The sequence below is a fragment of the Mesoplodon bidens genome (genome assembly GCF_964165515.1).
Source record: "Mesoplodon bidens genome assembly, chromosome: 2".
NCBI classification, from domain to species: Eukaryota; Metazoa; Chordata; class Mammalia; order Artiodactyla; family Ziphiidae; genus Mesoplodon; species Mesoplodon bidens.
In genome coordinates, this window is record NC_138177.1 from 43,859,659 (window position 1) to 44,148,016 (window position 288,358).

Sequence of the window (288,358 nt, forward strand, 5' to 3'; positions counted from 1 at the left end):
GAAATTTTTGTTCTAGTTCTGCGAAAAATGCCATTGGTAGTTTGATAGGGATTGCACTGAATCTGTAGATTGCTTTGTGTAGTACAGTCATTTTCACAATATTGATTCTTCCAATCCAAGAACATAGTATATCTCTCCATCTGTTTGTATCATCTTTAATTTCTTTCATCAGTGTCTTATAGTTTTCTGCATACAGGTTTTTTGCCTCTTTAGGTAGGTTTATTCCTAGGTATTTTATTCTTTTGGTTGCAATGGTAAGTGAGAGTGCTTCCTTAATTTCACTTTCAGATTTTTCATCATTAACATCTAGGAATGCAAGTGATTTCTGTGCATTAATTTTGTGTCTTGCTTCTTTACCAAATTCATTGATTAGCTCTAGTACTTTTCTGGGAGTATCTTTAGGATTCTCTATGTATAGTATTGTGTCATTGCAAACAGTGACAGTTTTACTTCTTTTCCACTTTGGATTCCTTTTATTTCTTCTTCTTCTCTGATTGCTGTGGCTAAAACTTCCAAAATTATGTTGAAAAATAGTGGTGAGAGTGGGCATCCTTGTCATGTTCCTGATTTTAGAGGAAATGATTTCAGTTTTTCACCATTGAGAATGATGTTGGCTATGGGTTTGTCATATATGGCCTTTACTATGTTGAGGTAAGTTCCCTCTATGTCTACTTTCTGGAGAGTTTTTATCATACATGGGTGTTGAATTTTGTCAGAAGTGTTTTCTGCACCTATTGAGATTATCATATGGTTTTTCTCCTTCAATTTTTTAATATGGTGTATCACATTGATTGATTTGCAAATATTGAAGAAACTTTCATCCCTGGGATAAACCCTACTTGATCATGGTGTATGATCCTTTTAATGTGGTGTTGGATTCTCTTTGCTAGTATTTTGTTGAGGATTTTTTGCATCTATGCTCATCAGTGATATTAGTCTGTAGTTTTCTTTTTTTGTGACATCTTTTCCTGGTTTTGGTATCAGGGTGATGGTGGCCTCGTAGAATGAGTTTGGCAGAGTTCCTCCATCTGCTATATTTTGAAAGAGTTTGAGAAGGATAAGTGTTAGCTCTTCTCTAAATGTTTGATAGAATTCACCTGTGTAGCCATCTGGTCCTGGACTTTTGTTTGTTGGAAGATTTTTAATCACAGTTTCAATTTCAGTGCTTGTGATTGGTCTGTTTATATTTTCTATTTCTTCCTTGTTCAGTCTCAGAAGGTTGTGCTTTTCTAAGAATTTGTTCATTTCTTCCAGGTTGTCCATTTTACTGGCATTATAGTTGCTGGTGATAATCTCTCATGATTCTTTGTATTTCTGAAGTGTCAGTTGTTACTTCTCCTTTTTCATTTCTAATTCTATTGATTTGAGTCTTCTCTCTTTTTTTCTTGATGAATCTAGCTAATGGTTTATCAATTTTGTTTATCTTCTCAAAGAACCAGCTTTTCATTTTATTGATCTTTGCTATTGTTTCCTTCATTTCTTTTTCATTTATTTCTGATCTGATCTTTATTATTTCTTTCCTTCTGCTAACTTTGGGGTTTTTTGTTCTTCTTTCTCTAATTGCTTTAGATGTAAAGTTAGATTGTTTATTTGAGATGTTTGTTGTTTCTTGAGGTAGGATTGTATTGCTATAAACTTCCCTCTTAGAACTGCTTTTGCTGCATCCCATAGGTTTTGGGTCATCGTGTTTTCATTGTCATTTGTTTCTAGGTACTTTTTGATTTCCTCTTTGATTTCTTCAGTGATCTCTTGGTTATCTACTAGTTTATCATTTAGCCTCCATGTGTTTCTATTTTTTACAGATCTTTTTCCAGTAATTGATATCTACTCTCATAGCGTTGTGGTCAAAAAGATACTTGATATGATTTCAATTTTCTTAAATTTACCAAGGCTTGGTTTTGTGACCCAAGATATGATCTGTCCTGGAGAATGTTCCATGAGCACTTGAGAAGAAATTGTATTCTGTTGTTTTTGGATGGAATGTCCTATAAATATCAATTAAATCCACCTTGTTTAATGTGTCATTTAAAGCTTGTGTTTCCTTATTTATTTTCATTTTGAATGATCTGTCAATTGGTGAAAATGGAGTGTTAAAGTCCCCTAGTATAATTGTGTTACTGTCGATTTCTCCTTTTATGGCTGTTAACATTTGCCTTATGTATTGAGGTGCCCCTATGTTGGGTGCATAAATATTTACAATTGTTATATCTTCTTCTTGGATTGATCCCTTGATCATTATGTAGTGCCCTTCTTTGTCTCTTGTAATAGTCTTTATTTTAAAGTCTATTTTGTCAGATATGAGAATTGCTACTCCAGCTTTCTTTTGATTTCCACTTGCATGGAATATCTTTTTCCATCTCCTCACTTTCAGTCTGTATGTGTTCCTAGGTGTGAAGTGGGTCTCTTGTAGACAGCATATATACGTGTCTTGTTTTTCCTTTCCCATATTAGAGAAGTTTTCAACTATAATCTCTTCAAATATTTTCTCAGACTCTTTCTTTTTCTCTTCTTCTTCTGGGACCCTTAAAATTTGAATGTTGGTGCATTTAATATTGTCCCCAATGTTTCTGAGACTGTCCTCAATTCTTTTCATTCTTTTTCTTTATTCTGCTCTGCTGTAGTTATTTCCACTATTTTATCTTCCAGGTCACTGTATCTGTACTTCTGTCTCAGTTTTTCTGCTATTGATTCCTTCTAGAGAATTTTTAATTTCATTTATTGTGTTGTTCATCATTGTTTGTTTGCTCTTTGTTTCTTTTAGGTCCTTGTTAAACATTTCTTGTATTTTCTCCATTCTATTTCCAAGAGTTTGGATGATCTTTACTATAATTACTCTAAATTCTTTTTCAGGTAGACTGCCTATTTCCTCTTCATTTCTTTGGTCTGATGTGTTTTTACTTTGCTCCTTCATCTACTGTATATTTCTGTCTTCTCATTTTGCTTAACTTACTGTGTTTGGGGTCTCCTTTTTGCAGGCTGCAGGTTTGTAGTTCCCGTTGGTTTTGGTGTCTGCCCTCAGTGAGTAAGGTTGGTTCAGTGGGTTGTGTAGGCTTCCTGGTTGGCGGGACTGGTGCCTGTGTTCTGGTGGGTGGGGCTGGATCTTGTCTTTCTGGTAAGCAGGGCTGCATTGGGTGGTGTGTTTTGGGGTGTCTGTGAACTTTGTATGATTTTAGGTAGCCTCTCTGTTAATGGTTGGGGTTGTGTTCTTGTCTTGCTAGTTGTTTGGCATGGGGCATCCAGCACTGGAGCTTGCTGGCCATTGGGTGGAGCTGGGTATTAGCATTGAGCCGGAGATCAGTGGAAGAGCTCTCACCAATTGATATTACATGGGTCTCTGTTGGTCCAGTGTCCTGAGTTCAACTCTCCCACCTCAGAGGCTCAGGCTTAACACGAGGCAGAGCACCAAGACCCTGTCAGCCACATGGCCATGTATGTGGGGGAGTTTCTTGACTTTTTGGTAGTCTGAGGCCTTCTGCTAGCGTTCAGTAGGTGTTCTGTAGGAGTTGTTCCACATGTAGCTGTATTTTTGATGTATTTGTGGGGAGGAAGGTGATCTCCACGTCTTACTCCTCCACCATCTTGAAGGTCCCCCTGTGACTGTTTCTTGTCTTTGGTAAGCATTGTTCCACAAAATCACCTGCTTTTCTTTCTTTTTAAAATTTAAAAGAAATTTACATTTTTTAATTTTAAATTTTTAAATTTAAACGAAAATTGAACCCACAGTTATGAGGCTGTTTTCTATTATGTTTTCCTCCACTGTAATCATTTGATAAAACTCTTCTTCTGTTTACCTTACTTTCATTAATTTCACTGCAGACACCCTCACAAATGGCTAAGGAACTCTACTGTCATCAATCACCCAGTTGAGGTATGTTGCAGAGTGTTAAAATTTCATTCTAGAACCTTAATATGAGAAACAGAAGCATACTAGTTTGTGTTAATTATGGTCCTGAATTCATTGTGCCTTATCTTAAAAAAAAATTCAACCAGAATTTGTGGAGCATAATTCAGAATTTGGTAACACAAAGAAGAAATGTTATAGGAAAACATGTTATTATCATATATAAAATGCAGAGCAGTGTTTCTTAAATTAATTGAGATCAGTTATCAAAACTAATAGAATAAAAAATAATAAGACAAAAGAGCTTAGAAACCTAAGCAGAGGGAATTCATTCATTTCAAAAGATCTATTGCATACCAGTTATTAACGTATGTGGCATCATGTTTTATATAGTTTATACAGCAGAATAAAAAATAGACAGTCCTTGCCCTCCCCAAGAGTGTAGTCTAGAGCATGAAACTGTAGGAAATGTAGGCACTGCATAAATGACTTGAAGTGTTAAGATGGAGAATTGCAGGGGAAATAGAAGGAAAAGGAGATAAGCCTGGTTTGTTTGGGTAGAGAAAGTTGGGTGTTGGCCTGGTAAAATCTTGTTGGAAAAAGGAATCTTTAAATTGAAAATTGAAGTTAAGTAGATGTCAGCAAGGCAGAGATGTTGAGAAAGAAATGGGATTTGTGGGAAGGTAATTAGACAGTCAAGAGTATGAGATATTCTTGGAATTGAAAAAAGTCCATTTAGCTCTGGAGAAAAGAGAAACAGATGATACTTATTGAGTCAAGATATTCTGAGACCATGTCAAAGAGAATGGGTAGCATTCCAGAAGAAGTGGGGAGACATTGAAGGGAACTGACAAAAGATTTCTGTACTGCAGTGATCATGATCATGTTAGCTGCTATTAGAGAAAGATTTGGAGAAATGAGTGAAAGTTGGGAACATATATGTGTATATCTATATGTGCCTCTTAGACAATATGTCTACCAGGCAATAAGGTAGATTGTATTAACTGAAGAAAGAGCAAGAGGAAGTTTGGGATAATGATTTATCACATTTATGCAGCCTGGTGAAGTGTTCTTTCTTGATGACAACACTCATTATGAGATTGCAAACATTTGTACTGCTGGAAGGGTTCCCTAGCCTTTCTGGATAGGGTTCAAAATTATGGTTCCCAGACCTTTGGATATCAGGGATCAAAAATTACTTCCCTCTCCCCCTGCAAACAAAACAAAACAAAACAATAACCCAAATAAAAATTTGGATTGCCATTCTAACACCAAACTTTAAAGAATACAATCTCACAGGAAATGGTAAGCCTCTCATTCCTCTGAAAGGATGGTTAATAACATTTTTGTGCATAAGATTTTCCTCATTTTTCTAGTTCTATAGTTCACAAAGCTATAACATTTTGTCTTGTTCAGAGTAGCCCAAAGACTGAATTTTGTAAACCTCAGCTCCACCTACCACAGAGACAGGATAAAAACTGGTATTGCCTTTACCTGTGAATCAAACATACCCAAAGTCACTTAAGAGTTTGAAAAATGCCTTAATTCCACACCTGTGTCTTTTAGGATAGACTAGAAGGGGCTTAACCTCTCTTACCGAGAAAGTGGCAGAGTTGCTTATTCATTGGAGGAGAGCAGATGTTTCTCAGAGTTTTCCTTTGTTTAATAACTACTAGATTTGTAAATATACCCCTGGAAGACACAACACAGTTCTGATGAGTCATTGTGCTTTCATATAAGGGTGCTGAAAAGTAACCTCAGAATAGGAACAGAAACTTAAAACCTCTTATTTTAAGACTTCCCTGACTTGTGGTATTTTTCTAAGGAACATACACATACAATAAAATAGCTGCATATATATTAATATATATTGAAAATATTTAGAAAATAAAGATCCAGTGAGTGAGCATCTCTGAAAATGTTTGTTTCATACACACTGTATTTTTGCTTTCACTTTATTCTTAATTAAAGTAGTTCTTCTGGTGGAAGAAAACTTTGGGAACAGGAAAATGTAATTTTTGTTTCTATATAAAGCAGGCTTAAGAAGGTCTGAGAGTTTAGTCTTAACCTGGAGAGGAATGACACTAGCATACTTCCCACTAGCACATCAAGAGGAGTATTTCCAGAAACTTGAACTTCTTGCTTCCTTCATCATTCCTTAGATATTTTAGAGCAGAATAAATGCTATTATTACTAGGTAAAATCCTGCCTATGTACAATGTGATATTTGTCAAACTTGTTTTAAGTTACATATGTTAAAAAAAAAAACAATAAAAATGCCATGGGTTTCGAAATCAGGAAGACTTGAGTCTGGATCTCTGCTCTAGCACTTAGTAACTTACCTTGAGCAATTTAGTGAACGTGTACCTTAGTTTCTCATTTATATGAGAATATTATTAATTATTAATTAATGTGGATAATACCCTGTTTTAGTGCAGTTGAAAGTGAACGAAACAGCATCAATATGTTTTCTGGACCCTCAATAAATGATTACCATTCTCTTCTCATGTTCATTCTTCTGGTTCTAGTATCCAACCCTCCCTTTCCACCTAGGTCCCTTTGGATGTACTGGATGTTGGATATCCATCTGCCTGATCTAGAGTGTTCTCCACAGGAAAACATACAAATGTTAACTTTCCCATTGCTTCTCAGATAAAAGTTTGCCTCTTCCATTAATTGTGGATTTGAACTGAGTTTTAGTTACAAAAATGTTTAACAACATTTTGTTTATAATAGTGGAAAATGTTGGAAACAGCATAATATCTTAAAATAAGTTATCCTTTAATAAATTCTAGTGTACTCATATATTGTAATATTACATACCATTAAAAATATCTTATTGGCATGGAAAAATTTTTCCAACATGCTGTGGATAGGGAAAAATAGAAATAAAGCAATGTATACAGTGTAATGATATGAAAAATCATATGTACATGCATAGAATAAAAAACCAGAATGATATACAACAAATATTAACAATTGTTCTCTCTGGATGGTGGGATGTGTGATTTTTTATTCTCTTTCTTCTAAATAACTAGGCCAGTGGCTATGACTTCTATAAGACAGGATGTAAGAAATGTGACATTTCTTTTATTTTCCTAGTCAAAGTTAAACTGCTCCTAGTCCCCATCTGGCTAGGACATTTAATTTCAAGCATTACTGAAACTTCTTTCCTCTTAAAATTATCCAAGTTTGTGCAAGTGTCCTGTGGATCTTGTAAAGTTCCAATCATTTAAATAGAATCTTCACGTTTTGTTGTGTTCCCATTACCCATGATAAGCCCATGCCCAAACCACATCATGCCTTTAAATCTAAGAAATTTTCTCTTTCCTCTGGGCCCAGCTTGAGTCCTACAAACTCCTGCAGATATAGTCCAATGTTACCCTAGGCACTGTGCATTTTGTAATCCCAAATCTTTTCATTCCTCCTCAAATTGTTTTTCTTATTTTCACATGGCAAAATTGTTTCCCACTATGAATAAACTGGCTTTCTTATTCAGGTATTAATTTATGATGTAAGTGGAAATTGGAAGATGAAATCTAAATATACACTATTAAATGCATACTTATTATGTATCACTATGTATTACTTATATACTACTATGTAATAATATGTATTATTATTGTATAAGGCACTAGAATCCTTAATTTTAAATGGAGTCTCTGAACCATCAATCTTATACAAATTATCTTCTACCATGCGGCCAGGTAGCCATTCCCCAGAAGTCTTGCTACCGGCTCTTGATCTGAGGGATTGGGTTACCAGCACTCTGTAAATAAACAAATCACCTGGATCCTTTCTACTTTGTCTTCACATTTGCTCCCTTTCATAATTCCCTATAAGAACTTGCACTTTGCAAACATATTGGGAAAAAACATGGAGGAAAGTGGGGAGTACAGGGGAGTAATCTTCTCCATGCTTTATAGTGGCTGCTTTAGTGGTTATACTTCTTAAAAGATTATTTGTTAAGGGAACACAATATCATGATTTGGAGTAGAGAATAAAAAATACCCACAGCCCTGAGAACTAAACACAAAAGGATGGCACATGCATTTTCAAAATGTTCAACGGTGAAAGTTTTACCTTTCTAATATGAATTTTTTTTCAAAAAAACAGCTATCAGGGACCAAAACAAAACATGTGTTTATAAAAACTCAAAACTTTCCCATTTCTTATTTACTTGGGAGCTTTTTCTTTGACTTCTAAGGCTCAATTAATTTATCTGTAAGTAGGCAATGGGAAAGAGCTATAGAAAGAGATATGTAATTTGAAGTCAAAGGTTAGGTTTAAACTTTGATGTTCACTTTTGGGTAAATTACCTACTCTGCAAGGCTGGGGCAATGCTACCAGGATGCCCAGTTAATCCCAGAGGTTACATGCAACTCCATCGGATGACTCCAGTACACTGGGAAGAGTTTCTTCTCTAAGGAATCATGTCCGCCTCTCCGAGGACTTAAGAGCAGAGGACACATTTTATAATCCCAAATCTCCTTCCCCAAATTGTTTTTCACAACTTTCAGTTGGCAAAACTGATCCCAGCTAAGAATAAACTGACTGACTTGTTCAGACATAACTATATGAGGTAAGCAGCAATTTGAAGCTTAAATCTTAATAAAACATTAAATACATACCATGTATAAGACATTGTCTCTAACTCTAGATTGAGTCTCTGAATCATCAGTCTGTTACAGATTATCTTCCCATACCATGTGGTTTGGTTTACTCCTGGAGTTGAGTTTTGTCAAATTGTCTCAACCTTCCAAATCATCTTTCTCATCTTGATAAGTCTTCTCCCCTACAGGGAGTTCACCATTCCTTCTTGACACAGTAATCACTCAGGTTTTCCCCCTCCTCACATTACTGTCTCCATTCTTCAGTCTATGCTGCTATCTTACTAAATACCAGGTTAATAAGGCCATTCCCTTGCTAAGAGCCAAGAAACCAACACCCATCTCTGACTCTCAACTACCATATTCAAAACAGAATAGCGCAACTAACCACTACCATCTTTGATAGCTGGGAAATTTCTTTCTTTCATTCTTTCTTTCTGTCTTTTTTTTTTCAGATTTGCCATTACATTTATTTATTCTCTTTTTTTTAATTTTATTTTTTTAATTGAAGTGTAGTTGATTTATAATGTGGTGTTAGCTTCTTTTTTTAAAAATTTTTGGCTGCGTTGGGTCTTCATTGCTGCGCACGGGCTTTCTCTAGTTGCGGTGAGTGGAGGCTACTCTTCATTGCAGTGCACGGGCTTCTCACTGCAGTGGCTTCTCTTGTTGCAGAGCATGGGCTCTAGGTGCGCGGGCTTCAATAGTTGTGGCATGTGGGCTCAGTAGTTGTGACTCGCGGGCTGTAGAGCACAGGCTCAGTAGTTGTGGCGCACAGATTTAGTTGCTCCGCAATATGTGAGGTCTTCCTGGACCAGGGCTTGAACCCACGTTCCCTGCATTGGCAGGCGGATTCTTAACCACTGCGCCACCAGGGAAGTCCCATTGTGTTAGTTTCAAGTGTACAGCAAAGTGATTCAATTATATATATATACACACACACACACACACACACACACACACACACACACACAGGACCTACCTATACAGCAGGTCCTTGTTGGTTACTATTTTATATATAGTAGTGTGTATGTGTTAATCCCAAACTCCTAAATTATCCCCCTTCCCCTTTCCCCTTTGGTGATGGCTGGGAAGTTTCTTCTTCATCACAGGAAAATGTCTAAATTCCTCCATCTGTTTTTCAAGAATTTAAAAAGCGGATCTCCAGTGTACATTTCTGAACTGCTCTCCCCACAAACTCTTCTCCTTTTAGAACTGCCTTTGCACTTCCTCCCAACCATTAATTCCTGCCTTTGCCTTTGCTGCTTAAATTGCTCACAGCTACCCATCAAAATCCCATCCTAGTTTCATGGCCCAGTTTTGATTTCAGATTTAATTTAGTACTTCGTTGTCCCTTCCTCACTCTAGCACTTCCTGTTCAAGACACTTGTAATGGCTTTTAGTCATATATGTCTTTCATGTTTCATGTGTCAATACAGGTTTCTGTGCTTGTACTTGCTGGTTCTTCTGTCTGAACATTCCTCCCACACTGTTTTCGTGGCTGGTTGGCTTATTCTCATCTTTCAATCAAAATGTATCCTCAGAGTGGTCTTTCCTGGACTTTTTTTTTTTTTAAGTCATTATCTTGTTCATCTTGTTCCTTGACTCCCCTGTGCACTAAGATGTGTGCTACATGAAAATACGGACCTTGCCTATCCATTTCTCTCTCTCTCCAGTGCCTAACCATATGCTAGGCACAGGATAAATAGGCAAGATGTCCGGGGAATGGCTATATGGAGTCCTTGGTAAAGTTGGGTTATGTCTTTAGAAGTTCTCAGGACCAATCTTGGCATAGAAGCAGCGTAAAAGCTTCTTACCTTCAAGGGATGAAGTGACTTGGCCAATGGGCCTATCAGTAGTAACCTGTGCTTACTGAGTTTAATTTTTGCCTCCCCAAGTGTATTACAGAATTTGTAAAGGATCTCCTAGCACAGACATTTAAATATCATTGTGAATGAGTGATCAGATGAATGAATCATATTTATTGGGTGAATGGATGCTGTTTACTAAACACATATTAACTCCAAAGAGAATGCTGTGTAAAGATTGGTGGAACATTTCAATATAATGACCATACATAACTTAAGCCATGCATTTATTACAAGTAGCAGAATGGCTGTTAAGGGAATTCGAAATATCTAGAGAGCCAAGTGAAAGGGAGATAGTTTTTCTAGAACTACGATTTATAGCAAAATAATCATACCTTCTTCTTTCTCCCTATTTTAGTGATAAATCAAAATATTATCTGATATTGCAGTGCTTTCTTTAAATGTAGCAAGTTATAAGCAGTAATGGACTTACACCTGTTTAGGATATTAGTATAATATTTTATTTTTATTTCAGTTCTTGGACCACTGCTATTTTCAGGAAAGTAAAAATACCTCAGTAGTGTATTAATTAGGAAATATTTAAATTTGTTGAGTCAACAATGTTTTCTTTAATAGTCCTATCTATCTGTAGAAAACAGTTGGATCATTTTGCTAATTGGAATGGATTAGATTAGCAGAAATTTTTATTTTTTATAGCAGCTTTTGGATTTTTGTTGTGGTTATAAATTATCAAATTTTACTCTATCCTAAAAAATAAATTTGGGATGAACTGGGATTTAAGCCTAGATTATAAATGTAATGAAATTAAATTTAGTTATGTGACTATTTTTGTTATTTGGGTGAAGATTAAGAGTTGTCTTTATTGTGTTTCCAATCAGAGAAAAATTTTATATATATATGGATTTTATATATATATATGGAATGAAGGAAAACAGATTTTTCCAAAGAGAACATATTGGTCTTGATAACGTATTTGAAAAGTCAAATAGCAAAAGTGCTTTTGAGGTACTTGCTCACTGGTTTTATAAACATAAGTATAGGAATGCTATTATCTTCATCCTCTAATGGAATCCCTCTACTGACATCATCGGAACTCAGTTGGTTGAGGAACTCTGGACATTTGCTTAGCAGTAATTCTTCCTAATCAGGATTGCCTTCAAAGCAAAAGACATGTGCTCAACCTCTCAGATGGTTGCCAGTACATTTAAATTCCAAGAGCACAGGAATTTTTGAAACCCTATAAAGTGTCTGCAAGTCACTGCAAGCCCAGTGATTGGGCTTGTGCCCATTCTGACAGAACTGGTGAAATTAGACATGCGCTTGCTTTACCAAATTTAGAGGGATCTTGGAGAGCAGAAAACAGCTTGTACATTATTATTATTATTATTGAAAATAATTACATTTATTATAGTCCCTAAAGTCAAGGGTCTTATTTTTTTTAATAGATCTTTAGTGAAGTATAACTGCTTCACAATACCGCACTAGCCTCTGTTGCACAACAAAGTGAATCAGCCACATGCACACATACATCCTCGTATCCCCTCCCTCTTGAGCCTCCCTCCCACCTTCCCTATCCCACACCTGTAGGTCATCACAAAGCACTGAACTGATCTCCCTGTGCTATGCTGCTGTTTCCCACTAGCTAACTATACATTATTGCCACACGTAGGTAAAATGAATTAGGACAACTTGGTTTTGTCAAAAGTTCCTGAACATGGTGTATCTGTAGTCAAATTTTCTACTGTGTATTGAGTCATGTTAATCACTGACAATATGACTCCATTTGTATAATATAAATTTGTAAGTCAGGGATTTGGCTGATTTGGGATAGGCTGAAAAGATGGTCAAACTAAACAAAAAAAAATACACTGAAAAAATTGTTGGACAGACTTGGATTGAAATCCTGGCTTCACTACTGATTTTGTGTGCTTAGGATTCTATATAAAGACAGTAATGCATAATTTCATGAATATAGTGGTTAATGATACTGCAAATGTAGTGATAATACAAAGTATATGGCCCAATATAGGCTCTATATAAGGAGCAACAATGATATTACTTTTGCTTTATTTGGTGTAGTCCTCTTAATATGCTAAAAAAAAAAAAAGAGGAAGAAAAAGTTTAATAAAGTAGTAACAATCTGCCTAACATGTTCAATTAAAAGAAGAATAATTAACACGGGGTGGGGAAGAGGAGGGTGGGACAAACTGGGAGATTAAGATGGACATATATACACTACCACGCACAAAATAGATAGCTAGTGGGAACAAGCTATAAAGCACAGGAAGAGCTTCCCTGGTGGTGCAGTGGTTGAGGATCCACCTGCCAATGCAGGGACAAGAGTTTAAGCCCTGGCCCGGGAAGATCCTACATGCCACGGAGCAACTAAGCCCGTGCACCACAACTACTGAGCCTGAGCTCTAGAGCCCGCGTGCCACAACTACTGAAGCCCGCGCACCTAGAGCCCATGCTCCACAACAAGAGAAGCCACCTCAATGAGAAGCCCGTGCACCACATCGAAGAGTAACCCATGCTCTCTGCAACTAGAGAAAGCGTGTGTGCAGCAACGAAGACCCAACGCAACCAAAAATAAATAAATAAATAAATAAATAAATAAATTTATATAAAAGAAAGAAAAGCAAATGAAGCTCAGCTTGGTGCTCTGTGACGACCTAGATGGGTGGGATGCGGGTGGGAGGGAAGTCCAAGAGGGAGGGATTATAGGTATACATATAGCTGATTCACTGCATTGTACAGCAGAAAGTAACACAACATTGTAAAGCAATTATATTCCAAATAAATAAATAAATAATGTAAAAAAATGAACTATTAAAAAAAGAATAATTAAGAGAAAATTATTGCTTCCATTTTTCAGGTCAAAAATATTGATGCAAACATATGAGTATAGTAAATGTACATTGAAGGTACAGATGATGAGTCCTAGTAGATATTTAGCTATTAAAATAGAGTTCTTATTGTTCATAAATATACTATCTCTAGATCTGTGCTTTCAACACAACTAAGTTTTATTTATTTAAAAATTATTTTATTTTATTTATTTATTTGGTTGTGCCATGCAGTTTGTGGGATCTCAGTTCCCCGACCTGGGATTGAACCCTGGTCATATCAGTGAAAGTCTAGATTCCTAACTGCTAGGCCACCAGGGAACTCCCACGACATCTAATTTTTAAATTAATTGTAAATATATTTTAATTAGGATCCATTTCACCCTTATCTCTGATTAGCTTCATATTTACAGGAATTTTATTTGTGTCAGGGCATAAAAAAAATAAACTTCCTCCTCTTTAGTACGGATGGAAATGGCAGTAGGGTGGCAGTAGGGTGCTATTTGGGTGTCAGGTTTAAGACATCTTTGAACCTAATATCATGGATAACAAATTCAACAAATATCCTTTGAACTCCTAATATGTTATGGACTTTGTGTGCCAAGAGGGTTTACTAAAATTAAGAAGGCTTGTTTCCTACCGTCATGTAGCATAAAATATTTTTCCTTTAATAAGTGTTCTTATTGAAACTGAAAGATTAATTATGCTGGAAAGGGGAGTGGGTAGAGAAATTTTCCAGACAAGGTATAATTGAGCTAAGCCTTGCAGAGTAAGTAGGGTTATTTTAGTAGAATTTAAGGGAAAGGTGTGCAAGGAGATTAGTCTCTGTGGTAGTCTGAATGAAAGATGAGAGTTAATTAGCTGGATGCCAAAAAATTCACAGGTGAGAATTACTTTCATTTTCTTTGATTGGGGTGTCCTCCTAACTTGATTTTGTTAATACATAAAGGGAGGAATGACTCATATTAGTTGTATTCATAGACAGATAAAAAGTAAGAATACCAATTTATTGTTTTGCTATCACTATAGTTGCATTATGAACTAGAACATGCAAGTGTAGCAGTGGAAAAGAGGGACATATTATTATAAGTAAATTGGTTAATTGGTGACCACTGAGAACCTTCCCTGTTTCTATCTGCAATCTGGATTAGATTGCCCGTTCAGCATACCATGCTGGCTAATAATTTTCATTGGATGTATGGATTTAACTACCAAACAGTATCTCATTCCTCAAGTCCAAGTAAGTTTATGGAAGACAAATCACTTTCATATGGTTAGAATACAGGATAGGTGAAGTGGAAGCAGTGAAAAAGACAATAGAAAGCAACTGCATATAGAGGAAGAAAAATCAATCATGAAAACTTCAGGTTTTTCTTTTCTGCTTTTCAAGCCATGGGTTTTGACAAGTAGGTACTTTCTTGTAGTTAATTTGGCCAGTTTTTAGGCCATTCCTTTTGCTTAATTATCCAGGGCTTAAATTAGCTTAATATCCTCAGTCTATATTTTTGAAAATATTGATAATTAATGGTAAAGGGCCTGAAACTTATTGACTAGCAATAACGCACAAGGTGGGATTGGACTCAAAGAGGCTGCTACATACTCAGTTTCAGATGGGTCCTACCTGTATTCCTTCTCCTAACAGATCTTCTTGATGGATAGGCCTGGAAAAGAGGGGTCTTCCGACCAATTCATCCTACAGACTGAGGCAGGCTATGAAAGCAGGGGCTTTCTTACCTAAGGTGGAGATTCTTGAACTCGTAGGCTAATGTTGGAAATATTTTTGGAGGAACTAGGACAAAGTAAGGATAGTCAATCTGAATAGGTATCATTCATCTAGGGGTCTATGTAAACAATGAGATCATAGGTAGTGAGCCAAACTGAACTGAATGTGGGCAATGGGAGGTGGTCTGGATATCCATTCCAGAGAGGGAGAGACATACCTGCAGTAGATTTTATTCACTATAAGGATGGAGATAAGTCAGCCCAATTTAGTAAGGCTGAAAAGAGGCAAATATCTCCCCATAGGTTTTAACCCTAGCCATAACATATCCTGAAATTCTCTTTGAAAGTATTTAATCAAAACTTTTTCTTATCTTTAACAGATTACACACTATTGGATATCCCCTCCAAATAGTGAGCTACAACTTTTTATTATCAAACTGATTCGAGCACTGTGAAGCTGCTTTTCAAAGGAGTCTTTCTTCACCAGGGTCTTAGGATGACTGTGCCCTGCAAAACATATTCTTTCTTTACCTGGGGAAAAAGGTAAAAAAAAACAGTAGTTGCTCTGTGTTCCTCTACTTAGCACACTTAACCTTTCAGAAATTCAGGATCTTCTTTGGAAAGAAAACAATCTTGACTTCCTGAGACACCACAGGCCGTTTTTTAGGAAGGTGAGACTGATAGTATAACAGGTGGAATTTATAGGAGAAAATCAAGACAAAAAGGAGTTGAATTCTGAGCTACAGAAAGTAGATAATCCAGAAGATTTAATGATGGGGTCTGCAGAAATTATATTCTTTGAAAATGTTATAAGAGAGATAGGAGAGTGTGCTCAGTGTTAGATTAAAGACAAAATTAGAAGATCCTGTGTTTGAAAAACAAGATACACTAAATGAATGTGTCAGTCTTTAAAAACACTAATTTTTTGTTTTGTTTTGTTTTAAGATTTTATTTTCTTGCGGTAAGAACAATTAACATGAAGTCAACCCCCTTCAGTTTTTAAGTGTACCCCACATTATGGTTGACTATAGATATAATGTGGTACAGCAGATCTCTCCAACTTTCTCATCTTGCTTAACTGAAACTTTATGCTCACTGATTTGTAACTCCCCATGACCCCCTCCCCTCAGCCCTTGGTAACCACCACATTTTTAATTTTTTATCTTCAAATATATTTAGTTGCTCAGAGTTTGATATTCAGAAAAAGCTAAATGTAATGACTAATTATTATGGTGTTCATATTAGCTACAGATTAATACTAAAAAGTTAGAATTAAACAGTCACTTATTCTTTTTTTATAAATGAAATTGATTTTAGTAATATAAGTAATATAAGTTTTTTTGGCCATGCCCTGTGACATGTGGTATCTCAGTTCCCCAACCAGGGTTTGAACCCGTGCCCCCTGCAGTGGAAGTTGGAAGTTCACAGTCTTAACCACTAGACCACCAGGGAAGTCCCTGGTCATTTATTCTAACTTTGCAAAAAAAACCAAAAAACAAAATAACCCCTCAAGTTTCTGTTATAATTCATAGTTAATTGCATGATAACATCTCATGGATGATCGATAAAGAATAAAAAGAAAGAAGTCATCTTGTAAAGACACTAATTGATTCTTGCAGAATTTGGATAAATTTAAACAATATACCTTCTTTGTTACAGTGATATCAGGTATTTGAATTTACTTTGCATATTTCTAATTTAACCTGATTTGATTTTCCCCCCTAAATCTCAACATATGTGTTACATTCTCCAGTATGCTCTGGGTTATCCATCTTTTCAATTGAGTTCTTACTTGTTTGGAAAAAAAGGAGGAAGCAGTAACTACTTAAGGACAAGAAGTATTTTCAGACACACACATACATAGACTCCATGTAATTTAGGACTGTTTAACTTACATATTATTTAAGCATGTTTTCTGACTTCAAACTCCTAGTTCTGTTAAGTAAACATTTACATTTAACATATTAGCTGCTCTGAGTACAACGCTTTTCCTCCCTTCCTCCTTAATTCCACCTTAACATATCTGCAAAGAGGAAAGGAAACCAGATCACATTTTAGCCCCTCCTACCAAGGATAAGACTTGAACTTCTCTGTGGTCCCGGGCTGAGAAAGGATCCTGACAGAAAGCTAGAGGCGTAAAGGAGCCTGAGGAATCTCATTGTAAGTCTGGGAACTGTAAGCAATATATTTACTCTTCCCTCGCTCGCTCCACTTCTCTCTCCCGCCCTCCCTAGCTTTTAGTTTGTATCTTGCTTGGAAGGAAGAAAGGACGAAGGGAAGCCTAGGATTCACCGCTGCGAAAAGTCTGCACGTCCTCTGAGTTTTGAAATGAGATACAGATGAGGGACCTTAATTTCCTTCTAACAAATGCCAGTTTGCTTTCCGGGGTCTAAATGCACTGTGGAATCCGACGATAAGGATTTCCTTCATGTACAGCGCCGAAAGAAAGCGAACGTTCAGAAAGGCAGTAAGGGCTCTACTTAGCGCTCCACGTGATGCCACCCGGTGGTTGCCTATTCCCATTATTGAGCAGCCTGCTCTTTGACAGCCCTAAGGATCTTTAGCGAAGAAATTTATCAACTAATTTAAGGTTTAATTAAAAAATAATCATTTCGGTTACTTATGCAAAGCATTCCTGGGTATTTAATGTGTGGCAGTGTTATGCAAAAAAAACAAACAACATTGAAAAATTAATTGTATACTGACTGGTATTCTGATTCGTCCTTCTAAGTTATTTGACATGCCAGGAGAACAGAGCTCGAAACAAGATATTGGAAAAGATTTGCTCAAATAAAAAAGCTAAGTTTTGAGTGTGAATACTATTTTAGTAATTTTGTATTGGAAGCATTTGTAAAAAAAAAAAAAAGGCATTTGGATTTGAAATAATAGTGGTTTAACTTATTTAAGTTTCCTAAAACTTGCACTCATTTAAATCTTAAAATTAGTCATTTTTACCTCAAAAACTAGGACAAGAAATGCTCTTTATGTTTGTTGATGATGTAAGCACTTATTCATCTAAGGCAGATGGAGAATACTAGAGGCGGACCATTTGGATGGGTGTCAGTTCTAAGTTATGGTATTTGCATATATGACCCTTTGGGTTCAAGGAGAATTTCTGTTTTGTTTTGTGTCTGTTTGCTGCATAAATTTGGAATTGTAGCCTAAGAGATGTTTGCAGGGAATAGTAGTGAAAGAAACCTTGTTAAGAGTTTTAAAATTATGTTCTAGAGATCTCTAGACCTTGCCAGTCAAGTTTGATATTGGGATTAAACAACAGGTATTTGTTTCTTTCAGTGAGCAGAGGAAGAGTTAAATTTTAAATTAAGCAATAACTGTGAAATGCATAGAGAAGTGTTTAATCTGCATTTGCTCAAAGCAGCTTTACAAACTTCCTGTAGGGGAAGCACATTTTATGGGACAAGAAACTAAGAAACCTATTTAGTAATTTTCCTTGTCCCAATTAAACATAAATGAAAAATATCTCAAAAGTGACTTGCAATGTTAAAATGCTTTCTTTCTTTCTTTTTTTTTTTTACATTTTACTTTTATCAGTTTCTTGCTAATAGTACCTGATAAAGGTCATCCCACAGAGATACTTTGGCCTGTGTTTTCAACCCATCAGTAACATTCCTAGTGTCTCTGCTTAGAAAGCAAAGTCATAAAATGAAATCATTTGCATTAAAAAAAAATATGTTCCAGGAATAAAAAAGAGGAAGACAGAATTAGCTGTGTTTCCTTTTCCTCTCTTACGTCTTTTTATTTACCATCAGTTGTTTTCTTCCTCTTGCTTGCAGATTTTATAGCATTAGCTGTTCTCAGCTTCTTCTTTTTTGTTTGTTTTATCACAGACCCTTTTACAAATCTTATGAAAGCTGTAGACTCCTTCCTAGAATAATGACACTTATGGTCCTCAAACATGCACAAATTTTGAAATGCCTTTAAGAATTTCACAAATCCCCCAAAACGATTCATGTCGTGTGAAAACATAGTATTTCTTAGAATTTCAGAGCTTTCTGATGATTTCAAATAATTAGCAAATTATTTTACTTATGAGTAAAGAACTGGCTTACAGTGAATATTGCACTTATTCAGTTAGTGTTCTGGAACTCTAATTGGTGTAATAGAAAAACTACTGCCTGGAAACCAAATGACCTAGATTCTAGACTCCACCCCGATAGTAATTAGCTGCACAATATTAAGCTTGCCATTTTTCTGTAACATCTGATACTTTTTATTGCTGAATGCAATAAGTAAAACATAATAGGGAAGTAAGATACAAGTTATTTTTTATTGGATTGTGGGATGTCTATATTTGCTGCTTTTGTTCCAAAATTCCTAACGATATTTCCCAGCATAATTATGTTTTATAACATTCTTGTTTATTACAAAGATAGTTCATGCTTATTGTTTAAATCCTGTTACATATAGAAATTGCAAAGAAGAAAAGGAAAATTGAACATATAGTCCCTGCCAGGGGTAACTACTTTAAAAAATTTTTTTATTTATTTATTTGGTTGTGCTGGGTCTTCATTGTGGCAGGCGGGCTCCTTAGTTGCAGCTCGTGGGCTCCTTAGTTAGGGCAGGTGGGCTCCTTAGTTGTGGCACATGGGCTCCTTAGTCGAGGCAGGCTGTCTCCTTAGTTGTGACATGCGAACTCTTAGTTGCGAGGGGTAACTACTTTTAAAATTTTATTCATTCAATCAAAATATTTATTGGGTAACTAGCATGCATAAGCACAGAGACAAGGAATTCATGTATATACATCTATTTACGCTTCTAGACATTTTTCTACACATACACTCACATGTAGATTTTACAAAGTTGTGATCACACTTGTTAAAAGATAAACTGAGGCATATTAAAACTTTTGAGTTCACTTGAGCAAAAATTGATTGTCATGGGGCAGTGCCCAGCCAGAAGTGGTCAGGAGTACTTCACTGACATGATATGTGGGAGAGAATTTTATAGAGAAAAAGCAGAAGCAAAATAAGGAATTTATGGATTGGCTACAGCTTAAAGCTTAGTTGGCTGTTTGTGAATGACTGTCCTTAGGTTTCAATTTTGTACCTTCAAGGCATTTACCGGCTTAGATTTTGGTTTGCTGATGTAGGCTGCAGTGGCATTAGAGTCACCTTAGTCTAATGGCCTCCTTGTTTAATTAATTTAGCACACTGCTGATGCTGTTTCATAACATGCTTCCACTCAATCATGAGATTTTCTCTTAAAACATATTTTTATATTCATGTGTTATTTTATATTCATTCATATCTTAAATATTACTAAGTCCCTACTATGTGTCAGCCACTATGCAAGTGATGGCAATCTAGCCATGAGCAAGAGAGTATGGTTCTAAGATGTAATTTTTAGTCTATGGAAATGTTGTATTGGCTGATTATAAATTGCTGGATATTTAGGTGGATTAAAGTTTTCTACTATTATAAATAGTGTTTCATTTAGGACCTCAATATAAATGTTTGTATACATCTTTGTTTATTTCCTTTGGATAGATTCTTAAAATGCATCTTTCAAGTTCTAACAAAAGTTCCACTAATTACAGGTTATGAGATCATAAGCCAAATGCTTTACCAAAATTTTCTTTTCTCAGCTGTAAAAGAATAATAATAATAATAATAATAATTGAGTATTTGGAGGATTTAAAAAACATTTAGCAAAATATTGTAGAGTACTAGTTATTATTTTTGCCATTTTGCTCTTGAGAAAGATCGGATCCATTTATCAGTATTATAAGAGAGTAGAATTTCCCTAAGCCAACATTGTGTTATCACTCAAACAGAACAAACAACAACAAATCCAAAAACTGAGACAATTGTTATATGAAAATGGTATCTTGTTTAAATTTGCATTTTTTTTCAGGAATAAGGTTGAACAATTTTCATGGTGGACACTTGTATGCCTATGTTTACGCATTGCATCTTTCAACGTGATTTTAAAATGTTTTTTCAGTTTTAATTTCTAATATGGTAAATATCAGTGGATATAACTCACATAATCAAAGGCCCTTTGAGGTCCTCAGTAATTTTGAAGAGTGTTAGGGGCCTTAACATGAAAGGCTAAATTTTGAAATGGAAATAGAAATTCTGAAAAAATTGCTTTTTTCAAGTTTAGAGGATTGTTCTTATTGTTTCCTGATACCTTTGCTTTAACAATGGGTGAGATGCATAGAAAAATGAAAGCAAGTCATTTTTATTCTCACAGTCTGTCATCTTCTACAAAATTCAGGGAGCTTGAATAGGTTTCCGAGAAGAGGGCCAAAACCCTTGTAGAATCTCCCACAGCTTTAGGAACATCCAGGCTTGCTTAATGCAAGAAGATGGAGCTAGAGATAGGTCTAAAAGTTACAGGATGATTCTTTTGAAAGGTTTTGTAAGAAAAATGGTGTCCATGTTTGTCAAGAACCAACTTAGAGAAAATGAATATAAGCTTTAGGCCATTCATCTTGTACTCCTTGGCAACTAGGGCAGTGACAGTTGGGAGAACCAAAAGGTTGGTTCAGGGGTTCTTTCCAGAGAAGACATTAAATAGAGCAGATATTGTTCCTGCCTTTTTTTTTTTTTTTTTTTTTTTGCGGTACGCGGGCCTCTCACTGTTGTGGCCTTTCCCGTTGCGGAGCACAGGCTCCGGACGCGCAGGCTCAGCGGCCATGGCTCACGGGCCCAGCCGCTCCACAGCATGTGGGATCTTCCCGGACCGGGGCACGAACCCGTGTCCCCTGCATCGGCAGGCAGACTCTCAACCACTGCGCCACCAGGGAAGCCCTGTTCCTGCTTTTTGATACCACTATTTGCCTGAGAAAAAGAGATGTGCCCAAATTTTGCTACTCTTGCCATTCTGTGATTCTCAGTTTTTTGGATTCTCTGTGATTCTTAGTCTACCCTCAGAACAATTCTTTGAAAATACAGTTTATCTCTCCTCTATACAAATATAAAATAAGCTTAAATATTGATAATTCAGTGCTCGCCATAAGCAGATTTATGAACTGCACAACCAGTCTGATCACTTATTGAATGAATTCAAATAGCTTTAGAGAAACCCAGCAATCACCTATAAGTGATCCCGGTCAGAGTTTAGTAACCACTGAGTCAAAGATGAAGAGCTGAGAGATCAAGTTGCACTCATTTTCCTGGAAGGGAAAGGGAAAGGGAAGGGAATGCACTTGTAAATCAGCTGCTCCCTTTTCCTTAAACTTCCTCTTCATTTGCTTGACTTCTGGAGTCTATAGGGAAATTTAGGTATTTTAGGTAACAGTATGTTTTGAATTAGAAAACAAATATCTAGGGCTTCCCTGGTGGTGCAGTGGTTGAGAGTCCGCCTGCCGATGCAGGGGACACGGGTTCGTGCCCCGGTCTGGGAGGATCCCACATGCCGCGGAGCGGCTGGGCCCGTGAGCCATGGCCACTGAGCCTGCGCATCCGGAGCCTGTGCTCCACAACAGGAGAGGCCACAACAGTGAGAGGCCCACATACCACAAAAAGAAAACAAATATCTATAATATGTGTAATTTCAGTATTCCATAGTACGAAAAACTCATGTATTTATAACACTCAGGTTAGTTTTCATTTTATTATTTAATTTACAATCTGTTTTCTGATTACCTAGTTTGAGAAAAATATCAGAGGGACAGTACTACCTTTCGTTTGCATAGCATTTTGTGGTTTATAAAGAGATTGCTCAAGAACTTTATTCCCACAATAACCATGTAGGTTAGCAGAGCAGATATTCACATTTTGCAGATGTGAAAAGATATATCTCTGTTGGAAAGTTAAATAGCTTATTTAATATCCGAGTCTTATGATTTCCATTTTGATGCATTTTGTATGCTTCAATTAACTAATTGATTGGTTTATATTTCCAGTTTTGATGCACTTTATTTAAGACTGTCAACCTCCTCCTATTTGTTAACATCAGAAAAATTATAGGGGAAGAACCAGAAAGTACACATCCTAATGCACGTTTCCATATTAACTCAATTGTTCTGCTCTTATAACTGGATTACTGATTGACATAATAGAGGAAATTGCACAAATTTAAGAATGATTGAAGAAGTAGCATATGATTTAGAATTTCTTATTTTGTAACTATTTAGCATTTTATAAAGATATATGCCACTTTAAGACAATAAAGTATATGAAGTTTAATCCAAAAATACAAAAGAGATGTATTATGAGTTGTATAAGAAACACTAATTCTACCAATGGTTTTACTTTCATTTGGTAATAGAGCATTTTTTTTAGAATATTCTGAGTATAACCTACAGAGCCTATGGTTCTTTTTGGCTCATTAATCCTGGTGGTTGGCATAAAACATTTGTATCAAAATGGTTACTCTGACCTTGGATTTATCATTTGTAGAAAAAAATCATTATTATTTTACCTTTCCGAACAACCCAGTAGCTTATGGTATACCAGGTATTCCCTTTCAGTAGTAAAAATCAACTTTAGTTATAACGTTGGCTTATTATACATATGTATAACTTCATAACAAATAATACATAGTAGGTCATGTTTGACTGCTAGATGCAACTTCACCACTAGAAACATTAGGTCAGCAAATGGCTTCTGAATTTCAAAGTCAGTAAATTGACACACTTCCTATTTGCCTCATACTCTTACATCCACAGCTTTAATAAGATAAGCAAGTTGGGCGCAGTACCTCAGCAATAAACTGGGGTGTTAGACTCCCTATGTATTCTTGTGGGATTCCTGGATCTGTAATTGTAGAAGAGACAATGTCTGCCTGGGTTAGTCTAGGGGCAGGAAAATGGTGTCTTTAAGTTTTCTTCAGGCTCTCTCTTATTTTTCTTTTAAGTAATTAATTAATTTATTTATTTTGGCCGTGCTGTGCGGCATGCAGGATCTTAATTCCCTAACCAGGGATCGAACCAGTGCCCCCTGCAGTGGAAGTGTGGAGTCTTAACCACTGGACCACCAGGGAAGTCCCCAGGCTCCCATTTGTTATTACTTGAAACAAAAGGGTAATCCATTTTGTGGACTGTTTACATGTAGTTGATGCAATATTATGAAAGTAGTAAGAAAACTAATTTAGAGCAATTAAGTAAAAATTTATAGAAAAGTACTCTGGAGTAAAGTATCTAAAGATGCATGCAGTTATGAGGATATGCTGTGTAGATTCTGGCATCTATAATTAAGATATCTTAATATCCATCAGTCCCTTGTTATTATCTACCACAAAGCTCAAACAGGTATCAACTTCCTTCCCATTTAACTGTCATGAAGAAGAGGCAGATGAGTTTAAAACCGGTTGAGGTCATGAACTTAGATCTCAAAGAGGTAGCACTACGGCATTTCTGTAGGTCATGGAATAGTCTTCAAAATCACTACTTTCAGTGTACAATGGGAATTCATGTTCAAATATAACTTCAAAGTATCATTATATCATTGATTAGTAGAAGATGCTATTAACATATTTTAGGAAGATTTCTCACAGCAAATTTAAATTCTAATTTAAAGAGATTTCTTAGTTAATTAAAAATTTAGTTGCAAAATATTAAGATGGTTGCTTATAATCTGCTGCTTGGTACTTATTTTTTGAGGTAGTGACAATCAGGGATTTATATTTAAAAGTCCACAATGTTTATATATATTTTTTCTTATCCTTATCACTGACGATCCCTCTGTTGTCAATGAAAAGCAATAAAAGAATCAGTTTTGTGAAACTCATTCAGTGTTTGCAGAAAATTTTACTATCTGCTTAAATTATGTGTTAAATTGACAAGTTGGCTTGGTTGATTAATACCTTATGAGCTATTGTCACAATGAAAAGAACATTCTTGTATGAATTACAATTTTCTGTGAAGAAAAGAATTTCTAGATACTATTTCATGAATATATGTAGCATGCCTAGGAAAAGAGTAGGGAAAATGTACCTTTTAAAATACTTAGAAAAGGAAGAGGTATTAGAAGCAATTTAGATAGTCTGTACTCTCTTTTTCACTTAAGAATTTTACCTGTTGGGTCAAGGAAAAAAAAAGGCAGATGCTAATATAATCCAGGAATTTTTTATCACTGGGCTGTGCATTTAGTCCTTCACCAGTTCAGTATGTTTTAATTAATACGAACTACATGCTAGGCACTGTCCTACATTTAGGGCATACATGGGTGAATAAAGAGTTCATTCCCTCTTGGAGGAGAGAGATGATAATTAAGCAAATAATAAACAAATAATAAAAGAAGCAAATGGACTTTAATAGTACAGGCTAACCTGGGGAGGTGAAGGATGGAAAGGTTTCCCTGCGAGGTAAAATTTAAGCCGAGATGTGAGGGATGAGAAGCCAGGTGTGGGAGGTGCCTAGAGTGAGGGTAGTGTGGCTCAGATGGGGGCTCCAGGCAGAGAACAGCATTTGTAAATGAGCCTGGAAAGGAACAACCAAGATATCAGATGGAAAACCAGTAGTTAGGATGATGTCATGGGAACAAAGGAGGGAAAGTGCTTCCAGAGAAACAGAGGATAGGAAAGTGATGACCATATTTGAAAACTTGGAGGTCATTAGTGGTCTTTTTTAAAATTTTTAAATATTTATTTATTTGGCTGTGCCAGGTCTTAGTTGCGGCATGTGGAATCTAGTTCCCTGACCAGGGATCGAACCTGAGCCCCCTGCATTGGGAGCATGGAGTCTTAACCACTGGACCACCAGGGAAGTCCCTCATTAGTGGTCTTGATAAGAGCAGTTCCAGTGGAGTGGTGGGGACTCAGTGAGATGGCAGAAGGGATAGGAGTGGAGGACTCTGAGGACATGGATAGGTACAGTGGGAACAAATGGCCCTTTAGAGAAATCTGTCAGTAAACCCAGCATAAAAATGGAGACATGGAGGGAAAAGGAATATGGAGTTATGGGAGACTGTAACAAAGCTAGCCAATCAGATTTCCCAGTAGAAGGTAAAGGTTGATTATTCAGAAAAGAAAGGCATGGCCGTCAGAGGGAAGTACTTGAAGAAGATAGAGGGATTTTGCCTCTAAAGAGCCACGTGTGGGTCTAGGTCCCCAACAAAAGGAGGAACTCTGCCTCCTTCATGACAGGAAGAAGGAGAACCCAAGTGCCTGGGCAGAGGAGTTTGCAGATTTGCTGGTGGGAAAATGGGAACTTCCCCCTGGTGCTTTCTGTTTTCTCAGTGAAGGGAGATGAGGTCACAGCCAATAGTGAGGGTGAGGTGAGGCGAGAGACTTGAGGGGGAGAGGAAGGTCTTTCTAACATGGGACTTCAAGGGCACCAGAAAAACTTAGAAAGGCGTTGTGTAGTGGGGAGAGCCTCTTTGAGTTCTGAGAATGTAAACCTAAGATTAAAAACCAGTCTGCCAGGTTAGGTCGTTTTTCTCTAGCTATGTTTTTTTTTTTTTTTTTTCCACTAGGTTGCAGATTTATTACAAAAGATATTAAAGGATATGAGTCAACAGCCATCTGGGCGAGGTATGTGAGAAGGGGCTCTGAGCTTCCATGCCCTCTTCAAGTACATCGCTTTCCTCTCCACCATGCGTTCACTAACCCAGAAGCTCTGAACCCCATCCTTCTGGGTTTTTATGGAGGCTTCAGTACATCAGCACAGTTGATCAAAGTCACAATACCACATATGTTTTGATGATTTTTACTTGAATCGGTCATTTATTTGTATGACCATAAAAGTGGTATTAATAAGTTTATTTTCATTGTCCTCGAGATCTGTTGAACTCTGAATCTAGATTCAGTCACTAGGGCTGTGTGGTACTTTGTATCATCTGCCTCTGAGTCCTGAAGTCCTGTTTACTGTCTCCAGAAGATGAAGAAGAAGGTGAAGGTATGTTTGGAAGGTTATGTTGCCAGGAAGAGAACTGATCTGGAGTCCAGGCTGATGACATCAAATACACTGAATTTGTCTCTCTGTTCACCTTGTTCTGGCTCCAGGGAAATAAAACAGTCACTAGGGAGTGCCATTCTGTAAACCTTGAATGCGCCCATCTCAGAGATCTTGTCCCTGGTTTTGTCTTTGGGCTGGAGCTTCTTCGGGTTCTCTTTTTTTCCGGATATGGAGTCTAGATCTTCGGTTTTGAAACCAAATCTGGACTCTTGACTCTGGAACCCCAATATCTTCAGCAAGTTGCTGTCTGGAATCAGTCCCAGGATAAGGGTTTTCCATGAACTCATTCATGAGAGTTTGTAATTGGGAAGAAGTGTAGCTGGTACGACATCATCTGTCTCTCACACCTTGAATGTTCTCTTCAGGGTAAACTCGGTCTTGTCTTAAGTCTAAGTTCTTCTCAGGTCTTTTCGGGAACCTGTGCCTAGCTCTTTGATTCTGAAACCATATCTGGATCCTAGACTCTTCAGTGTTGACTTCCAAAGCAAGTCTTTGTTTGAAGGCATAACCTGGGTAAGGTTTTTTGTTGAATGCATTGATGAGGATTTTCAATTGCTCTTCTGTGAATTTGGTGCGCCTGCGTCTACACTTTGTTGCCACGGCCTTGTATGGAGAATTGTCTTCGGCCATCTTGGAAGGGAGCTCCGAAGCCTGGTTCCACCAAAAGAGAGATGTCTAGCTATGTTTAAATGCTAGGAGCAAACCCAGAGAAGCCAGAAGTCTGAGTTTTGCTAGAGTGGGGTTTTTTTTGTTTGTTTTTGTTTTTGAGTGTGAGTTTTTAAAGAAAGAAAATCTGGAAATCCTTAAAATGAACAACCAATACACTAAGCAAACAAAACAAAACACCTAAAACAAAAATGCGTAGAAATTCATGAACTTGTAGAATACAGATCTTTTTATCTAGGGTAATTATTAACTAGTAAGGAACAGTCACAAATTGGCTTGATTTCCAGCATTTAGTCGGCAGGGATTCAGTCTTTGTTCCTTTCAAACTCTTGGCTTCCTTGCCTAGCCAACTGCTAGGCCCAGTTCTACACTTCAGCAAATCTCAATGCCTTTACCTGTTCTAGGAGCCATCATGCTAGGCTCCGTTTCCTTCCTAGTTGCTAGAATTGTTTTCAGTTCTGAATGTTTAACCGTGGCCTTGCCTGCCTTTCTTGGATATCTAGCTAAGTTCCTGTGTAGAGTTTATATCTTACCCCTCAACTTTGCCTACTTTACTCCTGCACTAAGGCCACCTTGGTGCTCCCTGAAAGACAGTGCTTTGTAGACTTGGAACCATTACAACTCTGCAATGTAAAGAGGGCTGAAACATTCAGTAATAATAATTGACCATTGAAAAAGAGGGTCTTTCTTTTTTTTTTTTTTTTTGCGGTATGCGGGCCTCTCACTGTTGTGGCCTCTCCCATTGTGGAGCACAGGCTCCGGACGCGCAGGCTCAGCGGCCATGGCTCACAGGCCCAGCCGCTCCACGGCATGTGGGATCTTCCCAGACTGGGGCACGAACCCGAGTCCCCTGCATCGGCAGGTGGACTCTCAACCACTGCGCCACCAGGGAAGCCCGAGGGTCATTCTTTTACAACTCTGTTAGCAGGATGTTCTTTCTTCAACCTGACAAAAATCTTTCATTTTGCAACTAAAAGTCATTTCCTTCTTTTTTTTTCAATCTTTAGAGTTTTAGAGAACAGCTGGTTATCATAATCACCATAATCAAACTGATATTCTTTTTAAGAACTAAAACAATTTCATTGAAATACTGATTCTTGTATTTCCTTGAAGTTAAAAAAAATCTTCTTTTAATAAATTTTTAATTCATTAGCCATTTCTCATAATTCCTTCTATTGAAGTGCTTTAGTTTTACACTGTTGATGGCCAGGGGCTTCCGTGAATGGAAGCAGTGAGTCTGTGTGGGTCAGGCTGGGCAGGGAGGTGGGGAGGACAGATGCACTTGAGTTTGCTTCTGGCTCAGATGTTTCCCAGATGCACTGCTTGGCACTCAGGAGATGCCTCTTTGTCCTCATTCCCTCCCTACCTCAATAAGACATGTCTATCATGTGTTGGAAAGTCATCCTACACTTTATTCCTGGTTCTACCCATATGTCCTTAGGCTGTGGTATAGATATAGTTATCGAGCTTCTTCCTGTCCAAAATGAAGGGGAGCATGTAACATTGCTTTTGTTAATTTCATATTTTTACAAAACCCATTGAGGCATTATATCTCATCAGCAGAAGCTCAACTGAAACATTCTTACAGATTTTATTAATATCCTTGGCACTGTTCTCCATTGTTGATCAAAGGTTGAGGAAATGTATATTTCACAATTTGGAGCAAATGAGTATTTCTAGTTCATTTCAACCTGTGTTTATTATATGTAACACCTAAATATTCAGGTTGGGCTTACATGTTTATTATGGTGCTAGCAGAGTACAAAAATAACTTAGTTTTCTATTGCTTTACCCTTTATAGTACTGAAAGTCCTTCTGTCTTAAAAAATTTTACATTGAACTTTAGACTTGCATAGATGTACTCCACAGAAGTAGAGAGAGAAAACCCTTCAATGCATACACTGAGACCATTTAAGAGGTCTACTAGGCTGCATAGATTCCATGTATTTCAATATAATTGGTTTTCTTTGTAATCCAGAGTTTTTATTTTAAGAACTTTATAGTGTCAGACTATATCATGGGGTCTGTAGGCTTCACCAGACTGCCAAAGGGATCCAAGGCATAAAACATATTAAGAACTCCTGAGAATTTCCCCTCAAATGCATACTTTCTATGTACAGAGTTCTTAATCCTGCAAAAGATTGAATTTCCTGTTTATTTCAAAAGTGAATTGCCATTCACAGTGTCTAGAAGCACATTTCTAAAACTTCTTACAACCTGAAAAAAGAATGATGAACTTGAATTCCTATTGTACATTACACAATCCAGGACTTGTAGAATGCTCATGTCATGGTTAGTGGTTTAACTTCCCAGTAACCCATGAGATGGGTGGGTGTACAGTGCCTCTGATCTTCCACAACTCCTGCTATTTTTTTCTGTCATTTTTTTCCACTTCAAGATCATAGTCAACATCCATATTTTAATTACAAGATCAACCTCATGGGCTGCTTGAAATAGTTATCCTGTTAGTTGAGAAGTAAAACAACTTCAAAATGTTATAACTCATCCAGTAATAAAATGGCTCTCATGAAACATTTAAGCCAGCATGACGGTTTTCCTGGGGGTTTTCCCTGGACTGTTTTCTTTAGAAAAAGATACGGCCTTCCCTGCTGTGGCAATCTTGGGTACGTCATAAAAAGAGGCAGCAACTAAGGAGGGAGTGGAACCCTCAACAAAACACAGATACTCCCTAGGGGAGCATATTTGCAAACCATCTGGTCTGGAGAGAGAAAGTTGTAGAAGTAAATGCACTTTTCAAAGCCCATTCCTTTTCCTGGCATTTTGTGCCACATTGTTAGGTATATTTCAAAAGCGTTAACACTGATACCTCTCCAATATCAGTTTCTTTTAAGTAGAAGGTAAAACATTTTCCATTTTCTGAAAATGAACATAGTAAACACTTGTCAATGTGGTATTATTCCTTAGTGGTCTGTGTGGGAAGAGGAATTTTTAAAAACAATCCATGTTGCATTTGTAAGTCAACATCTTATAACTATGATTCACATCTAGAAAAATCTAAAAGATGCAAATGGCTCTTTTTCAGCATTATTTGACCAATCACAGTGAAAAATTCAGTTGTTCATTTCCTTCAGATTCATATCTTGAGCCTACGTCATACCACCAGACAATAACTTGGCCATTTAAAATACTGGTCAAACTAACTTGTATACACATGCTCTTTTAATTTTGGCTAAATTCTCTTTTTAGCCTGAGTATGCTGGTTGGGGATGGCGGTGGGGAGAGGAGAGGGTGTAAAGAAAGGGCACCTGATTGAGAGTGGCGAGAGGAGTTCAGCTGTTTCCCTAACTGGGTGAATTCTCTAGGTTTGTTTATATCTTTAGACCTCAGCTTACAAATTTGCACAAGGTCTGTCTAGGTGGTGATTATGACTGTTTCTTCCAATTCCAAAATTTTCTGACCTTAAAATACAGCCAGAGTGACTGCTTGTTTTTGGCCACTGAAGAGGTGAAATGATGGAAAATAACAGCAAACTGGAAGGTCAGAGAAAGAAAACCAGAAAACTGGCTCTGGAGTGAGGAGACATTCTTGCTTTGTCTGTAATGCAGCATGTGAAACTGGGCCAGCCAGTTTTCTGGCCCTTAAAATAGTCAGGTTTATCTGGATTTGTACTTCCCAATTGTGAAGTGGTAAAACAAATTACATTATGCGTTGTGTTTCATTTATGTACTCTGTGTGTGTGTGTGTGTTTGTGTGCACTTTCAAAATAACCAGATGAAGATGAGGGAGGCTGGTCCATCTAAATAACGCTGTGCTCTCTCTCCTTCTTTATCTCCTCACAATCCTAGTTTAGGTTCTTGTTGTATGATATCTGGACTCCTCTGGCTGGTTGCCCCTCCCTCCTCAAATGCCACTTTTCTCCATTAACAACTGTATGCATCTTTGTTTAACTGTTATATTTATATTATTGAACTGTGCTACAGACTGAATTGTGCCCCTCCCCATTCATATATTAAAGTCCTAACCCCCCAGTCCCTGAGAATGTGACTGTATTTGGAGATCAGGCCTTTAAAGAGGTGACTGAGTTAAAATGAGGCCCTTAGGATGGGCCCTCATCCAGTTGACTGGTGTGATTATAACAAGAGGAAATTTGGACACCCTAAGGACACTAGGGGAGCATGGGTACAGAGGAAAGACCATGTGAGGATTCAGGGAGAAGATAGCATCTTCAAGCCAGGAGGAAAGGCCTCAGAAGAAACCAAACCTGCCGGACACTTTGATCTTAGCCTTCTGGCCTCTAGAACTGTCAGAAAATGTTTCTGTTGTTTAAGCCATGTAGGTTGTGGTGTTTAATTATAGTAGCCCTGGCAAACTAATACAAAGTGTCACTTCCACCCTGTCCCCTCTCTCTTCCTGTCCTTTAGAGGCTTTTGCAGAATGGCTGAATGATGTAGAAAGAAAATCTAGTATGAGTCAGAGGGTCAGGATTCTAGGGCCAACTCAACATTTGTCACCCAGATGACCTGAGGAACGTTGCTTAGTCTTTCTGGGAGACAGTATTCCTTGTAAAGTGTGAGTAAGGGGGACCATCTGCCTCAGTTTGAGTTCTCAGTGATTTTTAGACAAATCACTCATGCTTTATCTCTAAAATGGCAATAATAATCCCTCTCTTATTACGAAGACAAAACAAGATGGCGTACATAAATCACTTAGCACAATAACACCGGCATCTGGGAAATGCATAATGTGAACTTTTGAAATTAAGCATTCAGATTAGTAATTGCTGAGATATCTTCCAGCTTGTCATTCCAGGTTCTATAATTACGCTCTACTTCCCCTTGATTATTTCTCAACCCAAAACCTCATCTATGGTCTAATCAGTTTTCCCCAGTAATCCATATAAATTCCAAGTTTGTTGATTCATCCTTTAGTAAATAGTAATTGGGTGATCACTCGGGGCCCAACAAGAATACAGGGAGAAGGAGACAGAACTTCCCTCTTGTTGTTCACAGCTAGAGGAGACATACCCTCTAAATAATGGTGATAGAGTACATAACTCTGCGGTAGGAGATACCAAGGAGAAATACAAGAGTCCTAACCATGTAGATAAAGAGATGGTTTCCTTCAGAGAGTGAGTTTATACAGAATCCTGAAGGACAGGAAGAGACTATCCTGCACAGAAGGTGTGTGGGGGAGGGAGTTCCCTGGTGGTCCAGTGGTTAGGACTCTGCGCTTTCACTGCCAAGACCTGGGTTCGATTCCTGGTCCAGGAACTAAAATCCCACAGGTCGCATGCAGCACGGCCAAAAAATAAAAGGTATGTGGGAGAGAAGTAAGGAGGGTTTTGGGTGGCTGGGTGGCACCGGTGAGAGCCTAAGATGGGATGGGGCATCTCCACTGTGCCTGCAGCTTGCTGTTCATGGCCTTTTCCTAGAGCACATGTTTCTACCCCCATTTCTAGACATCTAGGCCCTTTTGTGGTTTCAAATATCAGCTCAGATATTTGCCTTTTCTAGCAAGCCTTGTTTATTTTAAACCAGTTGAATCTTTCTCTGTTCTGAAACTCCAGTAGATATTCCATATATATTTGTCAGGTTAAATAATGAACTTTCAATAATACAAATTTGAGAGATGAAGGAGCAGTGTCAGTGGCCTAGGAATAAAAGCAGAGTGGAAAAATTCAATTCATAAGGAATACTGTGGATGGACATCAGTGAGGGACCAGGCATCTCACTGGGGGACCTGAGAGGCATGTACCATACTCTTGGGTTCCTGGCTTGAGAAATAGACCCAGTTCATTAATCTGTGCCTTTGTATCTGGTGGCATGCTTGTCTATTTCCTTGGGAACAGGGCAGTTCTCTTAACAGGTTTTCTGTATTAAACTTAGGGTACAGCCTAAGAGTTCTAATATAAAGCAGCTCATGTACTTAATTCTTATTGTTTCTTCATTCCTCTGTGCCTGTGGATGATATCAAACCCTTTGCTTAGCCTAGGTTTTAAAAAACCAACAGCAAAATAATTTAAGAATTTAAAACTTTATTAATGCCCTAGTAACTTTAGTAATGCCTTGGTATATATGAATGAAGATGATGGAAACAATAATGCACTTCATGCCTTCACGCTTTTAGAACATCCTTTTATATCCAGAATAATGGAGAAAGCTTTGAATTTTGAAGCAGATAAATCAGAGCCATATATATATATACATATATATATATATACACACACACACACATATATGTATGTATATATATATATATAATTTAATGGATCAGAAACAGCAGGACTTTTTAATCTCTATTAAAACTCATTGTTGAGTATGATAAAGTACACAGTCTTTATAAAATGTGCTCAACAAATTTGCCTACTTGAATTTCTTAGAAATCTCCATAGAACCAAATAAGTCTCAGGAATTTGGGGGAAAGCATCAGTTTCCTAAAAATTCCTAAAAATGTTAATTTTGTATATTTATGACTCACTAGGTACTATGCTTAATGATTGACATACTTTTTCTCATTTCATCCTCCCACTGCCTCTGTGAGGTGTGGGGACAATTTCCCCTATTTTATAGATAAAGAAACAATCATAATTGTTTTGGGGCTCCATGAACTGCACCCATATAAGACAGCAAACTTGGGCTTCCCTGGTGGCGCAGTGGTTGAGAGTCTGCCTGCCGATGCAGGGGACACGGGTTCGTGCCCCGGTCTGGGAAGATCCCACATGCCGCGGAGCGGCTGGGCCTGTGAGCCATGGCCGCTGAGCCTGCGCGTCCGGAGCCTGTGCTCTGCAACGGGAGAGGCCACAACAGTGAGAGGCCCGCGTACCGCAAAAAAAAAAAAAAAAAAAAAAAAAAAAAAAAGACAGCAAACTTAACTGGTCAATGTTGTGTGTGTTCTGATGCTCCATCCATGACCTGTTCCCCATCTATCTCCCTCTCTTCAGGCCTTCCTATTCCCTAAGACACAACAATATTGAAATTAGGCCAATTAATAACCCTATAATGGTCTTTAAGTGTTCAGATGAAAAGAAAACTCATGTGTCTCTCATTTTAAATCAAAAACTAGAAATAAGTTTAAACTTAGTGAAGAAGGCATGTTGAAAGTTGAGATCAGTCAAAAGCTAGGCCTCTTGTACCAAACAGTTAGCTAAGTTGTAAATGCAAAGGAAAAGTTCTTGAGGAAATTAAAATGCTACTCTAGTGAACACATGAATGATAAGAAAGTGAAACAGCCTTATTGCTGATATGGAGAAAGTTTTAGTGGAATGGATAGAAGATCCAACCAGCCACAAACTTCAACCAAACCCTAATCCTGAGCAAGGCTCTAACTCTCTTCAGTTCTATGAAGACTGAGAGAAGTGAGGAAGCTGCAGAAGAAAAGTTTGAGTCTAGCAGAGGTTGTTTCATGAGGTTTCAGGAAGGAAGCCATCTCTAAAACGTCAAAGTGCAAGATGAAGCAGCAAATGCTGATGTAGAAGCTGCAGCAAGTTATCCAGAGGATCTAGCTGAGATCATTAATGAAGGTGGTTACACCAAACAACTGATTTTCAATGGAGATGAAACAACATTCTAATGGAGGAAGGTGCCATCTAGGATTTTCATAGCTAGAGAGGAGAAGTCAATGCCTGGCTTCAAAGTTTCAAAGGATAGGCTGATTTTATTGTTAGGGGCTAATGCATCTGGCAACTTTAAGTTGAAGCCAGTGCTCACTTACCATTCTGAAAATCTCAGGGCCCTTAAGAATTATGCTGAATCTACTCTGCCTATACTCTATAAATGGAAACACAAAGCCTGGGTGACAGCATATCTGTTTAGAACATGATTTACTGAATATTTTAAGTCTACTGTTGAGACCTACTTCTCAAAAAAAGGATGCCTTTCAAAATATTACTACTGCTCACTGACAATGCACCTGGTCACCCAAGAGCTCTGACAGAGACGTACAACGAAATTAATGTTGTTTTTATGCCTGTTGACACAACATCAATTTATTTGACTTTCAAGTCTTATTCTTTAAGAAGTATACATTTTTGTAAGGCTATAGCTGCCATAGATAGTGATTCCTCTGATGGATCTGGGCAAAGGCAATGGAAAACTTTCTGGAATGGATTCACCATTCTAGATTCCATGAAGAACATTTGTGATTCATGGGAAGAGGTCACAATATCAACATTAAAGGAAGTTTATAAGAAGTTGATTCTAACCTTCATGGATGACTTTTAGGAGTTCAAGATTTCAGTGGAGGAAGTAACTGCAGATGTGGTGGAAATAACAGGAGAACTAGAATTAGAGGTGGAGCCTGAAGATGTGACTGAATTTCGGCAATCTCATGATAAAACTTGAAGGGATGAGGAGTTGCTTCTTATGGATGAGCAAAGAAAGTGATTTCTTGAGATCGAATCTACTCCTGGTGAAGATGCTGTGAAGATTGTTGAAATGCCAGTAAAAAGTTTAAAACATTACATAAACTTAGTTGATAAAGCAATAGCAGGGTTTGAGAGGATTGACTCAAATTTTGTTTTGTTTTAATATTTATTTATTTAATTTTTTGGAGGGGGCTGTGTCAGGTCTTAGTTGTAGCACTCAGGCTCAGTAGTTGCAGCATGCAGGCTCTGTAGTTGTGGTGCATGGGCTTTCTAGTTGTGGCCTGTGTGCTTCATAGTTGCAGTGCATGGGCTTGGTGGCCCCTCGGCATGTGGGATCTTAGTTCCCCAACCAGGGATCGAACCCATGTCCCCTGCACTGGAAGGCTGATTCTTAACCACTGGACCACCACGGAAGTCCCTTGACTCCAATTTTGAAAAAGGTTCTACTGTGGGTAAAATGTTCTCAAACAGCATTGCATGCCACAGAGAAATTCTTCTTGTAAGGAAGAGTCAATTGAGGCAGTAAACTTCATCGTTGTCTCATTTTAAGAAATTGCTACACACACAAAAAAGAAATTGCCATAGTCACCCCAACCTTCAGAAACCACCATCCTGATCAGTCAGCAGCCATCAACATCGAGGCCAGACTCTCCACCAGCAAAAGATTATTATTCACTAAAGGCTGAGATGATGGTTAGCCATAAAGTATTTTAAATTAAGGTTTGTACATTGTTCTTTTGGATACAATGCTACTGCACACTCAGTAGACTACATTACAATGTAAATATAACTTTTATATGCACTGGAAAACCAAAAACTTTTTGTGACTCGGTTTATTGAGATATTTGCTTTGTTGTGGTGGTCTGGAACCAAACCTGCAATATCTCTGTGGTATACTTGTGATAACCTCTTATTTTCCTGTTGTCCTGTAACTCTAGGCAGGGAAAGAGAATGACAAAACACTCTAGTCTGGGTTTTTTTTGTTTGTTTGTTTGTTTTTCACCTTTCCCAGAGAAGTCCATCTTGCCCTGACAACATGACTAACAGGGTTTTGGACAGACCACACAATATGAAGCATTCACTGAAAGTCAACAGTTGCATTGCACAGGCAAGTGTGTGTTGAAAAGTGTATCTGAATTTCCCTTTCAATAGTGTTCAGGAAGTTTCTAATTACAGGGCAGCCAAGGGAAAAAAAAGAAAGAAAGAAATAAAAGAAACTATGAGCTTCATATCTCTTGCTTCAGACTTAAAAGACTGTATACTCACCAAGACTGGTTATTCAGCTTAGTTATAAAAAACAAAAAAACCCAAAACTGCTGTTTTATGAGTATTCACTCATGATATCATTCATGATACATCATTCATGACAGTGGTTATGCAAATTAGTTGCAATAATGTTTCCAGGCTAAGCTACTTGTTTGGGGGAAGATATTTTCCTGGTATTTAATGTGGCTAGGTGGAGAGAAATGCCTTAATTTCACAGAAACCTAAAATATCTACTGTTACTATTAACAGTTAAGGGGAAAAAGGATGAATGGGTGCCTATTTGTAACTGGAACTGAAAATGTCGTCACTGTCTGGCAATAATGATTTTGCCAATGAATGAATTGGCATTGGTCATAATGAATAATGACCAATGATTTTATTCTGAAGAAAGTGAACTTTACCCAATAATTTTCCCATATAACTCCTTTGTTACTTCTTTTGAGCATAACTTTGGAATGAAAATTGTACATATAAATTACATCTATCCTCATGTATTGGACTTTTAAACTATTTTTTTATTTTGAAATAATTTAAGGTAAGAAATTGCAAAAATATGGAACTTCCCTGGTGGTCCAGTGGTTAAGACTTTGCCTTCCAATGCGGGGGGTGTGGGTTTGACCTCTGGTCAGTGAGTTGAGATTCCATATGCCTCACAGCCAAAAAACCAAAACACAAAACAGAAGCAATATTGTAACAAATTTAATAAAGACTTTTTAAAAATGGTCCACATCAAAAAAAAATTGCAAAAAAAACCCTTCCATATATTCTTTACCCAGATTTCCCAAATATAATATCTTGAATAGCCATAGTTCATTATCAAAACCAGGAAACTGACATTGGTAGAATGATATTAACTAAACTACAAACCTTATTTGGATTTTATTAGTCTTTTGTATGTATTAGATTTTATCGAGACTGGCAACCTCTGCCTTTTGACTGGAGGGTAAAATTCATTCACATTTAATATTATAGTTATCTGCAGTGGTTGTTCCAAGACTCCTGGTGGATGCCTGAAATCTCAGGTATGCTGTATCCTACATATATTATGTTTTTTCTTATTCATACCTATGATAAAGTTTAATTTATAAATTAGGCACAGTAAAAGTTTACCAACAATAACTAATAATAAAATAGAACAATTACAGCAATATATGTAATGAAAGTTATATGAATTTGGTCTCTCAAAGTATTTTATGGTACAAATTTAATACCTTTTCCATCTTAGCTAAGCAGCTATCTGCACTGTAGCAGTAACATTTGCAGTTTGATGTGTGACAGCAAAACTAGCATGGATTTCTTTTTTCTTCTTCACAGTTTCACAGATAAAAGATTCCTTCTTACTGTAGATCCTAGCACCCTCAGCATACAATTTTTTTCCTTTCCTTAAGTTGAGAACATTCACCTTTTCATTTATAGGAAGGACTTTACAGTTTCTCTTTGGCATATCCGAATTGCCAGCATCACTACACTTGTGCTTTGGGACCATTATTAAGTGAAATAAGGGTTACTTGAATTCAAACACTGAGATACTGCAACAGTCAATTTTATAACCAGGATGGCTACTAAGTGGCTAATGGGTAGAATACTTTGGACAAAGGGATGATTCATATTCAAGGTAGAATGGAGCAGGATATTATGAGATTTCATCATGTTGCTCAGAACAGTGCAAAATTTTAAACATGAATTATTTATTTCTGTAATTTTCCACTTAATATTTTTGGACTTCAGTTGACCACAGGTAACTGAAACTTTGGAAAGGGAAATATCAGATAAGAAGGGACTACTATATTATAGTTATGGTTGGATTTCCATCTACCATTTTGCTTTCTATTTTCTATATATCTCATTTTGTTTTTTGTTCCTCTGTTCCTTTTGTTAAGTTGGTATCTTCTAGCAGACCATTTTAGTTCCTTTGTTGATGTTTTAACTATACTGTTGAGTGATTTTCTTAGTGGTTACTCTAGGATTTATTTCTAGGTGCACCTTAATTTATTACAATCTACTTTATGCAAATAATAACTTAATTCCAGTAAAATATAGAAACTTTGCTCTAATATAGTTCCAATCCCTCCCCACTCCTTTGTGCTATTATTATCATATATATTAATTCTATATATGTTGTAAACCCAACAATACAGTATTGTAATTTATTGCTTTACATATTCCATTTCTTTTAAAGAAGATTAAGAAGAAGAGAAAAATTGTATTTATAAAATATTTTATATTGATGTATTTATTTACAATTTCTTTCTTCCTATGGATTCAATTAACATCTTGTGTTCTTTCCTTACACCATTATAGCCCCAATTTCTTTCCCTCTTTTGTACTATTATTTTCATATATATTACATCTTTAAGTCCAACAACACAATTTTATTATTATTATTTTATGTAATTGACTTCTAAATCAGTTAAGAGAGGAGAAAAATATATGTATTTATACCATCATTTAAAATTTTCTATATACTTACCTTTATCAGTGCTCTCTATTTCTTTGTGTGGATTTGAGTTACTATCTGGTGTCACTTCCTTTCAACCTGAACGTTTTCCACTATTTCTTGTAATGCATATCTCCTAACAAAAAAAATTATCTCAATCTGTATTGATGTGGGAATGTCTTTTTTTTTTCTTCTTTTCTTGAAGGATAATTTTATTGGATATAGTATCCTTGGTTGACAGTTTTATTCTTTCAGCACTTTGAATATGTCATCCAATTGCCTTCAATCTCCATTGATGAGAAGTCATCTATTAATCTTATTTTGGTTTCCTTGTACATGATGAACCTTTTCTCTTCTGTAACTTCCAAGATTTTATTTTATTTTTGTCTTGGATACTCAACAGATAGAACTCAACAGATAGAATATGTCTAGGTTTGGATCTCTTTGTATTTTTCCCACTTGGAATTGGTTGAGCTTTTCAACAAGTTTTTAATCAAATTTGGGAAACTTTCAGCCATTATTTCTTCAAGTATTTTTTCTTTCCTTTTTTGCTCTCCCCTCTGAGATTCCACTTGCATATACATTAGTATAGTTGATGTTGTCCCCAGTCTTTGAGGCTTTGTTCATTTTTCTTCATTATTTTAATTTTATTTTTCTGTTCTTCAGATTGAATAATCTCTATTGAGGCACCTTTCAATTCACTGATTCTTCTACAAGCTCACATCTGTTTATCCTCTCTAGTAAATTTTTCAGTTATTTTTAAAATTAATTATTATTATTATTTTTTGGCTGTGTTGGGTCTTTGTTGCTGCATGCAAGCTTTCTCTCGTTGAGGCAAGTGGCGGCTACTCTTCATTGCGGTGCGCGGGCTTCTCATTGTGGTGGCTTCTCTTGTTGCGGAGCACAGGTTCTAAGCGCATGGGCTTCGGTAGTTGTAGTACACGGGCTCAGTAGTTGTGGCTCATGGGCTCTAGAGCGCAGGCTTAGTAGTTGTGGTGCATGGGCTTAGTTGCTCCGTGGCATGTGGGATCTTCCCCAACCAAGGCTCAAACCTGTGTCTCCTGCATTGGCAGGCAGATTCTTAACCACTGTGCCACCAGGGAAGTCCTCAGTTATGTTTTAACTCCAGATTTTCCATTTGGTTATTTTTTCTAATGTCTATATTTCTTTATTGCTATTTTCTATTTGATATGTTATTGCATCATACTTTCCTTTAATTCATGCTTTCCTTTAATTCTGTGAACGTATAACAGATGCTGTGAAATATTTCTTAAGTTCATAATCTGGGGCCCTTCAGAGATAGTTATTATTGACTGCTATTTTTCCTGTGTGTGGCTCACAAGGTCACAATTTCCTATTTTTCTTTTTTGTTTTTAGTGGTTGTTGTTGCTGAAAACTGGGTATTTTAGATTATATATTATAGCAACTCATGGATTCTGATCCTTTCTCTGGGAAGGTTACTGTTGCTGTTTATTTGTTTGTTTTAGTGACTTTCCTCAGCTTGTTCTATGGAGTCTTCCCCTACAACGTTCAGACTCTGTGTCAGCTCAGTTATTTTCCATTCTTGTTTTTATTTTTAAGCTTAGTAAGGTAGGAAAAGAGATACCCCTGAATGGATTTAAAGAACAAAAGGATGTTGCTCTAGGATTAAGTGCCATGAGCGATGTTTTTAAATATCTATTTGCCTTGTAGTTTCTAACCTAATAGACCTGGGCAGTTAGCTGTTGTACACATGCTTCCTACTTTTGGCTTTAATATATAAAGAGCCTCTATCCAGGTCTTGATGCAGGGTATGGTAGTGACAGTAGTAGTGGTGAATAGTTGGGTGGTAAACACAGGGGTTATGAATGGAGTTGCTAGAAATGAGAAGTGGAAATAAAGTTGCTGACACCAAACTTTGGGCGCCAGTAACAAATTTCCTCTAAACACTTTGAGTACTAGTCTTACACCTTCTGAAATTTCACTTATTCTGCTTTTTTTTTTTAATTAGAGAGTGATATTTAACATCCTTTGACGTTAAGGATAATTAGGAATGAAAGAGAGAGACATCAAAAGAGAGTGTCAGTGCTAGTCTGTGAATTTCCTTCATAAATAAACCTGACATAATGTAATATCCATCCATTCATCCACCCATCTATCCAACAAATAGTTATCCTGAACCTACTATATTTTTAGGCATAGCGCTAGGCAGTAGGGATGGATAACTCTATGAACAAGATAAATGTGGTCACCGAATTTATGCACCTTTAATTATCTCAGGAAAGACAGACATTGTATAAGTGGAATGAAAGGCTTGAAAGAGAAGTACAAGGTATAAATGGAACCAGTAACAGTCAGACCAAACGTATTCTGAAGGTCATGGAAGGCTTCTCTGTCGAGGTGGCATTTAAACTGTGTCCTGGAGAATGGGTGAGCTATATCTAGTAACATCTGCCTACAAGGCTCTACATGATCTGTCCATGACTATTATTTCCAAACTCATCATAAGCCATTTTCACTCTTGCTCACCATTCACCAGCCACTTGTCTTCTCTCAGTTCCTCAAATTGCCCGCCTGGAACACTATATTCTAAATTCATTCCACCTCACCTTCTATAGTTAGCTCCTTTCCAGAGATCAGGTCTCTGGTTATTCTCTAGTTCCACTTTTTGCTTGTTTCCATCATTTTGTACAGCACTGTTTCTAATTGTTTAATATTTCATTTAGCTGCTTTCAAGTTAAACTGGTACTTCAGAATGAACAAACATTTCTTTTAAAACATCAGCATTAAAATTGAAATTTAACATGATATGTTTTTAAAATTCTTAACAAATAGCTAAAGTGAAAAATGTTCCTTTTTTATTGTGAATTTGTGTAATACTGATCCAGTTAAGAAAACAAACAGTAGCATGTGGTTTTTAAATTATAAATAGTACAAAAACAATTTTAATTTTCTGTAATTTCAATATATTTCTCATGAAATACTTGGCAAATGCAAAAAAAAAATTCCTGGAGTTTCCCAGTAATTACTCACAGAATAAATTTGAACAAAGAAATATGGAAATTAAGAAGTACTATCAGAATATGTTTATCCTTTCCTAAATTATGTGAGTATACCCATGCATATAAACAATTAACGAGCTCAATCTAACTGGGCCCCTTTGGTAGAGTTTTATTTCCTAAGGTTCACACCCATTATCATCTAAATCTTGGGAATACATCCAAGAGAAGGCTTAACAATAAGGATTGTTTATTTTGTAGGTTTTAAAGACGCTAGAGTGCCAGAGAAGACTTTTGAAGTGTGAAGAGATTTCCTGTAATTGAAATCAACATGTCATTTATAGATCCTTATCAGCACATTATAGTAAGTCATTTACTGTTTATATATTCTTCTGGAAGGGGGCAGACATACTTTTGTGCATGAGTATTACCGATGTTGCTAGTAAAGTATAAAACTCTATGAAAAGCCTTGGATTTTTTTTTTTTTTTTTTTTTTTTTGGCGGTACACGGGCCTCTCACCGCTGTGGCCCCTCCCGTCGCGGAGCACAGGCTCCGGACGCGCAGGCCCAGCGGCCATGGCTCACGGGCCCAGCCGCTCCGCGGCATGTGGGATCCTCCCGGACCGGGGCACGAACCCGCGTCCCCTGCATCGGCAGGCGGACTCTCAACCACTGCGCCACCAGGGAAGCCCAAGCCTTGGATTTTTAATGAAAATCATATGAACTTAGTGTGTTTCAAATAAGGTAGAATCTGTAATAAAAGTAACTCATCTCCTCTTTTTATCACTAGTAAGTTTACAGAAAAGAGGGACTTGGAGGGAAGAAATACTAAAATATATGTAACAGTATTAAACATTCATGGAACAGTAAAAAGTGTAGTTATCACTCAGCAATTATCAGCCTGCACACTTCACATGGATTGACAGAGAGAAGATAAAATAATTATTGACTTAAGGGCTATATTTTGGTATGCATTTTCAGAGTAATTAATTTTGTAAACTCTCCCTTAGTTAGATATATTTAAGCAAACTCTTTTATAGGTGGGCAATTTTTAATAAAAAGTTGAATAATTCAAATTTTGGTATGTAATTTTCCAAACTCTGTTGGAAGTGTACACTCTTTCTTCTGATCAAAAAAGCAGAGCAGAAAAATTTCTTTGTTGAATTTAACACTTGAGATCCAGTTAGATTTATATGGACTAAAAATAGTTTTTATGGATATTAAGGAATAATACAAAGCCTATTTTTATTCAGAATGAAACACTCTTCTCTTACCCTACAGCCCTTTCGAGCTGCCATCCTCTTTCTTTCCCTGCCTGGATAGCAAGGATTAATGTACTATAATTTTTTGTAGTTCTTTCTTCCATTCACAACTTGAATCATTGAAAACTGGACTCAGGTTTCCCACTTTACAGGAAGGTCTCATCAAGGGCCTCTTTGGTGCTGAATCAAATAGATTCTTCAGGTCCCCTCCCCCACCCCCATCTCTGTTGGTCATTCTCCTCTTCTTAAAACTCCTTAAAAGTTTTTTTTTTTTTGCAAGCTTCTCTTAATGTTTGACTCCTTTTGTAAACTGAGGCATAGCATATATAAAGTGCATAAATTTTAATTGTTCAGCTTGATGGATTTTTACATATGTATTCCACCCATGAAACCATCATACAGATAAAAATACACATTATAAGTACCCTGGAAGAGTTGTTCAAGTCCCTTCCAGTCAATAAACTCCACAAAACTAACCAATATTTGTCTTCTATTACCAAAGATCAGGTTTCCTGTTCTTGACCCTCAGTAGATGCCTGCATTCAACATTTTGTCTGCGAGATTCATTCATGTTATTGTGAGGAGTAGAATTCCACACTTCTACATTGCCATGTAGTATCTCATTATCTGAATACGGTATACCACAAACTATTTATCTAGTCTACTGATAGCCCTCATGTCCTCACCGAATGGCAATGGTACCTTTGCTAAATATCAGGCAACCATATATGTGTGGCTTGGTTTCTTTTCTGTTCTATTGGTCTATTAGTCTTTGTTTGCCCCAGTACCAATCTATCTTAATGTCTATAGCTTTGAAATGTGTCTTTATGTATGGTAGTGTAAATCCTCCAACTTTTTCTTCTTCAAGATTGTCTTGGCTTTTCTTAGGCCTCTGCATTTCCATATAGGTTTTGAAATCAATTTGTCAACATACACACACATACACATACACACGCACACACAAATGCTGAGATTTTTATTAATACTGAAATTATTCTGTAGGTGGATTAGGGGAGAGATGACATGATAGTAATATTGAATCTTCTAATCTGTTTACAATCATGAAACTAATGTTAAACTAATGTTTCACTAGAAACTAAAAAGCTAACGTTGTATTTACATGGAAATACAAGTGTTTTTTACACATCCAGTGAACTTACAGAATTTCTTTATTAATTCTAATAGTTTGAAGTTTTTTTAGATTTTCAACTTACACATTCCTGTTATCAGTGAATAATTCCAGTTTTCCTTCCACCGTTATGGTGTTCTGTAGATGAATTTAAACACTGAAGGTAGGTGCAGATTAGTTTTTTCTTACCCTACCACCTCAAGAGAGATGGATAATTTCTATAACTCAGAGAATTCAATCAAAGTGTTCATTCTTAAACCTTAACATGAAAGCTGGCGCTTGAAACTGAGAAGGAAGATAAGGTTAAGGTGTATAGCCCTGAGCTTGAGACAAAGACCAATAATAATTCTAAATCTTAACATTTATACTTTCAATCCAGTTTATCTCCAAATCTATTTTAATATTTTTTTCTGAGCACTTATCACCATTTATTGAATGCCCATTGTGTACTACTCCCTGTCAGTAGGCACTGGGAAATCAAAATAATCCTTGAATTGAGCTTATGTCTAGCAGAAGAATAATTTATAATAACTTTAAGGGCTCTGATAAGAGACAATGAAGATTACTCTGGGAATATACAACATGAATAACTAATAACAGGAATCCTTCTGGAATTCCTAAAGGAAGTGACATGGAAGCACAGACCTGAAGGTATAGTAGAAGTTAGGTGAAGAGAGAGAAAATGACTTTTCTGGATTGGAAAAAGCATATGTGAAGTAGTCTGGAGGTGAGAAATTACATGATATAAGGAAATGAAAGAATTTCGGTATGGCTGGAGCATGACACATTTCAAAGAAATTATTATTTCAAAAGACCTTCCCTTTTCTGCCTAATATGACCAGGCCTGCTATGCAGGCCTCTCATGTCTCATGTCAGATGGCCGTATTAACTGGCCATTTCATTTCTTTTTTTAACATGGCAGAGCATATTTAAAACCAAATTGCATCTGGATGTTTTAAGACTCATTTCTGTCACCTTTTCTTGCAAATTTTGTTAACTATAGACAAATATTTAGGCCATAATAATTACCTATGTGGCATCTTAATATGATGAAGCATGCTAAAACCACATATCTGTATCACATTTTTCTTGACCTTCTCCAGCATCAGAATTGGACAATCATTTAGCGTTCCGGTGTATAGCCCTTTTCAATGAGAGGGGTCCTAAGAGCTTTATACTTTCATTCATGCTTGTTTTTGCTGTGTGTGTGGAAAAAAAAACTGTGCATGTGTGTGTGTAAATTTTTTTAGTGACAAAATTTCCTGCCCTAGTTTTCACAGAAGGATACTTTTCAAAATATATAACCGAGAATACTTTTATTAAAAAGCAAAGATGGGGAAAACTAAGCCAACTTACTAGTAATGAAGGGTGCCAGACAAGTCGACTCAGTTTTGGCTGCCTCAAGGCGGTGAAGATTGGACTCATCCTCACCACACCTGTAATGCAGGAACATGTTGGGGAATCGTGTGGGCTGATGCAGCAAGTTCTCTTGTTTCCAATGGTGCCAGCTTTTAAGAATGTAGGAGAAAATGGAGTAATATATATATGGCACAATGCAGTTCCCATATGTCTAGAGTTGTTCTGAGGTACTTTCCATCCTGAAGGGCATTTGTGTCTCCAGAATCTACTGAAGTTCTTTTGGACCAGGAAGATATCAATATTGCAAAGATAAATCAAATATAAAATACTTATAAAAATTTCCATCTTTTTACTCTGAAAAGATGAGTCATTTCTCTGGAGTGAAAAAAAATCTAGAACTCTTCCCACCACCGATTAGCAATGGAGGGCCACTGCCCCACATCCACAGAAAACTGAGGTTGTGTCCACACTGAGGTCAACCACCTGGGTATGCGAGCATGACTGCCTGCTAAAATACAGGGACATTTGAAAAAGGTCATTGTAGGATGACTGGAAATGTTACCAAAAAAGTAGAAAGCTATTATTCTAGATTATTATGGTAACAGGGGGAAAAAAAAAACACTGGAGTAGGTAATCAAAGAACTAGTGTTTTAGTGGTAGTTCCAGACTTTAGTTACGTGCTCTTGAGCACTTAAACTGACTTTCAGCTTCTTCATATGAAGTATGAGTAGTACCTGCTGTGTCTGTTCCACGGGGCTTTTATAAATAATAAATCATTATGTACACAAGCATTCTTTAGAAACTTAATAAGGTAGGATATTTCTAGGGGGCATCAGAAGGTGAGATAGTGCTGCTGGGAAATCAGAAATATAAAGGTGACAAAACTATTACAAAATCACAGCACTGTGCACAAAAGAATAATGAGTTTTATGGCAAATAGCATTTTTTTAACATCTTTATTGGAGTATAATTGCTTTACAATGGTGTGTTAGTTTCTGCTTTATAACAAAGTGAATCAGTTATACATATACATATGTTCCCATATCTCTTCCCTCTTCCATATCCCTCCCTCCTACCCTCCCTATCCCACCACTCTAGGTGGTCACAAAGCACTGAGCTGATCTCCCTGTGCTATGCGGCTGCTTCCCACTGGCTATCTATTTTACATTTGGTAGTGTATATATGTCCATGCCACTCTCTCACTTTGTCCCAGCTTACCCTTACCCCTCCCCATATCCTCAAGTCCATTCTGTAGTAGGTCTGTGTCTTTATTCCCGTCTTACCACTAGGTTCTTCATGACCTTTTTTTTCCCTTAGATTCCATATATATGTGTTAGAATATGGTATTTGTTTTTCTCTTTCTGACTTACTTCACTCTGTATGACAGACTCTAGGTCCATCCACCTCACTACAAATAACTCAATTTCATTTCTTTTTATGGCTGAGTAATATTCCATTGTATATATGTGCCACATCTTCTTTATCCATTCATCTGTCGATGGACACTTATAGGTTGCTTCCATGTCTTGGCTATTGTAAATAGAGCTGCAATGAACAGCAAATAGCATATTTTTTGTGAGCACTAACAAATTCTAGACAAGTGAGGAAGAGGGCAGTTAGGAATAAGCTTCTAGCCTTTTCCTGATACCAGCCATTCCCTGCCACAAGCCTCTAACCTGAGGCAGAAGTACACACTTTTAAAGTAAGGTCCATATTTCTGCTTCTTCACCACAGAGCACAGATTAGAAATCCCTAGAAGGTCACCAAGTTTACTTCTCAGTTCTTGAATTTCGATTTGGTTCTTTTTAAAAACTTCTGAGCCATTTTTTATAGTTTCCAGTTTCATGTAGTCATACTTAAGTTTGACTTCCATTTCCTTAGACATGGTAAGTGTAGTGTGGCTGTTTCATGGAGGGGGCTGTTTCTGTGCCTGTTAATTAATTGTGCTGGTTTGTAGTCTTGGTGTCATACCTCCTTGTGTTCCTAATTATCTTTGATTTTTCTTAACATTATAATAATGAAAAATTATCTGTAGAAATAATTCTTCAGAATTTTATTTGTTTCTGTCAGGCTCCTCGGGAAGCTAGCATTCTGGGACAAATATAATCCTAGTTTCAAGTTAGTTGTTTTCTGGGTCCCCTGGATGACACTAAAATAGGGAGCCAGTATGTGGAGGGGCTGTTCATACTTATTCCTATGGTGCAATCTGTAGTTTTAGGCTTGAAACAAGGGAGCGGTTTACTAGGGTCCTTATCCTTAGAGGGCTCCTAATCCCTCAGCCTCTCAGCCTCCTCCTCTCTGGATCAACAAATGCTCCTGTGGCAAATCCTGTGTTTCTTTGCTCCCCTTGATCTCTGTCCTGGGAGTTAAGGCCTTCCCATCTTGTTGCTTCTTTGTTACTGTATTAGTCAGTGTTCTCTGATTGATTAGAAACAGAACCAGTAGGAAGTAGATAGATAGATAGATAGATAGATGTCTTAATTCATTTGGGCTGCTGTAACAATACCACAGACTGGGTAGCTTATGAACAGCAGAAATTTATTGGTCATACATATGGAGTCTGGGAAGTCCAAGACTGAGACACTGGAATGGTTGCTTTTGATGAGGGCTTTAGCCACGGTGTCCACAAGGTGGAAGGGGAAAGGAATCTCTCTGGATTCTTTTATAAAGGCACTTATCCGTTCGTGGGGGTTCCTTGCCCCTCCCAAATATCCCATCTCCTAATACCATTATCTTTGGGGGCTTAGGATTTAACATGTATTTTGGGGGGGCACAAACATTCAGACCATAACAGATAGATTGATCTAGATACGAGATTTATTGTGAAGAATTGTCTTATGAGGTTATGGAGACTGGGAAGTCCCACAGTCTGCTATCTGCAAACTGGAGACCCAGGACAGACAAGGGTGTAATTCAGTTCAAGTCAGGAGATAAAATGAGATGTCTCAGCTCAAGCAGTGAGACAGGAAAAAAGGGGCAAACTCCTCCTTTTATTCTTTTCAGGCCCTCAACAGATTGGAGGCCAACCCACACTGGAGATGGTACTTTCCTTTCCTGAGTCCACTGATTCAAGTGCTAATCTCATCTGGAAGCACCCTCATAGACACACACAGAAATAATGTTTAAACTGAGCACCTTTTGGGCCAGTCAAGCTGACAAATAAAATTAACCATCACAGTTACTTTTAGGAAAATGTTTACTTATTTTGTAAAACCTTATCCAGTTTTTATTTATTTTCTGTGGGAAGCGGTAACCCAGATTATTTAGTCTGCCATTATCACAAGTGGAATTCAACTAATTCTTTTACTCTAAATCAATAATGCCTCTAGATAATTCCAAGGAGATAGATAATCATCTCATCTTAAAAGATTTCCACAGATGGTAAAATTATCCCCCAAACTTGATGTTCAGTATTGCCTTATGTGAAATTCTAATATCAGAATCTGGATTTGTATCAGGAGACCCTTGAAAAATTCCATGTAGTTGGTAATATTATAATTGCCATTTTACAGATGAAGAAAGCAAGGCTGAAAGGGGTTCCCGGACCCAATTCCAACATGTGCGTGGAGACTTCTTTACACCAACAAGTAATTCTTGGACACTGGCAGAGTGGTGAAGAATTCAACTCAATTCTATCATTATAAAATTATATTATAAAAATATGCATTGATATATATTTGATCATCTGAATAACCAAATATATATTTTTCCTATAAATCACAGTATTGCAAGGGTAGAAAACTGAGATAGAAACTATAAAGCACTGTATTGTAAATACCCTTCTGACTCAGGTCTGTGTCTTTTAATCACTTTTCACTTAATGAAAAGAACAAGTAAGACCAAGAGGTTTTTAAGAAGTCCCTTAAAATAAGGATATATTCTCCAAAATAGTAAGTATATCCATATTTCCGAGTTTGTTAGATCTACTAGATTTAAAACTCACATCTGAAAATCATCAATGCAAAGACATCTTAGATTTTAATGAACATGTCATATCACCTAGGTTAGTAATTCTAAACCAAGTAAATATCTCTGCCACCCAAAGGACTTTAAGGATGTATGGGGAGAACTTTTCAAGTGCACATGCTACTTCATGTGTTCTAGTGAGCCCCTCCAGGAGGGCGAAGGTATACCTATACTTCACAGGCCTTAACTCAGCCATAATTACTCCTAGGAGGGTGTAGATTTTTTCAAGATTATTGTGACCTGAAAAATGGGTTCACCTCTTGGCAGGTGTCGAACCAAAAGACACAACCAAGCAAAAGATCAAGAGAAGAAAGGATTTATTACTTGCAGCAAGTAAGGAGAACACAGGGGATCTTTCCCAAAGAGCTGTCTCCCAAACAACAAAGTCAGGGGAGTTTTAAGCTAAGGGTACATGCATCTTCATGAAGGGGCTTAAGCAGAGGAGAATTCAGTATAGAGTTGCAGCAGAGGTCAACAGAGTCCAAGCTTTAGTTGATTGAAGTCATAAAGGTCAGAAAAGGTCAACATCATCTTCCCCTAGGTTCTAGTTGATCTAGTGGTTGAGTGCTTCAGGCTTATCTTTACCATTGAAACGGAACTGGGAGTACTTAATAACTGACATATTATCTTTGCTTTTGTTATTTCTCTTGCCTGATGACAATCCTTTGTCTCTTCATTCTTTTTTTCCCTTAAGGTCATTAATTACTGAGACCTGTTCAAGGACAAGCATTGTGGCCAGGCTTAGATCTCAAAATGGCTTATGCCAAAAATGGCTTCTCTTATGTCATGAAAGCCATTCCTAGTTCTCTTTCTCCAGGGACCCCTACCTTATCTGCTTACAGTATTGAGGGAAGAAAAAAGCTAATGTTAAAAAAAAATTTTTTTTGTGGTAGTATAGCTGCTTAATTACCATTGGACTAGAATCTATATCAATTAAAATTTAGGTGTTAAAAGTTTGGGTGATTATTTATTTTGGGTATCTTGAAGATATTAGAGTCACAATACATTCATGGTGAATATGTCATTAAATGAGTATTTTAGACCCAAGTTATCACCATCAATTTTTTTTTTTTTTTGGTACTGGTTTCACTGGTAGAGCAGCCCCAGTAATCCTGATTAAAATAGGACCTAAAATCTTCTAATTTCAGTGAAAATGAACTCTAAGTTTACTTGAATATTTAAAGATACATATATTATAATACAATGTTATTACTATATTTGACAGATATACTTATTGTGCAAATGGAAAATTTCTTATTCATGAGGGAGAAGAAACTCAAGTAATATTTCTGAGTATAATTTTCTTTAATGATATCTGCTGAAGTTAAATTCTGTTGCCAAATTAGGTGGGTGTTTTGGACATATAGCCAATTTTGGACATTTGTACATATAGCCAATCCATGACTGACAGTTCTTAAAGCAAGTTTAGATAGCACTGTTGATTTTAAGTAGAAAAACTGATTGCTCTTTTAAAAATGTGGGAGAATAGTAGCGTGATGTTCGTGCCTCTTAAAAGTATTAGAATGAAACCACACCAGGAAGTGACACTGAAAATAAGTATCTTATCTAAAAAAGTATCTTCACTCTTGGATGACATCAAAGCAGCCATTCTTTTTAAAATTGCTGATATCTGTTTGAAGTTGCCTGTTGATGATTATGGTGATCTCTGTATTCAGTAATGAGATTCTGTAGTCCTTATCATACTAACAGTCCTTAGTTTTAATTTGATTTAAATTAGGCAATGGCAGTTGAATAGAAAAAAATATTTGTATGCAGAATCTACCTTCTCTTCCATCCATCAGATTTGTTTTATGATTGTTCTTCATTTCTTCTTTGTAACAGTAGAACTCTCAACAGAATAGGACACTCATCAGATTGATTTTGCATAAATTGACTGGTTCTTTTTTCCGGTGCCCAATCATTTTAGTTACAGATGTCATTATAATTCTCCAGAATGAATTTAATACAGTAGCAGTTTTCATGATGACTTGAAATTGTAACTGTGAAAAAAAAAAGGGTCATGATTTTCACTATGAAAACGATTATGGATAAAGAAAGACACTCAGCGTAGGGTGATTGGAGACCTGAAGGCAAGGCTTAATCTTCGTGACTAAATCAGGGTATTAAGCTTATATTTGACAACTCAATTTAAATATGGCATCTCTTTTTGTCAACTACCAAGTAGCATTGTGCTGAGCTATTAGGTTCCCCCCTAGGGAACACTGGTTTTGTATTCAATAACATTATTTCCTCTGGCACCATCCCTGAGACATAACCAAAAGTCACTTATCCAGAATTGCCTTTGAAGCCATCTGGTCCTGGGCTTTTGTTTGTTAGAAGATTTTTAATAACAGTCTCAATTTCAGTGCTTGTGATTGGTCTGTTTATATTTTCTGTTTCCTCTTGGTTCAGTCTCGGAAGGATGTGCTTTTATAAGAATTTGTCCATTTCTTCCAGTTGCTTGTAGTAATCTCTCATGATCCTTTGTATTTCTGCAGTGTCAGTTGTTACTTCTCCTCTTTCATTTCTAATTCTATTCATTTGAGTCTTCTCCCTTTTTTTCTTGATGAGTCTAGTTAAAGGTTTATCTATTTTGTTTATCTTCTCCAAGAACCAGCTTTTGGTTTCATTGATTTTTGCCATTCTTTCCTTCATTTCTTTTTCATTTATTTCTGATCTGATTTTTATGATTTCTTTCCTTCTGTTAATTTTGGGGATTTTTGTTCTTCTTTCTCTAATTGCTTTAGATGTAAGGTTACTTTATTTGAGATGTTTGTTGTTTCTTAAGGTAGGATTGTATTGCTATAAACTTCCCTCTTAGAACTGCTTTTAGTGCATCCCATAGGTTTTGGGTCGTGTTTGGGTTTTCATTGTCATTTGTTTCTAGGTATTTTTTGATTTCCTCTTTGATTTCTTCAGTGATCTCTTGGTTATTCAGTAGTGTATTGTTTAGCCTCCATGTGTTTGTATTTTTTACAGATTTTTTCCTGTAATTGATATCTAGTCTTATAGTGTTGTGGTCGGAAAAGATACTTGATACAATTTCAATTTTCTTAAATTTGCCAAGGCTTGATTTGTGACTCAGGATATGATCTATCCTGGAGAATGTTCCATGAGCACTTAAGAAGAAAGTATAATCTGCTGTTTTTGGATGGAATGTCCTATAAATATCAATTAAGTCCATCTTGTTTAATGTATCATGTAAAGCTTGTGTTTCCTTATTTATTTTCATTTTAGATGATCTGTCCATTGGTGAAAGTGGGGTGTTAAAGTCCCCTACTATGATTGTGTTACTGTTGATTTACCCTTTTATGGTTGTTAGAATTTGCCTTATGTATTGAGGTGCTCCTATTTTGGGTGCATAAATATTTACAATTGTTATATCTTCTTCTTGGATCGATCCCTTGATCATTATGTAGTGTCCTTCTTTGTCTCTTGTAATAGTCTTTGTTTTAAAGTCTATTTTGTCAGATATGAGAATTGCTACTCCAGCTTTCTTTTAATTTCCATTAGCATGGAATATCTTTTTCCATCCCATCACTTTCAGTCTGTATGTGTCCCTAGGTCTGAAGTGGGTCTCTTGTAGACAGCATATATATGGGTCTTGTTTTTGTATATATTCAACCAGTCTATGTCTTTGGGTTGGAGCATTTAATCGATTTACATTTATGGTTATTATCGATATGTATGTTCCTATTACCATTTTCTTAATTGTTTTGTGTTTTTTATTGTCGGTCTTTTCCTTCTCTTGTGTTTCCTGCCTAGGGAAATTCCTTTAGCATTTGTTTTAAAGCTGGTTTGGTGGTGCTGAATTCTCTTAGCTTTTACTTGTCTGTAAATGTTTTAATTTCTCTTTCGAATCTGAAGGAGATCCTTGCTGGATAGAGTAATCTTGGTTGTAGGTTTTTCCCTTTCATCATTTTAAATATATTGTGCCACTCACTTCTGGCTTGCAGAGTTTCTGCTGAAAGATCAGCTGTTAACCTTTGGGGATTCCCTTGTATGTTATTTGTTGTTTTTCCTGCTTTTAATATTTTTTCTTTGTATTTAATTTTTGATAGTTGATTAATATGTGTCTTGACGTGTTTCACCTTGGATTTATCCTGCATGGGATTCTCTGCATTTCCTGGACTTGATTGACTATTTCCTTTCCCATATTAGGGAAGTTTTCAACTTTAATCTCTTCAAATATTTTCTCAGTCCCTTTCTTTTTCTCTTCTTCTTCTGGGACCCCTCTATAATTCGAATGTTGGTGCATTTAATGTTGTCCCTCAGGTCTCTGAGACTGTCCTCAATTCTTTTATTCTTTTTTCTTGATTCTGCTCTGCCATAGTTATTTCCACTTTTTTACCTTCCAGGTCCCTTATCTGTTCTTCTGCCTCAGTTATTCTGCTATTGATTCCTTCTAGAGAATTTTTAGTTTTATTTATTTTGTTGTTCATCATTGTTTGTTTGCTCTTCTAGGTCCTTGTTAAACATTTCTTGTGCTTTCTCCATTCTATTTCCAAGATTTTGGATCATCTTTACTATCATTACTCTGAATTCTTTTTCAGGTAGACTCCCTATTTCCTCTTCATTTGTCTGGTCTGATGGGTTTTTACCTTGCTCCTTCATCTGCTGTGTGTTTCTCTGTCTTCTCATTTTGCTTAACTTACTTTTTCTAGGACCTCATTTTCACAGGCTGCAGGTTCATAGTTCTCATGTTTTTGGTGTCTGCCCTCAGTGACTAAGGTTGGTTCAGTGGGTTGTGTAGGCTTCCTGGTGGGGGGGATTGGTGCCTGTGGTCTGGTGAGTGAGGCTGGATCTTGTCTTTCTGGTAGCAGAACCCCATCCGGTGGTGTGTTTTGCAGTCTGTGAACTTATTATGATTTTAGCAGCCTCTCTGCTAATGGGTGGGGTTGTGTTGCTGTTTTGCTAGTTGTTTGGCTTAGGGTGTCCAGCACTGTAGTGTGCTGGTCGTTGAGTGGAGCTGTGTCTTAGCGTTGAGAAGGAGATCTCTGAGACAGCTTTTGCCATTTGATATTACGTGGAGCTAGGTGGTCTCTGGTGGTCCAATGTCCTTAACTCAGCTCTCCCACCTCAGAGGCACAGGCCTCACACCCGGCCAGAACTCCAATACCCTGTCAGCCACACAGCTCAGAAGAAAAGGGAGAAAGAAAGAAAGAATGAAATAAAATAAAGTTATTAAAATAAAAGAATTATTAAAAAGTAGAAAAATTAAAAGATAATAAATAAGAAAAGAAAAAATAAATAAAAACGGGCAGACAGAACCCTAGGACAAATGGTAAAAGCAAAGCTATACAGAGAAAATCACAGAAAGAAGCATACACATACACACTCACAAAAAGAGAAAAAGGAAAAAATATCTCTATCTATCTATCTATATATATATAAAAAAGGAAGAGAGCAACCAAATCAATAACCAAATATACCAATGATAATAAACTCTAAATACTCAACTAAGATAAACATAAAACTAGGAACAAATTAGATGCAGAAAGCAAACCTCAAGTCTACAGTTGCTCCCAAAGTCCACTGCCTCAAATTTGGGATGATTCATTGTCTATTCAGGTATTCCAGTGATACAGGTATATCAAGCTGATTGTGAAGATTTAACCCACTGCTCCGGAGGCTGCTGGGAGGAATTTCCCTTTCTCTTCTTTGTTTGTACAGCTCCTTGGGCTCAGCTTTGGATTTGGCCCCACCTATGCGTGTAGGTCGCCTGAGGGCATCTATTTTTCTGCTCAGATGGGACTGGGTTAAAGGAGAAGCTGATTCAGGGGCTCTGGCTTACTCAGGCCAGGGGGAAGTAGCGGTACAGAATGCGGGGTGAGCCTGCAGTGGCAGCGGCCAGCATGACGTTGCAACTGCCTGAGGTGTGACATATGTTCTTCTGGGGAAGTGGTCGCTGGATCACGGTACCCTGGCAGTGGTGGGCTGCACAGGCTCCCAGGAGGGGAGGTGTGGATAGTGACCTGTGCTTGTACACAAGCTTCTTGGTGGCTGTAGTAGCAGCCTTAGCATTTCATGCCTGTCTCTGGTGTCCACACTGATAGCCGAAGCTCACACCCATCTCTGGAGCTTGTTTAGGCAGTGCTCTGATTCCCCTCTCCTTGTGCACCCCGAAACAATGGTCTCTTGCCTTTTAGGCAGTTCCAGACATTTTCCCGGACTCCCTCCCTGCTAGCTGTCACACACTAGCCCCGTTCAGGCTGTGTTTGTGCAGCCAACCCCAGTCCTCTCCCTGGGATCTGACCTCCGAAGCCCGAGCCTCAGTTCCCAGCCCCCGCCTGCCCTGGCGGGTGAGCAGACAAGCCTCTTGGGCTGGTGAGTGCTGGTCGGCACAGATCCTCTGTGCGGGAATGTCTCCACTTTGCCCTCTGCACCCCTATTGCTACGCTGTCCTCCATGGCTCTGAAGCTTCCCCCCGCCACCCCGTTGCCCCCCATCTCCACTAGTGAAGGGACTTGCTGGTATGTGGAAACTTTTCCTCCTTCACAGCTTCCTCCCACTGGTGCTGGTCCCATCCCTATTCTTTTGTCTCTGTTTTTTCTCTTGCTTTTTGGGAAGTCTGAGGCCTTCTGCCCGCATTCAGTAGGTGTTCTGTAGGAGTTGTTCCACATGTAGATGTATTTCTGATGTATCTGTGGGGAGGAAGGTGATCTCCATGTCTTACTCTTCCACCATCTTGAAGGTCTCCTCTAGAGAGACTTTAGATCAACTACAGATATAATGCAGTAGATTGTAAATATCTGTACAACTTTAATAAATGGAAGCAGCCTTTTTTGCTATTAGGTATTGATGTTGATATTATTATTCTCTATAAGTAAAGGAATATAGAAAGAGTAAAGACATTGGGGACAGGAAGACTGGATTCTAATTCAGTTCTAACTTTTACTGTCTGTGAGATACTGGGAAATTACTTAACCTCTCACTTTACTCATCTATAAATACATATAATAACATCTATTTTATAGGGTTGTTGTGAATATAGGGTTGTTGTGAAAATGAGAATTTGCATCTATTAGAATGTGTAACAGATGGTTCATACTCAATGAATCCTTCTAATAAAAATTTCATCTTGCTGTACATGTTATTAATAAACATTTGACATATGAATACATTTGTAACAGTTTAAAAAAATGTTAAATAATTGTTGAGCATTGCTAATCATTTTTATCTTACAAGGGAGTTTTTAGGCATTTGAAAACCCATGTGGTATTAAATTTCTAGGATATGGAAAAATAGCATAGATGATTTTGGGAGTATGTACTATTATATATGATAATTATTGAAAAGTTCTCTTTAGTGGAGAAAGCTAATCCCTAAATTGGATTTTCAAGAACATTTGCTTATTCTCTTTCAGGCTCAGATATCATTTGTCTTTTTTTTTTTTTTTTTTTAATGTGGATGTCTAGTTTTTCCAGCACCATTTGATGAAAAGGCTATCTTTTTTCCATTGTATTGCCTTAGCTCCTTTGTAAAAGATCAGTTGACTATATGTGTATTGGTCTATTTTGGGGCTCTCTATTCTGTTCCATTGATCTATTTGTTTATTCTTTCATCAATGCCATACTGTTTTGATTACTGTAGCATTATAGTAAGTCTCGATGTCACGTAGCATCAGTCCTACAAGTTTATTCTTCTCCTTCAACATTATGTTGGCTATTCTGGGGTCTTTTGTCTTTCCATATAAACTTTAGAATCAGTTTGTTGATATCTACAAAATAACTTGCTGAGATTTTGATTGGGATGGCCTTGAATCTATAGATCAATTTGGAGAGAACTGATATTTTGACAATATTCAGTCTTCTATACATGAACATGGAATATTTCTCTTTTTATTTAGTTCTTGATTGCTTTCATTCATCAGAGTTTTGTAGTTTTCCTTATATAGACCTTGTACATTTTTTTTTAGATTTATACCTAAGTTTTTCATTTTTTGTGTGTGTGGGGGATGCTAATGTAAATGGTATTGTGTTTTAATTTCAAATTCCACCTGTTCATTGTTGGTATATAGGAAAGAGATTGAATTTTGCATATTAAACTTATATCCTACAACCTTGCTATAATCACTTCTAATTCCAGGAGTTTTAAAAACCAATTCACTTGGGTTTTCTACATAGTTAATCATGTCATCCATGAACAGAGACAGTTTTATTTCTTCCTTCACTACGCATACATCTTATATTTCCCTTTCTTATCTTATTGCGTTAACTAGGACATCCAGTACAATGTTGAAAGAAGTGGTAAGAGGGGACATCCTTGTCTTGATCTTTTCAGGAAAACTTCTAGTTTCACACCATTAACTATGATATTGGCTGTAGGATTTTTATAGGTGTTCTTTATCCAGTTGAAAAAGTTTCCATCTATTTTTAGGTTGCTGAGAGTTTTCATCATGAATAGGTATTGAATTTTGTCAAATACTTTTCTGTATCTATTGATATGATCATGTGATTTTTCTTCTTTAGACTGTTAATGTGATGGATTACAATAATTACTTTTCAAATGCTGAACCAGTCTTCCATACCTGGGATAAATCCCATGTGGTTGTGGTTATAATTCCTTTTATACATTGTTAGGTTTTATTTGCTAATAGTTTGTTGAGAATTTTTATATCTTTGTTTATGAGAGAAATTGGTCTGCAGTTTTCTTTTCTTGCAGTGCCTCTGTATGGTTTTGTTATCAGGATAAAGCTGGCTTCATAGAATGAGTTAGGAACTATTCTCTCTACTTCTATCTTCTGGAAGAGATTGGAGAACATTGGTATAATTTCTTCCTTAAGTGTTTGGTAGAATTTACCAGTGAATCCATTTGGGCCTGGTGTTTTCTGTTTTGAAAGGTTAAATTGTGACTCAATTTCTTTATAAACATAGGCCTATTAAGATTGTCTATTTCTATTTGTGTGAATTTTGGCAGATTTTGTCTTTCAAGGAATTGGACCATTTCATCTAGGTTTTGAAATTGTGGGCTTAGAATTGTTCATAGTGTTCCTTTAATATTCTTTTAATGTCCATATGATCTGTAATGAACTTCCTTCATTCGATTATGATATTTATAATTTGTGTTCTCTGTGTTTTTTTCTTATTTAGCCTTGCTAAAGGCTTATCAATTTTATTGATCTTTTCAAATTTTGATTTCATTGATTTTCTCTATTGATTTTCCATTTTTAATTTTATTCACTCCTCCAGTTCTTACAATTTTTCTTCTGCTTACTTGGGATTTAATTTGCCCTTCTTTTTCTAGTTTCCTAAAGTAGACACTTAGATAATTGATTTTAGGTCTTTCATATATATGTATGTATATATATATATATATATGTATATATATATGTATATATACACACACACACACACACACATATATCTGTCAGTGCTGTAAATTTCCCTCTAGACACTACTTTCACTGCATCCCACTAAACTTTGATAAGTTGTAGTTGCATTTTCATTTAGTTCCAAATATTTAAAAATTTCTCTTGAGACTTCTTGTTTGACATTTATGTTATTTAGAAGTTGTTTAATCTCCAAGTACTTTGTGATTTTTTTTAGCTATTATTGTGTAACTGATTTCTAGTTTAATTCCATTGTGAGAGTAGACATTGCAGTTTTGTTTCATGTTAGCTTAAGAATAATATGTACTATGCTGCTGTTAGATGAAGTAGTCTATAAGTGTTAATTATATCTAGTTGACTGATGGTGCTGTTGAGTTCAACTCTGTCCTTACTGATTTTCTGCCTGCTGCATCTGTTCATTTCTGATAGAGGGGTGTTGAAGTTTCTAATTATGATAGTGGATTCTCTCTCTCTCTTTTTTTTTTTTTTTTTTTTTTGGCCACAGCGCAGCATTCGGGATCTTAGTTCCCCAGCCAGGAATGAACCTGTACCCCCTGCAGTGGAAGCATGGAGTTCTAATCACTGGACCACCAGGGAATTCTCTCTCTGTTTCTCTTTTGTTTTTGTTTTTTTTTGGTGGGAGGAGTGCATGTGATTTTTGGTTGTACTATAAGGCAATATGCCTTTTTTTAAGCACTCATTTTTTTTATGATTGATAATTTCATGTATGTAGAATAAAACTTTGGCTATTCAGAGCCCTTCTGAATACAGAAGGCATTTCTCTTTGACAATAAACTTGAATAAGAATTATCTTGAGAGATTTTATATGCTTCTCTGCCTTTTTAAACAAGGTATGCTCATTATTCATGACTTCACCTCTTCTTGATGCTGTGTTATAAATCTGGACATAAATTACTCTGTTGATAGAGTGATATCTTCAGAAACTGTTGAATGCTGTATAACTTTTGCTCCTATATCCCACTACTGCTGGTCCTTATGAGTCCATTTTTATAATTTTTTTCTGCTTCCTTACTTTTAGACTCACTTTTCAGTATTGTCAGTATCTTAGCTTCTTTTTAATTAGTTATGGACTTTTTAACCAGTTAAGCAATTCTATTAAAATTATGAAAGGTAGGAGTAACTTATAAATGTGGGCCTCTCCTAAGATTAAACAAAAATGCTTGAGCTTTAGATAAAGAGTTTGTAATCTTTTCAGTTGCTCAGAGAACTTTGTGAGTTTCTGCTTTCCCATTCTGTTTTGGTGAGTAGAATCATTTGAGAACTAATATCCAGTTACGTGAAGTGTTTAATAAAGTCTTCTACCCGTTAATACTTCTTATGTGCATGCAAGCTATTAGGCTAATAGAAACTTTTTAACATTGTCACATATGGTTTTAACAAATAAATTAAAATTAATGTAAGTAGCTTGATGGTTATTGCTTTGGATCCAAAGGATTTTGAAAACTGCTCTGGAAATGTTATACCAAAAAAAGACTTTCATTGAACAGTAACAATAAAAACAAACACATTTAGATAAAGCAAACATCTTGCTCTGACTTCACCTTTCTAAGGCAGGTCTTGCTTATCACCTAGTATAAAGCCTGATTGTGCGCCTAGAAAGCCTGCAGTCCTGATTTACATTTTTCCCAAGGGCTTGGTAAACCCTGTAAAGCAGGGACTGCAAAGAAGTCCTAACAGTCAAGCTGCAGTGACATTTTAAAGCATGATATAAACTTAATCATTCTGTGCCGGAGAGAGGAAAGGATCAAAAAAGGAAAAGCCTCATGATCAAAGAATGTTTCTGGTATGCATGTTACTTCCTTTCAACTGGAATATTTTCAATTAGTCTCAAGGAAACAATGAAAACAATTTACCTGGATCCTATATTACAGGCTTATTTTAAATTCATTATGATTTTTTTTTCCAGGTGGAGCACCATTATTCCCACAAGTTCACAGTAGTGGTGTTACGTGCCACAAAAGTGACAAAGGGGGCCTTAGGTGACATGCGTAAGTGCTCTTATTTGCTTTTCTGTTGAAAATACGTAATTATGATTCACTCTTTAGTTGCCTGAGTTCCTTGACAAACCAGGGGCTGTCCCTTTTTCAGATGTGATAATCTTTGTCTACATCTTTGAATGGTAACATTTTCAGTGGTTCTCTGATACTCTTTTATCAGTCAGAATAGTGTTTTACCTTGACTTTACATTAATTGGGAGTACTTGGGATCAGATAAAATGACTGTCCTAGGACAGAGTTTTGGATTTCAAAGACATTTCCATTCTATTTTGGAAAGATGGCTGAGTCAAGACTTTAAACTAGCTGCCTCTGTGAGGTACTGTGCCTTTGGATTTTTTTTTTAAATGCAGTTTAATTCTTATGGCTTTAAGTGTGTTTATTATGTGTGCAAATAGCTCTAGAAACTGGTGTGGGACAGCTTGAAATGATATGAACCAAAGCCTGAGGATAATGTTGAATTAATTTGGTGGCAGTATCCTTCTACATTTTAAAATGCAGTTTTCCTGGTTAATCTTACCATGCAAATGACTAAGGGTCGTGGAGCTGGGAATACAAAGAAGGATGGATAAGTATTGTGATAACGAATTGGGTAAAGTTGTAGATTATTGCTAAAATATGGGAATGGCAATTTACTCCTCAGAATGGGTTTGGGGGAAAGAACGGAGATTGCAGTTTACCAGTCTGGGGAACAGGGAAGTCTTTCTGGCTGAAATGGCATTTACACTGGTTCTTGAAGGAAGAAAATCTTAGTGCTGAGAGCAGGGAGAATCCCAGGCAGAGAAAACAGCATGTTCAAAGGCGAGCGAAGGGCAGATTGCTTGTGAGGTCCCAGACTGTTAGAGACACACAGCAAAGGTGAAGGAGGACAAGCACTCATACAACAAGGCTGAGATTTTATCAGAAATGCAGTGGGAAGAATTTGATGGCATTTGAGTCACAAGTCACAGGATTGGCTCTTTATTTTAAAAAATATTTGTTCTGGCCATAGTACGTTAAATACATTGGAGGTGACTATAGAATCTGCTTTTTATATTTAAGAGTAGGAGGGAGAGCAGAAACTAACACACCACTGTAAAGCAATTATACTCCAATAAAGACGTTTAAAAAAAAAAAAGAATAGGAGGGACTTGAGCTTGTTGAAATCGCAATGAAAATGGGCCAATAGAGAGAGGTTAAATATTAAGGAATGAAGAATTTGGGCTCTGGGCTCAAGCCTTCAGTGAATGAAGGGTGTCCAGGAAGTTGGTAAAAGTTGGAAGGAGGGGGCCAGGAGGTGGAATCTAATGGCACGTGTTTTGGATGAGCAGTGCTTCTCAGGAGAGGTGACGGGAACAAGGACAATTTCTTCACATCTAGTCTGGACCAGGGGTTTATTTTCTAAATTTTATCTCATACATCCATCTACCCCATTTAATCACTCCTTTGCCAAAGCTTTTCTTAAGTTATTCTTTTGCTTTTTATAATTCTTTGCATTTTCATCAATTAAACGAGAGTTCACTGGAAGAAAGGCTCCTGTGAAAGAGAAGCCAGGGACTTCCCTGGTGGCACAGTGGTTAAGAATCCGCCTGCCAATGCAGGGGACACGGGTTCAAGCCCTGGTCGGGGAAGATCCTATATGCCGCAGAGCAACTAAGCCTGTGCACCCCAACTACTGAGCCTGCGCTCTAGAGCCTGTGAGCCATAACTACTGAGCCCATGTGCCACAATTACTGAAACCCACGCACCTAGAGCCTATGCTCCGCAACAAGAGAAGCTGCCGCAATGAGAAGCCCACGGACCACAACGAAGAGTAGACCCCGCTCGCCACAACTAGAGAAAGACTGCGCACAGCAACAAAGACCCATGCAGCCAAAAATAAATAAATTTATTTTTTAAAAAAAGAAGAAAGAGAATCCAAATTAGAAGCCATACACTACCAAATGTAAAATAAATAGCTAGTGGGAAGCAGCCGCGTAGCACAGGGAGATCAGCTTGGTGCTTTGTGATCACCTAGAGGGGTGGAATAGGGAGGGTGGGAGAGAGATGCAAGAGGGAGGGGATATGGGGATATATGTATGCATATAGCTGATTCACTTTGTTATACGGCAGAAACTAACACACCACTGTAAAGCAATTATACTCCAATAAAGATGTTTAAAAAAAAGATTAAAAAAAAAGTGGTACCCCCATGACCTTGAGAAAAGCACATGCCTTACAACTCTAGAGGTTGTACTGTTAGAAAAGCCATTCATAATTCAACTAAATGCTATGTCAGTGATTCGCCAGCCATGCAAGTTACTGACCTTTGGCTATCAGTGCAGAGCTCTGTCTTAGAGAGAGAATGGTTTTTACCATGCTTGAGATGAGTCCTACAGCAAGTCAAATTCTACTCTGAGTCGCCTTCAACTGGTATGGATCTGATTTCTTAGCTACTTTCCCCATAGGCCCCAGGCACTTTACCCGTGCTTATTTATTGTAATTAGGACAGGGAAGAGAGTAACTCTGCAAGTGTCATTTTAAATCTATTTGAGTTGATATTGATAATATTACTTAAAAATGAACATGAGATATTAATTCATGTAATGAAATAGGGAACAGGTACGTTTTAGGTCCCCACAGTGTACACAACACAGGTTGGACCCTTGATTTCCAAAAAGCTTTCTTTTTATTTTTTAAATTTTTATTCTTTTGGTCACACCTCACAGCTTGTGGGATCTTAATTCCCGGACCAGGGATTGAACCCCGGCCCCAGCAGTGAGAGCACAGAGTCCTAACCACTGGACTGCCAGGGAATTCCCAAAAGCTTCCTTTTTAAAGTGAAGGACGCTTGGAAGGAATAGCCACTGGAGATTAATCACTGTTGGAGAAAGGATAGTGTTGTGACATTCTGTTAATATTTCTATTCAGCATTTGTAATTTGATTTTATTTTTCTTGAATTAAATTTTTTTTGGGGGGAAGGAGATCATTGCCAACCCTTGATATCACCTTGATGAGTTTACAGGAAATCAGGAGGAGATAAAAAGAACAAAAGAGAGTCTTAGAGAAATAAATTCAATGATAAGGTTGGTAAGAAAAAGTAGAGGGACAATATACAGTGCCAAACGGTTTATTTTTGAGAAGTTGTAGGCGATTATAGTGAGAAAAGGCATGGGTGTTAGCTGTCACTTTTCTGAGAGGAGTTTTGATGATATTACTTGTTGAGCTTGATCTATACAGATTACCAAGTAAGCAGAATTTGGGATGTTTTTATACAGAAGTTCTTTAAAGATAGACAAGGATAGAACAGTAAACAATGTCCTAAGATCTGAAAAGGATGACAGAAACCTACACTCTCTTCTGTGTTGATAGCGTCCACATTTATTTAAAAAGGCAAATTTCCATAAAGTTTTGCATGTTGGCAAAGAATGACAGATTACTATTTGGTTTTTCAGCTTTACCTGTGTATGTAGGGGCTTTCTCGAGGGTGCCACATGAATCAAATAGTTGACACCTATATCTGCTTTACTTTTGAAAAAAAATTTTTGGCTGCACTGCGCAGCTTGTGGGATCTTAGTTCCCCGACCAGGAATCGAACCCGCACCCCCTGCAGTGGAAGTGTGGCGTCTTAACCACTGGACCGCCAGGGAAGTCCTATATCTGCTTTTTTTAAAAAAATATAATACCAAGATTATTTTATTTTTATTATTCATCCTATTCTAACTAGCTTTTTTTAGAAATACCATACTGCATTGCTAGAACATCATAATACCGTCAGCAGCACCCCATAAACTATCTTTAGAGGAGCCAGAGCTGACATTTGAATCATAACATCTCACTCATTTCCTTGTTTTCACCTCAGAGCACTGGGCAAGCCAAGAACAAGACAGCCCCTTCCCAGACATCCTTGCTAATCTCAGTTTGTTCAAATGTATCATGTACGTTTGTTCCCATTGCCCCCGTGCCAGCCCTTCCCTGTATTCTTATGCTCACGTCATATGAAGAGGTAGTTTGAAGTTCAAATTTGCATCTGACTCACCATAGTCTTATTTTAAAAAGAAGTAGTTTTCATATACCCATATGAATATAGTGTACTCTTTCCCTCATGCACATAAATATACTCTTCCTCTCATATTCATAGATATATCCTAAATATTTTAATATGGCTTAATGCTCCCTCAACTTACTAATCTGTGATTTTATTTAGGACATTTCTAAGAACCCAGGCAGGGTAACTCTACATACCCTGCTTTTCATTATTCTAATATTGTGAATACTATTTCCCTCTCCCCTGCAAAGAGCTTTGGTTGAGTTGTGTACTATAAGTGTGTTGACTGCAAGAAGTTTGGATAAATGCTTATTGTTACTGAGAACCTGGCTGTTCTTCACAAAGGAAGTTTAAATTGTCATCTTTCACATATTGTCAAAGAATGTAAGTACAAAAACAGGGTGATTCAAACAGAATGGAATACTTTAAAAATATTCTAGACCACCTGACTTCTGGTGGGGATTCAGGAAGAACCTTGGGTTTGTTCCCCCTCGTGGTCTTGAGGAAAGAAGAAACACACTGTAGCTTCACTCCTACCTTCAGGGGTGATGTGGAGTCGAGGATGAATCAGCATCAGTACTGATGCAGGACTTGTGATCTGAGGGATGCATGTGGACCATGTGGAGCATCTGTAAGATTGTTCAAACTAAACATGAAAGTTCGTTCACAAATTTTATTTTTTACTACCTATTTCTTTTTTTTTTTTTTCGGTACGCGGGCCTCTCACTGTTGTGGCCTCTCCCATTGAGGAGCACAGGCTCTGGACACACAGGCTCAGTGGCCATGGCTCACGGGCCCAGCTGCTCCGCGGCATATGGGATCTTCCCGGACTGGGGCATGAACCCGTGTCCCCTGCATCGGCAGGCGGACTCTCAACCACTGCGCCACCAGGGAAGCCCCACTACCTATTTTTACTATCGATTTTTACTACCTATTCATATATAAACCAGGCATCAGATACTAATTATTTGCAAGTGTTCGATTCTTTTTGAATCATTCTGTGTTGTTTTTTATGTCTTTCAGTCCTATGGAGTAATTACTGTAAGAGTTCACACATCACTGTGTGGTGAAATGAATATTCTCCACATTACTCAGGTCCATAAAATCTCACCTATATGATTTTTCTAAATCACATTAATTTGTCTAAATTGCATTAATCGCACCTATTCACTAGAATAGGTGAGGGAGTGTGGGTGATCTCCCCCTCCCCAGGGTCCTACAGGTATTCTAGGCACTTAGAGTTGCCTGTAAATTAGGAGTGGGTCCTGCCATAAGCCTTGGTGGCTGCTCTCATTGGCATCCAACCTTTGGCTAAATGTTGTTTGCATGGATCCTGGCTTTCCACTTTTGGCAAGCACTGGGAAACCTCTCAGAGTTGTCTTCCCAGTGATCAAATGCCACACCAGTGAGACTCTACCCCTGAGCTCAAGGCTACGGTGCTTAGAGTCCAGACTCCGTGACCATCCTGTAGTCATCACACCACCCACAGTGCACCAGAAGCATGACTTTCCAACACTTGTAGAAACTTAAGAAAACCCAAACACATTTGAGTTTTAAGAAAGGTAGCCCTGTTTCCTCCAGTTCTTGTCTCTCCAAAGCAGCAGTCTCAAATCCCCTCACCTCGAGACCATCCAGAGGATTAAGCCTCTTCAAAGGACATGACTCTCAACACAAAGTGTTAATAATTCCCTGGGAAAGGAAGTTAGAATTCATCCTTCCTATTTGCACATGGTGGGGCAAGAGGCATAGTGTTGAGTCTGTATGTAGAGAAACATCATTTATGTAATCTTCTGAGAATCTTTGTTAGCAGCAAGGGCAATGTAGAAATTACTATGAAAATACATTATCCTCTCCTGTAGCCATTCCTGAATTCCACGGTCATCAGAATCTCCAGGGAGGAGGCAGAATATATTTATGAAAGAACATGGTCTTCAGAGCCAAAGGACTACTCACTGGTCTTGTGTCTTCAGGCAAGTTTCCTCTCTCTGTCTTCTTTTTCTCATCTTAGAGACATTGAGAGAATTCAATGAGTTGACATATGTGAAGCATTACATGCCTCATGCATAGTAATTGCTCAATGAATATTATCTATTATTGTTAACATGATTTCAGATATCAACATAAGAAGACATTTATTTCTTAAATATAATCTTTATATGAGCCAAAGTATTTCATATTTGGGTAGTTTGTGCACTTGAGATTATTTTCAGCTTTTCACCTTGGAAACAAGAAATTTCCATTCTGAATTTCTGTGTTGAGCAGATTATTGGATCCTTCATTTTTTCAGCTCGAGAGAAACAGTAGAATGGTACTTCCACTGTCTTTTTGATACTCTTGGGCACAATTCACTCCTTTGCTCCCCTGACAGCTATCCAGACCTCTGCTTAACACCTGTCTCATGTGGGACTTCCCTGGTGGTCCAGTAGTTAGGGATCCGCGCTTCCACTGCAGGGTGGTGGGGGCCCAGGTTCCATCCCTGGCCTGGGAACTAAGATTCCTCAAGCCATACGGTGCAGCCAAAAAAACAACCAAACAAACAAAAAAAGCAAAACAAAAAATGCCCCATGAAACACTTGTCACATGTACTTTGGGGCCTATTTCTTCTTCACTTTTTAGAGAATAAGTGCTTAGTCTTGAGCCTGGTATAGTAGGAAAATCGCGAGAATTTTGGATGAATGAATAAAATACATAAATATGTGTAACTATACCTTTCTTCTAGGATATTGCTTCCTTTTTTGCCTCAATGTAGAGAGAATTAAAAAAATAATTTTATACTCCATTTTTGTAGATTATAAATACCTCTGTGATTTCTATTCATAAGCTATCTAGAATTTTCATGGGTTTCAAATTTTATAACATCTTGGATTAATTTATAACATAATTAATCTTTTCTTAGATTAATTATGGAGTTGCAAATATTCTTTTTTATAAATGGCGCTGCTGCTCTCATCTTTTCTGAATCAAACATTTCCCTGACGTCAGTTGTGACTGAACATGAGTTTTGGTTTACTAAATATTTTTGTAATGTTTTTGAGTACCCACCCACGATTCTAAAAAATCTGAAATAACTTCCCAGGGGGCTTTTTATGGAAAATAATTTCAAGATGAGTAAAGTATTCCAGAATGCATGTCTCTCTCTGATCTCTTGTTTTGTATTTTCTATGTGGTAGGGAAATAGAATGTGTTAGGAAGGCACTCCTGTTCCTCGCTCATTTAGAATGTCATGCAGTTTATTAAGCTGTCAAATGGTTTTGTGAGTACGGTTAGTCTTTTTCCTTTCTATTTAAATTTCAGTAGATTTTTTTGTTTGTTTACATGTATGTATTTGTGTGTTTTAGGTCTGATAAATGTAGTGAATGATACTATTTTATGATATTTTGTTAACATCAATTGATCTTTGTGTGAATTTTCACCACATTTATTCAATAAGATAAATGGAGCTATATTCCAGTGGTATATTTGGCAGTAATGCAGGTTCCTGTCAAAGTGAAGAGTATGTTACCAGTACTAATAGGGACACAATACACATATTCTCTTTTTATTTTTTCAAGACCTATTAGTGATGGATCCTACTCATTTAGTCTGCCAGGGAATTCCCTCATTTAGTTCTTTATCACATATATCTTACACTTGAGCTTCTTCATCTTAAAATAGTTTTTATATTTCTCATATATATACTTTAACATGTTAATGTTCTACTGTTTCTTTAGTTTTCTAAAATTAAAGAAAACAAACTTAATTTAAAAACTTTTTTAAAGCTGAGTGATATGCCACACTCTTTGCCAGAAATCATATACCACTACTATATTGAACAGGTGCAATTAATACCTAATGGTATTAAATTAAAAAACAGGTTAAATGTTTCTTAAATTTCCAAATAAAAGTATGCTATTAAAGTTTTTATTTCAAAGAGAAAAACTCTGCTGGTCTAAAATTTATGGGAAAACTCTTATCATGTATGTTATTTTAGTATATTTTAATATTTTAACTGTTTTTTTTAAAAATAAAATTATATGACATAGAGATTGAAATGACTAGTTAAACTTAGCTGAGGTATAGCCTGAGGGGTTCTGTAAATTTTACTGATTCTTTGGAAGCACTTTTCCATTCTTACTCCTCATTTGATGTATCAGTATGTTTTTTATAAAATATTTTACATAAAATCCTAGACAAAATTATTTTAAGTTGATGTACAAGGGTAGTCTAAGCCCCCAGATGCAAAATGAAATAACAGTTTTGAAATTTTAACTTTGGAAAAGAAATGTTAAAGAAATAAAACCCAGTGCTTATCCCAGCAAGGCTCCATTATTAATGTCATCAATAAATGCTGAGCATCTGCTATGTACTTAGTACTCATTCAGTGCCTTGAAGAAGTACAAAAAAAAATGAATGCAATACTTATGGTAGATAACTTTACTGAGTGCCTGTTTCGTACCAGCAAGGAAGCATGGCTTAATGGTTAGGACAAGGACTCTGGAAGTGGCTTACTTGGATTCACATCTCCCTTCTCCTTTATTAACCATGTGAATTGGGGCAAGTTATTTAGCTTTCCTAGGTCTCAATTTCCTCAACATTAAATGTAGCATAATAATTATACCTTCCTCCTAGATTTTTTTTAATTGAAGTATAGTTGCTTTACAATATTGTGTCCGTTTCAGATGTACAGCAAACTGATTGTTATACATACATTTATATGTTTTTTTCAGATTCTTTTCCCTTATAGGTTATTATAAAATATTGAGTATAGTTCCCTGTGCTATACAGTAGGACCTTGTTGGTTATCTATTTTATATACAGTAGCATGTATATGTTAATCCCAAACTCCTTATTTATCCCTCCTCCCTCCTATATTTTTTAAATGAGGACTAAATTAAATTATGAAGTGCTTAGAAAAGTACTTTAGGGCTTCCCTGGTGGCGCAGTGGTTGAGAGTCTGCCTGCCGATGCAGGGGACACGGGTTCGTGCCCCAGTCCGGGAAGATCCCACATGCTGCGGAGCGGCTAGGTCCCTGAGCCATGGCCACTGAGCCTGCGCGTCCGGAGCCTGTGCTCCGCAACGGGAGAGGCCACAACAGTGAGAGGCCCGCGTACCGGAAAAAAAAAAAAAAGAAAGTACTTGATGCATAATGTACACTGTGTTTGTTAAATGAATAAACAAAAATGCTAAGCAGAGGTCTTAGGACTTTATATTTCATTTACTCATTTCAGTAACACTACGAGATATGTGATCTTTTTATTTTAATTTTACCAATGTAGGGATTTGTTTAAAGACATTAAATAAATAGTCCAAAATCACACAGCTCTTCTGTTTTGGGGCTAGAACTCAAGCCTGTCTCACTCTGGTGTCTACTCGTGCAGCAGCTTTGCCTTTGAGCTACTTATGGTCTAGCTGGGAAGATGAAATGGGTGTAAATAACTCTTTGGAAAGTCAATCCAAGAGAGTATTTACTCAGTAATTGTGTGTTTATATTATACAGTATTACTAATTTTGAAAAGTGTTGACAATAAGCTTCTGAGAAGACTTTATAGCTTGAATGGAGACCGAGATGGGTTTTATAACTTAAGTATAGTACTAATGTATGGAATGGATGTGGGACATTTCAATTTGGAAAAACAAATAAGAAAATATTTAAAAAATGGGATTGATATAACACTTCTAATTACATTATTTAGGGAATTTGGCTAATTTTTAATTGTTTGCCTTAGGAATAAATGTCAGGTAGCAGGGATAATGCCCTACCTTAGTGCAATGTTTCTAAACTGGGGATCAATTTTGTTCCCAGGCACATTGGGCAATAGCTGGAGACATTTTTATTTTTATATTTTATTTTATTTTATTTATTTTATTTTTTGGCCATACTGCAAGGCATGTGGGATCTTAGTTCCCAGACCAGGGATGGAACCTGCACCCCCTACATTGGAAGCATGGAGTCTTAACCAATGGACTGCCAGGAAAGTCCCTGGAGACATTTTTAGTTGTCACAGTTGGGGGATCCTACTGGCATCTAGTGGGTAGAGGTCACAGACAGTACCCCAGAGCAAAAGATTATCTAGCCCCAAATGTCAATAATGTCAAGGTTAAGAACTCCTGTTTTAATGAAAAAGAATTATTCTTACATGGAGTGGAATCCAAATATATAGCTAAATCCATATAGCTAAAATTAATAATATAAATAAATTAATATGTTTTATAATACTACATAAGAACTTCTGGAGAATTACTCTCTCTCCAACCTAAAGGGAGTCCAAGAAACATCCCTAGGTTATAGATCTTTAAACCATTCCAAGCAGAAATACTGATAACAGAAGTATTTTTGTTTCCTTCCAAAAAGGTATCATAGAGATTTAAGTAAAAGGGCAATGCAGGCAACAACAAAATTTTCTGTTCTGTTTTAGATCTGCATTTAACTTTCTTTGGGTCATTTTCCATGTATCTTTCTCTGTTCTCTCATGAATATCAGCATTCTTTATAATAAGTCACTTTTACTGTATGCTGGGTGGTAGCCCACTTCATTACTATAGTAAGTCAATTGTTAGTACAAAATGTACCAAGTCGATTGTGAATAGATGCTATAGACTTTCTTCCTGGCATCCATTTGGCTGACGGTACATTCTGATATCTTCATGTTCATTTACAAAAGGAAACATGTGACACTGAGAAAATACCAGGCTAGATCAGAGGCTGTGAGCAAAAGGAAAATGAAAAATAGGAGGCGTTCAAACCGGAGACTCTGCCTGATAAAGGGATCCCAAAACAGTGTTAACAAAACGGCTTCATAATTTCAAATGAGGAAAAGGCATTCTATGATTGAATGCTGCCTTGGTATAAGGGTTTTGCACTTCTCTCTCCAGTATATAGAGAATTACTGCCAAAGTTCTGTTTTACTAAACCACATTGAATTTTTCACCAACGTTTCCAGCTTCTGCATTTCCAGCAATTTGCAGGGACTGCCCTTCAGCACCTATAGCCATAACAATTCCAATTTTGAGCCCATTCTGGAGGGAGCAGAGGCTGCTACTCATAAATAAGTCCTTTGGCACTTTACCCTATTCCTTAGAGTTATTAAGGAAGGCACACTGGGATTTGAAGATCTGTTTGTTTGTTCATTTATTTACTTTCACATTTAGTACTTGGAAATAAAGGTTAAATACAAATGCACTTGGAAAAACATAACTGACATTGATCTATTAAATGATTGACATTGATATTTGTATATTAAAATACAAATAAATGGGGTGGGACAAAGCACTAGGAAGGTTGAGACATACAAGTAAAGAGTAAAAAGAAGTTAGGGGAGAGTGTTGTGCCTATAATAAAGGTCACCTCTTCTACAGTATTGCTCAGGGCTAGTCCATCATCCATTACTTCAATAATATTTATTATGTCCCTATAATGTTTCAGACTTTGTGCTAGACTCTTGGATCCAATAGTAATTTGGAAGGATGTGGTTTCTGCTATCATGAAGTTTACAGTTTAATAGAGGCAAAAATAGGTAAGAGCTGTTAGTGTTGGTATATTTGAAAGAACAAGGAATTTGGCTTCAGAAAGACTAGGTTAAACTCCTGTTTCTAAATGACCTTGCTCAACTTACTAAATGCTCAAGGGAGTCTCAATTCCCTTACCTATGAGTTGAGAATAATAATACCTAAATCAGCAAGCTGAAGTGGAATTATTTTTATGCAGATTTACGTAGATGAGGCTACTAGGAGACATGATTGGCAGTGGCCAATTTAACCCAATAGGAAAATAGAACAACTAGTTGACTTATGAACTAGATAAGGGAAGCATAGAGAGAACATCTCATTCCACCCGTCCTTTAAGTGTACAGTCTTTGGACCCTTATCTTGGATAGTCTTAGGACAAGGACAACAACTTGAATAACATTTAGTTATGAATTACTAGTGTTTAGTTATCAGCTAAAACGTCAAATGAAAACATCATGATACACATAAGTAAAAGAGAAGCAATGTTCTCTTGGACAGAACAGATACTTCTGCCACCAGTATGACTGTGCAGAATGTTTGAAATGTGTGGATTTCAGAGATCCTCCGTGGCCTGAATGTTGACTTGTGAGAACGATGTTCCAGTGCCTGGTGGAGGAGGGTCACTGATTGGAAGGAAACCCAGGGTCCGGTGGGTGAGGGGGACTTGTAGGCCTTTTATCACAAAGATTAGGCTTGGAAAGAGAGGCATGGACATATATACACTACCAAACGTAAGGTAGATAGATAGTGGGAAACAGCCGCAGAGCACAGGGAGATGAGCTTGGTGCTTTGTGTCCACCTGGAGGGGTGGGATGGGGAAGGTGGGAGGGAGGGAGATGCATGAGGGAAGGGATGTGGGAACAGATGTATATGTATGACTGATTCACTTTGTTATAAAGCAGAAACTAATAAAAAAATAAAAAAAAAATAAAAAAATAAAAAGGCAGCGTTTCCAAACCCCTTCCGGGATTCTAGAAGGGCCATCAACATATAAACAATTGCCTTTGTGTTTGTTCATTAAAGCTAAAGACTTTTTCTTCAAGAAATAATTTACTGTTTGGCAAATGCTTCTTTTAGTTTTTTTCATCTGTCGAGTTGGGAAATAATATGGCTAAACATCTTTTAAAATATTCCCTAATTCACTCCCCTCCATAACGCTAAATATATTATAGACATATTGTACCTAGACATAAATATATGTGTGTATGCATTAAAAATACAATGGAAACATCTTAAAATAAAGTGGCGTATTATGGAAAAAAAAAACAAAGTTTAGGCTTGCCTTTGTAGGCAGCAAGAGTCAAAAGTGTTTCACAAAGATGACTATAGCAGGATTATGTAGAGTGGCTTGCATGTGGGAGAATAAGCAACTACGAAATTATGTGAATAGTCCAGTTGAACTGGGTAAGTGATATTTTGAGAGGAATTGAGGCGCCAGCATGTTAGAGGTGAAATAGGTAAAAGCTGGAGACAGATAGGTTACAGGAACTATGAGGAAAAGAGAATGACTCTCATGTTTCTGGCTCAGGCAGCAAGAAATATGGTACCATGAAATAAAATAAGAAAGTCAGGAAAAAGAACATGTTTTTATTTTAGTTTTTTTGGTTTTGTTTTGCTTTGTTTTTCTTTTTTCTTGCATTTAGGGAAAAATTCAAAATGGATTACTTAGCAATAGATTATATATGGACATGTAATCAAGAATCTTATATTTGTCATGTTTGTACCGCTTCCTCCTTGAAGCCTTGAGGAAATGAAGGAATGCATGATGGCTACCATTTAAACCTGAATATGGTCAGCTTTAAAGGATCCGAGAATAATTATACTATAGGATTGATGTGTGCCATGTGACTTGAAGGGTGCACATCGAATATTCTTAAGACTATATAGGACTTCCCTGGTGTGCCAGTGGTTAGGACTCTGTGCTTCCACTGCAGGGGACACGAGTTTGATACCTGGTCGGGGAACTAAGATCCCACATGCTGCATGGTGTGGCCAAAAAAAAAAAAGACCGTATAAATAACTGATAATTCCTTTTCAAATTGGTTTTGACTACATGAGCACTAAATTTTAAAAAGTGTTCATTTCCTTCTGAAACATTCTAGTGGAGATTTGTAACAGCTATGAAAAGAAAGTCTACAATTTAGTGGCAAGTTTGGGGGGGAAAATTAAGATACAGTGAGGAAACATTTAGAGAGGTAGTTAAGGAATCAGAAAAAAATGATACCTTGGGCACAAAAGAAGGAGATAATTTCAAAAAGGGCATTGCATATATACCAAATCTGATGAAAATTGAGAAAAAGCTCATTGAATTTTATATTGAAGTTATGATAGGGGCATGGTGATGGCCAGGAGCTGGTGAGGGGAGGGGGTAGATATAGGGAGATGTCCATCAAAAGGTACACACTTCCAGTTATAAGAAGAGTAAGTTCTGGGGATGTAATGTACAGCATGGTGGCTATAGTTAATAGTACTGTATTATATTTCTGAAATTGCTAAGAGAGTAGGTCTTTTTTTTTTAATTTATTTTTTGGCTGCATTGGGTCATAGTTGCTGCGCACAGGCCTTCTCCAGCTTCGGCAAGCAGGGGCCACTCCTCGTCATGGTGCTCGGGCTTCTCATTGTGGTGGCCTCTCTTTGTTGTGGAGCATGGGCTCTAGGTTCCTGGGCTTCAGTAGTTGTGACACTCAGGCTCAGTAGTTGTGGCTCGTGGGCTTTAGAGCACAGGCTCAGCAGTTGTGGCGCATAGGCCCAGTTGCTCCACTGCATGTGAGATCTTCCCAGACCAGGGCTCGAACCCGTGTCCCCTGCATTGGCAGGTGGACTCTTAACCACTGCACCACCGGGGAAGTCCCAAGAGAATAGGTCTTAAATGTTCTCACCACAAAAAAGAAATGGCAATTATGTGAGGTGATGGAGGTGTTAACTAACTCTACTGTGGCAATCATTTGGCAGTAGGTAAGTGTATCAAATAATCATGTTGTATGCCTCACACTTATACAATGTGATATGGCAATTACATCTCAATAAAGCTACCAAAAAAAGTTACAATAGAGAGAATGGACTGATTATGGTAATAGAATAACACAGAGCATAGTAGGTTAGGAATTTATAAGTGATGGGATTTAGAAGCAGTAAATATAAACTGTATTTATTTTTCCAAAAGCTTTAATGGAGGAGAGGAAAGATCTTGAGGAATTGGCAGAATTAATTAAAGTTGTATTTATTTTTTAGGATAATCAATGTTTGTTTATATTTATTGGTTGAGAGGAAGTAGCCAGGCCCAAGCAAATATTTACAGATTAAATTTGGGGTTGGGGATAAATAATTGAGAAATCTCTCAGAGGAAGTGGAATAGTTTGAAACTGAGAGAAGAGCGTATGGAAACTTCTTCTTCTAAGATATCAGAAAAGAACTTAAGTATGAATAAATACAATTTTCAATTATAAATATATTTTTTAAATTGTGAGGTATAGGGAAGAGAAACTGGAAGAGAACATTTAAACCTGAGTTGTTTTCTTAGATGAGGAATAGTGAGTAGTGACTTGAGAAAAGCAGTAAAAGTTTGAACAGCCATGTGGAGGATGGAAATAAAAAAGAATAGGGATTAGTATATGTTTGGTCAAGTTAACAGTTAAATGGTCATTGGACTATGCTGAAGTAACTAATAGCGGAGCATTCCTTTCTCCTAAGATCAATTTAGAAAACACAGATTAAATTAAGTTTTAAAAATGTCTGAAGTATTGAAAATCTGCTAAGTTAACTGAGATTTGAGGGACCAGGATCTCACAGAGGAGAGAAGTCATTGAAGTAGGCCCAGTATTCTGCAAGCCACTTTCCTCTCAATCCACTGTGGAATCTAGGTGGATTTGGGGGTGATGGGGATGTAAGATGTGGCCAAGCAGTGAAGAGTCAGGGAATCTACTAGAGCTTTGGCAATCTCAAAGGACTTGGGGACATAAAAACTGGATTTCAGAACCAAGTCAGTTAGAATTTGAGGGACAAGAACCCTGAGAGAAGGGAAGCCTAGAGAAGCTTGCAAGTCAGTGCCTTCACCATGTGCAGGAGCCAAATTCGTAACCTGTGCAGGGCAACAGACTAAGAAGCAAATGTAAAATACAAGAAAAGCAAAGAAGAGTTATTGGCAGTCTCACAGTGCTAAGAGGGGAAAAAATTGGGTATCAGAACTGCCAAATAAAAGGGGCCTAGAAAACACCCCAGGCTCTCAGTTGAAAAGTTTTGGGTGGGAGTGAATAAGATGTAGACTAAATTTTACAAAGATTTAAGTCAATTCAATTTTTGATTAAACTGAGTAGATCCATCCCATTCACACTGCCTGCTGGAGAATAAGATGAGGTAGGTCTAGCTCCGGAACAATTTTTCATGAAAAGTTCTGGCATTCAGTCAAGAATTTCCAGGTAGACCAAAAAAGTAAGATCAAGAAAAATAAATAGATTCCCCAAGTATTGGATATGGACTTTAAAATAACTAAGATTAATATGTTCAAGAAAATAGATGGCAAGGTGGAGAATTTTACCAGGGAACCAGTTATATAGAAAAGAAGCAAATGGAAAATTTGGAATTAAAAACACAATAAGTGAAAATTGAAACTCAGTAGATGGGTTTGCCATAGTTTGGAGACAGTTGAAGAGAGGGAATTAGTAAACTGAATAGGTCAGTAGAAAGTATCCAGGCTCAAATACAGAGAACAAAAAATGAAATAAAATATAGAATTAAAGCATAAGGAATATCTGGGCAAAATTTAAATAAAACACTGGGGAAGAGAAGGAGATTGGGGCAGAAGTAATATTTGAAGAGATAATGGCTGAGAATTTTCTGTAACTGATAAAAATGCTGTGTTATTAACAAGGATAAATACAAAAAATACTAATATTGTGCATATTGCAGTAAAACTGCTGAAAACTAAAGACAAAGAAAATAAATCCTAAAAGCATCCAGAGGAAAAACAATATATTCAACAAAGCAAAAGACTGAAAGTAAATTCCTCACCAGAACAGATAGAAGCCATAAGATAACAGAATGACATTTTTGAAGTGCTGAAATAAAATAACTGTCAAAATTATTCTGAAGAAGTTGAAAAAATTAGAGGACTTATACTACCTGATGTCAAGATTTATTATAAAACTATGATAATTAAGAGAGTGTGGAATTGGTGCAAGCTTAAATGAATAAACCAGAAAGTCTGGAAGTCCAGAAACAGATGTGTATGACTACTTGATTAATAAAATGTTTATATTGTAGTATTAGGGTTAAAGACAGCATTTCCAATAAATTATGCCGAGTTTATTGGTTTTATATATATATATATATATATATGTACACATATATATATGTACTTATATATTTATATAAAGAATCTTCACACCTATCTCACACTTTACACAGAAATTAATTCTAATTGCATTTTAGATATAAAGGTAAACAGTAAAGCAAAGGAGATTTTTTGGAGAAGTCAGTGCAGACAATTTTATGACATTGGAATAGCTAAAGTTTTCTTAAGCAAAAGGAAAAAAGCATGAATCATAAGGAAACAGGTGGATACACTGGACTATATTAAAATTAGGCATTTCTTTTTATCAAAAATATCATTAAAGTGGTGAAAAGATAAACCTCAGATTGGGAAAATATATTTGTAATATATGTGTCTCTCAAAGGACTCATATCCAGAATATGTAAAGCACTCTATAAATCAATTAAAAAAAACAGGCAATCTAACAAAAAAAAATGGACAAAAGACTTGAGTATGCTTTTCACTCAAGAGACTATCCAATAAAAACACATAAAGAGGGCTTCCTTGGTGGCGCAGTGGTTGAGAGTCTGCCTGCCGATGCAGGGGACACGGGTTCGTGCCCTGGTCCAGGAAGATCCCACATGCTGTGGAGCGGCTGGGCCCATGAGCCATGGCTGTTGAGCCTGCACGTCCAGAGCCTGTGCTCTGCAATGGGAGAGGCCACAACAGTGAGAGGCCCGCGTACCGCGCAAAAAAAAAAAAAAAAAAACAAACACATAAAGAAATATACAACCTCATGTAGTCATCCAAGATGTGTGAATTAAATCCATACTGAGATACCATTACATATCCACCGGATGTTTAAATTACAAAACTGACTATTAAATACTAAGAATGATTGCTACCATGTAAATATTAACATCAGGGTGTACAATGGCATAATAATTCCATGTCCAAGTAATTCCATTCTTAGGAATTTCACAACAGAAACATAAAAATGTGTGCACCAAATGCCATGTACAAGAATGTTCATAGCAGCACCATTAGTAATAGCCCAAACTAGAAACAATCCATATATCTACTAACAGTGGAATGGATAAATATTTTATGGAATGCTCACACAGTGAAACAGTTTACATTAATAATTAATGTGTTATTCTGCACATGCCAACATGGATGAATCTTACAAACTTAATGGTGAGCAGAATAAGCCAGACCCAGGAGTATATACTATTCTTGATTCTATTTATATAAAGATAAAAAACAGGTAAAAATATTATTTGGTGGTAGAAGGTAGGGTAGTGGTCACCCTTCTGGAAGGAGGTGAGGAACGCTTCTGGAGTGCTGGCAATGTTCTATATCTTGATCTGGGTGGTGGTATCCTGAGCGAGTTCATTTTATGAAAATTCAACAAACTGTATGGTTACAATCATCTAATTTTTCTGCATGTATCTTATCCTTCAATAAAAATGTTACATTAAGAAAAGAACTAAACTGTTACTGAAATTCATACATTTATAGTGAGGCTAACCATCACTTTCCTAGGGTTTATACCAGCAACTCTGTTGGCATAGGGCAGGGATAGTGAAAAAGTTGGCAATCATAAAACATTTAAGTTTTTCAGCCTTTATGTTTAAAAGCTTTAAGTTCACCGTGTAATTATCATTATCACTAAATCATAAACATTTAAAGGAGTGACCACATTGGAAAATAGTATTCAGAGGCATTCTTTCAACAAATTATCATTTAATTTTTGGTCTTACTATGGCATTCTTACTTTGGTGATAATGAAGCGGAACACTTGAATATCAGTCCATCACCTTAAATAGATTGCTAACTCACGCACCCACATATACTTTATTCTTGGATATGTTTTCATGTGGTCACTTGAAAATGTGTTTAATGGCTTAAGAGAAACAGACGTGAATTACTGGATTGTGCTTAATATAGTCCATAAGCAGAATATCCACGACGAAGTCTGTTGACTTCTCAATGCCAAAATGTTTCTACTTTACTGTGGGTGTTATTATACCATTGTTCTGTATTTGATTGTCATAATATACTTTAAATCCCATTTTTCAAACTTGTGTGCATAAATATCGTCTGGTCAAGTTGTTAAAAATGCAGATTTCCAAGCCGTCGTGGAAGACTGAAAATGCAGGATGTCTGCATTTTTAATACTCCAGATGATACTGTGAAGATACTCTAGTGGACTATGTTTTGGAAAACACTGCTTTATGCTCATCATCAGTGGACCATAGCTATTCAGAATAGGATATTTTGACTGTGGATTTTGGAGGACTTTTCCTTTGGGTTTTCTTTTGCTGTATATCGCATGAATTGTAACAGGTTATGGGTCATCTCTATTTGAAACAAAGGATTTAAGTTGCTACTGAGCAAAGTGGATATAAGTAAGCAAATGGAGCATATTTAAAATCGAACTTGGAGTTCAGAAGCTGCCACCAGCTCCTGTGATGAATCATATAATATATTACTCAGACAAAGCCAAAATGACAGATGGACCTGTTATGACTTTAGGCGGGCGCTCCTTCAGCTACTGAAATTTATAAGAAGTTTTATAACCCAGGAACTCTGAAGCTATTTGTGGTGCCTCTCGTTTCATGTCTACACGCATCAGATCTTTATCCCACACCCCCAACATTTTTGTTAGTCACGAGTTAGATAAAAGGATAAGATGTAAGTCTTTACCCACACATTATATCTTTACCTTACCACCTGTTTTCGCTGGAGCTAATCAAGATGAAGCTGAATCAGTGACTCAACACCCAGTTACCCTATAGGCATTAATTCACAGAGGCATGAAATAAGTACAAAGGCGAGAAAAAAAAATTTCTTTTCCTGTGTTTCCCTTTTTTTTTTTTTTCCCTCAGTGCATTTCTAGGAACTTCTCTAAAGCATCGGGCTAAGTTTTGCTGTCAAAATGGACTGCTTTCCCCTTTCAAAGCTTCCACGCGCTACCATGCCAATGAAGATTATAGATTATGTTAAAAAAAAACTGAGCAGAGATATGTGATTATCTTAATCCAGTTTTAAAATAGCTTCTTAAAACTTCTTTTCATCCTGTGGTGTCTACCACTGCTACAGCTGTTTCTTAACTTGCAAAGATTAGCCATGATGCAGATTGCAGTATCACAGTTTACAGCTGTCAGTGGTTTTCCACTGTTTAGCACCCTTTGGTGTCTCTTATTAATGAAGCAAGAGGAGAAACTAGAAAAACCACCAGTCTTGAGAAAAATTTTAGAGTATTGACTTTTTTTTTAAGTAAAAATAAGAATCTAAAATGACAGCTTTGAACTGGATTCCAATTTTTAAAAGAAGTCTGTTGATGTTTTGGCATATAAACATAGGGTTGGCATCTTGCTGTATGGTAATTTCTTTATTATTTTGTCAGTTAGAATTTGGAAAAGCATATGACCCACTGAGAGTCCAAAATGGCTGAGAAGATGGTAATATCTCTGGTTGACTTATACCACTTCAATTTGCTGCATCCTGTCCCTATCTGGTTCCTCCCAAGGAACTTTACTTTCTACTTTCTCTTTCTTGTTTGACCCAAGAAAACCTGTCCTTCCTCTTGTTCAAAGATTCAAATGAAGATTAAGCCTCAAAAGGCCATTTATCCACCTACGATTTGACTTTATGTGTGTGTAATAACCTGGGTGACTGAGTTATTAGTCATTGGTGGAGTGTATCTGCTTGTCTTCCATTTACTCTTGCCTCTAAAATTAGGCTATTAGCATTTGACTCACTTCCATATTTCAAATCTGCACTTTCGTGTTTGGCTTCCTATCCAAGCCAAGCCAAACTGCTTTTTTTTTTTTTCTTTTTTTGACACAATTAACAAAGGCTATGTATTCATAAACTTGCAGCAAGTGAACCTATTTGCTGTGTTTTGGCAAGACTTCCAAGGTGTTAGAAGAGCGAGTGTAAGTGCTATAGATTAAAAAGAGGAACTCCTGAGAAAATCAGTGATCTGCAAGCGTTCTATTAAGGTGAGATTTTTGGAAATGATCTTTGGTCTTTAAATACATTTGGTAGTCTTTGGCTGCAAAGGTATAAACAAGCAAGTTAGAATATTTCAATAGAGGAAGGATTGTTCTGAGTTAGAGGCAAGGGCTTTTTGTGGTGGGCTATTTTTTGGAACAAGTAGGAGTCCATGGGATGCTTTTTTGTGCAAACTGTCATAATGGTCCTTAAAGGGGTGGTTCCCAGGGCAGGCAGTTCCTCAGAACAAATATAATTCCAGCTTCCACACTCAGCAGCTGTGTGATCCAAGTCAAGTAACATAGATGTGCTGACCAAACTGCTTCTTGATGGGCAGTTCCTGGCATATAGTAGGCACCCAAATATTTGTTGAATGAATGAATGATGTTTACCATCTGCATGCTTCTCCTTCCTGGCACACTTTTTGTTTTCTAGATTAGCTTTTGCTTGGTTTTGTGTTTTCTAATATTTGGGGGAAAACATATAAAAGAGCATTAATCCCGTAAGAAAGAACCAGCCTTCTGAGATGAGGAAGGGCTACATTTTTATTTTTCTACATTTATTGTGAAGTGCCATTGAATATTCTCTTTAAAAGCACATATCTACCTCCACTCAAAAAAAGAAAAATATTTTTCTTTATAGTCTTCTACTACCTGCTATTCTAAACATGTAGTTATATTTGTGGTTTGAGACTCCGAGTACTGGAGACGTGGCAGAAACATGGTTAAGGAAAAGGAACAGTCATCTCTTGGTTGAGGAGTGAGTTGGGTCTCCTGGTAGCATGTCCTTCTCTTCTTTGGCCCACTTCCTCTTGCCATCCTTCCTACCAAGTCTTTTGTTTTCTAATTTTTCTTCCATGGTCCCACTGAGAGAGAAAAGCATTGAGTTAGAAATTGCTATATGTAAATGTATCAAACCAATGCATTGTATAGCTTACACTTACACGATGTTATATAGCAATTAGATCTCAATATGAAGAAATAAATGAAATGGGAATAACTAGCTATTTCCTCCTAAAATAAGATATCAAAAGTGTGAACAGAACATGACCTACATCAGATCAACTAGAATAATTGTTGAAAAATGCAGATCCCTAGTCCCACTACAGATCTCCTGATTATGGGCCTTATGGGATGTGGGTCAAGGGTCTGTATTTTTAATCAGAACCCTAGACATTTATCTTTTTTCTTATCTTTTCTTATCTTTCCTTTTCTTTTCTTTTCTTTTCTTTCTTTCTCCCTTCCTTCCTTCCTTTCTTTCTTGTAGGTTTATTTAGAGAGATACACATTCCATAGACACAATGAGGTCAGAAGGGCCTTGGGGGAAAACACACTCCACAGACAGAGTGTGGGCCATCTCAGAAGGCGAGAGGCCCTGAAATGTGTGGTGGTTAATTTTCCCTAGGCATGTACCTTGCACTCTCACTTTTGACACTCCCCTGTCCTTGACCAATGATGCATAAGCTGCAAGTGGAAGAATGAACTAAAAGACAATCCCAAATGCTAATACCTCATTTGTAGATCTTCCCACTTAACAATAAAAAAGCCCACTTAAAAAATCTGATGACCACATAGAAGAGCTGTGAAGGACATTGATTACATTATTTGACCGTAACTACGGTGAAAGGACAAAGTATATTTTTAAAATTACTTTTTAAAAATATTCTTTGAAAGCCAATCATTTAAGAACTATTACTTTTGCTTTTCCTTTGTTTTCAATTTTTGTATCTTTTTTTATGAACCTCTGCACCTCTCTCTCTTCCTCTCTTTCTTTCCATCCTTACCCCTTCCCTCCTCTTTTCTTCCTGCTTATCTCCCTTCCTCTTCTTCTCCAAAGCTCTTTTCCATCTCCTCTTTCCATAACAAGCCATACCTTATGATCACATCTTTAGCACTTAGGAGCATGATGTCATTGAGAGGATAATTGTTGCAGTCCCATCTTGCTCTGATACTTACTAGCTGTGTGATATTGGACAGATTGCTTAACATCTCTCAGTTCTTGCTGTCTCAACACTAAAAGCACTTACCTTATAGTGTTCTTGTGAGATTAGAATGAGACTCATGTATGTGAAGTACTCAACAGAGATCCTATCAGGCATCACTTGATGGTTGGTTTTTGTGGTTATGAGTTGTAATGGCCACATGTGAAAGGATGTGTTAAAGAGAAAAGTTGAGTCTTTAAGTGAGGAGACCTTAAATATTGTGATAGTTGTTAGGTTCTGAAGATATAAAGATGAGTAAGACTTGGTTCTTAACCTCAAATTGTTGACAGTCTTGTAGGAAAAGACAGATAGATGTGTAGTTTCCTTTATAAAATATAGTATATGCAATGCTGTCAGATGAAGTATTCAAAGGAGCCATTAAAAGGGAGTGAAGCAAGTCAGAAAGAGAAAAACAAATACCGTATGCTAAAGCACCTATATGGAGTCTAAAAAACAAACAAAAAAAAAGGTACTGATGAACCTAGTTGCAGGGCAGGAATAAAGAGTAGACATAGAGAATGGACTTGAGGACATGGGGTGGGAGGGGGAAGCTGGGGCGAAGTGAGAGTAGCACTGACATATACACACGACCGAATGTAAAACAGCTGGCTGGTGGGAAGCAGCAGCATAGCACAGGGAGATCGGCTCGGTGCTTTGCGATGACCTAGTCGGGTGGGATAGGGAGGATGGGACGGAGGCTCAAGAGGGAGGGGATGTGGAGACATGTGTATGCATATGGCTGATTTGCTTTGTTGTGCAACAGAAACTGACATGGTATTGTGAATAAATTATACTCAAAAAAAGATATATTAACAAAAAAAGGGGGAGTAATCAATATTTCCACATTCAGGGTCAGTTGCCTTGTTGTTAAGTATGTGTATAGTGGGAGGAAATTTAAATAGCTCCATTATTTGCAGTTGTTCCTTTCTATTTAAAATGGCACCCAGACAGTATGGTACTGGCACAAAAACAGAAATATAGATCAATGGAACAGGATAGAAAGCCCAGAGATAAACCCATGCACATATGGTCACCTTATCTTTGATAAAGGAGGCAAGAATATACAGTGGAGAAAAGACAGCCTCTTCAATAAGTGGTGCTGGGAAAACTGGACAGGTACATGTAAAAGTATGAAATTAGAACACTCCCTAACACCATACACAAAAATAAACTCAAAATGGATTAAAGCCCTAAATGTAAGGCCAGACACTATCAAACTCTTAGAGGAAAACATAGGCAGAACACTCTATGACATAAATCACAGCAAAACCCTTTCTGACCCACCTCCTAGAGAAATGGAAATAAAAACAAAAATAAACAGATGGGACCAATGAAACTTAAAAGCTTTTGCACAACAAAGGAAACCATAAACAAGACCAAAAGACAACCCTCAGATTGGGAGAAAATATTTGCAAATGAAGCAACTGACAAGGGATTAATCTCCAAAATTTACAAGCAGCTCATGCAGCTCAATATGAAAAAAACAAAGAACCCAATCCAAAAACGGGCAGAAGACCTAAATAGACATTTCTCCAAAGAAGATATACAGATTGCTAGCAAACATATGAAAGAATGCTCAACATCATTAATCATTAGAGAAATGTAAATCAAATCTACAATGAGATATCATCTCACACCGGTCAGAATGGCCATCATCAAAAAATCTACAAACAGTAAATGCTGGAGAGGGTGTGGAGAAAAGGGAACCCTCTTGCACTGTTGGTGGGAATGTAAACTGATACAGCCACTATGGAGAACAGTATGGAGGTTCCTGAAAAAACTAAAAATAGAACTAACATACAACCCTGCAATCCCACTACTGGGCATATACCCTAAGGAAACCATAATTCAAAAAGAGACATGTACCAAAATGTTCATTGCAGCTCTATTTACAATAGCCAGGAGATGGAAGCAACCTAAGTGTCCATCAACAGATGAATGGATAAAGAAGATGTGGCACATATATACAGTGGAATATTACTCAGCCATATAAAGAAAAGAAGTTGAGTTATTTGTAGTGAGGTGGATGGACCTAGAGTCTGTCATACAGAGTGAAGTAAGTCAGAAAGAGAAAAAGAAATACTGTATGCTAACGCATATATATGGAATCTAAGGAAAAAAAGAAAAGGTCATGAAGAACCTAAGGGTAAGATGGGAATAAAGACACAGACCTACTAGAGAATGGACTTGAGGATATGGGGAGGGAGAAGGGTAAGCTGGGACAAAGTGAGGGAGTGGCATGGGCATATATACACTACCAAACGTAAAATAGATAGCGAGTGGGAAGCAGCCACATAGGACAGGGAGATCAGCTCCATGCTTTGTGACCACCTAGAGGGGTGGGATAAGGAGGGTGGGAGGGAGGGAGACACAAGAGGGAAGAGATATGGGAACATATGTATATGTATAACTGATTCACTTTGTTATAAAACAGAAACTAACACACCATTGTAAAGCAATTATACTCCAATAAAGATGTTTAAAATAAATAAATAAATAAAATGGCACCCATATCATGCCCTCAGGGGATCTTTATGTGTAACAGAAAAAGCTGTCACTTCCTTGAGATGCCCACTTCCATCTTATTGAATACCACCATAATAAATAGAGAACTATTTGTTGACTACTAATGTAAATGCCTCCCTTTAGAGTTCTTCAGCGCACAAACCTGTACAACCATACAAGTCAGCCTTATAACTACAAGCAATACTTATGCCACACCGACTTTCATTATTTTGTTTGGCAAATAACACAGTAGGTTAATTTTTTTCTAATATAAACAATCATGATGATCCTGAACTCATGATCTTGTTGCCATCGTAGTCCTGGGGTGACGGTTATGCTGTGGTTAGCTGAGTGAGATTGTTATCGTTGTCTAGCAGTTGGACTGAGTTGTTGATTGCAGTGAACATGCCCTCTAGGTAGACAGAGGAATTCTGAATAAAGTACCAATAAATGATTCCCTCTCACAGGACTGTTGGGAAGTGCAGGGACATAATATGTAAACAGTATATAACCTATGCCGTTCTATTATATATCATTTTGTCTCAGACATTTTGAATATGTTATTGCAGATTCATTGAAAATAATCTGATAACACATATTAATAAAAACAAATTAGGAATTGATCACATTTTTCCCCCTTCTCATTTGTGTTTACTGTCTGTAGTTGACACTCCAGACCCCTATGTGGAACTTTTCATCTCCTCAACCCCTGACAGCAGGAAGAGAACAAAACACTTCAATAATGACATAAACCCTGTGTGGAATGAGACCTTTGAATTTATTTTGGATCCTAATCAGGACAATGTTTTGGAGGTAAGTGAGTCATTTGGGGACAATGAGATGGCCATTATCATGTTGAGGTTGATGCTTGAGTTTGTCCCCTCACTGCCTTCATTCTTCTCAGTTTGATGTAGTTGGAGTCCAGCTGTGCAGTATATGGTAGATGAGCTTCTAGCTACTGCACATCAAGCTATGTGAGTGTCCAGTGGGAAATACAGGAGCTAGGTGGGGCTGGGAAGAATCTGTTATCCTCCTCACATGCTTTGGAGAAAATATTCGTTCTGTTAGAAAGAGGAGGATCCAAGTACAATAGAATAAAAATATTGTCAATTGATTAGGACTTTAAAATAAATTAACTTTATTAGCTTAAAGTTCAAATAATTAGCTTTAAAATAAGTTCACATAGATCTTTTCCAAAATAGTTGCATAGATTTTCTACATTAATTTCTTTCTCATATTCCAAAAATAGCGTTTCCCTGAAGAGGGGATAAAGTTTCATTTTTCAAAGTATGATAATGTCAATCAGGAAAGTGAAAAATTCATTATTATGTTAGAAGCAAATGTGGCATTCAGACACAAAAGATATAGTATTGTTACCAGTTGAATATTGAGGATTTCAAATGACTGTTAAATATCACTTGAGAACTTTCATTTTTTAAGTGTGATGGAGATTATAGATATAATTTCCAAAGATTCCAGAAAAATTTGATACCTCTGCTCTACCTTTTACTCTCTATAGATCACGTTGATGGATGCCAATTACGTCATGGATGAAACGCTCGGGACAACAATATTTCCCATATCTTCTATGAAAGTGGGAGAGAAGAAAGAGGTTCCTTTTATTTTCAACCAAGTAAGCAGCACAACGAATTATTATTCAACCTTATGTCAGATAAAATCTATTTAACCTGGAAAGTTGCAGCTTAATGTTTGGAAATCCTTCCTTTGCTTCCTTCCTAGTCTTTCTTCCTTTCCTTCCTTCCTTCCTTCCTTCTTTCTTTCTTTCTTTTTCTTTCTTTCTTTCTTTCTTTCTTTCTTTCTTTCTTTCTTTCTTTCTTTCTTTCTTTCTTTTCTTTCTTTTCATTCTTTTCTTAGGTTTGCTGCATTTCTGAAATTTCAATAATTTATTTAAGATTAATAAAACCCTAGAGAAATTATTTATACAGAGCAAACATTGCATTCTGAATTTTACAGGAAACTAGTGTAGTAGTTTATAGTGAGAAATGTAAGCAACTGGTAGACCAGGATTCAGAAAACTGGTTAATGTATTACTTTCTTCTTTTTGGGAACAGCTTGGTGTTTTTGTTCCTTGGAATGATTTTCAAATCTCTCCCCTCACCCACATCTCCTTATCCCTTAACTCCTACCTCCTTTCCTAACTGTTAGCATCCCATATGACCTCTTCCTGAACCACCATGATAATTATGTGTTGTTCATTGGGACTGAATCATCTAAACTGTTCAGACTCAACTCCTGGTCAGGAAACTGGAATACTGGTTATGCATGCCTAATTACAGACCTAATACATAGTTTATATTTATTCCATGAGTATATACCTATTTAGAAACTGACTTAAGCCCAAAGGACCCTGACCAGTTCATGTAATCAGAGTGACTCAGTTGCCTTGAGGACACTCCAGTCACATACTCCCTGCTGATACCTTTAGCTGCTCCAGGAAGCATGTCTTCTATATGTTTTCTATCCAGTGCTAAGAGATACACTGCCCACATTTCTGTTTACCTCTTTTAAAGTTATTTCATTCATTCTTCTTTCAAACGTTTATTGGAGTCTACCAACCATGGTGTTGTGTTCAAGGCACATAAAGAAGAATATGGTACAGGAAGCTCTTCCCTCAATTATCTTCATCTGGGGTGGAGGTGAGGTAGGGGTTGGAAAAGGAAATGAACATAGGGAGTTACATGTGATGAAAAGAAACCACTACACAGTAAGATAAGTATCAATGAGGTGTGTTCAGAGTGCAGGAGGAAGACAGAATAAAGAAAGATTACGTTGTGAGAGGAGGCCAGAGATGGCTCCATATCAGTAGATGATTTTGAGCAGGTCGAACAGTGAACATAGTGGTTAATACCTTGTCATTTGAAGCCAGGTTGTTTGGTGTTTAAATCCCAGCTCTGTTTCTTACCATTTGTTTCATCCTGGGGAAATCACTTAGTTCCTCTGAATCTCAATTTGCTCATCTGTAAAGTGGAGATTATATCTCATAGGAGAATCATTATGATTACATGAGTTAGTTATATTTATATATAATATATCCATATAATTATAGAGTATAATGTATATTACATTTAAATATATTTAGATGTAATTATTTAATTATAACATATAATTTTATATAACATATGATTATATATTACTTAGTTTATATATTAAGTATATAACATTACATATAAAATATATAACAATAATTGATTATAGTAATATATATACTACTCACATAGGTGTATCTTTACATACATATAATGCTTATTGCCTGGTACATATTAAGCAGTATATAAATGTTTGTGAAGAATAGAATTTCAGTAGGCAGAAAAGCAGTTATGAGCGTTCTAGTTTCTAGTAGAAACTGCAAAGGCATGGAGTTTTGAAACAATAAAACAAGTTGGGGCATGACAAGTTACGTGGCTTGGCAAGTACATATTGGTGAGCAGTGGGATAGAGAGAAGTGGCTCAATGTTATAACATCCGCAGACCTCACCTATGGCATGTTGCTAGGATTGGTTCTCAATAAACCCTTGTTGAGGGCTTCATAAGCACAGTTGGCCTTTCTGAAATATAATGTTTTTTTTCTGCCCTTCAGTCTATGACACAAAGACTGATTTTAAGAGAAGATACTGTAGGAAAACATGCCTTTCCTCTCCTCCTGTCATTTCCTATGCTTAGGTGTGTAACCCTGGGGCTCTAAAAAAGGCTTTCTACATTCCTGAATTTAAAGTAGCTTACATAATTATTTTCTTTAGTGTGCTTGAGAAAACAGTTGGCCAAACAGCTTTCTTTCATTACACTGTTTTCAAGAGTCCTTTGTAGTTTTCATCTGAATGACAATTCTTTGAGTTGGTGACCTGTGATGGTAGTGGGAGAAAAGTAAATGCATAATGGCTGGTTGGGGAGACCCCACATTTGTCCCTCAGACCATGTGGCGTGTCCTAAGCAAGCCATCCAGCCCCTCCTCATCCCTGAATCCCCATCTTTCAGAGGAGGACTGTCTTTTGTCTACAGTGTCCACGGAGGTTATAAGAGAAAACGAGTTGCGAGGGAATCATGTGGGAGAGGAGATTTATAAACAGTTCTTGGAGATGGTTAAGGCAACCTGATATAATAAAAAGACCACTTGAGTTTGGCAAAGAAAGGACTTATGCTTCAAGCCAAGACATTATTAGCAAAAACTCCTTCAAAGTTTTGTCATCCAAAAGTTCATACTGAGTCAACATAGAGGGATTTCTGTGGCCAGGAGCCAGCTGGAGAAAGAACAGGAGCCTCCAAGTGGAAATTGCCAGATTCCCAGGGTCCTGCTCTACCCACTCAGGGTAGAAACTGGGAACCGGGAGACCTGGGCTCTCATTTTGTCTGTTACTAACCTCCCTCTAGAGTGTCTGAGTTGTCATTCTTTCTCTCTGAGTCTTATTTGCTTCATCTCTAAAATGAAGGCTTCCATTAACTTTTTGGGGGGAGGCATACTGGGAGGCATGTGGAATCTTAGATCCCAGACCAGGGATGGAACCCGTGCTCCCTGCAGTGGAAGTGCACAGTCTTAACCACTGGACCACTAGGGTAGTCCCTCCCTTAACTTATCTCTAAATACTTTTTAATTTATAAAATTCTGTGCTCTAGAAAGAAGATCTTATTTTTCACTTGACTATTTTTACCCAGAAGTGTTCAATGCTTCCCATTTTACAGATATGGAGAAACATGATAATGTATTAAAAAATCTTTATTATGCAGTTTTATAGTACTGACCTATCCATAGATTATTTTTTAATATGAGAATTTGAGCCTCTATTGTGTACCTGAAACTTCGATTAATATTAAGAAAGCTATTAAAAGTTTCATTTTCAAGGAACTGATAGTCTGTTTGGAAAGGAGCAGACATTCACGTATAAACTGATAAGTAATATAATAAGCAGTCTCATGAGGCATCTATTCATTGATTTACTTACTTACTTATTAAACACTGAGTGTGTTCCAGGCAGTATTCTAGGTGATGGGCAAACAGCAGAGGACATGGTGGATGATGGTTCCCAGGGAGCTTGCATGCTGATGGGGAAAGTAAATAGGCAACAGGAAGCAAAAAGATAATCAACACAATATCGACTAGTGATAAATGCTGTGAAAAAAATAAAATATAGGGAAGTGATAGAGAACAATTGGTGGGCAAGTGAGTTTATATAGTCAAAAAAGGCCTTTCTAAGGTATTATATTTTGCTTCAAATTTTATTATCAAAATTTTCAAGCATATACAAAGTTGAAATATTTCTACATTGGATACCCATATAACTGCTACCTAGGTTCTACAATTAACATTTTATTCTACTTGCTTTTCACATATCTTTCTATCTGTCCGTCCATCAAACCATTTTGCTACATTATTTATTTGTTTGTTTGTTTGTTTGTTTTTGTGGCCATGCCATGTGGTTTGTGGGATCTTAGTGCCCCGACCAGGGATGGAACCCGGGCCCTCCGCAGTGAAACTGTGGAGTCCTAACCACTGGACCGCCAGGGAATTCCCCATCTTGATACATTGAAACACAAACTGCAGACAATAGTATGCTTCATCCCTAAAGACTTCAGCGTATCATCAACTAGAGTTCATTATTTACAAATTTATAATTGTAAGTGCTAAATAAATCGTGTAGACAATGTATACAATGAGAGTTATAAGAAGGAATTATTCATCCATTCATTCATTTCACAAATAACTATTGAGCACTTATTGTGTGTCAGACAGTCTTTAGGCACTACCTATTCAGAAATAAATAAAACAAACAGGAATCCCTACCCTAATGGAACTTATATTCTACTTAGTAAGATAAATAAGTAAAGGATGCCTGTGTTGGATAGTGATAGAGATAAGTGCTAAATAAACCAAGGATGGAGGAGAGGAGAGTATGCATATGTGTGTGAAGAGGGTTGCAAATGCAGTTCCAAAACTGTGGCTGAGAAAAGCATCTCTGATGATACCTGAGGGAAGAAGCCACTCTGAGTAGGAAGGTCCTGAAGCAGAAGTTTGCCTGGCTAGTTGAGTAACAGCAAGGAGGAGAGCACGGCTGGAACGCAGAGAGTAGTAGGGAGAGTAGTAGGAGATGAGGACGGGGCATGGGGTTACAGTGGACCATTGTGGGTTACAGTGGATACCAATGGTATGGGCTTGTTCCTAAAGGAAGGATGTGGTTGGCTCACTAAAGGGGTGGAAGGCCATTCTGGTGGAGAGAACAGCCTGAGCCTTTGCTCACAGTTCCAGGACTAGAAAAGACAAGCACGTTCAGGAAATTGTGTCTAGACAAGTGCCAGGGGACCAGAGCATTTGTACATGAAGGAAGAACAGGTACATGGGGATCAAACTTTAGCAGAGCCCAAATTCAGGTAGCTGGGTTTAGATATTATCTTATTGACAGCAGTGACTCATGGAAGGTTTCTGACCAGGTCATGGGGAATTTAGAGCAAACAGGATTTGGCTTTTTCCTCAGAAGTATTACTAAACCAAAAGTTGGTAGGTAAAGATAAAGAATGTTTGATATTGAAAATAAGAAGGCTGATGCAGCTTTAGCAGATGATCTCTGTCGAAAGTGGCAGGTATGAGGAATATGGGGTGACTTGAACAAAGTGTAGCATTAGCTTTAGTGTGTCAGTAAAAGTGGAATGGAATGATTGCTTAGTGGCGGTGAGGATCGGCTGAAGTTGGAAAGCAGGAATTTTTTCAGCTTTTCCTGAGACTATGATTTATCATTCAACTCAATTTCAGAATGCTCCCTCTCTCTTTTTTAAATTTTTATTTTTTTTAAGGAGAAAGCCAATTTGGGTCCACGGTTTTGTTTCCCAGCTAACATTTATAAAATCCGGGTTAGGCTGTGCTTGTTGGAATCCTAAGTTTAGAGAGTGTCAGAGTTGTCATTTGAGAGAAACTGGTGGGACGTGCAGCTTTTGACCCCAGGCTCCAAGTCAGACAGACACTGTCTGGGATGGAATCATGATTCGGCTACTTATTCACTGAGTGATGTCAGATGAGTTATTTTTTTTCTCTTCACCTTGCATGCCCCTTTGTGAAACAGAGCTGTATATATATCATACCTACCTCTAAAGGTTGTGGTTATGGTTAAATGCGTTAATACATGGAGAGTTTTAGAACAGTGCCTGGCCCAGTAAACAGTAAATAAATATTAGATATTCTCATTTAATTATACTGGCCAGATTGAACTATTTGTCAAGTGCTTCATGAAACTGACTTAACTGACTATATCGAAATGAACTTATTTATATACGGGTAGAGTCTATAAATTTAGTAATAATTTGTTTCAACACAGTTCAAAATCAAGAATGCTCTAGTCACCCATTACTGAATATATTAAGTGTGGCTTTGGGTTGCAATATCCCATTTTAAAGCAGAAAGAATTCCTTCCAAATTTAGTGTGTTTTGTGTAAACAAAGTAGCCCACTTCAAGAAAATCATGAACATGCTAAGATTTGGAAGTAAGACAGGGAAAAATTACACTTCTTTATTCTCTAGATGAATCTTTATCTTGGCCAATATTCTGAGAAAGGTAGCCTCTGATTTTCCACTGTGTAGTGTTTTAATTTGACATATTTATTTAGAAGTTAGTGTTATTGTTTAAAAATAGCCATGTCTCACGGTTTCTGTCGCACCTAATTTTGGCTGAATGCTTTCTTTGATTTTTGCTCATTCCTGATTGCAACTTGAAAATAAATGAGAGAGTTCTGTAGAAGAGATAGTGACAAAACTTTTAAAAAATGGGAGTTTTGATGGTGAGTCAGTATCAGGATGATTTCATTGGAAAACCATGTATTGATGTGTGAAGACAAAGACTACAATTTAGCAAAGTGAATGAGACCAAGCAGACTTTGGAGGGAAAACAAGAGAAATATATAATTTTGTGAGAAATTTGGGAGATCTTTGGCTAAGATGTGAATGCCATTACATTGATGCAGGGCAGAGTTCAGAAGTAGGTCAAACAATTCCAGGCTTTATGAGAGAATGCATTTTTATTTTGGAACACTAGCAATGGAAACTTAAGTGAGTCTCTTTTCATACTTCTACAGTTTATAACTTTTAAATTACAGGGCATTTTAGAGTGCTCTTGTATCCTTGGGGTCCTCTTCTGGACCTAAGCTCCATCAGGGACTAGAACACTTTCAGCCTATTTACTGTTGTTACCCAGCCTGACACACATCAGACACTTTCATTTCTGAATGCACTTATAGGAAATATAGAAAATCTGGGAAGTGCTCAGACGGGCATAATGAAAGTAAATGAAGTTTAAAAAAGAGAAAAACTTAAGATTGTGAGAGATTTCCATTTGGAGAAAAAAAGATAGTGTTTTGGCTTGGTACTAGTGCTCTAGGAAATCTGGTTTATTGTATGATAGCTGATGATTACACAGCTCTTTCTGAATTTCCAGTGTCCACATAAAGAAAAGGGACCTTAAATTAAGAACAAAGAGATTGTTGTCAAATAAAAGGAAGAAAACTCTGTGTGATAGAGTGAAACGTGGCTACAGGGAAAATAGTTTAATTTTTAATCTTTCAAATCTTTTAAGACTGTCTGGGTTATCTGGGGAGACACAATTATCCTGAATTCTTGGGTGATGGATTATATGATTCCTGGTAATAAATGCTAAATTAATTAAGAAATTAGATATATTAACTAGATTTACGGTGGTGATCATTTTGCATTATATACAAATATTGAATCATTATGTTACATACCTGAAACTAATATGTTATATGGCAATTATATCTCAGTCAAAAAATGTTAGTTTTTAGTGTTATCAAAAAGTCACGTGTGTTTAAAAAGATGATTTTAGCAGTGTATCATTCAATTTTAAACATGCAAAATTTATTTACATGCGACCTTGTTTGAATTGGTGGGATTGTAACTTCTACTCTGCACTTGAATTGCCTATTTGTTAGATCCACATATGATTACTTCTTCATAGGATGAAGTTACAGTTTATGGAAACATGATTTTTTGCAAAAGTTGCCCTTTTTTTGGATATAATTTTATTTGCTATCTTGCATAGGTCAGGTAAATACAGGCAAAGCAAAAAATACTATGTAATTCTCTTGAAAGATATAAATGATTATCGAATCAACATGGTAATAAGTTGCTCTTTGTTTCTACCAAGGGGGAAAAAAAGAGTAAATTGACTCAGGAGGGATCAGAATTCAAAATAAAGTTTTATTGAAAGTGAAGTTTGTAAATACTGGAGTATTTTAATAAGAGAAGGCATGGCATATTTGATGAGCTCTTTACTAATAGGATAGATTTTCAAATTAAAAATTATTTGACTGTGTGCATCTTTTGGAAATAATAATTTTAAATGACTTCCTTCATGCCAGGCACTATGCTTGTTGCATTAGCTTTATTATTTCAAAATGACCCGGGGAAGTTTGCAAGATAATTCGTGGGTTAGATACTTTTAAAATTATTTTTAAGTCTGAAATGGCTTTTTTTAAAAATAGTTTCTCTCCTATAGTTCCCCTCCCCTGCCCCAACTGAACATCTCCCATTGTAAGCATCTAAAATTGCTTTCCACTGTGGAATTCAAAAAAGAGATTGTTGTTTCCCCCCAAGAACATACAATGAGTACAGCCTGTTTCTCACATTAATAATTCCTAGAAGAGGTGGAGCTCTCTTCATTGTCCTTGTTCCTGGCTAAGTATTATGGGGTGGGGGAGACCCAGGGAAATTTGATTACCTTTCCTTCTAATTGCCTTGATAATGCAAGCCACCTGAAAGAGTGTGATGCAGAGATGCTTCATGGAGTGTGTGGGAAGGAGTTTACAATAATTGTTTAATGCCTCACAGGAAGCACATATTTTTGTGGCACTTTTATCTGAATGACATGTTCCAGGTGCAAGATGCAGAGAGATTGTGAATGTCCATCTTCATAGCATGTCTGAACATAGTGCATCAAGAGGGAAAATTTTAAATTTCCTCCAGGTTGTGAGTGGTCCACTTGGGCAACACATGGAAGTAAGGATCAGAATCCATGTGACAAGAAACATGGCAGCACCTTCTATAACACTCTGAATGGTGGAAATATCCTGTGTTTTCTCTTCTCTCATCCTGCTTTCATTTAAAGAGTCTTAGCAGTCTGTCTAGGATCATGGATGTCTCAGCCAAGAAATGTTGCAGATGGACGTAGAAGGGATATTCTTATGGAGAAGACAAATATGACCATAAACATAGCACAGCTAATTTTCCTTTTGTTAAATTGTTGGGACAAGTAGTCATTAGATATATTCAGGCATCAGATTTTTTTCTTTTCTTTTTTTTTTTTTTTTTTTGGCTGTGCTGCACAGCTTGTGGGATCTTAGTTCCCCGACCAGGGATTGAACCCATACCCTCAGAAGGGAAAGCACAGAGTCCTAACCACTGGACTGCCAGGGAATTCCGAGGCATCAGATATTTCAAAATGTAAAATGTTTAGGGATCTGCCAGTTGAGAAGCCAGCTTTTTCCCAAACATTTTCTGTCATGAGATGGCACATGGGAATAGGAAGCCCATTCCAGCTTTGAATCTTTCCATTTGTTAGACTGGAAACTACATATTGAGCTCAAACTCAGTTCAAACTTCATATTGAGCTGTATTCTTGTTCTTTTAATTTCCATTCTTCCTTGGTGCTTTTGCCCTGTGGAGATAAAAACCGTAAATCTAGTCTCATTTTAATAGCAGCTTTCATGTATTTCTTTAAAACAAGCAGACTGTGTTTTACCCATGTCTCATTTTTCTAACAATGTCTGAAGAAGTGACCTCATTCAATATAAAATGTTTTCCAAGCCCTCTTTGGGAAAGACTCCATTTGAAAGTGGAAATGGGGATGTGCTGGGATGTAGTCTGAGCAGTGCTTTCATTGATAGAATGCACAGCAATTACATTAATTGTTTAGAAGCCAATTGTCTTTTTGACTTAAAACTGAACTACAGTTCATCTGGGCACGTATAATTCCATTTGTACTAGGATTCTTGATTATTTTATTAACTTCAAAGCAATATTTCTATTCATAGAATTCCATACATAAGAACTGCTGTCTGGGTGGGACCAGCCCATGATTTTATCGCTAGTAGCAATGAAAATTTTTTTAATTTAATTTAATTTTTTATACAAAAGGTTCTTATTTGTTATCTATTTTGTACACATCAGCATATACGTGTCAATGCCAACCTCCCAATTCATCCCATCACGAACCCCCACACCTGCCTTCCCCCCTTGGTGTCCATACATTTCTTCTCTACATCTGTGTCTCTATTTCTGCCTTGCAAACAAGTTCATCTTCACCATTTTTCTGGATTCCACATATATGTGTTAATATATGATATTTGTTTTTCTTTTTCTGACTTACTTCACTCTGTATGACAAGTCCAACCACATCTCTACAAATGACCCAATTTCGTTCCTTTTTATGGCTGAGTAATATTCCATTGTATATATGTACCACATCTTCTTTATCCATTTGTCTGTCAATGGGCATTCAGGTTGCTTCCATGACCTGGTTATTGTAAATAGTGCTGCAATGAACATTGGGTTGCATGTTTCTTTTTGAATTATGGTTTTCTCTGGGTATATGCCCAGTAGTGGGATTGTTGTGTCATATGATAATTATATTTTTAGTTTTTCAAGGAACCTCCATACTGTCCTCCATAGTGGCTGTATCAACTTACATTCCCACCAAACAGTGCAAGAGGGTTCCCTTTTTCCACACCCTCTCCAGCATTGCTGTTTGTAGATTTTTTGATGATGCCCATTCTAATCAGTGTGAGGTGATACCTCATTGTAGTTTTGATTTGCATTTCTCTAATAGTTAGTGATGTTGAGCAGCTTTTCATGTGCCTCTTGGACATCTGTATGTCTTATTTGTAGAAGTGTCCATTTAGGTCTTCTGCCCATTTTTTGATTGGGTTGTTTGTTTTTTTTAATATTGAGCTGCATGAGCTGTTTATATATTTTGGAGATTAATCCTTCATCCATTGATTCATTTGCAAATACTTTCTCCCATTCTGAGGGCTGTCTTTTCATCTTGTTTATGGCTTCCTTTGCTGTGCAAAAGCTTTCAATTTTCATTAGGTCCCATTTGCTTATTTTTGTTTTTATTTCCATTACTCTAGGAGGTGGGTCACAAAAGATCTTGCTGTGATTTATGTCAGAGTGTTCTTCCTATGTTTTCCTCTAAGAGTTTTACAGTGCCTGGTCTTACATTTAGGTCTTCAATCCATTTTGAGTTTATTTTTGTGTAAGGTGTTACTGAGTGTTCTAATTTCATTCTTTTACGTGTAGCTGCGCAGTTTTCCCAGCACCACTTATTGAAGAGACTGTCTTTTCTCCATTGTATATCCTTGCCTCCTTTGTCATATATTAGTTGACCATAGGTGTGTGGGTTTATCTTTGGGTTTTCTATCCTGTTCCATTCATCTATATTTCTGTTATTGTGCCAGTACAATATTGTCTTGATTACTGTAGCTTTGTAGTATAGTCTGAAGTCAGGGAGCCTGATTCCTCCAGCTCCATTTTTTTCCCCTCAAGATTGCTTTGGCTATTCGGGGTCTTTTGTGTCTCCACACAAATTTAAAAATTTTTTGTTCTACATCTGTAAAAACTGCCATTGGTAATTTGATAGGGATTGCATTGAATCGGTTGATTGCTTTGGGTAGTATAGTCCTTTTCACAATATTGATTCCTCCAATCCAAGAACATGGTATAGCTCTCTATCTGTTTGTGTCATCTATGATTTCTTTCATCAGTGTGTTAGTTTTCTGAGTACAGAACTTTTACCTCCTTAAGTAGGTTTATTTCTAGATATTTTATTCATTTTGTTGCAGTAGTAAATGGGAGTATTTCCTTAATTTCTCTTTCTGATCTTTCATTGTTAGTGTATAGGAATGCAAGAGATTTCTGTGCATTAATTTTGTATCCTGCAACTTTACCAAATCCATTGATTAGCTCTAGTAGTTTTCTGGTGGCATCTTTAGGATTCTCTATGTATAGTATCATGTCATCTGCAAACAGTGACAGTTTTACTTCTACTTTTCCAATTTCTATTCCTTTTATTACTTTTTCTTCTCTAATTACTGTAGCTAGGACTTCCAAAACTATGTTGAATAATGGTGACGAGTGTCAACATCCTTGTCTCATTCCTGATCTTATAGGAAATGCATTCTGTTTTTCACCATTGAAAAGGATGTTTGCTGTGGGTTTGTCATATATGGCCTTTATTATGTTGAGGTAGGTTCCCTCTGTGCCCACTTTCAGGAGAATTCTTATCTAAATGGATGTTGAATTTTGTCAAAAGCCTTTTCTGCATCTATTGAGATGATCATATGGTTTTTATTCTTCAATATATTAATATGGTGTATCACATTGATTAATTTGTATATATTGAAGAATCCTTGCACCCCTGGGGTAAATCCCACTTGATCATGGTGTATGATCTTTTAAATGTGTTGTTGGATTCTGTTTGCTAGTATTTTGTTGAGGAGTTTTGCATCTATATTCATCGCTGATATTGGTCTGTAATTTTCTTTCTATGTAGTATCTTTGTCTGGCTTTGATATCAGGGTGATGGTGACCTTGTAGAATGAATTTAGGAGTGTTCTTTCCTCTGCAATTTTTTGGAAGAGCTTGAGAAGGATGGGTGTTAGCTATTCTCTAAATGTTTGATAGAATTCCCCTGTGAAGCCATCTGGTCCTGGGCTTTTGTTTGTTGGAAGATTTTTAATCCCAGTTTCAATTTCATTACTTTTGATTGGTCTGTTCATATTTTCTATTTCTCCTGATTCAGTCTTAGAAGGTTATACCTTTCGAAGAATTTGTCCATTTCTTCCAGGTTGTCCATTTTTTGGCATAGAGTGACTTGTATTAGTCTCCTAGGATGCTTTGTATTTCTGTGGTGTCCATTGTAACTTCTACTTTTTCCTTTCTAATTTTATTGATTTGAGTCCTCTCCCTCTTTTTCTTGATGAGTCTGGCTAAAGGTATATCAATTTTGTTTGTCTTCTCAAAGAACCAGCTTTTAGTTTTATTGATCTTTGCTATTGTATTCTTTGCTTCTATTTCATTTATTTCTGCTCTGATCTTTATGATTTCTTTCCTTCTACTAACTTTGGGTTTTGTTTGTTCTTCCTTGTCTAGTTCCTTAAGGTGTAAGGTTAGATTGTTTATTTGTGATTTTTCTTGTTTCTTGAGGTAAGATTGTGTTGCTATAAACTTCCCTCTTCGAACTGCTTTTGCTGCATCCCATAGGTTTTGGATTGTCATGTTTTCTTTGTCATTTGTCTCTAGGTATGTTTTGACTTCCTCTTTGATTTCTTCAGTGATCTATTGGTTGTTTAGTAATGTACTGTTTAGCCTCCATGTGTTTGTGCTTTTTACGTTTTTTTCCCTGTAATTGATTTCTAATTTCATAGTGTTGTGGTCAGAGGAGATGCTTGATTTGATTTCAGTTTTCTCAAATTTACCACGGGTTGATTTGTGACCCAAGATGTGATCTAACCTGGAGAATGTTCCGTGTTCACTTGAGACGAAACTGTAATCTGCAGTTTTCGGATGGAATGTCCTATAAAATATCAGTTAAATGTATCTGGTCTATTGTGTCATTTAAAGCTTGTGTTTCCTTATTAATTTTCTGTCTGGTGATCTGTGCTTTGGTGTAAGTGAGGTGTTAAAGTCCCCCACTATTATTATGTTACTGTCGATTTCCTCTTTTAGAGCTGTTAGCATTTGCCTTATGTATTGAGGCACTCCTATGTTGGGTGCATATATATTTATAATTGTTATATCTTCTTCTTGGATTGATCCCTTGGTCATTATGTAGTGTCCTTCCTTGTCTCTTGTAACATTCTTTATTTTAATGTCTATTTTATCTGATATGAGTATTGCTACTAGAGCTTTCTTTTGATTTCCAATTGCATGGAATATCTTTTTCCATCCCTTCACTTTCAGTCTGTATGTGTCCCTAGGTCTGAAGTGGGTCTCTTGCAGACAGCATATATATGGGTCTTGTTTTTGTATCCATTCACCAAGCCTGTGTCTTTTGGTTGGAGCATTTAATCCACTCATATTTAAGGTGATTATTGATATGTATGGTCCTATTACCATTTTCTTAATTGTTTTGTGTTTGTTTTTGTAGGTCCTCTTCTTCTCTTGTGTTTCCCACTTAGAGAAGTTTCTTTAGCATTTGTTCTAGAGCTGGTTTGGTGGTGCTGAATTCTCTTAGCTTTTACTTGTCTGTAAAGCTTTTGATTTCTCCGTCAAATCTGAATGAGATCCTTGCTGGGTAGAGTAATCTTGGTTGTAGGTTCTTCTCTTTCATCACTTTAAATATATCATGCCACTCCCTCCTGTCTTGTAGAGTTTCTGCTGAGAAATCAGCTGTTAACCTTATGGGAGTTCCCTTGTATGTTATTTGTCATTTTCCCCTTGTTGCTTTTAATAATTTTTCTTTGTTTTTAATTCTTGACAATGTGATTACTATGTGTCTCGGCCTGTTTCTGCTTGGGTTTATCCTGCCTGGGACTCTCTGCGCTTCCTGGACTTGGGTGGCTATTTCCTTTCCCATGTTAGGGAATTTTTCGACTATAATCTCTTCAAATATTTTCCCAGGCCCTTTCTCTCTCTCTTCTTCTCTGGGACCCCTATAATGTGAATGTTGGTGCGTTTAATGTTGTCCCAGATGTCTCTTAGTCTGTCTTCATTTCTTTTCATTCTTTTTTCTTTATTCTGTTCCATGGCAGTGATTTCCACCATTCTGTCTTCCTGGTCAGCTATCCATTCTTCTGCCTCAGTTATTCTACTATTGATTCCATCTAGTATATTTTTCATTTTAGTTATTGTATTTTTCATCTCTGTTTGTTTCTTCTTTAATTATTCTAAGTGTGTTTTCTTTCATCCTTCTAGGTCTTTGTTAAACGTTTCTTGTATCTTCTCAGTCTTTGCCTCCATTCTTTTTCTGAGGTCCTGGATCATCTTCACTATCATTACTCTGAATTCTTTTTCTGGAAGGTTGCCTAGCTCCACTTCATTTAGTTGTTTTTCTGGTGTTGTATCTTGTTCTTTCATCTGGTACATAGTCCCCTACCTTTTCATTTTGTCTATCTTTCTGTGAATGTGGTTTTTGTTACACAGGCTGTAGTAATGTAGTTCTTCTATCTGCTGTCTTCTCTCTGGAGGATGAGACTATCTAAGAGGCTTGTGCAAACTTCCTGATGGGAGGGACTGGTGGTGGGTAGAGCTGGGTGTTGCTCTGGTGGGCAGAGCTCAGTAAAACTTTAATCTGCTTTTCTGCTGATGCATGGAGTGAGTTCCCTCTCTGTTGGTTGTTTGGCCTGAGGTGATTCAGTTCTGGAGGCTATAAGCTCTTTGGTGGGGCTAATGTGGGACTCCAGGAGGGCTCTTGCCAAGGAGTACTTCCCAGAACTTCTGCTGCCAGTGTCCTTGTCTCCACGGTGAGCCAGAAACACCCCCCACCTCTGCCGGAGACCCTCCAACACTAGTAGGTAGCTCTGGTTCAGTCTCCTATGGAGTTACTGCTCCTTCCCCCTGGTTCCTGATGCACATAGTACTTTGTGTTTGCCCTCCAAGAATGGAGTCTCTGTTTCCCCCAGTCCTGTAGACGTCCTGCAATCAAATCCCATGAGCCTTCAAAGTCTGATTCATCTAGGAACTCCTCCTTCTGTTGCCAGACCCCCAGGTTGGGAAGCCTGATGTGGGGCTCGGACCCTTTACTCCACTGGGTGGACTTCTGTGGTATAATTGTTCTCCGGTTTGTGAGTCACCCACCCGGTGGTTATGGGATTTGACTTTATTGTGATTGCACCCCTCTTACTGTCTCATTGTGGCTTCTCCATTGTCTTTGGATGTGGGGTATCTTTTTTGTTGAGTTCCAGTGTCTTCCTGTCAATGATTGTTCAGCAGTTAGTTGGGATTCTGGTGCTCTTGCAAGAGGGAGTGAGCACACGTCCTTCTACTCAGCCATCTTGAACCAATCTCCCAATGTGATATTTCTTGATAGGAAAAGATGCCTGATGTGCTCCCACTCCACACACCCATGCACAATAATTCAGTGGATACTTATTGATTGTATGTTGTATGCCAAATACTGTGCAATGAACATGTAATAGAGACCTATTTAAGACAGAGCTTACGATTTAGTGGGAAAGGCAAATTTTGGGACAGATTTCCATACCGTTTTCTTACTAATAAAATTCAGTACTGAGAATTATCCATGAACTTATTTTAACATTTTGGAAAGCTCCTTCTAGTTTATTTCTTTCCATCCCCTGAAATCAAAAAAGAAAAAGCCAATAATCGAAAGCATTTTATGTTGGCTCAAAAAATATCCTCTTCCTATTTTAAGAGGCATATCCTAGTTCTGTTCTATTTGAAGGTATTCAACAGCTTCATTCTAGCTATATTCTTATGGTAACTGATGTAATAAAAATAATAGCACCGTCTTACACTTGTGCAGGAAACTTCGAAATATTTTCTCATTTGGTTCTCTCAACAATCTAAAGTTACATTATTCATAACTAATGGCAGGGATAGTATTGAGAAGGCCTTTCTATACAATAGATTTATAGCCTCTGGAAAGACATCTTTTAATACCCCTTTTCTCTGTGGATATTAGTAATTCTTTTTTTTATTAAACCCAAATTGGCCCACTGACAGGATGGATTCCTCCCATAAGTTTGGTTGGTTCATATAGTGTTGAAAAAATAAAAACCTGAGTCCCACATCCCATTTGTAGATGTTTCTTAAGCTAACCACAGTTGGTTGGCCCCTGGGTCCTGCTGTCCACCTTGGATAGGCGTTCTGTCTTTAGTTTACTATAGCCTGCACTTGTCACAAATGCACAAGTGTTAATTTTCACCCATGTTTTCTTTAACTTTGGCCTCTGATTCTGAGGCCTGGACAGCCCCAGAATGATGATACACATCTTCATATTTTTAGATCTCAGGAAGTTTTTACGATTTTTGAGTAATGATTTTGGTATACACTGCTTCTTTTTAATGAAGAAGGAAAACAACCATGCCAAGACAATTCTTATGCTTGTTAAAATGATGTATAGCAGGGTCCCCAACCCCTGGGCCATGGACCAGTACCAGTCTGTGGCCTGTTAGGAACCAGGCTGCACAGCAGGAGGTGAGCTGCAGGCAAGTGAGCAAAGCTTCATCTGTATTTACAGCTGCTCCCCATCGCTTGCATTACTGCCTGAGCTCTGTCTCCTGTCAGCATTATGGTGAGTTGTGTAATTATTTCATTATATATTACAATGTAATAATAATGGAAATAAAATGCACAGTAAATGTAAGGTGATTGAATCAACCCAAAACTATCCCCCCTGCCAATCTGTGGAAAAATTGTCTTCCACAAAACCGGTCCCTGGTGCCAAAAACGTTGGGGGCCGCTGATGTATAGGATTTCCCTGGCAGTCCAGTGGTTAAGACTCTGTGTTTCCACTGCAGGGGGAACAGGTTCAATCCCTGGTTGGGAAATTAAGATCTCACATGCCGTGTGGCGCAAATGATGTATAAAGTAGGTTTGCCTCATGAAAAATAGCAAAGAAATTATTTATTGAGATACACCTGTAATTTAGGGTCTTCATGGAGCTATGTTACTTTTATTTTTAGTAAATTTTTAGGTTAAAAATAATCTGTCACTCAAAAATTATTTTGACTTTGTTTGCATTATATATAATACGCTTCCATTTTATAACCCTAATCTGACTAATATATCTATCCTAGGTCACTGAAATGATTCTGGAAATGTCTCTTGAAGTTTGGTAAGTCCATTTATTTTGTTGGATGGAAGATATTATGAGTCATCTACTGACTGATTTTAATTGTTAAAGAGTATACTTTTAATATATGAAATAACTCTGACACCTTTGAGTATCAAAAATGCATTAAATGTACTTTGGTTTTCTTTAGCTCTCTCCTAATAACTACAGCATTAAAAAAACAACAACCTAAAACTAATATTCTTTGCTTAGTTTTCCAGTAGTTTGGTAGTTAAATCATAAATATCAGAAGAGCCTTCAGAAGGGGCTGTTCCTCAAGTTAAATATATATTCCCATAGAAATAAATACAGCTATTGAAGCCTATTTTCATTGCTGATTCAGATAGGTATTAAAAACTATGACAGTGAACATACACAGGAAACTGTAAGAGGAAAAACTGAAAATTGAGACTGTCTTTGTTCATAATGATCATCAGGAAAACAAATGGTTAAGTCCCATGATGTGTGTTGCTCTTTCAAAGTGGTCTCCAAAAATGAATGTTGGAAATTCATTTATTTATTTTCATGTGGTGAGTCTTAGGGGAGTCTCAGGCCTGCCTTGAGAATTAGCTCAACTCTGACCTCATGCTAAGGTTGATAGATCCCACTTCCCTCAACCTCTCTGCATCTCTTTGAACTTCCCTGTTGAAGTGGGTTTTACCAGAGTTACTAGTACACATTTTATTTACACGAACATCACAAAATTAGTGTAGCATTCTCATTTCTTATGATTTGCTAAATGAATGATGACGGATACATTGACATTGGGTTTAAGTATTTCTCTTATTTTGATCCCCAGAAAATGTTGGTTCAACTTAAAAAATTATTACATAAATTACTACTGTCATTCAATATATGTCAGCATGTATCAAAGGACAGTCCAACTTTTTTAGTTGTGATATTTTCAATTACATCGATTCTTGCTTACAAGTGGTATATTTTGGCATGAGATTAGAAATATTTTTGTTACTTGACTATGAAAGTAATGCTATTTGTTTTAATGGGAAATGATCTTCACTGGTGTAATTAGGACAATATTATGCTTTAATAAAACAGAGTTATCAAAAAAATGTAGGGAAAAAAACCTCAGCTAAATGTATACAGAGGTCCAGAAGCAATTTACTATATATTTACAGGGAACTTTAATCAAACTCTGTTTTTATATACTAATTTGTCTTGACTCTAAAATGAAATGTTGAACTTCCCTTGTGGAGATTAAGAATCCGCCTGCCAGAGTGAAGTAATTCAGAAAGAGAAAAACAAATACTGTATGCTAACACATAAATATGGAATCTAAAAAAAAAAAAAGTACTGATGAACCTAGTGGCAGTGCAGGAATAAAGACATAGACGTAGAGAATGGACTTGAGGACATGGCGGGGGAGGGGAGGGGGAAGCTGGGGCGAAGTGAGAGTAGCATCAACATATATACACGACCGAATGTACAATAGTTAGCTGGTGGGAAGCAGCAGCAGAGCACAGGGAGATCAGCTGGGTGCTTTGCGATGACCTAGAGAGGTGGGATAGGAGGGTGGGAGGGAGGCTCAAGAGAGAGGGGATATGGGGATATATGTATACATAGGGCTGATTCACGTTGTTGTACAACAGAAACTAACACAGTATTGTGAAGCAATTATACTCCAATAGAGATCTATTAAAAAAAAAAAGAATCCGCCTGCCAATGCAGGGGGCATGGGTTCAATCCCTGGTCCAGGAAGATTCCCACATGCCATGGAGCAACTAAGCCCGTACGCCACAACTACTGACCCCACGCACCACAGCTACTGAAGCCCGAGTGTCGAGAGCCCGTGCTCCGCAACAAAAGAAGCCGCTGCAATGAAAAACCTGTACACTGTGATGAAAATAGCCCCCGCTCACTACAACTAGAGAAAGCCTGCACACAGCAACGAAGACCCCAACACAGCCTAAATAAATAAATAAAATAAAGTAAAATAAAATGAAATCTTCATTAAAGAAAAACTCAATTTTTCACAGAATGTCTTCCATTAAATATAAAATAAAATCAGGAAAGAAATTAATTAGAGAGTTAAAGATAGTACATAAAAGAAGACACACACAAGCCATACGTCTGTTACTATATTTATAAAATTGCTCAACATATTTTGAATTTTCTTTTAGATATTTTTGTACTGATATCTTCTAAGCATCTATGTTCATTGCTTTATTTGTAGATCTTTTAAAAATCATGCTTCTCGTGCTTAATGTAAGATAATGATCAACATAGTACATTACAAGGAACATGAGTTCCAGAATGAGAAGCCCTGGATTTAAATATCTACTTGCTAATTTTGTTAACAGTTGAAAGATTTCTAATTACTTTTTTACTCATTTGTAAAATAAGAAAAGTACTTTATATCTATTGTGATGATTTAATGAGGTGTTCTTCCTAAAGAGCATGTATTATAGGAAACTTTTCCACATGTATATACATGTTTGTGGTGGTACTGTTTGCAGTAGTTAAAAAAATTGGACATAATGTCAATATTTATGGGTACATAAATTGTGCTCTAATTATATAATGAAAATACTCCATAATAGTAAATATATTTGAATTAGTTCTACTCATAAACACAGATGAATCTCAAAAACAAAATGTTCAATGGAAAAAAATGATTTGCAGAATACATACAGTTGATAGCATTTATACAAAAATTAGAAACCTGTAAAGTGACTCTATATATTATTTAGAACTAAATGTATAATGTAAAATACAAGGCTACTGGAGACATTGGTTCATGATCTCTATTTTATATACAGTTCATCCCCAGACCTCCGATTTAGTATGGCTCTGTGTGACCAGGAGAAAGCTTTCCGACAACAGAGAAAAGAAAACATAAAGGAAAACATGAAGAAGCTCCTGGGTCCAAAGAATAGTGAAGGCTTGTATTCTACACGTGATGTGAGTTGGAAATTTTTCAAATGTTATTGCAACTTAATAATAATTTTGTTTGTACATTCTCCCAGATTCCACCCAAATGTGACAATATTGAGATTAAGCATTATTTCTCTGACTTTTTAAGATAAGGTAAATGTTTCATAAACAGAAACTCTTTGAGGAAGATCATCACAAATGCTGCCCATATTTGGTAATATTTATCAGATATAGATTTTAAGGGAGGAATAGGCAGACTGATGCACAAGATGTTCATTTCATTAGTAAGAAAAGTTTAACCTATAAAAGGATATAAAATGATCATTGAATTCATTTTAATACAGACTAAGATTAAACAATTGTGGGACATCATTACTGAACAAGAGCAAAATGTTGTAAATCTTAAAGACAACAATTAACAAAAAATGTTCTTAAAAGATGTGAATAGGGAGATAAAAGGAAATATTTCAAATTATTACTATTTCATAGCAGGGAGTGAAAAGATATCATCCAAAATTGACCGACTAGTTAAAACAATAACCTCCACATTTTAATATTTTCATAATCCTAATTATAGAGAGATGTTAAAATTACCATATTTTTATCAACAAATATTGAAAGTACAATCCTTCAATTATACTTTAATTTCTTTTTCTTCCCTTAAATTCCAGCAAAGTAAATGGCATTTATTATTCAGTAACTTGTATTATATAATCCAGTTTTTGTCTATTTGTCTATTCATTTATCCCTTCACTCATGTATCTATCTGTCTATCTACCTATCTGTCTACCTATCTACCTACCTACCTACCTGTCCATTCATCCACCCATCCATCCATCCATAGGTCTATCCTTCTTTCTGAAATCTACAAAAATAAATTGCTGCCATAGTTAATAATACTGTATTATATATTTTAAAATTGCTAAGAGAGTACATATTAAAAGTCCTCATCACAAGAAAAAAATTTTGTAACTGTATGTGGGGATAGATATTAACTAGACTTATTGTGGTGATCATTTCACTATACATACAAATATCAAATCATTATGTTGTACACCTGAAACGAATATAATGTATGTCAATTATACCTCAATAAAACAAAATTTAAAAAATGAATTGCTGCAATGATGCTCATCAAATAATAATAATGAAATTTCTTCTTAGCGGCATATCAGGTAATTTTTTTTTTACTTATTTCTTTGAGCTTTTCTGTTAATTGAATATTTTAGATGAACATAATTTATTTTTATAAAGATATTTTCATTAAATGTTTAAGTCAATATATATTTTATATCTATTGGTAAGCATATATATTTACCCCCATACATGTACACACAGACCAGAGATTAAAGATTACTGTAGATTAAGGACAAAATGCCACTGGAAATGAGAAATAAATTCTGAGTAAGGGGGCCAGATGGGTACCCCTGTCCCACATGTGATGGCACATTTCTAAATGTGTTTCTAGGTGGGTGTAGCAGGGGTCGAAAGCCAGTCTGGGCTTCTGGAGTGGCTTTTGGTACTATGGGAGCAAACTCTAAGGTAAAATATTACTGATGGGGATTTTTGCTAAAAGGAAGCTTGGAGGAGAAGCAAAACCTCCACTGAAGCTTCTGTTTAAAAAAAAGAGACTGGTCTTCAATCATGCATCTTGTGGTTGCTTCTTGTCTCTGGCTAATGAGTCCTTGAAGACACATCCTTCTGTATGTATTACTCAGAAGTTTCTAGCTTCCTGGGAAGTCTTTTTGGGTGTTTTGTTTGTTTGTTTGTTTTTCTGTAGTAAACCTTCCATCAGCAGTTCTACACCATCTTTTTGTCCCCATCCTTGTTTGGCATTGTTATGCCCTTGGAGCAGAGAAATGATATTTCAAGTTTTTTTGATTTCTGCCATTTCTCATTTGTTGAGACACTGTGCTGGGAACTTGAGGTGAATAAAACTGAAATGGTTAATACCAAACAGTCACTTTCCTTGGTGAGTTTAAAGCCTAGTTGGGGAGAAAGCCATTTCAGCAGATGAAACAGTGATGGAAATGGATACCTCTGTTAATTCATGGTCATCAACTTCATTTGGGAGACCCATGCTGGCCGTTTCAGTGTTTCACAACCTAGTTGCTTTCCATTTATTTAAAATGCTTTTTGTTTCACTCCCAGCTGCTGATCCACCCTCTGCCTCCCTCACAGCTGATAGACTTGCCTCCTAATTAGAGAAATTAAAAGTCGTCAGGTGACAAATCTTTCATTTCTTGCCATAGGATTGACATGTTTCATAACCCGGGCTTACCCTTTGCGTCTTCCCTCTGAGCTCAATGGAGGAAACTGTGCCTTTTCTTTCCAGAGTCACATCATCTCAGATATGGATTGCAAACCATTAGGAGCCCCAACATAGCAACTGTCCAGTCCTCCCAGGGCTGCTCCCCACCTCTGTTGTCTGCCTCCATGTTTGTATGAAATTTTCCTGCTCTAAACTCTGATATATATAGAGAAAAAAGGAACCAAAAAAATCCCTGTGGAATGTACATTCCCTTCTCCTTTCCGCTCTGCTTCTCTCCTTATCTTCACAAACTTTTCCAAAGTTTCCTACACAACCTCATTCTACTTCCTTGCTTTCCTCAGGCTTCTGCCCTCATGACTCTACAGCAGCTGCTTTACTAGTCACAGGTACCAGCTAACAAATGCAAAGGATCTTCTGGCCCTGTGTTCCCTTATTCTGTAGCTGCAAATGACTCATGTTTTCCTCCTATTTTAATCATTCACTACCCTTCCCTTACTGTCTTCCCTTTATTTTCATCATGCCTCTCTGGTTCCCTTTACCAGATCTTCTTCCTCTGCACATTATTTAAATGTGAGTTCTTCAAGACAGCCCTAGCCCCTCTTAAGAATTTTCTCTCCCTTCCATGTGTCACCCAGCACATTTGGGCTAAGAACTTTCACACATATATCAACAATCTAGAATCTCTCTTCTGAGATTCACACCTGCATATCTATACCTCTTCTTTCTGATTCCTTCACTTGTATTCTTAACGTCTCACACTAAGCATGTCTGAATCTGTGCACAAAATCCTCTGGTCTCTATAGTTCTATCAACACCTGTCCTCTTTCTTTCCACTTTCTGTTCACACTGAATTCAGAGTGATCTTTTCAAGACACAAATATGATTCTATCCAAGCCAAGCTTAAAATCCTACCACTGCTCTTAGGACTGGCCTCACAGCATCTCTCCAGCTTCATGTGTTGCTGGTTCATCTCAAATCCCCCACGCCCCCTCCTCTAAGTGCCTCTTCGTGCCAGGTCTCTGCAGAACCCTTCCCAGGTGGCGCTCTTGCATGCATTGTTGCTTCTCTCTGCCTAGGCCTCGCCCTCCCCTCCCTCCCTCCACCCCACCCCCTTTTCAGTTAACTAACAGCCTCTCATGCTTTTTTTTTTACCATCTTTATTAGAGTATAATTGCTTTACAGTGGTGTGTTAGTTTCTGCTGTATAACAAAGTGAATCAGCTATACGCATACATATATCCCCATATCTCCTCCCTCTTGCGTCTCCCTCTCACCCTCCCTATCCCACCCCTCTAGGTGGACACAAGGCACCCAGCTGATCTCCCTATTCTATGCCAGCCTTCCATTCTTGAACCAGTGCACATGTCACTTATTCAGACAGTCTTCCTCATCCATTCCTCCCTCCCTCCAGGTCCAAGTTAGGTCTCTCAGTCATGTTCCTTCATAGCACAAATATGCACATGATCTTCTACGCACTTCCCACAATCATACTTAAAAATATTTGTATAGATACTCATTTAACGTCTTTTTTCTCCATTAGAATATAATTTTCATGAGGACCAAGGCAGTGTCTGTGTTTTTCACCTTTATATTCCCAGCACCAGCTCAGCTCCTGACTCGTGGCAGAGCCTAGGGAAATCTTGTGTTGTGAGGGTCAGAGCACAGGTGTAGGCAGTGGCTTGGCATTTCAGCCAGGGGATGGCTTCGCTAGAGAGGCATCAGGGGCTCACAACTGAGGAACACTTGCATCAGGTTGTTAGGGAGGAGACAGGTTGAGGAGAAGTCTTGGTTGAAAAGATCCCAGTTTGAATGGCTGCATTAGAAAGTCTGTGGGGCATATTGGCGCAGAAGTGCAGTAGCCTTTGGTCTTAGGTTTTCCTTTTCGAAAGGAAAGTTTCTGCCTCACCTCCCAGGCACTCCTCCCTTTGTGAAAAGGAATCTTTCTGGGAAAATGAAATTTGGCCTAATATTCATACAGATTGGCTTTTCTGCAGCAGATGGAGAATGAGGTAATTATGCTTTTCTCTGGGCTAGTCTTCAAAAATATTAAACTCATGTTTTTGGAAGTCATTCCTCAAATTAAAACTTTTGATGTTGTTGTTTTGGATTTGGTCGAGCCATTTTTTTCTCTTGGCAGAAATCATCCGTTTAGATATATTCAGCACCACCCATTCCCATAACACAAATATCGTTTTCCTATTTTGTGTTTCTCCTTGGCCAAGGGCCTCTTAAACTCCCATTTCCCTTGCTCCCTGCCAAGATCTTCACTTTCTTCACTTTCACTTTCACTACTGGCTGATTGGCCTCCTGAAGGTAAGGAGGAGCGGGCTGCTGTCTAAGATGGAACAGCCCTACTCAATTCTCGATGCAGAGACGGTGCCTGTCTTATTCCGTTTTCAACAAATGGTTTGCAGCATCCAGTTTAGGACATCAGTGTCAAGTTAAAATGTTGAATGAATTTGGGCAGTAGGAATTTGGGCGCCTTGCTTCTTTCCTCTACTTCACTTGTAAAATGGAGACAATGTCTCATTCAGCTAAAAGAATGAGTAATAAGCAGCCCGAACAATGTGTAAGGCACATCTTCGTTACTCAATACGATAGTAGCTATTAAACCAATACATGGGTGTTGCTGTTATGTAACACCCCAGGGCAATGTCAAATTCAATAAAACCTTAGCTTTACTATTTGGATAATGAATTAGTTAAATAGTTAAGGTTTTTAGTAATCCAAGAGTTTCTTCTCTTAAGAACTAAGACTTTAAAAAAATTACTCTTAATAAAATGGATGGAAGTCATTCTAAAAAACGTAATTCTTTGCCCAGACTGAACTGATTTAAGTGCTCCCATGTCTGTGGCCTTTGCAATCAACTGCCATTTCTCCATGCTCTATATATTCCCTTGAAGTAATTTCTTCAAATCACCCCTTTCTCTTTCAACTTTGTTGTTGTGGAATTAAAATCTGATAAGTAAGCTTGTTGTTAGAACACTGTCTCTGATTAGTATAATCTCTTCATAAATAAAGGACTGAGATCGTTCCTATGAGTAAGATCTGTAACACTATGTGCATGGGAATTTTTGACATATTAGGGTTATTTAGAGGCCAGTTCTTTTAAATTTTCTTGTTCCAAATTAGCTTTTGGTCAGATGTAGTTTCCAGATTACAGTCTCTTCTGTGAAATGAAATGCTGCTTTACAGTTTTCATGTCCCCATGTAACTGACCATAAAGGGAGCAAAGCTGGTTGGGGCACTCAGATCTGGAATTAGAATAGCAGGGAAATGAGAGAAGGAAATTTTACTCCAACCTTCATCAAAGAATAAAGGAGGAAATGTTTCCTGTCAAGGCCGAATATAAGGAATATACAATTAGATAGCTTTGGATGAAAATAGAAGTATAAAGTCATCCTTAAGTAATATAATCTATTATATAGAGTGCTATTCTGTATTTAAGTTTGTCAGATAAATTAAGTGAAAAACTAGAGAAAAAAGAGACTGTCTAGTGACAGAGGGGGAGGCAAAGCAAAATAGTTTCTGCAGGAGGTAATAGAAATCGACCTTGAGTTGTCAATAAGAATTTTTATTCCTTTGTTTATTCTGTTTTCTTCATCTACAATATTCTTCCTCTTGCTTCCACCTTCATTATGACAGTAGCACTTTGCTGTGCCAATTCTTATTCCTTTTAGATTGTAAACATTTTGGGGCAAACAGTTTGAAATCCCCTTAGCTAGTTTTGAATGGGACCCAGAGCAAGAGAAGGCTCTGCAACAGGACTCAGTTACTGCGTAAGCTGCTCTGCCCCTTGGGCCATATGACCATTCAGATCCATTGATGCTTGAAGTGTGTGTGGCAGATAGGGATGCTGTGGTAGGTGAATTGCAGCATAGGCACCTTTGGTGTTAGGCCTTGCCATCCTCTGTGGATAACTACCGTCCTTTGAAAAATAGCTTTTGGCCTGCTTACTGGGCCATAGTAGAGACTGAATGCTTAACCAAGGGTGACCAAGTTATCATGTGACCTGAGCTGACCATCATGTTATCTGACCCACCAAGGCATAAAATTGGGTGTGCACAGATGCACTCCATCATCAGATGGAAGTAGAGTATATGAAACTGGACTGAACAGGCCCTGAAGATAAAAATAAGTTCCATGAAGAAGTGGCCCAAATGTCCATGTTCCCCATTCCTGTTACACTGCCTTCTCTTTTCCACCCTCCACCCAGAGCCTCATGGGGGAGAGCCCTACGATCAGTTGACAAAAGGAGAGAAAACTTGGGCCTTGTTAGAGGTGACTGTACACACTATTTAGGCACCACTTGAAAGAGGACAGCTGCAGGGCTCAGCAACGTGGTCTTCCATTCACCAAGGCTGAGCCGGCTACAGCAGCTGCTGAGTACTCAATTGGCCAGCATCAGAGTCCCCAACAACACTGAGTCCCCAATACAATAGCATTCCTATGGATCATCAGTCAGCTACCTAGTGGCAGATTGATTACACTGGACTTCTGCCATCCTGGAAGGGGCATGCTTTGTTTTTACCTGAATAAACACTTATTCTGGATGCAGATTTGCCTTCCCTGCACTCAAGGATTCTGCCAAAACTACCACCTATGGATATACAAAATGCCTTAGTCACAATATTCCACACAGCATTCTGATCAAGGAACTCACCTCACAGCAAATGAAGTATGACAACGGGCCATGTCATGGAATTTACCAGGCTTACCATGTTCTCCACCATCATGAAATAACTAGCTTGATAGAATGGTAGAATACCTTTTGAAGACTCAGTTATAGTGCGAGCTCTGTGACAATATCCTGGAGGGCTGGAACACAGTTTTCCTGGAGGCTGTAAATGCTCTGACTCAGCATCCAATATTGGTGCTGTTTATCCCCAGGATTCATGGGTCCAGGAGTGGAAGTGGGAGTGGCACCACTCACTATTACCCCTAGTGACCCACTAGCAAAATATTCGTTTCCTGCCTGTGTGACCTTATAGTCTTCTGACTTAGAGATCTTAGTTCTGAAGGAAGGAATGCTTCCACCAGAAGTGGAACAATGATTCTACTGAACTGTAATTTAATACTGCTGCCTGACCTTTTGGGCTTCTCATGCCTCTGAACCAACAGGCAAAGAAGGAAGCTACTACTCTCTTGGCTGGGGTGGTTGATTCTGACTATTAAAGGGAGATTGGACTCCTCCTCTAAGGTGGAGGTAATGAAGAGGATGTCTGGAATACAAGAGATCCTCTGTGGTATCTCTTAGTATTATCATGCCATGAGTTAAGTCAATGGAAAACTATAAGAACCCAATCCAGGAAGGACTACTAATGACCCAGACCCTTCAGGAATGAAGGTTTGGTTACTCACCAGCTGAGGTGCTTGTTGAAGGCAAAGAAAATACAGAATGGCTAGTGAAAGAAGGTAGCTATAAATACCAACTATGACCAGATGACCAGTTACGGAAATGAGACTGTATTTGCCATGAGTATTTCTTCCTTAGTTTGTTATGAATATGTTTGTGTGTGTGTGTGTGTGTGCATGTACACACAGAAATACAAAAACAGATTCATATTTAAGTTATGAAGTATCAATGAGAAGAATAAGCATTGTTTAAGGACTTTGTATCCTTTTCTGGGGAAAGGATTAGTGCATTTCCAGCTGTACACAGGATATCTGTATCATGTTAGCCAGGAGTATGACCTTGTTATTGTCTTTCTTTGGATATTAAGTGTGGTTGAAGGAGAGGTATATGGCTGCCGAGTTGAGAAGGGGTGGACTTGTGATGGTCAATTTGCATCAACTTGGAGGATGTTTTTGATGCAATTAATATTTAAGTCAGTGAAATTTATGTAATCAGGTTGTCATCTATAATATGGGTGGGCCCCAATCTAATCAGTCAAAGGCCTGAATAGAACAAAAAGACCAACCTCACCAAGCAAGAGGGAATTCTGCAGCAGACTACCCTTGGACTTCATCTGAGGCATCAGCTCTCCTGGGTCTCTGCCTGCTGGTGTTTGGACTAAAACTGCATTATTGACTCTCCAGAGTTTGGAGCTTGCTGTCCCATACTGCATATTTGGACTTGTCATTCTTCACAGCTGTGTGATCCAGTTCCATAGATAGATAGATAGATAGATAGATAGATAGATAGATAGTTAGATAGCCTACCTTCCTATGTATCTACCTACCTATTGGTTCCATTTCTCTGGAGAACCCTGACTAATACAGGAACCAGGGAGGCAAAAGTCTTTATATAACTGTCAGAACTTAAAGTCTATAAAAACATTAAAAAAAATCTTTGCGCACTTTAGAATTTTCTTTTGTGAGGGAGGAAATTAATAATATCTGCAAGCCAATGCATGAAGATAATTTAATCAAAACACAGTGTATTTGGTAAATAAAAATTCATTTCCTGTAATCGTATGAGAGAAGTATGAGAAATATTCATTGATATCATTTATATACAAATGTTGGTGCACTTAAGTCTAAATATAACCTAAAAACTCTTGGCAACTTTAATTTGTTTGATTTTTTTAGATTTAAAGTCCAGACTAACAGCTGCACCTTATAAGTCCTCAGTTATTCTTTGAAAGTTGTTTCAGAATAACTATCACTATTAAAACATCCAAAGTTAGTCCATTTATTGCATAACATTGTGCTATCATCTGAAGTGATACATGAATCTGAAATGTAACTTAGCTAAATATCAAATGGTTTCTCTCAATAAAGATTACTCTTCTCTTTCTGAAAAATGGGGAAAAGGAAAGAGCATGAATTATATGTCAGTGACACCTCAGCTCACATCCTGGTTATCAGCGATCTGGATGTGAACAAGGTATTATATGTGTACACTCCATACCTCCTCTTCTGAGACGTGAAAATAATAATGATTTTTGAGGGATGAGAAGATTTTTTAGTTTTGAATTTTATTTATTTATTATACAGCAGGTTCTTATTACTTATCTCTTTTATACATATTAGTGTATATATGTCAATCCCAATCTCCCAATGAGGGATGAGAAGATTAAATGAAATAAATTTTCTTCATAAGACTAATTTCCCTTTCTTTTTTATAGTTAATAAAAATATATAATTTTATAGTTTAACAATTCATATTCTATATGAGTTATAGAATCTAGAATGCTACCAGTAGCAAAAAGCTTCAAATTCATTAATTCTACCCTATATTTTTACATATAAGTAAAGAGTCCAAAGAGGATTTTCTTCACCTAGGTCCCCCTAGTTGTAGGGGAAGCTTTCAGAGACAGAATGGAGCAGAGTGAATTAAAAGCTTTGGAGTCTGACAGACCCGGCTAAATCCGCAAGATACCACTTTCTAGATTTGAGACAGCAGAAAAATTATCTTCTTTGTGTTTCAGTTCCTTTATCTTTAAAATGGTAATAAGGAGTTCCCTGATGGCCTAGGGGTTAGGATTCTGGGCTTTCACTCCTGGGGCCCGGGTTCAATCCTTGGTTGGGGAACTAAGATCCTGCAAGCAAAAAAAAAAAAAGGAAATAGACCAGAAATTATACATATAAAATGGTAATAATATATATCTCATAGAGTTGTGAAAATTAAATGATGCATAAAAACAGATTAATTCGGGCTTCCCTGGTGGCGCAGTGGTTGAGAGTCCGCCTGCCGATGCAGGGGACACGGGTTCGTGCCCCGGTCTGGGAAGATCCCACATGCCGTGGAGTGGCCAGGCCCGTGAGCCATGGCTGCTGAGCCTGCGCGTCCGGAACCTGTGCTCCACTACGGGAGAGGCCACAACAGTGAGAGGCCCGCGTACCACACACACACACACACACAAAAAACAAACAGATTAATTCATGTGCAATAAATAAAGGATAAATTATAATCTATACAATCATTCAATTATTTCATTATTCAATTTTTATGTACAAATAGTATGACACTTTCTTTCATCTGATAGCAACCCAAATTTCTGACTTAAATATCTTACCTGAAAACCCTCTTTAAGAATTAGTGTAAAGCAATAATGAAAACAATGGGTTACATAACACATGAATCCCGGTTTAATAAGTGACTGCTTCCAGAAAATTCCTAACGTAAAATAGTCATCCATAAGTATGTGTTGGGCTACTGGCACATGAAGAAGGACATCTGGGGAGTTGTTTTCTCAGGATTAAAGAGGTTTTATGTTCAATCTTCCAACTTCTCTTATGAAATCTCTCTCTGAACAATAGCACAGGTTGTGTGTTATATGTTGAAATGAAACAGTGTAATCTGTTACTAAGAATTTTTTTACTCTGAACTACCTGACTTGTATTGGGTTTAATGTTAGTGTTGCAAGTAACCAAATCAACAGGCTTAAAATCCCCGCTGACTTCTTTTCCCCTTAAAGCCCTTCATAGTCTTATTTTTCCCAACTCCCTAGAATACTCCTGCTGCAATAAGAAGGCTGGTCTTTTCATCTCAAAATCACATACCCTTTCTTATTTGTGCCTGTCTTGGCCTGACCTTAGGCCCAGTGTTTGGCACATAGTAACAATAAATGGTTTACTATTATTATTATTATCACTATTATTGTATTGCCTATAAACTCAAGCCTTCATTCAAGGCCTAATCGAAATCCCTTCTCCTTCTCCTAATTTGTAATCTGGCTTCCTTACAACTACTCTTAATATTAATACTATATTATACTCCATTCACCCACTTCATAACCCACTTTAGTTTCCTATATTAGCTTTCCTCCCTCTCCATAGAAGTATTTAAGAACTTATATATTTTACTTTATTTACAATTTTAAAGCTATGTTTGAGAGCATTCTGTTCATCTGAACATACACAGGTTCAAAGCCATTTAAATTGCTGCATTACACTGAACTGGTAGACTGTGTTTTCATTAATGAGGTCTTCAATTTGCATCTGATTTGATGGCCACTGAGTATTGGAGAAGAGCCCTGAATTTGGAAATTAGTGCCAGGTGTCCTGCTATTCACTGTTCTACCTCCAATAAGACCTAACCTCTAGAGATTTCCCTTTCTCTATGAAAGAAGTCTATAGCCTTTTTCATCTTTTTAGTTCTAAACTAATGATTCTGTGTGTATGTGTGTATATATATATATATTTATTTATTTATTTGTTTGTTTATTTATTTATTTATTTATTTATTTATTTATTTATTTATCACATTGGTGAGTGACACCCAAGAGTCAGGATCCAAGTGCTGGGAACACAATGCAGGTGTATTCTCATATCTGCTTTTAAATTCAAATGTTGCTATATCACACATCATGTAGCCTCTGAAAATCTCCTTTGTACACTCATGAGAGAATGAGAATGAAAAAAAGGAAGATAAGATCTTCCTGCTATTATGAAAATAGTTTTGACCTTGTGGACCCCCTAAAAACTATGCACACTTTGAGAACTGCTGGGTATAGGGAAACAACCAGCTCTCTTAGGCAATAATGGTTCAGGACCACAAGGGAAATGACAGTATCTCCCTCTTCAAAGAAACACCCTTGCATTTCCAGTCACGTTACAGACAGCCTATTTTACTGCAAAAACTCTTCATTGGCTTACGCTGCTCCCATCTCCAGAACAGCCTCCTTCCCTGCCCTCATCTCTCCCTATGGAATAACTGTGCATCTTTAACATCAAGCTCAGGTTTCTTCTTTGTCTGTGAAACTTTCTCCACCACTCCAATCCCTCTGATTGAAATTGACCACGTCTTCTAGACCTCATGTACTGCCAGCCTGTAGCATTTGACTTTGGTAAGGTGTACTACCAGGAGCCTGGGGTTTGACTCTTGACTCAACTCTGCTATTTATTGGTTGCATGACCCTGAAAAAATTTTCAAGGTCTTGGTTTTAAGTGCCTTGGTTTCCTGATCTGTAAAATGGAAACCTCATAGTGATTTTGTGAAGATTAAATAAGACAGTTTCTGTAACATACTAACAGTTCCTACCACATAATAAGAGCTCAGTGAATATCATCTATTCCTGTGTTTCTTGATGTCATAATTATTATTACATTTCTGCCTCACTTAAATTAACTATATTCCCCAGATCCACCCTGGTGATACTGGAAACATAGAGACCACTTAATCAGATTGATGAATGAATTAAAGAATGAAGAAATAAATTTTGTAGGTTTTTTTTATAGTTGATTAAGTTCTTTTTGATGACTTAAATAACAGCATGTTTTTGAAATGGGTCAGTATAAAGGAGTGCTAAGAATTCTGGACCAAGAAGGCAAGGTGCTTACTCAACTGCAGATTACCAGCTAATAGATCTTATACAAGTAATAGCATCCTTTCAGAACTTCCATCTGAAAAATGAGCAAATACTTTTTTGCTCATTTTACAGCAATTTTGGGAGGATCAAATAAAAAAAAAACTACACCCAAAAGCAAGCCCCAAACTGCAAGGAGTCAAGCAAATATAAAGGATTGTTGTTGCTATTGTTGTTGTTATCAAACAGAGTTAGTTGGCTATTTTAATAATGTCTGCTTTCTAATAGACATTAATTCTTGATTTTCTTAAGTGAAACATTATTTTCTTCTTTTTAACAATTAGATATTATCAAGGTATGAGTGAACTTACAATTCTTTGTTACCAAATGTGGGACATAGAAAAACTGAAATGAAAATGACATATTTTATGATTTTACTTTACAAATGATCTCTGTGTTTCATCATTCCAGGTGCCTGTGGTGGCCGTACTGGGCTCAGGTGGGGGGTTCCGAGCCATGGTAGGATTCTCCGGTGTGATGAAGGCACTGTATGAATCAGGAATTTTAGATTGCGCTACCTACATTGCTGGTCTTTCTGGATCTACATGGTTAGTATACATTTTAAATCTTAGTTTTATCATCCTAAATGCTTAGCATTTATCGACCTGAAACTTAGAAAAGAAATGAGGATTTAGAAAACTGACATTAACTTCAAATTACTGAAATATTCCAGCTTGATGCAGTAATTTGTTTCTTCAAAATATTTTTTAAGGCAAATTCATACCTAATGATGACTGCTGTCATAAGTTTGCTCCCTTTAAGCCCATTTGTGACTTAAAATGTAGTTAAACATAAAACAAAAAAATAGGTCAATTGAAATAATTCTATAGAAATATCTCAGAAGTGGAATAACATACTCCACCCATAATTAATTTAATCTTCCTATAATTTACTGATTTGTAATCTTGCAGCGATCATGTCTAAGTACATGATTCACTAGGTATTCATTTTCTTCTTTAAGGCAAATAGAATGAAATGCAAGATACCTTAGTATACAGAAGAAGGAAACAACTTTTGAATGAAGAAATGCAATAAAGTTCACTGATTTATATCTAATTATGAAATTAATCCTTTAAATGTATCTAAGCTCAGCTAAATTTGGAGACAGAGTTAAAACATCTGCATGTATAATATTTGTATACTGTAGATTTGCCTTTTCAAGAATATATTTATAAAACATTTTCAAAGACAATACTATGTACTTTTTGGTTTGCTCACATAAGTACATTGAAAATCAAATATTTAGTCCTTGCTTAGATGTCTCAAATAAAAGTATCACCTTATTATAGAACTTCTGATATTGGCTTATAAGGCCTTTTAGTCACTCAGCCATGATAAAACTTATTTTTTATAATATTTTATTATACATAAATATATAACATATGTATTATATAAGTATATATCATATAATTACAATATATATAATAACATATATATGTCTATATTTTTAAATTTCTGTATCTTCTCATCCTGTGAGATGGCTATGAGTTTCTTCATCTTTCAAGTAAAGAAAATATGATTCAGAAGGCAAGTGATTTGTCCAAGATCACTAGCAGAGCCAACATATAGACTTAGGATTTTGATCCCCTACTCTAGGTTCTTTCAACTAAACCAGAACCTTCTCTTGGACAGGTATATATTCTACATCAGTGGTCCCCAACTTTTTGGCACCAGGGATCGGTTTCATGGAAGACAATTTTTCCATTGTGGGGGAGATGGTTCAGGAGGTAATGCCAGCGATGGGGAGAGGCAGATGAAGCTTCACTCGCTCGCCTAATGCTCACCTCCTGCTGCGTGGCCGGTTCCTAACAGTCCACGGCCCGGGGTTTGGGGACCCCTGTTCTACATAGAGATTCACATTTAAAGAGTCTATAGTCTCTTAAATATTTTGAACTAGTTTCTTTAGCTAAAAAACAAAAACTTAGAACCATGGTTGCCACCTTCTTTGTATGTACTCTCAAAATGATTTGTCTTTTTTGAAAGAAAGATGTAGCCCATCATTATTCTTTCCCTTGAAGGAAAGGACATGCACCTGCCTGTTTAATGAATAGTATGAATGTGATGGAAAAACTTGGACCCTTAGATTAATTCACCTATTCAAGCATTTTATTATTACTCTTCAGGTGGTTTTCTTTATCTGTATTCACTGATTTTTAGATCCCTGTGGTCCATCACTGACTAATACATCACAAGAAGCTTGCTTTCTTAAATTCATCTAACAAAGAAAGACCAGGCCTTGAGTGCTATTTTAGTGGTGTAATAGTGTATATTTGTGTTTAATTAGAGCTGCAGTCATTGCTTTGGTTATAGATTTGGGGAAACATCTAAGATCCCCTCTCCGGGTTCTGAAAACAAGTCCTACAAAATGTAATTAAGAGAATTTTAGATGTTACAGGCCAATCATTTAAATACTATAGGCCCCCTTAAATTCCTGCTCTATCCTTCAGTGTCTAATTTCCTCAAAGGTTAGCCTTTTCTTTTTTTAAAAAAAAATGTATACATTTTAGTGTTGCAGGAAGTTGACTTTAGAATTAGCCTCTTTTTTTTTAACATCTTTATTGGAGTATAATTGCTTTACAATGGTGTGTTAGTTTCTGCTGTATAACAAAGTGAATCAGCTATACGTATACATATATACCCATATCCCCTCCCTCTTGCATCTCCCTTCCACCCTCCCTATCCCACCCCTTTAGGTGGTCACAAAGCACTGAGCTGAAGCCTTTTCTTAGTTATTCTATTTCCTTAAAATCCATGCACTCCTAAAATCCTACAATCATTTTTCACCAAGAGGCCACATAATTTCCAAATATAATTGTGTCTTTTGAAGTTCTTATTCTCCTCAACTTTTGGGGGGAGTCAGGGAGGATGAAGTTGGGAGTTGAGATATTTCACACGTTCAATTGTCCCTCTTTCAAATCCCTCCTACCATGCCTTTCCCCCCCATCCTCTCTGATTGCTCTCTCCTCATAGCTGTCTTTTCTACTTCTACTACTTTTCTCCTTAAAATGAGCTTCCCTCCAGGACCTGCCTTTTTTTCTATTATATCTACACATCCTCGCTTGGTAATTTCACCAATTTCTACCACTTCAGTTATTACCATCAGTAATTTAATTTGTAGTTCTTCAAAACATCCAAAAACTTACTGGAAGGAAGGAAGAAAGAAAGAAAGAGCGAGAGAGAGAGAGAGAGGAAGGAAGGAAGGAAGGAAGGGAGAAAGAAAACCCTAATGGACAATGCAAAGTAGCCATCAGAGAAGAGAATCAAGGGAAGATGAGTTTGCAGAGGTCAAGCGTGGGAGTGCTTCACAAAGTAATGGGTATTTTAATAGAGGAAAAATCTATGAGAAGCTTCGCTTAGAACTGGGTTTGGAGATTTCATGGTTTTAGCGAAAATTACTAGATAACGTAAACGAAGGGCACTTTTGATCATGAAATTACAAATAAGAAATGAATAGGAGATGAAAGAAAGAAAGGTGGGAAGGTGAACCTTAGTAGGAGCCATCTATTGATTCAAGACAGGGAATATAGGACCCAGGAAATGTTTTTGTTTTATTTTGTTTTCAGAATATAAAAGACTAGAGCGTTTTTGTAGAAGTCTGAGGTGAAGGAAATAGTGTAGAGGGATAGATGGAAGATAAAGAAATAGATGGATCTTGGATATAAAGAGATTCAAGCAGAGACAGGACAGGACAAGATAAAAAGCACAAGTGAAGCTATTAACCATGGAGAAAAGAGATACTTCCTGAGACAAAATAAAAGGTGGTCAGGATGATTCATATTAACAATTTTCTCTCAAACACTATAGGTGAGAAAGTAGAAAGTTCAAAGGAAGAAATTCGGAAACACTTGGAAAAAGAAAGTACACTCTTGTGTTGTATAAGTTTTTATATTCTGCTGATACATGACCATTACCTGGCACAAATTAGGTAATATAGAAATATCTGGAGAAGGCTTGGACCTCCTGGAAAGTTTTCTGTGATCACAAAAGAAAATTTTATGTAAGACAAAGCTTTTCTTATAATTGCTACTATCTTTATGATAATTATTTCTGAAATTATTTTTGGATGATATTCATTGTTATTATTCATTGTTGTTATTCATTAAATGTAAGAATTAGCCAAGCAGGAGAACTGGCCTGAGTGAACTAGTGGCAGTAATCCTGTGTTCTTTTGCTTAGTGAGCACAGCTCTCTTCCTCAGCACAGCTGTTCATTTGTGGTGTCACAGGGCTATTGGATTTCAACTGCTGTGTTTGTATAACATTACCGTCTAAAGAGAAATGAGAGCAGCTCTGTGTCTATAGGCAATGGGACCCAATTCATTAAGCTATAAAAAAGAATTCAAGAATGAAAACTTTCAGTTTAACATCTGAAGAATTCGTGGGACATTGAAAAATGAACCAATTTTAATAGGAGCTGGCCTGTAAGAAATGATAGACTAAAAGATCAAGATTATATTAGAGAAAATATGTTGTTTGAGGTGAAGACTGTGCTAACGAACCTCTCCCACTTGTCATGTGTTTAATGACTAAATGAAGACTTGCATAAGTAACTGCATTTTGGGGAAAAATTAATCTAGGAATTTCTTTAGGATTTCAGGATATTTGCTTCACAATGTCGAGGGTCTTGTTAAGACATTCCAAACCTTAATTGCATATGAGAATCACTTCTGGCACTTTTTTAAGCAGAGAAATTCTGAATGTTTACCCCTGAAGATTCTGATCAGGAAGGTCCTGGGGAGCCAGACACTGATATTTTAAAACTTTGACTCTGTGATTTGGAGGCAGGAAGTGAACTGAGAATTCCTTGTTCTCTGGCATAATTTAAAGTTTTTTTTTAAACTTTGTACTTAGTCTAAAATGCATTCATATGGAGAGAATGAGGTGTCCCATCATATAAATATATTGAAAAATTCGAGGTGAGTATTTTCAGATTTATAGAGAATTAAATTGAAGACCCTTTCATTCAATAATTATTTATAGAGGCCCTGCTATGTCTAAGACACTTAGTTTTTGAAACTTGATTGGTATAATTGGGAGTCACTTATTGGTGAAGGGATGAAAATTAAGGCTTAACTACAGAGTTGATGCTTGTGTGCTTTAGACAGTAATATGTCCACAGAAGCTCATGATAGCTGAATTCTGCCTTGGTGCAATCAAAGAAACAAACAAACAAACAAAAAGCAACAAAAAAAAAAAGCAATTTAAGGAAAACTGACCATTGCCTGCTATTCCATCTTTAGCTGTCACCAAAGCCAAAATCCAAGTCTTAGACGTCACCATAATGATGTCATGAAATGTCTATCCAACTCACACTTGTTACTTCTAAGGAAAATGGGCTCATAAATGCTGAACAAGCAGAGAACATTAGCCCCAATGCAAATGGTTGAGGTATTCTAGGTCTTTCTGTCTTGTATAGGGCTTGTATACTCGAGCCAATGGCTTCATGGGAGGGAAAGAAAGAGAGAAATGGGGAGAGAGAGACTCCCCAAGTGAATGAGTTTACTTCAACCTTTAGAGAGCAGAAATGGACTGCAACCGTTCTACATGGAGCAAAAAAGAAAGAATTGGACTGACATGCATATACACTTGACCTCTTAAAATGATCTGCCTCTGAAACTGTGGCACAGATTCCTAGGTTTTGTGCAATCTCTGAACCTCAGAGGAAGGATTTTCTTAGTCTAGATCCAATGGCGAACATTGGGAGGAAGGGAAGAGAAAAGAGGAGCCTCCAGATCTTGCTGGAGGAAATCCATGAGGCTGAGGTACTTGTTAGAATCATACGTTGATTCATTTTAAAGACCAACTATTTATAGATGGAGAAGAGAAGTCTTAAATAACGTGAATGAGATGTGAGTAATTACATCATTCTGCTGAACAGTTAGAAATGACAACTTCCAATAGCAGAATGATCATATCATTTCCTCTTCACCTACCTTAAAAAAAAATTCTGTGGCTAAATTGATTTCTGCTGACAATGTTTGTTTGATTCTTTTCCTTATTTTTATCCTGCTTCATTAAGGAAATGATTTGGTGTATGTTAATAATAAAGTAAAACTGGATTGCATACAATAAAGATAGAAGTGGAAAAAAGTATATGTTTGTGTGTGTGTAATATATATATGTATAAAACTAGAAACTAGATTAAAAGTTCATTCTATAACCTGTAGCTTTGGGAGGCATGAGACACAGACTTTGGTTTCAGGTTTCTAGGATTCAAGGCAAAATCCAAACTATGCACAGTTATATAATGCACATTTTTAATAACTTAAGGGCAAGCCAATGATCCATGGATATAGAAATTATACTTGATACTAAGACCAGTAAAGAATTTCTTAATGTTCTCATAAAGAATGAAACATATCCTGAATAGTTCCAGAACTGATCACTTAGAGACTCAAAAAGAAGTTTCATTTTCCCATTTTTATTGTATCCTTAAATGTAAACCAATATCGTTACAACAATGTGTGCATTTATTGAAAAGCATGATGAGGTCCAGAATCAGATCTTTGTTCGTCTAGATGAATCATGTGGTAGACCTTGGAATAACTATAGGAATGGATGGACTCTGCATCTTTCTAGCAATCTCAGCTGTATTTTTAATAGATATTTGGTGATTATACCAGGCTTGAGTTCAGAGTAAGTCTATCTGATTTATCATTATCTCATGTTGTGAGAAATGTTAAGAATCCAGTTTATATAATAAAGATCTTTTAAGAATGTTTAATTTTTTTTGCAGAGCCTGTGTTCCATTTTAGGTCTGTCATCACTCTTCATTTGTTAAGTTTTCATTATTCTCAGTTTGTCTCTAAAGAACTCTGAATCCAACAAGAAATTCTAATTTAATGTGTAGTGGGAGTAGTTTGATCTCTAAGAACTGAAATCTTACTTTAAAGATTTTTTTAAAATAAAGGCTATCAGGGGAGAGGACAGATTTTAAATTCGAGTTCTATTATTAATTGGGGAACTGTGAACATGTTATTTATTTATTTATTTAAATAATTTTTTTTCTGTGATAGTTTTTTTTTTAACATCTTTATTGGAGTATAATTGCTTTACAATGGTGTGTTAGTTTCTGCTTTATAACAAAGTGAATCAGTTATACATATACATATGTTCCCATATCTCTTCCCTCTTGCATCTCCCTCCCTCCCACCCTCCCTATCCCACCCCTCTAGGTGGTCACAAAGCACCGAGCTGATCTCCCTGTGCTATGCAGCAGCTTCCCACTAGCTATCTATTTTACGTTTGGTAGTGTATATATGTCCATGTCACTCTCTCACTTCGTCCCAGCTTACCCTTCCCCCTCCCCAGGTCCTCAAGTCCATTTTCTAGTATGTCTGCATCTTCATTCCCATCTTGCCCCTAGGTTCTTCATGACCTTTTTTTTTTTCTTAGATTCCATATATATATGTTAGCATACGGTATTTGTTTTTCTCTTTCTAACTTACTTTACTCTGTATGACAGACTCTAGGTCCATCCACCTCACTACAAATAACTCAATTTCATTTCTTTTTATGGCTGAGTAATATTCCATTGTATTTATGTGCCACATCTTCTTTATCCATTCATCTGTTGATGGACACTTAGGTTGCTTCCATTAACATGTTATTTAAATTCATCAATCCTCTGCTTATCTTTAAAATAGAAGAAATGAAAGCTATCACAAGTCTTCAAGACAACAGCTTATGAGCAATTAGCCAGCACAGGCTTAGAACATACCAAGACTCAATAACAGTTAGTTTTCTCCCCTCCATGAAGGGAAGATAAATCACGATGGTGGCATTTTGTTATGAATGTCAAAGAGACAGGAGATTTAAATATGTGCTACATTCTGTTTGGTTGGGTGAAGTGGTAGAGTATTTCTTTCATTATTTTGTGCTCTCAGTTCAACAGTTCAATATACTGTGCTTGTCGTATACTAGGTATTTGCTAATCATTGAGACTAAAAAAGATAAATAAGCAAAGTTTTCCCCGTAGATGGTCACAACTAATTAGGGGAGACAGATAAGTAAACTAATCAATAGTATTTAGTTTGAGAGCTACAATATTAGAGATATTGGTTCCCAGGAGGATCATAACTTAATGTTTACTGTCTAAATATCAAATACCAAGGCATATGATGATTTCCAGCATCACTAGAGGTGGCCAGATGGCTGTTGGCCAAGAATCTTCACAAGAAAGCATTTATCTTTCAGACCTACTCCTCTCCATGATTTCACCATTAGATTTGTATGCTCAGAAATTCTGAGACCTACAATTGGCAAGGCTTGGGATTCCATCTAGGCCAATGGACAATTAAAAAACAACAACAACACACACACACAATTGCCATGAGAATTAGGCATTCACAGTTGTTTGGACAGCACATTTTCTACCTATAGATAATTATAATGGAAATTCAAATTATCAGATTGCTTGGCTAGTATTATATCCAGCAAGTCAATTTATTTACATGGCTCTCAGTGTGTTGTGTCGTCAGTCTCTGATGGTCTGATAGGGATACCCATTCCTGGAGACTAGACAGTGAAGAGTTGGCCCAATAGGGCATCCTCTCCTCTGGACTGTGCAGGAGAAGTCCAGTGTTTTCTCTGAGGCCTCTCCTTTACTTCCATTGTAGACCAGCTATATTCTGATTGTTTCATCCTTTCCTTAAATGAGTTAATATCTTCAATCAGAAAATTAGTTAACCAACTATTTCTATTATTCTTTCATTTTCTGATGACAAAGATGACTGCTTTCTTTGGAGACTACTTACTGTGTGATGCCCTTTATCGTTACTGATTGTCTTTTGTTTTCTTTACAGGTACATGTCAACTTTATATTCTCACCCTGATTTTCCAGAGAAAGGACCAGAGGAGATTAATGAAGAGCTAATGAAAAGTGTTAGCCACAACCCTCTTTTACTTCTCACACCACAGAAAATTAAAAGATACGTTGAGTCTTTATGGAAGAAGAAAAGTTCTGGACAACCTGTCACCTTTACTGATATCTTTGGGATGTTAATAGGAGAAACACTAATTCACAATGTAAGCCTTGGCTCAGTCTACAATCCTTTTAATACAAGAAGACCATGCATATCGTAATGTTTTAAATAAAACAAAATACGATACATTTTGTAAAAGTCAGTTGACTCACCTTATCCTATCAACATGTACTGAGTACATACTCCCTGCCAGACATAACTCTTCTATAATACGTTTCATCCTACATTACATTAGTTCTTACCAGCTTACTAATTTATTCTAACTATGTGTCAGTTTTGTTGTTGTTTTTTGTTTGTTTGTTTTGTTTTGTATTTTTTGGCCACACGGCGCGGCTTGCGGGATCTTAGTTCCGCGACCAGGGATTGAACCCGAGCTCTCGCCAGTGAGAGCGCAGCATCCTAAATGCTGGACTGCCAGGGAACTCCCTACGTGTCAGTTTTGATGTATAGGGAAATACTTTTGTATTCCTTTTCTTTGGAAAAATACACATTTTAACCCTTAACTGCCCATTCTGCCCAAATAGCAATCTTTTTAGATAAAGTGGTGAATATAAGTAATATTTAAATAGCAGAAGAAGAATGGAGCTTGCCTGGAGAGAGTTAGAAAAAAAAGGAGTGAATCACATGGAAGAAACCCATTCGACACATGACAACAGAGCGACATTTTATCTGAACATGAAACAGGGCGGGTAGAGTTTGTGCCAGGGAATCTGGGGGCTCAATTCCTTCTGGGCTCCCTAGCTGCCAAACGTCGATATAGTCCTGAGACATATGGCTCTTTTTAGAATGAAGGTAATTACCTCCATAGAGCTTACTTTCTGTTGTTTTTCAGGATCAGAGGTTCCTAGAAGTCATAAGACTTTTTTTTTTTTTTTTTGCGGTACGTGGGCCTCTCACTGTTGTGGCCTCTCCCATTGCGGACCACAGGCTCTGGACGCGCAGGCCCAGCGGCCATGGCTCACGGGCCCAGCCGCTCCGTGGCATGTGGGATCTTCCCGGACCGGGGCACGAACCCGCGTCCCCTGCATTGGCAGGCAGATTCTTAACCACTGAGCCACCAGGGAAGCCCCATAAGACTATTTTTATTACAGACATTTTGTGTCTTGATTGGAAGTACTATTTTACATAGTTTTTAAAAATCTGTATCTGTTTGTATATGTAAAACCTTTTCTTTCTTCTGTGGACAGAGAATGAACACTACCTTGAGTAGTTTGAAGGAAAAAGTCAATACTGGACAGTGCCCTTTGCCTCTTTTCACCTGTCTCCATGTCAAACCCGATGTCTCAGAACTGATGTTTGCAGGTATGGAATTTCCTCTTGCAAAACATTTCCTGGAAGCTTTGAACTGTAGTTCCTAATGATTTTCTTTAGAGGAAGATCATAAGCAATTTTAGTTGCTTATTTTAATATATTTTCTGTAACATAAAAACTTTTGAAAATATAAGAATATTTTAAGCTAGATGATTTTCTGGTTGTAGAGACTATCCTATGAAACTAGTTAATAGTATATCTTCATTCAAATTAGTGGGAAAGAAGATATAAAAGTAAATCATGAATATAATCAATATTCTATTTTAATTATTCATTTCTCAAGGATTTTTAACAAAATACTATGTCTAGGGCTTTTAGGCAAGCCATATATTTTTGCTTGCTGCTTATCTGTTCATTAAATTGGGTAACATGGTATCTGTTTATCATTCAAAACACTATTCTAATTTTTATAATTCAGCACCTTAAAAGTACTAGTCTATACTTGTGGCAGCTGGTGAAGAAAATGCCTCATTTTGTTAAATCTCAGATGTAAACATTTATTTCTTCTGTAGCTCTGTTTCTTGTTGGGTGCTCTAAAAGTATGTGACTTCCTACTTCTCCAGGCCACTGCAAGTCCTAGTCTGCAGTGTGATAGAATTTCTGACTGTGGCTAGTAGGGTTCATTGTATTTTTAGGAAAAGTATCTCAGTGACATCAGTCACACCATGAGCTTAAAAAATCATTGTGAATGGCATGTAATTACCAGATTTATATCTAGAATTCTTTTGCAGTTTTACCAAGTCTCACTTTTTCTTCAACTGACTACTGTCAAGCAAGAATTTTGAATAGTTTATAAAAGCAGTGCACCTGGAATTCATTCATTCAACAAGTGTTTATCAATTATCTTGACTAAAATGTTTTTCATGCTTATGGTTCAGAAAGCACTTATCATATTTATTGTCTTATTCAATATTTACTACAACCCAGGGAGGGAAGGAGGTATTCTTAGCTCTGCTTCACAGGAAAAAAAAAAAAAAAAAACCTCAGATTCAGTGATTTGCACATTGCCACATAGAAAGTAAGTAGCAGAGCTGAGAATTGGTCTTGAAATACTTTGTTCTTTTTATAAAAATATGGCTTCTCTGATTACTGATGATGTAGAATGTAGTATGCCAGATGCTGAGCATGAACTCCCCTCCCCTCCACAGTATATTGCCCTTTTTCTATAAGACCTGATAGTATGTTTGAGAAATTTACAATAGTTATTAAAGAGGTTAAAGCACAAGAGAGAACAGAATGTTACTATGCACTATTTCCTTGACCAAGTTGTGTGACACCTTTTAGCCTCAGTTTTCTCATCTGTTAAATGAGAATGAGACTCTCCTTATAGTTTTGTTTTGTTTTTTTTCGGTATGTGGGCCTCTCACTGTTGTGGCCTCTCCCGTTGCGGAGCACAGGCTCCGGACGCACAGCCTCAAAGTCCATGGCTCACGGGCCCAGCCGCTCCGCGGCATGTGGGATCTTCCCGGACCGGGGCACGAACCCGTGTCCCCTGCATCGGCAGGCGGACCCTCAACCACTGTGCCACCAGGGAAGCCCAAGTTTCAGTATATCTTAACAATGTGGAGTGTTCTATGAAAGCTGTATGAGAAGAGTCAAAGGTCTGAAGATGAATAGAATTTGTATATGAAAGGCAAATTTAATTCTTGGATGGGGGGTTCAGGCATGCAGTAAGAGTGTCGGATAACCATGGCATACTCAGCAGCAATGAGGAACCACACTTTGTGATGGAGTTCATAGGGAGAGTTAAGATTCTATCATACATGAAAAGTAAGGGCCATGATAAATTGTTTTCTTGTTGGTGGTGGTTTTGTTTTGTTTTATTTTTGCTTTCCGATAGCTATTGTCTTATGAGGTCTTGGAATGCTTGGAAATTGGTTGGTAAATACCACTAGCATGCCAGTCAAATTTGTGCATAGACAAATGAGGCTTCTTTTACCCCAGAAGCATTGATTTAGTTAAACAAGCATTAAACTAATTTGGAAGCCTTGTCTTACTTCTAAGCTGAAATACCTTGGATGGGTCAATATCTCTGATTCTTATTTTCCTCATTATTAAAAGGAAGGATATTAATAAACATCAGTTTTATCTTACAGAGCTATTAAGCCAATTACATGAGATAGGGATAATACTGAATATGATAAAGGGACATAAAAATGTAATAGTTTTATTGTTACTGTTACGATTGTTAACGGCATTTTCACAGTTGTCTCTTCTATTCTGAAGTTTTAGTCAGCAGCCATTCTCAAGAGAAAATCTGACTACAATAATTAAAGAATAAATAATATTTCTAGCGAGTGAATATTTTGGATTCATCTAGAGTGAGAAACAGCTGTTTTCTGTGCAGTTAGTAGTCTTTCAACTTGGATATGTCTGATTTGGGCCAACTGCCTAATTTCAATATTGTTACTGACATGAGAGAAGCCCCATTAACCTTCATTGTTAAGTTTCTATGATGAGGAGGTTCAAGCTGTTTCTTCCAACAGAGTTGAACAAAACCATCAAACGTTAGTTATGTTGATCTTGTACCCAGATAAGACATTCAAAGGGGCATGTTATGAGTGTTTGAGTAGCTTGAGTTATTGGGAAAAAAAAAAAGAAACATGTCTATACTTTATGCCTTTAAATTTGCTTAGATTAAAATGGACATTCAAGAAAAAAAAGATAAGATGTTATTTGAATTATATTATAAAAAGTCAAAGATCCAAATTACCTTACGGAAGTTTTATCAACTTTACTTCAACAATACCAGAGAATGTTTTTCTTCTCTCTTAGAAAAGTTTTAAACACTTTCCCCTTTTGAAGACTTTAAACACATAAATATTAGTTGTTTAAATGGTTACATATTTTTGTATGTTGGTTCCTCCACTTCACTACATTTCTAGTAGGATTTCAAACTTTCATTTTAAAGTTTCCATTGGTCAGTAAATTGCATTTACTGAGCACAATTTATAGACTTAACATCATGTTAAGTTCTTTAACAGATGTTATAGAAGTAAAAATATAGTACTTCCTCAAGAAGTCTATAGTCCCATTAACGAGACAAAAATAAAACATGAAAAATTAGTAAGCCATATACATAGAATACTACTATCTGTTAGAGTATATAGAACTGACATAAATTGTAAGATATTAGAGATTTAGTATAGTCATAAGAAAGACTTCATGAGGGTGATGGAACTCAGATTTAAGTTGAACTTGGAAAGATCTATCAATTGGGGGTGAAAAGTCAACTTTGTGTGAACAGTATAAGAAAATGTTCAGAAGGGAAGCCAAAGGTACATTTTAGGGAGCAGTAAAGAGACATTAGCCTTGGTCTCATGCGTGAACTGGTGAAGAGTAGTGGGAGTGGGAGTATATGTGGGAGAACCATTAGTGCCAAGTTATAGAAAGCTTTGAATTCCAGACAGAAATGTTTTTATTCAGTTATGATAATGGGAAATACTTAATGATTTTTGGTAGGGCAATAAAATTATTTAAATAGTGTTTTTGAAAAAAAGTGTTTCAGTGATTCATATGGGTAGGTTGGTAAGAAAGAAACTGGAAGCAGGGATATTACTGTGTTTCTTTAAATAAGGTCCTGGAACTAGGGAGAAACTGATAAGGAAAAAGAGGAGAAGATGAATGTGCAAAGCTTAAAGGTTACCAGTGAAATGTGTGATGGATGGATTTGATGTGAGTGGATTCAAGAGTGATTTCAGTTAAGAAAAATTTTTTTCTGGGCGGTGATAGCGTGATTTACAGAAACAGGTAAGCTTGTCTGGGAAGCAAGGTGATAAGCTCCTTTCCAGGTAAGTGTAGCAGGATGTGATGACAGCATACTCAAGCGTAAGTGCACAACAGGAAGATGGAAATGAGTAGACGGAGGCTCAGGAGAGAGGGTCAAGTTTGAAATATAGGAATCAGCAGCAGAGAAATAGTAGTCAAAGTACCGTAGTGAGTTCTTCAGTGAGGATTAGAGAGCAAATCTACCTCTTGAGAATGTCTCTCATTACTGTGTACACAAACCACAACATTAATTAAGAAGAGATTGCTAGAGAAGTAGGGACCAGGAGGTCTTTACACTTTAGTACCCTGGAGAGGGGTGTGAAATTCAGAGATAAGAAATTACTCACAGTGATATAGAAATTTTCCTAATGGCCTCTGATTCATTGCTAGTCATGTCTCACTAACTCCATGTAAGTCATTATAAAACACACCACTTGGTCATGAAGGGTATATGCACCATTTGGCTTTGATGTGAAATGAGTTATAATGTGTTCTCATCACAATTGTGATTTTATAACTTGTTTCACAAAAGTAGAATGTTCTAACCTATACTATTGAGTAAATAATAAATATATACATATCCACAATTCCTTTTCCAAAACTTTGAGGACAGATGTTTTAAAATTCAGAATATTTTAGATTTTGAAGTTAAAAAATATGCTATATATTACATAATACCCCCATTGAGGTCTTATAATCAAATAGAGTGATTTCTCCAATGGAATGTATTGATATTCACATTCCATGGGATATCTAAAGATTAAGCCTCACATCTTTTCAAGACTGTTTTTTCTGCTAAATGAGTTCAGGTCAGGTTTTACTACCAAACGAATAGCAAAAAAAACATGTGGATTTTGGAGTTATTTGGATTTTGGATTGTTGGATAAAGGGTTATAGACATGCAATAATTTTAGAAAGGGAAAAACTGAAAAAAAAATAAAGGCAGACAGAGAGTTTGGAGTTAGGCAGGGGTGCATGGTAGTGGGACTCCATAGAAGATGGTCAACAAAGACTTTGAACTAAAGTTAAGAAGGAGCAAGCCTTATGGTTACAGAAGGGAATAGCAAGCATAAGGGCTGTGAGACAGGAGTGAGCTTGGTCTCTTGGAGGAACATTAAGAAGGTGTGTGGCTGAAGTGGAATAAGTAAGACAAAATGTGATAGGAGATTGGTTAAGATATGTAGTCAGACAAGGAGCATGAGCCAGACCATCATGAGGACTTCTCGGCCATGTTTTTATTTTCAGTGTAATGGGAAGCCATTGGAAAGCTTTCAGCTGGCACTGGTGTGGTGTGATTTATATTTTTAAAAATCCATCTGGCTACAGGATATCAACAAGGTAGTAGGGGAATAGAGAAAGTTTTAAGAGGCTATTGTGGAGATCCAGGAGAGAGTTTGGCAGCTTGTACCGGTATGGTCATGGTGAACAAATGGATAAGTAGCCCGTTTCTAACCACATCTGATGATAGAGCCTACAGAACTTGATTTTTTGTATTTGAGGTATAAGAGAAAGAGGACCATGAAGAATTCTAAAGTATGGATAGTGGTATGAATAAATGAAAAGTAGTACCATTTACCAAACAGGGGAAGACAGAGAATGGCAAGGAAATGGGAGTCAAAAACCAGGAATTCTTTTTGGATAGATTAAGATTCAGATAATTATTAGGCATAGTTATAGCCACAGGAATACATGAAATATAATAGTGGCTACTATTTATTGAGTGATTAGAATGTGCTTTGTCCTCTTCTAAGTTCTTTAAGTTTCTTAGCTCGTTAGATCTTCACAACAATTCTACAAACTATCTACTGATTTTATTCACATTTTACAGATTAAGGAACTAAAACACAGAGAATACAAGCAATCTACCCAAAATTTCACAGATTTTTAAACATCTGAGCCAGCAGTTTTAAAACTGAGTCTAAAGTTTTCCCTTTTATAGAATTAAGATGGACTTTATAAAAGATGTCTGAGTTTTTAAATGTGAAAAGGTATTCAATTTGTACAAATTAAGGGATCCTTTGTGTTCTCATTTTACTCATCGGTAAGCTTTCCCCTCCCAACTTCTCCTATACAATGCCATATGCATAATAGGCATTTGGCGAATTTTTAAAAAATATTTCAAATAAATGAATGAGAATAATCATGACAATGTTGAAGTAATCTTTGTGCACATCTCTGTAGTATTTCCCTATTAATGGATTGCATTTTTTAAAATGATTTCAGATTGGGTTGAATTTAGTCCATATGAGATTGGCATGGCTAAATATGGTACTTTTATGGCTCCTGATTTATTTGGAAGTAAATTTTTTATGGGAACAGTTGTAAAGAAATATGAAGAAAACCCCTTGCATTTCTTAATGGGTAAGTGATAAAAATCTACCATGAGTTTGTTTGACTGTTTTAAATCCTGGTGCATTCTAAGTTATTCTGTTTTTGCTTTATTTTAGGTGTCTGGGGGAGTGCCTTTTCTATATTGTTCAACAGAGTCTTGGGAGTTTCTGGCTCACAAAGTAAAGGTTCCACAATGGAAGAAGAACTCGGTATTGTAAAAACATGCTTACATTGATAATAATTACACTATATTGGTAAATTTCATTAACACATATGTTGAGAGAAAATTAAATCATCATAAAGATTGTAATTGTTCTAAAGTAGGCTAGGCTAAGCTGTGGTGTTCAGTAGATTAGATGTATTCAATGCATGTGCATCTTACAAAATTTTCAATTTACAGGGGGTTTATTGGGACATAAACCCATTGTAATTTGAGGAAGATCTGTACTCCTTTTATCAATAAGGGTAGCTTTTTGAAGATTAGATTCAACAACAATTTAACGCAGTATAACATTTAAATTCACGCTTGTCAGTTCATTTACCTCTTAAATACTTCTCACAGCTTATTCATACCAAAAAGCATGGAAAAAATGTTTCAAATCACATCTAATAAATTATCACCAATGATTTTCTTTAAATCTAACTCACTAGCCCACAATAAATTAAAAATAATATTTACAAAACTTGAAAAAGTAGACAAACTCAATTGAGGACCAGCAGTATTCATTTGTTATAATATTTATACCATAGAAATATATGTTCCCTTTAATAAATAAATTTGATTTAAAGTAAACGAAACAAAACATGCATTCAGTATCTCCTAGATGTCTTGCCATCTGTAGCTCAATCAACACTAAATTTGTTATGGCTATTTTGACTGGCAGTGGGATGGAGCAGGGAGATGCTAAATTTGAATTTGGGGCCAGCCTAGCTGAGGCTGGGGAGAAGGGTCCTGTAGATTATCAGTACACTACCTACCTACTAGCTCTTCTCTGTGTGTGAAGTATCACACATTTATTTGAGGAGTTAACAGAACAGCATAAATGACTTTCTCAACAATCAATTTATCTGAAGAATACTTGCATGTAAAAAAACTTACCGTAGGATTTTTCTGACAAGCCATCCTTAGTTATTGCAGACAGACAGTTTATTTAATTAAGCTTTATATACAAAACAAAAATACAATTGTACTTTAATTAATGCACTACAAATTGGCTTATAAGTAGTATGATCACTCTTCCTGTGAGAATTGACTTTAGATATATGATATTTATATTAAGTGCAGTAACTTGCTATAGTCCTTAATATTTGGGGGTAGTTCGTAGTAAATAATGGAGAAGTGATCTTATGATTGCAATAGAGCCAAAGATTTTAATATAAAAATAAAAACAACCAAAAAGGCACTTTGTCCTTGAACTTGCTCCTGTCCTCCGAGCATCACTCAGTGAATAAGCAGCCAAGGTTGGTGGAACTTTTGAGTGTTCTCTGACCTTAACTACAGAGCCACATGCTCTTAAGTGTAACTGAAAGGCAAAGTGCATAATGCTGAAAAGCTCTGACTTGATTTATTTTAATGAACATTACATCCCAGATGAATAACCTGTTCTCACCTCTAACTGTGGGAATAACTAACTCTTCTCTAAGATATGAAGAGTTCAGAAAAAAAGAAGAGCAAAAGAACAGAAGTATTACCTCTTATGAGGCTTGCTTCTCTGTGTTCTTCTGTGTTAAATAATCCAGATAAATCCAGGGTTTGCTGCTTTTTCCTTCTAAGGCAGGAAGAGAATAGGACTGAAATAACACATCTGAAGGTGGATGAGACAATGGCTGACGGCCAAGGAAAAGGAGAATGTTTATACTCAATAGTCTTGAATATTCTTTGTTGTGAGACATCCCCTTTGAGACCAGTGGTTTCGCAGCTTATTTACTTTCTCTGTGTGTCAGACTTAAGGGGAATATTGTGTCCTTGAGAACCACCGGCTAGCAGGATGCGTGTTACCTCAGATTAGGTTAGGGTTTCCAGAAATGAGACCAGAGTGATGACTGAGGGGAATCTGAGGACTCCTGGTAACCCTTTTATCCACTGGCCGACTAAAGTCTACCTCTTAAAGTGGTGTTCAAAGGTGGTTTTTGTTTTGTTTTTCTCTCTCTCAAAGACACACTTTAAGGTAAATTGGAGCATAATATGGGGAAAACAAATGTTATACCTATATTTCTCTCAGTTTAAAAGCCCAAATGGCTCTCTATTACTGAAAGTTATAAATTTGGAGTCAGTTTTTTAGGATTAAAAAAAAAATTCTATTGACTAACAGAAGGAAAAAAAGTCACTCTACAGATAAGGATTTCATGTACATGTCCGAAAAAAGTTTGATTTTTCTACAAATGTTGATTATAAAATGGTTTGTGTGCTCCATAATTTGGGTACTTTTTACTTGAAAAAAGACAAGTTATGCTAGATTTTATTCTTGTTTCTGTTTTATGGATTTATGGTTTCTATTTTAATTTTTATAACTGCTCTCTTAATAAGTTCTGAGGAAGCAAAAACTGATACCAAAACAGACATTTCAATAGACAATATTCAGTATAATTAAAATCAAAAGTTATCTTATATTAGTAGTTTCATTCATTTTGATGAAACAATTTTGTGTCCCCCTTATAAATTTTGGCTTTACCCTGTACTGACCTTCATAAACATCATTTCAACATATTTAATTGAAGAAAATTTTTTTTGATATAATAAGAATTATATAATCAAGTTATTCTTTCTGTCAGAATTAAGATAAACAAATAAAAATTCTCCCCTTTAAAATCATGTATGAATAATTCTAAACTAATTTTTCATACCCTGGGAAATTTTGCTTTCAAATGAGAAATTTGAAAATCCTAGTAAAGCTAAGACATTTAGATTTACTAAATTGATCTAGATTTATACCAGTAAATCTAATAGACCTCACTGTGGTTTTGCTACGATTACTTCCTTACAGTAAATTTCATCGTGAGTCTTGACACCTGAGATTCTTCAATTGTTTTGTTTTCTTTCTGCAGAAAATATTACAGCAAAGCATATTGTGAGTAATGATAGCTCGGATAGTGATGATGAATCACAAGAACCCAAAGGTAAGAGAGCTGGAACCTCCTCTGGCAGAAGTGATTAGGAAAGGACATGAATGTTTTGTCTGATTTTCTCACTCAAGATGCTAATGGTAGTCTCTGCTTAAGGCATTGAGTGATAGAATGGTAGCTTTCAATTCAGAGCAAGAATTAATGCCATATACGTAATAAAATATGCAACACAAAAGTTGCATATTTTAAAATATGCAATAATTAAAAGTTATTTCATTTCTTTTAAATACCTCAAAAATATTATCAGTTGAACAGAGAACAAACTGAGATGGTAGAAATACCAAATTCTGTGTTAAGTCTGATTAGAGCACCAGGCTTCTCAACATGGAAATTGTGATTTGGGAACATTTTTACATGGCTTTAATAACTAAAATTTAATCTTTAAAAATCTTGTTATTAAGTAACCTGTAGAAAATGATGTTCTCCCTCCATTCCTGAGCCTTATCCCATTGCCAATATTCTGTCTCTCAGGAAGGGATCAGTGATGAAGTGGAGTAGAATTATTGAGAAATTTTTGTTTTGTATATTACTTTGTAGTACAAGTGAGTACTTCTACACCTTAACAAGGCAGTTTTTAGCTTTGTGTGGATCACGATAGTCAATGGGGAGTCGGGGAAGAGATAAGGCAAGGATCACGGATATTTGTTGCAATTGTTATGTGGTAAAATGGAATGATTTTACATTTTGACACAGCCATTGGTACAAATATTCCCAATAGCTCAAAAGCCAAAACAAATAAACAAAAAACAAAGAGAAGATTTTATAACAACTGGGTGAACATGTCCTGTTATAGTTTGAATATAATCATCTAGATTTTAAAAGATATTAAATGCTTTCTTGTCCAAAACCTAAAGAACTCCACCAGCCAAGGTATAGATATTGGAAGAGCCTGTTTAATCTTTGCTGAATCAACACTAAAATTAAAGTTCTCTTTTCATAGCTGGGCTGTTATTTTTCAGTTGTTCTGGTCTTTTTTTTTTTTTTTGAATTTCCTTTTAATGAAGGGAGATAGTACAAAGGGGATAGATAGCATATGCCTAGCATTTCTAGAATTAATTATATATTGATTTGGGGGCTATCAAGTAGATGTAATAATGGTTTATCAATTATTAAGTAAATTGCCAAAATGATCAGTACATTTGATCACCTCTGCAGTACTAGCTGGTTTTCTTAAGGCTGAGAGTTCAAGGACCCTCTGAATATGGCTGCTTTGGTTTTAGTGCCAGCCTACATTGGAGAATGATATTTAGGATGTTTCTGAGGATTTCTTATTAGCTCTTAATATTCATTTTTTTAAATGGCCTTTATTTATTAGAGTAGTTTTAGACTCACAGCAAAATTGAGCAAAAAGTACAGAGTTCCCATATATTTCCTGCACCCACACACATAACCTTCACCACTTTCAGCATCTTATACCAGAGTGGTACATTTATTGCAATCAATGAACCTGTACTGACACATCATTATCACCCAAAGTCCAAGCTTTAGGATTCACTCTTGGTGTTGTATATCTACAGGTTTTCACAAATGTATAATGACATGTATCTACCTTTATAGTATCATACAGAGTACTTTCACTGCCCTAAAATCTTCTGTGCTCTATTTATCCCTCTGCATCCCTCCCCCAGCCCCTGGCAACCACTGATTTTCTTACTGTCACCATCATTTTGCCTTTCTAGAATGTTATATAGTTGGAATCATACAGTGTGTAGCCTTTTCAGATTGGCTTCTTTCACTTAGTAATATGCATTTAAGTTTCCTCCATGTCTTTTTATGGCTTGATAGCTCATTTCTTTTTAGCACTGAATAATATTTCTTGTCTGGATATACCATAGTTTATCTGGTTACCTACTGAAGAATATCTTGGTGGCTTTCAAATTTTGGCAGTTATGAATAATGCTGCTATAAACATCCATGTTCAGATTTTTGTCTGGATATGTTTTCAACTCCTTTGCCTAAAAATCAAGAAGCATGATTTCTGTATCATGTGATAATAAAGTTTTGTAAGAAGCTTCCAAACTGTCTTGCAAAGTAATTGTTCCATTTTGTGTTTCCACCAGCAATGTATGAGAGTTCCTGTTGCTCCACATCCTCACCAGCATTCGGTGCTGTCAGTGTTTTGGATTTTGACATTTCTAATAGGTGTGTAGTGTCATCTTGGTGTTTTAATCTGCATTTCCTTGATGACATGTGACATGGAACATCTTTTCATATACTTACTTGCCATCTATATGTCTTCTTTGGTGAGGTGTCTACTAAGGTCTTTTGCCTTTTTTTTTTTTTTTTTTTTTTTTGCGGTACGCGGGCCTCTCACTGTTGTGGCCTCTCCCGTTGCGGAGCACAGGCTCCGGACGCGCAGGCTCAGCGGCCACGGCTCACGGGCCCAGCCACTCCGTGGCATGTGGGATCTTCCCGGACCGGGGCACGAACCCGTGTCCCCTGCATCGGCAGGCGGACTCTCAACCACTGCGCCACCAGGGAAGCCCCTTTTGCCCATTTTAAAATTGAGATGTTTGTTTTCTTATTGATGAGGTTTTAAAGTTCTTTGTATATTTTGGGTAACAGTCCATTATCAGATGTGTCTCTTTTTTTTTAATTTTGGGGAGGATGAGCAGTTAACAGTTTTGTTAAACAATGTTTTACTTTGAGTATAATTCTTTTTTTATTGTCTTTTTTTTTAATTGAAGGGTTAATCAATTCTCTTTCTTCTTTGGCCACCCCGCACGGCTTGTGGGATCTCAGTTCCTTGACCAGGGGTTGAACACGGGCCATGGCAGTGAAAGCCCGGAATCCTAACTACTAGGCCACCAGGGATCTCCCCAGATGTGTCTTTTGCAAATATTTCCTCCCAGTCTATGGCTTGTTTTCTCCTTCTCTTGATGCCCCTTCATTTTTAGTCATGTGATTTTGAACAAGGTCTTTAGGCATTTTCAACTTTAGTTTTTTCAAATCTACACTGGCATCATTTTACCTGCTCTCACAGAATTGCTGTAATCATCAAATTAACAAGTGCATAGAAAGGGTTTTAAGTTGTAAAGGGCTAATAAATAGAAATTTACTATTAGAATTTTAGCTAATAAGCAATAGATATGATTTATCTGTTTACTTTTGGGTTCGTCTCACAAATTATGTCATTTCCAAATACATCATAAGGAAAGCAGATCCACTGCTGGTATAGAAGTGGGATAAATTTAATAATAATAATAATAACAACAACAGTGATGATGAAGAAGAAGAAGAAAAAGAGGAGGGAGCTCCAAACCTTTGGAAAATAATTGAGTGTCTTATTCATATCCTGTGTAACTAAGATATAAATCATTCCTTTTAAAGCCTGATTCATTCTATTGATAGATTTTCTTTGTTATACTTGGCATTAGAAAAATGTGGGAATAGAAAAGACTGTATATTTGTTTTTTCATGACTAGGCAATCATCTGGATTGTTTATTGAGAGAAAGATCCCTCCATTTACTGAGCTCAGTTAAGTTAATCTTTTGAATATAAAAATCAATATTTATTTTGATCTTATGTATGTTTAGTTACCATTTATTGAAAATTATGAAGTTTGAACATAGATTCTTTTTTCTTCTCTCAACACACACACACACATACACATATAGATTTATATATGCATATATATTTATATCCAGGGTTCCCAGAAATCTGAACAGAAGGGATTTAGGTAGGGGAGATTGTACTCTACCATACAGTGTTCTTAGATTTGAGTTATGAATGAATAATATTGATGATGAGGATTATGACTCTGCTGCTATTACAACTATTTCTACTACCAACTAGTGTTTGTTGAGAATTTAACGTGGGCTTAAATTTTTCTAAGAAATTTACATGAATGTATTAACTTAGTTTATCCTCACAACAACCCTATGAGGTTTACTGATGAGGAAATGAAGACTGAGAAGGGTCAACTAACTAGTAAACAATGGAGAGAGGATTGGAACCAGGGTAGTCTGGTTCTGGAGCCACTGCTCTAAATAACTACACAATATGGCTTCCCAGTAGTAGTGATGAGTGCATAGATTTTAAGGAAAAATCATTGAAAATGGCTTCTTTTGGAAGATTCCTGAATTTTAACACATTTTAAAACATATGTTTAATTTACAGACTTTTAAACCCCAAACTTTATAAGCAAGAATGAAATGACCGTTCAGAGGGCAAATATATGTTGAATCCTTCAGTTGTCCACTCTCAGTCTGCATGATTTCTGGATGTTTATTAAACAGGACAGGGAAGGAAACTTGGGAAAGGAAGGGGATTAGCTACTGTGGATATTCCCTCTGTGTGTGTGTGTGTGTGTGTGTGTGTGTGTGTGTGTGTAGCCAGGGAAAAGAAAGAAAAGAATTGGGGAAAGGGAAAAACAGAAGTTTCTCTGGAAATTAAAGAATAGGCCAAGCAACACTGCCAAGAATACAGCCTTTAGACTGACTACTGGTAAACAGTACAGGAAGAATAAGTTAAGAACAAAAATGATTAACGGAAATATTTACTATAATTTACACAAATGTTTGTTGAATCAAAAGCTGTAGAGCTTCATCATTAATGTTAACATTCCATTGCCCAAAGATCTTTTTCATTATTATGGATTTTTGGAATCTGTATAATGATCTTTTCTTTTTTTTTTTTTTTTTTAGACTTTATTTATTATTTTCTTTGCTGTACGCGGGCCTCTCACTGCTGTGGCCTCTCCCGTTGCAGAGCACAGGCTTCAGACGCGCAGGCTCAGCGGCTATGGCTCACGGGCCCAGCCGCTCCGTGGCATGTGGGATCTTCACGGACCGGGGCACGAGCCCGCGTCCCCTGCATCGGCAGGCGGACTCTCAACCACTGCGCCACCAGGGAAGCCCCTAATGATCCTTTCTTTTTCCTTAGGCACTGAAAATGAAGAAGCAGAAAGGGAATATCAAAATGATAATCAAGCAAGTTGGGTCCAACGTATGATAATGGCCTTGGTGAGTGACTCAGCTTTGTTTAATACCAGAGAAGGACGAGCTGGGAAGGTGCACAACTTCATGCTGGGCTTGAATCTCAATACATCCTATCCGATGTCTCCTTTGAGAGACTTTACCACCCAGGAGTCCTTGGAGGAAGATGAATTGGATGCAGCTGTAGCAGGTAAGTACACAAAATGTAATCCATGGAAGCTAATTCAGGAGATCTTTCTTCCTTCTCTGGGGAGGAGCATTTTAATTATTAATAGTAATTAATTTACAATCAAATTTTAAAACATGCATTTAATGTATGAAGGGCTCTGAGTTGTTTTTTTGGAAGAAAAAATACATTGGGCAGGAAGTTGCATCGTCATGTCAGCACAAACAGTTTTCATTGAAATATTGAGGGGGACTTTGCTCCTCTCTATATTGGTCAAGGTTCACTCACAACAAACAGGAAACCCTCTCCCTTGTTTAAGCAAAAGAGGTTTAAAGTAGGTGCTTACAAAATTGTTCCAGGGCTTGGAGGAGCAAGCTCCAGGCTGAGCATCTAGGAATGACTCCAAAAACACTTCAGGATCACCGCAACAAACGCCCCCGACAATGGTGCTTGGCAGCAGAAATAGCAGAATCGTAGCCTCTGTCTCATTTCCCCCTTCAAATCTCATGTGGGTGTTTCTCCTTGGCAGAGGATAGGTCTCAGGAGATCCAGAGCTGGGAGGGAATCTGGTACACGTGGTCCTCAGCCTCTCTCTCCAGTGCAGAGCAGTAATGTGTGCCCCCTAGGGGTGTGAGTGGAGTTGAGTTCACCCATCTACAGTGTCCCTCAGGCTACTGAATCTGTCCTTCCAGTTCGCTGAAATGTTAGGTAACTTTCTTAAGACCACTTAAGAACTTTATAAGAACCCACTCACTTTCAGGTTTGTCATTTAACCAAACTCCAAAGAATACTTGCCTTGATTCTTCAGTTCCATGCATGTTCCAAATTAAAAGGTAAATTTGTCTTGGTGACTAATCACTACATACTTATCTTTCTTATAATGCTCCTGGCATCTTAAATTTTTTCTACTTCTTCATACCATCTTTTTCCCCTTAACTGCCCAAATGTCATTTCTCAATCATTTCTGCCTAAGAACATTGACAGGAGGCTATGAGAATGTAAATGGAAAATTTTCCAAAAAACTTTCTACTACTGTTTAAGGATTCTACTTATAAAAATTAGACATGGCTTTAGATCTTATTATTGTTTAGGTAATGCTGTTTCTGTTTGTTGCTTGAGCTTAAGGGAAATTGCAGAAGCAAAAGTTACCCCTGTTTTTTAAACAAGAGGAGTAGAAACTCATTATATTTTGCATTATGTTTGTGGAATCAAAGTCTAGGACATGATTATATACCTGCAATGCAAACCCTTTCATATGAACTATAATAAAAGTCTATTTGTGATAAAGTCAGTGTCTCTTTTTAAATTCATCCAAAATAAAAACACTTGACCATACAATCAATGATGTTATTTTTTTGTGTGTTACTTATGATTTAACTTATTGCTATTACAATACCAATTAAATGTATCTTCTTTAGAAACAGGCTTTATGGATGAATTATGATGGGCTTAAACAAACAAACAAAAAACTCAGCCTCGTGGAGCATTTAGGACTAGAAAGAATCATTAGTTATTTTACTCCATAGAAAAGGAAGATCAAAGAAGATAGCATAATGTTTACCTAGAATTCCTCAACTGAGCTAGAATTAGGACACTTGAATAGGCTTCTTGACATTGCTCAGAAGCCTTTCCCTTCTGCTCACTCTCTTCCTCATAGCCCTTGGTTTTATTAGTCATCGTCTTGCTGATGTAAAAATGGAAGTTTCCTTGTGTGTACTTATTACATCTGTTCTATGTTATTACTTTGATCACAATACCAAGCATAGCTCCTTCTGTGGTTTGCACAGCACAAGTTCTCCACTAGACATTTTAACAGCTTCCTGGTGGTTTTGCAATAGCTTATGTAGATTTGGAGGTGTTAGCATTGCTTGGAAAAATACAGTGCTCAGCTAAATTTGAATTTCAATTTATATATATATATATGTATATATATATATATATGTATATATATATATATATGTATATATATATATATATATATATATAGAGAGAGAGAGAGAGAGAGAAAGAGGGAATATAAGTATGCCCCTTATAACATCATTTGGGACATCCTTGTATAAAAATTGTTTGCTATTTATCTGAAATTTAAATGTAACTGGACATCCTACATTTTTATTAGATATATTTGGTACCCTTAGGAAGTCTGTCTCTTTCAATATTCTCACCATATGTCAGATTGTTCTTCATTTTCATCTTTCTTCTCTCCTTTGTTCGTTCTTGCATTGCCACAGTATTTACAGAGCTCCTTCAATGTGTGTGGCACTAGGGATCCAGTTGTCAACAAGACATGCAGTCTTTGCCCTCATGAAGATTAAAATCATTTCATGATCCTTCCTTGAAAATTTGATTCTTGGAGGGACTTATATACTTTATTTAACAATGATAGAAAAGTACAGTAAAACTAAAAGCCAGCAACCCTGATCCTGATGGAACGCTGATCCTGATGCAGTTGTAGGTCCGCGAGGATGCAAGATCTTCATTTGCCCTCTCTCTAGTGCTTGGAGGATAATAGCTGTGCATCACCTTATCTGACTTCTTTATTCGGTGCCTTTTGAAAAAAGAGTCAGGAACAGTTTTCATAAAATGACATGAAGAGATAGAAAATATTAATCATCCTAAAATATGATATTACACAGGTTGAATATTTCTTTTGTTGAGATATTTTGAAATGTTCTAACCTAAAATTGTTTTAGATTAATGAGCTCCATAAGGAACTTTAAATATTATTTCTCAGTGTGTATCTCATTAAATTATACTTCAGTCACTTTATATTTATCTGATTAAAAAAATGTATACAGCATGTTGACTTTAGTCAGAAATCCAGTTCGGTGAGTGACAAGTTCATTCAGGTTTGTTGCTTATGAACCAACATTGCTAAAAATTTTAGACTGAATATACTGAATTGATTAGTGCTTTTCAGACAAAGCCCTTACCAAAATAGACTCTGTTTATCTCCCTCTGGTTATTTCCAAATTTTAGAATAAAACTATATGTTTGAAATGAAAAGTTAAAAGGTTTATCATAAAATATTATCAACGTTGTTCATAAAATCATCATTGAAACTTTTATTTATAATACAGTTAAAATACCACAATTCAAACATTAATTAAGGTTATTTATCTTTTATTTTTAGAGAATTTTTTAATCTTATCTAGATATTATGTTGGGAAAAATCTTACATTTAGTTTACTATTTTGTTTATATGGATTTTGTTTATACAGATTAAAATTTGAGCATTTTAGAATAATCTCTCAACCTAAAATGACAAAAAGTGTATTACTTTTGTGCCTATTGCTTCACCTTGCAGACCATCTTTTGAAAACAAGAGAAATAAGATGAAAAAATTCCCCTTATTTGTTTGCTTCAAAATAGTTGTATACCTGTGGAAACTAATTTTGGAGAAGCTGCTCATTAGTTACATGACTTCTTTCCTGTTTACTTTTGTGTTTATATTATCTACTGTGACATACACCATCTGGAATTAGAAATCAAGACATGAGTTCATTTAGGCCAGAGTTCAAAACACAAACATCCAAATATTTGTACATTATAAATTGAATCTGTGTGATGTATTTGTAAAATGACCATTGTAAAATTCCACATCTGAACTGTTAAGGAAATGGTTCATAATTATAAAACAGAGATTGTTTCCTTACCTATCAAAGAACCTGATTAACTCATTCACAGGTTGGAAAACCAAGTAAACTTTAATTTACGGGAGGATGTTCTTTCATAGGGGCATTCATCAAACTCTCTATGACGTTTTAGTAGATATTAATAAATCGGGTTCAAGTTCAAATAAATTTGGAAAAACTAACAACTCCATCCCCCTCTTCACAATGCCATGGGATACCCTAATGAGTTTGAGAAATCCTACTTAAAGGTGCCTCAAGTATAGTACTTTAAAAGCAGCTTCACTTGCATTTGAATCCCAACTGTGTCATTTATTAGCTGGACAGTCCTGAGCCATTACTTAGTGTAACCTCGGCTAACAACGATAGAAAAGTAGAGTGAAACTAAAAACCAGCAACCTGATCCTGATGGACCCATAGGTTAGTGAGGAAGCAACAATCTTCATTGTTTACTCCAATGGTTGACTTATAAAATAGAAACAATTGTTACCTATCTTATAGAGTTACTGTCAGGATTAAGTAGCATCTCCACTAAAAAGTACTATTAGTCCAAGGCATAGTAAGGAAAATAGGGAACATGCATTATCATTTGTTATTATTTTAAGTTGTTGAATCTTGTGTTTCTCAAACCTATTCGATCATGGAACTCTTAATTTGTATATAGAATATCTGTTAATATCTTGCAAAACTATTTTTTTTTACAACACAATTAAGAAACATTACTTCCTGTCAGTTTATATGGAAGGTTGGAACCATGGTGTTTAGCTACATGCCAGAGCTGGGAATTGGTCCACATGATGATTCTTCTCTCAAATGTAATCTTGGATTTAAAACAGGAGAAAGGAGACTATCAGCTTCATGATGAGAAGGGAGAACTCAAACAGAATAGGAAAGAAATAGTCTGTTTCTGGTTAATTTTTTAGCTAAAATTTAAAGCATCAGTTTATAAAACCAGAGAAAAATATTTGTGAATTATCATTGTACTTTATTATTTTAGGGAAAATCATGTTACTGTAAAAAAAATTCCCATTAATGTGTTTTTAACTTTTTATGCTTAATTGTGATAAAATACACATATCAATGTGGTTTTCATGATTGATAGATGCATGTGTAGATTGCCTCTATACATTGTAGTTATTGCTTTTTTTTTAGGATTTTTTTTTGATGGACCATTTTTTAAAAGTCTTTATTGAATTTGTTACAACACTGCTTCTGTTCTATGTTTTGGTTTTTTGGCTGTGAGGCATATGGTATCTTAGCTCCCCTACCAGGGATCGAACCTGCACCCACTGCATTGGAAGGCAAAGTCTTAACCACTGGACCACCAGGGAAATCCCCAGTTATTGTTTTTTAAATTACCCATTTCAAACCCTTTTAGTCTTATGGCTGTGCCACTTTCTGAAGTAACAGTGTGACACTGTGTGTAGGGTTTAGACTTCCTGGACCTGGCTTGGAAACTTGACTCTCACAGTGTGAAACTAAACCTCTTAGGGCCTCATTTCCTTATCTTTAAAACGATACTAATAATACCTCCTTTGTCTTCTAAGGAGTTTTCTAAGGATGATAAATCTTATATATGAAATTTCTAATAGATTATAGATACTCAAAATAAAGCTGCTTTTAGGAGAAATAAAAGTACCCAAATATAAATTCCTAGCTTATTAGTAAAATAGTTTAAAACTAATAGAACATAAAGATTCATAATTTTTCATCTTTTTAAAAATCTCACATATGTAATTTTTAAACAATAAAAATTTCAGAGGAATAGATGTTACAGTTGGGTTTGATAATATATATATAATGTATATATATATTTCAATTTTACAATTCTTAAGTTTCAGGTTCTGTGACAGATAGATATTTAGAATTCTGGCTGGTGGGAAAGTACATTGTCACTACATAGATACTTGATAAGAAAATAGAATTAACCTGAAGATAATTATTTAAAGAATGGTATCTCTGCTCTCTCCTTTTTGGCCTAGGCATTCACCCTGGACATAGCAAGACTTTTCTTTTCTTTTTTAACTTGACCTGCCTTTTCATTCAGTTACATGACCTTATTCTTATCTAACACCCCCATCCACCACTGTTTCTTGGTTTTCTTTTTTAGCATATTTGTTTTTAATCTAAGACCATTTTTCACACCTTCCTACTTTCCTTCAGTACACATCACCTCAGATGTAAACTCTTTTCCACTTTACTTACAAACGTCACTAGTAAATGTTTCTAACATTCATTTGTTATTCAGTATTTTAGAGATGAGAAATTTTTATAGATATGAGAGAAGAAAACAGTGACTGTTAACTGTAGAAACTTGTAAGGATATTAATCTTTTCTTAAGTAACTAAACCAAAGTCTAATTGAGAACTGTTTCAATTCACATTGAATAAGCATCCTGGCTAATAGTCTCATTGGTGTTTTAGTTTCAGCTTCTAGTGATGATGAGGACTGTGGATTTTAATCAGACATTAAGAATTTAAAGATTTACTTTCCTCTTTGATGTCTTGCTCTTACAATGTAGTGATAAAATCGACTGTGAGAGAATTATAATCAGCATCATTCTTATTTAGAAATATATGGGGGGAATTAACATGTGATGGGTTTCTACCATGTACTGAACATTTTCCTGGGTAATAGGTATTAACTACATTTTATAGGTGATTTTATAAACACAGGTTTCTCTGATCCTCTAGTTTTTATTGTTTCCTCTATGACAATGCTCACCAATGGAATTTAAAATCTTGCTCAGATGTCATAATGCATGTCTAACATGAGCACCTTCACTCTATCCTACTGTAATAAACCTCCCTCTTGAGCTTTGTGGCCCTTCTTTCTAACAGAACAAGTAGCAACAGGTGTGAGGACCAGGGGACAGAACAAAATAATTGCATGTCATTTCATTCAGCTCAAATCAGTTTAATTCTGATCACATCTCTTTCTCCTAGGAAGAGGATTAGGAGCACCACACATAAGTGTGAACAGCAACATGTTATCAATATTATTTGTTCATAAAACGAATGATTTCTAGTCCCTGCTTTCCTTCAGATCCCTTGCCATCTCATCATACTCTCCACTTAAGTTGTAGCCACACTGTACTTCTTCAAACATACCACTCCTTACTCTGCCTCGGGGCCTTTGCTCTAGCTCCTCCTTCTCCCTGGAAAAAAATACCACCCCCTCCAAATCCTGAGAGGGCCAATTCTCTCTTATGAATCTGGTCTCAACGTCTTCTCAGAGAGGTCTCTCCTGACTGCCTGCCTGAAGTTCCTCCTTATCCTATAACCCTCTATTATTTCCTTCATTGCATTTATCGCTGCCTGAACCATCTTTTAATATATTTGTTTACTGATTTACCAGCAGTGTGCTCTATTGGAGCAGAGTTTGCATCTCTCTTGTTCAGCACCTGGAGTAGTGCCTGAAGAGTAGCAGACAATACATGTTTGCTGAATATGTCAGCTGGATTCTTCTCTTAGACTCCCATCACCTAGAGAGATGCTGTGTGGGATCCCTTCAGACTCTGCCACTCCCAAGTTGTGTCATTTTAGAGATGAATTTAACGTATTTCATCCTCCATTTATAGATATCCTCTATCCCACGTCTGTTCTAAGACTTAAGCAAGATAATGCATGAGGAAATGTTTTTAAACAGTAAAGATCTATGTAATGTGAAGTAATGCTACGACAGGGATCATGACACACAGAGTAGAGTTACTACGAGGGCCTGAGCCTTGCTTTCACTTTCCGTGTATCATCCCACTTAATCCTCACAGCAACCTTGTTGATAGAATCTTTTATTCTGATATTACAGATGAAGAAACCAGAAGTCTCCAAGCCCTGAGGGCCTAACCATAGGGAATTTTTCTCACACATTTACATAAGAAATAGTTTTAATATTCTAAATAATGTTAAATGATTGTTTAATTCATTCTTTTCTTTTCTATCCTTTTTAAAGATCCTGATGAATTTGAGCGGATATATGAGCCTCTGGATGTCAAAAGTAAAAAGATTCATGTGGTGGACAGTGGCCTCACATTTAACCTGCCATACCCCTTGATCCTGAGACCTCAAAGAGGAGTTGATCTCATCATCTCCTTTGACTTTTCTGCAAGGCCAAGTGACTCCAGTCCTCCCTTCAAGGTAAGGAGAATTTATGTAGCATTCCATTATCTGCCACATTCTTTTGCATTGCCTTGTAGCTATCTTAGTCCTCCCAATTTCTTATCCCTTTAGCCTATTTTCTACATTATTTTCAGTAATATTTCCAAAACACAGATGTGATTCAGTGAGTTCCCTGCTTAAAAAAAACTTTTAAATGACTCCCCATGACCCTTGTTCAAGTTCATAGTCCTGAGCAGGACAAGAATGATGCACTTATCTAAAGTTCATGAAGAAAATTAGGCTGAAATTTGGGGGTTAGCAGGTAAAAGATAAGTAAAACGATGCACGGGGAGTGTATACTATGAGAAGAGGAGAGGACATAAAATAGTATCTTGATGATTCAACAATAATATCAGGGGAAAAGGACAAAAACCAAGGAAATGTGCAGTGTTATAAAACCAAGTCAAGATACTTAACAACAGGAAGTCTTTGGTGAAAAGCAATTTCAATAGGGTTGAGAGGGCAGAAGTCATACTGCAGTAATTGGAGGGTTAAGTGGAAGTTAAGAAAATGGAGACAATTCTATAAACTGTTCAGGGAAGAAGGAGATGGACTATATCTGCAAGAGGATGTGGAGGATAAGAAAATTGTGTGTGTGGAGGGGTGCGTCGGAGGTACTCAAGTGTGTTTAAATGTTACGATGGTTAGGACTCATGAATGAAGAAATGTTATTGGAGAATGGAGAGATGACATACATGATAGAGTTACACCCCTGGGAAGGTTACAGGGGTAGGGAGTGGAAGGGAGATACAAAAATACAGGTGGAGAGGAGTCTGGAAATGTCCGTATTGGGACAAAAGAGACGGGGGGAACTTATGGTTATGGATGGAGGTTAGCTGTTAGGCACTGAGAAGGGAAGATGGGAAAGTACTCACTTGATAACTTCTAACTTGTAGAGTAATTAGGAGTCAGCATTATCTTTTGAGGGTGAGAGAATGGAAGAAGTGGAGACGGGGTATGAGGATAGTAAAAGTCTGCCTATATGAAGAAACAAGGGAAAGTTCTGACTAGGGCAATGTAGAATGATTCCTGGGCAGCACTCAAGTGAGACCACGAATGTTATTTGTTCCTTTTGCCTCAAACTTTCTTTAGATACAGCTCAAATGTTACCTTTCTTGACCTCCACACGTATAGTTTTAGTACAAAGGACTTAGTAAATTTTTCTAACACAGCGATTTTCATGTTCTTCTGTCCATATTTGTTTACATCATATTGCTTCCACTGTCTGTGAACTCCTTGGGGACTAGAACACTCATTGTGTGTGTGTGTGTGTGTGTGTGTGTGTGTGTGTTTTAATCATTTGGTTCTAATTGCTTTGTAAGTGGTAGCTCAAATTATGAATATGTAGGACAGTTTTTGTGGGTGAATGAATGAAATGCTGTAATAGATATGAAGTTATTATTCCCATTTCATAGATTAAGAAATGGAAACTCACAGAAATTAGGTGAAATAGTTCATGATCTCCCAGCCAGGAAGAGCAGTGATAACCCAGGTCCTTGGACATCTGTTTTCCTTTATATTGTACATGATTAAACTGTTCTTAAGACTAATAATGGTTATAACTCTTTAATATATATACAAACCTCATATTTTATTTTATTTTTATTTGTTTATTTTTAAAAAAATTTTTGGCCATGCCGCAGGGCATGTGGGATCTTAGTTCCCTGACCAGTGATCGAACCCACGCTCCCTGCAGTGGAAGCACAGAGTCTTAACCATTGAATCGCCAGGGGAAGTCCCCTAAACCTCATATTTTAAAAGTGCTTTCATATTTTACCTTTTTTGAGGCAGTTAGTGGTATTCAGACAAAGAAACAAGGATTGATGAGATAAGAAATCTCATCACATCAACAAATTAAACAAGATAATGGGCGAAAAGAGCATAGCTCAGGATCTGGCTAGGAAAGTGGTAGTTAAGAAGTAGTCAAGTTGGACCAAATTCTAAGGCTCCAGAATGAAAATGTAGTGTTTTTCTCTTTTCACTAGCTGCCTCCTTTGTACACACTGTGTGTGTACTTTTCCCTGCTCTGTGTGCTGTGTGCTGTGCACAGCAGTTAATGGTAAAACATAAGGTTTTTTTTATAACTATGTAATATCTTTGTTTATTTTTTAAATTTATTTTTATTTATTTATTTTATTTTTGGCTGTGTTGGGTCTTCTTTGTTGCGCACGGGCTTTCTCTAGTTGCGGTGAGCGGGGGCTACTCTTCGTTGTGGTGCACGGGCTTCTCACTGCAGTGGCTTCTCTTGTTGCAGAGCACGGGCTCTAGGTGCGCAATTGTCAGTAGTTGTGGCACGAGGGCTCAGTAGTTGTGGCTCGCAGGCTCTAGAGCACAGGCTCAGTAGTTGTGTTGCATGGGCTTAGTTGCTCCGCAGCATGTGGGATCTTCCCAGACTAGGGCTCGAACCTGTTTCCCCTGCACTGGCAGGCGGATTCTTAACCACTGAGCCACCAAGGAAGCCCAAAATATGGTTTTTGATCTTGATAAAATTTTAGCTTTTGGTTGGGGGGAAGACTTTTATACACAAAGTCATTTGGAAGGAAGTTAAGTAACTTATTATTAAATAGTTACTTGGGTTTATATAACTAGGTGTATTATAGGAGATCCATACGAAAATAGATTGGTGTGTCCTGGAGTAGATAAACAGGGAAATAAATGAAATAGGATGAAAATGGCACAGAAATGGCAATCAGCACATCTGAGGAGTGATCTGGTTAGAGTGATAGATATTACACTCCCGTTAGGAGTTTACGGTTGGATGATAGCAAACAGAGAATCAGTGAAGCATTTCCAGCAGACAAATGACCTCATGAAATTGGAATTTTAGCATGATTAATCTGATAATGGAAAGTAGGATGAATTGGAGGATGGAGAACAAAAAATTAAAATTAAGAGAGATTTACTGTAATGCAAGCATAAGACAGTGAAGTACTGAACCAGGGCAGGTGACTGTGAAAACCAAGAGCAGGATTTGATGACCCATGAGCAGCAATGGCAGGTTAGCTTCAATAGATGACGCTACCATGATAGTTTAGAAGCTCATTCTGGTGGTAAGAGAAGCTGATTATTCATTTCACCAGCGGGGGTGTAAAATGTCAAAGCTATCATTTTATATATGAATCAGAGCTCCACTACATTAATGAACTGATATTGGAAGAAGGTTTTAGAATATTACTTTGTATCTCTAAAAAGAACCATTGTACTTTGTCTAGTTTTTAAACATACTTTGATTCACTATTTCCAATTAAGAAGAATACTTGTAAAAAATTTGGAATATACGTCAAGTGCTTCTGCTATTCATAGACAATGGCTACTGATATTTTGGTTTTTACTTTTTTTCTCTCTTCACTGTGTGTGTGCATGCATGTGTGTGTGTTTATCAACACTAGGGTCATATATTTTTGCTTCTTTCTACTTAAAGTTACATTGTGAGCATTTTACTATGCCATTAAATATTTTTTAAAACATAATTTTAAGCACAGCATGATAGCTTTATATGTGGTTATGCATGAATTTATTTAACGATGCTCTCTTTTCACCTTTTAGGTTATTGCTATCTTGTCACCTTTTTCCTCTAATGATCATCCTTGTGCATGAATCTTTAATCACGGTTTTTATTATTTCTTTAGTTGGCTTCTTAGATATGCATTAGTTAAGATTTTTAATAAGTGTTTCCAGGTCACTTTCCAAAAAAGCTGCACTGTTTTACATTACTATATTAGATTGTACATGCAAGCCCTTGTTTTACACAGCTTTGCTGGCATGAAAAAAATATTACAGCTGTTCATGCTAATAGATGTGCTTTAGAATTATTTTGTCAGTTCCTTACATCCTACCCCTCTTCCTCATATGTGAATATATACTTTATCCTTCAACTATTGGTTAAATTGGTTATTGGTTAATATATCCTTTAACCAATAATAATTGGTTATTGGTTAATATATCCCTTAACTAACCTTTAACTATCCTTTAACTATTGGTTTAGTATAGCATGAAGCCTGTAATTCTGGAATGAATCAGAGACTTAATATAAAGGAAATTGCAATATATTATATGTAATACATTTTTTCCTCCAAAAATGAACTTCAGGAAATTCAAAGTGAACAAAATGAACTTTTCAGGCTCATTTGAAATACTGAAAATGACTTTTTAAACTTATGAGTGTTGTTATATAGAGTGTCATTATAATAATATTCATTTCAATATGGATCTAAAAGATTACTCATATATAATTTTTAAATTAATAAGAATATACTATTAATGCTAAAGTAGAATAGTTATTTTAGGTATAATATTGTAAGGTTTAAAAATTGAATCTACATCAAAGTTTTTGATAGAAGGGGAGAAGCTCCAATGCAATACCTGGATATAAGCAATATGATTTTATTAAGGTGATTAAATAGTGAATAATTTTCTATTTTTGAGACTAAAATATCAATACCATTTGAAATTAAAGAGTAGAGCAAAAAAATTAGAACCGTTAACTTTATTTCATAAGCATTTCATAAGTATAGTTAAATCTCAGATTTTGTCAGGGAGATAGAGAATGATGGATATGGCTTTTGATAAAGGCAACAAAGTTCATATATTTTATAACTGACCTTGAAAGGTCATGACGTCAATGTTAGTGATACTGGAGGTTTTTTTGTTTTGTTTTTTTTTAGATTAGTGGGCACACACCCTAATAATAGTCCAAATATTAAGAGCCTCATGATTCTAAATAGTGTTATTAAATGATTTAAGAAAAACAGCTCTGTGTTTCATTTTGTCAAGTTTCTTTTTGTTAACCATTTAGTAACTTAGATATATGCTATCCAAATTCATTTTACCAGTAGGATCCATCCAGGGAAAATTTTAATAGGATTTATCTTAAATTTTGATCATAAAAATAAGCCAGGGTCTTCATATTCAAGTCTGCAAAATAAACAGACTAAATTTAGGGGGAAATAATTTTGGATGTCTTGAGGAGAAAACAAGGAATATAGGGAAATTTAGTTTACTACTGGAGAGTTTTTTCCTTTACCTTACAAAATTTTATGGAGAATAATAGATTTGGGGTGTTATGCCATAAATTATATTATTTTAGATTATGTTGCTGTATATTGGACATAAATCTCACTGTTTTTCAGGCCTTTTTAAATGCTTAATGACCAGAAGCCAGAACAATGGGTTCATTCTCTTAAAAATAAAAGAGAAAGAAAGGGGAATTCCCTGGCGGTCCAGTGGTTAGGATGCTGCGCTCTCACTGCCGAGGGCCCAGGTTCGATCTCTGGTCGGGGAACTAAGATCCCACAAGCCATGTGATGCAGCCAAAAAAATAAAATAAAATAATAAATAAATAAAAATAAAAAGAAAGAAGGAAGGAGAGAAGGAGGCAATGAAGGAAAGAGAAAAAGAAGAGAGAAGCAAGGAAAATTTGAAATGAGCCAGTCTTTACAAATTATAGAAGCAATATATCTAAATTAACTTTATCTCCCTATATTTTCATTCAAGGTCAAAATTTCATTTACCCACAAATAACACAGAAAAAGAATCTGTATTTTTCCACACTAACTAGATTTATTTATTGACCTTATGGCATGATCCTTGATTTAGAACCTCTGTATATGATGTACTTATGGTTTTTAGGTTGGATGAAACCAGCATGGCCAAACCAATCCAAGTGTTAGCTCTGTGGGCGTCAGTCCACCATGTCTAATGAAAGGAACTGCATGTTATTAAATGAAGCATTTACAGATTTACCTCTTGTGTTAGTTTCCTGGGGCTGCAATAACAAACTACCACAAACATGGTGGATTAAAACAACAGAAGTGTATTCTCTCACAGTTCTGGAGGCCAGAAATCGAGATCAAGGTGTCCTCGGGGCCACACTCCCTCCAAAAGCTCTACAGGAGAATTCTTCCTTGCCTTTTTCAGTTTCTAGTAACTCCAGGCTTTCCTTGGCTTGGGGCTGTATAACTCCAATCTCAGCCCCTGTCTTCCTATGGCCTTCTCCTCTGCATGTGTGTTCTTGTAAGAACATTTGTCTTTGGATTTATGGCTCACCCAGCTAATCCACAATGATCTCATCTCCAGACCCTTAATTACATTTGCAAAAACCCCTTCTCCAAATGAGGTTGCATTCACAGGTCTTGGGGGTTGAGGGCATGGACTTGTCTTTTGGAGGGCCACCATTCAACCCATTACACCTGTATTGGTCATGGAGGATCAGATGCCTTGTGATGAGGAGATATACCCAACATTAATTTCTCCTTACATATTTTGGTGAATGTATAGTAACCTCTTAGTGAAAAAGAACTAAGGAGAAGTACAAAGTGCTCTGTAAATTCTATACACTGTTAGATATAGAAAATTATTTCATGTCTGTTGCATTATAAAGCTCTTGGAATCTAATATAATACATTTTTTGGAAGTGGGAATGACCATAACCACAAAATAATGAATTCTAAATTGTTGTTTATATCCATTGTATCTTATACAATTGTTGCTTCAATAATTTTTAAAAATTCTGTAAATTTTTTTACACAATTATACTCCATACCTCTCCCCAATCTAAAAATAGATTTTGCATAATGAGAAATATCTTAGAAAACACATAGCCTAGGTTTATACAGAAAAAAACCCTCATTTCCTCTAGAGAAAAGCTAATTTATTATACATATATAGATTAAATTTAAGTATATATTTATTTACATATATAAATAAATAAAATGGCATATATATGCCATTAACACTATAGTTTGAATATATTTCTATGTTATTTAGATTGTTTTTCCTATCCTTCAAGATGTTTTAGTACTTAAAAATGAGCACAAATATCTTACAAAGTATCACTTGGAAGGACACTATCAAGTTTTTATCTCCACAGAAAATCATTTTAGTTAGTACTATGTAAATTTACCATGAATTAGTCTGTGGAAATCTGAAGTGTCTGAGGTGTCAAACAATAACCAAAATGGATGGTTAGAACACAGTTCTGGCATATTGCTGTAATTTGTGGAGCAGCAATTTTTTTGCTCACTGCATTCTTCTAAAATACTCTTTTCAAACTCGTCTGCTCTACTTATAGTTGTGTCATTGTTTCTTAGCCACTACAGACAGAGAAACAAGACATCAGAGAGGAGATGGTTTTTCCATCCTGTAATCACTGCCTTTATAGTCATCAGTTTTTAATCTTTTCCATGTCAGGATCATATAAGGAAAGGGAAAGTTTCCATCACTTCCTGATTCCAGCGTAAAATATTTATCTAAAAATAGCTCGGTCTTTTACCTCACACAATTCCCCTTTTCCTCTTTCTCCACACATCCACACATCACTGGTCATACCCTTGAGTCATGTTTGGAAACACTAGAAAGCTCCTTCTTTTCCTTGTTCTCACGCAATTCCACAGCGTGAACTTTTAGTTTTATTTTGATGTTGAATAATCCTTAATGAATAACTGTGAACAGCGCTAGACAAGAAATAGCAGGCTGAATAATTCAACTGAACAGGAAGAAAAATGATTTAGAGATAAAAGTTTTCTCAAGTTTCAAACAAGCAATTATTCATATATATGTATGGGATTTTCAGTGAAATATAATCACATTTAGCTTAACAGTTTATGAAACAAATGCTTTAATATAAATCAAATCCTTTGTTCTCCCAGATTTTTATTTCTCAGTAAATGGCATTGAGAGAGTCGATCAACTTAAAATTCACGACATTCTAGAAGCATCAGGAACAGTGAAAGTTCAGTGAAAAACATATTTTTCTCTGAATTTAAGGTGCTATTTTATTTTATTATTTTTTTAACATCTTTATTGGAGTATAATTGCTTTACAACGGTGTATTAGTTTCTGCTTTATAACAAAGTGAATCAGCCCTCTTGCGTCTCCCTCCCACCCTCCCTATCCCACCCCTCTAGGTGGTCACAAAGTATAAGGTGCTCTTTTAAAGTACTTGTTTTCTTAAATATAAATTACTGAGTTTTTAAAAATACATGATCTCATTTAATCCTCACAGCAATGTTCAGGAAGATAATAGTGCTAACTTTATTTTACAACTCATTTATGTATATATGAGTTGCTGAGAAATAAGAAACAGCTGAAATGTAGATAAAATGGGATTGGGAGCCTGCTATTTCAAGGATAGTACACAACCTGGTCCATGTGCATTGATTGTTACTTATGATCCCTATGGTGCCATTAGGAGAGCATCACTGCATAATTCCTCCCACAAAATAATTTCTTCCCTGTTTAGCTGTAGTGATAAGCAGTTTGTCTCAGATCACCAAGCTTGCAAGTCAAGATGTGCTGGGCCTTTCAGGCTGCACAGCCCAGGCATGAAGCCATCCATCATGTTCCCTGCCTCTTCCATACTGCACTATCATATCTATTTTTAATATTTCCTATTGATTTATAATCCCTAAGTATCCAAGGACAGCCTCTCTCTTATGCCTAGAATATAGGTGCTCAATTATAACGTTGAATGAATAAATAAGCTCTCTGAGGAAATAGTCCAGGTATACTGCAAAATCTCATGGCAAATAAATACTTTTTTTCATAGCATTTGCCACAGTTTTAAACCTGAAGTGTTATTTGATTACTATCTCTCACCTACCAGGCTATGTACATCCCATAAGAACAAGAGTTTCACTCAGTGTTATGTCCCTACCTCCTAGCATGGAACTTAGATTGGCAACTAATGATTATCACTGAATGAATCAATGTGATTACAAGAGTAGTTAAAAAACTTAAGATGATAGTGATCATTTCTCTAAAACTTCCCTTCTTTAGGGATTTCCCCAATACCATTGCTATCTCTCTCCCTTTTCCCTCTTTTCTTTCTTCACTTTTCCCCTTCCATCTCCTTTCTTCTCTTTACTGACATTTATTTGTCAAATATTTGTATAGCATGAAATATGTGACAGGCATGGTTCTAAATAATGCACTCATATTAATTTATTTAATTCTAACAGCAGTCTTATGAAATATGTACCATCATTGCCATCTTTACTTTATATTTGAGGATATTGGGTGTGGAGACATTAAGGAACATGCCCAAAGTCCCAGAGCTTGCACTTTAACTCAGGCAATCTGGCCCTGGAGTTGGTGCTTTTCCCACTACGACAGTCTGCTTATTTGTCACTTTTGCCCTTCAGCTGCATTTCAGTAGAAATAAGCTCTATTCGTTGCACCTCTCTGTATTGATTTATGTTCTTTAGTTTAAATTTAATTATTTTTTGTGCTTACCAATTGTGTTAGTCAGCCTTGATGCAGAAACAAACCTGAAACCTCAGTAGTCGACAGCAAACTTATATTTCTTGGTCACGTTACATGTCAGTGAATGCAAATTAGCTCTGTGGCTGTGTGCCAGGTGTCTTCTCATTCCAGTGGGGATGTATAAGCCTTTTATCTGGAAGGAAGTTCATATGTGGAAGCAATGACAATCTGCTACGCCCATTAACTAACCCTTGGTTCCTCTGTATGGCCAATTCTTGGCCACTGCACATAGAATAACAAATGATGCCAGAAGCTCAGCTTCTTTTCATAAACAAAAGAAAAAAAAAGGTAATTCAGGGCAACTCAACGTTTTTGCATTCAGAAAATGTATTAATTTTTAATCAGTTTTGTGGAGAAGATGCAGGTAAAAAATCAGTAACACAGTACTCCTCATTCTGCTTCAACAGATTTTTTTTGACTCTGAAGGGTTAAAAAGCATTCACTTGGCTTATAAATGCCCAGAACTCATAATATATACTTATTTCTCTAGCAATTGCATCGACGTAATTTCATTCAGTTCAGTTCATTAATAATTTTTCAATGCCTCCTATGGAACTAGCCCTATACAAAAAGTTGACAAAATAATAGTGAGTTTGTTTATGGAGTAATTTTATATTTTTTGAGATTGATAAGCTTCTTAAGAACAGTGTCATTTTTCATCCTAACAAGGAGCATACTGCTAGCACATAGTAGACACCTAACTAATATTGAATAATGTGCAGACCAACTGAACAAATGATCTTTCCCTCTCTTCCATAGGAACTTCTACTTGCAGAAAAGTGGGCTAAAATGAATAAGCTCCCCTTTCCAAAGATCGATCCTTATGTGTTTGATCGAGAAGGACTGAAGGAATGCTATGTCTTTAAACCCAAGAATCCTGATGTTGAGAAAGATTGCCCAACTATCATCCACTTTGTTCTGGCCAACATCAACTTCAGAAAGTACAAGGCTCCAGGTACATTGGGAGTTATATTCTGTAAAGTCTGATAAAGACTAACATTAAGCTGGTTCATGCTGACACTGCCATACCAACTATCACAACATTGAACACTTCCCTTACCTTGATAAATGGCTACTATCCTGAGACCCCGAGTACTCCCCCTCTTTCTTAGCCCAAGATCCCCTGGCTCCTTATAATTCAGAAACTGAAGGGTGAACAACTAGCTCAGTAAAAATCTCTGGAACTTTACTCCACAACCTCAGATTGTATTTGTTCTGATTAATTGGTACCCTTGTCATAGGCATTGTTAAATATTTTAAATACTACCCTTGTAAGGGAGGCTTTGTTTCAGAACAAATCATGCAAAAAATTCTGGGAATGTTAACTGACCATAAAAATTAATGTTATCTAGCAGTATGATATGGCTAGTAATTTCAGCTTGCCATGTTATATTCCATAAAAAAAAAAGAATCAAATTTAAGGCACAGGCATTTTGTTTTGCCACATCCAGAGGAGTCTAAAGACTCTTCTGTATCCTGGAAGATATTTGATTAACAAAAGGAGATCTAGAGATTGACAGGCAAGATGCTAAATGCCTCAAAATCATATTATTTTAGGACCAGAAAATGTAGCGGTGAAAGGAAAGACAAAAAATAGTCATGGAGACTACAGAGAAGACAGTGATCTTCTTCTAGATAGTGGAGGAAGTCAGAGAAAAAATCAATAGAGGTGGAGATTATTATGAGTCATACTTCAACACAAAAGAAGGAAGAATTTGTTGGCATTTTTAGTTATTGAACAGTGGAATACTTAAAACCTAGAAAATTTTGAATTTTCTATCACTATTAATTCTCAAAAATAGGATGTGGAGGGGATTCCTGTGACATGAAGACAATTAATTAATGTTTGGATTTGGGTTCTACCAGAAGCAGATTCCAAGCAAAGGGTTCAAGTGCAAATGGTTTATTTGGTTGAACTAGGAAACTTTAGTAAGAGAGCAGGGAACTGATAAAGGGAAGAAGGTCAGACAACAAAAGGTGTGTTAGTAAGCTGCTACCATGAGGAGAACCTGATCCTGCTGGGAAACTCTAGGAAATGAAATAGAACCTATGGTCTGGAATCATACTTCCCACTTACACAGCAAGCAGCAAGGGAACTGGGGAATTTATATACCAACACCATAGAGTCTTTGGTTGACTGCTTCCTGAGACAGAGTATTATTTACTGGAATTTCCAGCCTGATGCTAGTGAGCAAAGCATCCTTGAACAGTAACAGGGAGGAGTAGAAAGCTCTTAGGCACAGAGATGCTGATATTGGCAATTGGAAGTTGCCCAGTCAGAACACACGAAAATGGTCAAGTCCAGGAAATATAGGCAGAGGCCTAATAGTGTATACTAAGGATTATATGACCCCTGAAGGGGCTACCAATGTTGTGTTTATGGCTATTTGTATGTTTTATGCCCTGGATTTTAGAGATAATTTGTGGTTTTCAAAATAACACCATTTGAGACTCTTATATTAGGTGTTCCAAGGGAAACTAAGGAAGAGAAAGAAATAGCTGATTTTGATATTTTTGATGACCCTGAATCACCATTTTCAACCTTCAACTTTCAATACCCAAATCAAGCATTCAAAAGGCTGCATGATCTGATGTACTTCAATACCCTGAACAACATCGATGTAAGTATCTCCTACAATCATTGACAATGTCAAATACTTCCATATAACATGAACATAGCAATACCTCATTTTAATTAATTAAAAATAAAAATAAGCTTTATGAATGACACCCAAACTGTACCATTTTATTTTTCATGAATTATTCTATTAATCTCCAGAAGAACCCCATAAAATTCACAAATAAGAAAACAAATGCCTCCAAATTGGCAGAGCCCACATTTTATAATATTATTTGATTGAAGGATAGTTATCCTCAGCTTCTTTCCCAAAGTATCTAGTGTATTTCTCATATGAAAAAATAAATTTTAATTCGGAAGAAAAGTGATAAAATGGAAATATAAGAGTGAGAAAGTGAGTGTAACCAGAAGTGTAGTTAATCTGCAAAAAATAGCATGACTTTTAATGGATACACTCATGCTTTTAAATGTCTTTATTTTTGTGGATCTTAGAAATGTCTCCCAAAGTAGCAGTCTCTCCATTTTTAGCCCTGGAGATATCAAGTATGGTTTGCTTCAGAAATATAAGAAACAAGTCATTCTCTTCAGTATTATTCCTATCACTAGTTATCTGCTGCTAAAATTCTGTCTCTGTGTAAAATTCTTTAACTGCTAACTCACCATTTAGGACCACTATTGTGTAACTGGAATCATGTTGGCTTGCGGTTCCACATCATAGTGTCTGACAAATGGTTATCAGTCGTAAAAGCCCAAGTTTGTTGGCTTAATAGGATTTTGCACATTAGAGAAAAAGAATAAAAGAAAAAGAAAGAAAGAAATCAAGTGGAGAGGGAAAGGTATCATGCCTGATTTGTCAGTCTTTTTGGAGACTGTATGAATGGAGTAAAAGAATGTACTGTGCGAATGAGTCTTCCGTGCATATGAGATTTAATTACATTTTGTGATCTAATAGAATACTGGCACATCTAGTTTGCTTGTTTGTTTAGTTTGGTCTGAAACTAGTAATGATCCATTGTGTGCAGTTATACCAGTTACACCATAATACGTTTATTAATCAATGTCTTTAATTTTTGTAAGCATATAAAATTTTTCCCAATAACCTTCAGTTTCTGCAACTCAAGTGTTTCTTGTCAGCCTTCATTTGTGAATATGATAATTCAAGTAAAACACGCTTAACAACATTTATAGGATATATCATTGTCTAAATAGACTTATTCCTTTTCTGTTTCTTTTATATTATTTAGTGAAAATCTGAAATCCATATGCTACATTGCTTCTGTGGTGATGGTGAAAATTTAAAGAATATTAAGAGAAAATCAGCATTTTAATCTATGATTCATAGGGAGCAAACAGACGTTCTCAAAATGGAGTTGTGTTTTATGAAACCTCATGCTGTTAAAACAGAAAATAACTAAGGGTTAATACAGGAGTAATCCTATATTTCCAGTATGAAGCCAATAAACTCAAAATTATATTTTGTACTCCTTGGGATGAAATGTATTAAACTTGATCAGTTGTCCTAAAATGGAAAAAAATAGCTTATAGGAATATATAAATACCCTATTGGACTTGGGAAAATAAAAGGACACATACACAAAAGTATATCTGTATATAGACATACATGTATATGTACATGTGTGTCTATGTATATATGTAACTTACACAACTACCTTTCTCTCACTGTTTTCAGTTTTGGTTTATGTAAAACCTTGTAAGCTATTGTCTGTAAAGAATGATATAGTTCTATTTATATATTTTACAAACATTCTTCAAAGTAATTTGTTTGACACCTAGATGAAACAGTTAAAGCCTGAACAAAACCAGACTGAATTCCAAAATAACTGTCCTGAGCTCATCAGATATAGATTTTTCACAAGCCGTTTAATTAAGCAGGTTTTAATTGCTCCTAAGGAGTTTTCTGACACAGTAAGTAGAAGCAAGGTCATAGACTTTATATCATGTTTAGCTCTTAGATGGGCTATTTGTGTGACTTTGAATAAGCTACTTAAACTTTTTGAGCCTCAGTTTCCTCACCTCTGAAACAGGGGTCACAGCACCTATCATAGTGGCAGTAGTGAATCTTGAATCAGGTGATGTATGAACAGTGCCCTGCAAACAGAAGCTGCTTAATAAGTGGGAACCATAACTATGTGTGTCTATATCCCATACCACGATGGATACACCTCAAGACCTTTGCAAATGCCCAGAATTAAGAATATAGACAAGTCAATATAGGTAATGGCAGCCTAGGCAGTAAATACATATATTTTTGAATGAATGAATGTAGGCTTCCTCTTAAATTATATGACCATTGAGACTTCTGTTCAAGTGATTCTTGGTTGTGTATATGTGTGTGTGTGTGTGCCTCATACCCAGGTAAGACTTCAGTTTTCACGGACATGTATCTCTCCCTTGATGACTCCCACTCCCTGCTTTTAACCAGGAAAACACATTTTATCAGAATCAAAGCTTCTTAGTAAGAGATGATAAATAAAGAACAGCCAAACTCTGAGGTAGGATGCTGGGTCCCTAGGCTCAATCGTGAGCCAAATCACTCATTTTCACATGATTTGACGAGAGTAGGTGACTTATTCACGCTGCAGCAATACAACACATGTTTACTTGCCACAGACTGTTGGAATTTTTCACCAACTGTGGACACTGTGTATATAAACTCTTCTAATGCAAAGGCATCTGACCGCCAATCCCATGGAGGCAGTTTTCAACTTAAGTTGACTTAAGGCAAATTTTCATCTTCAATTCACATTCTGACTTAAATCTTTACTTTGAAAATGTCAACCTGTCTCTGACAGCTCTGTTGCTATGCTTCTGTTGCTTCATTTTCCCCAGAGGTTCTAGCAGCCCTGCTTTGCTGAAGTTAAATTCCAGTTCATCTTTAGAGAACTTCTGTTTCTGATCACTTCATGACAGCAGGCTGGGTTTCTCATTGGTGTCGGGTTTCTGCATTTACTCAGTCTTCCCAAATTCCTTTGCCTGAACGTTGCCTAAGTGCTTTCTACAATGGCAGTATTTCATTGGGGTTTTTTTTTTGTCTTTTTTTTTATTTTAAGAAACCTAATAGACAGTGACTTACACTGGTAGACATGTGGTATGTGGAAAATGCAGAGGCTTTCGAGTTAAACCAAATTGGGTACACAGATTTTTGCTTGTGCCTCTTCGCTAGGTGACCTTGGGCATGTTGATTAACATTTCCAAATTTTGCTTTCCTCCTTTGTAAAAGGAAACAATGATACAGATTTTTATAGGACTGGGATGAGGATTAAGTAAAAGAATATAATTTAAGGGCTTGGCGCATATGAGACACTCAATTGAAACAGGTAATATGTTAATGATAATAATTATTATCCGTATCCAAATTTATCCTCTGTTTTTTTTTTATCTTCTGCTTTTAATTATAAATTTAAACTCTTTAAAAACAATGACTTGCCTTACTTACCTTGTATCCTCCAGAGGTACTGATCACAATGCCTGGCACCTAAAATAAATATGCAACAAAATTTTCATAAATCATTTTAAAAATGTCATCGACTTACTGGCTGAAACTGTTGAAGAGTTTAATGTAATAGGAGGAACGAGTAGTGAGGGTCAGGGTACAGGGCCTGTTGGTGGGAGGCAGATGCCTGACTGTGGAGAATCTCCAGGCAATGTATGCCTGGCCAGGTAGTGTGACTACATGCTGTACCCATAAACTACCACCTCGATCTAGAGGAAATACACTTTCTGAGGTCTCTTTTCCAGGACCAGTTATCACAGGAAAATGTACTGTTATGCAGTCTCACTCATTCAATTTATTCATTCAGTTGGCATATTCTAAAGACAGTGACAGCATATGCCAATGCTGCATAATCATGAGCTTTTAAAATTCTTTCTCCAGTGATCCTGTAAAGTGTTAAATATTAAGTGTTAATTAAAATGAGGAAAAGCATATATCCAGAAGTACTGGTATTTACTTCTTCATTTACTGATATTTCATCATCATGTTAAGAGTGTCTAGGTACAAGTTAAAGTTTTTATCTTTTACAAAATAATTTAGAAGCTTATTATGTATCATAGCCTTATTTTTTTATGTGATATCTCTAGGCATTTCTTTTGCTTTTTAATTGAAGTATAGCTGATTTACAACACTGTGTTAGTTTCAGGTGTATAGCCCAGTGATTCAGTTATACATATATGGATATCTATATCTATATCTATATCTCTCTCTATATATGTCCGCTTTCAGGTTTTTTTCCCTTTTAGGTTATTACAAAATATTGAGTATAGTTCCCTGTGCTATACAGTATGTCCTTATTGGCTATAATGGCCTTCTATATCAGGCCCAAATTCATTTACCTTTAATGCTACCTATAATCTTTTTATATCTTATTTATTGATTAATTCACTACATATTTATTGGGTATCTACTGTGTTGTATCCTTAGGAACTAAGGATACAGCAATGCACAAAACAAAAAGAACAAGGAAAACTTTTGAGTGCTTAATATAAGCCTTTTTCCTTTTCAAATATTTCCTTTTCAAGTATTCAGCATTCACAACTGGCCTATGAGGTAGGTATTTTTTATTTCTATGTGAGGAAACCGAATCATGGATTCCGTAGGCTGATTGCTGGAAGTCACACTGTTATGTTGAGGAACGGAGATGGGGCCAAAGGTTTTTTCTCACTCCTCCCTTTTGAACCATCTATCTTTCAAGAAGCCTTATTTCCTAGGATACCCCAAACACAGCTTCCTTTCCAGCCAAACCACTTCCCAGATGTTTCCTGTACATGCCATGACCTTCCATCTTCAGCTTCTTTATGAGATTATCCTTTTACTGCGAATGCCAGTCTTTCCACTCCACTTTCAAATCCTGCTTTTCCTTCAACTCAACTCAAATCTCATTGTCTCCATGAGTTGAGCTTTATCCTGTTTAATTAACCTCCACTGAGCACCTTCTGGGCAGTCATTAATTTCACAAATTTTTATTCTTCCCCTTCCATGTTCTAAGTGCTGGGATAAAAAATGACAAGACTACTTAAGGCCCCTACTTTCATGACACTTTAGTTTTTATTGGGAAGCAGGCATTAGCCAGTAAATCCACAGTAATTTACTCCAGAATATCTTCTTGCATTCTGCTATATTTATAATTTTTATTTCTCTCTCAAAATATAGTGTAACTTTCTTTTAAGGCTCATTTTAAATTTTCTGTTGTGCGAATCCAGTACTTACGTGTGGAGCGCTTCCAATCTCACGTCTCTAAATTTGTTCCTTTTGGGGAAAGATTACATTTTTCATGTTTTCTTTTTTTTCTTTATGCCTTTACTGCCAAATATTTAAAGGATCTGGCAAATTGGTAGACTATTAAATGGCACAAGTGAAAGATGACACCAGTCTTATTTGGGGATAGGTGATGGGGGTGAAGAGGGTTGAGATATAAGGACCCCTGCAAGGATAAAACTGACGGGAAGGATTTGTTATCTCAATGACTTTTGGGGGGAATGGAAGAGGAAATTAGATGTAAACACTATTAACGATTACTCCTAGTATAATTTTAAAAAATATGAAGACTCAAATATAACATATCGCCTTTTCGAACACATCTTATGGTACCATGTGTCATGCCGAAAGGTTTGAATTTAGCAACTGATGTAATGCTGAGCTCAGCCACTTCTGTTTACATCACAGGATTATACATCAGGGGTCCCCAACCCCCGGGCCAGGACTAGTACCTGTTAGGAACCGGGCCGCACAGCAGGAGGTGAGCAGCGGGGAAGTGAGCGAAGCTTCATCTGTATTTACGGCCGCTCCCCATCGCTTGCATCACCGCCTGAGCTCCGCCTCCTGTCAGATCAGCGGCGGCATTAGATTCTCATAGGAGCGCGAACCCTACTGTGAACTGCGCATGCGAGGGATCTAGGTTATGCGCTCTTTATGAGAATCTAATGCCTGATGATCTGAGGTGGAGCTGAGGCGGTGATGCCAGCGCTGGGGAGCGGCTGCAAATACAGATTATCATTAGCAGAGAGGTTTGCACAGAGACCATAATAAATCAATTGCTTGCCGACTTATATCAAAACCCCATCAGTGAGTGGCAAGTGACAATTAAGCTGCATCTTACGGAGCAGACTGGACATAAGCAACACACTTTGGGTGTCACTGTCTCCCATCACTCCCAGATGGGACCATCTAGTTGCGGGAAAACAAGCTCAGGGCTCCCACTGATTCTGCATTATGGTGAGTTGCATAATTATTTCATTATATAGTACAGTGTAATAGTAATAAAAATAAAGCGCACAATAAATGTAATGCGCTTGAATCATCCCGAAACCATCCCCCCACCCCCACCCCCCCACCCTCCTGCCAGGTCTGAGGAAAAATCGTCTTCCATGAAACCGGTCCCTGGTGCCAAGAAGGTTGGGGACCACTGTTACACATCACAACAAACGGGTAATCTGAAAAACCTGGTTAATGGTTTCACAGTGTTAATATGCCACCTAGTGGTTCGACATGCACATTCTAATTGCATATTTGGGTTTTTCGGTTATAAATGTGAATATCCATTTTCCTTTAAAAGAATGGCCTGTTTACTAAAAACACCTTCCAAGGGCCAGCTATGATAAACCCACTAGTTCATAATATTGATATTGTTGATCTTTCTGTGCTCATGAATTCATTGTAAAGGAGTTGACGGCAGTCATGATCAGCACAATGTCCCCTGCAGTGTTTTTTTTTTTTTTTTAATATATTTTAAAGCTTTTTGGGTGTTTGGAAAGTAAAGAACTGATTTTTAGTTTTACTTGGGTACTTCTCTGCAGTGAGGGTTGGTGTGTCTCATGTTGCTTTGGTGCTCCTTTCAGTAGGAGAAACCAACAGAAAACTTGCTGACATGGTCTCTAGAAAGACAGGGAGATTATTAAAAGAAGATGTAGTATGACACATTTGATAGCAGAATTGATTTGCTGACTTTTACCATATAATAAGCCCGCTATTGGCTATACATGGTGCATTTGTTTCTAGTAAGCTTTACAGCCTCACATCTAATTTAAAGCTCACATCGAATTTAAATTTCCTCACATATGGTCAGCTTAAAAATACCAACAATAAATAGATGCTAGTTGTGGAGTGTTTCCTATGTGCCAGGCATTGTGCAAAGTGCTTTATATAAATGATCTCCAGTTCCCACAAAAGCCAAGATTAGTATTATTCTTTCCGTTTTAAAGAAGAGGAAACAGGCTCAAGGATATATGTTAATTCCCCTTGATCTCACACAGCCAAGAAGTGACTGTGCCTGGAGGCCCTCTATCAAGGTGTCCTTCATAGGCTTGAAGCCCCCTCTTCTGACTCCATAGAATTATGTTTCCCTTACTCATGGGAAAGATGGGGTCAGCGAATATCTGCTTTGCTTAAAAGACTCAGTAACATTTGAGCCCATTTTTCCCAAAAGACCATTATATATATAAAATTATATATATAATTTTATATTTACATAATGTTATATATAATATAATTATATATTTATAATATAGATATATAAGTATTTATATATTTATTTAAAATAAATATGTGTATTTTATATTTTCCCCAGAAGACAATTATAATATATATATAATTGTCTTCTGGGGAAAATATATATAAAATTAAGAACCATAAAGCAAACAAAGGTGTCACATTCCTGTGATAAGTCCCTCTTTCTAGAATATGACAGTTTGTTTGAAGTTAGCATTAGAGAATAGAGGGCCCTGCCCATTGGGCCTACATAAAGTCACAGAATATTACCTGCATGTTAGTATCACCCAAGTCAAACATTTCTCTCCTCCAGGTACTGAGCCCAGCTTGCCCAGTTAGATTGGATGTGAAATGGGAAAACCCTACTGTGCACACATCTCCAAGGCCAGGAGGGCCACACCAGCTCTGGTGTGGTGTTCTAAACTTCTCAGACTTGCCAAGTATTCCTGCTCATGGTAGAGGGCTGAAAAGCATGTGTATAATACCTTAACGTGGCCTCACAACCCCTGGGGAAGGGAATAAAGTGAATCGTGGCATATTCATGTGACTTGCCTCTGGCCCTGAAACTTCTATCTCATTAGTGGATATATGTATACGTGTAACTGATTCACTTTGCTGTACAGCAGAAACTAACACAGCATTGTAAAGCAGCTATACTCCAATAAAAATTAATTTAAAAAAAAACAACGATGAAATTGTATAGTCCTATCCTGAGAATGGAGTCTTCCTGATTTTGTCAGGGTTCAAAAACAGCAGCAGAGGGGCTTCCCTGGTGGCACAGTGGTTGAGAGTCCGCCTGCTGATGCAGGGGACACGGTTTGTGCCCCGGTCTGGGAAGATCCCACATGCCGCAGAGCGGCTGGGCCCATGAGCCATGGCCACTGGGCCTGCGCGTCCGGAGCCTGTGCTCCGCAATGGGAAAGGCCACAACAGTGAGAGGCCCACATACTGAAAAAAAAAAAAAAAAAAAAAAAAAAAACCAGCAGCAGAGCCAAGGTTACTATCCAGGTCTCTCTTCCAAAAGCCCATTCCCACTGCTCTGCAATAACTGCTTCAACCAAATTTCAGATTTTCTCTTCATTCCAAAAGTTCCTAACTAGGTTACCATCATACCAAAAAAGTATATGATAATTATAATAGCAATTTTTAGAGGTTGTATTCACCATTAATTTGGGTATATGCAAAGATTATTCTGAATAAAGAATACCCGTCATCAATAAAATCACAAAGCATGGTGTTTCCTAGATAGAGGACATCCATGTTTTATAACTGTATTTGTTTCATTACAGAAGCAGGGCAATTCTCCAGCAATTTATTTTCTCATTAGGATTAGGGAAAGTCTTGTAATTCCTTGTGGTCTCTCATTTCTGCTTATCTACTAACTATAAAGGACATAAATTCTAGATTTAGTAATTATTTATTTCTTCCCTCTTACTACCTTCCCCATGAAGGATAGAATGAAGATAAATTTACCATGTTACACATATTTTATTCCCTATTTTATCAGCAAAAAATCTGAAACAGGGGCTTCCGTGGTGGCACAGTGGTTAAGAATCCACCTGCCAACACAGGGGACACGGGTTCGAACCTTGGTCCAGGAAAGGACCCATGCTCCACATGCTGCGGAGCAACTAAACCTGTGCACCACAACTACTGAGCCTGTGCTCTAGAGCCCGCGAGCCACAACTACTGAGCCCACACACCACAAGTACTGAAGCCCATGCGCCTAGAGCCTGTGCTTCGCAACAAGAGAAGCCACCGTAATGAGAAACCCATGCACTGCAAGGAAGAGTAGCCTCCGCTTGCCGCAACTAGAGAAAGCACACACACAGCAACGAAGACCCAACGCAGCCAAAAAAACAAAAAAAAATCTGGGACACTCCCACAATAGTTTTTTCTCTGCTGGGGGAAGGAACGGTATCTGGATACAAACTGAACAAGAGTGTAATGTGCGCAGAGAAGGACAAACATCATAAGGTATCACTTATATGTGGAATCTAAAAACATGGTACAAATAAACTTATTTACAAGTCAGAAATAGACTCACAGACATAGAAAACAAACTTATGGTTACCAAAGGGGAAAGGGGGGGATAAATTAGGAGTTTGGGATTAGCAGATACACACTACTGTATATAAAATAGATACAACAAGGACATACTGTATAGCACAGGGAACTATATTCAATATCTTCTAATAACCTATAATGGAAAAGAAACTGAAAAAGAATAGATAGATAGATGATAGATAGGTAGATAACTGAAAAAAAAGAATATATATATATATAACTGAATCACTTTGCTGTACACCTGAAACTAACACAACATTGTAAGTCAACTATACATCAATTTAAAAAAATTATTTTTAAGTGTAATGGAGATGTTGAATTTAAATATATACATGAAGGACTTCCCTAGTGGTGCAGTGGCTAAGACTCCTTTCTCCCAATGCAGGGGTCCTGGGTTCGATCCCTGGTCCAGGAACTAGATCCCACATGCATGCCACAATTAAGAGTTCACGTGCCACAACTAAGGAGCCAGTGAGCTGCAACTAAGGAGCCCACGAGCCGCAACTAAGACCCGATGCAACCAAATAGATAAATAAATAAATTAAATTAAATAACTAAATATATACATGCATGACTCACAGATTTCTCTTTCTATTTCAAAAAGAATACTATAATAAAAAGATTAATTATATATATATACTTTTGACCAAACAAATGTTTCAATGAGTTCAGAACAGCACTAATTATACATCTTTTGCCTCTATTCGCAGGTAATAAAGAATGCCATAGTTGAAAGCATTGAATATAGAAGACAGAATCCATCTCGTTGCTCTGTTTCCCTCAGTAGTGTTGAGGCAAGAAGATTCTTCAACAAGGAGTTTCTAAGCAAACCCACAGCATAGTTTGTGTACTGGAAAGTGTAGCAATTTCTGATGTGGAGGCAGTCTGAAATTCCATGACAACTGGATTTAAAAGCACAGGACAGATATTAACACTGGTCTCAAGAGACTGGTTAATACTCAAAGTTGCAGTTATTTAGCTGCATGAGAATAATACCCTTAAAAGTTTGTTAGATTGACAGATGATGTCAATTGCGTAAAAATATACTTAGCTACATTTTCTATCAGTATGAATTTCCTGATGCAAATGTAGGGACATATGCTGTATTTTTAGACATTCCTCACCAACTATGTTATGTGTTCCCTTTTTAAAAATGTGGTTTCTTTTTTAGAATATTTAAAGGTTCAGTCTCAATATGGAATTCTTTGTATTGTGTGTGAATGTAAGTCACTGACTGGATTTATTTGTGCCATGAGACAACACTATTTTTTATTTATATATGCGTAGATACATATATGAAATAAATACATCTATATACAAATGAGCAAGAAGTAACTGAGTTTTTTGGGTTTTTTTGGTTTTTTTTCGGTATGCGAGCCTCTCACTGTTGTGGCCTCTCCCGTAGCAGAGCACAGGCTCTGGACGCGCAGGCTCAGCGGCCATGGCTCACGGGCCCAGTCGCTCTGCGGCATGTGGGATCTTCCCAGAAAGGGGCATGAACCCGTGTCCCCTGCATCGGCAGGCGGACTCTCAACCACTGCGCCACCAGGGAAGCCTGTAACTGAGTTTTTGTTTGTTATCTTTAATGAAATATTGCACCGTTGCTATGACAGATGCTCAGATTCATGGCTTTCAAACGCAAAAGTTGTTAAACCTAAACTCAAATGTGAAACGTCATTTTAAATCATGGTGATTTTTCTTAGAAAGTATGTATAATTTGTTGAGCAAATGGCATACATTTATTCAAAGTGTAGAAAAAAAAATTAACCACTTCTAGTTTACTTTGCTGATATTACCCTGTTTGTCCAACAGAGAGCAGTTGACCTCAGAGAAGAATCCAGAAGAGTGACAAGGGCTGTATCTGCAAGGCTTGTCTTAGGGACAATCTGTATTGCATGACTGTGGTTTGTTACCATTGAACTGCTAAGGTTCAGAGTTAGTGTTCCATATATAAGGGCTTCCTCATTCTTCTTTTTTTGAGTCTACATTTCTTTAATCTCTTTGTTCATGTCTCTTTTTTCCTCTCACATTTCATTTACATTTCTACTTGTGAAGAAAGACAAAAAATATAACAGGAAGGGGACACTTGAAAGTTCATTCTTTCACTGGGTGGTTAATGCACACAGAAAATGAATGCACACTACAGGCCACGAGGCATGTTGTAGGGTCTGGGGATACAGCACTGGACAAAACTGACAAAATTGCCTGCCTTCAAGGACCTTACATTCTAGTGGAGGTGACCAACAATAAACAATAAAAATAAGTTTCTAGAATGTTAATGATAAGTCCTAAGGAGAAAATTAAAGAAGGGAAAGAAGGAGATGGAAAATATTGGGGGTGTATAATTTTAAATGGGGTCCTAGGGAAGATCACAATGAGAAAGTTACATCAGATTAAAGATGTGAAAGAGCTGAGGGGGCAGGACCTGTGGATATTTAAGGTAAGAGCATTCCTGGCAGAGGGAATAGCAAATGCAAATGCTCTTAGGTGGAGCGCCAAGCATGTTCCAGGAACAGGAAAGAAACCAATGTGCCCAGAGTGTAGTGGGAGGGGTAACAAATTAATTTTCACTTATTTGTTCAAGACATGGCAATACTGTTTATATTTAATTTGTCCTTCAAAATACCCCTGTGAAATAACAAGACCAAGAGAGGTTAAGAGACTTGTCCAAGGTTAGTAAAGTCTGAGCTGGAGTCCTATGCTCTTGACCTCATGGCCTTTATATCACAATTGACAGTGCTTCCTAGAAACTAACTAGATGAACACTTTAAAGACTATTGATTATAAAACTGGAATGATCTAGGGTCCTTGCTTTTTCTTTGTTCACATGCTTTCAGTTTCTTAATGCCAATAACAGAGGCTCCTTAACTAATTCAGTGTTACCAATTTGTTCATTTATAAATTTGCTAGAATTCTGATTTTATAAAAATACATTTTGATGACAAGTTAAATTTATAAATTTATTTTTTCATTCTATCTCTGTCTCAATGAATCACTGATAAGTGAAATGTCCTCTTAGTCTTCCTGCAAACCATCCACATGCCTCAGTGATTTGGGCTTAGTTCTTTGCCTTTTTGACATAATCATTTGCCTGTTTTTCATGCCCATGACCGGGATCCTACTTTACTTCATCTGGTGCAATCTGATCATTTTCAGGTAACTTTTTTGGTAAGTAATAAAAACACCAAGATAAAAGTTTAGTATGTGTATATGTATGTGTGTGTGTGTATACATATACACATATTTCATTCCCTCTGAAAAAGAAAATTTTAGACACAAATACTTTTGTTCTAATATTTAAAAACTTCATAAAAAATTTGGTAATCATTCCTCTTCCTTTTCTTTCCCCCCTCCTCTCTTTTTACTTCCTAAACTATTTGATCCTAAAACCATTAGGTGGGGCAGAGACAAGTAGGTGGGGGTGGGGGTGGTCATGGAACCACAATGAATCAAAGTAGGACATGAGAACGTGAAGTGTCAAGGGGGCATCCAGGCAGAGGAAGAGCCCTGACAATGTAGATTGGTTACACACATGGAGATTAATTGAATAATTAAATGTAGTGGAAGCCAGGTTTATCAACAAATGATGAAGTTCTCAAAAAATATGAAAATGAAAACCGGAATGTATTCTGTAGTATTAGGTTGAAATTGAAAGCATATATATATATATATATATATATATATATATATGGAGAGACAGAGAGAGAGATTCCCTAGGTAGGTCGGTGAGAAGACATAGGAGCAGTGACTCCCCAAGAACAAGGAGAGCACTGGTGCCCAGATTTTGGCCTTTAAATCCCATTATTTACTAAAAGAAACCCAGGATCCTTGGAGAAGTTGATTCCAGGGCTGGGAAAAGAAAAGTATAAAATGATCCTAGACCATTTTATTCATCAGAAAGCAAAGAAGTGCTCAAAGAATGATTGGGACATGTCAAAAACTCACAGAATCCAGACTGAAGGAACACCCACTGGCTCCATTTGGGGAAATTGAGCATTAAAATAAATATTGATAGGAAGAGATTATGACTCATTGAATAATATTGCAAACCATGACTCCATCTTGATAAATAGGTAAATACGTTTATGGTTTAATATGGAATCAGATATTTACAACATCTCAAAGTATGTCCTTTTACAAAGTACTTATGTATTACAAAGGGAAATAAGAGTAACTTTACAATGGAGAAACCAGGCAGGCTAAGTAATAAAAAAGAATATGATCAGTAACAGGACAAATTGAAATCTTGCACACCTGATAGAAGGCAATGAGAATAATGCAGCATCACTTCTGCAGTAGTCCTGTCAAAGATGTGTCACCTGCTTTCTACATCTGTGACTCTATTTCTGTTTCATAAATAAGTTCATTTGTACCATTTTTTAGATTCCACATATAAGCAATATCATATGGATACCAGGGGGGAAAGCGGGGTACAGGGGATAAATTGGGAGATTGGGGTTGACATGTACACACTACTATATACAAAATAGATAACTAATAAGGACCTACTGAATAGCACAGGGAACTCTACTCAGTACTCTGAAATGACCTATATGGGAAAAGAATCTAAAGAAGAGTGGATATAGGTATACGTATAACTGATTCACTTTGCTGTATGGCAGAAACTAACACAACATTGTAAATTAACTATATCCCAATAACAATTTTAAAAAAAGATGCATCACCTGAATTTGTTCTTGAATAAATATCAGGAAAGCCCAAATGAGAGAAATTTCAAGCATAATTGTCTGTAATATTCAAAATTGTAAAGGTCAGGGAAATCAGGGAAAGACTAAAGAACTGTTCTAGATTGAAGATGAAAGAGACATAACAACTGAAGACGTTTCACTCTGACCTGAATTCTTATTGCGATGAAGGACATCATCAGGATAGCTGTTGAAACTTGAATGAGTTCTGAGGACTGGATCATAGTAAGCTATCATTATTAATATTCCGATTTTGATTGTTGTATTTTGATTATGTAGCAGATTATCCTTGTTTGTATTAAGTACACATTAATATTTTTATGTGATAGAACATCATGCTGGCAACCTACTTTCAAATGACTCGCAAAAGAAAAATAAATGTCTTCGAATTCTACTTGCAACCTTTCTGTAAGCTTGGCACTGTTTCAAAATGTTAAAATTAAAATTTTGGCAGCAGAATCTCAGTTGGAGGACTCTCAAAGAATTACAGAGGTTTACATGAGTGGCTTTCATTTGATATCCATGTTTTTTTCTTTTAACTCTTCTTACAGATGATCACTGTAAATCCTATTTTTTCTATACTGAATAAAAGCCAAAGAAATAAATCATAGGCTAAAAAATGGTGCTGAGGATGGAGGTTTGTCTAGGACCTCTGAGCAATAAACATTGTTACTCCTCTACACCCTGTTTTTCTTATCCCTCATGTGCTACTGACATCCATTTTCTCTGGAAGCAAATTCTTTATTGTAATTGATTTATGCAGTGCATTTTTTAGTATTCCAGTTAATGAAGCTAGCCAATACCTTTTGCTTTCACTTAGGAAAACAACAATTCACCTGGACAGTAATGCCTCAACTTACTGAAAGTCCTTATTTCTCACAAATCCTGAAGGCTGATCTGGATGATTTAAAGTTCCCTGGGTTCTACCTTGTGGCAATATATGGATGATTTGCTTATTTGCTCTCCTTCTCAAGGAAACCATGAGAAGTTAGGAGAACCTTCTAAGTTGGAGAAACTGCATGAACAGAGGTGCAGAGATGAAACTGAGCTTGGCCCATTTGTCAGATGTGAGGTGACTCACCACTGGCTCAGGGAGTGTGTGTTGATCAGCAGATGGATGGAGCAGGGACCACACAGCTGGATGTAACTTATTGCCAAAATCTGAGCTTTCATATTCGCTATTAAGTCCACAGGTGCTTATTACATTATTAAATACACACATGCAGGCACATATAGAAGAGGGTCATGTATGGACCATCCATAAGAATGCCATGAGTGAAGGATTAAGATGAAAACAATTCTGTGATCCTGAGATCCTTTACAGAAACACAACAAAGCAAAACAGAAATAAAAGCACAGTAATGCATTGCAAACCCAAACGATCCCAAAGCCTTACTTTATATATACATTAATAAATGAAAAAACATACTATATATCTCCTGTGGCAGACAGTAAACCACCCCCAAATTTTAATTTGCTCCTGTTCATTTTCCATTCCCCTGCAGCCTAGCCCGATGAAATGCAAGCAGATGTGACATGAGCTACTGCTGAGTCAAAATGAGAAATACACTTTTATTGTGTGAAATCCCTGGGATTTAGGGATTGATACCCTGGCATCAACTAGCCTATGCTGACTAATACATTACATTATGAAAACCTCATAACTTCCAAATTCTAAACTCACAAAATAGAAATTATTCACATCATATAAAGGATCCATAACTTTACCAAGAGAATTAATGATGAAACAAGTCTCTAATGCATCAAGAAAAAGGAACATAAGAACTGAATTGTCCTGACATGAGTCAATTTTTTGCATGGTAACCTTAGGTGAGTTTCTTACTCTATTATGGTTTTTTAATTAATTAATTAATTTTTTAAACATCTTTATTGGAGTATAATTGCTTTAAAATGGTATGTTAGTTTCTGTTTTATAACAAAGTGAATCAGCTATACATATACATATATATCCCCATATCTCCTCCCTCTTGCATTTCCCTCCCTTCCAGCCTCCCTATCCCACCCCTCTAGGTGGTCACAAAGCACGGAGCTGATCTCCCTGTGCTATGCAGCTACTTCCCACTAGCTATCTATTTTACATTTGGTAGTGTAGATATGTATATGCCACTCTCTCACTTTGTCCCAGCTTACCCTTCCCCCTCCCCAGGTCCTCAAGTCCTTCTCTAGTAGGTCTCTGTCTTTATTCCCATCCTGCCCCTAGGTTCTTCATGACTAATTTTTTTTTTTAGATTCCATATATGTGTGTTAGCATACGGTATTTGTTTTTCTCTTTCTGACTTACTTCACTCTGTATGACAGACTCTAGGTCCATCCACCTCACTACAAATAACTCAATTTCATTTCTTTTTATGGCTGAGTAATATTCCATTGTATATATGTGCCACATCAACTTTATCCATTCATCTGTCAATGGACACTTAGGTTGCTTCCATGTCCTGGCTAATGTAAGTAGAGCTGCAATGAACACTGGGTACATGACTCTTTTTGAATTATGGTTTTCTTGGGGTATATGCTCAGTAGTGGAATTACTGGGTCGTATAGTAGTTCTATTTTTAGTTTTTTACGGAAGCTCCATACTGTTCTCCATAGTGGCTGTATCAGTTTACATCCCCACCAACAGTGCAAGAGGGTTCCCTTTTCTCCACACCCTCTCCAGCATTTATTGCTTGTAGATTTTTTTTTTTTTTTTTTTTTTTGTGGTACGTGGGCCTCTCACTGTTGTGGCCTCTCCCGTTGCGGAGCACAGGCTCCGGACGTGCAGGCTCAGCGGCCATGGGTCACGGGCCCAGCCGCTCCGTGGCATGTGGGATCTTCCCAGACCGGGGCACGAACCCGCGTTCTCTGCATCGGCAGGCGGACTCTCAACCACTGTGCCACCAGGGAAGCCCTGCTTGTAGATTTTTTTATGATGACATTCTGACTGGTGTGAGGTGATATCTCAATGTAGCTTTGATTGCATTTCTCTAATGATTACTGATGTTAAGCATCCTTTCATGTGTTTATTGGCAATCTGTATATCTTCTTTGGAGAAATGTCTATTTACATCTTCTGCCAGTTTTTGTATTGGGTTGTTTGTTTTTTTGATATTGAGCATCATGTGCTGCTTGTAAATTTTGGAGATTAATCCTTTGTCGGTTGCTTCGTTTGCAAATATTTTCTCCATTCAGAGGGTTCTCTTTTCATCTTGTGTATGGTTTCCTTTGCTGTACAAAAGCTGTTAAGTTTCATTACACCCCATTTGTTTATTTTTTTTCCATTTCTCTAAGAGGTGGGTCAAAAAGAATCTTGCTATGATTTATGTCATAGAGTGTTCTGCCTGTATTTTCCTCTAAGAGTTTTATAGTGTATGGCCTTACATTTAGGTCTTTGATCCATTTTGAGTTTATTTTTTGTATGGGTTTAAGGAGTGTTCTAATTTCATTCTTTTACATGTAGCTGTCCAGTTTTCCAAGCACCATATATTGAAGAGGCTGTCTTTTCTCCATTGTATATTCTTGTCTCCTTTATCAAAAATAAGGTGACCATATGTGAGTGAGTTTATCTCTGGGCTTTCTGTCCTGTTCCATTTGTCTATATTTCTGTTTTTGTGCCAGTACCATACTGTCTTGATTACCATAGGTTTGTAATATATTCTGAAGTCAGGGAGCCTGATTCCTCCAGCTCCGTTTTGCTTTCTCAAGATTGCTTTGGCTATTCATGGTCTTTTGTGTTTCCATACAAATTGTGAAATTTTTTGTTCTAGTTCTGTGAAAAATGCCAGTGGTAGTTTGATAGGGATTGCACTGAATCTGTAGATTGCTTTGGATAGTATAGTCATTTTCACAATGTTGATGCTTCCAATCCAAGAACATTGTATATCTCTACAACTGTTTGTAATATCTTTATTTCATCAGTGTCTTATAGTTTTCTGCATACAGGTCTTTTGTCTCCTTAGGTAGGTTTATTCCTATGTATTTTATTCCTTTTGTTAAATGGTAAATGGGAGTGTTTTCTTAACTTCACTTTCAGATTTTTCATCATTAGTGTATAGGAATGCAAGAGATTTCTGTGCATTAATTTTGTATCCTGCTACTTTACCAAATTCATTGATTAGCTCTAGTACTTTTCTGGTAGCATCTTTAGGATTCTCTATGTATAGTATCATGTTATCTGTAGACAGTGACAGCTTTACTTCTTTTCTGATTTGTAGTCCTTCTATTTCTTTTTCTTCTCTGATTGGTGTGGCTAAAACTTCAAAAACTATGTTGAATAATAGTGCTGAGAGTGGGCCACCTTGTCTTGTTCCTGATCTTAGTGGAAATGGTTTCAGTTTTTCACCATTGAAGACGATGTTGGCTGTGGGTTTGTCATATATGACTTTATTATGTTGAGGTAAGTTCCCTCTATGCCTACTTTCTGGAGGGTTTTTATCATACGTGGCTGTTGAATCCTGTCAAAAGCTTTTCCTGCATCTATTGAGATGATCATATGGTTTTTCTCCTTCAATTTTTCAGTATGGTGTATCACATTGATTGATTTGCACATATTGAAGAATCCTTGCATTACTGGGATAAACCCCACTTGATCGTGGTGTACGATCCTTTCAATGTGCTGTTGGATTCTGTTTGCTAGTATTTTGTTGAGGATTTTTGCATCTATGTTCATCAGTGATATTGGTCTGCAGTTTTCTTTCTTTGAGACATCTTTGTCTGGTTTTGGTATTAGGGTGATGGTGGCCTCGTAGAATGAATTTGGGAGTGTTCCTCCTCTGCTATATTTTGGAAGAGTTTGAGAAAGATAGGGTTAGCTCTTCTCTAAATGTTTGATAGAATTCACCTGTGAAGCCATCTGGTCCTGGGCTTTCGTTTGTTGGAAGATTTTTAATCACAGTTTCAATTTCAGTGCTTGTGATTGGTCTATTCATATTTTCTATTTCTTCCAGATTCAGTCTCGGCAGGTTGTGCATTTCTAAGAATTTGTCCATTTCTTCCAGGTTGGCCATTTTATTGGCATAGAGTTGCTTGTAGTAATCTCTCATGAGCCTTTGTATTTCTGCAGCGTCAGTTGTTACTTCTCCTTTTTCATATCTAATTCTATTGATTTGAGTCTTCTCCCCTTTTTTCTTGATGAGTCTGGCTAATGGTTTATCAATTTTGTTTATCTTCTCAAAGAACCAGTTTTTAGTTTTATTGATCTTTGCTATTGTTTCCTTCATTTCTTTTTCATTTATTTCTGATCAGATCATTATGATTTCTTCCCTTCTGCTAATTTTGGGGGTATTTTTGTTCTTCTTTCTCTAATTGCTTTAGGTGTAAGGTTAGGTTGTTTATTTGAGATATTTTTTGTTTCTTAAGGTAGGATTGTATTGCTATAAACTTCCCTCTTAGAACTGCTTTTGCTGCATCCCATAGGATTTGGGTCATCATGTTTTCACTGTCATTTTTTTTTTGGTATTTTTTGATTTCCTTTTTAATTTCTTCAGTGATCTCTTGGTTATTAAGTAGTGTGTGGTTTAGCCTACATGTGTTTGTATTTCTTACAGATTTATTCCTGTAATTGATATCTAGTCTCATAACATTGTGGTCGGAAAAGATACTTGATACGATGTCAATTTTCTTACATTTACCAAGGCTTGATTTGTGACCCAAGATATGACCTATCCTGGAGAATGTTCCATGAGCACTTGAGAATAAAGTTTAATCTGCTGTTTTTGGATGAAATGTCCTATAAATATCAATTAATTCCATCTTGTTTAATGTATCATTTAAAGCTTGTCTTTCCTTATTTATTTTCATTTTGGATGATCTGTCCATTGGTGAAAGTGGGGTGTTAAAGTCCCCTACTATGATTGTGTTACTATTTCCCCTTTCATGGCTGTTAGCATTGGCCTTATGTATTGAGTTGCTCCTATATTGGATGAATAAATATTTACAATTGTTATATTTTCTTCTTGGATTGATCCTTTGATCATTTTGTAGTGTCCTTCTTTGTCTCTTGTAATAGTCTTTGTTTTAAAGTCTATTTTGTCTGATATGAGAATTGCTACTCCAGTTTTCTTTTGATTTCCATTTGCATGGAATATCTTTTTCCATCCCCTCACTTTCAGTCTGTATGTGTCCCTAGGTCTGAAATGGGTCTCTTGTAGACAGCATATATATGTGTCTTGTTTTTGTATCCATTCAGCCAGTCTATGTCTTTTGGTTGGAGCATTTAATCCATTAACAATTAAGATAATAAGGTTATTATCAATATGTATGTTCTTATTATCATTTCCTTAATTGTTTTGGGTTTGTTATTGTAGGTCTTTTCCTTCTCTTGTGTTTCCTGCCTAGAGAAGTTCCTTTAGCACTTGCTGTAAAGCTGGTTTGGAAGCTGGTTTGGTGGTGCTGAATTCTCTTAACTTTTGCTTCTCTGTAAAGGTTTTAATTTCTCCATCAAATCTGAATGAGATCCTTGCTGGGTAGAGTAATCTTGGTTGTAGTTTTTCCCCTTTCATCACTTTAACTATGTCCTGCCACTCCCTTCTGGCTTGCAGAGTTTGTGCTGAAAGATCAGCTGTTAACCTTATGGGGATTCCCTTGTATGTTATTTGTTGTTTTTCCCTCGCTGCTTTTAATAATTTTTCTTTGTCTTTTATTTTTGCCAATTTAATTACTATGTGTCTTGGCGTGGTTCTCTTTGTGTTTATCCTGTATGGGACTCTCTGAACTTCCTGGACTTGATTCACTATTTCCTTTCCCATATTAGGGAAGTTTTCAACTCTAATCTCTTCACATATTTTCTCAGTCCCTTTCTTTTTCTCTTCTTCTTCTGGGACCCCTATATTTTGAATGCTGGTGAGTTTACTGTTGTCCCAGAGGTCTCTGAGACTGTCCTCAATTCTTTTCATTCTTTTTTCTTTATTCTGCTCTGTGGAAATTATTTCAACTAATTTTTTTTTTCTTGCGGTACATGGGCCTCTCACTGCTGTGTCCTCTCCTGTTGTGGAGCACAGGCTCTGGATGCGCAGGATCAGCAGCTATGGCTCACGGGCCCAGCCGCTCTGCTACATGTGGGATCTTCCCAGACTGGGGCACGAACCCACGTCCCTTGCATCAGCAGGCAGACTCTCAACCACTGCACCACCAGGGAAGCCTTATTTCAACTATTTTATCTTCCAGGTCACTTATCCGTTCTTCTGCCTCAGTTATTCTGCTATTGATTCCTGCTACAGAATTTTTAATTTCATTTTGTTGTTCATCATTGTTTGTTTGCTCTTTAGTTCTTCTAGGTCCTTGTTAAACATTTCTTGTTTTCTCCATTCTATTTCCAAGATTTTGGATCATCTTTACTATCATTACTCTGAATTCTTTTTCAGGTAGACTGCCTATTTCCTCTTTATTTGTCTTGTCTGATTGGTTTTTACCTTGCTCCTTCATCTGCTGTGTTTTTCTCTGTCTTCTCATTTTGCTTAACTTACTGTTTTGGGCGTCTCATTTTCACAGGCTGCTGGTTTGTACTTCCCATGGTTTTGGTGTCTGCCCCCAGTGACTGAGGTTGGTTCAGTGGGTTGTGTAGGCTTCCTGGTGGTGCCGGGGGGACTGGTGCCTGTGTTCTGGTGGATGAGGCTGGATCTTGTCTTTCTGGTGGGCAGTTCTGTGTCTGGTCATGTGTTTTGGGGTGTCTGTGACCTTTTTATGATTTTAGGCAGTGTCTCTGCTAATGGTTGTGGTTGTCTTCCTGTCTTGCTAGTTGTTTGGCATAGGGTGTCCAGCACTGTAGCTTGCTGGTCGTTGAGTGGAGCTGAGTCTTAGCGTTGAGATGGAGATCTCTGGGAGAGCTTTTGCTGTTTGATATTACGTGGGGCTGCGAGGTCTCTGGTGGACCAATGTCCTGAACTTGGCTCTCCCACCTCAGAGGCATAGGCCTGACACCCGGCTGGAGCACCAAGACCCTGTCAGCCACACGGCTCAGAATAAATGGGAGAAAAAAAGAAAGAAAAAAGGGAGAAAGAAAGAAAGAAATATAAGGCCTTTTGGCCAACTTATTTTTCTTACAGAAGTTATTTCTTCAAGAATTAAGAAGCCAAATGTAAGACTTAACTCTTAGTGAACAGGAAAACATGTATTCAATGTATAAAACTCCTTGACTCACATTTGAAAGAAATTTGCTGAGAAATACTATCGCAAGTGAGTAAATTTCTCAATTTGACCACTAGAAGGCAGCATTCCTCCAAAATTGTTCTGCATTAGCACTTCTGTAGGTCTGTTAAAGCAAATATAGTTCAGGACATGTCTTGCACTTAGGAACACACATACAATATTATGTCATTGGATTACAATAATGTAACACATATTTTTAAAAGTGATTCAACCATGCTTTTGTTCATTTTGTTTGCTGCTTTAAAATAATTTAAATATACATAGGAATAAAATGGAGTAATGAGAAAGACATAATGAAAACCTGTAAGTGAATGATCCACTCAGCACACTAGAGAATCACCTCCCAATTTCTAACCTTGCCTTTATACATGTTGTCCCTGGGCCTGGAATTTCTTCAAAATGGTAGCATTTCCAGGTGTTACTTGCTCTCACATTTTCATCCTCCCCTTTATCCTATGGGCAAAAAAACCCCATTTCTCCTCTGTGGTTCTTTCCTGCACCTGCACTCCCCATGCATATCTCCATTATAGCACCATCCTATTGTCCAATGATTTATTTGTCTATGTCTCCCCGTCTTGCCATGAACTTCTAAGCACAGAAACTGGGGTGTTAGTCTGGCCGTGGTACTTATTACATGTAGGGAACCAATAACTGTTTGCTGAATGAACCCTAAACTCACCTAATTCTGTATAAATTCTGCTACGCATTGTACCAAGATATTATTTGGCCCCAATTCATCAAATCAAATCTTCTGTACCCTCTTCACACATTTCCAATGTTGGCCATACCCATGAAGATTCAAGTGCTGAAACAAATCTTAATGACAGGGTTTTAAACTGCCAGAGTTTCTTATATCTTTTGTGAATGTGGAAAAGCTCTTTAAAGTCATTATGTTAAGTTTATGGCAATTATGTAATATAAAAGGATGTAGGTAAATAATCTTATTTCAGAACTTTCTTGAACCCATTTCTTGATTAATAACTAATGATATGAATAAAACCAAATACTGTGTGTTATGGAATTTGAAGACGATATGAACCATGTATAGAAAATATACCCCTTGGCACTACTTCTAAAAACATTTGATGAAATTTATGTTGTTACCTGCTTCTCAAGGAGATAGTCCTCTTCTAGCCAATTTTAAAGAACAACTCATCTAAATTTATTATAATGTTAGGTCCTGTGAGATGTGAGCTATCTTGGTCTCATTTGTGTACAGCATTTGGATTTTCTGAAGGTTTACCCAGTATCAGACTACTATAAAATTATATTTAAAACTCACCTCCTATAACTCCAGACTCTGTTGTACTGCAGGTAATACATATAGTGTACATAGTGGAGAGTATTTACTAGGCCAAGAATACTGCATCCCTAAGTGAGAAGGTACCAATAAGAATTTGATGATTATGCATTTTTCAGACTGGTACAAAAATCATAATTTTGAATAAGTCATTTAAGCAGACATTTTAGCTTAGGTTACAATTACAGCTCTTATAGGATTTTGGAAATGCAATGATTAAGCTTTACCACATTATTGAAGCATTTTTACATTGTGGTGGTAGCAAGAAAAATAATAAAAACAGCTAACATTTATAGTACCTCACAGTCTGTAAAAAGGTCTTTCATGTACTATTTCATTTGATTGATAGAACCATCTCTAAAGACAAGCAAGGGGAGTATAATTACTTTATTTACAAAAAAAAAGAACTAGAAACTCTTGGAGTTCAGTGATCTGCTTAACATTAACTAACCACGTGACAGAGCTTAGCCTGAAGTCCTGGTCCCCTGACTTCTGACCCCACCTGTTTTCATAATCATCCAGATGTACTGACCTCAAGCCAGAAGCTCCAGTCTTATTTCTGTCACTTAACTGCCATGTAAACATTAGCACATAAATATTTTTAGTTTTATTCTCCATGTTTGCAAAAATGAATGTCTCTTTTGTTTGACAAGATTACTGTGAAGTACATCAAAACTGATAAGTCGTGTTTGAGGTGTTAATGTGATCTCTCAAAAATATGTGTGCCATATAATTGATCCTGTAGGCCTGTGAAGCCAAGATCATTAATTATTGCAGGGGTGGGGTGGGGTGAGGGATGTCTTTTAGGTTATAGAGGCCTCTGCTTAGATTATAGATTCTTGAGAGCACAGCACCTGAAATCAGATAAAAATAAATTTTAATACTGCTCAGCCATTTACCAGTAGTGTAACTTTTGGTTTTTTATTAATAATAACATTAATCATCATATGTGTCTTTAAGTTGAACAACTGATAGATTTAAAATGTTTATTTTAATTTGCAGTATATAGAAAAAACTTTAATAGTAACAAGCTAATCCTATTTTAGCTTCAAAAAATTTTTGGACAGAAATTTATATGAAATTTGATACTATAACCATACTGTGGCATTCTTTACTTACTTAAGACTTTTCATTTCACATTTTCCCAGTAAACTGTGCTTATAAAATGCAATGCCATATTATTTCTGGGGAATTCATTGTGTTTTCTTACATATTCCTAAGTATCTTGACCATTTACTACAAGTTTTCATAAAGATTAACTTAGTAATCCCAGACAGTTGAAAAGTAAAAATTTATCATCTTGACATTGTAACATCAAATTTGGAAAATACTGTAGCTTCTTGCTTTTGATTGTGTAAGAGAGTGTGTGTGGGTGTGGGTATGTGTGTGCACACACACAAAGCAACTTAGTAATGAAAGAGCAAACTCACAAAGACTCCAACAAACTTCTTGACACTTTCCACAAAACCTAACATATCAACCAGATGACTTTGTTCCCAGAGGTGTGTTGCCCTAATATGCTATAACTTGAGATGTTGAATGTATTACTTATCAGGAAGAGAAACAAAACAGTAGCCTTCACTGAGAGGAGATAAAGTCAAGCAACAAATTGAGGGCCTTATTATATTATATTCAAACTACCAGAATTCATTAAATCCAGATGTGACCCACAAGTCCCCATCAATGAACTGTTCAAGTTTTCTTCCCACCAGAAACTTTTGATGAATTATGTGGAAGAAGAATAGACAGTGATACTGGAGAAATCTAGAACATTCTGGACAGAGAGACATACAGGCTTGCTAGAGCGTGAAGCAGCTAGAAGACTGACTTTCTCAGGAAATTGAACAAAGAGATACTCCAGTGGGATGGAGAAGGTGAATCCACACACCGACCGTGTCCCAATTCTCTTTGTAGGTTAAGGAAAGGATGGTCGAGGACAACCTACATTAGTCTGACTCTGGAGCAACCCACAGAAATCGGTAAAACTCAGTTGCTCATACTTTCAACATGCATCTATTGAGTATCTACCTTTTCAAATACAGAATGGCAGGTACTGGGCATAAAAATTATATGCTGTAGTTCTAATCTCAAGGCATACACACACTAGTGTAAGAATACACACAGGCTCACATAACCATAATGTAAACCCAACTGTGGAAAGTTCCTTGACAGAGCAGAGATGCTCAAACATATATTATAAATTTAAAAATCATATTATTTATTTAGCATTTGCTATGTGCTAGGTGTCATGATAATTTTTTAATGCAAATAATTCCAATTCTTACAAAACTCCTAAAGGGTAGATATTTTTATCCCTATTTTGAAGGCAAAAAGTAAGATTAATTGATCTGCCACAAACTGAGATCTGATTCCAAAACTCATGCTTTGAAACTACAATTCCAGGCATTTTGACTCCAACTCCGGTGACATTTTCACCACCCAAAGGACAAAAGGATCACTGAGTAAAATCGATGACTGTAGGAGAAAGGGACACAGGTGAGTAAGCATATGCCGACTGAAGAAGCGATATGAGCAATGGCATGATGAACAGTACGGTTTGTCAGACTTTCTTCTAACCATTAGCATTGATTAGAATCGACTATGACTGATCCAAGCCTCATACGTTGGGTCATGCTCAATAATTCATTCACCCCCAAGTATTTTAGTTGTATAATATGTTGTTAATGGCTATATGCTTAGCTAGAGTAATGGAGTCCACACAAAATTATCTTCAGGGTGAAGCAACAAAGGCAGCAGAGCTTTAGTTAAGGCCAGAAGTCAATATATGATGGGTGAGACCAACTTCAGCAGAAATGATTCATCCAAAAATGCTTCTCCAATGGTTTCTGTTGCATTTGGAATAATACCTGATGGCTTAAAGCCATCACATGGCTGGGTTACTTCTTTAACCTCATTTCCTACAATTTTTCCCCTAAATGTCTTGTGCTAGCCACACAAGCTGGAAATCTATCAAGTCCTCTCCTGCATCAGGATCTTTGCTCATGCCTTTTTCTTTGCCTGGAATGTTTCTCACTCAGATACCTGCTCGGCTAGTCTCCCCAGCTAGCCACCAGGTGACACTCACCAGTGCCACCAGGTGACACTCTCTGCCACCACCCTGTGTAAAGTGGCAAGCGCACGCTACTGCCTGCCCCTCTTAGACCATTTTTCTCTATAGAACTCAGCACCATTTAACATAATGCACTATATAGTGTATATATACACTGTGTGTTTGATTGTCAGTACATTCTGAGATGGCAGAATTTGCTTGCTTTGTGCACTTTTGTAACCTCAGTGACCAGAATAATAAATATTTATTGATGGAATGATTGTGATTATTTTGCTAAGTTATTTTTCTTCACATTTCTATTAAAGGACCATGGTGTATTCAATTAAATAAGTTTTGTGCACTGACTATATATGCTAGACACAGTAGTGTGTGCTAGCACAACAGCAGTGATCAAGACGGTCCCTTCAAGGACTTCAGGCAAGTAAACAGGTAATTATAGTACAGAGTAATAAGAGGATTCATTTCCAAGGTGCTCTAGGTGAACATAACATGGGCACCCAGCCCAGGTCTAAAAAATCCAAATACATAGCCAAGAAGAAATGGCATCAAAGCTGAGATATGAAGGACAAGTAGAAGTTAGCCTAGCAAAGAAAAGAGGGAAGAATATTACAAATGTGTATAAAGGTAAGTTATGCCAAACCGAAATCACATGAAAAAATATAATATTTTTTTAAAAATTGTTTTCCTTTTTGCTACTAACCAAGGATCTCGAGTTGAAAATACCTTAACAGACACTCACTATGCATTTGAGTAGTCTGTCTTCTCGATTTATGGTTGCTTAAGAAAAGTCATTTCCTGACCTTGGAGGAGAGTAAAGTTTTATGGACAACGGACCTGGATTTAAAATCTTGTTTATTTAACAGCTGAGTGTTTGAGCCAAGGGTTCTAATCCTGAATTTCCAGTTGTAAAACAAATATGCCATTACCCACTTCATTAGGTGGCTGTGAGCATTCATTTATTGAAAGCAAAGATCCCACCGGATGCCAGGAACAATTTTAGAACTGAAGTTACAGCTGCAAAGATGGGTAAGAACCATACCCACCTGACGTTCTATTCAATTTAAGTGCATATATGGGCTAGGGGGAGAAGCAGACATTTTACCAATAAATTTAAACAGAAGCAAGTGACGTAGGAGCACGAACATAAGGACAAGGTGATATAGAGAAGTGGGGTGAGGGTTATTTTGGATCATGTGACCATGGATATTTTCTCAGAAGAAATATAATTTCTCTGAAAACCTAAAGAGTAGGAAGAGTCAATTGCAGGAATTTGTCAGGGATGAAAAACCAGTATTAGGGCAGAGTGAACAACCAGTATTAGGGCCTGGGGCTGAAATGACCAGTGTGTTTGAAACAAAGAATACAAGGTGTGGAGGAGATGGACATAGCATGCAGCTCATACCCTAGGATCAGACATCAGATCAGGAAGGGAGTTGCAGGTTAAATTAGGGTTTTCCCACCACCTTTATTGAGGTATAATTGACAAATAAAATTGTAGTATAGTTAAAGCATACAATGCAATGATTTGATATACATTGTGAAATGATTACCACAATCAAGTTAATTAACACGTCTTTCACTTCACATAGTAACCTTTTAACTTTTTTGTTTGTTCACTTGCTTGCTTTTGGTGAGAACACTTAAGATCTACTCTGTTAGCAAATTTCAAGTATTCAATACGGTATTATTAACTCTGGTGACCATGCTGTACATTAGATCCTCAGCATATTCTTCAGAATTAATATTCTTAACTATAGTGTCAATTCCACTAAATATGTAATTAATATTTCTGGTAATTCTTTTTTTTTTTTTTGCGGTACACGGCCTCTCACTGTTGTGGCCTCTCCCGTTGCGGAGCACAGGCTCCGGACATGAAGGCTCAGCGGCCATGGCTCACAGGCCCAGCCACTCCGCGGCATGTGGGATCTTCCCGGACCGGGGCACGAACACGTGTCCCCTGCATCAGTAGGTGGACTCTCAACCATTGCGCCACCAGGGAAGCCCCCGGTAATTCATTTTTAGTAGGTGTTAGAAGCAAATTTTCTCTTTGATTACCTGACACTGACCATTGAAAAGGCTGTTGAATTTGATGGGCACACTTATTCCAGGTACTAAGGAGGACAGTGGGTCTAACTACTGTAATTCATCAACAATAAGATGCCATCATCTGTAAGATGTGCCAACAGTTTTGCTGCATTAGGAAAGAAAAACACTGCAAATAAATGCTTTTGAAATAGAATTTGATTTCATACTGATGAAGGAGGTCTTTTGGACTTATTTAAACGTAGATTTTTATTGCGTTCACTCTTGTACACATATGAGGAGAAAAATGTTAGTAAACTAAATGGTTAAGACATTCCTAAAACTTCTTCATATTTAGCGTCCATTTGTTTTTGTCAAAATCATTGTATCTGTATTTCTCATAAATATACTGCCATGAAGACTTTGTTGATACATACACTTCTTAAAAGAGTATTCCACTGTTGTCACCAGGATTTTATTTCAAGCTACTGCTGCAAATACTGATGCTGATGCTTTTTTGATCTTATTAGAAGGTGTCAAAGGAAGATTTTTAGATGCTGATAAGAGTTTATATCCTTTCCTCAAAAGATCCTTAATTGGTTTATTGACTGAAACATCACAGGGTTGTAGTTATTCAGTCATCTTACCAGGAATATCAATCACGTTTGTGGATTCACAGTCAATGATAACTACATCACCATTTCAACAATGCTGACAGTGACACCAAGACACCAGTGATTATAAGATGCCAATTTGAGAGACATTAAAATTTGAAAAAAGTGCCTTATGAATGATGAAATATGGAAAGTAAAAAGATAGATTATCAGGCTACTGCCGACTGAACATTTCTTTTATGTATATAATTTACTTTGCTTAACAAGGAATCTAGTTCTTTTTTTGCAAACTTTGATACCAGGAAGGTAGTCCTGCATTGCAGACTTTCATATTCCAGTTTCTAGAAAGATGAGTCCTATAAGCAATGTAAGCTAAAATGTACCTAGCACTTAGTATTTGCTTGATACTTTTTAAAGTACTTTGCAAATATTAACTCATATCATCCTCTCAACCACCCAAAGAGGTAAATATATTATTATTTTCATTTTACAGATGTAGAAACAGATGAATAGATAATAAGTTGCTCAATATTACACAGCTATCAAGTGGCAGAAATTCGATTCAAACTGAGGGAGTCTTGTTCTTGAGTTTTATATTTGTCTTTAAGCCATTTTTGAGTTTATTTCTGTATATGGTGTAAGGGAAGGTTCTAATTTCATTGATTTCCATGAGGCTGTCCAGCTTTCTGAACACAACTTGTTGAAGAGACTGTCTGTTCCTCCATTGTATATTCTTGCCTGCTTTGTTAAAGATTAATTGACTGTAGACGAGTGGGTTTATTTCTGGTCAGTCTATTCTGTCCCTTTGATCTGTATGTCTGTTTTTGTCACACCAACTTCCTTTGGTTAGCACTTGTATATATTTTTATTCTAAAAGTTTACTGCAAACTTTTCTATATCCTTAAGTTTCAGATGTGTTTCTTATAAATAGAACGTGTCTCGATTTTTAAAAAGTCTAGTTTCACAAGTGTCTTTTTCTTGGAGAAGTTAGTCTATTCAAATTGGTAATTGTTACTGAAGTATTTGGATTCATTTCTTCCATCTTATTTAGTGTTTTCTATTTGTTCCTTTCCATGTTTTTACCATTCATTTTTCTCCAATTTTGTTCTTTCTACTAATTTGGAAGTTACACTTTTCTAATTTTATTATTTCAATATGTAGTTAATAAGTTCTATAATTAATATTTTTGACCATCCTTTCAATCAATAAAAAGAACTTAAAATTCTGTACTCCAAATTATGCTTCTCTCAATTCATGATATTATCTAAAATTTTGTCCTACATATTAAACAATTTTATTATGGTTTTATATAGCCTACTTCTTTAATTTACTCAGGTTTAGCAGTTCTGTTTTTTTTTTTTTTTGGCTCATAATATGAATGGAATGTTTGACCTTATTTCTTGGATCATTCTCCTTTACTCATTCATCCTTTTGAAGATTCTTAATGAAGCATATTTGTGGTAATCTTTCTCAGTTTTTATTCACCAATTTTTGGAAAACCTCTCTATTTCAGACTTGATATTGGAAGATAGTTTTTCTGGATACAAATTTTTATGTTGAAAGTTATTTTGTCTTAGCATTTTGAATATTCTATCTACCATCTATCTATCTGTCTATCATCTATCTATCTATCATCTATCAACTATCTATTGTTTTTATTGTTGCCAATGAGAAGTCAGCTGTCAGGTTATTCATCACTTTCTGAAGACACTGGGATGAAGCAAAAGCCTGATCAGAATAAGCATTGTTCAGTTCCCAAGGGCACAATTTATAGATAAACCACAAGTAAATAACACTACTTAGTACAGTGCACATGTTATATAAATGTACCTGGCAGCCCTCAAAATTTCTTTTCTACTATACTGTTTCTTTGCTACTTTTTATATTTCTTTTTGTCTTTGAGGTTCTCACTTTCACTGCAGAAAACCTATATATAGATTTCTTTTTACTTATTCTACTTTAATTCATTTGGGTTCCTGAATCTAAGTAATGATGCTTTTTTTTAATTCTGAAAAAATCTCAGCCATTGCTTCTTCCCATATTGCCTTTCCCCCATTTACTCCTTTCTTTTGTTAAGAATACTTTCTTTTTCCTCTTTTATTTCTCTCAATCTCTCTTTGTTTTATTTTCATGTCTCTATACTTGATTTTGTGTAATATCTTCAGATTTATCCTCCAGTTCACTCATTTTCTCCTGGTTTTGTCTAATCTTCAATTTAACATGCTTAGAGAGTTTTTCAATTTTTCAATTATTATGTTATTTACTTATAAAAGTACTTTTTTGATATTTGCTTTGTTAATTTTTATATCCTCATATTTTTATCATACTTGAAATCTTTTTTCTCTCTTTAAATATGTTAAATATATTCTGTATCTGAGAATCTTAATACCTTTTTTTTGTTTGTCTGATTTTACAGTTTGAATTTCTGCTATATCTTGCTCATGCTGCCTTGTTCTAGGGTGTTTAGTGAATATACAAATTGTGAGCTCATGTTTCTTCTATATTTATTTACTGGCATTTTAAAGATCTACTAGCAACCTGGGAGGATTTTCAACCTGAATCCACTCCAGACTAACCTTTTGATTTGCATTTCTTGGCCACATTCATAAAATTTGTGTCACATGAATGTCACCTAATGGGTTATGACTTTTAAGGAAGACTTTGTCTTTTTAACTCCAAGTCTACCCAGAGCCAGATCGGAAATCAGCAAGTCACTTTCTTTGGGGGTGCGTTTTACCTGGATCTTCCATTGAGTATGGAATATCTTTGGGTATACCAGCTTTATGACGTGGTCTCATTTTAATTTCTATCTAGGCAGGTCTCTAAGTTTTTGTGGTTATTAAGTTCCAGGCTCTAGACTACCAGGGATTATCAGATACCCTTTAGTTAAATAAGTGTAATCTGCTGTTTTCAGATGGAATGTCCTATAAATATCAGTTAAATGTACCTGGTCTATTGTGTCATTTAAAGCTTGTGTTTCCTTATTAATTTTCTGTCTGGGTGATCTGTCCACTGGTGTACGTGAGGTGTTAAAGTCCCCCACTGTTATTGTGTTACTGTCGATTTTCTCTTTTAGAGCTGCTAGCATTTGCCTTATATATTGAGGTGCTCCTCTGTTGGGTGCATATATATTTATAATTGTTATGTCTTCTTCTTGGATTGATCCCTTGATCATTATGTAGTGTCCTTCCTTGTCTCTTGTAACATTCATTTTGAAGTCTATTTTACCTGATATGAGTATTGCTACTCCAGCTTTCTTTTGATTTCCATGTGCATGGAATATCTTTTACCATCCCCTCACATTCAGTCTGTATGTGTCCCTAGGTCTGAAGTGGGTCTCTTGTAAACAACATATATATGGGTCTTGTTTTTGTATCCATTCAGCGAGCCTATGTCTTTTGGTTGGAGCATTTAATCCATTCACATTTAAGGTAATTATTGATATGTATGCTCTTATTACCATTTTCTTAATTGTTATGGATTTGTTTTTGTAGGTCCTTTTCTTCTCTTGTGTTTCCCACTTAGGGAAGTTCCTTTAGCATTTGTTGTAGAGCTGGTTTGGTGGTGCTGAATTCTCTTAGCTTTTGCTTATCTGTAAATCTTTTGATTTCTCCATCGAATATGAATGAGATCCTTGCCAGGTAGAGTAATCTTTGTTGTGGTTTCTTCCCTCCCATCACTTTAAATATATTGTGCCATACCTCCTGTCTTGTAGAGTTTCTGCTGAGAAATCAGCTGTTAACCTTATGGGAGTTCCATTTTATATTATTTTTCATTTTTCCCTTGTTGGTTTTAATAATTTTTCTTTGTCTTTAATTTTTGTCAGTTTGATTACTATGTGCCTCAGCATGTTTTTCCTTGGGCTTATCCTGCCTGGGACTCTCTGTGCTTCCTGGACTTGGGTGGCTATTTCCTTTCCCATGTAAGGGAAGTTTTCAGCTATAATCTCTTCAAATATTCTCTCGGGTCCTTTCTCTCTCTCTTCTCCTTCCAGGACCCCTATAATGTGCATGTTGTCCCAGAGGTGTCTTCGGCTGTGTTCATTTCTTTTCATTGTTTTTTCTTTATTCTGTTCTGTGGCAGTGAATTCCACCATTCTGTCTTCCAGGTCACTTACCTGTTCTTCTGCCTGAGTTATTCTGCTATTGATTCCTTCTAGTGTATTTTTCATTTCAGTTATTGTATTGTTGATCTCTGTCTGTTTGTTCTTTAATTCTTCTAGGTCTTTGTTAAACATTTCTTGCATCTTCTTGGTCTTTGCCTCCATTCTTTTTCTGAGGTCCTGAATCATCTTCACTATCATTATTCTGAATTCTTTTTCTGGAAGGTTGCCTATCTCCACTTCATTTAGTTGTTTTTCTGGGGTTTTATCTTGTTCCTTCATCTGGTACATAGCCTTCTGCCTTTTCATCTTGTCTATCTTTCTGTGAATGTGGTTTTTGTTCCACAGGCTGCAGGACTGTAGCTCTTCATGCTTCTGCTGTCTGCCCTCTGGTGGATGAGGCTATCTAAGAGGCTTGTGCAAGTTTCCTGATGGGAGGGACTGGTGGTGGGTAGAGCTGTGTGTTGCTCTGGTGAGCAGAGCTCAGGAAAACTTTAATCCACTTGTCTGCTGATGGGTGGGGTTGAGTTCCCTCCCTGTTGGTTGTTTGGCCTGAGGCGACCCAGAACTGGAGGCTACAGGCTCTTTGGTGGGGCTAATGGCAGACTCCAGGAAGGCTCACGCCCAGGAGTACTTCCCAGAACGTCTGCTGCCAGTGTCCTTGTCCCTGCAGTGAGCCACAGCCACCGCCTGCCTCTGCAGGAGACCCTCCACCACTAGCAGGTAGGTCTGGTTCAGTCTCCTATGGGGTCACTGCTCCTCCTCCCTGGGAAATGATGCACACACTACTTTGTGCATGCCCTCCAAGAGTGGAGTCTCTGTTTCCCCCAGTCCTGTCGAAGTCCTACAATCAAATCCCACTAGCCTTCACAGTCTGATTCTCTGGGAATTCCTCCTCCTGTTGCCAGACCCCCAGGTTGGGAAGCCTGATATGGGGCTCAGAACCTTCACTCCAGTGGGTGGACTTCTGTGGTATAATTGTTCTCCAGTTTGTGAGTCACAGACCCAGCGGTTATGGGATTTTATTTTATTGTGATTGTGCCCCCCTACCATCACACTGCAGCTTCTCCTTTGTCTTTGGATGTGGGGTATCTTTTTTGGTGAGCTCCAGTGTCTTCCTATTGATGATTGTTCAGCAGTTAGTTGTGATTCGGTGCTCTTGCAAGAGGGAGTGAGTGCACGACCTTCTTCTCTGTCATCTTGAACCAATCTCAAGTGGTATATTTCTTATCCCTATGAAATATCACTTCTTGTTTACTTTCACCAATTGTTTCCTTTTTACCACAAACCACTACCTACTGGGCAGACACTTCCCCTGTAAGGTATTTGAAACTTCTCCATAAGCTTGTCTTTGTAACCAAATATTCCTAACTTATAGTCCTTATTATATTATTTTCATAGTATGTCTAATAATTTATGACACTTTGTTTCCCTGTATTCTCTCAATTGATGATAAAGGCTTTAAGTACAGAGATTGGTTGTTTTATTCATCTCTGTATCTCCAGGACCTCTGACAGTGTCTGGCTTATAATATTTTGGTGATTGAGTGAATGGAATAATGAATGAATTCCACTCTTTCCTGGTTCTATGCCTTTGCTCATACTGTCCCTATGTTTGAGAGGTTCATTTTCTTTGAATAGCTTCCATGTTCATTATCTGCCTTAGATGCTACCTCTTGCTCACAGCCTTATTTGGAAGCAATGTGTTCTACATTGCTGTGGCAATAAGTTACTTTCATATCGTCCTTGTTCTTTTATGTCTTTTTCTATAGTGACTGTTTCATTCATTTCTATGTTCCCCACAGTGCCTGACACAGTGCTGCACTTCAGATAGGTTCTTAATAAATACTGTTTAATTGAATAGAAAAATAGAGTCTTCCTAGGGGCTCATTTCAGGGTCAAATTTTAAACTACATTATCGTAACCATTTGTTTCGCCTCTTGTCCCAAATGCCTTTCTCCCATCCCCAAATGTTTTTCCATTTTTTTAGGAGCTCAAACTCTGGCAATAATATTACAAATAGTAATAGTTTGTAGTATTTACTGAGTGCTTATCTTTTTCGGGTACTGTTCTAAGTGTTCCACATGTATTAACTAATTTAATCTTCCCCCAAAATGCAATGGGAGATTTATCACCTTTAAGAATATAAATCTTCTAGAACAGGGGTCCCCAACCCTGAGCTGCACAGCAGGAGCTGAGCTGTGCGTGAGCGGGTGAAGCTTCATCTGAATTTACAGCTGCTCCCCATCGCTCACATTACTGCCTGAGCTCCGCCTCCTGTCAGCATTATGGTGAGTTGTATAATTATTTCATTATATATGACAATGTAATAATAATAGAAATAAAGTGCACAATAAATGTAATGTGCTTGAATCATCCCCAAACCATCCCCCACTCCATCTGTGGAAAAATTGTTTTCCATGAAACCGGTCCCTGGTGCCAAAAACGTTGGGGACTGCTGCTCTAGAAAGCTTAGGGAACTGTGAGTTTTCAAAAAACTGGAGTAGAAAATCAGCTTTATATTTGGATTTGATAAATGACTTTAAGTAATGAACTCTCTGTATTTTGGTACCCAAATCTGTAAAATTAGAATACACTATTCTAACTTTATGATACTTTTGTTCCCCCCAAAGAACATTTTTATCACCTGCTTCTCTGTGAAATGAGAATAACACTCACAATATTTTTGTGAGAATTAAGGTAATGCATTTGAGAGACTCCAAGACGGTGCTTGACACACAATAGGTACCAAAATAATTCTTGTCAGGTTTGACACAATAATTTCTTCATTTCTGGAATCCAAATTCATCTTCCAACTTTTGTTGTCACTGAAGACAAATATTTCAGAAAATGTGAATGTTGTTGAGAAGGCTGTTCATTATCACCTTTCTCAGTGACATGGCACTTCTCAACTTCTGCTTTAAGGAAGAATTTTGAGCCATTAATCTTATGTGAGTGGATTGCTTTATTTACTCTTGGTAGAGATCTCGTACTAAGGATACCAAATAAGCCGACAATTTAAAGATAAATAGAAGCTTTCTGAGAAAATATAACAGCATGGCATAAATCTATACAACTACAGATCCCTTTCCCACAGTATAGTATTTGAAAAACTATAAACAAGTTTTCTTGATTCCCCACTTAAATTCAACCACTGATAGATGGAGAGCTTAGAGCAAAATCAGTTTACCAAACAGCCACCAGAATAATTTTCATCTTTTGATACTGGACACCATACTAAGTTTACTGGAGGCATACAAAGAATTTAGTACCCATGTTCCTGTTCCCTTGACTATGTCCCTTGGGACCTCACCCTCATGCCAAGCTGCTTATCAACATAGTTTTTAAAAATATATTTAGTATTTTTCTTAAAAGAATTTCCAGGGCTTCCGTGGTGGCGCAGTTGTTGAGAGTCCGCCTGCCGATGCAGGGGACACAGGTTCGTGCCCCGGTCCAGGAAGATTCCACATGCCGTGGAGCGGCTGGGCCCGTGAGCCATGGCCGCTGAGCCTGCGCGTCCGGAGCCTGTGCTCTGCAACGGGAGAGGCCACAACAGTGAGAGGCCAAAAAAAAAAAGAATTTCCAGAACTAGTTGCTAAGAAAAGAAGACTGTTTCCACTTCTTACATATGTTTCTATCTTTGGAGTACGTGCTATCTTTTCCCATGGCTCATTTTGATTCTAGTTTATGCCAGGTGGTGTTTGGAGTTTACTGCTTTTTCAGCCCATTGATTAAGGAAATACAAGCAGAATCAGCACTGGCTCTAGGCTTGCATTTATCTCATTACTGATAAATTTTATGCCTTAGTTATTTTCTCTCCCAAACAGATTCTAGATAAAATTACATCTGGTATAGAAGAACCTAATAAGTATTTTTAAAATGAGTCAATAGAGGGTAATTTGTCAGTTGGAGGTGACATTCTCCCCCAATCCCCTTCCTCATTCCCATTCAGGTTCCTGACACTAGGTCTATTGTTCTGTCCTGTTCTTGACCTCAACTCACACATCTCTTTCTTCTCATCGAGATGATAAAATTCTCTCTCTTGCTTCTCATCATTGACTCTACTAAAAATTCCAAACCCTGTATGATGTTACTCCAGTACCTGTAGTATCAATTGATTAATCAAGTATACTCCTATTTATAATCTGCTAATTGTGTTTTAGCTATCTGGTCATTCCATATGCACCTTTTCTGTATAGTCCATTGATAAAAAACTCTATAAGACCACAGCTAGCTGGAGGGAGGTGATGTTTTTGGTGTATAGGTGTTTTTATAGATGTTTGTATACTTCCTCCCAAATCTCACCTATTTCACTTTCAAATAAGGCCCACCAAGCTTACTGGTTTGATATTATGATGCTAGAGTTCTGATACTAAGAATGTTTTCCTTGTTCTAGCATGTATGAGTCATGGAGTTGTTTATTACACATCAAAGGCTCCTCTGAAGCCCTTTTTTAGCACCTGGAGGAGAGAATCAATATGGTAATTACAATTGAGTGTTTTTGCCTCTGAATACAACTTGGAATTGTGAATGATGATTGTTTTTGGTTTTTCTTAAACATGTATATAGTGCTCTATATATGCCAGTACCTGTTCTAAATATTAACCCATTTGAAATTCAGAACAAGTCTATGAGCTAGACACTATTATTGTGCTCATTTTACAGATGTGGAAACAAACTTTCTGATCACAGAAAAAAGTAGCTTGCGCAAGGTCACTAAGGTAGTAAGTGACAGAGTTGGACTACGGACCCAGAGTCCATTACTCCAGGGTCCATGCTCTAACACTGCTCTGCTGCTCTTAAAAGTGAAGATTCAACATTCCTCAAGAGAATGCCTCAAAATTTATTGTTTGAATGTTTAGATTCTTTTTTCTCTCTCCCAAATCACTCTCTTCTGATACGAAAAAGGGGTTTTATATATGAAAAAAAGTGATTCTGGGCTGTTCCAACAGAGAAAAATTTGTTGAAAAGATGTTACATAGATCAAAAATCATCAAGAATTCTAAAGGATTGAACTTGGTAACGGTGCAGGAAGAAGAGAGGCCAAGGAGCAAAATCACACCCCAGAATCAGGCCAGTGGAGACACTGTTGTTGTTTCTGCTGCTACTGGACACAGGATGTCAAAGCGTTCATTGCTGGGCACCACTGCAACATAATTGTTGTTGTTGCCATGGAAATTTGATATTGCTGCTGTGGCTATTACCACTGACTAAATGGAGTCTCCACTGTTCCTGCTTCTTCTGATTCAAGGTCTGGTCAATCTAGTGCATCTAATTGATTAATCTTTAGGTCACAAGGCCATCCTGGGTCACATCCTACCTACACAGGAAGCTGGAAAGCAAGATCTTGCCTTCTAGGGTTGCAGAATTTGGGGGACATCCTTACTGGGGATTTACTTACACTAAAAATTTATTTTCTGTTTATGTGAACTTTAAATTTAGCTGGGCATCCTATATTTTTATTTGATAAATCTGGCAACCCTATTGCCTTTTTAATTTCTATATCCAGGAGAAAACAAAGATTCACATGATGGATAATTTTCAAAACATAAGATAAGTTCTCTATTGAGAAGAAATAAAAAGACTAATATTCACTATACTCCTTTCTAATATTTTTCCATACACTCACAGCACAATAATGTCACAGTGGGGGAAAAAGTACTCTCTGGCATCAAAACAACACTCAAACTATAACAAGATTTTTTGTTTACCAGTCCCTCCTGCCAATGTTGTATCACATCCAATTTAATTCTCTGTAATTTGTGGTGATATTTTGGACAACTTGCTTTTATTTCTAATGTAAATCTCCTTTTTCAATAATAAATGGAGCCCTCATTCCCAATCCTGAGGAAGTTTCACTGTTGCAGCCTATTCAATCTATACAAATATATAAACACCTTATATTGCAAAATGCATTATAAGTCAAGAAATCTATGTCATAAAAATTTCACTATGTATCATTTACTGCTCTGTACTTTAGGGTCTCACCTTCACTTTCTGAAGTGAAATATTTATGAAGATAATATTCACTGAGCTTTAGGAAGCTCTTCTGATACTTCTACAGATAAACGTAATTTAAACTTTTTTTAAATTTTATATTGGCGCTAAAGGTGATTTTGCATGTACAAAATATTAGCAGCTTAGAATAAAATAATTTACCCCATAATTATTTTTAAATAAAATGATTTTGACAAGTTCACCCTACAGTCAAGGAGAATAAAGTAATTGGCAAAATATTTTATTTTGTTTAAAAATTTTTAGACATTTTCAGTCTATATGTCATATATATGCAATTTTAAGCCCTTAAGAAGGAGAGTTGGATTCCAATAAAATGGACAACCTGGAAGAAATGGACACATTCTTAGAAATGCACAACCTGCCAAGACTGACTCAGGAAGAAATAGAAAATATGAATAGACCAATCACAAGCACTGAAATTGAAACTGTGATTAAAAATCTTCCATCAAACAAAAGCCCAGGACCAGATGGCTTCACAGGTGAATTCTATCAAACATTTAGAGAAGAGCTAACACCTATCCTTCTCAAACTCTTCCAAAATATAGCAGAGGGAGGAACACTCCCAAACTCATTCTACGAGGCCGACATCACCTTGATACCAAAACCAGGCAAGGATGTCACAAAGAAAGAAAACTACAGGCCAATATCACTGATGAACATAGATGCAAAAATCCTCAACAAAATACTAGCAAACAGAATCCAAGAGCACACTAAAAGGATCATACACCATGATCAAGTGGGGTTTATCCCAGGAATGCAAGGATTCTTCAATATACGCAAATCAATCAATGTAATACACCATATTAACAAGTTGAAGGAGAAAAACCATATGATCATCTCAATAGATGCAGAGAAAGCTTTCGACAAAATTCAACACCCATTTATGATAAAAACCCTGCAGAAAGTAGGTATAGAGGGATCTTTCCTCAACATAATAAAGGCCATATATGACAAACCCACAGCCAACATTGTCCTCAATGGTGAAAAACTGAAACCATTTCCACTAAGATCAGGAACAAGACAAGGCTGCCCACTCTCACCACTCTTATTCAACATAGTTTTGGAAGTTTTAGCCACAGCAATCAGAGAAGAAAAGGAAATAAAAGGAATCCAAATTGGAAAAGAAGAAGTAAAGCTGTCACTGTTTGCAGATGACATGATACTATACATAGAGAATCCTAAAGATGCTACCGAAAAACTACTAGAGCTAATCAATGAATTTGGTAAAGTAGCAGGATATAAAATTAATGTACAGAAATCTCTGGCATTCCTGTACACTAATGATGAAAAATCTGAAAATGAAATCAAGAAAACACTCCCATTTACCATCGCAACAAAAAGAATAAAATATCTAGGAATAAACCTACCTAAGGAGACAAAAGACCTGTATTCAGAAAACTATAAGACACTGATGAAAGAAATTAAAGATGATACAAATAGATGGAGAGATATACCATGCTCCTGGATTGGAAGAATCAATATTGTGAAAATGACTCTACTACCCAAAGCAATCTACAGATTCAATGCAATCCCTATCAAACTACCAATGGCATTTTTCACAGAACTAGAACAAAAAATTTCAAAATTTGTTTGGAAAAACAAAAGGCCCCGAATAGCTAAAGCAATCTTGAGAACGAAAAACGGAGCTGGAGGAATCAGGCTCCCTGACTTCAGACTATACTACAAAGCTACAGTAATTAAGACAGTCTGGTACTGGCATAAAAACAGAAAGATAGATCAGTGGATCAGGATAGAAAGCCCAGAGATAAACCCACGCACATATGGCCAACTTATCTTTGATAAAGGAGGCAGGAATGTACAGTGGAGAAAGGACAGCCTCTTCAATAAGTGGTGCTGGGAAAACTGGACAGGGACATGTAAAAGTTTGAGATTAGATCATTCCCTAGCACCATACACAAAAATAAGCTCAAAATGGATTAAAGACTTAAATGTAAGGCCAGAAACTATCAAACTCTTAGAGGAAAACATAGGTAGAACACTATGACATAAATCACAGCAAGATCCTTTTGGACCCACCTCCTAGAGAAATGGAAATAAAAACAAAGATAAACAAATGGGACCTAATGAAACTTCAAAGCTTTTGCACAGCAAAGGAAACCATAAACAAGACCAAAAGACAACCCTCAGAATGGGAGAAAATATTTGCAAATGAAGCAACTGACAAAGGATTAATCTCCAAAATTTATAAACAGCTCATGCAGCTCAATAGCAAAAAAACAGACAACCCAATCCAAAAATGGGCAGAAGACTTAAATAGGCATTTCTCCAAAGAAGATATACAGACTGCCAACAAACACATGAAAGAATGTTCAACATCATTAATCATTAGAGAAATGCAAATCAAAACTACAATGAGATATCATCTCACACCAGTCAGAATGGCCATCATCAAGAAATCTAGAAACAATAAATGCTGGAGAGGGTGTGGAGAAAAGGGAACACTCTTGCACTGCTGGTGGGAATGTGAATTGGTACAGCCACTATGGAGAACGGTATGGAGGTTCCTTAAAAAACTACAAATAGAACTACCATATGACCCAGCAATCCCACTACTGGGCATATACCCTGAGAAAACCATAATTCAAAAAGAGACATGTACCAAAATGTTCATTGCAGCTCTATTCACAATAGCCCGGAGCTGGAAACAACCTAAGTGTCCATCATCGGATGAATGGATAAAGAAGATGTGGCACATATATACAATGGAATATTACTCAGCCATAAAAAGAAACGAAACTGAGCTATTTGTAATGAGGTGGATAGACCTAGAGTCTGTCATACAGAGTGAAGTTAGTCAGAAAGAGAAAGACAAATACCGTATGCTAACACATATATACGGAATTTAAAAAAAAAAATGTCATGAAGAACCTAGGGGCAAAACGGGAATGAAGACGCAGACCTACTTGAGAATGGACTTGAGGATATGGGGAGGGGGAAGGGTGGGCTGTGACAAGGCGAAAGAGAGGCATGGACGTGTATACACTACCAAACGTAAGGTAGATAGATAGTGGGAAGCAGCCGCAGAGCACAGGGAGATCAGCTCGGTGCTTTGTGACCGCCTGGAGGGGTGGGATGGGGAGGGTGGGAGGGAGGGAGATGCATGAGGGAAGGGATGTGGGAACAGATGTATATGTATGACTGATTCACTTTGTTATAAAGCAGAAACTAATTTAAAAAATAAATAAATAAACTTGAAAAAAAAAAAAAAGAAGGAGAGTTGGAAAAAAGGCAATAGTCTAATAATTAAACAGATCTCCACATAAAGCTGCAATCAGAAAGAGAAATTTTTATTAAAATACCACCATAATCATATAGACTTTCTATACTGATTTGATATGAAAATATAGATTTACCAATATTGATGCATTCCATAATCATTGCTGGAAGAATTACCAAATTTGATAAGTAATGAAAAGGTAAATCATTTGGACTTCAGCAGACAAAAACAGCCTCTTAAAAGTTACTTGATTTTTTTATGCTAGAGAGGGTGTGGAGAAAAGGGAACCCTCTTGCACTGTTGGAGGGAATGTAAGTTGATACAGCCACTGTGGAGAACAGTATGGAGCTTCCTTAAAAAACTAAAAATAGAGCTACTATATGACCCAGCAATCCCACTACTGGGCATATACCCTGAGAAAACCATAATTCAAAAAGAGTCATGTACCACAGTGTTCACTGCAGCACTATTTACAATAGCCATGGAAGCAACCTAAGTGTCCATTGACAGATGAATGGATAAAGAAGATGTGGCATATATATACAATGGAATATTACTCAGCCATAAAAAGAAATGAAATTGAGTTCTTTGTAGTGAGACAGATGGACCTAGAGTCTGTCATACAGAGTGAAGAAAGTCAGAAGGAGAAAAACAACTACCATATGCTAACACATATGTATGGAATCTTAAAAAAAAATGTTTCTGAAGAACCTAGGGGCAGGACAGGAATAAAGATGCAGACGTAGAGAATGGACTAGAGGACATGGGGAGGGGGAAGTGTAAGCTGGGACGAATTGAGAGAGTGGCACTGACATATATACACTACCAAATGTAAAATAGATAGCCTAGTGGGAAGCACCTGTATCGCACAGGGCTTCATTCCTCCTCCAAAACTCTCCTTGACACCTGCCTGCTTGGACTCTTGGTTTTTTTCTCCTGCTTTGCTTTCTATATGTCACTGTTTGATTTTTTTAAGAATAAATTTCACTCTTTCTGCTTCAAACTCTCATCTCCACCTCTCCTATCCACCCCCATTCTTACCTTTTTCAGATTATCCTGACCAGACAAATAAGACTGAGATCATTCTAAGAGATCTAAGATCATTCAGTTCATTTTCCTCCAGACCATATGTTTTTTGAGGTTGGGGTTGTATATCTTCATCCTAACCTTCAGCTACTATATCTGTTAAATATGCATGAAATTAGTTAATACCCCTTTCAGCTACACCCTGGGACTGGAGTGGAAAAAAAGGACAGTTGAGTGGAGACTGGCAAACTGGTTGTGGTAAACCAAGGGAGGGAAACCACTGAAAATATAGTTGGATCATTTTCTTCAGTGAAATTCAGAATGGGAAAGAGGGGAATTAAAGGAAAATTGAGAAAACAGGGAGTTGTCAAGAAATTAAAAGTTGTGGTGAGCTTGAAAAGGGAGGTTTACTCAGAAAGAGTGAGAGATGGAAGGAAAGGAGTTGGTAGTTATAACTGGAGATTTCACCATTCAGTATTTCAAAAGTGAATCAAATTGGACTATGATGAAGTTTATGCTAAAAGGACTTCGACATGAGGAAACAAACTCAAATTGAGGTGAGGATCCTTAGGAGGCAGCAGAGCTCAGTTACCCAAACCTCAGCTTTTGAGATCAGACTTGGACATGTAGTTAGTTCTCTTACTTAGTCCCTGTGTAAACTGAAAAAAAACAAACACCTTTTTCTGTTTTCTTATCTATAGATGGGAATAATAATATCTACTTCTAAGATTCTTGTAGAAATTTGTATTGGGCTATAATGAGGTAAAAATTGATTAATTGTTACTGTCATTATAGTAGAGGATACATGAGACTAAAGATCTTGAGCCATAGTCAGATCTCCTTGGATGACAGAAGAAGCCAACCTGGAGAGGGAAACAGTGAATCTGGCACTAAAATCCTCATCAAACAGAGAGAAATGGCCTAGAAAAGTGGACAATGAAGCTAAGCTTATATCAGTTGGAGGCATGAGGTTCAAAGAAGGAGCTCTTGTGGATTGAAGACTGCCACCAGTGGCCTGGAAACTACAAGGTGGAACCAGGAGAATGTGGGCCTTTCCTCATGGCCCCCAGGTCAGGTAGAGCATAACCAGCAGAGATACAGCTAGTCTTTGGTGTAATCAAATGTCATGAACGTTAAAGGAGGGAGGAGGGTGTCAAATGAAGGTGAAAATAAAACGAAATGAAAGCAGTAATGAGGGCAGCTCCCAGAGTGTTTATTATGCATTTGGACACTGCAGTACGTGGGACATAAGTGAGTACAGAGTTTCACATTAAGAGAGTTGCAGAAAAAGCAATACCCTCAAAGGATCCAAGGTCAGTTAAGGAAAGCAAATGGAGGCATCAAGATGTAAAAATCAGAGATTCACTCCATTGCAAATTCATAATTTCCAACCTTTAAAAATGTTGTCTGGTGATCATTTTCTCTGTCTTCGTTTCCCTTTTCTTCCATTCATCTTGGGTCCTCCTTTACCTTTATACTGCTCCAAATGGATTTTCTTTTTTTTTGGAAGAAGAACTAGGAACATTTTGGTATCGTATGTGTCTTACTTCAGACCTTGAACCTGCCCTAGTCCAAACAAATTACAATATGACCATTCTTTGCCACAGGCTAAATATGTTCCAGAAATGTAGCCCTAATGTACTTGGGAAAATTGATACACTAAATTATTGATGGACAGTTTCTCAGATTATTCTGAGCCAATTTAGGACCCCCAGCTATTATGTTCAATGAAAAGGTCTTAGCAGTCATTGTACCACAGCAGAAAGAGATTTGCTTCAATAGCCTCAGAATAACCAGAAGCTACTCACAGGCAAGTGGAATCCCTAGGCACCTTGTTCATGCTCCTCTGCCCCTCTTGAATATTATCTGAGCAACGAGCTATTGAAACATGTCATTTTTTTTCCTTTATGGAAGGCCTGGGAATCATAGTGTCACATATTAAAGACTTCTGCAAAAGAAGCCCCTTCTTTTCACATTTAGATCTGCTTCCTTCCTCCCCTAAAAAGGAAGATTTTCTTTAGAACAAAGGACTAGTCATTTTCTGACAGCAGTTTCAGTTATTGGAGTTCAGGAGTTAAATGGTATCCAAAAATATCTGAACGTGGGTATAGTCACTGATAGGGCAATGGTTAACAAGAGCTTTGGGTTTAAGGATTTATAGACTAACAACAATTTCAGTGACTTCTGCTTGTCACTGCAAGAACAAACCTCTCCAGATTTTATGGGTAGAATATGGTTGCTTTTGATTCTTATGTGATCCGTGGTAGGATCCCACATGAATGTCTAATATTAATATTTACAATTTTGAGTACTACACACTATACTATCCTGATCTTATAGGTGAGAAAATTGAAACTTGGAAAAGTTAAGTAATTTATCCAAGGTAACACATCTAGTAAGCTGTAGATTCAGAATTCTAACCCTCACTTTTTCCTCAGTACTATACCATTTATAACTAAAATATTAATGGTTTATTCCAGAAATAAAATTGCAAACATTATTATATTGAAAAAAGTAACAGAAGACTAAACAAATTTTACAGATATTTATTTAAATTAATGCTGACAGAGCGGAAAGAAATTTGACCAGGTGTTTACATTTAGTTGATGATCTTTCCATTATTTTGAAATAATTAGGGAAAAATACACTATGACTTAATTTCCAAATAGTTTCTTTCCAAGCTGATGGTGAAAGGGAATGACGCATTGGAAAATTTATAACATCAGTGAGCAATTTGAATCAAATTAGACAGAATTTAAGAAGCAGAACAATTGGCTTTGAGACAAAACATTTCAAACTATTTTCATATATCCTCTAGGACTGGGGCAGAATTACTGTAGGTTTACAGACCAGACATTTTTGGGTATGTTTACCCACTCAGCCTTGTGGGTCTTATGGGTCCATGATTTCCAGCCTACTCTCTCTGCTCTGGAGTCTCCTCTGACCTAAGGCATCAAAGTAGCTGCTTTAATGTGATATCCCAAGCCATTTCCCCAGTTTTGTCACCATTATCACCACCTCCATCAAGTGTGCCTTCCTCCCAGCCACCTGTCACTCTTAGTTTGAACTTAACTTTTAATGTAGTATGTAGAATGGGCGTTTTGCATAAATGCTTTTGGAGGATCACAATTTTAAGTTATTCTTTAAAAATTAAACTCTGATGATTTCAAGTACAGTTCCAATAACACTGATTACTGAGAAATGGATCAATTTTAATACACTTAAGGATGCTCTTTTGCACCCCAAAGTTAATAGTTAAACAAGTTCTTGTAAGACCTATAATTAGTTGTCAGAATCAAAGTTTACCCTAGAGCTGATCAAAATGAGTTCCAATTCTAATATATTACTGTGTTATTTCTGTGCTCATTCCTGAGCAAGGTGAACTATACCACCTTCAGGAATCTCTCTCTCCCAAGAATAACTTCTTTATTATTTTTTTAATATCTTTATTGGAGTACAATTGCTTTATAATGTTGTGTTAGTTTCTGCTGTACAACAAACAAAGTGAATCAGCTATATGTATACATATATCCCCATATCCCCTCCCTCTTGAGCCTCCCTCCCAACCTCCCTATCCCACCCCACTATGTCTTCACAAAACATCGAGCTGATCTCCCTATGCTATTCAGCAGCTTCCTACTAGCCATCCATTTTACATTTGGTAGTGTATATATGTCATTGCTACTCTCTCACTTAGTCCCAGCTTCCCCTTCCCCGCCGTGGCCTCAAGTCCGTTCTCTACCTCAGCATCTATATTTCTGCCCTGCCACTAGGTTCATCAGTACCGTTTTTTTAGATGCCATATATGTGTGTAAGAACATCTTCCTTAAATACAGTGATACTACAATGCATGTAATATTTCTAGGTATAATTCTCAGATCCTGTTTTTGAATGCATATTTAAATTTGATGGTTTGGATGCATGGGAAATTTTGTGTGGATCTTATGTTGGTAATTCCTCAGGTGTGAAGATAAAAGTTGATACAGGTTATGGAAATAACATGTTGAAGATTGCTAACAAACAAATGAAAGGACGCTCAACATCACTAATCATTAGAGAAACGCAAATCAAAACTACAATGAGGTATCACCTCACACCAGTCAGAATGGCCATCATCAAAATATCTACAAACAATAAATGTTGGAGAGGGTGTGGAGAAAAGGAAACCCTCTTACACTGTTGCTGGGAATGTAAATTGATACAGCCACTATGGAGAACAGTATGGAGTTTCCTTAAAAAAACTAAAAATATAACTACCATACAACTCAGCAACCCCACTACTGGGCATATACCCTGAGAAAAACATAATTCAAAAAGAGTCATGTACCACAATGTTCACTGAAGCTCTATTTACAATTGCCAGGACATGGAAGAAACCTAAGTGTCCATCGACAGATGAATGGATAAAGAAGATGTGGCACATATATACAATGGAATATTACTCAGCCATAAAAAGAAATGAAATTGACTTATTTGTAGTGAGGTGGATGGACCAGAGCAGTCATACAGTCAAGCAAGTGAGAAAGAGAAAAACAAATACCGTATGCTAACACATATATATGGAATCTAAAAAAAAAAAAAAAAAAAAAAAAAAAGGTTCTGAAGAACCTAGGGGCAGGACAGGAATAAAGATGCAGAGAATGGACTTGAGGACACAGGGAGGGGGAAGGGTAAGCTGGGACAAAGTGAGAGAGTGGCATGGACATATATTCACTACCAAATGTAAAATAGATAGCTAGTGGGAAGCAGCCCCATAGCACAGGGAGATCAGCTCGGTGCTTTGTGACCACCTAGCGGGGTGGGATAGGGAGGGTGGGAGGGAGAATCAATGGGGAGGGGATATGGGGATATATGTATACGTATAGCTGATTCACTTTGTTATACAGCAGAAACTAACACTACCATTTTAAAGCAATTATACTCCAGTAAAGACATTAAAAAAAAAAAAGCATGTTGAGTCAGGTTTAACTTCTATTTGGGTTTACTGTCTCTTAAAAGGAATTAAAGCATTCTCCTCTATTCATTATTTCAGGTTTTGGTTATACAATAAACTAAACACTTTAACTTTCATTATCAGGGCATTTATTCAAAACAATTTCTGACTTGAATTTTTTTGCGTTTTGAGATATATAGGCAAACTCAGTCAGTGCCAAAAATGGACTACAGAGAGAGAAGGCTGAAGTAAGTCTAACGCTTCGGAAATGATGCCAGGAGTTCATAGGACAGAAAATGAGAGCTGGAATTCAGTCAGGGATGCTGAGTGTGGAGCTAACCAGCATCATATTTTTTGGATAACAGTTTGGGCTAATGTAATGTTGTGTACCTTTTTTGAGAACTACATTGCTTAAAAAATTTTTTTGGTATATAAAAATATATATATATATATTAAACATCTTTATTGGTGTATAATTGCTTTAAAATGGTAGTGTTAGTTTCTGCTTTTAACAAAGTGAATCAGTTATACATACACATATGTCCCCATATCTCTTCCCTCTTGTGTCTCCCTCCCTCCCGCCCTCCCTATCCTATCCCTCTAGGTGGTCACAAAGCACCGAGCTGATCTCCCTGTGCTATGTGGCTGCTTCCCACTAGCTATCTGTTTTACATTTGGTAGTGTATGTATGTCCATGCCACTTTCTCACTTTGTCCCAGCTTACACTTCGCCCTCCCTATGTCCTCAAGTCCATCCATTCTCTACTAGGTGTGCGTCTTTATTTCCATCTTGCCCTTAGGTTCTTCATGACCTTTTTTTCTTCTTTTTTTTCTATTCCATATATATGTGTGAGCATACGGTATTTGTTTTTCTCTTTCTGACTTACTTCACTCTGTATGACTGATTTTAGGTCCGTCCACTTCACTACAAATAACTCAATTTCGTTTCTTTTTATGGCTGAGTAATATTCCATTGTATATATGTGCCACATCTTCTTTATCCATTCACCTGTAGATGGACACTTAGGTTGCTTCCATGTCCTGGCTATTGTAAATAGAGCTGCAGTGAACATTGTGGTACATAAATCTTTTTGAATTATGTTTTTCTCAGGGTATATGCCCAGTAGTGGGATTGCTGGGTCGTATGGTAGTTCTATTTTTAGTTTTTTAAGGAAACTCCATACTGTTCTCTGTAGTGGCTGTATCAATTTACATTCCCACCGACAGTGCAAGAGGGTTCCCTTAAATCCACACCCTCTCCAGAATTTATTGTTTGTAGATTTTTTGATGATGGCCATTATGACCGGTGTGAGATGATATCACATTGTAGTTTTCATTTGCATTTCTCTAATAATTAGTGATGTTGGGCATCTTTTCATGTGTCGTTTGGCCACTGTATGTCTTCTTTGGAGAAGTGTCTATTTAGATCTTCTGCTGATTTTTTTATTGAGTTTTTGTTTTTTTGTTATTGAGCTGTATGAGCTGTTTGTATATTTTGGAGATTAACCCCTTGTTTGCTGTATCATTTGCAAATATTTTCTCCCATTCTGTTGGTCTTTTCATTTTATTTATGGATTCCTTTGCTGTGCAATAGCTTTTAAGTTTCTTTAGGTCCCATATGTTTATTTTTGTTTTTATTTCCATTTCTTTAGGATGTGGGTCAAAAAGGATCTTGCTGTGATTTATGTCATAGAGTGTTCTGCCTATGTTTTCCTCTAAGAGTTTAATAGTGTCTAGCCTTACATTTAGATCTTTAATCCATTTTGAGTTTCTTTTTCTGTATAGTGTTTGGGAGTGTTCTAATTTCATTCTTTTACATGTAGCTATCCAGTTTTCCCAGCACCACTTATTGAAGAGGCTATTTTTTCTCCATTTTATATTCTAGCTTCCTTTATCAAAGATAAGGTGACCATATGTGCGTGGGTTTATCTCTGGGCTTTCTATCCTGTTCCATTGATCTATATTTCTGTTTCTGTGTCAGTACCATACTGTCTTGATTACTGTAGCTTTGTAGTATAGTCTGAAGTCCAGGAGCCTGATTCCTCCAACACCGTTTTGCTTTCTCAAGATTGCTTTGGCTATTTGGGGTCTTTTATGTTTCCATACAAGTGAAATTTTTTGTTCTAGTTCTGTGAAAAATGCCATTGGTAATTTGATAGGGATTGCATTGAATCTGTAGATTGCTTTGGGTAGTAGAGTCATTTTCACAGTGTTGATTCTTCCAATCCAAGAACATGGCATATCTCTCCATCTATTTGTATCATCTTTAATTTCTTTCATCAGTGTCTTATAATTTTCTGCATATAGGTCTTTTGTCTCCTCCAGTAAGTTTATTCCTAGGTATTTCATTCTTTTTGATGCAGTGGTAAATCAGATTGTTTTCTTCATTTCACTTCCAGATTTTTCATCATTAGGGTATAGGAATGCAAGAGATTTCTGTGCATTTATTTTGTATCCTGCTACTTTACCAAATTCATTGATTAGCTCTAGTACTTTTCTGGTAACATCTTTAGGATTCTTTATGTATAATATCATGTAAACAATGACAGCTTTACTTCTTTTCCGATTTGGATTCCTTTTATTTCTTGTTCTTCTCTGATTAGTCTTAGCTGTGGCTAAGACTTCCAGAGAAATCATAAGGATCAGATCAGAAATAAAGACTTCCAAATAAAGACTTCCAAAGTCTTCCAAATAAAGACTTCCAAAATTATGTTGCATAATAGTGGTGAGAGTGGGTCACCTTGTCTTGTTCCTGATCTTAGTGGAAATGGTTTCAGTTTTTCACCATTGAGGATGATGTTGGCTGTGGGTTTGTCATATATGGCCTTTATTATGCTGAGGTAAGTTCCATCTATGCCTGCTTCTGGAGGGTTTTTATCATAAATGGGTGTTGAATTTTGTCAAAAGCTTTCTCTGCATCTATCGAGATGATCATATGGATTTTCTCCTTCAGTTGGTTAATATGGTGTATCACATTGATTGTTTTGCCTATATTGAAGAATCCTTGCATTCCTGGGAAAAACCCCAGTTGATCATGGTATATGATCCTTTTTATGTGCTGTTGGATTCTGTTTGCTAGTATTTTGTTGAGGATTTTTGCATCTATGTTCATCAATGATATTGGCCTGTAGTTTTCTTTCTTTGTGACATCTTTGTCTGGTTTTGGTATCAGGATGATGGTGGCCTCATTAAACAAGCTTGGGAGTTCCTCTCTCTGCTATATTTTGGAAGATTTTGAGAAGGATAGATGTTAGCTCTTCTGTAAATGTTTAATAGAATTCGCCTGTGAAGCCATCTGGTCCTGGGCTTTTGTTTGTTGGAAGATTTTAAATCACAGTTTCAATTTCAGTGCTTGTGATTGGTCTGTTCATATGTTCTATTTCATCCTGGTTCAGTCTCGGAAGGTTGTGCATTTCTAAGAATTTGTCCATTTCTTCCAGGTCGGCCATTTTATTGGCATAGAGTTGCTTGTAGTAATCTCTCATGAGCCTTTGTATTTCTGCAGTGTCAGTTGTTACTTCTCCTTTTTCAAATCTAATTCTATTGATTTGAGTCTTCTCCGTTTTTTTCTTGATAAGTCTGGCTAATGGTTTATCAAATTTTTTTATCTCCTCAAAGAACAAGCTTTTAGTTTTATCGATCTTTGCTATTGTTTTCTTTGTTTCTATTTCTTTTATTTCTGATCTGATCCTTATGATTTCTTTCCTTCTGCTAACTTTGGGGGTTTTTTGTTCTTATTTCTCTAATTGTTTTAGGTGTAAGGTTAGGTTCTTTATCTGAGATGCTTCTTGTTTCTTAGGGTAGGATTGTATTGGTATAAACTTCCCTCTTAGAATGGCTTTTGCTGTATCCCATAGGTTTTGGGTTGTCGTGTTTTCATTTTCATTTGTTTCTAGGTATTTTTTAATTTCCTCTTTGATTTCTTCAGTGATCTCTTGGTTATTAAGTAGTGTATGGCTTAGCCTCCATGTGTTTGTATTTTTTACAATTTTTTTCCTGTAATTGATATTTAGTTTCAGAGCGTTGTGGTCAGGAAAGATACTTGATACAATTTCAATTTTCTTAAATTTAACAAGGCTTGATTTGTGACCCAAGATATGACCTATCCTGGAGAATGTTCCATGAGCACCTGAGAAGCAAGTGTATTCTGTTGTTTTTGGATGGAATGTCCTATAAATATCAATTAAGTCCATCTTTTTTAATGTATCAGGTAAAGCTTGTGTTTCCTTATTTATTTTCATTTTGGATGATCTGTCCGTTGGTGAAAGTGGGGTGTTAAAGTCCCCTACTATGATTGTGTTACTGTCAATTTCCCCTTTTATGGCTGTTAGTATTTGCCTTATGTATTGAGGTGGTCCTATGTTGGGTGCATAAATATTTACAATTGTTATTTCTTCTTGGATGTATCCCTTGATTGTTATGTAGTGTCCTTTGTGTCTTGTAATAGTCTTTGTTGTAAAGTCTACTTTGTCTGTTATGAGAATTGCTACTCCAGCTTTCTTTTGATTTCCATTTGCATGGAATATCTTTTTCCATCCTCTCACTTTCTGTCTGTATGTGTCCCTAGGTCTGAAGTGAGTATCTTGTAGACAGCACATATATGGGTCCTGTTTTTGTATGCATTCAGCCAGTCTATGTCTTTTGGTTGGAGGATTTAATCCATTTAGATTTAAGGTAATTATTGATACATATCTTCCTATTCCCATTTTCTTAATTGTTTTGGGTTTGTTATTGTAGGTCTTTTCCTTCTCTTGTGTTTCCTGCCTAGAGAAGTTCCTTTAGCATTTGTTGTAAAGGTGGTTTGGTGGTTCTGAATTCTCTTAGCTTTTGCTTGTCTGTAAAGGTTTTAATTTCTCCTTCAAATCTAAATGAGATCCTTGCTGGGTAGAGTAATCTTGGTTGTAGGTTTTTCCATTTCAGCACTTTAAATATGTCCTGCCACTCCCTTCTGGCTTGCAGAGTTTCTGCTGAAAGATCCACTGTAAACCTTATGGAGATTCCCTTGTCTGTTATTTTTCCCTGGCTGCTTTTAATATTTTTTCTGTCTATTTAATTTTTGATAGTTTGACTAATATGTGTCTTCATGTGTTTTTCCTTGGATTTATCCTGTATGGGACTCTCTGTGCTTCCTGGACTTGATTGCCTATTTCCTTTCCCATATTAGGGAAGTTTTCATGTATAATCTCTTCAAATATTTTCTCAGTCCCTTTCTTTTTCTCTTCTTATTCTGGGATCCCTATATTTCAAATGTTGGTGCATTTAATGTTGTCCCAGAGTCTCTAAGACTGTCCTCAATTCTTTTCATTCTTTTTTCTATATTCTGCTCTGCTGTAGTTATTTCCTCTTCCAGGTCACTTATCCGTTCTTCTGCCTCAGTTATTCTGCTATTGATCCCTTCTAGAGAATTTTTAATTTCATGTGTTGTGTTGTTCATGATTGTTTGTTTGCTCTTTAGTTTTTCTAGTTCCTTGTTAAACGTTTCTTGTGTTTTCTCCATTCTATTTCCAAGATTTTGGATCATCTTTACTATCATTATTCTGAATTCTTTTTCAGGTAGACTTCCTATTTCCTCTTCATTTGTTAGGTCTGGTGGTTTTTTACCTTGCTCCTTCATCTGCTGTGTGTTCCTCTGTCTTCTCATTTTGCTTAACTTATTGTGTTTGTGGTCTCCTTTTTGCAGGCCGCAGGTCCATAGTTCTGGTTCTTTTTGGTGTCTGTCCCCAGTGGCTAAGGTTGGTTCAGTGGGTTGTGTAGGCTTCCTGGTGGAGGGGACTAGTGCCTGTGTTCTGGTGGATGAGGCTGGATCTTGTCTTTTTGTGGGCAGGTCCACGTCTGGTGGTGTGTTTTGGGGTGTCTGTGACCTTATTATAATTTAGGAAGCCTCTCTGCTAATGTATGGGGCTGTGTTCCTGTCTTCCTAGTTGTTTGGCATACGATGTCCACAACTGTCACTTGCTGGTCATTGAGTGGAGCTGGGTCTTGGCATTGAGGGAGATCTCTGGGAGATGTTCGCCGTCTGATATTACGTGGAGCTGGGTGGTCTCTGGTGGACCAATGTCCTGAACTTGGCTCTCCCACCTCAGAGGCACAGCCCTGCCGCCTGGCTGGAGCACCAAGAGCCTGTTATCCACACGGTTCAGAATAAAAGGGAGAATAAAGGAAAGAAAGAAAGAAGTTAAAATAAAATAAAATAATATAAAATAAAGTTATTAAAATAAAAAGTAAAAGATAATTATTAAAAAATATTTTTAAAGTAATAAAAAGAAAGAAAGAAAGAAAGAAGAGAGCAACCAAACCAAAGAACAAATCCACCAATGATAACAAGAGCTAAAAACTATACTAAAATAACCCCCAAAAAACAAAAAAACGGACAGACAGAACCCTAGGACAAATGGTAAAAGCAAAGCTATACAGACAAAATCACACACAGAAGCATACACATACACACTCACAAAAAGAGGAAAAGGAAAAAATATATATATCGTTTCTCCCAAAGTCCACCGCCTCAATTTTGGGATGATTCGTTGTCTATTCAGGTATTCCACAGATTCAGGGTACATCACGTTGATTGTGGAGATTTAATCTGCTGTTTCTGACGCTGCGGGGAGAGATTTCCCTTTCTCTTCTTTGTTCCCACAGCTCCTGGGGTTCAGCTTTGGATTTGGCCCCGCCTCTGCGTGTAGGTCGCCGGAGGGCGTCTGTTCTCCACTCAGACAGGATGGGGTTAAAGGAGCAGCTGCTTCCGGCGCTCTGGCTCACTCAGGCCGGGTGGGGAGGGAGGGGCACGGATGCGGGGCGGGGCTGCGGCGGCAGAGGCCGGCGTGACATTGCACCAGCCCGAGGCGCGCCGTGCGCTCTCCCGGGGAAGTTGTCCCTGGATCACGGGACCCTGGCAGTGGCGGGCTGCACAGGCTCCGGGGAGGGGAGTTGGGGATAGTGACCTGTGCTCGCGCACAGCCTTCTTGGTGGCGGCAGCAGCGGCCTTAGCATCTCATGCCCGTCTCTGGGGTCCGTGCTGTTAGCCGCGGCTCACGCCCGTCTCTGGAGCTCCTTTAAGCGGCCCTCTGAATCCTCTCTCCTCGCGCACCAGGAAACAAAGAGGTAAGAAAAAGTCTCTTGCCTCTTCGGCAGCTCCAGACTTTTTCCCGGACTCCCTCCCGGCTAGCTGTGGTGCACTAACCCCTTCAGGCTGTGGTCACGCCGCCGCCAACCCCAGTCCTCTCCCTGCGATCCGACCGAAACCCGAGCCTCAGCTCCCAGCCCCACCCGCCCCGGCGGGTGAGCAGACAAGCCTCTCGGGCAGGTGAGTGCCGGTCTGCACGAATCCTCTATGAGGGAATCTCTCCGCTTTCCCCTCCGCACCCCTGTTGCTGTGCTCTCCTCCGCGGCCCCAAAGCTCCCCCCCTCTGCCACCCGCAGTCTCCGCCCGCGAAGGGGCTTCTAGAGTGTGGAAACCTTTCCTCCTTCACGGCTCCCTCCCACTGGTGCAGGTTCCGTCCCTATTCTTTTTGTCTCTGTTTTTTTTTTTTTCTTTTGCCCTACCCAGGTACGTGGGGAGTTTCTTGACTTTTGGGAGGTCTGAGGTCTTCTGCCAGCGTTCAGTGGGTGTTCTGTAGGAGTTGTTCCACATGTAGATATATTTCTGATGTATTTGTGAGGAGGAAGATGATATCCATGTCTTACTCTTCCGCCATCTTGAAGCTCCTGTCTACTCATATGCTCTTATTACACAAATGACCTTGTTGTTCCCCATCAGGAGGTGGTGTCTATTTATCTTCCCCTTGAGACTGGGTGAATCCTTGTGCTTATCATCTGGTGTCAGTATGATGCTATGTGACTTCCAAGACTGGGCCATAAAAGGAGAGACAGCTTTCTCCTAGCTCTTTATCTTGGGTCACTTAATTTTGGAACCCGGAGTTCACACTAAGAGGATGCCCAGGCCACATGCAGAGGCCTTGTGTGAGGGGTTCTGGCTGACAAGCCCAGCTGAAGTTCTGGCTGACAGTCAGCAATGACTACCTGTCATGTAAGGGGGGGAAGCCTTTGAGATGACACTAGGACCAGACACCATCTGACTGCAACTTCAAGAAAGTCCATGGAGTAAGAGTAGCTTGGCCCAGTCAACTACCGGAACTGGAAGAGACAAGAAGTGATTGTTTCTGTTTTATGCTGCTATGTTTGAGGTGGTTTGTTATGCAAGATGTTTTGATTCCTAAGTCAAAGCCCTTAAAATAAAAGCAAACACCTTAACTGTAGAAAAGATAGACATCATTGAAATTAAATTTTAGGAATATGTGTTATATCTTGTAAAAATAGTGCAGGGGGTATAGAGCATAACAGAAGTGATGGATGCTTGTTCTGTGTCTTCCCACTTTGAAGCTTTCCTTGTCAGTAAATAACTTCGAGTGATAAACTTCTCTAATATTGTGCCTACATGAACACGGTAGTCTTTCTTGTCTATTATTGCAGCATGGCTCGGGTCAAAGCAGGGCAGCCACATTTTCCCATCTTCCTGGGATAGTCCCCATCTACATATGTGTGGTCCCAGGGTTATACTAATGATTCCCCCATCCTTTGCTTTACTTTCAAAAGGGTCCTAAACTGGACAATAAATTATACTGTCATTGTGGTCTAAGGGAACTGAGCAAACACATAGCCACCCAGGTCATTATTCTCCAAATTTTTCTCACCCAAATTGAAATGACGGTCAGTGTGTGAAATTGCTTTATGTTAATTAAGCTAGTGAGACCACATCCACAGATCATGTCTCTGTAGAGGGCATAATGGCTGGGCTTCACCTCATCATGGTTAGGGAACCCATGAACATTTGGGTTACATGGTTGTCCATCAGTCATACTGAATTTATGAGGGTTATCGATGTGATGCTCCAATGAATCAGGATTCAAAATGTGGGCAACAATCAAGGAGTACCAAGGACAGCATGCAAGATCCATTTGTTCCAGGAATACCATAGAAAGCTCACAGCTTTCTTCTATGAGGCATTGCTGTATATTTTACAATAAACAGTAAAGAGATAGGAGAAAATCTTGAAGTACTAAAGCCCGAAGCCATCATTTACTTCTTAGATTGGATTCCTCCTTGTTAAAGAAAATGGAAATAAAAGTCCAAGAGAGCTTGCAGAATGTCAATATTAATCCTGTCGCCTTAGAAAATTTTATAAAATGGCAAGATGAAAAGGAACCTCAAAAGTTGTGTAGAATAATAGCCTCTGTTTAGGAAGGGGTCCAGACAACTCTTTATTCTGCATTAACAGTATCCAGGGAAGAAAATTCCACTCTTTTTATCTTAGTAACCTGTTCCAAGGTCTAAAAATGTTTACAACTAGAAAAGTTCTGTTTAGTCACAGGCATACACTTTTTTAAAGTGCTTTCGTATAAATCATCTCTGGCATTGGGTAGACAAAACACACACACAACTGACTGAATTTTTTTTTTTTCTGAAACTGTATAGCTAAAACCTATGGTATCCCTAGCTAGTTTTAAATTCCTTTCATGACATTCAAGTCTCTCACATTCCTCCTTCTTTTCAACATTTAGACCATGTTAGATGAATTTTCAAATCAGATTCTTTCGTCAATTCTCTGCTTCCTTCTGGCAAAATACACAGAGGCCATGGTCTGTGCTTTTATCAAATATTTTAATTTAATATAATTGCCCATTATTATAAGTATATAAGTGCAGTCTAGAGTACATTATTCTCCATATGAATATGTTTATTTGCAGGATATTCTGATCATAGGAAAGGACATAAATTCATGAGTATTTATACAAAATAATGTGGAATTTAAGTGCTCTCAGCTTTTTGCTCTTTTCAAAGACCACTTCCTTCAGTTCAAATATTAAGTAACATTTTGATAGTTTTCAATATAGTTTTAAATGGTCTTAAGCATTCACATTTCTGTAAGTGTTCTAAAATAACAAATACCCTAAAACGTGTGTGTAAAGTTCATATATGTAACTAGATATAAATATGCAGTTAAGAATGATACACACATGTATATTCAGTATAATACATATAAACATATGAAATAGGAAGAACTTGGATATTATAACAAGAGAAGTGAAATTTAACCTGTTCTGTATATTTGTGCTTTCTGAAAAATGACAAAATCTATTGCCATAGAAAAGTCTCTATTGATAAACATTGGTCCATATCTGCCAGGATTTGTAAATACAAAATACAGACTCAAAAGCATCTGCTTTAAACCTTATTATTTTATTTTATTTTATTTTATTTTTTTATTTTTTTATTTTTTTGCGGTACGCGGGCCTCTCACCGCTGTGGCCTCTCCCGTTGCGGAGCACAGGCTCCGGACGCGCAGGCCCAGCGGCCATGGCTCACGGGCCCAGCCGCTCCGCGGCATATGGGATCCTCCCGGACCGGGGCACGAACCCGTATCCCCTGCATCGGCAGGCGGACTCTCAACCACTGCGCCACCAGGGAGGCCCTAAACCTTATTATTTTAGAAAAGCATTTTCTTTAGTGTTTTGCTCTATTTTTCAACAATATTGAGTAAGCTACACTTTTCCTAATAGCGTTCACAGGCCAACGTTACATGAATCCACTTTTAGTTCTTTATTTATATTAGGAGATGATAATAAATAATAGAGCTAAGAAAGTGAAGAGCAGGAACCATCAATAGCACAGTGTTGGTATGGAAAGTGATTTATTTCTCATTGTTAAACATCACTGTTGAAATCTGTCAACTAGCTTGAAGGTCAACTATAAAAGTGTCAGTAAATATGAGACACAGACTTCATGCTGGAGAACAGCAGAGAATAGTCAGAAAACATTCATTTCCTTGGCTGAGATAATGAGGCACTCACAGAGACATAATAGTTTCACGTGATTTCCTTTTATGCAGCTCTGAGTTCAAGGATAACACTCCTCTCACACTGGGAATAATACAAGCTTTGTAATAACTTTAGCTTAGGACTGCATAATAGGATTAAAAGGGTATAAAATTTGCTTAGTTGAACAGCATGTGCCAAGCTTGCACAGTGAATAGAGATCCTTACACTATGTTGGAAGAATTTCCTTAAGAACAAAGAGGGGAAGATGCAGAAGGAGGGAAAGGAATCAACCAGGAGACAGTGGCGATCAGGGCAAGTAATGAGGGAGGAACTGAACTTAGAGCCAGAGGATTCAAAGAAATCCTTGCTCATCTAGGGAAACCATCTCCCATGTCCCAGACCTCCTTCCTGTCCTGCTCATTGTTCTGGCTTTCTTCAATCCAAACTTCAGAGAAATTTCAATTTCTTGACTTCCTGCTGTTTCCTCTTTTCTTAGCCTTTACAGAAGATTGGGATCAGAGTCAGGCACACAATGATAATTTTAGGCTATATGTATATAAAATCTGTAATTTCTCCTCTTTACCTGTGAACCATAAGACACACACGCAAATACTAAAGGTATAATTTAAGATGGTTTCACCTTTAGAGTTTATAGGGCTTTAGAATAATACATTTGCAAATCAAAATTATTGACTTTGTGTCCCAAATTTCCAGTTTAGAATTTATGATCACCACAAATCCATTCTTCTTTTAACTAAAGAGGATTTGTTATTTTTATGACAATATGAGGCTTTTTATATAAACACAAGTCAGAAAAATATTTATGAACTCTAGGCATTTAATTAGTTGCTTAGAAAGTATATATAGTAGTGTAATTAGTTATATGAAACAATAATCTAGAAAATGCAATTGCCATAAATTAAATCTACTCACACTCCTGGAAATTCACAACATGTGGATTGTGGCTGAGGCTGTTCTGGTGGCCTGATCTTGATAGGAAAAAAGACAGAAGGGCAGGACTTCCTATAATAGCACAGCTGGAGGTCCCCTATGTCATAGGTTTCTAGAATTCCATCAGGCCCCCCTCTGGTTCAGTACAATTTATAACTCCTTTATAAGAAGAGAAACTTCAATCTCATGGGTAGAAGTTGGGCTTTAAAGACTGATGCAGTTGAGGTGTAGGCATATTAACATTTTAAAAGATACGCGTATTTTGAGGTCAAGTGTTGGAGTCGAAAAGTCCTTAGAGGTCATCTAGTCCCACTTGCTGCTCAACACATAAATCCCTTTCTTCCAGCAGTGGGTCATAATTCATTTCACAGACTCTTTTGAGAATCTCATGAAAGGTATGGACCCTTGCCCCAAACACGTGCACATACAACATAAAACTTTACATTCAAACAATATATTTGAATCCATAAGCCCTTTTATTGAACAGATATTTATTGTGTACCTACTGTGTATGCATTGGGTACTGTCCTAGGCATTTGGAAAATATCAGTGAATCCTTGCCTTCATTGAACTTAGGTTCTGTTGTTCCCATTGCTGGATTTTTCCCTGGTCTAAATTTAATGTTTTGAACATTGGTGCTTAAATTATGCATTTCCAGAGGAAGCCAAGAAAATAATTAACTGCTGAAACATGCCATCCTCACCAGTTGTGAACTGTAAAAGTAAGAGCTATGCCATGATCTAGCAGGGGCTCCTTGCTGGATACAACAGGCCATCTGCTCGGTCTAAAGTGCCTTGTCACACTCGTTAGTAATCATGCTGTTGAAGTCAAGTATAGTTTCACTGAATAACCCTTCTGACAGAAGTGGTATGGTGACATCTTACAGGGTTATTGCGAGGATTAATTGAGATGCTCTAGATTCAGCACTACTAATTTGTTATGACCCTAATCTTCTAGGGTTGTGAAGCCACTTTTAGTATGGGCTAGCATTAATTAAATTAAAAAGATGATTTAAGCCAATGGATGGAATAAAGAACATAAAGAATGGTGTGATGTGTGTATATGTTTGTATTTTTAAAATTCACTTTTCCTTCTTCGCCAGAAAACAAAATGCTGGTTTAGAAGTGTTTTCTCAAGTTCTATATTTGATTATGATTCCATCCTGTAGGACTTAACCACACTAGACTTTATTTAAAGATTTTCACAATACCAAGATCCTCAATGAATAAAAAAAAAAATCCATGTTTAAATAGATTGACCAGACAAGTCTTAATTGTCAATTAATTCCCCAGGCGTAGTGATATCTTGACTTTAGCCATCTGAGGTGTCCTGTAATTGATCACTCAAACATGCCCCACCTTGTTTGTTTCAGAAGCTCAGGTTCTCTAAGTTTTAAGGGAAATCTTAGTGTTTTAAAAGCACCAATTTATTTGGTTCTCTCAAGTCCTGCAAGTTGTCAATAATTGATGAAATGTCCTGTGCCCCCATCTTTCTCCATTTTCCCATCCATTTAAGGGCTTTGCAATGCTAGAACAATTTATAGAAATTCTGTAATTTCAAACACAATGTTTATGTCTGTAGTAAATTGCATTTGATTGCAGATTGCCTTAGTGATAACTTTTCTCCATCATTTAATGTAATATGGCTGTGAAGTCTGATAGAGAGATACAACCTGAAATTGGTAATTGTCATACATTTTCACACTATGTTAGCTTGGTCCTTATTCTGTTGATCTTTTCCTTCATCTTCAATTCGGTATCCTTATTATATTCTAAGATATAATACAATCTAGTTTTTAAAAAATACAGTTATCTAAACTTACATTTAGAATATTACTGACAAGCTAGAATCTATTAAACTGTTTAAACCAACACAATCAACCTATGATTAGGTTTTTTTTTTTCTCACTTTGTTCTTTACCTAGCACAGGGCCTGGCTCATCCTGGGTGCTGCTCTTTAAATTTAACATGTGATTTTCATGTATAAATGGCCTCATAGCTTCTGCCTTATGCAATATGACACCACCTTCAACCACTGATAATCCACAGCAAACATGAGACATCTGACATGTGTTTCATGACTCCTCTAGTCAATGAATTCAGACAACATTCCCAAGAAGCCCAGGAGTCTGTGGTACTGAATAGGAAGAAACTAAGGAGATGTGGCAAGACATTTGATTAGTCCTGGAAAGTAGACACAGAATCAGACAAGCAAAACTTCTCTAGTATGAACATATGCAAGTTTTGCAGTCATATTATTAAATTTTGCATTAGCAGATTGCTTGAGGTGTAATTACTTGATTAGCATGTGTCAGATAGATTGGCAGCCACCTGCATTACTTTGAAAATACAACTCATAAAGATATGAGATCAAAGCCCGAGGCAAAACTGACACAGAGGTCTTCTCAAGCCAAATGATGGCAGAGAATATTAAGACAGGGCTTTTATGACTCAAAATGGACTAGAAAACATGTGGAGGAGGAAGCTGGGATGAAGTGAAAGAGTGGCCTGGACTTATATAGACTACCAAATGTAAAATAGATAGCTAGTGGGAAGCAGCCGCATAGCACAGGGAGATCAGCTCAGTGCTTTGTGACCACCTAGAGGGGTGGGATAGGGAGGGTGGGAGGGAGATGCAAGAGGGAGGGGATATGTGTATGTATAGCTGATTCACTTTGTTATAAAGCAGAAACTAACACACCATTGTAAAGCAATAATAGTCCAATAAAGATGTCAAAAAAACCCAAAAAAGCAACACAAGACTCCCCATCATAAAACTGCCTGGTGATTAAGGCTAAATTATTTCTTCTACCTTAAATACAATGTTTCATATCACGCAGCATCTTATAGCATTGAGAATTAAATGCTTATCAAGTGTGTGACCAAGACATATGAAATAGCATAAACTTGTGTGTTTGCTTGGGGATTGAGAAAGGGCAGTTTTGTATTATTGTCTTTTTAGAACAAGCTGCTGTTTGTGCAGCTGTGCCTTTTCTCATTGAATGCGTGTTAGGTTCACTTGTTGAAGAACAATTGCAGCTCCTGTCTAAAGCTGCTGAGACTACTTAAGATTTTTGTCTTTTGGTTGGCCTGAAAATTTTTCTCCAATGGAACAATGTCACCCCTTAAGGTTGACACAAAGTTCCCTGTCACCATTGTACTTTACCATCTATCCACATACTGTGGTGAAGCATTTTCCTGTTTTCCAGTTTGGAATCGCCTCCAGTCCACAATAAAACAGCTCATTGGGCATTACTCTGCAGCTGATTATTTGCACTCTCCCATGCAGACTGTTTTTACCATGAAGTACTGGAAAATTACACACATTCTAAGATTCCATTCTTGCTGGCTTCGTTCTGTCACTGAATTGTAAAATTGGAAATATTTTTTTAAGTCATGAATTATACAAATTCAGAATGTTGTTTTACTTATTCTAGAAGATTTTTAGTTGAGGTCAAGTCACTGCCATTTAGCCACTAAATACAATGTTTGTGGTTAGTACAAGAATCCTAGCCAGGAACATTCTACCCCTAGATACGTGCATGGCACACTCTTTTGCACCTCTGCTCAATTATCATCTTTTCAGAAAGGCTGTCTCTGACCCCCCAACTCCCACTACCAAGTTAGCACCCCTTATCAACCCTATCTTGCATTACTTTTGAGAGTAGTACATATTAGAATATGACCTATACATTTATCTGTTTATAGCTTGTCTCCAATGTGTTTAAGGGAAGGGGCTTTGTTTCATTCTCTGCTCTATTTCCAGCAGCTAGAATTATGCCTGACTAGTAGGTGTTCAAAATATACTTATTGATTAAATGAATAAATGAGACTAATTATTCACAGACCCACACTTTAACCTGGAGCCTTTTACCATACTGCCTCTTTTGGTTTATTCTCTTTTTTGAGGATAAATGTCTCAGTGAGCACAGGGTAGCTCAAGTAACAGAATTTAATGTTAGCTTCTCAATCTGTAGTCTTGATAGAGATCCAGTTGGAGTATTCCATTACTGGAGAAATGTGATATATAAAAGATATCTTCTTCAGGTTTATTATCTAATCCAACATAGCTGTTTGTTTCAGTCAATTCCATCAATAAGTGGATTTGACTGGTCTTATGGATTAAATTACTTCTTGCCCAATTAGCATAATTAAGTAGGTGTAATGTTGTGTGTTCAGTATAGGACTGCAGAGATTTAAGCAAGAAGAAATTGGCTTAAAAGGAGTGGATGGATTTTATTAGTCACAGCAATAAATTTTCCTGATCATCATAGTGACTTAAAAAATACAAATCGAATAATAACATTTGTTGTGTATTGAGTCCTTAGTATGTGCCAACATAGTGCAAAGAGGCTTATAGCTCACATGATACACATGATACAGCCAAGTGAAGGAGTTCTTCCCATTGCCATTAACAGATGAGGAAACAAAATCTTAAAGCATGGTTTGAAACCTATCCTAGGGCAGCAGCTAGGACCTGGCAGAGATGTAATTCAAAATCTGATTCTCTTGATTTCAAATTCCATCTTCCTGATCTGCTTACGCTGAGGCTATTGAAAGAGAACAAAACCACATCTACTTGAGGGAGCTCAATAAATGATTAAATTGAATTGTCTTGAAAATATAAAATAATATATGACCTGTTCAAATTTAAAAAAAAGTCTTCCTCAGTGTTTGGTTTATAGAGACTGCCACCCTGTGTTCTATCATTCTCATAACCTGCCCCATTTCTCTCTGTGCTTGGTGCAATTTCTGCCTGAGAGACTGGCAGCAGAATGGTTTTCTCAAGAACCATGATAATATAAATTGAAAAATGACATTAATAGCAGAAGTGGAAAGGAGGGCAATTTGTCTTATGTTTCAATTTCAAGATAATAGACTAATCCCATCAATGGAAAAGTTTATCTTAAACCTCTTCTCTCCTCTCCCCCAGATAGCATCTCCCACTCCAGACTTTCCAAAGAATTCTATAAAAAGTAGTCTTTTTGAAACCCTTGGACTTGGAGATAGTACTTTAAAGAAGAAGAAAAAAAAGTCAGACTATAAACCGGATACATTAGTAGCCAATCAGGGCTTTCATCCATGAACTTGTTCTGGAGTGGGTCATTGATATTTTAAGTGCTTTTTGACAATGAAAAATAAATCAGGAGGCCACAATATGGAAAAATACTGTCAGTGGAAAAATGCAACTGGTGAATTTGTTTGATCAGTCTGATTTTAACAGAAGGAAAATCAAACAGGATTTTAAAAATACTCTTTGTTCATCTTTTTAAAATAAATTATACTTGGCAAAACTATGGAGACAGTAAAAAGATCAGTGGTTGCCAGGGACTCGAGGGGAAGGAGGAATGAGTAAGCAAAGCCTAGAGGATTTTTAAGGGAGTGAAAATACTATATGTACAATACTATAATGATGGGTACCTGACATTCTACATTTGTCAAAACCCTTAGAGTATACAACCCCATGAGTGAACCCTAATGTAACCTGTGGACTTTGGGAGATAATGGTGTGTCCATGTAGGTTTATCAACTGTAACAAATGTACTCCTCTGGTGAGGGATTTTTTTTTCATGTTTTAAAATTGAAGGGTAGTTGATGTACAATATTATTGATACATAAGTTACAGGTGTACAGCATAGTGATTCACAATTTTAAAAGGTTACATTCCATTTATAGTTACTATAAAATCCTGGCTATATACCCTGTGTTGTACTATACATCCTTGTAGCTTATTTATTTTATACATAATAGCTTGTACCTCTTAATCCCCTATTGCTATCTTGTGACTCCCCCTTCCCTCTTCCCACTGGTAACCACTAATTTGTTTTCTATATCTGTGAGTCTGTTTCTTCTTTGTTATATTCACTAGTTTGTGATGGGGATGCTGATAATGAGGGAGGCTGTGCCTGTGTGGAGACAGGGAATATACAGGAAATCTCTGTACCTTCCTCTCAATTTTGATGTGAACCTTAAACTACTCTAAAAAATAGTTTTTAAAAAATATATATACTTATATTTTCTGCTGTTATTTAAGAAGATAAAGCAGCTGACAGTGACCTGCAAAGTTTGCTGAGAAAATTTCCCCCTGCCATATAGATGCATTCTGTACCCCTGTGTGTTCCTAGCCTGTCTAGAAGTCTGGTTTCTGCCTGTGGAAGAGCTACAAAGTCTTTGCTTTGTATCTCAGGTAAGACCAGTATCTGATAAAAAGTTGAACAAGCTGGTAAGTAAGATATGTATTTGTTGGAACTGAGGAGAACTTATTCATAGACAGTACTAAAACATATCTTCGCAACTTGACCAGAAGCAAGATAACATCACTAAAAATTCCCTTAACAGGAATAAAAAAGTGATATACAGCACTTTTAATGAAAATAGTTGCTGGTGTTAATAATTTATATTCACTCTTTTATCTGTATTTTGATATACTATCTCTGTATTTGGGGACTTTTATCAAACATATCCTGAAATTAACACCTTTTTTGTATGAGGTAGAGTAGAAGCTACTTAATAATTAAGGCAACCTCCCTTATTTTTTTGATGTCTGGTTATTTATTTACTGACTCATAAATTATTATCATAACTAGTTGTGTTGGTTTCCTATTGCTGTTGTAACAAATTGCCACAAACTCAGAGGTTTATACAAAGACAAATTTATTATATTACAATTCTGGAAGTTAGAAGTTCAAAATGGATCATCAGGGCTGCATTCCTCCTGGAGATCCTAGGGGAGAATCCGGTTCCTTTCCTTTTCCAGCTTCCAGAGGCCACCTGCATTCCTTGGCTCGTGGCCCCTTCCTCCATCTTCAAAGCCAGCAGCCAGTGTAGCATCCCAACTCTCTCTCTACTTCCATTGTCACATAGGTTTTTTTTTTCAAGTATATAAATTTGAGAGTTTATTTGTTGATTTGTTTTTGAAACGTCTTTATTGGAGTATAATTGCTTTACAATGGTGTGTTAGTTTCTGCTGTATAACAAAGTGAATCAGCTATACATATACATATATCCCCATTTCTCTTCTGTCTTGAGCCTCCCTCCCACCCTCCCTATCCCACCCCTCTAGGTGGTCACAGAGCACCGAGCTGATCTTCCTGTGCTATGTCACATAGGCTTTTGATTGGCCCTCCTGCCTCCCTCCTATAAGGACCCTTGTGACTACATTGTACCCACCCAGATATTCCAGGGTAATCTCACAACTCAAGATCCTTAAATTAACACATCTGTAAAGTCCCCATTTCAATGTAAGGTAACATATTCACATGTTCTGAGGATTAGGACATGCACATTTTGGGGGACCATTATTCTGTCTGCCACACTATCTAAGCTGCTGGATAAAGATACCTCCTGAAACCCATTCCAGCTGAGTCTAAACAGGCCAAAATATTTTTAAGTTTTATTTTATTACACAACAAATAATGAATACATAAATGCCTTCTCATTGTAAAATCTGCAAATATTATGACAAAACTGAGTCTTACTTCACGATCACATTTAATGTCCAGGCCCTTTCCTCCAGGTAACCATTATTATCAATGAGTACCCTGTATGCTATGAGGCCTTTCTACGTATCTGCATAAAATAAGTGTCTCTATACAAAAAAGGTACATAGTATTATTTTTTAAAAGATATAAATGATAGGGCTTCCCTGGTGGCACAGTGGTTGAGAGTCCGCCTGCCGATGCAGGGGACACGGGTTCGTGAAGATCCCACATGCTGCGGAGTGGCTGGGCCCGTGAGCCATGGCTGCTGGGCCTGCGCGTCCGGAGCCTGTGCTCTGCAACGGGAGAGGCCACAACAATGAGAGGCCTCTGTACCACAAAAAAAAAAAAAAAAAAAAAGCTATAAATGATAATATACTGTACATTTCTATGTTCAAGTAACGTTTTCCATAATATACTAAAAGTTGATAGAATGGCTATAATATGTTGGTATAATTATCATTCTTCTGTTGATTAATATGCTTATTTCCCTTTTTCTTAATTAAGCAGTTTTAACTGATGCTGCAGTACCTCACAATTGCCTCTTTGCACGCTTATTGGAGTGGTTCTCTAGGGCTGGAAGTGACAAGACACAGGAGATGTGCTTCAAAAATCTAACAAATGCCACAAAATTGCTTTCCAAAGTGGCTGCACCAATTTACTACTAGCCACTTCGGAGAGTTCCTTTTCCCCTTTAGGCTCAGCAGCTTTTGATATTATAACATTTTCCCCGCATTAGATTGTTTTTAAAAAAATGGTATCCAATGCTTGCTTTAATTCCCATTTCCTCCCTGACCAGTGAGGCTGCATGTCTTCTCTTGCTTACTGGCTACTTAGATTTCCCCTTTGGAATTGCCAGTTTATATCCTTTCCTCATTTTCGTGGACCATTAAAATATTAATTTGTAAGAGCTATTTTTATATGCTAGATACTAACTATTTGCTTGTTATAGAAATTTCAAATATATTTCCCTTTTCTGTTGTTTGGTTTAAAAAATTTTTTATGGAAACTGTTAGCATAGATAAGGCTTTAATTTTAACGTAGTCAAATTTATTACTCCCTTAATATTTTGTTTTTAAGTGACAACATCACTTATTCCAGGCTTATAGATATATTTTTCATAGTTACCTTAAAATTTGCCTTAGATTTATATCTTGAATTAATTTAGAACTCTGTGAGGTAGGCTCTTAACTTTATCATTTTTTAAAATTAATACTCAACTGTTCCAACCCCGTTTATTGAATAATGTGTCATTTCCTTAGCAGTTTAAAACACCAACTTTATTTTTTACAAAATCTACATATATAAATGGGTCTGTTTCTTGATTCTTTGTTTTGATTGATTGATATGCTATTCTTATTTTGATCCTAGTCAGCTTAATTTTTGTATGCTGTTTAGATATGCTTTGATAATACACTTTATTCTTCTTTTTCAAAAATGTCTTGATATTCTTATAGTTAAGGCCTCCTACATGAAATTTTGAATCAGCCTGTCAAATTCCTTTACAAATCCTGTTGGAATTTGGATTCGGAATATGCTAAGTTTAAGACTTTTTTTTTTGAGAATTATAATAAATTTCTTCATTTATTCAGATTATTATTTCTGCCATTTTGGATATTTTTATAGTTTCCTTAAACAAAGTCTTGCATATTTTAGTTAATTTCTATTTTACAGAGTTTGAAAGATACTTTTCATTTATTGTCTTATTGCTCTGGCAAAATGCTCTATTATAGTGTTTTAATTAAGAAGTGATAGCAAAGAAAAAAATTTCTGATTTTCATCAAATGTTAAGTGTGATTACTTTTGGTAGTTTGTAAATACTTTTATTGGTTAATGAAGTTCATTTTTAGTTTTCCTAAGATACACATCATTGACTTGGTTTGTAATCATTTGCTTAGGCTGGTTTTTCGTAGTTTTGGCATTGGCTTTTGCCTGCTGTGACCCCAGAGATAAACTTTAAGCACTGGGCTGTGTGATCTTTTGAATATGGTGGATGTTGCCAGCCACTGAGGAGACTCTCTTGCTTCTCTGAGTTATCTTCTCCTATCCCTGCTTCCTGCTTGCGGAAGAAACCTCTGCGGCTCACTCCTCTGCCCATGAGCGGGCATGGTGACAAAGAGTTGAACTGCTTGGTTCAACTGGGTACTTTCTGTTGAAGTACCCAAATTAATCACCAGAGAGCTCTGGAACCTGGCTCTACCCCAGCAGTCATAAACTCCTTTGACAGTTTGAAATTCTGGTCTTCTTTAACTCTGTCCCATGTGTCAAACAAGGAGTGCTTTCAGTGAGTTAAAAATGGGTAAAAATCTCTCCTGTAGGTTATGATTAGTACATTAAAAACCTTCTCTCTTTTCTTTCCATGGTGAAAAGAGGGACTAGCAGCATGTACTCAGTTTGTTCTTGAATGAGAAGATAGAGTTTGGGAGAACCATGAGGGTTCTTCCATTTTCATTTTTTGAGTATGTGCACAGCACATGTCCTACAATAGACCACCTGGCAAATGCCTAACTGCCCTCTAAGACAACTCTTAAGCATCTTTGTTTTTGTCAAAATCACATCAACATCATTTTTGTTGTCGTTATATTAGCTAGAACCCAGTCATATGTGATATGACTAACTGAGAGAAGCTGGGAAATGCAACCTCACTGGGTGTCCAGGAAAAAGAAATAGTATTTTGGTGAATAGCCAGCAGTTTTGGTCATAGTCTGTAAGTAGAAGACCCAGAATTTGAACTCAAGTTTTCTGCCTACAAAGTCTCTGCTCTTTTCATTATATCATTATGTCCTTGACTATCTACCAGATAGAATCAGAGATGAGTTTTGGTACAGAATAAATGCTGTCTATTGAATCTTACCAGTTAGCTAACTGCCACAGAGAGGCTGGCCTGGAGCTCACCACTGGCACCATTTGTTACTCTCCACTTTGCAGATAACTGTCAATCTCCCTTCTAACTGCCCAGATCCCTAGAAATGCAACATTTCTATTTTATTTTCAGTGCTCCTGCATCCAAGACGTAAGTTAGAGCCTTGTCCTAAGCCAAGTTCACAGGATAAGTTTCTCTTTTGGCCTCCATTTTAGGTTCCCCATTGCTTGTCCTCTTCTGGAAGGGAAATGCTACGGCTTCTAGGTGGACACCAAAGGGGTCATTATTTGCCCAAATTGTAACTGGAGGTTGCCAAAACCATAGGGAGATATGCCTCACCCATCATGATGTGGGCTTGGCTCCTATTGAAATCTTTGCGTAGTGGAAAGGTTTGCAATCCTTCCTCATGCTTTCTGTGTTGTGTTTTGAATAAACTGCTAGACCTTGCTGGGAAATCATAGCATACCACATAATTCTAACCCTGAAAACCTGACCTTAGATAAAGTTTGGAAAAGCTGTTTTATTTTAAGTTTGTCAGAGTATAAATCATGCCGCCTTTTACACAAATCAACAAGTAAATTCTTTATTGCCCTCCAAGATAACCCCCCCATGATCCTTTTTAGCTTCTTTTATTGTTTAGTAAAAGATATACCACCATCAGCTACATTTATGATGTAGCTTAAAGAAAAAAAGATCTCAATCGGTAGATTCTAAAATGTTGATATTTATTAGCCAAAATGTTACTAAAATTTTTTTTTAATTTTCACTTCCTTTTCAGTCAATCCAATGGTTATTTCTAGTTATTTTTGTCACTTTAACTTTTTGTCATTATAACATGCATCCTGAATCTCCTGTAGAATTTTTTTTACTGAGTGACCATAAAAAATGAGATACATGAAACACCCCTAAAATGGGTTTTCATTTCTTCATTGTCATCATAAATAAACTCTTAGTGGGTAAATTGAAACAGCTAACAAAAATTGACCTAAATTATTATCTCACACAGTATGAGACTGGAAACATAAAATAGGACTAAGATTATAAACATATGACTGTCTTTGCAACTTTCTTTCAACTCTTAGCAGTTCACAAGAGCAGTTTATGATAGCAAAAATCTGGATTTCTAGGAGCCACTGAAAATCAACATGCAAAGCTGTGAACAATATGCTGCAAAACTGAGAGCTAAAACGATCTTTAGTAACCTACTATTTATAATGAAACCCCTTGTTGAACATGATTTAGGGTCAATATTTTACATTTTTAGACACCTGCTTAGGGACTCATGTGATACAGCACTGTGCATATTTTCTATCTAAGGCAGGCCTGTGCTACTATTAATATCAGTGGCTACTGACCCAGTTCTTATCTGATGAATTGGTAAACTCATTGGTCCTCTGGTTGCCTACTGTGAGCCACGTGGCATTTTTTCTGCTGTCATATGCCCCATCAATCTGTAAGCATTGGTTCTATATTTAAGAGATACTTAGTTCAGCTCATTTAAGAAGTTGGCTTTGGTGTCATGTATTTAAGACATAGTTGGCTTTGGTGTTCCTTAAAAAAACCCTGACAACTGGTCAGACATTACAATTTAAATGTACTAATGACAAATATATTTACTGAATTAAAACATTATCTCAAAATCACAGCTTTTTGTATTTTTCTGAAGACACAATGATTTTATTCAAAAACTCTTCCGTGGTGTTATCGGAAGAAATTTAAAATACAGCCGATATATGCTTAATTAAAGCATCCCACATGTGATATCAAAGCACTTCATCTTTTCTCAGTGCAACAGAAATAGGACTACCCAGTAGTAATAAAAAGAAGACTAAAGAAATGTCATGGAAGTATATGGCTCCACAACATTTAGACGCCAAAGTCATTTGATAGTGTAAAATTATAAGTCAGTGTTAAATTGGTCTTATATTGAATCTCTATGACTTAAGAGATGAATCCCATAAAAGCAGCAATTTTAACTACAGGAAGATAAATCTGTAAATCAAAGTGATTATATCAAGTGGCTGTGATAATAATAATAATATTTATATATATATGCCAAAGTATACAATTGTGGTTAGAATTATTAATTCCCAAAATGCTTGATATTGGAAAAGCATCATCAACCTGCACTGCTAAAAATAGTTTCCTCGGCTTTTCTTTCCACTAAACTCTGTCTCTGGGGAAGTTTTTACTGGGGAGAATTGCTGTCAGTTGTATGCAGGACCAGAAGTACTGAGGAAACTCATGCACACCTGAGGGCAGTGTTATGCAGATACACAAAGGGAAACATGAACATTCATTGACATTTGAAATACTTTTTCATTTTACTCCTCGGAACTCAGCTAAATAGACCATATTCTGAGTTCTATGCCATTATATTGGTAGAGAAAATATATTTTATACTGGTTGCTAAACAGTCTAGAAATTGCAGACATTTATTAGTTAAAACCAAAGATTAAACAAATGTAAACTCCTGATATTCTCTTGATTCTTGTTTTATCATCAAAATAAAATTCTCAAAGTTATAAATAATATATGAAAAATCTGTCGTACTTTTATTACCTTAATTATTTCTATTTTCAGTCAGTTTCATTGAATAAAATTTACATGCAGAATTCCCTTTTTTTCATTTCATTTAATTTTTTTATGCAGCAGGTTCTTATTAGTTATCTGTTTTATACATGCTAGTGTATATATGTCAATCCTTTTTAGTGATGGTTCCCTGAGTCTGACAGAAGCATATAGTCGTTTAATCACCACCACAATCAAGATATCGAAAAATTCTATCACACCCTCAAATTTCCTTCTGCTTCTTGTAATTATCATCTCCCCAATCCTAACTCCTGAGAACTAGTCATCTGTTTTCTGTTTATACACACACACACACACACACACACACACACACATTTGTGTTTCTGTGTGGACATAAGTTTTCAACTTATTTGGATAATTACCAAGGAGAAGAGGAATTGCTAAATCAAATGGTTAAGAATATGCTTTGTTTTGTGGGAAATTGCCTGACTGTCTTCCAAAGCAACTGTTCCATTTTGCATTCCCACTAGCAATGAATGAGAGTTCCTGTTACTCCACATCTTTGCCAGCATATGGTGTTGTCAGTGTTCTGGATTTTGGCCATTCTAATAGGTATATAGTGGTATTTTATTGTTGTTTCAATTTGCATTTGTTTGGTGACATATGATGTACAGCATCTTTCATATGCTTATTTGCCATTTATATATCTTCTTTGGTGAGGTGTCTGTTAAGGTCTTTAGCTAATTTTTCAATTAAGTATTTGTTCTCTTACTGTTGAGTTTTAAGAGTTCTTTGTATATTTTGAATCACAGTCTTTTATGTGTCTTTTGCATATATTTTCTCCCATTGTGGCTTGTCTTATCTATCATTCTCTTGGCATTGTCTTTTGTGGAACAGAAGTTTTTAATTTCAATGAAGTCTAGCTTATCAATTATTTGTTTCATGGATTGTGTCTTTGGTGTTCACCTAAAGGTCATATCGAAAGTCATTTAAGTTTTCTTCTATGTTATCATCTAGGAGTTTTACAGCTCAGCATTTTACATTTAGGTCTGTGATTCATTTTGAGTGAATTTTTGTAAAGGGTGTAAGTTCTGTGTCTATAATCATATTTTTGCACGTGGCTGTCTACTTGTTCCAGAACCATTTGTTAAAGAGACTATCTTTGCTCCATTGTATTGCCTTTGCTCCTTCATCAAAGATCAGTTTTCTGTATTTATGTGAGTCTGTTTCTGGGCTCTATATTCTGTTCCATTGACTTATTTTTCTGTTCTATCACCAACACCATACTGTCTTGATTACTGTAGAATTATAATAAGTCTTGAAGTCTGATAGTATCAGTTCTCTAACTTTGTTCTTCTTTCCATTGGCATGTGTTGTCTATTCTGGGTTTTTTGCCTCTCCATACAAGCTTTAGAATCAGTTTGTTGATATCCACAAAATAACGTGCTAGAATTTTGATTGGGATTACATTAAATCTATGTCCCTATATTTTTGTCATGTAAATGGTACCATACAATATCTAGCCTTTTGAATCTGGCTTTTTTCACTTAGAAGAATGCATCTGCAGTTTATTTATATTGTCGAGTGTATTAGCAATTTCCTCATTTTAATTGCTAAGCAGTATCCTCTTTTGTGGATCTAACTCAGTTGTTTATCCATTCATCATTCACCAATTGAAAAACATTTCAGTTGTTTCTAGTTTTTTGTGATTCTGAATAAAACCACTAAAAACATTTATATACACATTTTTTAAAAGTTTTTGTTGAGTAAGTCTTTCTCAGTTCTTTTTTATTTTAAATAAATAAAATAAATTTATTTATTTTAAATTTTATTTTATTTCATTAATTAATTATTTAAATATTTATTTATTTATTTTTTTGGCCATGCCATGTGGCTTGCTGGACCTTAGTTCCCTGACCAGGGATTGAACCAGTGCCCCCAGTAGTGGAAGGACAGAGTCCTAACCACTGGACCACCAGGGTATTTCCATACACATTTTTGTATGAAAGCAGAAGTTTTAATTTTTCCTGAGTAAGTAACTAGGAGTAGGATTGCTGGTCATATATAAATGTATAAGAATTATTTAAGAGATAAAAATTTGTGAAACTTATATGAATACTGTATAATAAACTGCAATATGTCCTTAAGTTAATCACTTTAAACATACAATTTTTGGGCTTCCCTAGTGGCACGGTGGTTAAGAATCCACCTGTCAGTGCAGGGGACACAGGTTTGAACACTGGTCTGGGAAGATCTCACATGCTGCGGAGCAACTAAGCCTATGAGCCACAACTACTAAGCCTGCGCTCTAGAGCCCGTGAGCCACAACTACTGAGTCTGTGTGCTACAAATACTGAGACTGCGTGCCTAGAGCCTGTGCCCTGCAAAAAAAGAAGTCACCGCAATGAGAAGCCCACGCACTGCAACGAAGAGTAGCCCCCGCTCGCCGCAACTAGAGAAAAGCCGCACACAGCAATGAAGTCCCAACATAGCCAAAAATAAAATAAATAAAATTTAAAAAACATACAATTAAAAAAAAAATTCCGGGCTTCCCTGGTGGCGCAGTGGTTGAGAGTCTGCCTGCCAATGCAGGGGACACGGGTTCGTGCCCCGGTCTGGGAAGGTCCCACATGCCGCAGAGCGGCTGGACCCGTGAGCCATGGCCGCTGAGCCTGCGCGTCCGGAGCCTGTGCTTCACAACGGGAAAGGCCACAACAGTGAGAGGCCTGCGTACCGCAAAAAAAAAAAATTTTCCTTAGTAATTGGTCTGGATAATGTGACTCATACCCATTGTTTCTTTGTCACATTAAGACGGTTGGCCAGGTTAGCTTTGTCTACTAACAGTATTTTTTGTCTTGATAATTAAAATGTAAAGCAAAATTGTTTTAAACAAAATATACTGTTTTCAAACTTGTTTGTTACACTAGTACATACTTTTCTTGCCTTTGGCAATAGATACCAGCTCATTTATTCATTAAATGAATAATGTGAATAGAGTGAATAGAGTCAGCTTAGATAATTGAAATGCATATTAAATAAAGGGAATGCACACAAATAAAATATTATTTAAGGTTTTATTAGGTCTTTTGCCTAGCAACTGTCTTGTCAGGACTACCAAAATATTGACAAATGTCTGATATAATCTTCACATGATTTATATCTTCTGATCAGTTCCAGCAACTAAATAAGAAAGATGGATGGGGAGGAGAGAGAGACAGACAGAAAGAAGGAGGGAGAAAGAGAGTTAAGGAGGAAGGAGGGAGGGAAGGAAGAAAGAAAGGAAGAAAAGGACGGAGTAATGGACCAGGATAATCTACAAACTGCACACTCAGTGTCTATCTGTATACAGTGAAATGACCACTTAGCTGATTTCAGTATATTTAATCTTTACAAAATAGTAGCAATAGGACAGCTAACTTTCATATTGATTTATATTTTATTTTTTGTTCTTCAATAATTATGAGAGTAGAGATCTTTTCAACTACATTTATAAGAGTAATACTTGAAAGAAGAGATCCTACTTGAAAAATATGAAATCTACACTGGGATACATTTATTGAGTTTAATTTTTATTTCTTAGGAACTTTTTTTTTGCGGTACGTGGGCCTCTCACTGCTGTGGCCTCTCCCGTTGCAGAGCACAGGCTCCGGACGCGCAGGCTCAGCGGCCATGGCTCACGGGCCCAGCCGCCCTGCGGCATGTGGGATCTTCCCGGACCGGGGCACGAACCCATATCCCCTGCCTCGGCAGGCGGACTCTCAACCGCCGCGCCACCAGGGAAGCCCCGGAACTTTTAACAAATTATAATAAAATGATAGATTTGTTAATTGCTTAGTAGAGGGTGTAACACAATAAACTATTTTAAGCTGTAATTATTATAGTTAACAATAATAATAATTGTTATTATTTTCTTCTTTCAAAAATACTCCATCAGTGATTTTGCACAATTCTGTACAGCTAAACACTGATAGACACTTAAACACTTTTAAAACAATGCTTTTATCAAAATTTCATAGCACAGTAGCATTATTTTTTTTAAGCCTTGATTGAACTGTTTATTTGATAAATTATTTATCTCTGTTTCATTAGTTGTTTTTTCAGGTTGATTTTCCTTGTTCTTTCCTTTGAAACAAATTCCTCTGCCTTCTCATTTTGCTTAACTTTCTCTGTCTCAATGAAATTAGATGAAACAGTTACCCATCCCAGTCTTGAAGAGGTGTCCTTGTGTGGGAGCATCCCTATACAGTCTGCCCAGTGGCTTTGGTGGGAGAACTGTATCTGAAGTGAGCACGAGTTGCATCTTTCTCCAGGGTGTGCTGGTAGCTATCACCTTGGTAGGAGGCGGGGCTGGAGATGGAGGGGCTAGGGCCAGAGCCAGGTGTGAGCCAGGGCTTCTCTTCTGTTCAATGGCCAGCACCAACCTAACGGGGGGCAGAGTCAGTCCCCAACTTGCTGTGTCATAAGCCTGAGGGTCAGGTCTGAGTTGGCTATGTGTGCTCTCCTCACTCCCAGCACCAGTACCCTCACCCTAGAGGGGAGCAGTGCTGGAGCAAGACAGGCTGGAGTAGGTGCTCAGCGTGGGTTGGCGTGCAGACTGGTGTGGTGCTGGCTCCAGTCATAGTTCTGGACTGCTCCCAATCTGCTGCCTCTTCGAGCACCATCAATGGCTGTCCTCTCCCTACTCAGATGCTGCATCAGGCCTATGGGCGCTCCCAGTAGAGGTAGGGGATTACAAGATACAAATTACTATGTATAAAATAAATAAGCTACACGGGTATATTGCACAGCAAAGGGAATATAGCCAATATTTTATAATAACTTTGAATGGAGTATAATCTATAAAAGTATTAAATCATTATGTTGTACACCTGAAACTAATATAATATTGTAAATCAACTCTACCTGAATTAAAAAAAGCTCAGATTGAAATTAAATATAAAGTATGTATTTTCAGAATAAAAGAAGATTTTCAAGTGAAAAATATTAAAATTATATTAAAAAAATAAAACTAGTTAAAAATAAAAATGATAAATGCACGAGATTCTGCAAGACTAAGTAATGTATAAAAATATAAATTTTTGATAACCATTCATGCCTCCCATAAATATTATTGATTACCTGCTATGAGCCAGATACTTTTCTACACATTGAGGATGAAGCAAAGAGCAAGACTGACAAGACAGGAGTTGGCAAAATGAGTGCATAGGACAAATTTGTACACCACCTGTTTTTTAAATAAAGTTTTATTCGAGCACAGCCATGACCATTCATTTATGTACTCTCTATAGTTTCTTTTATGCTATAAGGGCAGAGTAAGTAGTTGCAGTACACACCATAGGGCCCATAATACTGCATACAAAATTTACTATCTGGCCCTTTCTACAAAACGTTTGCCAAACCCTGGACTAGACTATTCTCATGGAGCTTATATTCTAGTTGGGATGAGTTGGGAGGCTGTTGGGACAGAAAAATAATGCATGTATTCAATAAATAAGATAATATTCGATTGTGTCAAGTGTAAATTAAATAAAACTAGATATGTTAGATAGGGACCAGGCTTTGGATAATTTCTTTATACTGGATGTTTCTAAGGAGAGGATATTTGAGACACAATCTAAATGAAAAGAAACATTCAGGTATGAAATAATCTGGAAGTAATTTGCTTTAGGCAGAGAGAATAGTAGGTGCAAAGGCCCTGAGTTAAGAACAACCTTGGCATGTTCTATGAACAGAAAGACAATAAGGCTAGAGGTAATGAGTCAGAGCCAGAGGGAGAGATAAGGTTGAAGGGCTTGACGATGACAAGAACACTTCAGGTCTTACAGACTATAGTAAGGAATTTAGGATTTTCTTCCAAGTATAATGAGAAGGCTCTGGAGCAATTTAAGCATGGGGGCTATTTTATTTGTCTCAGTGCTGACAATATTTCTAAAACATCAATTCTTGGTAAAGTGGCTTTGTAAACCATTTGGCTGTTTTGGTAAGGAAACTATGCTCCAAACCAATAGCCAACATTTATTTAGTGACAAACACAGTAGGCATTGATTGTCAGTATAATCAGAGACAAGGATATTACCACTTTTATTTAGTATTATTTTGGAAATGCTAGCTAATGTTATAAGCAAGTAAAATACATAAGAATTATAAATATTGGAGGGGGAAATAAAAAGTATATTATTATTTGCAGATATTGTGACTGAAAACTAGGATATGGAAAAAATCAATAATTACAAAGTAAACATATTGTCATAAAAACAACAGTTTCCTCCTTATCAGCAAAAACCAACTCAGAAGTATAAAAAAAGAAAACTCAAGTACAATAACAATAAGAAATACTTAAGAAAATACTAAAGAAAGCTAATGAAAATGTCCTGGGTCACATAAAACAAAGCTTGAGAGGAGAGACCATTTTCCTAGATAGGAAACCTAAATATGTTAAAACTGAAAAGTTGACAATGCTTCCTGAATAATTTGATAAATTTAAGTTAATCTCAATTAAAGTTACAGGGGGACTGGTCACCAAGTTCAGACTCAGTATTCAGAAAGCTTAGGAAAAAACACATCCAACTTCTCTACCAAATAGAGAAATGTACACTTATTTTATTTTATTTTTTTAACACCTTTATTGGAGTATAATTGCTTTACAATTGGGTGTTAGTTTCTGCTTTATAACAAAGTGAATCAGCTATACATATACATATATCCCCATGTCTCCTCCCTCTTGCACTTCCCTCCCACCCTCCCTATCCCACCCCTCTAGGTGGTCACAGAGCACCGAGCTGATCTCCCTGTGCTATGCAGCTGCTTCCCACTAGCTATCTGTTTTACATTTGGTAGTGAATATATGTCCATGCCACTCTCTCACTTCGTCCCAGCTTACCCTTCCCCCTCCCCGTGTCCTCAAGTCCATTCTCTACGTCTGCGTCTTTATTCCTGTCCTACCCCTAGGTTCTTCAGAAACTTTTTCTTTTTTTTAGATTCCATATATATGTGTTAGCACACTGTATTTGTTTTTCTCTTTCTGACTTGCTTCACTCTGTATGACAGACTCTAGGTCCATCCACCTCACTACAAATAACTCAATTTCGTTTCTTTTTATGGCTGAGTAATATTCCATTGTGTATATGTGCCACATCTTCTTTATCCATTCATCTGTTGATGGACACTTAGGTTGCTTCCATGTCCTGTCTATTGTAAATAGAGGTGCAAAGAACATTGTGGTACCTGACTCTTTTTGAATTATGGTTTTCTCAGGGTATATGCCCAGTAGTGGGATTGCTGGTTCATATGGTAGTTCTATTTTTAGTCTTTTAAGGAAGCTCCATACTATTCTCCATGGTGGCTGCATCAATTTACATTCCCACCAACAGTGCAAGAGGTTTCACTTTTCTCCACACCCTCTCCAGCATTTATTTATTTATTTATTTATTTATTTTTCTTTTTTTTTTTTGTGGTATGCGGGCCTCTCACTGTTGTGGCCTCTCCCGTTGCGGAGCACAGGCTCCGGATGCGCAGGCCCAGCGGCCATGGCTCACGGGCCCAGCCGCTCCGCGGCATATGGGATCCTCCCAGACCGGGGCACGAACCCGTATCCCCTGCATCGGCAGGCGGACTCTCAACCACTGCGCCACCAGGGAGGCCCTCCAGCATTTATTGTTTGTAGATTTTTTTGATGATGGCCATTCTGACCGGTGTGAGGTGATACCTCATTGTAGTTTTGATTTGCATTTCTCTAATGATTAGTGATGTTGAACATCTTTTCATGTGTTTGTTGGAAATCTGTATGTCTTCTTTGGAGAAATGTCTATTTACGTATTCTGCCCATTTTTGGATTGGGTTGTTTGTTGTTTTGATATTGAGCTTCATGTACTGCTTGTAAATTTTGGAGATTAATCCTTTGTCCATTGCTTCATTTGCTAATATTTTCTCCCATTCTGAGGGTTGTGTTTTGGTCTTGTTTATGGTTTCCTTTGCTGTACAAAAGCTTTGAAGTTTCATTAGGTCCCATTTGTTTATTTTTGTTTTTATTTCCGTTTCTCTAGGAGGTGGGTCAAAAAGGATCTTGCTGTGATTTATGTCATAGAGTATTCTGCCTATGTTTTCCTCTAAGAGTTTTATAGTGTCTGGCCTTACATTTAGGTCTTGAATCCATTTTGAGTTTATTTTTGTGTATGGTGTTAGGAAGTGTTCTAATTTCATTCTTTTACAAGTAGCTGTCCAGTTTTCAATAAGTGGTGCTGGGAAAACTGCACACTTCTTTTAAATAGTATATGTTGCCTAACTGGCAAAGATAATAAGTATATTAATGCCTATGATTGATGTGGGGAGAGAAGGTTAGTCTTAAGTACACATTCTAAGGATAAGAGCTACTGATCATTAGGTGACCAGTTAGAGAGATAATTTTTATATGTAAATTTGATTGTGGAGAACTATATAGAAACAGCAAAGAGATTTACAGATTAGGAGAAAAGTCATCAGTAAACATTTAAAGTTATTTTAAAAATCTGTGTTTATCTTTGTAAAAAAGGTTATAAAGCAGCCCCTGAGAAAATAATAGACAACACATACCATTAAACAAAACTTTATTGAGGTATAATTTACATACAAGAAACTGCATTCATTTTATACTGTTAGATAAGTTTTGACAACTGTGTGACTACACATATAACCACCCTTCCAATCACCCCAAAAAGTTGCCTTATGCCTCTTAGTAGTCATTCTCTTGCACCCTGACCGCAGGCAACTGTATGGGCCCAGTGAAAACAACCACTCTGGAAACAACTATAATGGCAAAGGTTTTTATTTTGTACCTTCCATTTTCATTTTCTGCCCTCTTCCTCTCAATTTATCCAGGCTCCAAGCTCTAAGTGTTAATCATTTAATGAATTATCAACTCAGGGTGCCTGCATTGGAATAGAACACAACCAGAAATATGGTATTTTAATAGCAAATAACAATAGACTTCCCCAGCAGCAGAAACAGGTTTATAGGGGATATTTCATCTGTGTGTGTGTGTGTGTGGTGTGTGTGCACGCGCATGCTCCAGAGATGCTTGACTTCCTAAGAGGCACATTATGAGAATTACATGAATCATTAGGTATATTCACAAAACGGAATACTAAACAGTTGTTGAAATAATGAGGTACATTTATACCTGTATATCTGTGAGTAAATAAATAATAGAAAAAAAAGATGGAGGGATATAATATGTTACATTCTTTTAACAGTGGTCATCTCTGAAGGTGGATTTTTGGTGAGGAGGACTTTCCTTTTTAAAGTTAATTACTTCTGTAATGTTTGAATTTTGTATAATTTTGGTAATCAGAAAAATAAATAATAAAACTCAAGGGGACTCCAATGGTTGCCTAAGTGGAGGCTTATCTGGTGGATCCATAAATCTAAAAACATAAAACACATCAGCTTAAGTGTTTATTCACCATATGTTCAATTAAGAGAGAAGGTGCCTTTTACTTTAAGAATGTGAAACTGTAGAATACAAGTTACATTTTTGTTCCACAGACCTTGATCATCTCACTTCCAACAAGTTAAGGAAAGTAGAAAGAAAGGGAAATGAAAAAAACTTATAGAGTGTTGGCTGTGAGAGAGGAAGGAAAAGACTTTGACAAACAACAAAGGCGAGTTCCAAGAAGTGAGTGTACAGTTGGACTAAAGTATTTAAAGGACATCTTTGAGAAGGGGATCAATAACGATGATGACAACAGCAACAGCAGCAATAACTGTTGCAAGTGTGTGAAGCCCTTCACATGGTTCCCCTCAGTTCATCCCCACATCAACACAAGGAGGACACCCAGAGCCTCAGTGTTCACCTTTGTAAAATGGGTATAATAACTGTCTAAGTCACAGGCTTTTTGTGAGGATTAAATGATATAATGGCTATAAAACACTTAGCATAGTTCTTGGGATGCAGTAGGACTTACTGCTTGTTCTCTATGATTGTTTTCCTAGTCTCCATTTTACAGATGTGGGAATTGCCCAAGGTCTAAGAACTAATAAGTGACAGAGCTAATATCTGAATCTGGGCTTGTCTGTTTCCAAACCTGCTTCAGTATTTATGTGAAACAGCTACAGTTTGGAACTCTATTTAAACAGCCTGAGAATTCCACTGGTTTTGATGATCATTTTTAAGATCGTGATGTACAAATGTAACTAATTCAGACCTGTTGTTGTAGGAATAGACATGTTGGTGGATACATGCGTTATTAGAGGCATCAACAAAAACAGATCACACCTTTTCTAAAGAGGAGACCGTGTTCTATAAGTAGGATTTTTAGGTTGTAATGCATTTTTCTTAAAATAATACTCAAGCATAGAGTGTAACCACCTTGCTATCAGTGTCAGTAGAAAACAGCACATCGCTCCTGCAGTGACTCTGGCACCAAAGTGACAGATGGCTCAGTCCAGGACTCCGACTTCCTGGCATAGTCTACTACCTTCCTGACATAGTAACTTTGCCAATATAACAGGAACTGCTCCAAGGAAAAGCCAATGATGAGGTGGGGAAGGACAAGGCATTACCTTTGCTACTGCTGTTTTGTACGGATAAATCAAAACAAGTCACCTTCACTAGAGAGGTTTTCTGGGACTGAAGAGGAAACCAAGAAGACAGAAGCAAAGAGGAAAGGGGTGCAGGTCTTTGGTCAGAGGTCAGTGATGCTGAAAGTTTGGCTGCCTGGCCAGGAAGCATTTTTTAAAACAGGTAAATCCATTGTCATGTGTGCTTTGATGGAAAATACAGAGCTACAGTGTGGCAATGAAAAGTGATGCAGACTCTAGCTCAGCTTGTCCTAAACCATATTGATTTCTTGGCTTTGCATGCTAGACAGAAATTCCTGATTCAGTTATTTAAACTGAAAAAAATGTCCCTGGAGGAGTAGGAAGTGAGAAATGAGAGTGTTGAAAGGGTAGCAAGAGTGGGGCTCACAGAGCTGATATTTTAGAATCAGGCCCATACACTTGGCATTGAATAAGAATTATGATGGGAAGACAAGCTTCACTTGAATATAACTCAAAGGCCGGAGGAGGCTAGTTCAATCTATTCATCTCTCCTGTCTGGCACCACCATCTGCTCTGAGCCAAATTGGCTGTGGGACACAGTGGTTGGTTTATCACTTGGTATGTACCAGTCTGTCCACAGTTAATAGGAGGGAATTTTAGGCAGAAAGCAAATTCTTGAATTTCATTCATCCATATAAGGTGAGCTTCTATTCTACCAAATCTCTGGGCAGAGGGAAATCTTGAATTTATAAAAGTGACAGGGGAATGTCCATTCACTTAACCATATAGGAAGAGCCTGGTCCTCTCATCTCCAGGTTGGATCCATGGTGAAGGGCAGACTTCTGAGCCAGTGGGGCTACAGTAAGAATGACAGTAAGAATGACTCTCCTTACATAGACATCAGGACAGTATTTCCTCGGCATCCCTCCCCTTTGTTCCTGATGGGTTGAGGAAAGAAAAGGGGAAAGGAAAATCAGAGGAGTATATAAGTAGGAAGGTGTGTTTGCAGATGGGGCCTGGAATTTTCTAGAGTATGCAGCTGTAGATACTCTGTAACCACTTAAAGATTTTTATTTTATTTTATTTATTTTTTATGGTATGCGGGCCTCTCACTGTTGTGGCCTCTCCCGTTGTGGAGCATAGGCTCTGGATGCGCAGGCTCAGCGACCATGGCTCACGGGCCCAGCCACTCCGTGGCATGTGGGATCTTCCTGGACCAGGGCACGAACCCTTGTCCCCTGCATCAGCAGGCGGACTCTGAACCACTGCGCCACCAGGGAAGCCCCACTTAAAGATTTGATTACTCTTTGCTAGGGACTGAATGTATACCTCCAAAATTCATAACTGAAGCCTAATGACCAATGTGATGGTATTAAGAGGTGAGGCCTTTGGGAGGTGATGAGGTTATGAGGGTGGAGCCTTCCTGAATGGGATTAGTGCCCTTACAAAGAAACTCCAGAGAGCTCCCTTGCTCCTTCTGTCATGTAAGTATACAATGAGGAGTGCCTTCTGCAATCTAGAAGAGGACCCTCACTAGAACCCAACTATGCTGGTGTCCAAATCTTAGACTTCCAACCTGCAGAACTGTAACAAGTCAATTTCTGTTGTTTATTACCTACCCAGTCTATGGTATGTATTCTGTTACAGCAGCCCAAACAGACTAGGACACTCTTATTATGCCAACACACAATGGTAGCCATCTATGCTGGTAGGATAATCAAATGATTTCAGGGGGTGCTAGGTATTTTTGCTTTTCTAGGTGTTTTAGTCATTCTACAGTAAATGTGTATTTGTTATATAAGCAAATAAATGAAGACCCCAAAATAACTTGTATTGAGTGACAGCTCTAAAGAACAAAAACAACCAGTAAGTAGTCATCTGTATCTTCTGGGCCTGAGTAGAATATCTGAGAAGACCTCATTTTCCTCGTCCCCACCCACTCCTCACCACATACTAATACCCCTTTTCCAGTCAGTTCACAAAGGGCGCATTTGTACAACAGGAGAGTGGAAAGGACCGTTCATTGATCTCATTTTGATTTTATATGAGGTTCCTGTTTGCAAAAGGCATTGGCAGACATTGTGATGAGAATGATCCAATACACAAGAGGATCTGTTAATACATGGCATATTCCAAGCAGTTTGGAATGTTTCAGAATATCTTTCTACCTCCCCTTTGTTCTGGTGAACACAATCTTTGCTGGAGTGCAGGTGTGTTCTCTAGCTGGTCATCCTTGAAGGGGACAAAGCACTGTGCCAGAAGCAGTGGAAGAATTTTACTTAGACATCTTAACACAATTTTATAATTATTTACTGAGTCTCATGTTTGAGTAACATAAAAATATGATTGTCTTCTAGCACTAAGTAAGGAACTAGACACACTTGCTCGTAGCCTGGGCCAAACCACAGTGCAAGAACCTGACGGAGACAGTAGGACAGCTTGTGATGGGTTCGTGCTGTGGACAATCAATATGCTTATATGTACTGGATATCTGTTACTTTTCATCAGCTTTAAAAGTAAATTCAGAGATAAAGCCCTATAGGATAAATCCCTTATTATTTGTGTTTTATAAACTTCTTTTTCATCTTATGGTGCCTTGAGCATCAAAAGCTGTTGCTAAAAACATGATTTTTTATACCATCTTAAGAAACCTAATCCATGAAAAATTAAACTATAGTAAGTCCCCTACGTACAAACCTTCAAGTTGAGGACTTTCAAAGATGCAAGCATGCATTTGCACGTCCAATCACATAAGTTAGTTCACGTGTCTGGCATGCATTGTCATGTGCGTGCATCCTCTACAAGTGGTTGTGCTTATATGTACTTTACTGTACAGTCCTGTACAGAGTACAGTAGTACAGTATCTTTATTTCAAGCCCAGGATGTTTAGAAGCAAGCATAAAATCAGGGGTGATGTAGATGGTACTGCTGAGAAGAGCCAAGCGATGATGAAACTTGCCGTGCAACACAAGGAGGAGCTTACTAATGAAGACCTGATGGAATTGGAGGCCCAGAGAAAGGACAAAGAGAGACAAGAGGAAGAAGAAGTAACTGAAGAACTGAAGAGATTCACAACGCAGGAAATAGCAAGGGGATTTTCTTTCTATGAGGAGGCACTGTTAGTTTTTGAGTCACGGGACCCGAACGTTAAACTTTACATGAAGGTTGCAGCACCCGTTCAGAATGCAATCCAGTGCTATTGTGTCATCTACGACAAGAAAAAAGAGCTATGACCCAGACATCACTGGATCATTTTCTCAAGTGGGTAGATAGAATTGATTCTATCAAGGAACCAGAACCAGGCGTGAGTGAAATTGCAGCTTGCCCTCCATCTCCCATTGCTGACAATCCTTCAGCTCTACCATCTCCCACCTCCTCCCCCTCCTCCAGTCAGTAATTCTTCTAGTCTGTTCACTCGATGCCAGCCCCTGTATGGCAGCTGTTGTACTGTACTACTGTACTTTTCAAGGTACTGTACTGTAAGATTAAAAATGTTTTTGTGTTTGTTTTTTTATGTATTATTTGTGTGAAACATAAACCTATTACAGTGCAGTACTATATAGCCAATTGTGTTAGTTGGGTACCTAGGCTAACTTTGTTGGATTTATGAACAAATTGGATTTACGAACACACTGTCGGCATGGAACTCATTTGTATGTAGGGGACTTACAGCAGTTGTTTCTTTCTGAGACTCTTTTGGGACAGTATAGGTGTGTAATTCTTATTTTAAATTAAAAGAGAAATTTTTTTTCTAGAACTCCCCAAATCCTAGCTTTTACAGCTGCTTTGATTTAATTTCTTTTAGGAAAACAACATTGTCCTTGCTGGAAATTAATAAATAGCTGAATCCATTAAGAATCTTCCATTAATCAAAGGGAAATTGTCTTTCTATTACAAACAAATTACTAAAGCATAAATCACGGTGCTTTTAGTCTTGCTCACCAGTGGTTTAGAGAGGACAACATCATCCCTCTTCCACTCTCTCAGGTAGTAGCTTGAATCTTTCCACTCTTATTAAGACCACAGAGAAAGATGTTACTCTATAAGATTCTGAGAGAATCAACGTTGAAGAACTGAGTTTGAAGAACTCTTTAGAGACTGAGGATTCATCAATGTCAGCCAATGGAAAACTCATCTGATTCTTAAGAAATTTGTATTTATTCTCTATTGGCTCCAGTGGGCCATTTGCAGCAAGACAAACTAGCAGGCATCTAAGAGAACAAGGAATGGTACAAATCCATGCATTAATGCAGTGCTTTCATCTGGCTTCACAAACGATTTACCATTCCATTCACTTTTTCCTATGGGAAATTGGAAAAATGCTTCTGCTGGGTTCTGGCACAGAGCTTGCTCCCTTCAAGGACAAGCATCTCAGGAACACACCTGCACTGTAGCAAAGACTGTGTTCACCAGAACAAAGGGGAGGCGGAAAGGCATTCTGAAATATTCCAAACTGCTTGGAACATCCCACGCATTAACAGACCCTCTTGTGTGTTAGATCATTCTAATCACAATGTCTGCTAATGCCTTTTGTGAACAGGAACTTTTGTAACTTTAGCAAGGGGGAGTAATGACATCAACAGTTCTATTGGACCTCAAAAATATATAATTGTCCGCGGCATGACAATTTTTTTTTACATTTGTAACAAAATGGATATTTTTTGGTAAATAAACACAGGAAACTGCTTTTACATTTATCTGCAAAACAAGGACAAAAGAAGCAAAGATATGCAAAACATTTTTGGGAGGAGCTAGATTTTTAACTTTATGTACAAAAGTCATGCAAAACAAGGCAAGCTAAAAGCAAAATGGACATAAAACAAAACAATGCAAATTTCTAGTGGAAGGAGTTGTCTAGAACTGTGAAGTGTCTGAGATTTTCCCTTGCTTACAGTAGGCTAACAAGTTAGTCTGACAGTTTCATGGATGCTGGCAGAAGAAATGAGACTCCTGGGTCAAAGATGAAGGCCTATTTATTACTCACAGCAATAGCAGTAGCCAGAGTATCTGCATTTTGGTGCTTTCTTGAGGCCCTATTCCCATATTGTGATGTGAATAGGGCCAAATGACACCTGCACATAGAGTGGGTTGCATTATAGGAGAGGAATTCTGAGCTTTGGGCACTTGGGCCCCTGAATCTTTTATAAAGGGCAGTAAGCATGCTTCCCTTTTGCTCCGGAGTTAGGCATTAGTTTATTTTATTGAAGAGTAGTCATGCCTGCCCTTTGTTTCAGAGCATCATCTCTATCTTAAAAGGCTGTGAACAAAACTTCTCTGAGCTCTGGAGGGAGACATTATCTCTATCTTATAAGGCTGATTGTTAGGTGAATATCCTTGAGATAGACTAGAACAAGGAGCAGCCAGTGACTCACTTGCAAGATGTATAGAAATGTGAAAGACCCATGGGGAATTGTCTCCCAATAGGAGTATTTGTGATATTGTGTTCTAGTTTTTTGTTTGTTTTTTTTGCGGTAAGTGGGCCTCTCACTGCTGTGGCCCCTCCCATTGCAGAGCACAGGCTCTGGACGCGCAGGCCCAGCAGCCATAGCTCACGGGACCAGCCGCTCTGCGGCATGTGGGATCTTCCCGAACCGGGGCATGAACCCGTGTCCTCTGCATTGGCAGGCGGACTCTCAACCACTGCGCCACCAGTGAAGCCCATTGTGTTCTAGTTTTAACCATCAGCAAATGACTTCAGACAATCAACCATTCATTCATTCTCAAGTCACTCATTCATTCAGTCAATGAGTCTGTCAGTTATTTAACAAACATTCATTGAGTGCTTGCCATGTACTGTAGAGAAGCAAAAAAAAAAAAAAAATTAGTAAAGATGAGTACGTTTCCCTTAAGAGATTACATACTTCTGAAAGAAACAGTAATTTAAAAGACGATATTAATGTTAAGCAGAGATAACGGTGTATGTTTACCACAGTTTTCTCTTCCAGGGAACACATAAAAACTGCATTTTCAGGCTTCCTTGTACTTTCCATTAGGTTGGGGACTTGTGACTTAGTTCTGGTCAGTTGGATGTGGGCATAAGTGATGTAAGCAAGTGGCAGACCAGGTCCTTCAGAACATCCCATAGGACCCTGAAGCTTTCTCTCTCCCAGCCATGCAATCTGTGGAAGGATACCAGATCCATATCAGATTTGTATGAGCAAAAAATAAACTTTTATTATCTCCTGTTTACAAGTGAGGAAACAGAACGGAAATACAATGTACTAAATATGATAATAGAGATACATTATTTCCAGTACCATGAACAAATTCAGGGCAAGAATTCTGACTTACTCATTTCACTTTCAGCTCTTAGCACAGGATCTGGAAGAGGAATATACTTATCTTTTATGTCAAGGAAGAGATTGTTATGGTAATTAGGGGCACAGAGTCAAGGGTAACACTATTTAGCTGTTTTTTTAAGATAAGAAATGTTTGAATATGACTATAGGTGAAGGAAATAAATCAACGGAGGGGAAGAGGATGAAGTTATGGGAAGAAAGGTCTTCAAGGGAGGGTAGAAGAATAAGGTCTGGAAGAGCTAGTGAGCAGGTGGGAAAATAGCCTCTTCTTACCTGACCATATGGAAACAAGGAAGAATAAGCACTTGAGTGATGGCTCTGGGGAGAGTTTGTTGGTTTGTTTGTTTGCGGTACACGGGCCTCTCACTGCTGTGGCCTCTCCCGTTGCAGAGCACAGGTTCCGGACACGCAGGCTCAGTGGCCATGGCTCAAGGGCCCAGCCGCTCCACGGCATGTGGGATCTTCCTGGACCCGGGCACGAACCTGTGTCCCCTGCATCGGCAGGAGGACTCTCAACCACTGTGCTACCAGGGAAGCCCAGAGAGTTTGTTTTCTTTAAGGCAAGGGAGGTGGAGAAAGCATTAAGAGAAGACATTAGGTTGTAGATTCCTGCCATTGACAGAAAAAATTAGTATATACTGTCTCGCTTTGTACCAAACAGGTTTTTGGAGGATTCATAAACATCTCATTTAATCCACTCAGTATTCTCCAAGGTACTCTGATATCACTATTATTTCATAGATGAAGTAACCGAAACTCCTAGAGGTGAAGTAATATCTGCTGAAAAGTGGCAGAGCCAGGGCTTAGATTTGACCCATCTGACTCCATGCTGTTTCTGCACTAGAATGATCAGGTAGGGGAAGTCTAAGCAATGAAATTATGTAGCACTCGTGGAAAATTTAGACTAAGGTGCTCTTCATGTCACATAGCCTATGTCCAGGAATAGTAATCTGCTAGTGGAGATGCTTTGAGTACCTTCACATAGACACCAAAAGAGTTTTAACAGGATTTGAAAACGGAACAGTTAAGTCAATCAACAGGTTGTTATAGAGGAGTCGACTCACCAGTTTTTTACCAATCTGGGTTCATGATATTAAGAGACTTGAATGATGGTTTGTTTACAACCTTCCCAGTGTGAAAGCCAATACAGAGGGAATTAAAAGGTGATACCAAACCTTCGATATCTCTGCAGTTGCCTTAGCTTATTATCCTTTTTAGGACTATCCTGCTTCCTTTGAAGATATAAGCACATATTGCATGACTATGAATGAGAAAGATTTTATCAAGCCATAAGTGTGACGTTGAATTAAAATTTTGGAAAACATTTATTATCTTGACTTATTAAAATAATCTTCAGGATCTGAAATTATCCAAAATTGTATTCGTTCAAATAGTTGGGCTTTCTAAACCTAAGAAATACGTTAATTCACTCATAAATTCCAGAAGTAATGTTTAAAGTAAGCCTTTAGAATGGCATGAAATGAATATTGACAGTGACATCTGCACCCAGGCTAGGAGCTACAAGGATGATGATAGAAGAGGCTTGGTACAAATTTCCTGGAATGTATCTGGAGCATCACAATGAGCACTATTCAGTAATGGAAAGGGATGATAGAATATGAGGTAAAGTAAATGAACAGGATTCATAACATGGGCTTGGCTGATGCCATCCTTTCCCTGTCTTAGGAAGAGTTATCTCCTTCCACAAGGCACTGCTTGCTCACTCCAAGTTTTCAACCTTGATGGAATCCTAGTTAAAGTGGCCCACTAGTCCAGTGCATTCTCACAGCTGCCCAATTAAGGGACCATTTTGCTCCCAGGAATGCACTTTTCCCAGAAGAGTTCTCTGGGCTGGCTATGTGACTGAAAATGGCCAAAAATGCCTTTGCACATTTTGTGGCTTAGAGACAAGATCTGCATTGCAAGTGCAAGCCCTTGACTGGAAGAAGCCAGACTCCTCTTGGAATCCTAAGGGATCTCGCAAAAGGATTTACCCAGGTGTTTTGGAGATCGTGCAGTTTCACTATAAAGAGGCATAGGATCTGAAAGCCTTCCTTGTTTCAGCATCAGCCTTCCTGTGTGGTCCAAGTGTACTAGTCTGTTCTTAATTTTTACAACTGCAGTCTTGCTTCCTGGAATTAGAGTTCTGATGCTTTCTTGGTTAACTTTCTTTTGATTGATTGAGACAGCATTCTAGAAATGTGGTACATGCTCCAATCTTGCCTACAGTTCTAATTCTGAGCTTCACCTGGCCTTCCTAGGGTGCATGATATGTTTCATCTTATACTTCTGGCGCTCATTTATAATTTCTGATAATTCGACCTCACAAATATGTATCAAGAACCCACTAGGTCTCTGCTAATCTCTTCAGTGCCCCCAAAATATCTGAGTAGAACAGTCCTTTTAGAATTTTTATCAATAAGCTTATAATCAGAAATTAAGTAAATCTGCTTTGAGAACTATAATCCATTAATACAATCTAATATACTTACTAGTATTCCTATAAATCTCTTAAATACTTACAATAATTGGTAGTATTCTTTTATTAACTCTATAGTATAAAGTAACAATACAGACTTCGAAATGCCCAGCCTCATCATGGCTGGGGGGCCCTACATCTATATTCCAGCCACGATGGTCTCCTTTCAGCCCGTCAGACAGGCTGTACTTTCCCAGCTCTGGGTTTTATTTCATCTTTCTTAGAGGCTTCTTTCTATAGAATAGACTTCCCTGATCATCTGTCTTCCAGATCTGATTTAGGTCCCCTTCATTTCTCATATGACCTCACACTGCCACCATCACAGATTTTATCACTATGTATTGTGACCATTGATTTATTTTCTGCCTCCTTCATGATTCATAAGCTCCAGGAGAGCAGTGTCTACTTGAGTCTTATTCTTTGTAATGTGTCTCCTGTCACAGTTAAAGCCCACCATTGGTAAGTTGTCATTACATTTGGGAGATAGGATGAATGTATGAGAAGACCTATGTTTCAGCCCAGGTCTCTCTACTGGTTGACTCTGTCAATGATAGTGTTGAAGATAATACCTTGCTCTGAGGGTTGTTGCCAGGATCAGATGAGATAGTACAGGTGGAAGTGCTTCGTAATCTATAAAATGTTAATTATTACTAAATCTTCTTAATTGTGTTTCTATTTCAACTGCAATATGTTAATTTCTACTGCATTTTAAGTTGCTTTTAAGTCTTGCTTGAGATACTTTCATATGCAAATGTTTTTTTCCTTCCCCAAGAAAATTATAAGCGATAGAACATTTCACTTATTTTTTAAAATTTTGAAACAGTGCTTGTCACCCTAAACAAGTTATGGAAAATTTAAGGCAGAGATTTTGTGACCTATCACTTGGTTTGCTTTTATGATTTTCATATTAGAAAATATTCAACTAACATGTATCAGTGTATTTAAGAAATTATATTTTTCTACTTAACAAGTTAATACCATGAACAAACAGAAAATTATTTATACTTACATTTATATAAAAATTAGATACTCTGATTCCACAACCATTGATATTTCATAACTTCTATGTGTGATACAATAAAAAACCAAGTATGTAGATTACTTGATTTTAACACTATTGAAGTGTTTTTTTAAATTTAATTTAATTTATTTTTTATACAGCAGGTTCTTATTAGTCATCCATTTTATACATATTAGTGTACATATGTCAATCCCAATATCCCAATTCATCACACCATCACACCCTCCCCACCACTTTCCCCCTTTGGTGTCCATATGTTTGTTCTCTACATCTGTGTCTCAATTTCTGCCCTGCAAACCGGTTCATCTGTACCATTTTTCTAGGTTCCACATACATGTGTTAATATACGATATTTGTTTTTCTCTTTCTGACTTACTTCACTCTGTATGACAGTCTCTAGATCCATCCACATCTCTACAAATGACCCAATTTTGATCCTTTTTATGGCTGAGTAATATTCCATTGTATATATGTACCACATCTTCTTTAACCATTTGTCTGTCGATGGGCATTTAGGTTGCTTCCATGACCTGGCTATTGTAAATAGTGCTGCAATGAACATTGGGGTGCATGTGTCTTTTTGAATTATGGTTTTCTCTGGGTATATGCCCAGTAGGGGTATTGCTGGGTCATATGGCAGTTCTATTTTTAGTTTTTTAAGGAAGCTCCATACTGTTCTCCATAGTGGCTGTATCAATTTACATTCCCACCAACAGTGCAAGAGGGTTCCCTTTTCTCCACCCCCTCTCCAGCATTTGTTGTTTTTATATTTTCTGAGGATGCCCATTCTAACTGGTGTGAGGTGATACCTCATTGTAGTTTTTTTTTTTTTTTTTTTTTTTTGCGATACGCGGGCCTCTCACTGTTGTGGCCTCTCCCGTTGCGGAGCACAGGCTCCGGACGTGCAGGCTCAGTGGCCGTGGCCTACGGGCCCAGCCGCTCCATGGCATGCGGGATCCTCCCGGACCGGGGCACGAACCCGCGTCCCCTGCATCGGCAGGCGTACTCCCAACCACTGCGCCACCAGGGAAGCCCCTCATTGTAGTTTTGATTTGCATTTTAGTGATGTTGAGCAGCTTTTCATGTGCTTCTTGGCCAGCTGTATGTCTTCTTTGGAGAAATGTCTATTTAGGTCTTCTGCTCATTTTTGGATTTGGTTGATTGTTTATTAATATTGAGCTGCATGAGCTGTTTATATATTTTGGAGATTAATCCTTTGTTGATTCATTTGCAAATATTTTCTCACATTCTGAAGGCTGCTTTTCATCTTATTTGGAAACTTCCTTTGCTGTGCAAAAGCTTTCAAGTTTCATTAGGTCCAATTTGTTTTTGTTTTTATTTTATTTATTTATTATTGTTTTTATTTTATTTTATTTTTGTTTTTATTTCCATTACTCTAGGAGGTGGATCAAAAAAGATCTTGCTGTGATTTATGTCAAAGAGTTTTCTTCCTATGTCTTCCTCTAAGAGTTTATAGTGTCTGGGCTTACATTTAGGTCTCTAATCCATTTTGAGTTTATTTTTGTGTATGGTGTTAGGGAGTGTTCTAATTTCATTCTTTTACATGTAGCTGTCCAGTTTTCCCAGCACCATTTATTGAAGAGGCTGTCTTTTCTCCATTGTATATCCTTGCCTCCTTTGTCATAGATTAGTTGACCATAGGTGCGTGGGTTTATCTCTGGGCTTTCTATCTTGTTCCATTGATCTATATTTCTGTTTTTGTGCCAGTACCATATTATCTTGATTACTGTAGCTTTGTAGTATAGTCTGAAGTCAGGGAGCCTGATTCCTCCAGCTCTGTTTTTTTCCCTCAGGAATGCTTTGACTATTCGGTGTCTTTTGTGTCTCCATACAAATTTTAAGATTTTTTATTCTAGTTGTGTAAACAATGTCATTGGTAATTTGATAGGGATTGCACTGAATCTGTAGATTGCTTTGGGTAGTAGAGTCATTTTCACAATGTTGATTCTTCCAATCCAAGAACATGGTATATCTCTCCATCTGATTGAATCATCTTTAACTTCTTACATCAGTGTCTTATAGTTTTCTACATACAGGTCTTTTGTCTCCTTAGGTAGGTTTATTCCTAGATATTTTATTCTTTTTGTTGCAATGGTGAATGGAATTGTTTCCTTAATTTCTCTTTCAGATTTTTTATCATTAGTGTATAGGAATGCAAGGGATTTCTGTGCATTAATTTTGTGTCCTGCAACTTTATCAAATTCATTGATTAGCTCTAGAAGTTTTCTGGTGGCATCTTTAGGATTCTGTCTATATAATATCATGTCTCCTGCAAACAGTGCCACTTTTACTTCTTCTTTTCCAATTTGTATTCCTTTTATTTCTTTTTCTTCTCTGATTGCCATGCCTATGACTTCCAAAACTATGTTGAATAATAGCGGTGAGAGTGGACATCCTTGTCTTGTTCCTAATCTTAGAGGAAATGCTTTTTTCACCATTGAGAATGATGTTTGCTGTGGGTTTGTTTATATGGCCTTTATTATGTTGAGGTAGATTCCCTCTATGCCCACTTTCTGGAGAGTTTTTATCATAAATGGGTGTTGAATTTTGTCAAAAGCTTTTTCTGCATCTATTGAGATGATCCTATGGTTTTTCTTCTTCAGTTTGTTAATATGGTATAACACTGATTGATTTGTGTATGTTGAAGAATCCTTGAATCCCTGGGATAAATCCCATTTGATCATGGTGTATGATCCTTTAAATGTGTTGCTGGATTCTGTTTGCTAGTATTTTGTTGAGGATTCTTGCATCTATATTCATGAGTGATATTGGTCTGTAATTTTCTTTTTTTCTAGTATCTTTGTCTGGTTTTGGTATCAGGGTGATGGTGGCCTCATAGAATGAGTTTGGGAGTGTTCCCTCCTCTGCAATTTTTTGGAAGAGTTTGAGAAGGATGGGTGTTAGCTCTTCTTTAAATGTTTGATAGAATTCACCTGGAAAGCCATCTGGTCCTGGGCTTTTGTTTGTTGGAAGATTTTTAATCTTAATTTCATTACTTGTGATTGGTCTGTTCATATTTTCTCTTTCTTCCTGGTTCAGACTTGGAAGGTTATACCTTTCTAAGAATTTGTCCATTTCTTTCAGGTTGTGCATTTTATTGGCATAGAGTTGTTTGTAGTAGTCTTTTAGGATGCTTTCTGCAGTGTCTGTTTTAACTACTCCTTTTTCATTTCTAATTTTATTGATTTTTGTGGTGTCTGTTTTAACTTCTCCTTTTTCATTTCTAATTTTATTGATTTGAGTCCTCTCTTTTTCTTGATGAGTCTGGCTAATGGTTTATCAATTTTGTTTATCTTCTCAAAGAAACAGCTTTTAGTTTTATTGATCTTTGCTATTGCTTTCTTTGTTTCTATTTCATTTATTTCTGCTCTGATCTTTATGATTTCTTTCCTTCTATTAACTTTGGGTTTTGTTTGTTCTTCTTTCTGTAGTTCCTTCAGGTGTAAGGTTAGATTGTTTATTTGAGATGTTTGTTGTTTCTTGAGTTAGGATTGTATTGCTATAAACTTCCCTCTTAGAACTGCTTTTGCTGCATCGCATAGGTTTTGGATTGTCGTGTTTTCATTGTCATTTGTCTCTAGGTATTTTTTGATTTCCTCTTTGATTTCTTCAGTGATCTCTTGGCTATTTAGTAATGTATTGTTTAGCCTCCATGTGTTTGCATTTTTTACGTTTTTTTCCTTGTAATTTATTTCTAATCTCATAGCATTGTTGTCAAAAAAGATGCTTGATTAGATTTCAATTTTCTTAAATTTACTGAGGCTTGCTTTGTGACCCAAGATGTGATCTATCCTGGAGGATGCTCCATGTGCACTTGAGAAGAAAGTGTAATCTGCTGTTTTTGGATGGAATGTCCTATAAATATCAATTAAATCTATCCTGTCTATTGTGTCATTTAAAGCTTGTGTTTCCTTATTAATTTTCTGTTTGGATGATTTGTCCATTGGTGTAAGTGAGGTGTTAAAGTCCTCCACTATTATTGTGTTACTGTCGATTTCCTCTTTTAGAGCTGTTAGTATTTGCCTTATGTATTAAGGCACTCCTATGTTGGGTGCATATATATTTATAATTGTTATATCTTCTTCTTGGATTGATCCCTTGATCATTATGTAGTGTCTTTCCTTGCCTCTTGTAACATTCTTTATTTTAAACTCTGGTTTATCTGATATGGGTATTGCTACTCCATCTTTCTTTTGATTTCCATTTGAATGGAATATCTTTTTCCACTCCCTCACTTACTTGTAGACAGCATATATATGTTTCTTGGTTTTGTATCCATTCAGCAAGCCTGTGTCTTTTGTTTGGAGCATTTAATCCATGCACATTTAAGATGATTATCAGTATGTATGTTCCTATTACCATTTTATTAATTCTTTTGGCTTTGTTTTAGTAGGTCCTTTTCTTCTTTTGTGTTTCCCACTTGGAGAAGTTCCTTTAGCATTTGTTGTAGAGCTGGTTTGGTGCTGCTGAATTCTCTTAGCTTTTGCTTGTCTGTTAAGATTTTGATTTTCAGATGAATCTGAATGAGATCCTTACTGGGTAGAGTAATATTGGTTGTAGATTCTTCCCTTTCATCACTGTAAGTATATCATGCCACTCCCTCTGGCTTGTAGAGTTTCTGCTGAGAAATCAGCTGTTAACCTTATGGGAGTTCCCTTGTATGTTATTTTTTTTCCCTTCTTGCTTTTAATAATTTTTCTTTGTCTTTAATTATTGGCAATTTGATTACTATGTTTTTCGGTGTGTTTCTCCTTGGGTTTATCCTGCCTGAGACTCTCTGCACTTCCTCGACTTGGGTGGCTATTTCCTTTCCAATGTTAGGGAAATTTTTGACTATAATCTCTTTAAATATTTTCAAGGGTCCTTTCTCTCTCTCTTCTCCTTCTGGGACCCCTATAATGCAAATGTTGTTGTGTTTAATGTTGTCCCAGAGGTCTCTTAGGCTGTCTTCATTTCTTTTCATTCTTTTTTCTTTATTCTGTTCTGTGGCAGTGAATTCCACCATTCTGTCTTCCAGGTCCTTCTCTGTTCTTCTGCCTCAGTTATTCTGCTATTGATTCCTTCTAGTATATTTTTCATTTAGTTATTGTATTGTTCAACTCTGTTTGTTTGTTCTTTAATTCTTCTAGGTCTTTGTTAAACATTTCTTGCATCTTCTCGATCTTTGCCTCCATTCTTTTTCCGAGGTCCTGAATCATCTTCACTATCATTATTCTGAATTCTTTTTCCAGAAGGTTGCCTATCTCCACTTCATTTGGTTGTTTTTCTGAGGTTTTATCTTGTTCTTTCATCTAGTACATAGCCCTCCGCCTTTTCATCTTGTCTATCTTTCTGTGAATGTGGTTTTTGTTCCACAGGCTGCAGGACTGTAGTTCTTCTTGCTTCTGCTGTCTGCCCTCTGGTGGATGAGGCTATCTAAGAGGCTTGTGCAAGTTTCCTGATGGGAGGGACTGGTGGTTGGTAGAGCTGGCCGTTGCTGTGGTGGGCAGAGCTCAGTAAAACTTTTATCCACTTGTCTGCTGATGGGTGGGGCTGGGTCCCTTCCGTGTTGGTTATTTGGCCTGAGGTGATCCAACACTGGAGCCTTCCTGGGCTCTTTGGTGGGGCTAATGGCAGACTCTGGGAAGGCTCACACCAAGGAGTAATTCCCAGTACTTCTGCTGCTAGTGTCTTTGTCCTCACAGTGCGACAGCACCACCCCCCACCTCTGCAGGAGACCCTCCAACACTAGCAGGCAGGTCTGTTTCAGTCTCCTATGGGGTCACTGCGCCTTCCCCTGAGTCCCGATGCACACACTAGTTTGTGTGTGCCCTCCAAGAGTGGAGTCTCTGTTTCCCTCAGTCCTGTCGAAGTCCTGCAATAAAATCCCGCTAGCCTTCAAAGTCTGATTCTCTCGGAATTCCTCCTCCCATTGCTGGGCCCCAGGTTGGGAAGTCTGACGCAGGGCTCAGAACCTTCACGCCGGTGGGTGGACTTCTGTGGTATAAGTGTTCTCCAGTTTGTGAGTCACCCACCCAGCAGTTATGGGATTTGATTTTATTGTGATTGCGCCCCTCCTACCATCTCCTTGTGGCTTCTCCTTTGTCTTTGGATGTGGGGTATCGTTTTTGGTGAGTTCCAGTGTCTTCCTGTTGATGATTGTTCAGCAGTTAGTTGTGATTTCGGTACTCTTGCAAGAGGGAGTGAGAGCACATCCTTCTACTCCGCCATCTTGAACCAACCTCCAACATTGAGGTTTTCATGTGTAGTAATAAATGCATTCTTTTTTTTTTTTTTGCGATATGCGGGCCTCTCACTGTTGTGGCCTCTCCCGTTGCGGAGCACAGGCTCCGGACGTGCAGGCTCAGTGGCCATGGCTCATGGGCCTAGCCACTCCGCGGCATGTGGGATCTTCCCGGACCGGGGCACGAACCCATGTCCCCTGCATCAGCAGGCGGACTCTCAACCACTGCGCCACCCGGAAGCCCAATGCATTCTTTTAAATGTATGGAATTTATTTATTTATGTATTTATTTTGATTGACGTATAGTTGATTTACGATATTATAGTAGTTTCAATTGTGTGGCATAGTGATTCAATATTTTTATAGGTTATACTCCATTTAAAGTAATTATAAAACATTGACTATATTCTCTATGCTGTACGATATATTCTTGTAGCTTTTTTATCTTACATATAGTATTTTGTACCTCTTAATTCACTACTTCTCTCTTTCCCCTACCCTCTTCCTTCTCCCCACTGGTAACTAGTTTGTTCTCTATATTGGTGAGTTGGTTTCTGTTTTGTTATTTTCATTCATTTGTTTTATTTTTTTAGACTCCACATATAAGTGAAAATATACAGTATTTGTCTTTCTCTTTCTGACTTATTTCACTAAGCATAATACCCTCCTGGTCCATCCATGTTGTTGCCAATGGTAAAATTTCCTTCTTTTAATGGCTGATATTTCTCTGTATATGTGTGTGTGTGTGTGTGTGTGTGCACACACCACATCTTCTTTATCCTTTCCTCTGTTGATGGACACTTAGGTTGCTTCCATATCTTGGCTATTGTAAGTAATGCTGCTATGAACTTTGGGGTGCTTGTAACTTTCAAAATTAGTGTTTTCATTTTTTATAGATATTTACCCAGGAGTGGAATTGCTGGATCATATGATAGTTTTATTTTTACTTTTTTGAGGAACCTCCATACTGTTTTCCACAGTGACTGTACCAGTTTACATTACCACCAACAGTGTACAAGGGTTCCCTTTTCTTCATATCCTCACCAACATTTATATTTGTGGTCTTTTTGTTGATGGCCATTGTGAACAGGTGTGAAGTGATATCTCACTGTGGTTTTGATTTGTATTTCTCTGATGATTAGTGATATGAGCATTTTTTCACGTACCTGTTGGCCATCTGTATGTCTTTCTTTAGAAAAAAATGTCTATTCACATCTTCTGCCAGTTTTTGAACTGAGTTGTTTATTTGTTTGATATTGAGTTGTATGAGCTGTTTATATATTTTGGGTAGTAACCCCTTATTGGTTATATCATTTGCAGATACATTCTCCCATTAAGTAGGTTGTCTTTTTGTTTTGTCAGTGGTTTCCTTTGTTGCACTAAAGCTTTTACATTTAATTAGGTCACATTTGTTTATTTTTGCTTTTGTTTCCTTTATCTTTGGTAACATATCCAAAAAATTATTGTTATGATTTATGTCAAAGAATGTTCTCCCTCTCCTCCTTCTCTCCCTCTCTCTCTCTCTATTACTCTGCTTTTCTCTCTGTCTCCTTTTGTCTTCCTGTCTCTCTCTCTCTGACATAGAGCTAAGAAGAAAAATAGAAATATACAAATCTATTAGATTTGGAGATTTAACATACTTTTTTTCAGTAACAAATGTATAGACCCCCCCCCACAAAAAAAAGAAAAAAAAGGTCAGATGAATATAGGAAACTTAAGATTTAATTAACTAAAAATTAAAACTTGGCTTAAGTGACATACATGGAACACTGTACTGAAAACTGCAGGATACGCATCATTTTTCAAGTGTCCGAAAAACAAATTTCAACAAAATTCAAAGAGTTGAAATTATAAATCTTAGAAAAATTGTTAAAAAAAAGAGAAAAAGTATAGATTACCAATATCAGGAATGGAAAAAGGTTAACTCACTATAGATCCTATAGAAACTTTAGAAATTAATGATATTTGAACAACATCTTGCCAATAAATTTGACAATTTAGATAAAATGGACACATTTCTTGCAAAACACAATAAGTAAAATTAACATAAGAAGAAATTTAAATCCTGAATTTTGTATCTATTAATGAAGTTGAATCCACAATTTAAAACCTTCCATAAAGAATTTTTTCAGCCCAGAAAGCTTTGTTCATAAATTACCCTAAATGTTTAAGACAGAAATAGCACAAATCTTGTACAAATTTCTCCAGTGGTATTTCTATATATTAGTAATGAACTATTTAAAATAAAGCTTAACATCTTTAAAATTGTAAGTTTAGTTTTTAAATGAAAATTTTAAATATCAAAGACCTAGGAATAAATCTATTGAAGACATATAAGAATACAAAGGCTTACCACAATAAGAAGCCTGAGCACTGCAACAAAGAGTAGCCCCAGCTCGCAGCAACTAGAGAAAGCCCGTGCACAACAATGAAACACCCAATGCAGCCAAAAATAAATAAATAAATAAAATTAAAAAAATAAAAAGCAAAAAAAAAAAAAAAGATGGAACAACAGAAACAGAAACCCCATTGAAAATAAACTTGGAAAATTTGGAAATTGGAAAAGTAACATTTGCGCATTGTTCTTAAGGACAGAAATGTTCTCAATTTGCTCTGCCTTCTGCTTTTCTATTAGGACAGTGTCTACCAGCACCAACAAGGCTGCTATATGCACTGGGCAAGCAGTGCTTTTCCACTTCCTCAGTAGTGGAGCAGGGGATACTAAAGATTATGCAGTAGAGAAACCATTATCAAAGCAAGATGACAAAAGATGAGATTACAGTCTCAGAGGCCAAGAACCCAGAACTGGGGAGACAGACAAATGATGAGAATTAAGGAGCTCTCCACAGGCTTTTTCAAATGACAAGCTGATATTTTTCTACTCTGGGTATAAAATTGATATGTACTGATGGCTTGCCCACTAATCATAGGATGGTGAACTTGAAAAAGACATTAGAGGTCATTTAGACCATTATCTCATTTCATTCAAAATACCTCTTCTCTTCTAAACTACATCACCCTCAGTTCTCCAAATTTGCATATTTAACATATAGTTTATATATTTGTGTGTGCAAGGTGTTTCCTTCTAATGATTTTTATTAGACCTCAGTAGAATTACTTTTAACTATATTGAGGCAATTAACCTAAGAGGGATTTGATACTGATTAGAAAGAATATGTTTTTTCCAGTTGTTTGTTTCCCAGGGACACATACACACATGCAATAACTTGTGTTTATGGATAAAATTAAATATTACAGTGATATAATTTGTCCCTATATTGATCTATAGACTCCAATAGGCTTTTTTAAAGGAAATATAAAGCTGATCCTAAAATTGATATCAAAAAGCAAAGAATTGAGATATGGGAACCTTGATGAACAAAGTTGGAGGACTTAGACTACTAGATATCAAGTCTTGCTAAAAGTAATAATAATCAAGAGTAAGATACTGTCCCAAGGATAGAGAACTAGGCCAATAAAGTAGGATGAATAATTTAGAAACAGATCCACAAATATTTGGTCAACTGATTAAAAACAAAATATTATTGCAATAGATGGTTTCAGGTCCACATAGTGCTCAATCAACTAGCTACCCATGTGGGAAAAAATGGACATTGATCCCCACCTCATACAAGCCTCAAAAATCAAATGCAGGTGAAATAGAAAAAATAAAAACAATAAAACTTCTATAAGATAATATAAGAGAGAAAATATCTTTATGACCTTGTGGTAGGCAAAGATTTATTAAACAAAGATTTCACAAGCAGAGAGCAAAAAGCAATAATCATAAAAGAAAAGTTTACTAAATTTAATTTAATTAAAATTAAGAGCTCCTCTTTTTAAAAGTTATCATGACGAGAATGAAGGACAATCCACAGAGTGGAGGAAGAAATTTGCTATATATAATATACAATAGATGACTCATCCAGATTATTTAATTAAGTCTGACAAATCAGTAAAAGACAGGACAATCTAATTAATACATAGGAAAAGTCTTGAACCAGAACTTCCCAAAGGAATATATCCAAATGACCAATAAGCATTAAAGAAAGGCACTCAAATTTTTAGTCATCAGGGAAATATAAATTAAAACATGATGAGATACTACTACACATCTACCAGAATGGCAAAAATTAAAAATCTGACAATGCCAAGAGTTGGTGAGAATGTAGAACAACTGGAACTTCTGTATTCTAATGGTGGGGGTTTAAATTTGCAAGACCACTTTGGAAAACTGTACACATAATCTATGACTCAGCAATTTCTCTCCTAGGTTTATTCCCAAGATAAATGCTTATGCATGTATACCAGAAGACATGTACCAGAATGTTCAGAGCATCATTGTTTGTAACAGCCCCAAGCAACTCAAATGCCACCAATGGATAAATAAATTTGGGTATATTTCCACAAGGGAGCTATGCAACAATGAAAACTACTGTGATACCATAGATAAATCTCACAAACTATCGAGTAAAAGAAATTAGACACATAAGAGCACATGTATATGCACTTTGTATGATTCCACTTAAAGTTCAAAAACAGTGAAAACTAAAGTGTGGTGATAGAAGTTAGATGAGCAATTCCCTTCTAAGTGGTAGTTATGGAGATGTGACCCAAAGGAAGTTTCTGGAATTCTGGTAATGTTCTATGTCATGATCTGTGGGGTAGTTGGATGGGTATGTTTCCTTCTGTAAAAATTCTTTGAGCTGTATACTTATGATTTGTGCATTTTCTTGACTTAAAACTTAAAAAAAAATATGTAGGCTATACTTCCTGATATCTTGTGTTAGCCATGCCTGCAGGGATAGTCTTGACCTACCAACTTCTGTTAGTAATGGAAAATGTTTTAGTATTTCTATAAATAAACAAGTGAGCTTGGCTAATGGATGGTTTGAGAATTTGTGTCATATATTAAGATTCTACTAAATCTATTTTATTAAAATATTAGAGAAATTAGCAGACATATTTAGTGAAATGCACATTTTTTTCAATAATAAAGGGGACAATTATTTTTAGTACATGAATTGCTCACTTATTTCCCGTAGTTCTGAACAGATTACTTCACATTTATTTCTTTTCAAATGCCTACAGGAAAATGCAATAATCATGACTCAACTATAAAATGATATTTTTTTATCAGCTGTGGTTTAATGGCTGACCATCAATTAGGCTTGGTGTCACAGTACACACCCATCCCCACATCTGAGCTCTGTGTCACCGTGACCCAAAGGACCAGATGTCTTCACTCTTGCATAAGCTGCACTCTGGATGAGCACCTGATACTATCATTTTGTTCAGGGAAGGTGGCCATCCAAATAATTAAATAATTATGTAATTGGTCTTTGTGAATACTGTTTCCTTTAGGCAGTAAATAGGAAAAAGTGAAGAGGGAGGGGAGCTGAGTTTTGGCTGACTTTAGGCGGGAAGAAAATCCCAAAGCACGTTTTTCCTTGGAGTAGAAATAATCTTCCATCCACAAGCTGCTTAATTACCTTAATTACTCTTCATTCTAGAACCTCAGTCTAATTTAAACTTGGTGAATTTTGCAACAAGTCTCATCTAATCAGAATGGTCTCTCTGATTTAAGCTGCCTTACCTCCTGCAATTCAGGCTATTGTAGGCATTGCTCCAGTATCCTAAGAGAGACAAGGTTCAATGCATGGGAAAAAGCAGGGTGGGAGGAATGCAGTCTTTAATCTTTTTGCACCCCACCGTAAGAAAAGGTTGAGCAGTCAGAGATTAACTCTCCAGGATTATGTTTTGCTGTTCTTTTGGTGTAGGTCAGTTTAGCAGCTACTGTTTAGAATGCACTTGATGCTAAGACTTCCTTATACCACAATGTATTAAAGTATATTTATTTAAAAATTCTAAGCTTTTTGTTTTAGTAAATATGTATGTATTTTGCTAGATGAGTGTTAACACACAATGCAGAATATTGCAGAAGAGTCAGCTAAAAAATTCAGAATAATGAAATACTGTTTACAGTATTGTTCCTATTCTTGTCCATTCTTTGGAAAGATACACCCAGCAGTTGCACAGGAAAATTATTTTCTCAGATATAATGCTGTGATAAAAAGCATCCCCTCACAGGCTACGCCTCATTGTCTTTGTCAATGAAATTGACATTGAGCTGTAGAGATAAAAATTTCTGTCTCTGATTCTAAGGCTAAACCTGCTACACATTCTTTTTCACTTAGAAGGCTATTGATAGGACTGCCCTGAGCTTCCTTCTCTTCCCTTAGATGTAATTAGGCACATACAATGGAAGAGGCTTAAATTGAGCTTTGATGCACCAGATAACCTTTAAAATCAGCAGCTCCTCGTTTTCCTCCAAGGGCTAATTTCATGGAGTAGAAACCGGGCTTATGAGTAAGTTAAATTCACCTGTGAGAAAATGAAGTTGCATTTTTGCATATCTATGTTTTGACTTTAAATTTCCAACAACCTTCTACACTTGGTAGGGAAGAGAGGCCACAGAAGAAAAGATAGGGGGAAATATGGTTAATCCTTTTGAAAATAAAAAAATAATGATGAGCTAATAAAAGCAGTATGGTCATCTGCATTTTACACTCAGAGATTAAGTAACTTGCTGGTGGTCACACAGCTAACAGGTGGTGGAGCTGGGCTGCAAACCCAGGAAGATGGGCAGCAGACTATCTAGTCAGGACCCACTTACTCTACTGCTTGTGTTATAAGAAATAAGAGATGGATAGGAGATAACCGGATCAACGGTGATTTTAAAAATATGAGGACAACTGACATATTTGGAAACAGAGAGAAAGAAGTTAGAAATGATGGAAAATTGGGAAGGGGGATGGAGAATTAATGGAATAAGTTTCCCAGGAAACAGGATAAAAAATAATTAGAAGCAGGTGAGAAGAAAAGCACCTCTTCCCCTGAAACGGGACGGGGAGAAAAGAAACTCGTGAAGACAAAAGGGTTTGGAGTGATGAGAAATCATCATGCAAGGGTTTTTCTTAGAAGGCTTCTAATTTTACAATAAGGAAGAAGAGTGCAATCCTTTGACAGACGGGAAGGGTAGAGGGTGGGATTGAGGGTGACAGAGAGGTAGAGCAGAGAAATGCATTTGGGGTGCAGGGAGAAATGAAGTCCTTGTGGGAGATGTGTTGGAGAACTGTATTTTTGTGGGTATAAATTGTTATTTTAAAAAATCTGAAATTCAAGTAATTTAACATCTTGAGATTAAGTCAAATGACTGAGTTTTTGTGTGCACGAAGACCAAGCCGATATGCAGCCCACAGGTTTAGACACATCCCAGCTTGTATGAGCTTAATAAGCGGCCATATTAGGGTACCAGAAAGCTTCTACTGGAAGAATAAATTTTATTTTAGTTAGAAGACTTTTGAACATGGAAAATATGAGAGTATCAAAATTGACACAGGTAATTCTAAATCAGAATCTCCATTTATACACAGTGAAACTAAGGAAGAGGAAGACAGATTAGAAAAGCTTTCTTTAAACAAGAACATCTCATGTAAAGATTTCAGTCTCTGATCCCTTCCCCCCAAGTAAGTCTTCAAAAAATTATATATGTAAATATATAATTACAAGAGATAGCTTCATCTGAAGATGAAATAGAAGAAAATGTTTGGATTGACATAACACTGTCTCCTCGACATTCTACTTATAGGTAAAAAATCAGAATTCTTAACTGAAGCTTAAAATATTCTGCACAAAATAGCTGACACCTCAGTGCGTGCGTGCTTGCTGCACTCTGTCTTTTAAGCCTGCATTTTTCGAAGCCGCCCCTCACTCCTGCCCACCTCCAGGGAGGTGAAGAAGGACCCCAACCACAGGAGGTGCCGGGCTGCCTCCACTGTGGTCGGCAGCAAGAAGGCAGATGCCCAGGTGGCTCTCAAGCCCCGCAGAGCAACCTACACACCACGCCCAGGTGTCCCGACTGTAGAGAATGGGTCCCGAAGCCCCCGCCCCTCCGCTTCCGGTGCGGAGACGCCAGACCACCCACCGTGGCCGGCAGCTTCCGGGACCGCAGCTGGTGGCTACGCCCAGCCGGGAGAGGAACCCGCAGTTGGGGCTGAGCCCGGCTGAGAGGAGGGTGGCGTCTTGGAGGAGAAAACCCTGCAGCTGCTGTTGGACGCCAGCACGCCCCAGCCATGCACACCCTCGCCCGTCGGAGCCCACCAGGAGCCAGCTGAGAACTGCGGGCCACTATCACTGAGCCAGCTGCGGGGGTGGGGAGGCCAGGCCGGATGCCTCCCCCTCAGTGACCACGCTCTCGCTGCCCGCCGAGGTGGGCTCCCCACACTTCACAGAGGTGGACGAGTCTCTGTCCGTCTCCCTTGAGCAGGTGCTACCACTACCACCATGAGTGAAGCCGGGCTGAACCTCGCGCTCTGCGGCCCTCGAGCGCGGCCCAGGGCCTCCTCACACGACGTGGCGCTGTGCCTGGTGTCACCCTGTGAGTCTGAGCAGCAGGAGGCCGTGCCCAGGGCTCTGGCACACGTGTCCCCTGGCAGCACCAACAACAGCAGCGCTCGGTCCCAGGAGCTGGCGGGCGCTCCAGGAGTCCAGGAGACATCACCCACGTCTGTCAGCAAGTCCTTGCCCACCCTGGCTTAACTCAGACCCCTTGCCTGCCATTCCCAGCACCTCGGACTCAGATGAGGACACACTCCTGACCCCTCAAGATAGCCCCATCTCTGCCCACGCAGCCTAATATCTGCATGGTGGACCCTTAGACGCTGCCTCCCGGCTGAAAGAGCGCCTCGGCCGTGCCCGGAAGCCACCCACCCACTCAAACCCTGGCACTGACACCCCCAAAGCCACTCCAGTGACCGCTGCCAAAATCAAGGGGCTGGCCACTGGGGACCGGGTCAGGTGGCCACTCAGCGCCCGGAGTAAGTCCAGTGACAAAGGAAGTTGGACACTCCTGTCCAGAAAGTCCTCAGTCCTCAAGACGACCACTCGAAGTCCATCTTGGTAAGTACCTGGGGGCTGGAGTCCTGCAGCAGGTTCCCTGCTCATGTCCTCCTGTTCCCTCCTTGATCTGTCGTGTCAGCCACACCCACCACCCCTTCTGGGCCTCAGTTTCTCTTATAAAATGGAAGCTCTGGCCTCACTGCTTCAGCATTCGCCATTCCAAGGTGCTGGAGCAGTAACGTCAATGGAAACATAACGTGAGCACATCCATCATGATGAATTTTCCAGCAGCCGCGTTAAGCAAAAAGAAACAGGTGAAATTGATTTTAATTGTATACTTAATGAAACCCATTTGTGTCGAGGTTCCAAAGATGGCCCCCAGGTTCCATGATTGGCTAGGAGTACTGGGTATGTGGTCATACTCACAGCTAAATTTATTACAGCAAAAGGATACTTAGCAGGATCAGCAAAGGAAAAAGGCTTGGGGAGAAGCCCCTGGGGGGAACCAGGCACAAGCTTCTGGAGCCTTCTCTCAGCAGAGTCACATACCACGTGCTTGATTCTCTGACAACAGGAAATGCCCTCTGTCAGGGAAGCTCCTTAGAGACTCAGGGCACAGGGTTTCTATTGGGGCTGGTCGTGCAGGCACCCTCTGCCTCACACATATACTGAAAAAGGATTCTTGGGTCCAATTCTTGGACACTAGCTGGGTGTCATACAATTTTCCTCAATTCTGACACTGTCTACCCAGAGATAGAATCACATTCTACAGGTAAAGGGCTCCATCCCATGAGCAGGTGCCTATCATAAGTCCAGGTTGATACCTGTGCTTCTGACTAACTGGCTATAAATCGAGGTTCCTATGACCCCCCTCTTTGGGTTTAATTTGCCAGAGCAGCTGACAGACTGAGGAAAACCCATTTACTCACTAGATTACTGATTTATTATAAAAGGATACTAAAGGATACAAATCATACAAATGTATGAAGAGATACATAGGGCGAGGTCCTGAACAAGAGATCTTATGTCCTCGTGGAACTTGGGGCCCTGAAAAGTGGCATGCAGAAGTGTTCTAGTTCCCCGATGTGGAAGCTCTCTGAAAAAGGGCCAAAAAGCTGTCCTTTGGGGCTTTTATGGAGGCTTCATTACATAGTCATGATTGACTAAATCATTGGCCAATGGCAATTGATTCAACCTCAAGCTCCTTTCCTTTCCCCAGAAATCAGGGGGCAGGACTCAAAGTTCCAACCCTCTGATCATGAGGTTGGTTCTCCTGGCAACCGGCCCCACACCCTGGGGTGGGATCCAAAGTCACCTTCATTAACATAAAACCCAGTTGTGATGGAAAGGGCTTGTTATGAAAAACAAGACACCCATTTCACCTTTTTGGCCCTGAAGTGTTTCATGGAGCTGAGGACAAGAGACCAAATATAACAAACGATGCTCCCATTGCTCTTACTGATCAGAAAATTCCAAGGGTTTGGGGAGCTGTGAGCCGGGAACTGTGGAAGGAGACCAAATACATCTGAGAATGACCAAATATATATATTCTTTTTTTTAAAAAATTGAAGTGTAGTTGATTTACAATGTTGTGTTAGTTTCTGATGTACAGCAAAGTGATTCAGTTACACATATATATACATTTTTTTTCATATTCTTTTCTGTTATGTTTTATCACAGGATATTGGACCTACAGTAGGACCTACTGTATAGCACAGGGAACTATATCCAATATCCTGTGATTAAAACATAACGGAAAAGAATATCAAAAAGAATGTATATCCATTCTATATTTAATGGTTTGCATCTACTAACTCCAAACTCCCAATCCGTCTCTCCCCCACCTTCCCTCCCACTTGGCAACCACAAGTCCGTTCTCTGTATCTGTGAGTCTGTTTCTGTTTCCTAGATAGGTTCATTTGTGTCATAGATTAGATTCCACATATAAGTGGTATCATATGGTATTTGTCTTTTTCTGACTGACTTTACTTAGTATGATAATCTCTAGGTCCATCCATGTTGCTGCAAATGGCATTATTGCATTCTTTTCTATGGCTGAGTAGTATATATGCACCACATCTTCTTTATTCGTTCCTCTGTTGATGGATGATTAGGTTGTTTCCATGTCTTGGCTGTTGTAAATAGTGCTGCTATGAACAATGGATGCATGTATCTTTTTGAATTAGAGTTTTGTCCGGATATATGCCCAGGAGTGGGATTGCTGGATCATATGGTAATTCTATTTTTAGTTTTCTGAGGAACCTCCATACTGTTTTCCACAGTGGCTATACCAACTTACATTCCCACCAACGGTGTAGGAGGGTTCCCTTTTTTCTACACCCTCTCCAGCATTTGTTATCTGTAGACTTTTTAATGATGTCTATTCTGACTGGTGTGAGGTGGTACCTCATTGTACTTTTGATTTGCATTTCTCTAATAATTAGTGATGTTGAGCATGTTTTCATGTGTCTATTGGCCATCTGTATGTCTTCTTTGGAGAAATGTCTATTTAGATCTTCTCCCCATTTTTCAATTGGGTTGTTTGTTTTTTTGTTGTTGAGTTACATGAGCTGTTTGTATCAAGTATGTATATTTCTTATAAATCACAAAAAGGCTAAAATTTTAAAAAATAGCTGAAATAATGTTTTGTTTTAAAGTTTGTACTATTTATTATGTTATCTTTATCTTACATTAGTATTTAGCTTGCTAACTTTTGATAATACTTTTTGCATTAATTTAATAATCTAATAGTTAAATCAGAATTAGAATATGTGCTTAATATTTACACACACACTAAGTTAAATTTTAGACAGTTTTTTATTTAAAATCTATTACATTTTTAAGTTTCGTTGGTTTAAAAATATTATGAATTCTAAATACTTTTAAAATAAAATGCTGGTATTGGTATATTATTTCAAAATTATAATGAAGAAATATTGAAATGCTAGTTGATCATTTTGCTGCAGTAATGTAATCAGAGCAATTGGAAAGACTTGCATTAAAATGACTGGTCTTGAGTTTCCATCTCTACTTGGCTTTAATTAAAGCCAAAAGCATCTAATAAACTGAGGGCAGAGGGAGGGGCTTTAAAGCTGGAATCTAGTTAAAACATGGTATCATCCTCTAGTTGGTGAATCGGCCAAGGGCCATTTGGAGGAATGAGGAACACTTTGGTAATTTGAAGTGAAAAGTGGTTTGCTACAAAGAATTAGATGCTTTAAAAATTATGTTGAAGGAATATACATGAGGCTGCGTCTCTGTGAAAGACTCCTAGAATAAAATAGCTAAACTAAACTGCCAGTGAAACAGCTGTCCTGACCGTGGAGTCAGGAAGTTGGAGGGTCAGGAGGGACCACTAGAACTGGTGAATTCAAGAACAGTCTGCTGTAGTTGCAGTCAGGATCAGGAAGCTCAAACTGCCTCTTGACCACAACAAAGTTGGTAACTCGATGCTGGAACATGGATTCCAGTTGCCACCGGTACTACCACACTGCCTTTCAACACCCACAAAGAAAATGACTGGACCCTGCTTTGCCATTGCACAAAAACCTAAGTCTCCAGTATCTTTGCTTGCTGGAAACACAGCCCCTGTCGCACTTCTGCTTCCAAATCTTACATGAATGGATCTAAGCGGCAGAAGCAAAATCACAACTAAAACTCAGCTGTGGGTGTGGGAAATCTTAATTTTAGTTTTCCACTATCTATAGTCCAAGAAGACACAACTAACAAGAAATAGAGTTGAGCAAAACAGTCCATCATACCCACTACAACTGTATGATAAAACTATACCATAATGAGTATGTGTTAAATCTTGGTCATCATGACATAGTAAGAAATTACAAAAAGAGACCTATGTCCACTTGTGTGATGGATCTAAAGTAATCAAACTCATGGAAGCAGAAAGAAGAATGGTGGTTGCCAGGGCCTGGGTGGGGAGGGGGAAACAGGAAGTTGTTCAGTGGGATAGTTTCAGTCACGCAAGGTGAAAAAGTTCTAGAGATCTGCTATACCACAATGTGCATAGTTAAGACAGTAACATACACTTAAAAATTGTTTGGAGAGTAAATTTTCATTGTGTGTTTTTTAGCATAATAAAAAAATAAAAATTTTAAAAAGAAAACAGAAACCTATGTAGTTCAGGGACTTTGTAGTTGCCTCCAAATTCTGGGCATCATGATCTTTATTTATAGTGAATTATACTTGAAATGGTGCATGTCAGCTGTCCTTACCTTAAACTCAAATGTCAAAGGTTTTGGATTTAGCTTGTAGTCATTGTTTTGTAATGTTAAGGATAAAATCACCTAGAAGCAATATCTACCTACATAAGGCAATATTTGATTATCTCATAGTTAAAAACAATAAATAATTGCTCTAGAATTAAATTAGAAGCCTTTCCCTGGAAGCTCTGGTTGGAAAAACCAAAAATCTCTGTAAATATCATATCAAGAATTGTTTTAGTGCTTTGTGGGTTTGTTGTTTGTAGGGTTATGTATTAATTGATTTTTGGAGGAAGAACTGAGGTAAGAAATTTTGGTCATTGTATTGTCGATATTTAATAAATATCAAGGAATTGAATTAAGCTAATTTTCGTAAAGCTTGCATATATTTCTTAGGATTATTTATTTTCAATTTGTGAATAATTTCTTATTTGTAACTTCCAGATCATATTTTTCTAAATTCTCATTTCCAGTTCCCAATTCCCAAATATGGTGGTGGCATCTTTGGAAGAGTCAAATGGAAACAACTTGACCCATTGCCTATATTCAGAATCTGTATTTTCCCAATCATCAAAGAATATGGAATTCCATTGTATTGTCTCATTCAGTCCAAGTTTCTGCTTTTTCCAGGAATATGTTTAATAGCTTTTAAAGAGGAAGTTTATCTTCCTACCCCTCTCTGGAATAGAAGTTCTTAGCATATTACAAGGAGAAGCAATTCCCTGACTGTTCCCTGACCTCACCCCCTCAAAGACTGAGTTTCTAAACAAAAGACATGTTAGTATGGAGATACAGATTTTGCACATGTTTCTTATCACAGTAACATTGACTGCAAAGGTCAAGATTAGGATGATCCCTTTAAACCCACTGGATTCCCTCACCCCCATGTCTGTTTTATTATTATTCCTCTTTATAGATAATTTGACAATTCCAGAGCTGAATCAGACAAAACAGGCTACCACCCCTTGGAAGGAAAATGAAAAATTCAGTTCATTGTATGGTATCCAGATATCTGGATGTTTGAAATGGGGAAGACAACACATCTGGATGATGTGCTCTGTTCCAGGACCGTGGGTGGCAGGAGAAGTAGAGAGAAAGAGAAGCACCAGGACTACTGAGATCTGAGAGGAAACCAAGGAAGGAGGAACAGGGAAGAGGGTGCAGGCCAGACGACACACAGGAAGTTCCCAGGATGTGGAGGTCAAGGGCATATGACAGGGCTGAAGTCAGAGCAAGACCAGTGTGTTCAGGCTATTGTTAGATTTTGGCTTTGTTGACATGAAGGCTAGATACCTCTAATGTTATCAGGAATTCGCCAAGGGTTTTCAAACTTGTAAACAAATGAAAACTCAAGAAATGAATTTCATCAGCTCTGTCCTATATGACTTAAGATTCTTCATAGTTTCCATAGCTCAAAGATCAGTTTTTTGCCCAGAGTCACCTTTGTGAGATTAAGAAGGTCCAAAGGCATCTAGATACTACAAAGAGTGATAGTCATACTAGTAGAGGTCTAATCTTTATTTTTAAATTAAAAATCTCCTTGGAGGAATGGCAAATTTAGTCACTAACAGTTTAGTTTCACATTAGAATAATGATGGCCTCATAGAATTGGTTAGGAAATATTTTCTTTGCTTCTGTTTTCTGGAAGAGATTGTGGAGAATTAATGCTATTTCTTCCTTAAAATTTTGGTAGAATTTGTCAGTGAAACCATCTGGGTCTGATATTTTCATTTTCTGGAATTTTATTAATTATTGATTCAATTCCTTTAACAGATATAGGCCTAATCAGATAGTCTATTTCTCCCTGTGTGAATTTGGTAATTTGTGTCTTTCGAGGAATTGGTCCATTTCACTTGTTATCAAATTTGTGTCATAGAGTTGTTCACAGTATTCCTTTACTATCTTTAAAAAAAAAACTTTATTGTGGAATAATTGACAAATATAATCATGTTTATTTAAAGTATGTATTATCCATGAATGTCCATGAAATTAGTAGTGATGACCCCACTCTAATTTCTGATATTGGCATTTGCATTCTGTGTTCTCTTTTTCTTGGTTAGCCTGCCTAGAGGTTTATCATTTTTATTGATTTTTTGTCAGAACAACAGCTTTTGGTTTTATTGATTTTCTCTGTTGCTTTCCTGTTTTGAATTTTATTGATTTCTGTTCTTATTTTTATGATTTCTTTTCTTCTGCTTCTTTAAGATTAAATTTTCTTCTTTTTCTAGTTTCTGAAGGTGAAAACTTAGATTATTCATTTTAAATCTTTCATCTTTCCTAATATATGTATCCAGTATTATCAGTTTGCATCTAAGCACTGTTTCCACTGCATCCTACAAATTTTGATAGGTTGTATTTTGATTTTCATTTGCTTAAAATATTTTTTAAATTAAAAAAAAATTTTTAGGCTGGGTTGGGTCTTCATTGCCGTGCACGGGCTTTCTCTTTCACACCCATCTGCCTCTAGACTCATAATTAGAAGAAGTCCCAGAATGTTCCAAGGGATTCACATTAAAAGAATGATAACATTTTGCCAGCTTATATTGGAAAAAAAAGAACTAGAGAATATGTATAGAAATGGCTTTTCAGTGGGTGCCCCAAGAAGGACTGAATATAATGGACCCTCTTGTTCAGTAGTATTGATGAGATCCCAAAAGGCCAAGGCAGAGGCCATATAGCAGTGTTTAGTTTTAGGTATATTTTCAGTTGGGGCTACCGTGACAGTCAGTTTCAGCTTGCAGAGTTTCTTAGCACTAGCTAATTTTTTACAAAGTCTTTGAGTGTAAAATATATTGGCAGCTTATCTTAGAATTAGTGAAACCCTAAGACTAGGGAGAAAAGACTGGTTCAAATCTACACAAAAGACAGTCATATTCTCTCATCCAGTTTCCAGACATGAGGCAGTTCAAAGACCCAGGCCCACCTAAATGAAGGGAAAGTTAGGTATCTTTGAAGAAGGCCCCTGAGACACTGTAATAAGTAAATACTGTAGTCCTCTTCAAATTCTTTCCCAGAGGGATCTGAATCTATCTACCAGGATGGCTATGTACTTGAGGAAAGGGGAATACCCAGACTTTTAGAATATCATAAACCAATATTTCTGAATTGCTATTCCCTGATGAAGTCAAATATCATTTTAATCAAACTAAAAGTGTATGGAGTTTTGGTTTTACTACATGTCACAGTGGGTTTAATAGGTCTGTGGACCCGTGTTGTTGTGATTTCACAGCTCTCAAATACAAGTTGAAATGACATTTCTGGCAATAAATAGGATCTCCACCATGGACTCATGAACTGTGGATTGAGGGCTATTATTGTAGGCAAGACCAAGTGGAAGCCCTTGAAACTTCTCATCCCTACCAAAATACAAACTGAAAGCAATATCTCATTCATGGGAGGAATCACAGCGATTAATGTCACTATCAAAAATTAAAAAAATTCAGAAGTATTCATCCTTGTCACCAACCTAATTAATATTGTCTTTTGTGAAAAATGCAGGTGGATCTTGGAGAATGTAGGGTTTTGTTGAGTAATTAGCTTATAAATAATTCTAATTATAAGTTGTGGAGCAAAACTATAACTTTTTGCACATGGTATATAGTTATTGATCTGGCAATTTTTTTCTTTTCTATACAATTTACAAAGAACATTTTGCTTCTATCTGGCAAGAACAAAAGTACATCTTCACTTAGGACTTCGTTAATTGTTATGTTCTCTTGATCATAATCTAGTTTACAGAGACCTTGATTATCTCAACATTCTTTGGAACATAATGAAGATCCATTGCGTAGATCATAACAAGCTGATCGATCCTGGTGATCAGGAAGCAGTGACTTAAGAAAGTGGTTCACAAAGTGTGATTCTTGGACCAGCAGTATCAACACCACCTGGGGATGTTATAAAAATTCTTCAGCCTCAGACCCACCCCAAACATACTGAATCAGTAGGTGGATCAGTCTGTGTTTTAACAAGCCCTAAGGGTAGTTCTGATGAGTGCTAAAGTTTGAGAATCACAGCCTTTGAAAATCACATGTGTGTGAGAGGGTAGGGGATAAGCCACGTAAAAACTCAAGGGTCTGGCACCTTGGTGCAGTTGAGGAGTCTAATCTTCTGGGGCGTCTTTTACATAACAAAAAAGACAAGTTGCTGCATCTTGCACTATTCACCACTATGAAAGAGGTACAGTGCTTTGTGTTCATCTTTGCATTGTTGAGGTAAATAATACCACATTGCAGTGTGCTGTTTTGAGTATTTACTGAGTAACTTTGCAAGGCTACCAAAATAGTGGCGCTCAAGGTTCTTCCACTTGGGTTTTATGACAGAAGATTCAATGGCTGTCCAAATGTCTATCACAGATTGGGATGCTCTATGGAGGTTCTGACATGCTCCAGTAGGGACTTCTAGGGCAGATCCTGAAGGTTTATGGGGAAAGCTATGCTGCCTTATACAAACAACCACCATCTCTAAAAACGGTTCCTGATTTTCTTTTGGGCCCGGGTAAAAACCAGTGCTTGATCCTTGAGTATCTGAACTGCCCACTATAAACTGGGTATTATCTGGTTCACCAGGCTCTAAACAGGGGTATATAAGGCAGCACTCTTCTGTCATTAATTAGAAGCAGGGTATATGAGATTAACCTTGATAAGATCCTAAAAATACAAGTACATTGCATGACCAGTGGCTCAGACTTGTATAACTCCTACTTCTGCTTTATTGCTATCTTCCCTCAATCCACACCTAACATTTCATGGGTAGTTTGGAGCAAAACCATGGCCTCTTCTGCAAGCAAGTGCTGTCCCTTTGAGAAACAGCTCCTGACTTGCTTCCTCTGGTCAATTGGTAGAAGAAGAAAAACTGAGACCTGGTTTACAGATGGTTCTGCATGATGTCTTGGTAGAAGATTGGTAAGGCAAAAGGAAGGAGGAAGCCATTTCCCCCCCTGCTTTTGGAAGCATTTTGGACAGGAGGAACAATGGGAGAGCCAGGTCCTCAGTGGTGATCTAAGTACCTGGATTCTCACTAAGTGGTGGCAGAGCAGTTCTAGCAGCAGAAGTAGCAGTGCTTTTTGCATCAGCAGTGAGATTGTGTGTGGGCTCCATAGTGGAGTGTGGACTCCTGGGTTCCTGTTCAGTTATAACAGTGGCAGAAGGTGGCAGCAGTGGTGATAGCAGCTTTCCTATTGCAGCACAGTCGACCTCTCTCCCTTTTACATTTACAACCCTTTTTAAGTCATTGTAATCAACTCCCTGCATTAAAGCCTTCTCTGTTTGAAATCTCTAGAATGGTTTCTGTTTTCCTGACGGACATTGAACGATATACCCACAAATGTTCTTTCATCTCATTCTTATAGCAATATGGAGAAAGACATTATTATGCTCATTTTACAATGAGGAAACAGACACTTAAGAGATATTAAGCAACTTGCCCATTATTCTCTCACTAGAGCCTAGTGAGAGAATAATGATGAAACAGTAGTCTGAAGCTGGTTCTTTTATGATTTTGTATTGAGTTTGAAACCATAATGTAGCATGTTCTTTGTGGTCTGTAATACCTGGAGAATAGGAGCTGCTGGTGGTGTTACAATAGTTTTTCTGTCATAGCATGCCAGGTACAGTGCACTCCTTAAGGCTTTGTTAACCCTCCTTTAAAAAATACCTTAAAAAATAGCCTTACAAAGAAAAAACTAGGTTTTATTATTTAGTAATGCCCATAAGTAAACCTGAAGAATTATGCCCTTGAATTTGCCATATGTTATAGCATTAGCCCTAGACTTCTAGATTTGTGTGTATAGTGAAGAGCAGCCTCCTTCCATCTCATACTTTATTTTCTTTGTGTGTGTGATTCCAAGACTCTGAGGAATGGAGAGAATTAGAGCTGATCTTCAACTCCTAAGATATTTAATATAGGAGTAAATATAAGAAAATATATAAGGAATAGTGGGTTAGACAGTAAAGTAGATTCTCTGTTTTTCCTTTTCTCCCACTTCCATTAATAGCACCAAGTAAGATTATGGTTGCTATGCTTACACAGTTGGTGCTAAATATATGCTGAATAACTTACTGACTGTGAGTTAGAAGTCCAGCTCTGTAAAATTTCCAGTATTTCTGGGTTTTTTTTTTTTGGACCTACTAAGAAGTTGGGTTCTGCACAAATCATACTGTTCCACTTACCCTAGGTGCTGCCTGTCATGGATGATAACATTGACGTTTATGTTATTCCCTCTTTGAGAAGGATCAGGCTCTACTATTATGTAAAAATACATTCATATAAAAAGTCCTGGAAATTGGTAGTTAGCATAGATTACTAGTATTTCTCTATTGAGACCAGGAAGAGCAGACTTTCCTTGAGTTCACGAGGAGTTTGTGACAAAGCCTGGCACAGATTTGATCCTCTAAACCCATGCTCTGAAGTATCTCCTCTAGAAAGAAGGATAATATAAGCAAGACATGTATCTTTAGACTATAATTCCTCCAGTGTTACCAGAATGTCTGGGTAGTGGTACTATGGGTACCTTTATTCCTTGGAGATTTCCAGTAAATATTCATTAGTTATAAAATTGTTTTCAAAATAAACAACAATATAAAAATACAAAAGCTTTCATACCAAAAGATATTCTCAAACTGACAAAGCTTAGGACATTTCTCATCTGTCCAGTGGCTCCTGGTTATCCCCTGAGAGATAGTGGTATTCCAGGAACTGAACAAGCTTATTGACTTGAAATAAAAATGATGTTCTTTCCCAGAATTATAGAAAAATGAATCAATACAGAGTGTTTATTTGGTATCTGATTTTCTTAAATCTTTGAGACCTGCTACTACTTGTCTGCTAGCAGAGGGCAAAAGGAATGACTAACACAAAAATATTAAAGTAAAAGCTTGAAAATGTGATTTCTCCAAACATTTTATTGTGTTAGTCTGCTCAGGCTGTCATGGTAAAATACCACAAACTGGGTGGCTTAAACAACAGAAATTCATTTTCTCTCAATTATGGAGGATGAAAAACCCAAAATCAAGGTTCCAGCAGGGTTCAGTTTATGATAAGAGCTGTCTTCCTGTCTTGAGGATGGCTGCTTTGTCCTCACATGGCCGTTCCTTTGAACTCTCTGATGCCTCTTCTTCAGAGGACACTGACTCTATCGGATTAGGACTCCACACTTATGACCCCATGTAACCTTAATTACTTCCTCAGAGGCCTCACCTCCAAATGCAGCCACATTGGGGGTTAGACCTTCAACATATGAATTTTGAAGGCACACAAACATCCAATCCATAACATATATCTACTATCAGTCCTACTGACAGGAACAGATCTACACACAGAATGCAAATATATTTTCTGAGAGTAAAATTTTTCTTACTTCAAGTGACATCCTTTGTTTACATCACTATTTTATGATGTTCTAAGACAAATACCATCATTTTCAGGGTTTGGGTCTCCTCAACATATTTAAAAGACATCAGAAAGGTAAATTTCAAATTCCTTGGTGGTTATAACCAATTATGTTGTTGCCTCTTTGAAGATGCTCAGAGCACTAATAAAATGCATTTGTTCTAGTATTTATTTCATGGGTTCCATAGAAATTCATACACAGTCTGTATCTTTCCCATTTTTCCTATGAAAGCAGCAAAGTGTTGACTTTGGAGTCTAATTTATTTACTCCAAATAAATTTTACTTATAATATAAATTTACTCTAAAAAATTTATCCAAGGTAAAATTGGATAAATTACTTATCTCTGTGCCTTATTGACACAGTGGGGCTAATAATAGTCTTACACCAGAAAGTAGTTATGAGAGTTAAATGAGATACTCCATGTTCAACCCTTAATAAAAGACCAAGCCCTCTTTATCACCAATATAAGGGGCACAGATATAAGATAGAGTTGAACCTATTTGCATGAATTAAAATATTCTTTTTTAATAAGAAAGTTTAAAAATGGTATAAGGCTTAGTGAAATCACATTGCCAAATTCATATTCTGATGCTCTAGTGTGCATTTCACTCCAGTTAGCTGCTTTCCCCCTATCCACGGGATTTCAAATTTAAGAGAAGTATCTTTTCCCAATTTACCTTGCTTTGACCTTTTACCTAGACCTTTCTCTGTACTGGCCAAGGAATAAAAAGATCAAAGTACTGTTGTCAATTTATTTGTGACTCTAAAGCCACAGTGTCCCTCAGGCCTACTCTATCCTTCCCTCTTCACAGGGTTTCCTGTTTAGTCAAAGTCACAACATTCATCACACTCACCACTGATTTCCAGGACAAGTCAGGACTTTCTCACGAGATGATCTGAATTCCACGGCCAGGATGTTGCTGCTTTTTAGATGATAGCTAAATCAGCTGCTGGCTTGCTCCTCTGTAACAACTGCAGTGTTTTCAGTTTTATCATTTTATCCTTGACAAATTGATTCTTTTCTCTGCTACTAAAAGTGAAAAATCATAAGCTACTAAAATAACGAGTGCCCAGTATAAATGCCATTCTGTCAAGGACCTTAAATTTTAGGTTTGCTTTGCTAATGAGATGAAAGGCAAGGTATAATTAGCACTAATAGATGCTTTTATAGTCCCATCCCACCTCACCCCCAGATAAAAGTCAACATATTCCACATTTTAATAATGAGCAATGCCTGTATGTAAAATGTGCAACTACATTTAGGAAGTCAGTGGTTTAACCTAGAGCACTCCTTTTTAGCTCTTGGGTCTTACTTCTGGGAAGAGCCATGAAGGCAGACTAACTTTTGAAGCTGTTTTGAAAATGATCTTGTTTCTGCCTCACTCAAATCTCTCCAGGAAATATTTTGTTCTAGAACATCATGCTTAAATCCAGGGTGGGTACTTCAGAAAAAAAAATTGATTTTCAAATAAAAATTCTCAATTTCCCAGAAAAAATAATGACTAAAGGGGAATAAATAAAGTAACACTTTTACAAGGGGGAAATATTCTTTCTAACTCTGTGATTTAGCATTGCTGAAAGTCTCTCCTTAGCCTACCCCTATTCTTATCCCATTTCCCTAATATTGAATGTATTAGGGAGGAATTCAGACCTGATTATTGTCAGATCAGTACATTGAACTCCATGTGGAAGTTTCTGTGAATTCAGTTTCACCTCTTAACTGACTTCTGTGTACTACTATTACAGTGTTGCTTAACGTCCAGAATATCTTTTTAGTTCAATAAATAACTTCTGAGTGTATATTAATAACCACTAAGCACAGTGTTAAGTGTGGCATAGTTTCGTCCATTAAGGAGCTCATGCCAGAGGAAGGCAAATGGTTACATAAAGAAGCAATCACAAGACAGTGAGGTTCATGTAATCATAGGGATCTGGACATGGTAGAGGGATAGTAAAATGGAGGAATTGGTTTGAGGGTCAGCAAAGGCTTAAATGGTAGTCAGGAAAGGCTTACTAGCAGAGGTAGGAATCCCTGAACAGGGTTTTTAAGGTCAAACAGGAGTTTCCCTGGTAGAAATAGTGAATGTGTTATAGGAAGGGAGGATAAAAGGAAGCAATAAATTTTAGGGAGAGGAAAGAGTAGACGTCCAAATGTTTAAAAAAACATAAGCTAGTGTCCCACCCAAAATTTAGGCAAATTTGTTTCTCCAGAAAAACTATAAAATGGACTTCAACTTATACTCAGAAACTTAATGACAAAAGAAAAACTCCTATAGGTTGTAGAATTTTTGTGAGTGAGAGGACCATAGCGAGCTTTTAGACAGCCTGTGTTCAGTGGTCTGGGGAGCCCTGGGTTCCAAGAAGGGGCCCCATAGAACACTGATGGTGTCGAGGCAAGGTCTGGGGTCAAGTCAGCCAAAAGAGCCAAGCTTTGCCTCCCCGCCACCTATTACTTCAACCAGAGAAGAGTCTCATCAGCTCGTGTTGGGCTTCCAGTTTTATGAATGAAGAAATTGGGGCCCAGAGAGGTTAAGTGACTCACTCAAGATCACTTACCTAATTTACCACACAGATGAACCAGAAAACCAGATTCCTGACTTCTAGTTCAGTTCCTCCCTTAAATTGTACTATACTGTCTCCTCCATATTCAAGTCATTGATGAATTAAAACTTGTAGAACAGTAGGAGTTTTAAAATGAAAAGATACATAACTAGAGCACAGTATTTATCAGCCATAAATACATTTTCATCAGACACATTCCCCTGGGAGCATTGGTA

General features: G+C 37.2%; 1 protein-coding gene across 2 annotated transcripts; it reads left to right on the forward strand.

Moving 5' to 3' along the window:
* Positions 1 to 16,918: 16,918 nt before the first annotated feature.
* PLA2G4A (phospholipase A2 group IVA) lies at positions 16,919 to 176,030 on the forward strand. Of its 2 annotated transcripts, XM_081225468.1 has the most exons (18): positions 16,919 to 17,005; positions 42,643 to 42,745; positions 61,356 to 61,437; positions 87,336 to 87,484; positions 88,191 to 88,304; positions 105,440 to 105,477; positions 108,252 to 108,393; positions 121,302 to 121,438; positions 129,694 to 129,916; positions 131,061 to 131,175; positions 137,176 to 137,313; positions 137,400 to 137,492; positions 140,329 to 140,400; positions 145,292 to 145,534; positions 153,094 to 153,278; positions 163,320 to 163,515; positions 165,024 to 165,181; positions 175,420 to 176,030. In XM_081225468.1, the coding sequence occupies exons 2-18, from the start codon at positions 42,713 to 42,715 to the stop codon at positions 175,549 to 175,551; spliced, it is 2,250 nt and encodes a 749-aa protein (XP_081081594.1). In that variant the 5' UTR covers positions 16,919 to 17,005; positions 42,643 to 42,712; the 3' UTR covers positions 175,552 to 176,030. The 2 variants fall into 2 exon arrangements, with proteins under 2 accessions (XP_081081594.1, XP_081081595.1); XM_081225469.1 differs by lacking the exon at positions 137,176 to 137,313.
* The last annotated feature ends 112,328 nt before the right edge of the window (positions 176,031 to 288,358 follow it).

Excerpts from the sequence above, each read along its gene's own strand:
- PLA2G4A (XM_081225468.1), top strand. The coding sequence starts at position 42,713 with ATGTCATTTATAGATCCTTATCAGCACATTATA. Across the intron at positions 131,176-137,175 it reads CTCAGAACTGATGTTTGCAG|ATTGGGTTGAATTTAGTCCA; the intron begins GTATGGAATTTC and ends AAATGATTTCAG. Across the intron at positions 137,493-140,328 it reads CACAATGGAAGAAGAACTCG|AAAATATTACAGCAAAGCAT; the intron begins GTATTGTAAAAA and ends TTCTTTCTGCAG.